Source organism: Hetaerina americana, unplaced genomic scaffold (assembly GCF_022747635.1).
Source record: "Hetaerina americana unplaced genomic scaffold, ioHetAmer1.1.p SCAF_1, whole genome shotgun sequence".
In the NCBI taxonomy this organism is placed as follows: Eukaryota; Metazoa; Arthropoda; class Insecta; order Odonata; family Calopterygidae; genus Hetaerina; species Hetaerina americana.
The window spans coordinates 29,384,549-29,672,906 of NW_027286069.1; positions in this window are offsets into that span (position 1 = coordinate 29,384,549).

The window sequence follows — 288,358 nt, forward strand, 5'->3', positions numbered from 1 at the left end:
TACGGTTTAGAAGCAAGGAATCACCGCGTGGAGAAAAAAATACAGTTCCGCAGGAAACAAAATTTCGTAATCATAACGATCCTTTGATTCAAAATCAGCAATTGGCGTAGGTAAACAAGGTAAACGTCTTTGGGTCCAGAAAGATATAAGTTACACTATATCATTATTATGCACAGATTTAGCGACAACGTGATTAATTCAAACAGTTTTCCGGGAGCGAACGCGGATTCAAGTAATATTTTAGTCCTAATGAATTGCAATGTTAGATTCAATAGGATAGATGGTTGAGAAAATGGAATATTAAAGCATTTACCGGAACGAAGACAGCGGGGTAGGGAGAAAATTATGAGTGAAGTATGGGTATGAAAGAGGAAAATGGGATCATATCAAAAAGGGGTATTGAAAGCTACAAACGAAACTATAGGAACAGTTAATAGGAAAATTAGATGGGCACCATGGATTACAGACAAATAATGGGTAAAATATTCTAAAATTCTTTGTCAAAAGTAATTGCAAAATTTTTATATGTAAACATCATGCAGTGAATAATTAAAGTATACATTATTTTAGCAACAGTTTAGTTTAATCATTCAATCAACATTTATTTTGAGTTGAAAAAATGGGAAGATCTAAAATGATATACGCTACTGCATTAGAATCGCATTTGATCAAAGGCGAAGTGCATTGATTACTCCGTCCCTTCTCAGTTGACCAGCATTGCCATCCTCGTAATGACCGGAATTCTAAACGGTCCATAAGAGTCGTCACCGCGTGGGGAACTTGGGCGTGGTAATAATTTAGGATCTCGAACGGGATGCTTGCCAGGACATGATCTTATCCCGAACGGCATACAACCACCCGCTTTGAGTTCTTCAGCCACGAAGGAAATGTTGCAGTCAGGAGCGGGGCGACTTAGTCGCATCGAGGGCGGATTCGGTCGGAGCGATGCGACTCTCGCGGCAATCAGTGCAGCGCACTGCCGTGCCGCACCGGGCGGGAGGGATTCCGTCTCCGATCTCTCACTACAAATATTTGCCGACACGCCACCACACTCGATTCTGCTTCACGGCACTTTGACGTCCCATGCGAACGGAAGTTCTCCCTCCATTGAGCTGAGTGTATTTGGGTTTCGAATACGAGCACCGTGGGCAACCAGTACATCGCCTTTTATTTCTGGTATTCCCGAAGGGTTTGGAAAAGTTTCGATGCTATTCCCGTCCCACTCTCCACATCTGTCCCGTATACATTACCTTTCGCATGGCCCTCGATACGGGAGAGAAAAATGCGTATCTTACGCGGGAATTTCACCGGTCCCCAAAGACAAACGTCTTGACATGTCGAAGGAAATAAATTATGATGTATGCAACACTCCAATGGTTCCGGCGGGGTAGGTCGTTCAAATGACGACAGAAAAAAAATAAAGGTCCGGGTCAATTCAGTTCTCCTATTGACGATAGGTATGATAATAAAATCTTGAATAATGATACGGTGACTCGAATATAGGCAAATTCTTCCATTTGACACTCCTAACGACGATCGTCACGATAAAATGAGTTCAATGAATCAGATGAAATCAGCATCCCGTTATCTTTAATTAATCCGCTATTAATATCAACTCAGTCCAAATCTATCGGGGCGAAGAGCAGGAGCTAGCGAGGAACAGGAAAATCCCCAAGATGGGAAATAATAGACGAATTTTGATTGCTATCAATATATGAATGAATCACGAAGGACAAGTAACCGTTTTCCATAACTATGGGTACCTTTGCTACCCAAAAGACACCTCTCCCTCGGAAGGATGGCCCGCAACAAATGTTCTTTTCTATCGTGCCCCACCGGTGTGGAGCGGAGAGGAGGATTGTATGCATAAGGTCTGCTTCGGCCTCTTACGTAACGCACAGGAGGAGAGGGTGACAAAAAGACGCAGTTGCCTCCAGAGTGGTCCGGGGATAAGGCGGGCCTCCACTAGATTACGCACTCGTTATCGGCGCGATTAAAGGAGGGACGACGAAAGGAATGGAATCAGCTGTCTGGCCGAGAGATGTGTTAAGATTCCACTATCGTGAAAGTGTTTTGATCAAAATCCTTTGATTACGGTAACAATGAAATTCCATGGATTGTCGAAATTATTTACAGGATACTGCCAAAAAAATACAAATGGATTAAGTTCTCACGCAACGACTTCTGTCATCCGTGTCCAAAAGGCCACAACGCACTACTCCGATTTCCATTTACATCATATCGGGAGTCACCGGCGGCACAAAGGGAGGCACTGCGCGAACTGCGATGAATTCAACGGGGCGTGCAAAACTCATCTTTTGTTCGATCGCGGATCCGTTTAAAGGGTGCGGGAGCTCCGAGCGCTGCCTCAGATAGTAGAGGACAATTAAAAACGGCCGGGTAATCAGGATGGTGGAGATCGTTTAAAAGGAGAGACGAGAGGTAAATAAAGCATCGATTCCTTTGAGTGCAGCGTCGGAAAAGAGTCGCGTGGAGAACCGAGGAAAAACATCTTAGCCCATTTGGGAGGGAAACTGTTCCGAGCATCCGATATAATATGGACAAGCATACAGTCTAACACAAACCCCTTCGCCTTAACAAAATGAAAAAGATGTCCTCTCCCTAGATTAAAATATAAAAAAAAAATAGCGAAGGAATTTCGAAATCTTCGAGAAGATTTCGAAATTCCTTCGCTATTTTTTTTCATCCCACTTTACTCCTGTCCCATCTCTTGAACCCTTTGGAATCACGTATTAAAAATAGCAACAAGGCTGTTACCAAAATAGATACACGCACAGCCAGTCAAAGTCGGCTTACTCTTTCGCATGCTTTGTATGCGTGCGTTCGCGCGCTCGTGTGTGTGTGTGCGTGTGAAGGCTAGAGATAGAACCGGGATGCATGCATGTGTGAAGAAAAGAGAGAGAGAGAGAGAAATAAGGTGAACGAGAGAGAGAGATAGAGAGAGATAGGGACAACCGATGTAGAATAAAGGACGTGCCTGCCTTGCCGGGGTCGTTGTCCTCGTCGACTTGGCAACGCCGCTGCGCTGCAATCAATACGTTGTGAGTGTGTGGGGGTGTGAAAGATGGAGGGGAAGGGAGGGGAGGGCGGCAGTGGAATGGGGAGAGTAGGGGAAGCCCAAGTACGGTCGTTCACCTCTCTAGCAGTGGCAGAGAGAGGGAGAGGGACAGATACAAATAGAGAGAGAAGGAAGACGGGAGCGAGAGAGAGAGAGGGACCTCTGAGGACATGTATACATATATACGTGCGTGTACGCTTTTGCGTTGTATGCCTGCCTGTATGCGTGGATTGAACCAGAAGGGGAAGATGGCGATTCGGAAGCGAGGGTGCATGAAGGGAGAAAGAAGATCAAGTGGTGGATAGGATGCTAGGGAGGCCAGGGGAAGGGGATTAAGATGGGGACAGATGTGAGCGAAAGAGAGGGAATAAAAAAAACTCACCAAAGAGATAGGACGAAGCTCGTGGGGGGCAGGAAATGGCGGCGGCCTGTAGACGGGGCTTACTTAATGACGTGAGAAAAATGAATAATAGAGCACGAAAAGTTGCTTCATTCGCGGCAGCGGCGGATCCAGGAGTTCCTAATGGGGAACAGGGAAGGTGGTGGTTGTGTGCACATGCGTGGGCGTGAGGATAATGCGTGCGCAACAGCATACATACATGCATGCATATCCGGGGAAAATATTCATTAAATGGGCGAACTTAAAGCAACAACAGCTATAATCCAGGTCCCGAGAGAATAATGCTTACGGAAATATCTTAACACATAAGTTATCCACGCATCATATGATGATGTATATAGACAGGTTTTTAGGGTAAGAGTGATTTTTTCACATTATTTTCCCAAATATGCCACGAATAACTTTGTGTGTGTATATATATATATATATATATATATATATATATATATGGTTTATATATATATATATATATATATATATATATATATATATATACCATAAACACAGTAATCAACCCAAAGGTCGGTTTACTAGGTGATGGTAGAGTTCACCTAGTACTAAGCCCGACAGCGTGTGAAATTCACAAATCAGGGTAGGGGGGCCAGTTCCTTTCCCTGTGCCGGTTATGGTTTCCCAGGAAGATCTGGTACCCGAAAAATCACATAGCTTGGGTGGAGCTGCTGGGGGCCAGAGTGCCTTGCCGGGGAATCGAACCCGGGACCTTCCGGTCAGCAGTCCAACGCTCTACCCACTGGACTACCACGACCCACATATATATGTATATATATGTATACATATATATGTGTATATATATATATATATATATATATATATATATATATATATATGTGGGTCGCGGTAGTCCAGGGAGTAGAGCATCATATCGGAGGGTTCCGGGTTCGATTCACGAGCAAGGTACTCTGGGTACCTGCAGCTCCACCCGAGCTGTGTGATTTTTCGGGTACCAGATCTGCCTGGGAAACCAAAACCGGCACACGGAAAGGAACTGGCCCCCCTTCCCTGATGTGTGAATTTCACACGCCGTCGGGATTAGTACTGGGTGAACTCTACCATCACCTACCAAACCGACCTTCGGGTTGATTACTGTGGTTATGGTTTATATACTACCTTGATCAAAAATTTCCCGGAATTTATTCAGAAAATTAAAAATACAAGTTTATTCATCTAAATCTATATTGTCCCCTTCAAAGTAATCCCCATCGACTGCAACACACTTATGCCAGCGCTTGATCCAATCCTCGAAACATTTTTTATATTCGGTTTTCGGTATGTCCATCAGTGCTTCCTGCGATTTTTCCATTACTTCCTCTCGGCTGCTAAAACGCGTTCCCCGTAATGGTTTTTTAACTCGATTGAACAGAAAGAAGTCACAGGGAGCCAAATCAGGTGAATTCGGTGGCTGTTGGATGGTATTTGTTGCATTTTTCGTCAAAAAATTACGAATAATGATAGCACTGTGCGACGGTGCGTTATCATGGTGCAAAATCCACGAGTTTTCTGCCCACATTTCTGGTCTCTTTCGGCGAATTGCTTCACGCAAACGTCTCATAACGCCCAAATAATACTCTTTGTTTACTGTCTGGCCTTCTGGCAAAAATTCATGATGCACTACACCGTTGTAATCCATGAAAACCGTCAGCATTGCCTTCTTTTTTGACTGAAAACGACGTGGTTTTTTTGGTCTCGGCTCATTTGGTGAACGCCATTCACTTGCCTGATGTCTGGATTGCGTGTCGTACTCATAAACCCACGTCTCGTCTCCAGTAATGATCCTTTTGATGAATGTGGGATCGGATTCAGCCTCGCAAATCATGTCTTTTGCGACGTCAACACGGTCTCTTTTTTGCATGAAATTGAGGTCTTTTGGCACCAACTTTGCTGCTACACGACGGAAACCCAAATCATTAACCACAATGTCTTAGGCGGATCCATAGGCAATGTTCAAGTCCTCCGCTATTTCTCTGATGGTTAATTTGCGGTTATTGACCAACATTTCTTTTACTTTATCAATTTTTTCACCGACTTTCGATGTCGATGGTCTGCCACTGCGTTCATCATCTTCGATTGACTCACGACCACTTCTGAACCGCTCGTGCCACTGGTAAACGACCGTTTTTTTTAGAGAATCGTTGCCGAAACACTTTTCCAACATTTCCAACGTCCGTGCGCCACTAAATCCGTTTTTTACGCAAAATTTAATACAAGTTCGTTGTTGCAAATTTAAATCCATTTCTGAAATTGTAAAAAATCGCCAACACACACAGAGATAGATGTACTCTTGGCTACGTAACTTTTGCAAATGTCAAGTTATGACACTAAGATTTAAAGGGAATCTCAACAACAGATGTACCAATTTAACAAAAAAAACAGAACTCAAATCGGAACGATGGGAGCGGCACACGGTGGTTATTCCGGGAACTTTTTGATCAAGGTAGTATATCGATGATATAGAAGCACTCACGAGAGCGATTTAACACTTGGACGGCAAAACAGAGCGCACCAACAAATACAATTATAAAAGATTTCTGTGTATGGAACATGTAAAAGGAAGCTAAAATTGTAGGTTTCGGCCTTCTTAAGGCCAGATTAAACTATCTAAATTAACAATGTGAGTGTCCTTTACGTGCTGCCCATATATTTGTGTGTTCTTTGGTGCTTTCCAAGTGTTATATACTATATATATATATATATATATATATATATATATATATATATATATATATATATATATATAATACACACACACACATACATACATACATAGCATACACTACACACACGCATACACATGAATGAAGAGATGCCAAGTGTAAGCTTACATGTCGGGTTGTTTTTTGTTAAGAAAGACACAGGAATTGTCACTCTACTGTTTGGTAACTTGTGTCCTTTCAAACCCTTACTTAACCAGTAGTTACCAATAATTACATATATGTGCATATATATATATATATATATATATATATATATATATATATATATATATATATATATATATATATATATATTGATATAATGATCGAATAAATGTTTAGATGAATTACATGAGTTTTAACTTGTTTAAGCACAATACATAATTTATTGCAAAACAGCACCGAGCAACGAAAGAAGGAAAACGAGAGGAAAAAATGCGAGAGGATGATGTGTTAGCTCCGTTGGTTGCTTGGCGGTCAGGGTGGTCAGCGGACTGGTTTCACTCATTCCCGTAATTCAGGAGTTACATTAATTCTCAAAATATCATTTCCTACTGTAATTTTAGCCATGGGGAAGGAAAGAAGGCAATTACTACGCTTGGTAGGCATTTCCCTTACCCATTACCATCCTTAATTTGCTGAATGAAATGAGGCGCGCGCTTCAGCAGAGCCTCCTTGAGAACTGTGTATGTAAATTGTGCCATGCTCTCATGTTTTTATAATTTCTCAGCAGATACGGCGGAAGACACTCCTAATATATGGAGAACCAACAAAAACCTTTTGGCTCGTTCCTCCATTCATATTCTCGAACGGAAATGTATTTAACGCAGTTTGAAAGCAAAGGACTAGAAGTAATTCCTGTCTAATCATTTACTGTAGATACACTTTATACAGTACATATTCACGGGACTCATCTTTTCATTTGGACCCGGATTTATCCTCCGAATAAAGAGAGAAACAGTCAGTTTTAGGAAATCAAAATTTTGGGACAATAAAATTAAGGTTTTCCACTGCCCGAAAACGGAGTGAAGTTAGCAGGAAAGTTAGAAACCAAGAAATTAATAAAATATTCTTATGTTCCCATTGAAAATGAGCTAACCATATTGTTTATATCCTACGCTAACAAGATGATAACTAATTTACTTTATGGCAGGAACTACTAAACATTATACTAGTATGAGTAGTATGAGTATTATATAGTATGAGCGAACACAGGCGTAACTTAGAAATACGCGAGCGCTGGTTAAAGGGACGAAGATTGAAAAAATAGGAAAATATGGCCTATAAGTGGGCGGAGATGCAGGAAAAATCAATTAACAACACCGGAGTATTCTACATTTTGCATGGAAAACAGATCAACAAATCTACAAATGCAGCGGCCTCTACTAATTTTATTTCATCTCCTGGAAAGTTGTACCGACAATATTTGATGATTTTTCTGATAAACACTCGCGTTTAACGCGTACTTTATTTTATACCCTACCGTTATCATAAATGTACGTTATAAGCTTTCTTTCACATTTTCAAATGGCCTACAGTGCTTTGAAATTAGGAAAGTAAAACGCGTGCATCATCCACTTACACTTCACTTCACCATGGACCGACCAAAGGGGGCGCGCTCCTTCTCCCTCGCTCCAACCCTCCGGGTCCCCTGATGATTTGCGCACACACGCGGGACTGCAAGGGGACGGGGTGCTGCCGCGGTAAAGAGACTCGCTTTGGTCCCCCCCCCCACCACCCCAACGGTCTCTCCTCCTTTCCATTCGTCCCCCTTCACCCTGTCCCGACGCTGTCTTCCGCGGCTCTTTTCAAGTTCTGCCGCCCTCCTTGCTGCGGCGGCCGTGTTTTCGGATCGGCTCGGCAGTTCCCAACTAGGATGTGCGCGGCCGTCAGAACCTTCAAAGCGAAATGTTCAAGTGACTACCTCACCTAATTTCGACTGGCAAAGCATTCAAAGAAATGGAAATGGAGACGACCTCTCCCGTGGTGAGTTCGAAATGTGCCTTGGCCATGGCTGATTTTCGAAAAAAAATAGAAATTTTTCCGGTCGATTATGATATGACCATGCCCATCTGTAAATCTTAAGATCGCAGTCGTTACAACTGCGACGAGTCTGATCGGTTTATTACTTAGCAGTCACGCTAGAGACGCAAAACATAAAATAGAGGAATTCTTGATGGAACATTATTAACTGCGATCACTGAAATCTTTATTCGAAGATATGGTTTACCGGCAGTGGGTAGTGGGCACAGGGTAACCGGGAAAAATTGGGCCTCCCTCGCCTCTACTCAGCCACACGAGACAATTTTAACTTATTTTATTTTAATTAGCTTGACACTTTCAACCTCTGCTGAGTGTAATTCCATTTTAAAATATAAAAAAGATAGCTTCGTAAATATTCTACGAAACATTTATTAACGCGATGGTTAACCTGATGAAACCAAATGCGATGGTGTTATTTAACTGAAGAACTCTCACAACAAATGATTACAATGCTTTATTAACATCGAAATACGTATCTGTCTAGCAAATAATTATTTTACAAACTTCAAACATTTGCTATCATTCTACGCTCGAATGATAACTCTGGAGGGATTTTACGGAGGTAGAATGTGAAATTTGTCGGTGGTATTATGATACTAATATTCATTTAGGACTACGATTATTCAACAAAGAAACCTTTCATCAGATCTATTCATAAATCCTCAACTTTAACTTAAATTTTCGAAGATGTTATAAGTGATTTGAATAAATTACCACCAATGAAATTTGTATGCCTATTCGGTTGAATGGGCAATTTTAAAATGATGACGGAATCTAAACCTTGAAGATAGTGAGGAGCGTGGAAGTGAGGACAGATCTCAGGCACTCGGTGAAATAAGAAACTTCTCACTAAAATTTAAAGTGAAATTAAAATCAAGTAATGAATTAATTTTGCTACGAAAATTTTTAAGCTTGTAATGTTTTCCGCTCCGCGATGTATTCAGGGCGTATAACCATGATCATTTATATGTCCTTTGATTCTGTGTCGGTATCCACGAATACAGAAATAGATTAAAAATTAAATGCATAAAAAGAACATAAATCTTAAGAGAGAACAGATTAATGCCAAGCCAAACTAAAGCCATAAAATGTGAAAGGAGAGTTAAAAGGTTTGAAATGAAAAAGTAAAAATATTATTCCAGATTTGTAGCATCCAATCTGATCCAGCCAGTCATATTCGTTTTCCGCTGCTTTCCGGTAGCACTAGAAAGGAATAATGAATGCAGACCCACTTCCCTGTCGGTTGATTTCCTGGAAACGCCTTGCATTGTGTCGCCACCCGTCCCCTGTCCACAGAGCGAATAATCCAATCGACTTGTGTTTCCGTTTCAGCAGCTACACGGTTGAAGTCATCATTGGTTCCAAAAGGTTTTATGCCGGCTCTTTCGTCGTATTTTTTCGGCCATACCTCCGCCAAAACAAGAGGAGCACAATGGTTTATGTGACAGGTTGTTGGACACGGATATAATGATTGTGAGAAGGTATAGTGAGAACGAGAAATGAACGAGACACTTGTGGTAAGTTAGGGATTGGCGATTTTGTTGAAGCACATATGCGCCAAAGAGAAACCAACCGCTGACGACGCCAAAACTTTCCGCGGTGAACAGGGAAAATGCATTTCATTGCGGTACTAATTATAATTCTCGCCATAGAAAAATGAAGAGAAAGTCAATGACGTCTTTATAGGCTACAGACCAAGTGTTCTCGTGATTAGTGTCGAATAAATAAGCTTGATGATAACGCCGTTGCTCAATGTAGATTATGAGAAGCCCGAAGTTCAAATTGATTTCAATTTACCTTGATTTCCGTTAAAAAAATAGGAAAATTTTTAGTGCTAAGTCATCTGTAGGGTAGAAGATTTTGGGAGAATTCAAACTGATGTACGTAGTTCGCCGAGCAGAATATGAATCCCCGTTCCATGGCAGTTTTCTTCTATCTTCCATTCTTTTCTCGTCCTTATCCATTCCTAATCCTCTGGCCTGGAAGATCGATGTTATACAAGTAGATCCAAACTGGATCCAAAACGCCATGCCAGCCGAAAAAATATGGTACCAATGTGGCAATGTAACAATTGAAGCAGGAATTCAACTGAATATATCTATTGCTGAGACTATTAACTTGACATTCTGTTCTTCAATTTTTTTCAAAAATGAATCCTTCTGGAATAAGCGGACTGAAACATTTCTGAACCACAAAAAAATTTATCGGAGTTTCAAAATTCATAAGTATCTACAACGATGGCATAAGGTACCACGTGTCTTGTCTTCAATTAACTCCCAGAAACATTTATTTAGTCTCTCTTACGAGAGAATTTTATGTGTCCGATTTGTGACCGAAAACATGGACATGAGAAAGTTGTGTGCGAAGTTGGTGCCGCGAGTGTTCTCGGACGAACAAAATGAAACTCGCACGCGGATTTTCCAAGAGCATCTCGACCATGTGAGTAAGGATCCAAATTTTGTACCCATGTCCCATCAGGCTTCTTCCTCTTCTCCTGCCTCAAATCCGTGCTGAAAGGACGTCACCACGGCTCGGTGGAAGCGTTACAGCAGGTCGTGACGAGAGAGCTTAGCAGCACTCCGGGTGCCTCATTCCAGAAAGCGCACGAAGCGTACGAGGCGTGGGAGAACCGCTTGCAGCGTTGTGCAGACGCAGAAGGTATTACTTCGAAGACTTTTGAGTGAATGTATCAATTCTGGGAATACATTTTTTTTAATCGACTCAGTCCTAATACCTTTGGGACAGACCTTGCTTATCATTAGGCATATTTGTATGTGAGGTATATTTCCGTGTGTAAGTCCTTTCATTGTACTATAATACAAAATTGTATGTTAGCAAAGGAATGCGAATATGAAACTATTATTGCAAAGGAAAACTACGCATGAATACGATAGAAACATTCGCGGGCATCAATTAATCATGGTCACATATTCTCCAGCCATCGATAATATTAAGAGAAACAACCGACAGCTCGACCTTTGGCTTGTAATCCATATCTCCACAAGCAAGGTGCCATACCAGGAGATATGAATGTGAAAGTAACATAAGCGCAAAAGGGAACTAGAAAGCATCATTTCGAGCCAACGATGGCACCCTCGGTCCCATCAAAACTGAACTCCCGAGCACATGCTAGGGCTTAGGGAGCCTCTCATAGCCCCAGGGGCGTCACAACCATCTAAGGTATCCATCCCGATACCAAGGGTGGAAGAGTTGCTGAAACTCTCCTCTTCATGCGTAGTTATTTTCCGGCACGAATGAGAAATAGTAAAAAATTTCATGCCGGCGACGGGAAAAAGAATGAACCACAACTCGGGAAGATGAGACCATTGGGAATGAATTATTCGATTCAGACGAATGTTCCCGGACGAGATCATTCATGTTTCTCGCCGCCGCGGCGAAATATTTATACGCGGCACCGCGCCTGTCCGTATAAATATTTCGTGCATCGCTGCGGCGCCTAACATTTCGGGGGTCATGTGGGCGGGCACAAAAAAATACATAGAGCGAAGGCGCGAAGGGTGAATGTGAAGAAGTGGGAGGATGACACGCGTCACGGGAGGAGATAGCTAGTTGCTCGTGCAGCCGGAGATAGACCGGAACCCCTTATCTTTGGCCTGCGAGTCCCAGGTCTATTTTAACGCGCTCCCCTACCCCTCCCCCCCCAACCCTCCCAAAATATGAAAACAAAACATGCACGATACTGTCCGTCACTCACTGCAGAGCCTCTCCCCGATATCAAACTGTTGTTAAGGGCATAGCAAGCTCAATGCAGAGGTCCGCATACGAATGTAACGTAAATATCATTCGAAGTTCAGCTGTCACTGGGCGCGGGAAGGGGCAAGGAGGAGTGTGTCCGTCGTGGGAGGGAGCTGCTCGTGTGGGGGGGGGGGGGCAACCAACGGGTTAAAGGTTGAAATTTGTGAGCACATGACACCAGCGACGTCAGGGATGTTGTTTTGCGGGAATCCGAAGGATGAAATTCCCAAATCGGGGCCCTTCCTGAAATACTATAAGGCTCCTCGTGGGATAGCAGCGTCTCGCGCCGAAGAACGGTTTTATGTGCGGGCGCAGTGCTTTTTCGTGTATTTTCAGTCTAGTTCTAGGGTGCCCCATGAGATATCTGTCAATTTCGAAGTTTCTCCACGGATTGAATCGGCCTTTTGAGAACACGCGCTAATGCACTGAGCAAGAAAATTCAGCGTTACGCTGGATACTGGCAACGGAGGTATTCCAGTAATTCATCCGTATGACTCTTGGGATGGATTCACTTAGCACGAAGATTACTCGTCAAATTAGGAATAGTTGAGTTTTATAAAATGGCGGACAGTGACAACAAAAAATAATTAGGTTTTGTAAAATAATCAATATGCTTTCTCTTAATCCATTTTTGGCTACGCTGCTGTCTATTTTGCTCGCACCAAGGTTCAAAAGTGAGCAAACATTCAAACAAAAAATGTATCACTCGCGTACACGACTTCGTAACGGCGGCTTTGCCAGATAAGGCACCTGACCATGTGATGTGAAAGCTAATCAGATAAGAGAAGATGAAAATTCACTATCCCAGACAATGGTATGCACTTTTTACGATAAAAAAAATCACCGAAACATGAATAAGCGGTATTAAATGAAAGCATTCGCCTCGCTTAGAGACGATTAATCAAACAGGCTGGTGCTTCATGTCCAAGTATCCATACTAAGTGTTCTCACTATATAAGTACATTTTCAAGTGCCTATTTAAAATAATGCATGCTTAAAAAATGCTTCACAGTGAATTCTCCACTCCATTTACAACAGAACCAATTCAGCCTAATATACCTGTTAGATAAAATACTTTTTATCATATTAACGAGTCTCCTGTACCGTGATACAAAAATTATAAATTACGCACTCCAACGACCCAATGCGCTAAAAATGAAAACGTTTCTACATAATGAATGCATTTACTCCATTCAATTACTTACCTAAAAGCACCAAACATGGCATGTATTCCTAAGGATATGCTCAAGATTTTCATGTGTAGTTACCATTTACGAGTATCCGATGAACTATGATAAACTCGAATATTTCTTGAGTTCAGAAACGATTTTTTCAATAAAAAAGAACTGAAAAAGATGAAATTTTATCTCATCGTACTTTCATTTATTTTCCCGAACTTGAACTAGATGCTTTTTGCAGGCCATAAAAATTTCAAGTTGAGTCTGACATAACGCTCACTCACAGACGTATTTGAAGGCTATGGTGTTTCCACGTAGACTACGATTTTAAATTTGGTACTTAGGCAAGCGCAACAAGAACAATCGTCCGAAAAATATAAAATATCCTGAATAAATGAGCTGATTTCAAACTTGGAAACTATTTTTAGTCTGAAAACTATGGGAATCGGTGGGAAATTCAATCACTACCCTTGTGCCCTTTACCCGAAAGTTTAATTTTGCAGTCGAAAGTAGACCTATCACCAGGCTAAAATCTAAGGATTATGACATTCACGCATTCATGGTAAGGGGGTCAAGTATTTCCTAGCGCCAACATTTGGCTTCCACGAAGCTCTGCCTCACTTGAAGTTAATACAAAGAAGTTCGAAGGTATCACCCGGGATTTGAAGCGGGGAGCATCCGTACGGCAGTCAACGTGTCGGTTTATAAGGACCAGGCGAGTCTCACTAAAAAATTAAAGTTATGGCATTTTTATAGAAGGCCAAATGGGCAGATGGCCGTGAGGCCCTTAAAATACTCTCAAACCAAAATTACTTTCTTAAAATCAACAATGTTTCATTTATTCGGTTGTTCTTCAGTATTTAATTGACTTCTGCAGTTAATTTTATATTCCCGCTTCGGTCTACGTGTTTCAGTAGGTAAATAAAAAAAAATTATAAACAAAGTAATCAACCCGAAGGTCGGTTGGCAGGTGATGGTAGAGTGCTCTCAGTACTAAGCCCGACGGCGCGTGAAATACATCAGGGTAGGAGGCCAGTTCCTTTCCCAGTGCCGGCTGTGTGTTGCCCAGGAAGACCTGGTACCCGAAAAATCACAAAACTTGGGGTGCCCTGAGGTTTGCCCGGAACACGAACGCGGGCCCTACGGTCAGTTGTCCAACGCTCTATCCCTGGACTACCAGTACCACCTTTGACAGCGGTGACGCATGCTTAAAAATATTTTACCACCCTAACATATTCTCTTCGATTTTCTTTTTGATTCTTAGATTATCTAGTCATTATTTGGAAATATATATGTAATGGAATATTTTCCTTATTTTTCATTGACACATTGCATCGTAAAGCGTTTACAGCACCACATACAATAGATCCTTATTAATAAAAATAGATCTAAATGATAAAAAAAAAACTTAGAAAAATGTTAAAGTGCACATTTTGGATGATTTTACCTTCTAGACTCGTTCAATACGGATCCATTATCCTTCCTATCGAATGAATCCACATGGGAAGTGCATAATGATGAAAATCAGCTTATGATAATAATTTTCATCATCCTCCGAATGTACGCAATGTGGATGGTGTAAATACTCCCGCCATATGAAATGCATGCCGAAGAAGAAAATGAGTGGACAATCCCGTCAAAAGATAAGCGCCGTAGTTAATTTTTCGATTGGTTCAAAATAAATCGCTAAATAATGTTAACTAAATAAATTATATAATTTCAAAATATTACTCCCTAAAATTTCACTCCCAGCTTGGTAATTGCAATCGCTGGTTTCTCAAAAGATAAGGAATTTAGAGAAAACCAAACTTTCAAGAAAAACACGATTGAAGCAACACCTGACAAATAAAAGAGCAATAGGGTGACATCTTAATCCTTAGTAGAAGCGGCGATATTTCTTGGAGGATACTGAGAGGTACCCGCGCAAATCACACTAAACGACAACATTCTCTTAAGGCATGATGCGGTCAATGTCCTTTTGCACGAACTTGTTTCAACGCGATAATTAGGCCATGCCTTTGGCGGTTCCATTTAAATCCGGGATTTTTGTTTACCCACAGTCTATCGCATCGGCAGGAAATACCTTCTAGGAATGACTGTCAAACCGTATAAGAAAATTTACCCTCTTGCTATGGCATAAAGCCCGAGGTAGACGCAATTCACCCTAACCTCTTTGTCTGGGAACTAGTGTCTAAGGAGTTGAAATCAAAAAGCTTAAGTAGAAAATCCCGTCGGGTGCGGGTTTTGTAAAATTCCCAGGTTCTATTCACAGAGAGAGAGAGAGAGAGCCGCGACGCGTTGGAAATAAAAAGATTAGAACTCCTTAATCAACACGGTGTGAATGAACTCCACATTTATTTAAAAGCTTCTTCGCGGGTGAAGCGACGTGTTTGCAATATTATCGTCTATGTTTAATGGGTTTTTATCCTAAAACCTATCAGAAATCGATCTCAATCAGATACTATAGGAACATTTATTTACGGGATGAAATACATACAAATTGATATATCGTTACCTGGACGTTTCAAGGACCTTTCAAGGACGTCCTCCAGGTTTCATTGGCCTTGTGATTCATAGTAGCAGGATCATTAAGCCTGAAAACGAAGCTCACTCCAAGCGCTTTGAGTTGACTCATCGCTCGCGGTTATTACCTTGAGAGAAACAAAACATCGTCGCGTGTTGAGCATTGTCCAGAAACACGGACAGCCAAATTCCTTGTAATAGCCCAACGGCATTTTGGCGGTGACGCATTCGTTCGCTCGTAATTTGAATTCAATGATTCTGCTAACGGGTGAGCACATAAGTTTACGGTCATTTGAAAGAGAGTAGGCGAAGAGCCATTCGGACGTCAAACGTCATGACTAGTCCTAACTAACTCTCAAACAAGAAAATATTTGATAAATGAAACAGTTTCTGGCGTCACTTGGTGGAAATTCTTCATATTGAAATTAAATTTAAAATACTTCGCCTTTCCACATAAACCACTTTTATTACTACCTAGGTCTCGTTATGGTATAACATCATCAGTGATGTTATACCATAACGAGACCTAGGTAGTAATAAAAGTGGTTTATGTGGAAAGGCGAAGTATTTTAAATTTAATTTCAATAAGAAAACATTTATTTAAACTGCATTTATCGCTCGACATCGAATGATGTAAAAGAAACAGAACTTATGAGGTCACAGAGAAAATTGCATTCCTGACATATTATTAGTGTTCATTGGAAGGGACGACTTGTCCGCACTGGATAAATACGTGGTTGTTTAAATTAATTCGATCATTTAAATTGTGTGTCATGTGAGACTCGTTATTTCGGCGAAGAGGCGTTCAATCTTTCTCTAAATGACCCATTAAGAGGCGAACTTAATGGAGAATGGGGGGCCGGTTTTACTTCGAGGCGTGGGGAGGCGGGGGCGTTTGCCGCACCCTGCTGAATTAATTAAGCGTGTTCCTCGGAATTGGGAAATATGTTTACAGACGCTCGGGACAAAAGGTGGAAATAAGAAAAATAAAGAACTTGGAGAAGAGCAATGCATTTGACGAAAATATCCTGCAGCAAGTTTCCGGACTGCCGAACCGCGCTTCTATTTCTGCCGGCCGGGTTTTATTGATCACTGTAGTATCTTCAGCAGGGACAAATGGCATTTATTTCATTCTACCTAAAATAAAATTTGTACGACATATCCTGATAAAATTATAATTTATTGTTGCATGAAGTCAGGTGTCCATGAGTCTTACAATCCTTATTTACCCGTCAATGCCTGTCATATATACATGCATAATACGTAACTCAGAAACATTTCTATTTGAGAGGGTGTTGTACAGGTAAATGATATTTAGCAGCAGCATAAACGGCTGGGAAAATAAATTTTGAAAACAGTCTTTAGAAAGAACCACACTTTATAAATGAGTTCTATCATCTTTTGAAGTGATTGTTCTTAATAAGAATAGCTGACACAGCATCCATTGCTTGCGTCAGGCGAAGTAATCATCGGACGGGCTAATATTATATACATACATGTGTGTGTGTGTGTGTGTGTGTGAGAGAGAGAGAGAGAGTGTACGTATATATATTTGAGTGCAATACCACCCGGAGTAAATAAATAAATAAAAAAAATTGGCGTGCATTTTGGTGGCTGTCATGACTATAAATTTGTAAGCATTCATGAATAAAATAATTGCACGAATACCTTATTGTTACAAACATACCATTTTCCTGCGTACTTTATCAAGGATTGGTAACTTGGAGGTTCTTCGAGAGCTGAGTTAATCACTGCTAGAGAGAGAGCGAGAGAGAGTGATGGGAGCTGCAACGTGTGGAGAGATTAAAAGGGAGAAAGGCAATTCGTAATAGACCTCAACGAGGGGCGCAAAAGTTTTTCATCTTCTATATCGGTGGATGTTGAACTCTGCTGAAGTGCTATCCATTAGGATCATAAGGAATGTGCTGCTCTGGTCTCAGCTATGAAAAAGTCTAATCAAATTAAAATGAGGGATTCAAAGCATTAATTGCGTCAATTTTTAGGTAACACACAATAAACTCTGCCGTTCGTGTCTACAGCCATTATCCTCCTCACCGAAATTATCTAACCGATACCAGCGAACTGGTCACAAGAGACGACTATTACATTCATTGGATTGGAACCAAATAGTTTGGTGGTGAGTCTATTCAAGTGTCTCGCCGAGGTATTTATTTGTCAGGTCAATGAACTCGTACGCTTTAATTTGACAATTGTAAGTAATGTAGCGCGTGTATAAAACTGTACTCCTCCCCACATTATTACATGTAAAGTGAAACTTGGGTATGCCGAGGCACGAGTGAATTTCCATGGAATGTGGAGAATTGGGGATATTTCAGGACTGCTGGTAGTACAAATAGGAGAGATAGGTTGAGGAAAGAGTGGGTGGTGAAATAACATGTATTGTATACATCGGTAATAGGGTAGTATGAATGGAATGTGATGCGTACGTTAATCCAGGCGAAGGCAATGTATGATAAACGAATTACGAAAACAAATAATGATAATGGGATGTGATGGAAGCGTGGAGTGGAGGGGGTAGATCAAGAAATAATAGGCGAACGTGGTTAAAAGAGACTCCAAACGAGGATTATGAGAATTATCGGGACCAATTAGCACATATGTAACAATATATGAAAGTGAGAGAGAGGCAAAAAATACACTAAAGCATAGGATAAAATACAAGACGTCAGCAAACAGGGTGTTGCTCTCTGGTTGTGACGACTCCGAAAGTGAATGCCGTGAAGGGCAGTACCTATATGTTTATGATCTCTTTATATGCTTACGGATTTTCGATTAATTTGCCACAAAATCAGCTAATAAGGTAGGGGGGGGGAAGGGTAACGGAAACGCAAGGGAGAATGAGCGGAAAATCCCTCATTTGCATCCCCCCATCCAGCCCCCTCTAACATTCTACCGACCGGAGCGCCACCGAATGGGTGTACGGAACGGGATGAAAAGTTTCGGAGTCGGAGAATAACGGCCAGTTTGAATAAACCAGCTGAAACAGAATGAGTGGAGGGCTCATGTGGTAAACTCATGAGTTTAATTGACAAAGTTATCAAAATGTAGGGAGTGTGCCGTTCTTCATCGCCTTACACTTGGTGGGGGGGGGGTCAACATTATTATTTCCGATTCGTTTCGAGAACCCTACACAAATTAATTTCACCCGGAGGACAAAGCCAAACGAAGTACCAGCGAATTTTCGTCGACTCTGCTTGTTTCTAAAAGAGGTTGCTATTCAGTTGATTTTCTCAGTCAATTTAGAGTTATTACCATTTATAAAGTCGGATCTAATTGTCAGGAAAATATGGATACACACATTTACACGTAAGGAAGTCACCAAGTTTCTGTAAATTCAGACATTTCACAAATATTTTGAAACAGCTGCAATGAGAAAATATGGGATGGGTTGCGGATGAGGCACAAGTGCGTAAAACTATTGGAATGTAATGAAGTAGATAGGGAAGAATGTTAAGGTAGCTATTTGATTTAAGAGTATAGTAATAATAGAAGGAAACTTTCAAAGAAGGGCAAAGAGGAGCTCGTTGCTATAGCTCAGAGAGGACTTCATCTGTTACACACAGAGGCACCAGGTCCCGTCAAATTCCTTGAAGAACTATGTTGCACCAAAAATGTGTTTCCCATTGGGCAGGTTTGATATTTGAGGAGAATGGAATAATAGTGGTCAAGCGAGACAAATGGGGTAAGGATCTCTGAAAAGGCCAAACCACATGTGACATTGGCTATGGACGGGTCCTGCTGGGATTAACATGTAAAGCTACAGAAATCCTGCAGTATCCCCAAAGAACGTGATGCAGGGGTGTTTAGAACGACATCCATTAATATGGAGTGGAGGACGTCATGAAAAGAATGATCCCTAATCTGTCATTGTATTCCTCTCTATGTATCAAGGACATAATGCGTGGGAGGTAAGCATAACTCCTTGAATCTCTCTATTCCCCGGCTTATCTCTCATATTTTGCCAGCATTCTCTCTAAATCTCACCTGCTAATTCAGAGTGGGATTGCTCCTCAATCTTCCATGCATAATAATACGATTGATACCTTTGTAATAGGTTTAATTGAGTTTTCGATCCTTCGGAGATTCCAGAAATTGTGGTGGAATTATAATGCTTATTGCCCTCCGACGGGAGTAGTTCCCAAACTGAGCACTTTTACTCCGTATTACAATTCTCAGTTTTTGAGTTACTGTTTTGCTAGATGGATCCAGAACTTTCGCTCATTGGGAGAGATCAAATACTAGAAGATAAAGATAATCAACTCCTTTCCACGCACTGATGCAAACAACAGCTGGCCCACCCACCACAGTACACGCAGCGCCGTTCGAAATTTCCGTGACACCCTGCACCGAATGGCGTTTTTTGAAACAGGGGCATCGAAGATTCTAGGAATCCCCAGACCAGTAGAGGTGATTGAGAAGGGGGAGAGATGGGAAACTGCACACGTCATCCCCTTTGGAAGGTAAATGTGGCGTGTGCAGAACGCTGCCACCTGCCCAGATAGGAGACGAGAAATAAACCCGGCCTGGGGTCCCTTTCGACTAAATCGCTCGTGAATAGATTTAAAATGTTTTATGAACGGGAAATCGAGTTCAAACTGCTTTTGGGTTGATTAAATGTCATTAACGTGACCAGTTGAGAGTAAGAATGAAACGTACGCGCGATAACAGCTGACCCAAGAGAAAAGGAGCAATGACTTAAAAAATCGTAAACAGAATTTACATTCTCGTGTTAAGTTCCTGTAATTCTCAGAAATAAAAGGCATTTCCTTCAATAACACATGGCCAGCGTCAACTTATAAAATGGTGAGAAACAATTTTGAAAAAAAATTCAGATAACATCTGAATACAATCACTTGAAAAAGTCCAGCCACCAGTTTTTATAATTCCGTTGAGCTATTTACCTCGGATAGGTAATCTCAACTTCACCCTTTTGAACGGCACTACCTTACGGACTGTATTTGAAATACCTACACGCTACTGCGAACTGGAATAACTATCTGATGCAAAGATTCAAAGCACCGTTTAATTTTAGCCTCAGAAAGTTCTTAGCAAATGTTAATTTTACTTGACCAGTATAGCGCGGTGGTGAGGTTGGCTTCCATACTCAACGGAGGTACACATATAAAGGGCGAACACATCTCCTGGGCAAAGAATCGGGGCACTTGCATGCATGAATTCCCTGCAGATTTCATTGTAAATTACGTTTCCTCGATAGCTCCGGTGGTTTGAGCATCGGCCCGGCAAGTCGAAAGATCCGGTGTTCAAGTCCCGGTCAAGGAAATATTTTTACGCTTGTGATCTGCTCGATTCAGCCTACCCCACCTCTATTGTGTTCATCCTTAATATGCGTTTGTTCTAATCCTCGTATGCTCCTATCCCTTTTCTTTATATCTAATTCCATGTGAATGAGTATGTGTTCGCCATATAGCGGGTTTTCGTATTTGAATATACGAGATACTATATATATTGGATAGATATACAACACATATAAATATATATATATATATATATATATATATATATATATATATATATATATATATACTATATATATAATACACTCGACGCATTTCATTGACGTAATAAGAAACATCACCATCCACGACAACGATCTCATGGTCAGCTTCGACGTTGAATCGCTTTTCACCAGCGTCCCTATTGAGGAATCGCTGAATATCATCAAGGAACTCACCTCCCGCGGAATCCCTAAGGACTTTCCAGGATTGGTGGAGCATTGCCTCCGCAATTCCTTCTTCCTATGGAATGGTGACCATTACGAGCAGACGGAAGGAGCTGCGATGGGCTCACCCCTCTCCCCGGTTGTGGCCAATCTCTACATGGAGAGCTTCGAAAAGAAAGCACTGGAATCCTGCGACAAGCGGCCCTCACTGTGGCTAAGATATTTCGACGACACTTTTGTCATTTGGTCACACGGAGAGGGAGAATTAAAAAAGTTCCTGAAACATCTGAACTCACAGCATCAAGCCATCCACTTCACTATGGAGGTGGAAAAGGATCATCAACTGCCCTTCTTGGACGTCATGGTGAAGAGAAATAAAGGGAATGGGAGGCTTGGACACAGAGTATACAGGAAGCCTACTCACACCGACCGCTACCTTAATACTGCATCGCACCACCATCCCAGTCAGAAGACCTCACTGGTAGACACACTTGTCAACCGAGCATATAAAATATGTGACTCCGATTCTATTGCCAACGAGAAGAAACACTTGACAAATGCCCTGCAAAGGAATGGATACAGCGCTCATATGATCCAAAAAAGGGCCGAGAAGGAAGAAAAGAAGAGACAAACCACCGCTGTTCCTGACAGGGAGGAAGACTCCAGACCACGACCGAAGGCTTACGTCACCATCCCCTTCATCGCAGGGACTTCGGAAAGAATCGCGAGGGCTTTAAGGAAGCATGATGTCGTGACCAGATTCAACTGCGTCACCAAGATAGCTGACACCCTACCCGGACCCAAGGATGGAATTTCACCGTTAATATCAGAAGGCGTGTACCAAGTGCCATGCTCCTGTGGCAAATGGTACATCGGTGAAACATACAGAGCGCTGAAAACACGCATGAGTGAACACCAGAGGGCAACCAAGGCCAAACAGTTTAGAGCATCGGCCATCGCTGAGCACGCCTGGAGTGAACCCGGACACTCTATTCTGTTCGACGACGCTAAAATAATAGCGAAAGAAGAAAAATACTTCCAGAGAATAATCAGAGAGGCCATTGAAATCGTTAAAAGGCCAGAAAATTTTAACAGAGAGGATGGATATCCACTCCACAGTGCGTGGAAAAGAATTATTCCGCGCAAATATGAGGACGTTCCCTGATTGGCCAAGAAATTTCCCGGTATTGGCGCCGGATTTTCCCTATATAAGACGGGACAACAAGCTTCTTTTCATCCTTGACCTGAGGACGCCAGCAGGATAGCTGGCGAAACTGTTGTACATTTAAACGACATACGCGGACGCAGCCCGAAAAATGTTGAAATCACCTATATATTATATATATTATAATATATATATAATATATATTATATAATATTATATATATATATATATGTATATAATGTATAAAATTTAGCACTATTGGACACAGACAAAAACACAGAAATACACTTACTCTTACTTAAAAAAGAAAAGGAACTTACTCACTTTCTTTTTTTTTGTGTTTGTCTATTTTTGTCCGTGTCCACTAGTGCTAAATTTTATACATTGATACTCATGCCCGTGAGACTTTCAAAAAAGTGTTATATATATATATATATATATATATATATATATATATATATATATATATATATTTGTGTGTGTGTGTAATATATGTATATATGCATATATATATATATATATATATATATATATATATATATATATATATATATATATATATATATATATACATACATACATATGCGTGGCAAAAACGTCTCAGGATTTATTATTTCATAGCGCTTAAAATTGTGTGCGTTTAGTCTGAGAGAGAACGTATCGAGAACGCTTGCTTACTCCCATGCGAACCTTTTACTGCTTCATCTTCCGAGTTCTACCATTGCTCAAACATATCTGTAGATTAGGGCACTGCAAAACTGGAAGAACGAAATTGGCTAAGTTAATACAGATCCGATGAACGGGGTGTAGCGATCCCAACGAAGGGACCAAAAACATTCAAATGACTCCGCCACCTAAAAAGAAGGAAGGCCCTCCCTAAGCGATGGACGACTCCTAGCCGTCAAGATTCCTTTGTGTCTGCGCATCGCTTCCGCTTCCGGGACCGATCTGGGAACAACACCCATCCCATGATACTAGTGAATACTGTCTCTCCTTCCCAGACCCAGTGACAGCAACTCATGTGATATTCAGCGACCCGATAAATCGAATCGAATAATTCTGATCTTCCACCTCCTCTCCACGAAGTGGAGTGAGCGAGGCGGGCCGGGCGGCATTAGCACTGCAGATGGCGGACGTGTCCGCGATGTTTATGCCAACGAGCATAATGATGACGACGAAGATGCCTTCGTCAGATGCCACGTCGATCTCAAACGGCACTGAAACGCCGCTCTGCCATCGGTGAGACGAGTGCGCGTGCACGGTGGATCGGTGCGGGGCGTGCGCCAGAGAAGGAACCACGAGGGAGCCGCGTGAGCTTTGCATTTGATCTCGGATTTTGAAAACAATAATCTGTTCATCGGAGCTCATACCGTGAATTACTAAGGCGTGATAAGAAAGAAACGGGAATTTTTAAAATTCGCACTCAATCGATTTCATTATTTTTCCTTCGCATCCCTTGTTCAACAGTCTGGATCTGTACAGGGTGATGAGGATTACCTTTGCAAAATATGATTCGAAACTGATTCGTATGAAAATCGATCAAGAATTTTGGAACAAGAAACCCTCACTGATCTTGTCCCAGGATAAATCTCCGTCTCAGACCCACACACTTTGCATCTAATACGCGAATGTGAATTTTTTTATTTCCAGAGATAAAAAAGAAATTGTACGTCGAACGTTTTGTGACCATGGGGGAGATAAGGGCAAAATGGTATAATGACCTGGAAGCTACGCCACGAAGTACCTTCCGCAAATGTCTCCTGTATGCCAGGACGCACCACCCGCAGTAAGTGTCAGCCGCAAACACCCAAATTCTGGTTACCCCAACTTCCCAACGTTACCTATTCCGCCGGATTCCTTCCCTAGACAATACCCTTACCATGAATTATCCTGTTCTTTGTCGTGCTAATATTAATGACGTATATAAGTAAAATAAGAAATTTGATTAAAAATAAAATTCCAATAATTTATTGATCGAACCTCATGTGCGTGTCGATCGACCATTTTATTTTTCTGGGTAAAATCAAAGGACCGAGAAGGTCCTCGTTCTGTGATGGTCAACTCCGACATGAAAGCTGAGCCTCCAGGGGAAGATTGGAGAGCGAATTTCGGAAGTGGAGCCCACGCAACGCCCTCGATACATGTTGGGGCTCGTGCAATCAGAGGAAGTAAACATGGTCGTCGCATTTCGGTGTCCTTCACGAGGCATCAAAATGAGATCACTTGAGCCACGAGGAGGGAGAATTATGTATGCAGTTTGCCTGAGTTTACCACTTCACATTCGTCTGCAAACCTCCATGTTTTTGAGCGGAGAATGGGAATAAATTGTCATCGTCGCGACTCCTTGAGCTAGCTTGGTTTCTGACTCATATAATGTATACATTGTCTAAACGCCGCTCATTTAAAAATGTTCTTTCCCTTGCAGTTGCAAAGTACGTATTGAGTGAATTTCATTCTCATTCTAGTAAACTTATCTACTTAGGTTTAAAAAAAACACTATTAACGAACGAAATTTAAGAAACCCACGTTAAATGTTTCTAATTCCGGAAAAAGGTATACTCTTGTACAATATGTGGAGCCAGGCTTACAAAATGTAATCGTTTTGCCGTATGTACCACCCGGGAAACGACTTCCATGCAATGAATTTAAAACTATGCATTACGGGCAAAGTCGACATAGGTTGATAATCACTTGCATGGTAATAAAAGCATAGTATCTTTGACTTGACGTTGACTAAAACGATTGAAAAACCTGACAGCTCCTTGACTTTTGCAAACAGTCTATTGAATTATTATGCATTTCTAATAATCTTACGATGAAAGAAACCTTGATTAAAATAGTTTATTTAAGCATGTTTCATAAAAGTTGATACAAAGAGCATTGTTTTTTTGGAGGTTAATCGGGAGGCGTCTACTTTTTTCCGTTGTATTATTGCTTTCATAAAAATAAATCAGAGAATTATTTGGGAATATACAATTGCGAAACACATCATATCACTACGCCAAATCAGTTACTAACTAAAACTGTACTCACATTGGCGCCAAAACTTCTTGAGGGAACATGTTTATACTCCAGAAGAAGTACTAGGGAAATCCAACTCCTTTACTTGAACAAGTTTGAAATTGCGGCTACAATAAGTGGAAGAGCCAGGATATGTGGACTCACCTGAAATAAAAAGAAAAAGTTTAAGCTTTAATAAGATATTTTTATTTCATTAAAAATGACTCATCCTTATATGCCTAACCAATGCCTTTAATCTTTTGCCCGAAATCATGTACATTAAATTTTCACTTTTGATGAATAACTAGAACTGAAAAAATCCTGAGTGAAGTAAAACATACCTCAAGATGTGACATTTTTCTGTGATGTGCTTGTACGATAATACATATTATTCGTGCATATAAATATAACATTGAGGAATGGGCGTTAGCAGAGTCAATAGTTCTATGCATATCATATATATGAAATCTCATTTTTAAAAGACTTTCTGTTTTATTACATAAACAAAGTAATACTATTCATGGTACGACGACCGTAGTGCAGTAAGAGGTGTACTTCCAGCGGCCAAAAAAATAAATTAATGGAAGCACATTCTTTCATTCCACGAAAATCTTAAATAGTAGTGATGGCCTATCTTACATTCGTCATGATAAAGCCACATATCTTGTGCACGAAAAATAAATAGGGAAATGTGCACAATCCATGCGTGTTTTTGATCTAATCAATCAATTCTAATTTTTAGTATTTTCATTTACTCGGATAAATAAATAGCAAGCTACAAATTTAACCCATAAATCACAAAATACAACTGGGTAATAATATTATTTAATTAAAAATTCAATTTGTGAAATAGAAAAGAATTCTATAATCATTATTTAGTTTTTTCTGCAGATGGAAACCACCTCCAGGTGTCAACAGAGTAAGATTTCGAGTCATAGATTATTTTAAAACAAGACGAAGAAATCATTTAAAAAATGGTCCCTTAACAGCTCACGTTGGTCCAGATATAATACTAGTTCCTGTATATTTTCTCTATTCAAGTTTATTGAAGTTCTCATAAATGCACATCGTTTATACGCATTACATGCTGAAATTGTGTATATATCTTTGTGCATTTGGGTTTTACGCCCAAAACGAGCATTTTTTTAAATTCTGGTTTGAGAAGTAACAACAGAAGCCATATGGGGCTAGGATGATATCCAACTGAACTCAATCAAAGTCGTTTGCCCCCATGGGCATAGGAGCTGCCGAACGTTTTTGTCGATAATCGAAAGGCTAAAAAAAATCTACGGAAATGTATATCCACCCTAGGCACCATTCCTATTTCAGTTGGTAATTATTGCAGCATATATTGGCTGCGGATAACATGCGTACATTAAACAGATTTATGTGCGGAATTCCCGCAATAGTATTGGCGTCACATATGAGTAACCAATCTCATTTTGGTCGCGTCGCCGTCAATGATGAACAACCTACGGGGAACTGGGTTAAATATATGGCTTCGCTTGAATTAGGATTTTCAAATCAAAGCAATGGACCATACGACCAAGCTGAAAACAGTCGCACCTTCTCCTAAGTAACATGCTATGGTCTACCAGTAACTACAAGATGAAGCAATTGCCGAACGGTGCGTTGTATTGAGAGTTGAAATTGCGTTGGGGGTAGCGTAAAAAATAAAAAAAGGAAATAAAGTGAATCAAAATGAAATTAACGTTTTATATTAAAACTTTAGTTCGGTTTCGCTCCCCTGAGAAGGTATTTCGAAATAAATATTTACCCTTCATCATTGGTTTCCTGGCACATTCTACTTGTTTTCACTTGAGGGAAAGAGAAATTTTTTTCATTTTTCTTGTAAGATACTACCCAACCCATTATAGGTAGAATTTGGACATCCTAACGACTACGTACTTCTACATATCCAAGATCTTCCGCTTAGTGAGATCGTTCACCCTGTAGGATTTCTTCCGTGATATCGTCGTTACTTTTTCCTACTTTCGTGGTATCTAAAAAGCTTATTCTCATTCTTTCCCTACCCACCATACCCCCCTCTATCACGGCCTTCAGCCTCTCCCTTCCTTTCAATACTTCCTCTACCTACTTCCTCTGCCTTTTCCGAATTTCCCCGAGTAACTCACTCTCTCCATCTATCCTTTTTAAAACTTAAGCATTTGTTTTTCTCTCGGTCCAACTTTTTTCTATTCTTCTCCATACCCGTATCTTGAAATCCTCCAATTTACACTCATTCCTTTGCCTCAAAGGCCGGGTTTTACACCCACAAAGCAATACGCTCCACATTAAAGTCACGGTGGGGAATGGAAATTTTTTGAAGTTTGGGGAGGCTTCATTATGAGGTAGGCACTGGAATGAATTAGGGAGGTATCACCAAAAGCCCCATCGGCGAAAAAGATTGGTGTTGGTTTCAAGCACGTCCCCATGCCTACTTCGCTCAAGAATTGGGCATGAAGTCCTTCAAAAACTCAGTGTGCCATCCAAATAAAGCAGAACTCCCTGAAAGCAGGAATTAATTTTCCTATTCGTAGAGAGACCTTTGACTTAAGACTCGGAAGAGATATCTGAAGAAATAAGTTTCTTACATAAATTAGAAGGACGTCTCTTTAGCATTGATGCTGAAAATGCATTATTACCCCCATCGTACTACGGTAGGATAGATCATGCCAATAAAATTAGAGAGAATAAGTGTAGAACAGATAGATTTGAGATATCATTTTTTCCACGAAGGATAAGGGATCAGAATAGCATTGTCCGACCGGGGTAGCGGTAAAGATATTCGGGTCAAAATTAGTCTGGTTTGTATTCACCCCCTGCCATACACCCTAGCGGTGGCTTTCAGGGTACTAAAATTAAAAATGAAAAAAAAATACAGAGAGTCATGTCACCGACTCAGTGAACTGGAGACTATTCTGCAGAATGCTGGGTACTCGGGTGAAAGAGTAGATAGACTCATAGAGACGGTAGAGGAGTGAGGGTGCAGCTCTGCGGCGTGTAGAACAGAAGTTAACGTGAAGATTTTCCGTAGCAATAAATCAGTCGTAAATATATTTACAAGTGAAGTTCTTTGACCAAACATTCAAGAGGACCATTATTCAGGGTATCTTGTGCACAAGTTAGTTCATTTACGACGCGCGCCTTTAGGTGTGCTAATTAACACACAACGATTGCCGAAAAAATCAATCCTGATGACTTATTTTTCACCTTCCGGGTGCACCTTAAAACTCATTAATTTGCATTTGAAGTATCCATCCGAAAGATCTGTATTTCAGCTGTGGCTCAAGGTGAATCAACTAAATTTGGAAGGTGTCATTTAGCCTCATGAAGTCGTCAGCTCCGGGAGAGTATTTAATCTATGGGGAGGGGGCCGAGAACAAAGGAATTTCCTCATTAACCGTTGCCTTCTCTTGAATCTCTTCTTCTCTGAAAGAAATGTCAATGACTTCCGATGCACATTCTAGGTAGGCTTAAATGTTTGGGTGAACAATTTGTACCTGGATTAACAATATGTACCGACATTATGTACATAAAAACCATGAAAGACTTGAAAATATAAGGGAAGATCTCCTTTCTGCCACTCAGGCTTTACTTTATTCTCTTAAGATTAAAGGGGGGCGCTTTCCGTCTGAAATGTTTTGTAAATTCATGAGTATTTGGAACGGGGATCGGACGCGATTTCACTATTTCACCCGCAAATCAAAAAATATTTCTTTATGAAAATCGTATCATGTCATAAAGAATTTAATGACCAAAGGTTGCCTCTAGTAAAGCACGTCATTTCATTTAATAGAACATATAGGAAAATTAACATATTTCGATTTCAATATCTACGTTGTTAAACTCAACTACTTCAGGGTTTTGAATATTCCAATCAAAACAAAGATTCACAAATGCAGAAAGGTTCTATGGTATCTACGTTTTAATATAAATTAAGAAATATGTTTCTTTGTCGTTTGATATTACCTTATGATACTCGATGAAGCATGAACCAGCAATTCTGTAAAATAAAAAACCAGGTAAATCTGCATACGTCTGGTATCTCACGGTGGTCGTTTATAGAATTGACTGAAGATCAGTATAAATTCGGAAATGGCATAATGTTGATTAATATTTAATAATTACGAAATAAATTTTTAACTTTTCTTAATTGATCCATGAATTGAGTAAAATTTAATCTTACAATTTTGTTTGTACTATGCGTATTAACGTATGATTTTAATATCCCGGGCAAACCACTTCCTCTTGTTGTGACGCTGACTTTTCATTGTTCCCGACTACTATTTTTTCCTAGCATCAGGTCGCCTTATCACCTTTTCCGTACAACATCTTACATCCTTCCACTCTCAATTAAATATGAGATCCACTCTAAATTGTATAATTGGGACCCAAAAATAACAGGAATGTTGTTATAGATTCTTTAGTTCTCAATATATTTACATTAAATTTTGTTCACCTTCAAAGTATTCCCCATTGATAACAATGCACTTCTCTAAACGATGCTTTCATTGTTCAAAACATTTCTGAAATTCATTTTATCAGGATTTCCTTTAGGCCTCCTAGCGATTTTTGTTTTCCCTCCTCCACAGTGTCAAAACGCTTTCCTTTCATGTCCATTTTGAGTCAGGGGAACAAAAAGAAGTCACAGAGAGCTAAATCCGCTGTGAATCGATGTCATGCCTTTTCTTGTCAAAAACTGCATCACGGAGAGGGCGGTATGAGCCGGCGAGTGAGATGGCGAGGGACAAATTTGGCTGCAACCCTTTTCATATGCAAATCTTGTGATAGAATCCTCTGAATTGAACTCCATGGCACTCCAGACATCTCACCGAGTTTATCAATGGTTCTGCGACGGTATTCACGAATGAGGGCATTGATTTTGTCAACATTTTCGTCAGTTCTTGATGTTGAAGGGCGGCCTGAACGGGGTTGGTCTTCAATTGACATTTCACCATTTTTAAGACATGTAAACCACTCTTAGACTATGGTTTTGTTTAGGATATCTTCCTCATAAGCAGTCTTGAGCATTACAATAGTTTCCGCGGCCGATTTCCCCAACAGGAAACAAAATTTCACTGCAGCGCGTTGCTCTTGATAATCCGCCATCACGTTTTTCGCCGAAATGAAAAAAGTTGTTTCACTGAAACGGCTCCGATCCAGTCACAGCGACGGCGCTGCGCATACTGACGCAGGAGGCGTGAGCCTGACGTACGACCGGCCGAACAAAGGTTCCCCCACTCTCGCTCCCCACCGCAGCCCAATGCCCAATTCCCGTTACTTTTGGGTCCCCCCTATATACATTTATACACACACACAAACGCGAGAGTTATCTGAAAAGTGTCCGACCTAACAAAGATACAAGACATTTTTTCTGAAAAATATACACACACACAAACACGTGAGAAAGAAACTGCTTTTACTGCAGCCCTCCCTTCTCTTCTATCTCCTTAATCCCCCACCCTCTGATAGAGTTGAAATTTTTGCGTTTTTCTTGGTAGTGTGGTGACATAAATAATGATGATTCTTATTTCTTATGATAACTATTTTTATGATTGACATATGGACTGAATATTCAGAAGTAACTTTGACATTCTCATGGGGAAAGACAATCATTTGCACCAATTATAACTTAAAATTGAAACGACCCGAATTAATCATTAATTGAATATTTTAATGGCTATATTATTATTGGGTCATCATTATATTATTCAACTGTCATAATATTTCCTAACCAGAGAGAGAGAGAGAAATGCTGGAATGATATGTAAGCGTACAGACAGAGGGGAAAAGGCTTGTATCCCTGAAAACATACCATTTTCCGATGAATATCCACATCGAGACGCCTATCACCCTCGGACACATTACAAGTTTTCATACTTAAAACCCCTACATGGTATTATTGAGTGATCCGTACGCAAATTGAGCTTGGGTTGCATAGGATAGGACAGCCTTTTTTACAATACATGCATAATCACTGTAATCATTGGCCATATTTAATTTTTAGTCCATATCACTGCATTAATAAGGGGCTCTAGAATAAACTCCATCAAAGAACGCAAGCATGTTAAACCCCCTCTCCTACTAATCTGATAATGAGCGTAGTTTTCGTGATAACCTCGTCAACGAAGTTTGTCTTGCAATTTAATGTTTGCACACTTTTCTGACACATCGCATTATTTTCGTTGGGCGGTCTCGATCCTGATTGGTCCCGCTGAGAGCATATCAGTAAGACTCACAGCTTCCACATCACCCTACCTACCCTATTAGGCGTGGAAATGAAGGCAGAGGCTTTTCTAAAGGAAAGGCAATTCTCATTCCGAGGGACCTAAGCGGGCTGCATTCGAATCGCTCCGCTCACTGCATCCAAGTGGGGACCAGTCGTACTGCAACAGCATTCCACCACCGGAAGCCGATCCCGGACCACCGGAGTGGAAAGCTAGGACTGTTCGTGAGACCAATTCGTTCCTCTCCCCCTCCGAGAGTCGATACCCTGCCCACAGCCAGAGAGAAGAGGGAGCATTATCCAATCCGCGCGATCAATTCTATCTTCACGGCTGAGGAACGGACGATGGACGAGCATGTGGAAATATATAGAGACGGGTAGAGATCGAAGGAGTGCAGTGTAGAAAAGTCAGGAGGGAGAGAGAGAGAGAGGGAGGGATGGAGAAGGGGGTACGTTTCGTGGGAGAGATGGAGAGAGGGAGGAGATGCGCAAAAGCGGTTGGCGGAGGGAAGGAGAGATGGGCACGGTGGGCCCAAAAGACGGCCGCTGTCTGCTCCCAATAACCACCCGATAATCCCCATAGAACTCGACCACAAGACCACAGGGCCGGACGTCACATCCTCCGTCCGACGGGGAATCTATCCATCATAGCTCCCTCTCCCTCCAACTCTATCTCTCTCTCCCTTTGTCTCCGCTCCACCCCCGCCGCCCTCGTGTCCATTCAACCCCCTTCCTCCGCTCGTAATTCGCCAACCCTTTATGCTCATCTCGCACACACACAATGCCCATTCCTTCCCTTCGGCGCTTCGAACGACCCCGCCCCCTCTACTCCCGCACTCAACGCTCATTCCTCTTCTCTCCCTCCCACCTCCCATTCCATTGGGAGGGACGAATCACCTGCCTTCCCATCGTACCTTCGTAGAGTCTCCCCCTCCTCACCTCAGGGCTACCAAAACTGCGGGTTTACCCCCGGAATTCGGATTGGAATAATTCTGGGGCCTCGTACGTGTTTGAGTAACCACGAAATTGATTTTAGAATGCATGTGGATATTTTACTCTCAAATTTCTCACGCCTATTTCTCACTTTTAACTTCTCGTCACAAATATTATTTTTCGATGATATAAGAAAGGGCATGTTAATTTAGCAGAACTCTTAAGTCTAACTCGTTTATTCGGATAGCTCAAATCACCGGGCTTTCTAAAATTAGAGTCACAACAAAAATAACAAAAAGGCAGATTGACGGGGCGAGTCCAATTATCGGAGGAGAATGTTAACCAAGCACGTTTAGGTCATCACAAATATGCCCCCAAGTCAGAAGCTTTATGATTATCTCAATGAGGAAATGATGAACTGCTGCAGATACTGTCTAAAAACATCGAAATTGGGGTGTTGTGAGGCTCAAGGCGTTGTTGATCCGGCAAAACCAGCATTATACACAAATAATCAGACCAGACTTCCGTAGCAGAAATTACTAAGAATTAACCTCTATGAATGCATTCTTCTATAGCCAATCTTTAGGTTTTTTACTGTATTAATAATTTATAATGGTCAACAAATCGCTGTGAACAAAGATAGACCCTGGTTTAAAAGACGATTTTTTAAAATATTCTAAAATGCCAAAAAAATATTCGAAAAGTATTAAAAGGGCATCCTCATCCCGGACTAGAAAATATTTTCAGAAGGTGAACGCGGGATAAATGTTAGTAACAAGAGATAGAAAATTATCCACCGATATGTAGTGTTGCTTTATGTTAAACAAGAGTTTAGTCTAAGGAGGTTATATATATCTGGGGGGTACCATACTCTGTACTATTACGAACAATAAACTATTAACTGCCTATAATTACCCGTCTTTACATTCAGCTACGGGAATCCTAAAAATCCGTATGACAAATAGATAGCCATTTCACTTTTCTGTGATGCCATGCTCCTATGAATTCAACCCGACTTCGAACCGAGTACCCTCTATTTGGCAACGGAAGCTCCCTCCAGACAGTTCCTCTATGACACATAACTGAACACTGACAAAGAGATTACAAGCATTTCGTCCATGGGTCTGATGCTTCGAATCTCTGCTGCGTAGTTATAATAGAGACTTGTGCCTACGAAGAAAATTGCCCGTGGGACGCTTCCCCGGGGCAGGTTTCGCGGGGAGAGATCCCCGGACGCTCTCCCTGACCGTGCTGCTCATCACGTAAGCAATCGCCCTCCCTCACCACCCCTACCCGCCCTTTCCCCTAACCTTCGCCCTCCCTCCTTTATGCCACAAGTCTTGCCCACCCCCGCTCTCTCCCGGGGATCCTGCCGTAATCCCTCCCGGACGTCCCCATCTCCGGGGCGGATAAAGGAGCCCCATTGCACCCCCAATCTCGGACTCGGAGTCCTGTCCCCGTCGTCGACATCTTCCCGTCCGACCCGCCCCCCTTGGAGCCAGCCCCGCGATACCATCCTCACTTCCCCCGACCGGTGTTTTTCAAGATTGAGTGCCCGCTCATTACGGGGAAAATTTGAACATTTTGGCGAATTGGAAACTGAAGTTGCCTTCCTTACCATTGTAATATAAATGTGATAATTGTCGCTGAAAGCTATAATCTTTGAAGAAAATCGAAGAGAAAGTAGTTTTACCCATGTTCTTGTTTGGTTCTATAGTTATTACTGGAAGCAGCTGATAGCTGAGGTTTTTTGCGCCATTGGGTTAGGTGGTAATTTTGTAGAGGTAGGAATTAGTCGAATGTGGGAAGAGAGTACCCCGACGTCGGCATTAACCTACTGTTAATAAAATATGCCCAGCGGTCACACAATTCAACGTCCCATTTAACGGAGAGCGACCCCGACTTCTATTGCTCTACACATGACACCCTGAGAAGGATTGCACTGAAAACTTCTGCCACCCCCGGGACTCGAAACCTAGACCTCTAGGTGGGAAGCCAGTACACTTTCTACCGCACCAACCCGATCCCTTATTCCGTTTTTTTATTTGATGTCCCCATTTGTATTATATTCCTTTTCACTTGAGATTTCTGTTTGAACTCTCCCAAATATGGTTGAGGATAACGCCAGAGGTTGCATCAACATCTTCGAGGGGCCGAGGTGGAGCATGATCCAGAAAAAGCTTGGGAAACGCTGCATCCGACCGAACAAAGGCGCCGGGGGCCCTCGAACGCCGGCGCCCTCGTTGCCGCGACCCGGAGGCATTCCTGCACCATGACGGCACTACACATACAAACCCAGCGGGCCCGAGTGCAACCCCCTCTTTTCTCTTCCCCCCCCCCCCGATGCATTTCTCCCCGGACTCGAGCTCCCCGCAAAAATGTTTCCAGCGCTCTCACGAGGGGTTGATGGCCTCTATTCATCCCCCACCCCTGTTTCTTTCTCCCGCGTCCCCCTCACCCTTTCTCCTTTTCTCCCGATCCTCTGAAACACCTTCTCCTCGCTCCCTGGAGACCTCCCCGCCTCCTACCCCCACCCACCCCCTGCGTACTCCGCCACCGAAGTTCATGCTGGCACTTGCATTCTTTGAGCGCGCGGGAGCCTGCACTTTTACGCAAGCTCGTTGGTTGTCCCGAGCACAATTTAATGGGCTGTTTGAATTGCGACGACGGGCTCTGATTAGGCTCGAGAACGGAGGCACAGGTTAAAAATCTCATCATCTTCATCACTGGCTAACAACTTGATATTGGTTTGCTGTAGCTCTCCGATCTTTATAATTACCCGCTACAAATATTCTCATATCCTTCCTCGACCTTTTATATTGAATTAGTCTTCCTTGATAGCTATATTAATACGTTAGGTTGAGAGTGTAATTATATATACGATAATGCATATGTGTGTGTGTGTGTGTATATATATATATATATATATATATATATATATATGTATGTATATATAGATGGTTTCGTCGAAGTAACACGAAAGTGTTCAATAAAAAACTTGGACAGCAACAAACAACATAAGAACACGTTGATGCCTCTCTCTCTCTCTCTCTCTCTCTCTCTCTCTCTATATATATATATATATATATATATATATATATATATATATAAAGAGAGAGAGAGAGGCAGAGAAAAAATTAAATGTATCTTGGTATCGTATAAACACAAACACAATCCTGCAGTTTTACCTTTATTTTCCATCTAAAGCTTAGTTCTTGGGAGGCTGCCGAGCGAAACCAAGAGACATTTACATTTTTTCTCTACCTCGTCGGAAGGAAAATGAAAAGTTCTTGCGTTCGCTTTTCCCTGCGGCAGTGCCATCAAGAAATACTGACAACGCAGCTCCAATCACGGTATGCACCGCTGGTGGCTATAAAAGACCGTGCTTACTGTAGAGCTCTAGTTAGTTGTAACGTAAATCAGTGGGCTTTTCCTAGGCAGGGCAGGGAGGATGTTTCTAAAGATATCCCCACAGCCCAGTGTTATCGTGAAATATTTCAATGGTGTTCTGTCTTCCATTTATTTTTATTTAAACGTACACGCATTCCAAACCCATGCGTCAAGGAGCTTGACATTTTCCCGCCGTTGTTACAGTCCATAGTTAAAGACGAGGGACCTTTACCAGGAATTTACCACAACTGGCTCTCTCCCTAATTATGTTTCATGTTTGCCGATGAAGGTGTTTCTTCAGCGGTCATTGCCACGTGCCACAGCAAAAGGATATGGTTGTAACCAACAATCACGCGCACGTTTTCATATTCCAGCGATAAGCAATAATGGATAAGGGCTGTCGTCTGACATCCAGGAGCTGATAGAAATTAGCAATAATTTTTCTTTCAAATCTATTTCTTATTTTGAAGCTGACTTTGATAATTTACGCAAGAGAAGCGCCACGCCCTGAGAGAAGGAATGTTTAAAAAGTGTGAATAAAAATTTAAGTGGAAATTAATACGTCTTGTGCGATTAGCTGGGCAATCATTTTAATTACCTTCGAAATCGAGTGGCCTAGCTCTTGGGCACCATGATATCGAAAAATACCTTCTCCGACAGAAAACATTAAACACCAGACGACTCTACATCAAGCAAATTTGTCTTATTCTTATCAAGTTTACGAATTTAGATGATTCGCGGGACTTGGAGACTCCTCCACTCTTGCAGTGGCGACACGAAATCCGTTGATATTAAGCTCCGGAAAGTGGGCATGTAGAAATTACTCTTACGCCACCACACGATTCGCAAAAGCACGACTAAGACACGCGTATAGCAACGATTATTAATAACGCAGCAATCTGACGTGTCGTCGACCTCGTTAATCGTTTCCGAGCAGCACGACTGGATCGGTGGTAGTACGTAGGTATTCCCCAGTGAGGCGAGGGCGTCAGTACGCGGCTTTGAGCGTAAGGAATTAATAGCGCGAGCGCGTGCCTGGAATATCGTACCGAACGGTGGACGAATGCGGGGGTGGCGGAGGACATGGGGCAGGGGGGCCGGGTTGGGACTAGATAGGCGATCGGTCTAGAGGTGGGGTGTGAGGCGGCATGCGCGCGAATATATGCATATATATAGAGAGTTGATTGAGTCGGCAGTGGAGAGGGGGCAATGCGATGAATAAGCGGTCCTCGGCGGAACGTTTCGGGGACGGTGGGGAATTGGATGATGGGCAAGGGGTCGGAGTGCAGTTGAATTTGCATCGACGGTGATTGATTGCCGAGGATTGTGCGCTGAGGCAGCGAGTTCACCACAAATTCTTCGGCAAGGTGTCATTCGGAGCCATCCAACCACGTGGGGGGGGGGGCGGAGGGAAGAGAGATAAAACGATGAGGAATAAATGTATCCGCTTACCTTTGGATCAGAAAATCCGTGTTTGACTCCAGTGCACTTCAGAATGATTTTTTGTCGACGCATAAATTAAATAAATTAAAAGTTTCCGCTGCGAGACGGAAAAGCATATACTTGAAGAAAACGAAGTTAGTACCATAAAACGACGTTAGTAAAATTGGACGTAGAGAACGGCATAAATTAAGTCGCGAAATATACATTTTGGGAACACTACCTTAAAAAATTGGAGTCTAAAAAAATATTCGATAGTAAAAGATAATTTTTCCCAAGGAAGTATTTATTCTTAACTGTCTCCAAATATTCACCACTTTTAGTTCGAGTGGTCGGATTGCGAAATTGGACTCCGTAAATGACTGAATGGATTTATTACTTTGGAGAGTTTCCGTAACGGCGAGAATGGAAGGGAAATTAGAATTCCACCCACGAATGAACTTTTCTAGTATAAGAAAACTGCGATGAACATCTTTCCCGTTGCACTCGTAAAATAGAGTGTTCCCCAGAGTAATACAATGAAATAGACTTAAGAGTGTTGACATAATTCTTTAGACCCAAAGTCTACAGTATGTCGTCCTTTCTTCTAAGTTTTCGTTCACATTAATGCCATCAGACTTGCTCATCCTATCGTGAAAAAATCATAATTAAAGAACTAACCTGCCTAGAATATTTGCAGGTTGGTTAAAACTATTTTTTGACGGTGCAAAACATTTTGCAATATTTTACACCAAAATCTTCCTGTATTTTTAAAAAAGATTCATTGCAAGAAAACGTATTCCAAAGTGTTCTGAGTTTTCGGAAAATAAAAAAAGCCTCTGAATATACCATCGAATATGAGAAGAATTATTCTTTTTCCAGAGAAAACGTGTTATAGAGTAATTTTGGCCAATATATTGTTGTTTTGGCAAAAAACGAAAGAGAGACAAAGAGGGAAACAATTTAATATAGGTTTCTCCGATGCGAGTTGGAAATCACATCGATTGAGTGAATCACTGCTGACAAAGTTCAACGGAAATACTACGAAGAACTTATTACCCTGAGTGTTCAATATCTTGAGTATGGGTAAACTCATTTTGCCCATTCTCTGGGGTGACGACTCGGTCCTGCATAAAAATTACTGAAAAAGGAAAAACAATGACGGAGGAAAACTAGAATGAATGAATTAAATTAGGCAATTGATGAAAAAAAGAGAAGAAGGTAATGGAAAATCAGATCCAACAAATTAATCCACGATTTGCTAGCGGAGATTATTGTTTCTTGGAGATTCATCTCAATTATATTTATTCCCACCTTATCTCCTTAATTAATCGTTGAAACATTTTTTTTAGGACTGATTTTTTCCCTTAAATATTTACTCAGATGCTCCGCTATTTTAAGAGCTCGTATGCTCGCCGGAAATGATACACAGGATTCCCGTTCACCCATTTTACTGCTTTGTCTCTTGCCAATGCGTTAAAATGAATAAACATTCATGAAGAACCTCATGTTAGTGAATGAAGACAGTGTTGAGTGAATCTATAAATTTCAATCCCGAAACCTGAGTTCGTTTTTAAAAACGGCTTTTCTGCCGCTAAATTCTTCATACAAAAATGAAAATTGGAAAAATATTTAGAGATTAAGGATTGAATTTAAATCGAAAAATCATAACGTTGAAATCAACAGTAATTAGTAAAAATCATGGTTGTAATGCGGAGTGGATTGTGTAAAATTGCTATTAATATTTAATTATGGAACTTTTTCATGAGGAAGAATTTTGATCAAAGTTATCATGAAAATATAATTAATTCATGACAGCAGGAATGAATTATCTTCTCTTTCTTTTTGAACCTTCGGACTATTTAACTTCCCGGAAGACTTTCACAAACGGTACTTTTCCTTACGGGCCCGCGGGGAAAAGTGAAAATTTGGATTCATTGAGTATTCACTCTTTTCGGTAAAACCCAACGAAAACTATGGAAACAAATGCTTTATAAAATAAAGGACAAATTTTAAGACCAAAGCAGGAGAATTTCCTCCGAGTATTAACAATGTAAAATTATGACGAAGCTGATTTCTTTGTACTTTACTTGGAAAAAGTAATTACGTATAACTAACTTCATAATAACTAAATTTCAAAGAGTATGTAAACAACCACAATTGACGCAGTAATTGAGCCACTTTTGTGGGAAGAGAAAGTGCATTATTGACAACACGAGAGCAAAATGTGAATTATTGAAAAGGCATTTTTTTCGTGGACAAAATAAATATTTTAGAATCACGACATTCCATTTCCTGTAGATCATAAAACGCTGGTTACAAGCCGGAGCAGAAAATCAGCATGAATTGACAAACCACCACAGTAAGCCTTCCTTGCACACCTGAGGGATGGTTTGATATATGAGGGCATAGAACATTCAGTACTAAACAATTCAGACATTCGTAATTTCACATTATGGAGGGTTCATTTTGAAGTATTTTACATTCAGTTTTGTAGAAGTTACTGGTAAAGTGAAAGTCCTAACCATTTTGTTTAATTGGTATTGCCCAAAGATGAATACCCGCCTATCATTATTCGAGTTTGTTACCCCCAGAAGCTATTACGCCGCTCTGCAAAGATACCAGCCTTGCTTCCGCCCCTCTCCGCCGAGGCAATACAGAACGTCTATATAGAACGCCTAGCACTTATGAATATCAAAAAAACCCGAAGTTTATTCATAATCTTTTCAAAGAATTCTATCTATGGGCAGTGACACTAATGGATGTTACCTTAATTGAATGTCACTCAGAAATTACTTTTGTGTCGACTCTAATATTAAAATTTCTAAATAACCATTGTGTATGCAATTTAATATCATGTATTTCAAATTTATTTGATTACAACAATTTTCAAAAACGTTGTGGTGTAAAATACACTGCTTTTGGTTTATTTCTCTTCTAAGTAGCACAAAAGAATCTGTTCAGAGCTTTTATATATTTTTATTCGAAATTTAGATTCCTTCATTTGGAAATGGTCGACCAGCAATATTAAGTACATGCGTCCCCATTACGCAAAAAATATAAATTGTACAATTATGCAAAGCTATAATAATTCCTTTTTGATGTCAATAACTATGAAAAATACGAGTAAAAATTGCCTGAAGTCCATCAGAGCCTGCCAAGGCTACATCAGGCGACGGAAGGACCTTCCAACCAGTATATTTTGAAGTCTTTCCGTAAAAAAAAGAGTCTGAGAAAAGACGATAAAGATGGTTTACGTTCTCTTTGGACTAAATCACACCTCGAGGACATCCCCTGAACGACCCTGATTCGAGACCAACTGGTAAACGAATCAAAATTATGGCAATTCCGGTTGCAGTGCGCGGAGAAATCACCGGAGCTGTTCACTCTGTCGAGAACTATAAGTTTTGACGTCCTCCCGTTCGGTGAGAAACGTTTCGGAACGTCGAGGCGAGCGCATTTCCCACTAAACGCACCTCCTCCCACCCTGGAAAGGCGACGCTGCATCACCCCTTCCCCCGCGGCCCATCCCCGCGACCCTCCCCCTCCCACCCTTCCACCCGCTGCTGGAAAACCCTAGCGACGCCAGGAGAAGGGGGCCTCAGGGAAAGAGGGTGAGGGGGGGAAGCCGCAGCAACAGGTGGGAACCCCTGCTATCCCTCCATGTCGAACTACCGCTCTCCAGTTGAACCATTCCACCCCTCCTTCCCCGTGTTACAGCCGCCCCTCTCCAGCACCCGTCCGCCCCACCACAACGCTCCTGCCCTCGCCTCTAATTGGCCAGGTCGAAGGCCGTTGCGGTGACGACGTGCTCGTGAGGGGCGTGGCCAAGGCGAGCGAGCGAGGAGTTCAATGCCCTAGAATGTAAACAACAAGGGTCTCCCTCCCTCTCTCTCTCTCTAGTCTCCGGCGTCTCTAACTCCACTAGGCTCCCTGGAAAAAAATTCTCCCCCCTCCCCCGCCCTCGTTCGTTCCCCGCCGCCCCGTCCCCTGGCTACACAGCCCCATTACCCTTCCTCCCCTTTCGTCGGTGCACGGATGGAATGCACCGCTGTGTGGGAAAGGGGTGAATCCGTACGGACGACTGCTAGGGATAGGTAGGATATATATGGAAACGTGTGAGGGCGCGCGTGTGTGTGTGTGTGTGCGCAGACGTAATACCGCGACTCCAACGATTGTTCCGAATGACATTACGCGCTTCTGCGTTCCCTTGTCTCTCGATTCTTGCGCTGCCTTTGGGGTGGGGAGAGACGTTTCCTTTGGGGGCATAATAGATCCACGTATCCCCTGCACCATTCCCCACTTAAGGGCCAACGCACTCAACTCGCTCGGCTATTTCAAAACGATCCCATTTGCGTTTCCCTGAAAAGATGCTCAGCGCCACATACCAGCGTCACATTTTCTCAGCTATTTGGAACTGTGGACTGGGATATGAAAGAGAGAATTGATTTCTGGTTATTTATGAACGTATCAAAATGCACGTAATTGAATGCGCAATTGCCGAATTCATGTCCAGCGTGCCAGGAAAATACGCTATGTGATCGCGTCGTGGAAATCTCACATAAATTTACCTCTCATGACATTATTTTATTGTTCTCTGGCCTAAGATATAATTTGATGAGAAAGAAAAGAAGGTGGCATAGTTTTTTGCACAAAAATATCATTTCAGGTTAAAGCAACATTTAAAACGTATATGTTGGACGTAGTGTATTTTCCGAGACCTTCCTCTGACCCCACAAAATAATATCGAAATGGAAATTAGATGATTCCTATAGGCTCGTAAAAATTTTTAAATGAAAAGAAAGCCATACTCTTCCACCGAATAAGGAAAAATTAGACCATTAACGGGAGAAATGGACAATTATTAATGCATTTTTAACTACCCGTATATTTTTTACCATTAGGTCGCGGTGAAACTCCACTCTTCTCACCCCTCTCCTCAGTTGAACCCGCTCTTTCATCTTTTTTCTTTTATATGCTCACTATAAATATTTTACATCTTATGTACGTGTATACACTACGCTTATCATGGTGGGAGGAGAACGCGAGAAGGAGAGAGGAAGAGGATTACATGCCACACTTGAGAAGCGACGTTTCAGCCATTATGACTTATTGACGCTCTTGCAAAGGTCGACGACGCCAAGACATTACGCCTCATAACTCTTTCAATGCTCGTTGGCTGATGAACAATACGCCGAGGTGGCTGAAAACACAGGTAGAGCATAGTGAAGGAATGAAAGGGATTTAAGGTGATAAGCAGGTTTTCACGGTGACGGGTAATTGCGGCAGCTATAAGGATGGTAACATGTACCGAAAATAACTTCTTTCAAAGTTGGAAGGCAACCCATTACCCAGAATAATATGAAAAAAGTTGGTAAGCATCATTCATAAGTGGTTTTAGACTGTCTTCTTTTTCATTTCAAACACTTCCTTCCCACACCTTGATGGTCAGTCATGCCAAACGAATGTAAATTTCTCCTCTCTGACATTACATTGCACCTTGTAATTCTGCAGGAAATCCTTGCATAGGCATAATTGTCGGCCGTATTGGCGAAGGCAGAGCCGAATGTGAATCACGAGTAGATTAATCGCAGAAAAGGAGTAAAACGATGCAGATAATTCTCAAAGAGCAAATTTTGCAGAGTAGTTTGGGAAATCAAGCATTAATGCCGCACGACCGAGTATTTAATCTTCTGGACGTAACATCTTCAGCGTGAGAGCTAAGCGAATAGAATACTCCGACGATTAGGTTTGGCCCAACCCAACGCGATGAAGAAGATAGCTAGAAAGTCCCCTTCTCCTAGTCGAACGAGGTCATTTGTGGAAGGCTCCTTATCCCGCCTTGATTTTTGATAAGATGCACATTTTGGAAGAAAAACGAGAATACATATTACTTTCGAGGGCTCATCTAAAATTGTACCAGCTTAATCACCTTCTCTGGAGTAAATAGGAATTTCTGGAGGTATTAATCACCCATTTGCCATTGCGGATAAATTAACCTCTTCGCATTAAACTTCCGGCAGCGACTAGGATTACGATGACTGAGGTCATGTTAACCCACAGGAACAAATCAGCCCAGAACTTTACACTAAAAATCCAAACTCAAGAAACGTTGTAGGCTCAAGGCTTCCAAGTGTAGCTAAAGGTAATATACCGGGAGAGCAAGCAATTAACCCTTTCCAGGAACCAGACCCCTAATTATTCACCAGATATATTATAACAGCGTATATCTTCAACGGGAAAGGGGATAACTTCCATTAACGGCGCGCGCACGTCTAAGGAAAGTTCGGTCATTATTTCAGGAAAAAATTAATATAAACGGCCTTTCGACAGCAAAATCATTATACGTGAAACATCGGTCACCGTGAGTAAGGAATAATACTGTGATGCAGGAAAGAGGAGTTGAGTCTTTCTGAGATAGCATACTTCCAAATGTGAGAATTGAACGATCCAAGCTTGTGATGAGGTCCAGAAAAAGGCCACGCAAATATCCAACGTGTAAGGACCTGAGTCAGGACATCGATCGTCCCTCCACTTAGCCAATAACCCCTATCCCCCAACGTCAAGACCAAAGACGAAAAACATCTATTTCGAATTTAGGAGAAAAAAATCCAAGGCAGTAATCTCCCCTTGTGAGGGGGTGTCGGAAGCATTTTGATTAAGAAAAAGGTGAATAAAATGCTGCCTATTTTGTTATCGTCACACTTCGGAGGAAAGTGTTGATTTCGATGAGGGCAATTTCTCCCTTCTCCAACCCCCTCCACCGGCGAGGCGAGTAGGCCGTGGGGAGTACTTCCGCATCCCGTGCCGCACGGGGTCAAAGGTCGACGAATTAACGATCCCGTGGAGGGAACCGGACTTCGCGGACGCCCGTAGTAATAGTACGAGGTAATACTACTTCCGCGCTGCATTCGACTCGGCCGCCTCCTCCACTCCCCGTCCCCCTTCCTCCCCCTGTCCTCCCACCCCCCTCCCGGAATCCTCTTCCGGGCGGTGACAAGGCTCCCTCCACTTCACTCCTCCTCCTCCCCCTCCCATCACCCTTCAGTCCTCTTCTACCTTTCACTCCTCCTCAAGACTCCATCCTCCTCACTCCACTTACCCCTCCCATTACCATTCCTTCTTCGTTGCTCTCGCATTCCTCGCCTCCCATCCACCAACCACCGACCGCGTGCGCAGAGCAGGGGTTTTTCTGTTATTTACGGCAATCGATCAATCTTTTTAGAAATATTTTAACATATATTAGGTGAGTGCATACATGTATGCACGTGTATTTATAAAATGTCCTGCGGCTAGAAGAATGGTGAACTGGAACGCATAGGGAAAAACGACATAAATTTACTGGGGATTTTTCGGACGAAGGTAGTGAGAGACTACCCAGAACGAATTTGGGGACATCGGAATGCGGTCTATGAAATTGGCACAGAACCACATGCAAACACCTTTTCCAAATGAAATTCATAATATTGTAACTCATTTTTCTCATTCAGGTATAAATTTCGAATTACGAATCTTTTTTGAATACGCAAACAAATGCCTGACATTGAAATGGACTCTCTAATTTACATCAATTTTGTTTTTTTATATTAATGGCACTCAATTTCACGATGCTAGTTATTTTTAGCGGGCATAGATGTATAAATACATTGATTTTTAGATTTCTATTATTAGACCTCTTTCCATTCATACTTTCTGTTCGATGATTTCCTGCGCGGTTACCAGTAAAATGACCTCTGTAATTACCCCTTGTAATTACTATATTAACTCAGTTTACTTCTCTTAGGACGCTAAACTTCCTTGTTGAATTGATCAAACCATTTCTTCGGTTCTGTTCCCAGAAGCATTGTTTGATTTCTGATCTTTCTGAACCCCTTATTTTAAACCCCTCCCGGTTTCGTTCAATGTATGCCGCTAAATTTTTGTCACGGGCCCATTCATTAATATACATATAATCCTGCTTCATACACTTGATGACTAACAAATGTTCAGTTTCACGATTCACTGCTCTGCGGGTCAATGAGCTTTGAAAATGCTTTGCGGCATCGATCCCTCATAACAAAAGCACATGACTGTTTGGAAGGGCACTCAAGTTTATTGAATGGCTTAGGAAATTCAGTATACTCCATCATGCGCAAGAAAATAGTACATTTATTCAGACGATGGAATTTTTCCACCGGAAATTGAACAATAACCTACCAAAATAGAAAACTATTGGCAGCAACAGCGATACCTATTTACGACTCCTTGGGACAGAATGTAAGTACTAAGCCTACGAAAGACGTTTACATCTTTATTGAGCCGCGGTAACTCTCGAAATTCTCATTCATTTTTCAGAGAAAACGCTCCAAAATTTGCTTTTGGACGAGCTATTACTATCCCTAGAGCTATAGAACCCCACTCGGATGAATAACATATCTCCACATTCGCTAGGCGGAGAAATAGTTCTCACCCTTTTTCATCCTCGGCCTTCCCCTCTCCATTCTCTAACTTTTTTCTATCCGATGGATTCGTCTCTCCAGTTTTGTTATGGATGCAAACAATCATTCATACTTTCATTCGCTTCATGATATTTAATTTCAATTCTTCAAATGAATCGTTTAGTTTTTTTCAAAAGTTTTTGCCAAAATAATTTCACAAATTTAGATCAATTTCACTTTTATAGTTTTACTTGCTTACTAAACCGTAATCTGCAATCGTACTGAATCATAATTATGATTTTAATGAAGGCATAAATCGGCACAAGGCTTAAATTACTTTTCAATAAGGCTTTGGGATGGCTTTTCTACTTGTACTTTTTACATTTCATACCAATTGAAAACGATTTAGAATTTGCAGGTCTTTTAGGAGCAAAGTGGGCAGTTCGAGGTTTGATGACCATATTATGATATTTAATAAAAATAGAACAAAAAAAAATTTGCTTATGGAAAAACACAGCGCCTGAACTTGGTAATTTTATATCTACTGCAAGAAATGTAAATCTACGGAAGATGTAAAAATGGGGGAATAAATGGAAAAACGTGGTTAAAGGATAAAAGGATTAAGAGTATCAAAGTAAGAGTTGAATTATATCATTTAAAGGACCAATGGTTGTTAGTGTAGTGCCATATTTTGGGTAAAGGACATGTATGATAACACTCTGTGCATGTGAACCTTGAAAATAAGGATAAAACTCATGAAATTGGTAAATATAAATATTAATTGTGGAGTTGGTGCGTTTCATTTGATCTGTGCGATGTAAAAATTCTACCAAGTAACGGCTTAAACAGTTTCATAAGCAGAACTAGTAAAATTCGTTAATGTTCACCGTTTATTTTTCGTACCGGTATAAATGGCATTGATGGTATACTCAAGCGGAAATGAATAATAGATGTCTACTTAAACTTTTTATTTTCATTTTTCTACACATTTTTTTCAAAGGCTCACTTGAACACTACATGCTATGTACCTGTAATTCATTTTAAACAGACAGTCATTTGTCTTACATACTTGTCAATAAATCTAAAAATATTTGACATAAATAAGTTCTCGGTGGTTTTCGGTCTTTCATTCGATTTTTGCCTTTTAAGTGCAACTTTGCGAATTAAAAAAGCATACTATAGATTGAATTGAAAAACTCACACGGGTTTCCAAATAGAAATTCCAAAACTCCTCATTTACATCACCACCCGTTGTTTAACCAACGAATCCGCTAGTCAGAAATAGCAATGGGTGCTTTCAGACTGAAACGGCCGAATTTATATTTTCAGTGATAGCTTTTCATTTCAAAAATACATTAATACAGGAAGTAATATTTAGCCACGCTGGAAACTTCAGCTACACTGATTTAACGTTTCGATAATAAAATAATTAAAGAAGTGAGCTTCACATTGACATAATTTACGATGGTAAACCTCAATCGACAATTACACCGATAAGTCTAATTAGAGAGTTCATTACCGCCATCGACCACTCTGAATAGGATATAACTACCTATTTATCACTCGTTAACAAAATGTTGCATTTCCATTTGAGGAAGAAAAATGAACAACGTCGTCGCAAGCGATGAGAGTAGCAAGGGTCAATGCAGATCCCACTGCCGGTCAATACCCCCTTCATCCACTTTTCCTGCCTCCATAGGATTTCTCCCAACAAACCCCTCTCTTCGCCCACCATACCAAGTACTTCCTCATTTTTTTTCTTCTCTGTCCATTTTACCTTCTCCATTCTTCTCCAAACCCACATTTCAAAAGCCTCCAGTCTACGTCTATCCTCCTGCTTCAATGACCACGTTTCCGCGCCGTACACAGCTACGCTCCAAATTAAAGTTTTTACGAGTCTTTTCTTAACATCCTTACTCAACGTCCCTGTCATCAACTCCCTCCTCCTTGTGAAAGCCTCTTTGCCTAGCGCAATTCTTCTCCTTACGTCCCTACTACTTTGACCGTGTTGGTCCAAAACACTGCCGAGATACGTAAACTGTTCTACCTGCTCTAGTTTTTGCCCTCCTATTTTAATGTTAAGCTCGGCCTTTTTCTTTCTAGAAAATCGCATAACCTTTGTTTTATTAATATTGATTCTCATCCCATACCTGTCACACTGAATTTCCAATTCACTAAGCAATGCTTGCAGCCCATTGGCTGACTGACAAACTAAAGCTTGGTCATCAGCAAACCTAACTGATTTTACGAATTCCCCGCCCACCTTCATTCCTACCTCCAGTTCTTCCCATGCCTCTTTAATCATTTCCTCTGCATACAGGTTGAATATATATATTAATATATATATATATATATATATATATATATATATATATATATATATATATATATATATATATAGCAATCACAAATTTGGGCCCGACTTTGTGGTTACCTTCGATAAGGTAAAATAAACTAATTGCTGTTATTATTTTAGGCGTAGTTTTAGCTTATTTATACTATGAATTTTGTAAATATTTATTCCCAATTATCTTTAAGTATGAGAGCGTTCTATTCTTGACCGGTTCAATTATAACTACGGCACACTTGTTTGTTTCAAAAGTGAAGCTTTATTTTCATAAATTTGATTTGCGTTGCTTGTCGTGGTGAACACACATGCAGTCAGTCAGTCGGGTGTGAGTAAGAACAAGTGGGTGGCAAAGAAGTGTGATCGGAAGGGAGATGGGGTAAGAGAAACCCGGCACAATCCCCCCCCCCTGAACTTCAGGCTAAATAATATCAAAGGCCAGATATTAATTCTTCCTATCATAAGTTCAACAGATTCAGGCTTGAGGTCGTGGAAGTTCATCATAATGAAATAAGGACAATTTGCACTTTTCCACAGTTTATTTAACGTACGACGCGTTTCAACTCACAGAGTCATCATCAGGTACAAGACTGTCTTGTACCTGATGATGACTCTGTGAGTTGAAACGCGTCGTACGTTAAATAAACTGTGGAAAAGTGCAAATTGTCCTTATTTCATTATTCTTCCTATCATGATTGGAATTTATATTTTTAAAAAACATGCTGGATTTCCCTTAATACATGCAACAATCCTCTTCGAATGGGCTCGTCTATCATAGTCATAAGCTTCTTCGTCAATACAAGACTAAATAAATAAATGTAGTCATACTCATTTCTTCATTGGAAAATGATATTGTATGTCAGCAGCTGTGAATATCTTATCTTTAATATTTTAATCTTATGACTCATAGTTCGAGTTCAAAACAAGTCGAAGTAACAAATTCAACTCAGTGAAAGTGAAACTCTATTTTGGTAAATATTCCGTAAATTGAAAAAATCGTTTAAAAAACAAATTTTGCCAAACTCAATGCCATGTTTCGCAAGGGAGAGAGGGGGGAGCGCAAAAACTGGTTCAAATGCATCCTGGAATGTTGAATACTGAAATGAACTTTCTTTATGCTAGAAAAAATATTCGTGTCATTGGATTACAACGTGAGTCATCCGATTTATTGATTCTTACTTTTAGAATTAGTAAAATCACGTAACTGTTGCGAAACATCCGGTACATAGATCACAGATTGAATTCAATCGACAATCTTCATTGAATCCTTTTAGTGCGAGTGCAGATTATGATCATTATCCTTCAAATTATTTTTCCCATCTTAATGATCCAATGTTACGTGAATTATATCCAGTCGTCTTTGATGAAGTGATGCACCAGTAATACACTAATATTTTTCATTTACGAAGAAAAAAGCTCATTCATATTTGCTAATGAGGCGGTCACCTTCCGAAATATAATATTCAAACATTGATTTACGACAAAATGCAATTTGAGAAAAATATATGGAGCAATTTGCAACTGTAATTATTTTTTAATTTATCGAATTTCATAAGATTCCTATGTACTCGTGTATATTCTTCTCGTTCAATGTCGGGTTTCCGCCTCCTTACATTGTTCCGATCTCTTCTCACTTCCCTCCAACAAACCTCATCGGCAGATCCCTCATGGACCACTGTAGCTCCCACGATCCATCGGTAATAGTCTTCTCTATTCAGCTGACGCGAGGGTTAATGCCTAACCCTAACCAAGCCTAACGGTCAATGGCTGGTGGCCTACGCACTCAATACTCCGCCATAAACTAAATTCGTCCAAAACACCCCGCGCCACAACATCTGTCGGCCGCAATTTACGAAGTTTCCGGCAATAATTGGATCCCGGAGAGGAGGTGTAGGATGAGGGAGACGGAGGAAGGGGAAGGACAGAGTTACGGCGTTTTGCATCCACTGCGAGGATAGGAGGGCGGGAGAGAGTTGTATTATGGAGGTCATAATTGATACGGGGAAAGAGGGAGGAGGATGATATAGATATACGCAAGGCCAGTCAACGACACGCACGCTAATTTACCCTCTCGTCTGGAACGGAGTATTCAATTTTCGGTGCAACACCTGCCTGCCTGCAACCTGCAACAAATGGACGGGTCTCGCGTGTGGAGATGGCGGTTAGTATCGCCCCCACCTACTGTAGCCGCAGATATTCCCTTCCCCCCCTACTTTCGTCTTCTTCTCCCGCTTCTCTTTGCCCCTTAAGTTTTGAGGAGTGATGTATGGGACACTAACCAGACGGTGAAATGGCAAGTTGAAAATAAGGGGCTCATTTCAATGGGATAAAGATTGCGAGAAGTGCAAGGAGAGACCAGTTCGCGCAATCGTTCAGGGAGAAGCAATCGAGAATATGCCGCTCGGCAGTCCAACCGTTTTGGCACCATCTGTGAATTTATATTGCATAGGTTCTATTCGAGAAACAAAAAAGAAAAATATGTATCATAATGCTCGCCGTATTTTTACATTAATCTGCACTACTTTTCGTCAGACTCAATGCTGGGAACTAGATATTTACAAGTGCTACTGGTTTCGTGGATTTGAAACTTTCACTCAAGTCTCACTTATAATAGATCTAAAACGCTGCTAGCGTCATATTTTTTAAATTGAATTTTCCGTTATACTCCTGGTTTATACGCTTCATATAATCTTCGAAGATTATCGGTAAATAAATAAATAAATAATCGGTAAATAAAGAAATATACAGAAGAAGAGGAAATCCAATTAGCGTATCCTGAGATGTAATAGTCGTTATAAGGCCCTAATTATAATCAAGAAGTATTTGAGGAATACATCAAGAACCAATTACTTCAAGAATGTGACGGGAGAAGTCACCTGCTTCGGGGTGATTCCAATGACTTCAGAAAAGTTACGAGTATATTCAATATCGAAAAATATACTGCTCCAACTATGAATTAGCAGAATTGCAAAAATTTACGGTGCTGAAGTTAGTTGTCATATATCATTAATGGCCATCTCATAATAACTAAATAGCAAATTTAAGAAGAGGAAACGCTGATAAGAGAGGCTGAACGCGTTTTAATATGACTCTTTAGTGGCCATACATGATTATCCAGATAGAATTGCACGTTTAAATAATGATATAGAGGATTATATTGATTTGGGTATTATAAATAAATAAAAAAAAACAATATATATATATATATTGATATACATAAATTACAACTACCTTCAGAATTGCAATAAATGATGCCAGGAGCAAAAGCTATTATTATTATTATTCATATTCCGCAGCCATTACTAAGTAAGTATTTCTCAAGGGACATGATGGTACGAAGGGGAGGAATTTTGCGCTATTTGGAAACATAGTGCAAACTGCGCACGTTGATTAACAACTCCCCGAGATTATTTTAATCAGGCGAAACACCTAGTTGCAGACGGGCTGATGTGATGCGCACTGGCTGGCTCCCCCGTCAAATTAAAGCATAATATGCAGGCGAACTTTTTGAGTCGCAAAAGGCGTCTCCGCTGCCCTGACCAATGGCCGGCGATGCTTTGGTAGCAATGGGGTGGGTGCAGACAGGGCGGAGAGACGGGGTGGGCGAGGGCAGAGAGAGGAGGGAAGCGGGGAAAGGGTAGCGGGCAGAGGGTGGGAGGGGGTGGGGACGGGGAGCAGTCTCGCCGGGGCAGAGCCATGCTGTCTGCTGCCTCCGCGCTCATGTCGGCGAAAATGAGAGGCGGTGTGGGGAGGTGGAGTGGGAGGAGGGGACGAGGTGCCGAACGGGGGAGTGGAGGGGGTTGTGGGGAGTAAAGGGGATAAAGGAGGAGAGAGTGAGGGGGAAGAATCGGAGAGGCGGACGGAAAGGAAGTGTTTGCTGGGGGGAAGAGAGGGGGGGGGGCAGAGTTGGAGAGGATCGAACCATGTGGGAAAGAGAAGTGGAAATGGGAGGAAGGACAACTCCCGAATTGATCCGCGCTCTCTCTCTCTCTCTCGCGAGCCGGCGGGATGCAAAACTCTACCGAGCCGCCAGAAAGATGGAAGGAGAAAGAAAAATACAGGAGCAGTCGAACGTTCACGTGTTAAGAGTGCACCCGTATATTTTCTTCGCGTGCGAATATCTGAAAGATTCATCCAGCAAGAATAAAAAGGGAAGAGCGACGCGTAAAAAAACGATGGAGAAGCATGTTCAAATCATACGAGGGATCAACCAGTGATATACCGCGTAAGAAAAACTATCATGCAGGTTCCAACAATTACTTCAGCTATTGCGTTTCATTTGCCAATCAATGCTGACAGGATTTCATGAGTTTATATTGCCATACCTATTGAGAAATGAATTTGAGATTGCGATGGATTAAGCCTTGCAAATACCTTAAGAATATCCAACACCGAGATGGTTGTATTTTTCTAACTTCCAAAGGAGTGATGACAGGAAATGCCTTTATTTGAGGTACTTCCGGTTTTCGTCCTGAAAGCGTTTAATAACAGAAGCCGTCAAGGATAGTTTTCAAGGGAATCATACTCCAAGAATGCGTGAGCATGAAATACGTACGCATATAAGTATGAATATAAGTACCCATTACTCCACTGTAACATCTAACGCAACTATACTGCGATCGGCCGATAAGGCCCACGTGCCACGAATTAATAATCGCGTCGAGGACGATTGAATATAAATAAAATATTTTGGCCGACAACGAGGGGGACTGAAAGGGTGGGAAGGGGAATTGATTGAAAATTGAACGAGGAAAAGGAAGAGTAGGGGGTGAAAGATCGAATGAGGCAAGGGGAGGGGATGTGCGTGCGGATGGAAATCTGCGAGACGAGAGAGACGACGAGAAGAATAGGGGAACAATGGAACATCAGAGAGCGGGGAAGAACGAGTGACAGAGCGTGAAGAGAGATGAGAAGGGAGACCGAGGATCCAAAAGTGATTGATGGATGAAGAAAAAAGAGACGGAGAATAAGCGGTGAAGGACGGAATGTGCAGATCAGAGAGTACGTGCTAAGAAACCGTGAGTTTTTAAATCAATCACCTCGGAGGCGGTAAAGCTATAGAGTTCTGCCCTTATATCAAGTGAAAGACTTTGTCTCAAAGAAAACTATCACGAGTATGGAATCCTACGGAACTGAACGATAAAGCTATTGTGCACATGAGAAATAAAGTCTCATATATTAATAAAAATTTCACAGTCTAACCTTCAAAATGTCTTTTAATAACGGAAGTAAGAACGCCGTCGCTTAGGATATATTCTTTGAAAAAAATGAGAAAAATCGTTCTCATTTCTGTAATGAGACGAAGAATTAGTATTTGAGATATTACCTATAGGAATACAGGTTGAGAACTTATCTTTTGAAGCCTGATTAAGGATAAAAGGGATGGAGAATAGAGGTCCTTCGGCTACTCACGTTTATCCGGTTGTGATACGATGGCAAAAAACTCGCAGAAAAAGAGAACAATTTAGCACCAATTTTTTTTCTGACTAATAGAATCCGTTGCGATACTCTTATTTTTGCTCTCTTCGCGCTATTCGAGAGAATACTCTGCCTTGAAATATCACGATAGAAAACAAGGTGAAATTTGTTTGTATGGCAGTGAAATTATGACTGGCTGGACTTAAATTTTGCACAACTTTGTATCTTTAATACTGAACTACATGGATTTCAAAGAGGTTTGAGTTTGGCATACTCCTCGAAATTAGTATACCGGTAGAGAGAGAGGAGGAGAGGGAGGAGTCATTAAGATGTTAGATAAGAGGAAAGAATGAGGAAATGGCAGAATGGGTGGTGCTCGAAGATGGCTGAGAAGTCCTGCCGGCATGGGGCCACGGACCCATATACCTGTATGTATTATGGTTCGCGAGAGGCACACTGTAGATGGATATTAGACCTGTTACGCGTACCGCGAACCTAGTGAAAGAGACGTAGTGCGGAGACGGTGCCTTCGAGTGAAACAAATATTTGGGAGGGATTCGGAAGACGTAGAGGCGGAGATCCAGTGGACGACGAGCAAACGGCTGATCCAATTCTACGTCCCTCCGTGCTAAGAGACTCCTGGGAGCGGTAAGGAGTAACAATGGAGAGCGCGAATGGTTGCGCAGGCAACGGCAACGGCAGGAGGCAAGTGGCACATGGCAACACGAAATCTTTTTCGGGAAAATATGAGGTAGACGATAGGAGTGCCGATATTTTCCCTCATACCATGTGCCGCCATCAAAACGATAATGGGCTGCGTTCCAAAGTAAAAATCTGACAAATCTTGAGAATGGATTAAAATAATTAAACCAATTGAATGAAACTATTTCTCATGATGTTAACTACTCGTTAAAGTTAAATGATAAAAGTGAAAGTGTTAGATAACTACTCGTTAAAGTTAAATGATAACAGTGAAAGTGTTAGATAAATACTAGATAATAAAATCGTAGAAAATTTAACATCAGGAAAGTTTTTTTCGAGTGTGATAAGTGATAATTTGAACATGCTCTCAAATAGAGCGGGGTCTTTTTGTCCTCTTAATTCTAGCGAGAACGCGTTTAATAGTTTGAATCTGCTCGCAATGCATTAGAGGAGTCACAAATCGCGTATTTTCATCATAACTAGTTGATCTTTACAATTTTCGTGCACCCCGAATCCTATCTCAGGTATCGTATGCAGACCGCTTCGATTCAATTTCGCCAGAGACAATGATATAGAGGAAATATGCATCAAAGAAACCGCGTGATTAAGCCTAAATTATTAAGTGTCTAAATGAAATAAAACATAATTTAGTGACCTAACAAGGGCTACTTTACTAACGATCAACATATCCCTTCATTCTTCCGATCCTTTTCTAAATGAAATCCGGTTGACAAAATAATATTAACGAACAATTGGAGGGATTCTCGTCATTATTCCTCCCATAAGGTAACTTTAAACAGCCGAGAAGGATATAGGAAGAAGAAAAGAGGACTGACCTTGATGGCGCTACGAAATGCTTGGTACAGTGAGGATTGAAGACCCAAAGACTACCGAATGAGAGAAGGAGTAGGAGGGAAAGTCTAATAAACACACAAAATATATCTAGAAGGGCGTATAACCAAAGGAGTGAGATTATTATTCATAAGAAAACCAATAGTAACCAATTAAAAACATGTTTTTGTTTATATGAACGATAGAAAGTTCACAAACATCTCTAAGGTCCATGAATCAAAGATTCTCCGAAACTCAAAAATAAACAACACATGATTATTAGAGAATAAGACCACGCCCGAAGGAGGGGGAACAAAAAAAATAAATATCATTATTTTGTATAGAGATCGATAATCTCTAGTAAATCCAGGTCTGTTGCGCAATACACTCAGAACTGTAAGGAGAGTGTTGAGATTCCCGAGTCGTTTTCGATTCCTGGCAGACATATCACAACTACTCGGTGACTGTTTGACAGACCGTACTCTCCTATTTCACTCCTTAACGTGTTGGCTTCTGTGGCAGAATGATCCTACCAAAGCCAAACCAAGATCCAACGTGTCCATGCCCACACTACGCGACAGCAGTGAATGTTCAACAGAATTTATGCACCACCGATGGCATTCCAGCGGTTGACAGTGAAACTCATGATTTAGATGAAAATTATACGTATTTATATCGTAAGAGACTGTGACCTAACTCACAGTCGAAACATAATATGTATGACGACACCCGCCTATAAGCGGCAACAGCGGCACTTAACAACACAGAAATAAGAAAATGAAACCATAAGGTACAAACAAGAGCAATCTGAGATCAGTTAATTGAACGATGCGAATGCTTTGGGGCTCTTTGGATGGGAAACAAAGACAACCGACTGTACTGAAAGTTCGTATCCACGGTGATTAGCTCGATAGAGACTGAAAGAGATTTGGAGGGCCTCTAAGAGAAACAAGGTGAGCAGTATCGACGGGCAACGCACGTGGGGTATCGAAGAAAAATAGACGCTAAGGAATGAAAGGACCCGTAGGAGGATGAGAAGAAGAGGTAAAGAGATTGAAATCCGAAGTAAAATCGAGATAAAAATGAGGCGAAGGAGGAGGATCGGGTGGTGACGGGGGAGGGAATAGCCGTGGTTGGAATGAGAGGGGGAGAAGACGGGGTCGTGGTGGGGCGGAGGAGGAGGGCATGAGACTTCAGATGGGTGGAGGGCTCGTGGGAGGGAGAGAGGAGGCGATGCAGCCGGAGACTTCGGGGGAGAAGAGAGGAGGGCGAGAATGGTAGGGCGGTCGGACTGAATTTGAAAAGGGATGGTCGTGAGAGGGGTTGAAGGGGGTTGGGTGAAGGGAGGGAAATTAAAGGAGCTGGTCTCGATACTGAGAGTGTTGGTTTTCAGGGGAAGCAAAGGATGAGGACGGGGCGAGGGAATGGGAATGGAGAGGAATGGACATGAGGACGAGGAGAACGCGAGATGGAAAGATTGTGGCGATAAAGCGAGGAGGGAGGGAATGGGAGGAAAAGGCTAAGAATGGAGGAAGAGAAAGATACGGAACAGAAGTGGGACTCTAAAACCGAGGAGAAGGAATTGCGGATGCGGAGTGATATTGGGAGCTAGATGCAGTTCAGAAAACAATTTCAGGAAGAAAGATCTTTTTCATTGCAAAACAAAGTAAGACATTCGATATCTTCCATCAGTCGCACGTTTTTCACTAATGTGTAAACCTAAATCAACGGAACGTCTTACGAACTGTTACATACACACACACACACAAGTATACGTAGTTTAAATATTAGCTTTAAATTATATACTAACGTAATAAGTGATAACTGATTTTTTTTGGAAATATTCCTAAAAGAGGCAGTTGACGAAAATACTTATCAAATATACGGGTGTTGATCAACCATGTTGTAGCCATACAACTTGGTGCATACTAAAAAATAAAACAAATAATTTTTTCAGATGTTTGCTGAAGTTGACTTTTTTTGCACGAATAATAGAGAAATAGGCCAATAATACGTGCAAAGAGCAATGATATTTCAGCTATGTATTCGATCCGATGTTTTGGACGTTCAATTCTGTCGTTTTCCAAGGAAAAATCTGGTTCTTCGATAAAAATTAAATGTTTTATTTAATATTTTATTTCCTTTTAAGTGAGCGAGAGGAGTATCACACCATCGTTTGTGCTTTTACGGAAATTCATATCAGCCTGAGTGCTTCACACCCTTTCAGTCCACAAAATATTGGACAAATTCTACCCTTCATCGGACGGTCAAAATATTATCGTATCAAGTATTTGGTGTTTTTAACAGGATATTTATACCTGCAAAGATTGGACTACGCAAAATGAGGATACTTTTTCCTTTACTGACACGAGTAATAGGTTCATTGAAACTAGAAAGAATGTTAATAATGGTGTCAAATTGGATCGAGCGAAAGATATATGTGTGTATATAAATATATATGTATACATATATAAACCATTAAAAATTACTTTTTTTACATACATACATTTATATATACACATATATGTGTATATTTATATTTATATATTTATATATATATATATATTTTTTTTAATTTGCATACTACATACACTTCCGGGAAGAAAGGAAAGGGGACGAGAGTCTAATACCCCTTGCAGGTGTATAACCGAAGCCGTACGATGCGGAATAACGAGTCGATAAATAATGAAGCGAATCATACTCTTGAAACGTTTCTCGGACACGTGTCTATATCGAAGATTGGTTCCAAAAAAGTCAAAGTATTTCCCTTAGGAAACACGATGGGACAAATTATCTTGGCGGGCTAGTGCGAACTTTGAACCGAGAAGACTTGCACAAAAACCAGGTAGTACTTTTGCCTTCCTTCGATTACATAGGATTGCACGAGCCTTCATATTATTCCTTTTTTTGCTAAGAGCATAATTTCTGAAATCTTAGTTAGACCTAATACTCCGTTCGTTGCTCACGTACGAGCAACGAACTTTTAATAAAGCCCATGCTCAGAAAAGATATTGAACCTACGACCTTCGGGTTACCTGACGGGAGAGCTATCAACCTGGTCAATTTTAAGCGCTGAATTCGCGTGGATGACAGACAATGAACGTGGCAGTGCACCCTAGGAACTGTAACGTTAGTAAAAGCTAAAACAAATAGCGAACAATAGATCGGAGCAGTTGAAACGTGATGACACGAATATTATTTTTGCCTCGCGAGGAGAGGAAATTAAAAACTTTTTTATTTCCCTTTCACAGCGACGAGTTGGAGATTTTGTTATTCAGTCCCCGCTTCCTCCTGAAAACCAGCGACAGGACTGGAGGGCCGAGATAGGAGAGGAGAGATATAATGAGTGGGAAGGGAAGAGGAGAGAAAAGGAGAATAGAGGAGACGTCACGAGGAAGGAAGAAGGGGATAAGGGAATGAGGAGGGAGACGGGGTAGAGACTCGTCTCGTGGGTGTATTTCACCATGCTCGGAAGAAGGGTGGGAGGCGAGCTTGGGGAGGAGGGAAGAAGAAGATTGAGAGAGAGAAGAGAGAGGAGAACAGGGTGAGAGGCAATGGCTGTGGAGGCTTTGCGGAATGGGATGGGGGCCAAAGAATCGGCCGGGGGCGGAACGGAGAGAGGAGGGGGGTCGCGGCGGAGATGGGCAGCGGAGTAACGCCGCCGCCACCACCCCTGGCCCCAACCGCGTTTCGCCCCGTCCCTCGCCCCTCACCTCGCCCCCCCGCGAAGCGCCAGAGGACGTCGAACCAGCCCCATGCTCCGCCGCTTCCCGTCCCACTCCATCCGGGCACGTGACGGCACGGCTCGACCTTTTTGTTTCCCTATCACTTCCCTTTACTCTCTCTCTCTCTCTCCTGCGCATCCTCTTGCACACACACACACACATACAATTCCCCTTTTCCTTTCTGACTTTAACGCTTCTTCTCCTGTTACGACTTCCCATTGCAATCTTTCCCCTCTGGTTCCACCCAAACCTCATCCCCGACGCCCCCCGAACTCTTTCTCCCTCTCTCTCTCCCATTCCCAACATTTCTTCGAGTTCTTTGCTCCGGATTTAGAATACGCAACTTCTATCTCCAACCTGTGACCGCGGAAACCATGGCAACAGGTATAAAAATACGGGGCGGGGGGCGGTGGCGGAGGGGCCGGAGGAGATGGAGAAAAGGGTGCGGGCAAATGGGAGGGTCTAAAAACTTTTCCCCTTTGCCTCGGCCACTTGTACGGAGAAAAGGAATCTTCTGCTGACCGCTCCCTCCATCAGTCTCCCCACGCTCCCCCGCGCTGCAATTTCACTCCCCTGGGTTCCTTCGGAAACTTGCGTTCCTCGCCATGCCCATTCGGCGACCCTATGAATCCTCTGCTGCGGGAGTGAAAGAGAGAGAGAGAGAAATTTAATGGACGAGAATGAATGCACCTTTCTTCTCAACGTAATTGAGTCGGCCAGTGCACGGAGGACCTAAGCGAATCAAGACCTGGTCTTTTCCACAGGATGATGTGCACTTCTATTCGCACTAAAATTAATTTAATGCCGTTTTTTGGCAGAACGAGTACATTTTTTCTAGCCAAATCGTCAGAAACATCTACTATGAGATGAATTCCTATGAATTTTTTGCCATACAATATTAGGAAGCCGCTAATAGAGATAATTCAGAGTTCATATGATGACAGCATTCACAACTAGAGTGCTATTGGCAGTTTTTATTTCTGGACGAATGATTAGAAACTTAATGACACTAAAACTTATCCCTGAGTGTCATTTCTTATTCAATTTATCTCTAAACTGTAAAATAGCTTGGGATAAATAAGTTGAAAGAAGCTTTTCGAGGAACTATAATTTATGAAAAAGTTTTTCAGCAATTGCTGACAAAAAATAATGTATACGATCATGAAAACAATTACTACCGACCTCCGTGCATCATTTTGATTAGCTGATCAGGAATCATCTAACCAAAGAAGTATTATTTTTTATGCTAAACATAATTTATATTATTTATTGCAAAACTAAAACGCTTTGGTAGTCATCCCTTCATGTTTAAAAATGTAGTGTCAACAGGCTGCAGCTTCCTTTTAACTATTCGATGATAAACTTGAAAGATAGAAGATTTTCACAATCACTATGATAGGACCCAAGTTAATAAAATGGAGTTGAGGCTGGGACCTAATGCTCAGGAAATAAAAATAAAATATAGCGTATAGAACATTGAGTACGCTTTCGGGTTACAGAATAGCGTCTGAAGGTTTCAACATGAGTGTGACGTTAAAAAAACACCCTAGAATAGACTGGACTTATTTTACACCTCCAATACCTCTCCTAAATCTCCTGTATGAAATGAATTAAAAATACCTAATTCACAAGCCAATCAATTCCATTTCCTGAGGCCAGGAATACCTTTGGGCAGATGCTCTGGATGTTGGGTATTTGAAAACCTCACTCTATTAAAAGAAACGAATTTCCAAACTTCACACAGAATTCGAATAAAAAATACAATGGAGACCGCCTGGCCACTAACTGAAAACTGACCTTCAGCTCGATGACGCACAATGAAAAAAATCCTTGAATAGCATTGAGATTTTCTAAGCGCAAATGCGGAGGAATGTTTTGGTGCCGTTTGCAGATTGTTTTATGGATTTAAGCTAAAGTGGATATCATGCTAACATAATTATTGCATGTCTTATAAACATCATAATTGGCCTAGAACATTTCAGCACAATCACAATGCAACGGAAATAGATAGTTTACAATAAGGCATATGCCTCTGGGTAATTTAGAAATGTACCCAAAATTCTTTTAGTAATCTCGGTTACTTCAAGTATTTTGCTATGGTGCATTTTCGCAATTCCTGTCTTTTAATTTAATCGAAAATTTTGCATAAATGAAGGAGTAATGGTAGAAAGAATTAATTTTTCCAAGACGCACTGCATACTTGGTCACATTTTACTGTGATCGTTTCCACTATGGAGCTTTAGGTTGATAAGTAGAAAACCTGAATTTGTCTCGATGGTCAAAAATAGAAATTATTACTTGCTACGCAGCTCACGCTACAAAAACTGAGCTAAAATTTAACAAATATTTGCGAGGCACACAGGTACTCGTGTAACTTCTTATTACAAGCATCTAGAACTACATTTGTCACAGACCTATTGCATTACTACATTTGTGTAGGCCGGATTGCAACAATATTTCACAAATAAATTATGACAATGGAGATAATGCTGGGAAAACTGGGAGAGAAATGGTCCCCGTTAGGCACGCAAACACTACGACATTTTTCAGAAGCATGGAGGCCTGAATTAGGAAATTGATATCCTTATGTTGAGTCTGGTATATCTTCCAGCGATAACATTTGAACACAGCTACTCATAGACAGTTTCAGCTCATCGAATCCCATTTTTCAGTATATCTCGAAAATCATTCCTGCGTTTCATTTGCCTAGTATTTTAGAACTCGTTGATTTGGGATTCTGTGTGAATTCTGATTTTGAGACAAAAATATAATTAAAATTGTATTTATTCCAGTTCTTTTACAATTACTTTTCAATGGCCTTAAATTGAAATGATACACAACAAATTTCCAATAAAAACAATTTACACAGGTGCAGGGATAATTATAATTGAACAATAACTTGATTATTTGGGACGCTATTAAGTACGTAACTTCAAAATCAATCTCGTAAAACTCCACCTTTCAATTTCGAACCAAAGAGCCTTCAGGCGAGGATTTGGCAGGATAAGATTTGGATTAGACTTGAAGTAAAAGATACTACTCACGGAAATGGAAGACAGAATCATTAGAAAAACTCCGATGTCGATTTGAAAGATGAAGAATTTCGGCACAACGTGTGATCAGATTCGTTATAAAACTTGGCAACCATAATGTAATTTTTTTATATTTTGCGCATCACAGAGATGACAGGTAGGCACAGGCATAAATTGACAGTAATGAAAAAATAGCAGAAGAAGAGCTTTAAGAATCTAGCTAGAATGAGGCCTCATTTGAAGGGTATTGTTATAATTTCATTCATTTTGCATCAAAAATTATGATATGTCTCCAAACTTCTTCTTTCGATAATTTCAAAAGTTTCCCACCGTCAGTTTCGAATTCTGGTTCATAAATTTAGAGTATAAGAGACGTTTAATTTAATTGATAACTCATTTTTTCTCAAGGAGCCGTTTAAAATCATTCAAAGACGACGAATTTCAATTGAGTTCAGACTCCACCATCGATTTTATTGCTTTCAGAGAGAGAAAAACAATTATTTTTTGTTCCCAGAATATGTTATATTATTCAAAACTTTAAAAATAGACAATCATAAGCCCTCCTAAGGAGCGGAACACTAAAAGTCAACCAGACCGGCTAGCACCAACTTTAACATTTGTGTTATCCAGCAACGTTTTCGAGGCCATGGATTTCACACTGGAGTTTTCCTGACTTGCCTATTAAAAGATACGACGATGACGATATGAAATTGTAATTTTAACTCCGTGAATCAAGTAATCTCCCATCGTGTTTGCATCCAAGTAAGTACTAGTGATCTATCTGGGATCTAAATAAAACCGGTATGTAGTCATCTACTGAGTCTCAGCAGAAAAACCACAAAAGGAGGGAGAAAAAGTACTCAAGAAGCCAAACATGGAAAGGAGAAAAAATAATGAAAAAAATAAAGAGATAAAAAAGGTGGATAAAGGGGGAGGTATTAGCGGAAGCCCTTTCACATTGAGAGCGAACACTTGTAAAAATGAACTTCAGGCCATATTGTGCGATCGAATTTGAATGGAAACTAAATGAGTATGAAAGAGATATTGGAAATAAAATGATTTTTTTCTTTTTTTTCATTAGAAGTAGTAAATCCCTTTAAATTAATGACTTAGGAAATAATTTCTAAATACCTATCCTTAGCTATACGAATATTGTCAAGTTCAAGGAGCTATCCATACTGAAAGAATATTTTAAGAAGTCCCCGTAGCTTACGCATTGATTATGTTCAACCATTTTCATACGAGATTCCTTATCTTTATTTAATAGCGCGCATTATATTTTAAGTCACTGAAGAATTTCGAGAAACTGAAATCATTAAAAACGCTTCGGAAAATTTGGAGGTGCATGCATGACATGTTGGGTACTTCATCAAGTTCATAAAACAAAATATTGGTATACATAAATACGTCAACTGTATCTCACTTAAACTAATGTTGATCAAAGAAAATATTCTCGGTTTCACTATAGATTACAATTTGTAATTAATTTAGTTAATTCAGGCCAATCAAGCAATTGGAGCACTTTTGAACATTTGCGAATAGTACTGCGGGATAAAAATCGTCGATATTACGTCCCATTTTTTTGCAAGACATTACTCCAAATCAGTAATGTCCGTCTATTAACGAAAGCAGAATTTTGTAGCTGCCAGCTATCTATTGAATAATACTCCCTAATTAATCGCCAACCACGTTAAAGCAGTCGTGGGAAGTCTTGCGAAATTAATGTTACACAGCCAGGATAAAAAAATGACGCAATGCAGAAAGCATCGATCTCTTATGATTTAGAAGTAACAATGAAGTGATGATGAAAACGAGATTATCTGTTTTCCTTCTAGTTCCCTTCGTGGGACAACTCTACAGGCCATTTTTTTACGAGCCCGGATCAACACGGATCTAAGCGTCCCAACTAATTCAGTCGAGGATTTGGCAGGAAAAGCCTTGAAATAGACTCGGAATAAAGGATACCACTCACGAAAATTGACGACGGGATCGTAAGAAAAACTCCGAGAGCACTTATCACTGTCCGAAGGGAGGTAAAAACAAAATCGCTCTACGAAGTGGCGAAGGTGTGAAGATAAGGGCGGGAAGAGGGTGAATAAGGGAAGGGGGATCGGGGAGAGGGAAGAACGAGAGGAAAGAGGAGGGGGAAGAGGAAGAGAAAAGGATGGGAGGGCAAGAGGAAACGATTGGGAAGGAAAGACGAGCGACATCCATTCATCATCCACGATTCCCCAGGACACAAAAATGACTCCCCCTCGATCTTTTTTTGCTCAGTGGCGATGAACGTGGAGGGAGACGGGCGTCAGAGGAAGAGATGGTAGCGACAAGGAGAATCCGGAAACAATAGGAAGGACGGGAGACAAAAGGAATAACCCCCTGATTGGATCAAAAGATGGGCAATTAATTCCGAAAGGGGGGGATTATTCTTTTCATTCCTCTGGGAAAAAAAACAAATAAGCCGAAATCGCAAAGGGGTGCTACCGACGACTTGAGCGAGACGAGTGAATAGGCGGAGGTGAAAGCGTGAGGGGAGGGAGAGAGGGAGGCGAGGTGGAGGGAGAGAGGGAAAGGAGGAGACGGGTGAGTCTAGGGGAGGGGCGAAACTAAATGGGGGAGGGAGGTATTCAGACTGCACCGGGCTGCACCGAGCTGCGTTTTCGACTGGGAGCCGGAGGGTGGGGTGGGCGGGTCGGGGGGGGAAGGGGAGAGGTGGGGAGGATGGCGGGACGGGGAAAGTGCAACGGTGGGCGGGCGGTTGGGGTAGCGTGCACTCGGGCGGTGCATCGGCGGGCTGAGGTGCATGCCGTATTGATCGCTATGCGACAGCTGGGGGTTGGGGGAGATGCAGTGGGCGAAGGAGTTGAAGGGTTGGGGGAACTGTGGGGGGGTAAGGCGGGTGAGGGTGGGGGAGGCGACGGCGAAGACTTCTGTCCACGACCCAGGCTAGACACTCGATGTTGTAATGGTCGTGCACTCGGCGGGGATTTCGGAGGGGCGTGGTGGAAGGGAAGGGGTTCGCGACGGGAGGGGAGCCTGCAGGGGGGAGGGAAAGAGGTAGGGAGGGAGGTGGGAGAGTATGACGAGGCAATTTGTTCGATTTGGGTGGTACATAATTGACGATTGGGCGGATGTCAAAAGGCGGGAGGAAGCCTGGCACGTGTGAAGTCCATGAATGATAAAAAAAGAGCAATTAAAAAACGGAGCGTGCTTAAAAAATATAAAAATAATAATATAAATATAAGTTTAATTGTGCAAATAATTTTATGAATATTATAAATTAAGGGGTAAATAGCTATTTTTAATGAATTAAGCGAGATTAGGACGCAAATGCTAACCCTCGCCTACTTAATACGACGATGTTCACCGATCCATACTCATTAACATTGGAAGTTATTTAGCGACTCTGGCTACAGGAAGTGTTCATATGTTAAATCAAAAAATTAGTTATTTGCAAAGAACAATATAATTATAACAAAAGAAAAGAACAAATAAGAAAGTGGGGTTGAAGAGGACCTATTGTTTAACTAAGATAGGCATAAGAAAATTAAGGTTAACATAAATATGTCGTCATAAGGGAGGAATATAGTCAATCGAAAAATTTTACCATCTACATTAATATCTAAAACTGGCAACTAAACAGAGGCAAAGTTGAAGGAAGAAAAAGCCTGAATCTAAAAAATAAATGGTATAGGCAAATAAAAACCGAAGCATTTTAATTGAAATATCTTTATCTACTGGTCATAAATATTGTTTAAAAATATATGTTCGCATGGGGGTGGGCTTTCGTAATTTACCGAATCATTGGGAAATAATACGATTTTAAGAGAGTACGTCTAGAATGCACTAAACAAGTCAAGGATAGAGTCATCCGAATGAAGGGGGAATGAAAAATCATTAACTAGTTCAATACTAAAAGCTGAACGGTATGTAACAATAATAATTTGTAAGAGATTCGAATAACAGTCCCTTATGCTATATAACCCCTGGTAGAACTGACATTGTGTGTTAAATTTTATTAAACAGGGCCATTTAACGACAATCAAATGCAGCAGTGCAATGATCGGAAAGTAAGGGCGCAATATTTCTTTCAAGGGTGTAATGTTTACAATAAATAGCGATGGATGAAGGTGGTGGAGACTTGAGGAAAAATTCGGCCCAAGCCTCTATATCGTAAATACATATCCGACCGAAATAAACAAATGCCACCATTAATTTAGAAAAAACAATGACGTTAAATATTGGTTGATAAATAATTCAAGCGCCCATAAATTTATTCGAAATTACTAAAAAATATACGTGAAAAATGCGAGCTGAGCTAATAAAAAGACTGAAAATCACGATTACGATTGCTTAACGTCCGTAGACCGAGCCCACGTTTCTACGCTACTATAAATGCAAGAAAGTGACTCGACAGAGTAGAACTTAATACTTAAGATCCTCCAAAACTTCTATAATTCTAGGAGTAACAATAAACCATACTATTTCCGAGGCTGGTAATGCATATGGCCAAATGAGTTTGGATTTTTTATTTGGATCATCGCCGCAATGAATCTGGCTGTCTATGCTGATGCTAATTATATACGTGTAGTATTAATCGCATAAAATACTCTTTACGGTCCTTGTTCATGAATTTGATTGATTCTAACGTCATCACTAGCATCGAAGACGATTAATATAAATATATAAATACATTATTTTCTATTATAATAATTTTAATCAAATAATTATATTTTAGCTTATTTTTAAAAGCTAATCAAATTTAATTAAAAACTCGAAAACTTCGTTTACATTACGCCATTTAAATGAATTTTTTTCCTGACCACCGCCTCTGTTAATATCGTGCTCTTTAAACCCTATCAACGGACAGCATTAATCGTGACCGCAACTAAGTTAGCCGTCGATTTGATACGTATATTCCAATACGGCTAACGCCAGTGTGACCCTTGCCTGTGTGTGTGCGTGTCACGTCTGCTCCGAGAGATCTCCATCTCCTTGGAAAACATCGGAGTCGATTGGAAGGGGGTCCACCTCGCGACGGACGCGGGAGGTGGTGCGGAGAGTGGCGGGCGAGGAGGAGGGGGGGCTAGACAGGAGGGGAAGGGGGTGTGGAAGCGGTCGTCCATAGGTGATTGCAGACGGAATGGGGATGGGGAGGCGACGGAAGGATGGAAGGACGGTGGTGCCGTGGCAGGGGAGAGGGCGTTAAGCAGTGTGTGGACTCTCCACACTTGAGTGGGCGGGCGGGGAGAAGGGCGTTTGGGAAGGAGTGACGCCCACTGTGTCTGCGCGTGACAATAATGTCGGATGGGAGGTGTGGTGTTAGATCCAGACCGCCAAACAGAAAATCATCTCCCCGATGGCCGCCGCGACTGTTGCTCTTTGGTTTCGGGACTTCCCAATTCGCTCAGCATTTCGTCAAAAAAGAGTTATGTGAGATAAAATAAAACCAACGCCCCCGCATAAAAAAGGCGCCCACCAATGCCAATAAAATCGGCGGCCGAGGATGGGAGGGTTTGGAATTAAGTCAAAGCATTCAAAGTTGTTCCCGTAAATATCAAGAATAGTTTCTGTCAGGCGATGACGTGCGTGAAGCAAAATATAATTATTTAATCTCGAAAATTTTAAAAATATTAATAATTTCAATCCATAATATTCCCTGCAAAGTTCCTCTTTCTCGAGGGCTGAAAGAAAATCCTTTTGCTCACCTTAAAATAAACCATGAAAAGATATTATCCAATTTTTTACCTGTTGGAAGACGACTCAAAATGCCCATACAAATCACAGGGATAATCACCGCTACGGGGAAATTCACTGATATAATATACATATGTTTTACAGACGGAGAAAGAAGTGTGATTGAAGATAGCAAAAGATTAAAGTTATCACAGGCTACTTTCATTCCACAGCTCTAGTAGGAAAGAAAGAATTAATAGAGTCTAACTAATTCTGGTAAGTGCAGCAAAAGAAGCCAAGAACGAATAGTGCGCCGCTCTGCTATCGAATCCCGCATATGGGGCACTCGGTACTTCCACACACAATTGCATCGGAAAGAAAAAGCCTCTCGCAAAACCTTTCAATAACAGACAAAACTTTTTCTTACTTCTTTTCTCACTGCTTTGTGCTCACAAAGTAACTTCCATCGATCAGATTTACCACAACAGAGCGGCAACAAAAATTAATGGACAACGGAAAAGATTAAAGAAATTAGACCTTTTGCGTCTAACGGCGAACGTAAGCGGAAGATTCGTAATCGCTGTGCCATGATTACGCGTCGAAGCAATCACGAGACGGTAGAAATTTTACGCATGTGCTAAGGGAGCATATCTTCTGGCTAATTGCTACGGCGACTGAATCCCAACCGTTCGGAATAATGCCCGCTTCCAGGCCGCCTCGGGATCGTAAGCGGCAGACGGGACAAGTAGGCGCACGTGGGTGGAGCTAACTGAGACGGGGGGGTTCGGGGGGAGTGAAGGGGAGCCAAGGGTTCCTCGGTCCGCCTCGGGGAGAGAAGGAGGGTCGCGACGATGGAGCCGGAAGACTCTTCAATTTCAGTCACCCACCTCCAATATCGCCGGTATATCTGAAGATCGTCGACGTTTCGACAACGTGATGCGCACTCATTATCAATTATAATATCAACGTCTGCGAAAGGCTTCATTACACTTGCACCGAAAACTCTTAGGGTCGATATCGCACGACGACTACGCCTCGAAAGGGACGGAGCCATGGTTGCATCTTGGATGGAGAAAGGGGTAAGGGAGATGACGTTGAGCCAAACTGGGGAGGGGAATCCACTCACTAAAAGCGTGGGATTATGCTTAATGGACTTGTCGCTAGCAGATGAAAAAAAACTTCAGTGGTAATACTCGTACACATATCGATATCGTTCAGTGACTCCATCGACCACAAGCAGCAGGCAGCACGTTATCGTCTAATTCGCCGTTCATCGAGATATCAAAGGAAAATATCGGTGCCACGAGCTCAAGCTGATTGTAAAATCGATTATGAGCGCCATCCCGGTTGCGATTGAGGCGCATCGATCAAACCGCATAATGGAAAACCGAAAGACTCATAATAGGAATCAATGTATGTACAAGTAGAAATTCAACCTTAGCTAATCAATCTGCAGGTTATACAGGTAACCCACAGATAGTTATATAGATATTGTGGGCACAAAGGAGGGGGAATATTATAAATGAGTTCGATAAGGCCTTTTAACAATGGATATTCCGAACAAGCATGCCCAATCACTGCGAACAAATGAATCATTTTATAAAGTTAGCCAGTCCGAATTTCCGATCGATCGACGTCGTTTCACCGTACGTTTCTCGAACTCCCGACGGGAAAAGGGGACTTGGGGTGGGCCAAGGAGGGGAGAGTGGATCGGGAGGGGATTGATGGGATAATTGGAAGATTGTGAGGGCGAACTTACCTGTGGGATGGGGGGGGGGGTGAGGAAAGAGGTCGGAGTGCACGTATATATGCACGGCAGAACGGGAATAAAGTTATTACTCCTGGACAAAGCCATCCGTGCAGTGCGGTTAATTTACGAGCCGCACGTCAAGTGCCCTTCGACGCAGACGGGGTCCTCAGACCACACTGCGCGCTTGCCACTTGTGGAGCGTTAGCCTTTCGGAGGAGATGCACCGTGGCGAAAATCCACCCGAGTCCCACCCATGCTCTGCATGATTACATCCGGGAGTAGTGAGTGGCGACATCGAAAGTTCAAAAACTAACATTGGAATTATTGGTTTATTCAGGCCAGCACTTCCAGAGAAAAAGAATACCACGTGATATATCAAATCATTACCTTCCTAACGCGCTACGTGATTACTGCGTAGAGCAGAGCAGTCAACATTTTGCGAGGGTCAGCATTTTTAAATGTCATGGTTAATGAAACAAAAAGTTGCCATAAGTTTCCATGAACAAGATGAGGTTCCTTCAAATACCTGCTTGATTACCAATTGCTGTGTACCGGGCTGCAATGTCTAAAATTCAAGTAATGGTAAATACGGAGCGATCTGACTCCCGTCTTTTCCCATGTATTTCCCAACGGCAGAGCATTTCAAATCATATTAGAAAATACAAACGATTTCTCTTACGGAGTGCCCCGTTGAATCGGTCATTGAAGATCAATTTTTTACAATGGGATGATATTTTCCCTTCATAATAAGTTAAAAAAATTAAATATATGTTGTTTCAACCTGAGAGTAAATATTACGAGACATAGTTGTTGGTTTATGATATTCATGACAGATTCGATTACTCTAATCTGTGGTTACTAACCCAAAATTATTAGCCTCAATACTCTTTTTAAATGTAAAAAATGGCATTTGTTTTATAACCAATTCAAAAGACCATTACTAATTTAGCCAAAAAATCTGGAGTTTGAATGGGAGTTTGTCAATAGATACTTAACTATGATTAAATGACAAACATCACGGAGGAAGCGTGAACAACAATGGAAATGAGTGACGATATTAGGAAATCTTGACATTGGTTGCAGGAAACGTAATTATACTAGGAAAATACAAGTCACAATAAGCATGAATTTTGCGATTTATGAGTGAAAATGCGAATGACTATTACCTTCTCTAAAAACCCATCAAAAAATTTCTATGTATAGTATGAGAAAATCATTGTTGGACAGGTGTATTCAAACGAAGCGAAGGGCACATATTGCCCCTGCCTTCTTCGACTCCAAATACTCTTTTCCCCATTGAAGCCTTAAATACCTATTCTCTCCTTCCCGATTTCCTAGCTCACCCAGCACTCTACCTTCTTTCACAATGGTCAACAACCAATAACTCTCAAAATCTACTCCATTAATTAATTTTACTGCCTTCGAATTTTACAAAACAGCATGACTCTTAACAAGACTATGTGTTACTGCTCAATTAGTGTTTTTCCTTGTCCAGCTCATCTCTATGCTTCCCTTGGCATACGAGTATACGAGTAGGCTCGGCTCCAGGCTCGTATATCTAAAGCCTCCATCTACTCACATTCTCTTTCTTCAAAGACTAAGTTTCGGACCCATGCTCTGCACCGCACCATATAAAGTCTGCACTAATATTTTCTTGCATTATACGAAATTTTCAGATTAAGTACCAACAATTCACTCTGTGAATGTTTTATTGGCTAACGTAACTCTTCTCCTAAACCCCATTTTTGTCTAAAATAAGACTCATATACGATAACACCTCCACGTATTCTAGTTCATACTTTCCCACTATCATGGATAATTCAGTATTCTCATTTCTTGAGAATTTTATCGCTAATTGCCTTTCCTTATGATTTACATTTGTTAATAGAACATAATTTTTATCTTCCATCATACGCGTTTTTCCACTTTGAGTAATTTACGACTTTCTATCCACGGTCTTATCAGCTGGTTGCTTTCTCGAGTCCCTAAAATTACCCAATGCGTGGCGGTAGACTGCAACTTAGCATTTAAGCATGCTCACATCTAATTATTTTCTATCATAGCCTCGTTCCCAGAAGAGAGGGCGGCCCATTGGTTCTCAATCAGATAAATTGAGAGAGCGGATTCATCGTTCGATCATGGGGACAAATCGGAACGACTCCTTGTAAAAGTTTTTTTGAGTGAGCGAGCGAGAGAAAGAGAGAGAGATGAGATCATTTTTTTGGGAAGAGAGGGAGGAGGCATGCGTGGGGATCGGGAGGGAGAGGGAAAAGTAAGGTCCTTCGCCTTGAAACGGGCACGCGGGGAGGTTAGGGAGGAGAAGTCAGAGACCCCGGAAGTGGTTTCGCGCGAGGAGTGGACGAGTGTGTGGGCGCCACCCCCGAAACCATCTTATCACCGCACATCATCGACGACACCGAAACGAGAGCGTGGGAGGGGGACCGGAAGATGGCGCCAATGAGTCAGGTCAGTTGATCGCCCGGTGAAAAATTTAGGGACCGTATTGGTTTGATTCCAAAAGAGGGAGGTGAGAAAGAGAGAGAGAGGGGATGAACAGAATGAGTCATGACATTCTGGAGGCGAGTCCAAATGCTTCGACATTGGGAAAAATTAAACGCCAAGGGAGAAGTCCTCCACTCGACGGCAAAAATCTAGATAAATTTTCATGTATCATTCCATACATATATTCCGAATTAATAATAATGAAGCAGTATTCGCCGGGTTGGGACTACTTTCTATTTTTGATGGACCTTGGAACTACACAGTAATGTACTTCCAAGTACTGAAATGACAGAGAATATTCTTAAGCATCACACTTCATAATCCAATCACTTAATTTTCAGCTTAGCGTAATTTCTTCCGCCTTCAATTTTTCCCAAAATGCTTATTCTTTTAATCTCCTTCCTAGCACTCTCCCCTCCATCACCATCTGCAGCATCCTATTGCCTCTCGGCACTTCCCACTAATAAGTTCCATTAAATTAAATATATTCCATTTACAACTAATTATTTTAACTGATGACTGAATATGTCGAAACATACATTTTCGAGATTTTCATAATCTTCAGTTGAATAAAACCTAAGTTTTTGTAATAGATTTTGGAATACGATGAATGAAGGAATTTATAATGTAAATTGATTGACGTAAAAAATTAAAAATCGTACTTTGGACGTCTTAAGTAACTATAATTCTCCTCCATACCCATTGAACTAGCGAATAAACGTTTAAAGCCGCTTAATTGGGTGAAGCCATTAACGACTATATTAGTTGGACGTAAGTAAAAAAATACTAGGTCGTCCACTTGTAGTGAATATCAGTAGTGAATGTGAGGTGTTCAGTGTCAAATCTGAAACGAAACAGTATCCTTACGGTTTTACATGAAATATTAAGCCCAGTGATGCGCCAGGTCGTTCAATTGAATGAGCTAAATCGAGATAACTGTTTACTTGAATGAGTCGATCGTGATAAAATGGCCATGATTGAACACTGTGGTAGCTCATGGCTTCGGTAATTCGACAGTGACTGACTTCAAACACAGCTCGTCTGTGTCGATTCGCGATTGATGTAAATGATTGTCCTGGCAATCGGTTCGTGAACGCAGTACCACTTCGTGAACTGAATGAGCTGACAGACCGCTCATAATCGATTTCAAGCAAAGCTCTTCCATTTTGGATCTCAATCGACATGGATGATACTTTTGTTGGTCGCTCGTGATTGATGGACTTACTTCGAAGGTTTTTTGAAATCGTCATTCGGGGATTAACGCTAGGAAAACTGTACTTCGCCACGCCCAAAAAACTGCGGAGGACACTTTCATGGGGTGTTTCGGAGGTGTTTCATGGGATGCAGCACATGCCTCCAGCATTTAGAAAACTTGCTTAATCCTATGTTTTTGGTGGATTCAGTGATATTCATGTAAATAAATGAGGAAGAGAAACGAAGGTTAAAAAATACTTTTTCACGTAAAATAGATGGTAAATAAGAACCCAATTAAGCGTGAAGCATGCTTAGGAAATATCTATTTCCATGGATAAGTACGCCTTTTTTTTATACCAATTGTCTGAGTTAGAAAAAAATTGGTATATACATATCATCAGCCCCTTATATGATAAATAGCCGCAAAAAACTTTCTTCACTAACTAACGACTAACATAAAAATCTATAAATAAATAATCAATATAACAAATGCTTGTGAAATTAAAATTATATAACCGGCGAGCATTATGAGATTAAGACATTACTGAAAGCACAGGGAAAAAGAAGAAGAATTAAAAAGCACAGCATCTTCTTAAGTCCATCATAAAAATGAATTTATTATAATAACGATGAAAGTAATGATCGCCATATTATTTTACTGTACGCCTAATTCAACATTTTTATCGAGTCGAAATGATGTCTTGAAACCTGCTTATAAGAGCTATTATCGATTCCATTGACTACTTACGGCGAGAACTAGGGATATGATTAATTTAAATCATGATCCCAGGCATTCCCAATATCTTTTGTGCAATTAGTAGATCAATCGATTACTGCGATCTCGTGATAAGATCGCTCAAGGTCGACATATTCCTTGAACTGACCACTGATCTTTGTCAATTGATAAGTGCCTTGATTCAGGACTTGTTGATTCAATATTATTCATGAGCTATTCATTGGCATACAATTTCCACGATTCTCCAAGATGATACTGACTCAGCCTAATTAAACTTAAGTTAGTGAATAAGATCTGTATTCACTTTTACGAGCAATATTTTACGATATTTGGTAACCATTCGAGTTTGCACAATATAGGTGACATGTAGGATAATAAAATAATACTAAATGATCACTGCTATGAGAACACATGCAGTGAGTAGCCGCCCAGGGAATGAAAACTCGTGCTGAACCAAAAATCACAGTAATAACAACTAAGATACTCAGTCAATAAGGTTCGATTTCCGGTGGCCACAGGCAATTGTGTGGCAATCTTACTTCAGCCTTGCATGGATTCTAACATCAAGTTCAGTGTACCGTAAACTGAATAGGATGCAAAGCATATCGACCTTTGTTAAAATATAGTTGGTGAGGGAGCAGTCCTATTCCATTTTTTCCCCAGCCGAAATTCTTTACTTCAATTCCAGACTCCTTAATGACCTTAGCACCCACTGAGTTCTCTCACAATACAATGACATACCCCGGAACGCTAGGCTCGACGCTGATGGTAGTCAAACTACTTTTTCCTCGGCATTGACTCCAGACCAAACTGAGGAATCGAATCGAATCATGCGATCCCATGAGTCGCAAAGAAAGCAATGGATCGGTATCGCAAACTAAACAACAAATTAATCAGCAACCCTAAAGAGCGTGTTCAGACGATTTATCAACTGTAGGAAATTATAATTTTTATCCGCTCCAGGCGCACGGGATAATTTTAATCATTGTTTTCTCATGAAACTTCCATTTTACCTCCTTGGATATTTATGCGGTAAAAGCTCGTGTTAGTTCACATATAATCAAGATTAGGGATGAGAAATTCTCTATATCACGTAAATTAAAGGTTTGAGATTAAATTAGAGGTACATGCATACGTGGTAGAATGTGCTGTTACTTAATATCTCGAAAATTCAGAAAAATAATAAGAATATTAATTCAGATGGAAAGGAAATATCTCCAAACAACAACGGAAACATCCCCATATACGGATGCTAAACTGATGACGCAAAACATGAGGTATCTCATACAAAACAATATCAAAATCACGGATATCAATAGAGCAGTTCAATCTACAATATATCACCTAAGGAACTAGCGCAGCGGAGCTATGGTATGGCGCAACAATATTCTAAGAGCATCCGTTCAGCAGGAGAGACATACGAATATGAATGCAGCTAATGATCTTCACATCTCAGTAAAATGAGAATAACCGAGAGGCAGAGGAAATTTTATAATATAAATAGAAAAATATCAATTATTCGGATGGTATCCGGATACATAACCGGCGACACAAAGCAGTAGTGCGAAGCTGTCCACACAAAACAGTATCGATGTCACTTGACGTCCTAAGCGCATCTTTGCAACGATTTAACCGTGTTGCTCCTCCGATTCGCCCCGGAGTTACTGTCCCCCCCCCCCCAATTCCTCCGCCTCAATCCGCATATGACAAAAGCTCGACGACGGGAACCAGGGCACCACGCGGGGAGGTTAATGACCACAGCGAAGCTGCGAGATCCCCTCCCCGCGCTCCACAAAATTCAAAGAAAGCCTGCAAAACCAACGCAAGCTCCGACGATGGAATTCCCAGAACCTCCATCCCTTTCAACCCGCCTCCCCGCCGTCCTCCTCCTTTCCCCTTCCCCACAAACCCTCCGAACCACCTCCCCCACCCGAATAAAACTAACGCTCCCTTATCGGAAGACCCCCACTCGAGAGGGTGAGAGATGTGTGTGCAACCCCTAACATTACCCCCCCCAACCCCCAACCATCCCACCGATTTCTAACTCACTCATTTCTAAGATTCCACGCTCCGACGCCAAGGCACGGCATAAATTTCAGCGCGGCGAGGAATAATTCGTTCACCTCTTCTGAAGTGGGTGGAGGGGGGAGGAGTCGGACCGCAAACTCGGGATCCCGGAACCTAGAGACCGGTCTTCGGCGCGAGATTTATATTCTAAAACTCTCCTTCCCCCAACCGCCTTCCCCTCCCCCACCCCATCCGTCGCCCCAACTCCGCGGGACCTCACTCCCGTCCGAAGAAAACCGCGGACGAAAGGGACCCAGGACGACTGATGTGACGCAGGGGAGGGGTGTGGATGGAATCGAATTATATTTTGCACCCGGGGCATTTCGCGGAAGTCCACTTGAAGCGGGGGCATTTTAGTCGACCGGGGTAATGTAGAAAAAATTTGGGGACGCCCTTTAGGCGGCCCTTCTAACCCCTCGCAAGTACCGCGGAGAAAAGGGGTGGGGGAGGATGGAGAGATGGGCCCAAATCCCGATGTCTCCCGACACGTCTTCATTCGCCTCCCCCACCCACCCTTCTTTCGCCGAAAAACCGCCCGTCCCGCCCCGTCTCCACCCGTCTCCACCCGTCTCCACCCGTCGCCCCTCTCCCACATAATCCCCGGTCGGCTCGCCATCATTCCCCTCTTCCTTTGGTCATTCTTAATGTCTTCCCCTTCCGGCTCGGACATATTCTATCATCTTTTTGTGAAATTTAATCTCTTACCTCTGAAACCAACTCAACACGTTGCGAATGAAAAACTCACGACAAAATTCAGGAAATAATAAATCTTGAAGTAAACACAGGTACACAACCTCTCTCATTCAGTGTGTACTTGGAAGGTACAAAAATGTACGGCAAGTAATGCTTACAAAAGTAATTACGACGAATAGGGAAATGATTGACATGTGACGAGTTGCTAATGGCGTCGCATCGGAGAATCGAGAACAACTGAAGTTATCACTGAACGCCCTGGACTAAGTTCTTTAGATATACAGCGTGCAAGTATAATAAATAAAACAAAATTAGGATTGATTCCGGGTAATCTATAGGAAAATTGCGATAGAGAAACGCGGAATGTGAGAAATTATATTGTGTGAAACCTTTCATTTATCTCGGAAGTAGAATGTCATGGGATGGAAGGAGTTAGACAGGGAACAATTGGAGATTAACACGACTTACGCAGAAAGGCGTTTACTGACAGAAGGTGCTGGCCATGCTCAAAGAAGTTAAGTTTGCAAACAAGGAAGGAGTATGTGCTAGGTTTCGGTATTGTGAAGCTGTATTGATCAGAGACATGAGCCATTGAAAAATCAGACCAGAGAGGAATAGAAGCCTTCAAAACCTTTTTCAAAAAGCGAATGCTCAAGATTAAATTGTTAGATGAAAAAAATATGCAGATGAGAAGATGAAATTGCAATGAGGTGCGCGATTAGAAAAAAAACTCAGATAGAGGGGACAAACCCTGAGATTTTAGGGATTTATTTGAAACATAAGAAAGGTTTATACATGTATGAGCAAACATTCGTGTGCACTATTATATTCAAATGAACGTACGAACTAATATTTGAGCATGAATGGTTGGTTCCCTAGCATAAATCGCGAAACACCCTTACGGAGTTTGCACGGGTATTGTGTACTTATAAAATGGTAAACATAAAAGGAAAGGCCTCCACGAGGAAGTCCTAGGGACGAAGACGTAGGATAAGAGGATAAGTAAAGAGGGATTTTGGACAGAAGGCCTCTACGAGCGCACGGTAGTTAGCATTGGGAAGGGAGGACTGGAAGACTACATAAGACGACGATATCACTAACCTCCGAGAATATTTTATGTAGTATTCATAACTCCATGGCTGCAGTTAACTAACGACTTATGCCTTGAGTAGTCGTAAAATAGAGAATTTAATAATTGGTTTTTTAGGGCTCAGGTCATTTCACACCGCTGACACTGTCGAATGGATTGATGTCGTAACGCAAGATAACGTAAGAGCCTAAAGCAGGCTTCGCACCTGTGATACTGGAGTAAGCCGGCGAGTGCACTGTCCAAAATATTGTGTGGGCCTGAGCTCATTCTATGCTGATGGTTATTAAAGCCATTGGCATGCACAGTCAACGATCTATGCTGCTACCTAAACGCAGCAATTCTATTCTATTCAATTCTATCATTTCATGAATACGTTCACATTTTTCCAACGACATCAGAGTAGAAGACACAATGAAAACTTTAACTTTTCCCGTGTCATATTCCGTGACTCCGTGTAACCTTAGTTTGAATTAAACATTTCCTAATTGATAATTAGTGAATAATTTCGTCGTCTTGTCTGTATTAAGTTTTAGATCTACCTTTCGTAATAACGTGTATGATTCTTTTTTTTATTTTGCTTTTTTTGTAAAATACATTTTTCCAGTCAGTTAAAATTAATAAAAGCGTGACAATTCGAGTGTTTTAAGAATTTAAGATGATATTATACTATGGCTAAGTAAGGCCATTAAATGATTGATAAAGGCCTTATATTTACAAATTTGTCGCTGCTAGTGAACTATCTCCTCTTGAATTGTTTAATTTTTATTGAATTGCGTCTCAAGACGCACAGAGAATACATTAAAATGATTAAATAATAAGCAAAACTAACCACGTGGTCAGACTACTGAGCCAATTTTTGCATAAATTATCAGTTTTCTGATTACGTAATGAAATAGATAAACGTTTCCCTAGGAAAATATGTGACAGAGTACCTTTCTGACCTTCATCCGTGAAAATGATAGAAGTAGACCTCGAGCAAGTTTTTGCTGCCGCCGCTTCACGATCTTATAGCTAACGTCAAAGCGCTGGAACTTTTAGCTACCACGTAATGACTGTTTATATGAAATCGATTGAAAGTTATTTTTTAAACTTTTCTCTTCTTTTATTTGATAAATTCAAATATAATGAAAATATTGGATTCCACCTGATAATGACTTCTTTGCCTATATTAACTTTGTAGATGAATGTCACTCCGAATCATCCTTATTTTTATTCTGCAATGATTTCAGTGTAGTAAAACCCGCTTTGAGCTAATATAATAAGAGATGACAAATAATATATTATTATGTACTGAATGTGAACAATACGAACAGTTGAATAATTATTATATGTCATCAAAGTCGGTTTTAAGACGACATCTAAATGTTTTTTAGGAACAAATATGAATAAATTTAAAATTCGACATATTAGGAAGATTTATCACTTCTATCCAAGCCGCCTTCATCCCCCTTCCTCCTTTGCCTAGCATGTTTCACTTGGCTGCACAGATATTTCACGTTTCACGCCACTCGAAATCAAACAGAGCTCCACAACATTAAATATTTGAGGAAAGGAGTGTAAAACACACAGGATACGGTATGTTATATCATGATTACCCCTCCATTCGAAGGGTCCCCCTCCACCACGCAATCCCATCCTTTGCCCGCGCTACTCCCACCCTCTCCCCCCTTCCCCTGCCCCTCACTCTCTCCGTTCCTGCATCCCCCCCCCTATTTCTCACTCACTCCCTGCCTCTCTCTCTCTCTCTCTATCTCGCTCTCTCACTCGGGGTGGATGACTCCTTCAGCAATACATATCGATCCCTCAGCCGGCCGGGGTGAAACGGACGGAGGGGGAGGGTAAGTGGCGTGAGGAAGGGGAAACACAGGAAGGAAGGGAGGGGGTGGGTGGAATGACGAGGTGGGGGTTGGAGGAGGAGGGAGAGCGTAAACACGCGGAAGACGTTTAAAATAAAACGGTGGGATTCTATTTTTAGTTCGCCCGTTCCGGAGCGGGTTACGAGCGGGGCAAACTAAACATTTGTCGCATTAACAATAATTCGTTGTTTCTCGGTGACCAAATGATAAGAGTGGGCTCGTTTGAGAATTAATAATACAAACTCCTTTCCCCACCTCCTTCAGCCCTTGAAGCCGCTCAGGTAATCTCCGAAAAGTCTCATCGTCGGGGACCGATTAAAAATATTGTACGCGCCGGAGCCGACGGTCCCCGCGAGGAGATTACCGGATCGCGGATCGGAATGAAGGCTCGATGATTATCTAGCGAGATAAATTTCGATGTGCGATGAGAACGCAGGCCATTCGGTTCCCGATGCGCCCAACATAATCACCCCGATGGGGGAAAAAAATGAAATAAACCAATCTGAAAATAAGCTCTCCTTTGCGGCATTACCGAAAGATACTGTTTAAGAATTACTGCTCCTCGGTGGCGTCGGTTTGGTGTACGTGCAATTGACGGCGTAACCCCACATCATCATCATTAAGTGCTTTCGGCGGGCTTTCTGCTCCTGATCTCTTCCTGCGGTTATCCCCGGTCATTCACTTCGCGTCTCTGTAATTCTTCGTCAACCCTACGTGACACAGACAAACTAGCGCGCTAAGATTAATGGATGCGTAGCATCTGGCCGAAATAATAGCAGTCGGGCTTCATACGGAGAATCTTAATGGGGAATTTTTATATTACACTTTTTCAGCATTTAAAATATTTTTGGAGTGTGCCGACATTTTAGCCGAGACAAATGAAATTGATTATGTCCTATGCAATGCCTTCAAATCCGAGGAGGGCAAGACTCGTTCAGACGAGGCACTTTTTGGAATGGCATGTTCAAGCGGACACGAACTAGATATCGTTCAAAGAGAGGAATTCATGTTTTCGGCGAAACCATCCGCGGGGTATAATTACGTAAAACGAAATGGGTGGCTATGTCACGATTGGTATTTATTGCCCCTCTGCTCAATGTGCGGTCGTGCGCGTCAAAATCATCCCGCCTGGGTCACTCACTCCCTTGCGGGATTAAATACCATAAACTAGCCGAAATATTCAGAATATCCCTTTCCTGCAGTTTTATGAACAAGGTACAGTAGCCGAAAAGCTAAGTGCCGGATTTCGTCCAGTAAAATCAGAATTCAAATCCAGATGATTATGCTGTGCATTCAAAGCTATTACATGATGTGTGATTTCTGAGGGCATACTACGATTAAGGGGGAAACCAGGAGGTGAGTAGAGAAAGGAAATGACTCCCCCTTCCATGCATGCGCTTGGTTTCACATTCTGTAGAATGGAATGGGAGATGCGTTTGACTCTCGTATCTCAAAGCAATTATACTAATGAATTCATGACGTATGAATGCGGGAAAACAAGCAGACAGTTAAATGAATGAAAAAAACGATAAAGTTGTCAAATGACTAACGCCAGAGAGGGGACCCAGTTCATTTTTCCAGCAAAAGATAATTTTTAGACAGTTCGTGATAGGATGTCACTTTCCCTATTTCCCCCGCGTGGTTACGTACGCCACTGTCAGAAATAAGTATGACATTCCCTCACCATGAGTTATGAATTGATATCCTATTTCGCCCATGAACTTGATCTCTTTGCGCAGTATTGAGAAAAGTCATTTGCTGAGTAAGGATGTGTCCCTCCACGCACTACGACACACATACAATCGGAGTTAATCCTATTTATAAAGGGAATTACGCCCTTGACTATTCAAGCGTCCCCAACTTCCAAAAAGTAAGTTGGCCTCCGCTGAAATGAATACTATCGATGGTTCAAACAATTCACGAACGGCACACATCGCGATAACATTTGAGGGGACGTAATGATGACGGATTACAATTTTTGTCTGTCACGAAGCAATATTTAATTTGCGTAATTGCTCCAGGCATATAGTTCTATTTCACACAATTGATACAGCGCTTTGGTTCAGTCTATGCATGAAAAATTTTCACGTTCGGACTCAAAAGTATATGCATAAACAATTCGCACTTTGAATGCCCTCGGAAAGGCGGGGGATCACTAGCGTGGAAGGCTTAGTTTGCCCGGCATTGAATCCTCCCCAAAAAAGCAGCGCCCGAAAAGTGCAGAGGTGAGTGCGTGAAAGGGAAGGGGGAGGCGAGAGGGAAAAAAATTAACAGGATTAAGCAGGAAAAAAGCGAATGAGTGGTGCATTTGCGAAGGTAAAGAGCGGCTGTGTGGGTGGATTGGTGGGGTGGGGGGTTAAGGGGGAGAAGAGAGGGAGGCAGATGGGGTGGGAGGAAAGAGGGAGGGAGAGAGAGAGACGCCTCGACAGGGGTCAAGGAACTCGCATCCCCCTCAAATCCTCCTCTTCTCCACCCTCCTCTTTCCCCCACCCCTTCAACGTTCCCACCCCCTGGATCCACAACCTGCCCTCCTCCCTCCCAGAACCTCCCGCCCCCGAAATCCCACTCCGTCCTTTCCCGTCGTCCTCTCGCCGCCCTCCGCCTCCCACCATTCTCTGTCCACCGGCAACGGAGTACACACACTGCAAGGGGGTGTGCACGGCCGGAGGGTGGGGCGGGGCGGAGGAAGAGAGACGGGAGTTAGAGCGGGGAAAGTCTGAGGGCTGCTGCGGGGGTGGGTCCACCAAGTGCAGGTCTCGCCGCCCCCGGCACTGTGGCGAAGGAGAATGTTAATAATCGCGAATGCGCAGCGGGAAGCCTCCGCGATGCACGAGCCACCTTCCCCCCACCCCCCGCCACCTCACCGGTTCCCATGTCGCTTGGGCAAGTGCATTTCGATAATGCGACAGTAATATTCGCCGCAGAGTTATGTGAGGATTGCACGTAGCGCTGCCATGGTGGGTGATGAGGATGGTCAATAACATGACCAATCGGAGTTCATATTGCCAAATTCAAAGTCTACACTGATTAACTCCGAAGAGCACACCTTATTTGTGTTCCTAACGATAGAAAAACCGATTCCCCTTATAAATCATATTTTTCACCCTTTACAAAGTACGTTTTACAGTTCGAAGACCAAATGCTGTTCGAATAAATCTATCATACGAAAACACTGCTAGTCACCCAGTAGCGTACCAAAGAGATGAGGAATGGGTCGAGGATTCAAGGAACTGAATACGAAGTGTGGAGACCTCCGGGTTATTGCAATTATGAATTGTTTGTAAGAATAAATTTAATCTCTAAAAAATATTACACTGGCATGTATTCTGCTAATTTAATTTTGTTCATCGAATCCGTAATGGATTACGATTAAATAATCGTATTTTATGCGTAAATTTCCAAATGACTATCAGCCCCTTTGATGTGGGATTTATTTTGAAATTTGTGAAAAGGAAAGACCTCATCTGGGTATTCAATTGACTCTGGTGAATAGAATTGAGAGTGTATATGCGACCACTAAATAAACGGCAACAATATCACGAGGTAGATGGTGCCAAGATAATAACGGCATTAAAGTCATGACTTCAAATAAATTATGCAACATTTCGTTCTATCTATTCAATCCGAATTAATTGCCAAATTAATTTCGCAATAACGAGGGAACGTTTGTTGACATCCCAAAGCGTTAAAGAGAAACTGCAAGATTAATACAATTATCTGAATATTAACGATTGGTATATCTGAGTACCCATTTACAGAAGGGAAAGTAAAATTCATCGGATTTATTGCAAAACCTAGGTACCACAAAAAATTACTTTATGCTCACAGAAAAAATTCAAATATGCATTTATCTGAATAAACTAGAGTTATGAATGTTTGCTTCCCTTATCACTGTCCTACGTACTTCATTTAAACTTTCATTTGTATTGTAAAAGTACTAGTAATTTTATCTTCAGCTATATATTCAACTATGCTTGTTATTTAAATTTGAGTTTTGAAATCAACTCTTCAGTTTACCTAACATCGTGTCAGTTATTTAAATAAATACCTACATTCGCATAATTGACGAGATGATTCCTTCCAGCTAGTAATTCATGTCAACGATAGAAATGTTTATCGAAAGTCCTGTTTACCGAATTAAGATAATGTACAAAGTCTGTCCCAAAAGTAGTAAAAACACAGTAATCAACCCAAAGGTCGGTTTGATAGGTTATGATAGAGTTCACCCAGTACTAAGCCCGACGGCGTGTGAAATTCACACGTCAGGGTAGGGTGGCCAGGTCCTTTCCCTGTTCCGGTTATGGTTTCTCAGGAAGATCTGGTGCCCGAAAAATCACATAGCTTGGGTGAAGCTGCAGGTGCCCAGAGTGCCTTGCCAGGGAATCGAACCCAGGACACCCCCCTGTCAGTAGTCCAACGCTCTACCCCCTGGATTACCACGACCCACCCAAAAGTAGTATGATTTATGTTTTCCCAGATAGATGGACGAACGGGAGGAGTTTTTACTAGCTGGTTTCGAGGGAGTCTCAGGAAAGTTTGGAGGCCGATGGTAGTTGGCTCCCAGCTTTTGAAAAGTGTGGATCGTTCGTTTGCGAAACCTCAAGAACGTGACCTCGTTACGCTCCGTCATTAACCGGATCATGGAACAGCGTTACGCCATCAAATTTTGCGTGAAACTATGTAAAAATGGGAATGTGACTCATGACATGCTTAAGGCAGCTAATGGTGATAACGCTATGGCTAGATCGGGTGTTTTTGAGTGGCACAATTTGTTTCGAGAGGATGGAGAAGATTATGAAGACGCCGAACGTTCAGGACGCCCATCGACCTCAAAAAGTGACGAAAATCTTTCAAGATTGAAGGTTTGTTGAATAGGGATCATAGATCAAGTGTTTCCATAGCTTTTAATGAACTTGGTATCCCAAATAGTGATATGTATCGACTTCGTGACCGAAAACATGGGCATGAGAAAAATGTGTGCGAAGTTGGTGCCGCGAGTGCTTTCGGACGAATAAAAGAAAACTCGTACGCGGATTTGCCAAGAGCATCTCGACCATGTGAGTGAGGATCCAAATTTTTGTAAACAATGCCCCACCTCAAATCCGTGCTGAAAGGACGTCACCATGACTCGGTGGAAGCGTTACCACAAGGTGTGACGAGGGAGTTTAGCAGCATTCCGGGCGCCACCTTCCAGAAGGCATACGAGGCGTGGAAAACCCGCTGGTAGCGGTGTGTTGACGCACAAGGGTGCTACTCCGAAGACTTTTGAGTTAACGTATCAATTTTGCCATTAATTTTTTTTATCGACACAATTGTACTACTACTTTTAGAAGAGACTTTTTATGCACATATATGTCAATTAAAACTGACATGTATCCTTTTCTATGTCTTCTTAGAGAAATAATAACTTAATAAATGAAAAAGAAACACTTTGTCCCAATCCACCACTTTATTACAGGTACGACTAGTTTCGACGCTACGGCGTCATCCTCAGGTACCAAGTTTAAAGTCACAATCATTGTATATATACCCTCTTCTGGAAAGGGTGGGGGAGTTGCGGGAAGCCCACCCTTTCCAGAAGAGGGTATATATACAATGATTGTGACTTTAAACTTGGTACCTGAGGATGACGCCGTAGCGTCGAAACTAGTCGTACCTGTAATAAAGTGGTGGATTGGGACAAAGTGTTTCTTTTTCATTTATTAAAATGAACTTCCACAAAGTTGAGGCTGAAACTATTGAACTGAAATAATAACTTTCTCACTTCCCCCTTACAGCCTTCTCTTTTAGTTTAAAATATGTGGTACATATCTCTGTGGTACATCTATATCTTCGTGGTACCCTGCAAACTGCTACTAGGGTGTGTGGCATGGGATGATTTACCACCAGGCATGCAAGGTAAAAGAGCGGTCTGAACAAGCTGAATTTTTTAAGATAAATTCGAAAGGATATGTCCAGGTATAGCCTTGTTTTCCACAGTATTAATATTCTCACTAATCTGTGAAAACATGGTTCCATACAATTGATTGTCGTTCTGAAAACATTCGCCAGATAGCTTCACTCCTTTTAAATTACCATATTGGATTCAAGAAGTTATCAGATTAATCTTTTATGCGGCATGGCCTTTGACGATTAGATTTAAAAATACATAATCAGCAATAAATTCTCTGGATACCTTAAAAATGAATCATATACCGTGGATATTTCGTCGAGAATATAAGCACCATAATCGAGTTTCACTCATCTTTGGCTCTCTTACATGTAGCTATTTGATCTGAAATTGACGCGAGTACCGACTGCCGAGACATGCAAACCACCTTTAGATGTCAATGTCACCATGACAGCGCCGTTATCAAATACGGAGCGTGCTTAATAGGCTCGACCTCAGAGTGTTTCAAATTCCTGCGGAGGTGGAGTCGGATGGTCTCCCTTGGTGGCGTTTACCCTGGCCATCCGGGGAGGAGAAAAGCGACGGAGAATGAAACTTATCATTTCATTACGATTCCGGAATCGTATTCCGCCGCGGAATTCCATGAGAACAGCTGCAGCCATGAGGGCACAACAAATAAAAGAATGGGAACCAAAGTCGATGGGAAGGGGAAAGATGTTTGAAATGGGATAAGCAGGGGCCTCCTCCCTCTGCGCCCAGCTCTCCCGTGACGGAAATGCGAAAAATCCATCAGTCGCTCATTGTGCTCATACCCCAAGGATGGATGATTCCAGGCGAAACATATCGACATATTTTATTTCGATCTTAAACAAAATAACGGCTTGTGAAAAAAGTTTTCCAGCGGGAATAATATCCGAGTGTATTTCAAAGAAAAAAAAAGAATTATATTCAAGACGCTTTTTCTTCGAAATTTTCGATGCTAAAAAATATTATGATGTCTAGACGTACTTGATGGATGCATTTATTTTCATTGAAATCAGGTACCATTCATGAATTCGGAACACTTGTTTCCGGAAATTCAAGGATGCGCCTTTTGCAACGTGGCTTTTCCCGTCAGGACAACTTGGTGAATGTTATCAAAATTATTGCTCAACAGGTAACAATCCAGTCAACAACCTATCTGGCATTTGTGGCATTTTTAGGAGAGATTTCATCATTTGTCTCAAAAAATGTAATTTACGATTTTATTAATATATATGCACTAATTTTGGTTGCGTTTATGCACATTTATTTTGAACAATGCCATTTTCCTTTATTAATAATAGATTTATGCGCAATCTAAGTTACCTTCGAAATCATCAAGTCATTTTAATTATTATTATTATTATTGTTTTTATAAGAATTATTAAAAATTATTAAATCATTAGAGTTGTTAATATTATATTATTTGAATTATTAATACCAAAGCACCTGATTCTTGTCCTTCTATAATAATGTATATAATTGCGCACTTAGCGAACAGTACAACATAGCTCTGAATTTTTGCACAATATATAGCGGATTAAAATTGTATAATCGCTCAGTCATGAAAATGCCTTGTATTAAACATACACGATGTCTCGATGACAGCTAATAATATGAAAATTGCTTTCACTCAAAACTGAGATGAGCATTGAAAGTGCCAGATTTATTTTGAGCCAAGGCACCATTTTCTCCATCACGAAGTGAAAGTGGAAAATATTGGAAATGTTAGCACTACATGTACATTTCCACAGGCAAAGTGGGGAGTCAAACAAATGAAAATACAATTATATTAATCTACTTAATAATAATTTTCGAAAGATTAGAGTTTTACTACAAAATTCAACTAATGTATTTACTTAGATTTCAGAATCGTCCATGAGATCCCTAGTTGATCATAAACTATTTGAACTCATTCTGATGCAGAATTACGGGTTGGTTTACGTGGTAAACGCAGTTCTGAAAACTGCCGATTGATCTCCTCTTTGAACAGGCTTTGGTAAAAATCTCAGGATATCTGGAGTTAACGGACCCGGAGGCCGAATCATCTTAATGTGGCATATTGTTGCTTGCTCATCTATTCAGTGCCCTTACTTAACCGACCTTGCATTATGTACGTTATTAAATAAATTTCACATAAGCATTGAAAATGAAATTTTGGAAAATAAAATAAGCATTTAAGAATAAGCCGAAGAGTAGAGTGGCATAGTTACCTTTATTTTCAATTAAAGCATGGAAAAAGGAAGGCAGTGGTGGAAGTTTTTCATTTTATTATTGCATGCGAAGTATTGGATAAAGTTGCCCACCAATCACTTTTTCCCACCACAAGTACCCTCAGTATAGGAGGACATTTATAAAACAGCGTCTCTTCATTATCAAGTCGATACGTTAAACGACACTTCAAGGAAATGAGTCTAAAATTATTGAATTACTCTACTTCAAGTGCTAAAATATTCGTAAGTAAATGTCTACTCATTCATAATTCTTTGCCAGCAGCCGCAAAAAAACTAATATAAAATATTTCCAGCAATGAAATTTTTGTGAAGGACTCCAGCCGCGTTAAATGTTTACGCCAAGTAAAACGTTTATGGATTTGCATAATGCATAATCAATTGAATTTGAATGTGCGTATATTATATGTAGAAGAGAAAACTTGGAATCCCGAGTTGTGTAATCACAAGTCTAATCTTATTATATGCGCAATTACCATTAATATATTCTGGAGACCCCCATTTTGGCTCAAAAAGAAGAAAATTACATGGAGAAATAATTTACGCCTAGCTGGAAATACTGGTCACAAGAAAATAAAAAGAGGCAACAAAAATAAGGAGAACAGGGAATTTAAAGAAGCGTAGAATTATGCGAGTTGTAATCGATTTTACGGTTTCCTTACAAAGCCTTCATTTACTTCATAAAAAACATTTGTTCTAATCAACACAGAATATTAAAAGTAATTTATTTTGCGAAAAACATAAGGTGTACGACTGTACCAATATAAAACAAATTCCAGGATTTCACTCTCGATTTCCAAAGTGTCGAGTTGAAGGTCATTAATTGACTGCATTCCTTGAATTTTCTTGTCCTCCACTTTTGGCACTATTATCCTAACAAATCTCCTAAAAGAAAGAAAAATATGAAATATTTGAGAAAACAAACACGAGAACATTTTTAACCTCTTCCTAAATTCGCCCAGCAAAACCTTATCGATCTTTCCCTTGAGAGAGAGAAAGAGGGAGAGACGATCTTACGCCGCTTTTCGCATTTGTAACCCTCCGCCGCTTGAGGCTTCTCAGCACAAGTCCTCCGCACAAGGAGACAGTTCCCCTCATTTACGCAGCGGAACTCTGCGGCACGCCCGAGGCCCAACATCGCCGGAGGATCCCACTCTTCCCACCCAAGGGGGAGAAGGATATGTTTGCTCGTCTGTCCATCCTTCGCTCTCCGCACTAAATTAGGCTGCCTCATCCCATCAACACCCATCGCTTTCCACTCCTTATTTCCTTCATGGATAAAGCAAAGCAGACGACACAAATTGGATCTACTAATAGCGGTCGATGAATGCCATGATCTGACAACCCTGGCCATTTCAATGCCTAATGGAAAAGGACTCCACCACTTTCCTGACTCCTAAATTCTATCATGAAGGGGGTCTGCGTCATCTTGACTACCCCTTATACAAAAATGGAAAGTAACGCAATCGATTCAAAGGACTTACGCAGAACAGGGCAACTTAGAATAAGACGCGACTGTCAAAATTGCACAAAAGGCTTTAAAAAGAAAAAGTGAGAACGCGAATTCATAAAATATTCCCAAAACTAACCTTAAAAGCCATTTGTAGAAGATTCAAATAAGTTTCTATCCACCACATGCCAGTTCTGCTTTTTGTTCAGCGAATATCTCATTATCACTGACAGAAAAATGAAAAAAAAAATCCACGATGTTTTCATAAATTCAAAATAAAAATCCCATCGATAAAAACAATAGGAATTAATGCAACTTAAGGTAAATCTCGGTCCACCTCATTTTCTCGATAATAAATATCTGAAAAGACTAAAGAAATACATTTCAACGCAGAAAATATGATCTATCGAATGAGGGCTAAAAGTACGGTTTAAATCATTTAGCTGAGTAAATAACACTTGCATTATCACATTTGGGAATTTCAGAGTATAATAAATACAAATCTCAGGTCTTGGTACGCTGGGCAGCGTAATTTGATTATGTCTTGTGTAATGCCTACAATATTTTTAAATCTAATGAATATTAACTTTGCACTATTTCATATATTCCAGGTGCCTTCTGGATTTCTTTTTCGAGTCTTAAAATAGTGATTTCAACCTAGCAGGTATTTTCCGACTAGATACTTTCATATGATTTCTGAAGGCAAAAATAGCCATGCTATCTCAAAAACTATTTACATTCCTAAAAAAATGTGGCGTGATGACCACGACGGGGGCATTGTATCGAGTTGGCGGAGAATTTTCCACAAAAATACATGCGGATATATCGAACAGGAAACGAACGCTTTCAGGCGGGAAAAAGGTTCTATGTGTGTGAAATAAATATTCTGCAGCAGTGTCTGAGGGAGAGAGAGAGAGGCAGAGAGGGACTTGGGGAAATGCTGGTTTTAGGAGGAACGTGCACTGCGAGCGGATGCGGATGGGAGGAAGTGACGGGGTCGGACAGTTCCACAGAAGACTGCGAAGTTATTGCCCAAATTCTCGTACCCACCAGAAAATGGAACTTCGTTGGATGATTGGAGAAAATGAACCTTGTGACGGCATGAATCCAGAACGTTTCAAATCCAAACTTCACTGCGAGTGAAGAAGGCCGAATATTTTACAAATTGTTAAAAACTAATTTGATGCTACTAAATAACAAAGAATTTTTTTACGGCGTAAGATATGGAATTTTACAAGAAGGCATTTCGTGGAGAACTTACCTCCTGTGGTTAGAGTTTTGGAATAATTATAATATACTCGTAAAAGTATTTATATATAAACTGTATTTTCCATTCCTAAGTCAAAACATTTTTAATTCACGCTTTAGGCCACTCATACTGTCCCCTTACCTCAATAACACAATGTGACTTTCTCTGGCCATTTGCAGGTGCCGAAGAAATATGCTATTGGATGAGATAGATGCTGAGGAGATCTATTCTCCAAATTAAATGTACTTGGACGATTTATGACCGCATTAAATGAGATCATACAAATAAGAATTTTGAAGAGTACTCTGAGAGGGATGAATTACGATTTCGAAAAAGAAAGTGAAAGCGGTAAGTCACAAAAGTTAACGCGGTTTTCCACGTCAGCTAAAGATAATTTTTCCTTTCGGTAGCAAATAAGACGTTTTAAATTTGTCTATGCTCTACGAGATCAATTCAGGACACACTCGCATCAATAAATCCCCATGGTAAGAGAGCCATAAGAAGTGACTCTGAACGAAATTAGGTGTAAGGTTTGAATGTTTAATAGGATGGAGCTCACCTGTTAACAATTTGAAAGACCTGTGAAATTCACGCGTTTAGCGTTGGGGAACATTTCCTTTCCCTTAGGGCCACCTGCGGTTTCCCAATAGTCTCCACCCCTAGTACTGCAACGACTTGGGTTCAGTATTGGATTGGGTGTCCAGAAGGAACATCTCGAGTTGAATCCCAGGCCCTTCGTTCCGCAGTCGAACACTCGATCCCTTGAACTTACACCTCCTCATTGCATATCTATCAGCAGTGACTCGTACCTCGATTTAAAAATAAAAAAAGAGACTAGATAAAATATACCGATAGAACCTAATCGAAGATGTGGGAAAAAAATATTGGCAAGGACCATACTACAGTGTGCGTCGTATTAGAAAGCATGGCGATGAGAAGATGACATAAATTATCATAGAAAGTAGTCCGATACAGGAGACCGAATCGCTGTGGTGGCTAAGTATTGACCTCCCACTCCAAGGGTCCGATTCGACTCCTGATGGTGTGGCAATCTTAAAAATTAGTAGTCACTTGACGTTCTAGTGTACCGTTTGGAGACTACATCAATACACTCGCCGTCCTGTGGAATGTTAAATCACTGCCCACTTGACGTCTTTCGTTATGATTGAACTAATACGTCGGGTTGCTGGGGGCTGTACTTGAATTACGAGAGGACTTTGGCAGGCATAGGGAGTGTACCATTTCATTACGTTTTCATTGTAGTAGATATGTGGGGGGGGGAAGTCAGGAAGATTCTTTCGTAAGGTTTAGTGTCGCATTAATTCAGCAATCTTTATGCCTGCAAAGTATTTTAATTATTCTTGATCACTAAAGAATACGCTACGTAAATAATCACTAATCAAACCGTCGCTTCAGAATTGTTTAAGCCTTTATCAACCGGTGAAGAGAATTATGAAATGTATATTTTCTCACACACATAAGCGTTCTAATGGCAATAAAATTAAAAAAATCAAGTTTTTTTCACAGTTGGGGACTTTTAACAGCAAAAATACGTGAGGATAATGACCAGATAATCGAAATGAAAAATGCTTTCGTCAAGCTGAAGACGCTTTTTTCTTTTAAAAATTACTTCTTTGATAAATTAAGAACAGCGCCGTAAATTCCATAAAATTTATGACTTGTAGATAGGAATATCATAGTCCTTGCGTATTTTTACAAATGGAGGGAGGGGTAAAAAAGCCGAAAATGGTTTTACGTCATTACATAAGGATTGCCCCTAACCTTCTTTCACTCACAAAATTACTACACAAAAACTAAACACCAAACTTAAGCGTAACTCCACCCTCATTATGCAACATCTATGCAATTATTAAATGTAGCATTTAAGTCATGAACGTTAACCTTCCAATTCGCCACGAGGGCGCTCATCATCATGGTCATAAACCATTATGGGAATTGGTGATTAATGACATTCGGTAAGTTCAATAAATTGTAGGATTCCCGCTTATATGGTCCCAAATTGTGCGAGGAAAAACTAGTTTTAACATCGATCCATTTGGCAGTCAATTTCCGGAAAGTTCTCCTTATGGTCTCGCCTATCAGTATAATGCGGCGCCACAGTTAATCTTTCTTTATCAGCTTTAAACTCGAATGATTTTTAAATATCCGAAAGTTTAATTCGTGTTTTTAATCTTCATGGTTTCACTGCCTCCAAACCTAGGCTATCTAATAATGAGAAGCTTTCTGTTAATTAAAAACCTGAGATAGGAGAGGATTAGGACGCAGTACCCCAACCGTAACCGTGGGATGACGAAGATAGGCATATTGGACATGGATGTGTGTACATATATTTGTGTAAATGAGAAAAATATATGATCGTATTTATGCATCAGCCCACATCAATTCATTAATAGTTTGTGCCCTAACGATCCCCGCCACACGCCCTCACATCGGCTTACGTGGTGTACTGTGTAGATGCAGATGTAATTTGTAATGATTTTTCACGAATTCTACAGTTACGAACTGATTATAGGGCAATCGATATTTATATGCACAAATGAAAAAATGGTGTTTATCTAAGTTCTAAATGCGTGGTAAATTACGGAATAAGTACTATTAATTTACAACGCACCGAGGTGCGATTAAAGCTGTAACTACGAAAGTTACAAATGAGCTTACATTCCTGGTGTAGCACATATATGCGGTAAGATGGATCGACAGTTTTGGCCACTCGCTCAAAACATGTCAAAATTCGTTAAGGTCGTCACACTCCGACGCTATTGATCTTTCACCTCCCAACTGCCGCAAAAATGAAAGTGACTCATAAATAACCGCAACAACGCTGCCGGAAGAGAAATTTCGTCCAGAGGACGTGGAAAACGTTTCGTGCAAAAATTGTACCGATCTCTGATTAGGGAGGAGAATAGAAGTGGCAACCTTAGTGGGACGAGAGCGATCCTCCTCGGACTCCTGACGAGTCACTTACTGAAGGAATGCAGCAAAGCCTGAGCAGTTTTTTTTCACTCGGGGTAAGGATACGAAACGGTGTGATCATCCTATTCTGGATACTTACCCCGTTTCTGAATGCCTGACGATTTTATTTTTTTTTAAAGTTGGAGTGATTCTGCTTTCGTGTTATTCATTTTTAAGGAGCATCGTAAAGGCAGACATTAAATTATGAAAAAGCGATGATAATTTAACTTGAATGGAAATCATCATATCTCCTTTTTTGTGACTCACATTAGACTTGAGTGTTCGTACGACAGTTATTTAAACGTACTGGCTTCCCACCCAGAGGGCCCGGGTTCAAATCCCGACGGTGATGAATATTTTTCAGAGGTATCTCAATCCCTATTTGAGGTGCTTTGTGGAGGGCACTTTGAGTGAGTACGCCGTCCGTCGGATGTGTAGTTAAACTGCGAACCCCTTGGCGCCTTTCGTAAAGAGCAGGCTAATGCCGACGCCGGGTTTCTCTCCACCCTTCATCCTTTCCTGTCCATCCCCTATGGCGCAAATGACCTCAGCTGTCGGTCGCCTCCCCTAAATACTACTACGACAGTTATTTAAAATTCGAAAAATGCTGACTTTTTATTCTACGTGAAAGAGTAAATTGAACCTTTCCTGCATCTCGTAAAATGCATCTAGTGTGATACAATTTATAACTTCGTCCGTCACCGTAATCCGTTATAGCAATGTGTCTCGGAGAATTACCTCGAGGCAATTTAAATCATAACAAATGCCATGGGGTGATGCCCATAAATCATTACATTGTGACGAAAGGAGTGATACATTTGTTTTTGATTGAGGAAGGAGGTAAGCTATTTAAATTAACAGTTGATGAATATTATTTTGTTTCGTTGCTAATCTGGTTATGTTTGTTTATATTAAAAGCAGCTAGAACACTGAATTTTTACAGATAACATAAAAAACGACAGAGGGCACTAAAATATGATTCCGAGCCAGATAATACAAAATTATTCTGATAAACTCTCCAGGCATCAGGTTGCCAATTCACATTTGTAGGGCAGATTCTCTTCGCGGTTTCATTTGCGTATTGGCGGAGTCTTTAGATAACAACATCCATCCTTAAGATTTTTCAACTACATTGACATCCACACACTACTCTGCAAGGCACCGCCAGGAAGTGTGGCAATGGGTGTTAGGTCACCGGCCATTCTAATTCTACTCTACTATTTTCAAGTACAAATGGTACTCCGTGATTCTCCGAGGGGATATGTGGAACGAACCGGAAACCTGACACCATTCGTGAAATATCCGTTGTACTATTTCCGAATCACGGTAACTACTCCATTGACTACACTATGAAGACAAACAAGGGAACCCATTAAAAAGGGCGGGCACACATGCAACACAGACACTAATTACCCTATTTTTGCGTTGATTTTTATTTTTGACGTAATATCATTCATGCAAAATAAGAAAGAATTAAGGGTATTTTACCCTGGGGGATGCCCGGTGTTACAATAATAGCTTGAGACATCTATTACAACTTTTTTCTTACGGCCATAAGGAAGCCAATATTTTGGATCCATTTTTTTCCTATTCGTTTATTCCATACCCTTCAAACATTGTCCCGAAACTACGCATAAAATCCTTCACAAACACAGTCATTTTATATACAGGTGGAGCCTAAATCCGAAGCTACCTACGCGATTTTAATGTGCTGAAAATACAAAGAAAATTCACGATTCGGACAGTAAAATAAATAATAATTGACTGTGGCACATGAAAAATCTGTGATGTAGGTAAACGGGCTCAATGTGGCAAAATTGAGGCCTTAGTGGACTTTCTCTTCCATTTAAACATAATTGAAGGTTAAAAGAAGGAGATTTACGCCACAAACCGCCCCTGGGTACGAAAATATACCAATCACAGAAATAACGTTGACAACAGCTGGTTTATTTCCACAGGAAAACCCATTCGTAAGTTCCTTCCATGACGACATTACAACCCCGAAATAGCACGAGACATGTATGGGAACCGCGACGATGAGTCAATTCCGTCAGCAGAGCGACCGCCGCGTGATATCTGGGAGAGAGTGAAACTTAGGGGTTGCATACAGCAAACCAACACTGGTTGATGTCCCTTCAACCCCAGTTGATGCTCCCCCCCACCCCACCCCACGTCCCACTTCGCAACTCCTGCTTCGAACAACTCACCGCCGACCGACCGCCTGGAAATCAATATCAGTTTTGTGTAATCCATTAACGGGGTGTCCCTCCGCATCAAGGATTTTTCCGCTCCCATCCCCTGGGAGATCCCTCACGACGTCAGTCTAAATTTGACTTCCCCTATCTCTACGCCCCCCCCCCACCGCCACCATGCCGGACGAACCAAGATTTCTCTCCCGTACCTCCCGTTGCCAAACTCCCCGTCCCCCCTCCATCCCTCCATCCCAACTTAATCCTCCGTTCCCATCTGCGAAATCCGCGGTAATCCACTCGCGGTTCCGCGGAGTTCCTCCGAAAAAAAAATCCTTCCAAGCCCCATTCCCTAGGTCCGCTATCCTCACTTCCCCCCCTCCACCATGCATTCGCAGAATATTCCAGCAACTCACTTCCTCCTCCTCCTCTATCTTTCCCAGCCCGCCCTTTCGCCGCTTTCAATGTCAAGGGCAAGGTCAAAAGGACCGTGACGTCACGAACGCTGCGTTCTCCGTTCTCCTCGATTCTCCACCTCACTCTCCTCTCTCTCTCTCTCTCTCGCCCATCTCCCCTCCCTTCCCTCTCACCCACCACACACCCTAACCCTCCCCTCCGCAGCAATCCCTTCCAACACACCCCCTACCTCCACCGCCCCCTCCCGCCATTCCACTTCCTTCCTTTCCGCTCGGCAGAAGTGACTTTCCCTCTCTCCTCTCGCCCTCCAGGGGTCGATGACATTTCGGGGGATATCTCGTGGAAGCGAGAAGAGCAGCTTTCGAGGGAGGCCTTGCCGGGGAACGAGGAAGAGGCGGCGGGCGTGGGGTAAGGGAGGGGGGAGTGGTCGTTCCGCGGATGGCTAGGAAAGAGAGGAGAGGTGGGGGGGATGGGTTGAGGGCGAGGACTGAAAGAGTGGGGAACCCTTCTTAAGGGACGAGCGGGAGAGGGGAGTGAGATAGACATCCACGCAAGAAGACGAAGTAACCCGTTGTTCTACCCCCCACCCATACCGTCGCCCGTCTTGTTCCCAACCGGCCCCGTTATCCCATTCCCACCCTTCCCCCCCGCTCTCCGCTCCCCCCTCGGACCACGCCCCCCTCTTTCCCTCCCCGCATCACTCCCCATTAATGAATGGACGCCCTCAGACGGGTTATGCGACATCGCACCGGGACCGTTACGCAGTGATGCGAATTCATTTGGAGAACATAAAGAGCCGATCACCCGTTGGAGCGGCTCACGGATTTTTTAAAATGAAACGTTGCTATTTTAATGCGGGCATCTTTTCGTTTTCTTCTCCGTCCTTAAAGGCACTCAGGCCCCGAATACAGATTTGAAATAGTGAGAGGAAAAGCTGGTCGGTCTGACAGTGAGTTTACCTCGTTCAGGAAATACTATGCATGAAAGTTGGCCTGGCATCACGATACAGTTGAGAGTATGATGAAAACCATTGAGTGGTATTTCCTCCTTGGGACAATTATGGCATCCAGATATGATGCTTCCGATCTTATTAATCAACAGGCATTTGATGATTAGCGTGTTCCTCAAAATCCTTTTAAGCATGACTCATTTCCACATATTCCGTAGTCAAAAGTTCCGAAGTAGTTGTTGCCAACGAAATATTTTCCGAAGGTTTCTAAATATCTTCTCAATGAAAAGGATGGCCATCTCCTGAGTCGAAGTCCAAAGAAATGTTAAACAATATTTAAAATTCCGAAAATACTCCCTACAATGCCGGGAGAACTGGCTGACAAATAAATAGAGGTACCCTCGGAGAAAATAAACTTTCGAGACCAAGGAGCGGGGGACAACCATAGATAAAACAGGATTAAAGTAGATAACTGCTCCTTTAACTACTATTAGCATTTTACTCAGACTACTGCATGGGGTAGTACGATATGGTATTGAAATACCGACTCGGTATGCTCACTTGCGGCTTTCTTTTCTAGGCAAACAGAGGTCCAAAACCCTTTCTTTTAAGAAAGGCGAATGATTTTGACACTTAGGAATAGTTGTATTTTAAGGACAATATATGATAGTATATTTGTTTGCTTGCGTGTAAGTTGAAAGGGTTTTTTCATGAATGAGTACGTTACTTTGGGTTTAGGTTTGCATTTGATTTAGCATGTAGTTCAGTTCTCTTTTATGGGTTTTGACCTAACACCCCTCGCCACACGCCCTTGCGGCGGTTTGTAGGGTATGATATAAATGTTGATGTAGATAATACCTTTTCTAAAGGTAAAGCACTAAAGTAACGCTTAGCTAAAAGAATATATTTAAACTCGTTGGTAAGCAAATAGGATCAATTTCGGTCCCATTATTCCAAATTGGTTTCCTCATTATCCCTACCCTCGGCTAAGATTTCCTCTATTTTAGTAACAGAAACCAGATGATATCGACCGCAACGGTCCTTCCCATACGCTCCTCTACTGTAGTTCACAGACGAGCGCAAGGATAGACTGTATCGAATTGATGTAATTTTCAAAGTCTCGCACTGCTACATTACTCCTGTATCATATTTCAAAGGGAAAAGTTTGAATATTTTCGGTGAGAGATGGCCGAAACGAAAGGAATCAATATATTTCGCCAACTAGCCGTTGCGTCGTCCCTCCACGCGAAGTGAAGAGCGCCGGAGACTGAAAATTGTATGGAGACCGTCAAAATATACGCATTCGAATCTTTTCCGTTCGTGAAGGCGTCAAGCGTCCATTCCGATAACCCCAAAGGTGGCACGAAATGCCGTTCCATGCGGTTGTAACTACACCTAACGGTAAAATATTTGTTTTCGGGGTTCGGGAAAATTGGAAATGAAGAGCAAAAGGAAAGTAATCGGAATATAGTATATTTTTGCTTTCGCTCTTTTGGATCCAGGGTTCTTTGTTCTTTCCCTTCTCCAATTCACGGTTTCCCACTTCCTCCACTTTTCCCTTCTCCTCGCCATCCTCCCATCTCACTTCGCCGATACGCCGCCACCCCCCCCCCCCACACACAAAACTTCCCCCTCAACGCAACCCATCGCATCTCTCTCCCGGAATAAATCGTTTTTTTCCCGTCTGTTGCTCTTTCCTTTCGCTTTCTCACCCCGCCTCACGCTTTGTGCGGAATCATATCCCCGGTTTTTTTCCCGGCGCACTTCTTGGAAGCTTCCATGAGGTTGTCCCACGCACGCCCGAAGCAAGAAATCCTACGACCTAATAATATATTTTCGATCAACTGCGGCTCAATTACAAATGACCTTCACCGTCACTTATTTCCTGCAAAATATGTCATTAATTGGTTCACAATTCCTGTTCGACAGCTCGATCTTTCCAAGAATCGACATGAATTTCAACAGAAATTCAGTTGCATTTAATTCGACTGATTGAGAATCGAGAACATAGCCGTGGAATCAAATCACTTGAACATGCTCTCCTTTAATTATTTATTATTCATTTTTTCGTTTGTTTCATTACTGTTAAAACATACAGGTGTAGTATTTGGATGCAACACTTTACTGAGCTAAGGCACTATTTTTTCGATTATAGGAATTAAATTGTGAATGATTTACTAAAAGAAGGTGCTAAAGTTCAAGTGAAATATTTAAAGCACCCACGCTTAAGTATTAACTACACCAATGAACTGCACTTGAAAGTAAATAAAGTCAATCATTAAAAATGTTAACTTTTGATGTTTTCATTTTCATATAACATTTTTCATTTAAACATCATGTAAGTACGTATTTTTCTTCATAGGGTTAAACTTATTTTATTGTTAGAAATAATGTCTATGGCTATTCTACTTTCAAGGTGTTGGTTTTAGTCGTTTTTTTAGCATTTCATAATCCCAGACGCCCTACACTGAAGTTCACATTCCGTTTACTTTGCACATTAAAAGATAAAAGGGACAAATATTAAAAATTAGATATTACCTATGCTTAAATAGCATTATTTTATTGAATTTTAAAATTTATTGAAGGCGTATTATAATTGTGGGTGAAGCCGCATAGATTAACAGCTAGTCAATAAATATTTTCGCATTTAAAAGGGAGATTTGGAGTCTTTGCAAAGATTAGTTTGTTAAGATTATTTGAATGTGTTCGCGTGAATAATACAGAATTATTGGGGCTTGATGAGATTTTGTTGTAACGGACGCTCGGAATATTGTTTAATTAAGTGCGCGACATTGTTGAGTTTATGTGCTAAAAACATGGAGGAAAACATCAAAAAATGGGGTTTTTCGAAATTTCAGGATGTTTCGCAGAGAAAATGGCAAATCTAATCCCGTCATTCAAAAGAACGAAAAAAATACACGAAAAATAATTATTTTGAAGTTTGCTAAAAATTACCTACATAAACTAAAATTTTTTTAAAAAATTCAAATATTTTTCCTGAGCTCAATTTTAATTGAAAAAATCTGAAAAAAAATTAGAATGTTTTTGGGCATTAAAATGTATATTCATGAATTTTTTCAGATTTTTTAAAGCTAAGGATCGCTCAGGAAAATTTTTTTTCGAAAAAACATATTTTGTGATAGGAGACCCCTGGGGCCACCTTGGGAGCTAACAATTTGGCTAAAGCGGTTTCTAAGTATTTACTTTCGAGTGCCCAATCAAAAATAAGAATCCAGCCGAGTGCAGATTTTACCATCTTATATCCTTTAAACTTTCTTTTTTTCTTCGTGGAAGATATCAACTACAAATTGATACAAAACCTTTGATTAATGCATTATATATTATTATCCCTTCAAAGTTTTCAATGGAGTCAAAATTAAGGATTAGGGCTGGATAAATGCGAGGCTGAAGAGTAATGGGATATTAGTGAATGAAACACACGAACGATATGAATCATTATCCCAAAATGAAGAAACTACGCGTAATAATTTCATTTTCCCTCTTCTACAGGATCATTATTCGCAACAAAATTGACACGCCCTTCATTTTTTGTCAGACATTCGCGTCAAAAGAGGCAATAGGTATCTCATTTGCTGGTGAAAGACATCCAAGAGGACGAAAGATATGAAAACTATATTTGCCCTTACTCCCAGAAATTATTACAAGATGCACAAAAATATATCATGTACACCTGAATTAATACAGAAGCAGTAATTACTTTTAGTTTTGATTTTCTGGCAGTATCTGTCAATGAAATGGTATACAAAAATAATACGCCAATTTCTTCAAAGTATTAATCTTTTGGTGATCTTTTTGACGGTTTGTTGTACCAATGATACCAACAAATGATAGGATCTCCTCGCTGCTAATTCCTTCGCTCTCTTCAACGCCTGACACTCCCTATTCTCCAGCACCATTCCCGTGTCTCCCACTCGCACTACATCTGCATGGTACTCTGCAAGCTATAACTAGGATTTGTGGTAAAGAATGATTCCATAGAAGGCATTTCATTTCAAAATTTAACTTTGCCTTAAACGTTATTTGTCAATAAAAATATAAAATATGAACAATGAATTTAACAACGAAGGTAATATTAAATGTACCTACATACACTGTACACATGTAAGAGCAAAATACTACTCTAAGTATGCGGAAAGATCTGCTAGCAGCAAGAAGAACAATTAAATAAGTTTTGGCAAAACAATGAAAGCATTCTAGGTTATTTACAGTTCAGGAAATGTTTTCCGTTTCTTCTCTGTATACATCGCCCCTCAGTGGTTGAATTTGAAATTGCGGCACATACAGTCATTCATTCCCTTCGATCAGTTCTCTTCTGTCCGCACGTCCTCCCTCACCCCACTCTCCTTCCGACTTGGGCGTTTCCCTGGAGCGAGTTTCACTTGGACGATCGAGCGCTACTCGCGCGCGCGGGAACGACCGAATCTTCCACGGTTACGAATACGCCCTTACCTCTTCCTTCTTCCTTCGGGAACTCTTTTATTGCATATTTTCCCCAGAAGGATCCCTTGAGTGGGTCGTATTCGTGCGGCGGGAGGGCGAATGCAACAAAGAATACGACGGTACCAATAAATCATAGCAGTAATTCTACATTTACTCTTAGGCAAACTCTCACACGAGGAGGGGGGGGATAGTAATGCCTCTTGATCTCTATTTATTTCTAGTCGCCCCAACACTATCCCATTTCCCCCATCTTCTTTCATTTCGCTTGCAGTGCCACTCTGAAATATGGGAGGAGAGGGCACTCAAGGGCTATAATAGAATTTGCGGCTTCAATTCTCGCTTCGGGGAGAAACCCTGGGACACCGTAGATATACTATTAAGAAACGAGAGGCGGTTCCGCTCGAGCTAAAACCACTTCTTCCGCAAAGCAATATATAAAGAGCATAGAAAAAGAAATTGAGTGAATGATTCTAACATGGTGATAGTATTATGGCTGACGGACGTGGATATACCACATGATTCGATGAATACACAAACACAAGGTTGGTGAATGAATTGAATATTCTATGAACCTTAGTTATTACGCAACTTTCACTCAGTTATCCTAATGCATATTCATGTTTTCGGTTGCAAAATGGGATTCTCGTATGCTTGGTTATTTAACATACTTGTAAATATTATTCCAGGCGGGAAATGAATGGGTCTTTTATTCATCTATTTACTATCTCGCGTGCACCTTGTAATTGCTGTATTTTCTCGGTTGTCGCTGGTATTTTTAGTAAAAAAAATACGGGATTTATGTCAGAGAACTTTATGGTCTATTATTTGGTAGAATAAATTTTCCAAAGAAGAGGTCCAATTCTCCCTTCAAAGTACCAATTAACTCCCTCATACTAGGAGGGAGTTAATCCAACGCTCACACTTAGGGAGGGAGTTAATCAGCGGCCTACATCTATATCTACACAATACCACGAAAGCCGCCGCAAGAGCGTGTGGCGGGGGGTTTTAGGACACCATCCGTAAAACAGAATGCAACCACATGCAAAACAAACAAAAGCGTCCCGATTCTCGCACCCACAGACGAATATATTCATACAAAAATCCATTTAAACTTACGCTCATGTACGGACAACTAACATACACAAGGACATGAATCTACAAACGCACACGATATCTGACCTTAATGCTACCTGGCACTTATCTTACCCGCCAGATACCGAAAGGGCAATACTAAAAGAGTGTCCGATCATTTCTAACTGTCGCGCAAATGAAGAGGATTGCCTTCCATGAACTTAATGCCACGATAACCTACTCTAAAAATCGTTATTTGTGAAAGAAAGGTAAATGATGCGTAGATCTTAAAATTTTTCCTCATCCAGTTCAAAGAATGCATGCGTATAAACAACTCTTTCACTTACGCCTGCTATGGAATCACCCCTGCCACGCATCCTGGGCGTGGCTTGAATGTAGAAGTAAAAATTGTTTGCTGAGGTGGTACCTAAAGCGAATCAAAACAGAGATGCTTCCTTCATTACCACGCCCTGTGTCTTGACGGCTTTCTCACTCTTCAAATAATCAGATACGCATAAGTATTCCTTAATAATCAGCAGACAAACTTTTGTCGTTTGACATGCATTCTAACTTGGAAAAACCACGTTTAATTCCAATATTTTCGAATTCTACCGTCGCCTCTCTAAACTTCGTTCAACTTCCTCAGCGGGGGACTTCGCTCAAGGTCATTCCGTCCTTAGGCGGAAGGCATGGGATGTTCTATAAAAATGATCGGGCAGTGCGGGAAAGCGAGAAGGGTGGGGGGGGGGATGGCGACGCTAGAAAACCTCTGCCGCACGCCCTGGAACCGTTTGCCTTCAAACTCTCCAAAATCTTTCCCCCCCCCCAGGCAGATGAGGAAACGTCGCCTTTGCGAAGGAGTTTCCATTTGTCTTTGACCCCCCGTCACTTTCTTCCCTCACCGGACAACTTGAACCATCCATCGCCTTCCGTTCGGGCCGGAAGGAACCCACTCATTACGCCCGGGGGCGCTGTGGCTGATCGACTGCGAGCGGTCGTCTCCCGCCGCGACGCCGATTACGTCGGCGGATCGCATCCAAGTGTCCCCGGGGCTGCTTAATCCTAAACGCCGACCCAAAAACACATGACATTATCACACGGACATGATGCAACAAGGTTTCAAGGATTGTTTCATACCACTTGGTTAGCTCCTTCACTTGCTCTGAAGATAATGGCTCCTGGAGTGCAAGTTAAGTGAATCTAAGACAAAAAAAACTCGACGATAAAGAAACGAACGGCACAGGAAGGCGTGTCGATAGAGATTAATGCATTTTTCGAAATTATCAAAATCCTACCCTTACTTATTTTGGATTTATAAACAACGTAGATGATTAATCTATAATATTTCCTCGCGTGTTCCAGCTACCAATAATCTGAAAATATGCCAGCAATTCGCACCATTTATGTCACACAAAGCTGCTGATATAGTGGTCGTACCATTCTATTTTTCTCTCCGCCTTTTTCCCCGAGCGTCCTCTCATTCCCTTAAACCACCCACGCCCATGCGCAAGAGTGACACATTGTGGTCCATGTTCCTAAATTTATGAGATTTTTGGGGGATACTTTTTTTAAAGGGCCCAACAGTAAAGATTTGTGCGCAATGTTTATCCCACGGTTTGGGCACCAGTATTTTATTTCTGGATTCCACCGATTTCCTATGGTTTCAAAGGAAAACCACATAAGATGTAAATGGTATCATTTGAAAGATAAATGGACAGAATGAAAGGAGTGTCAAGAGAAGAAATGCGTTAGTGGGATAAGACTTTGCAAGATTATGAGAATTGATGGAAGGTGAATTAATTAGTTCAAAAGTAAAGATGTGTATAAAAGAGCATCTAAGACTCGTAGGGAGCATAGTGCTTTATGGATATGCAACTGGGTGTTTGAGGAAAACGGATGGGCGTAAATTTAAAGCTTTTGTGATTTGGGTGTGGTTGAGAATGGAGAAAATAAGATTGATAGAGAGAAAAAGAAACGTTTTTTTGTAAAGCAAAGTTTAAAATGCGGTGTGCGAAGAGAGGAAGTTGCCAGAGGACATCTGAAAAAGCCGGAGAATGTGGGTGGAGGAAATACTGAAAGTAGTGGGATGTTGAAGGCCTTGTTCGAAGGGCGAATGTTCGGTAAACGGTGTAGATGAAGGGAGAAAATGGGCTTTTTAGATAGCATGAGAGCTGACAGAAGTCACGAATAAATAAAGAAAAAGCTGCGAGATTTCTGGCCAACAAAACGAAGTTCTCGTGATAAGTAGAATATAATTTGGAAGTAGGTCTCCTTAGCAGTGACGTTGAAAACACTTCCTTAATAATTGAAGTGCTCTAATGGCTTAGTTTACACCCTCCAACTCAGCCAACCTATTTCTTGAAAAGCTTGCTTATCTTAAGGCTGATCCCATACATATGGCTGATCCCACAAAGGTTCTGATTATGCTATGCTCAGCAAAATAATCCTCAAAAAGGTCTCTTAATGATGAAATTACGGATTGCAAAATAAAATTTCACTAGAGACTGTAAAAGTCACAAGTTTTTCAACAACAGAGAATTGTGTGTTTCACCAAGCACATAAAGATGTAGCAACTCTGTCGTAGACCGAAAATAACGAGTAGAATAAGAGTTAAGTTTTACAGCAATAAATGTTCGTATCTCAAGGGGTAATAAAATGTTCACTTGTCTTTCGCGAAATAAGACATGGATAAGGAGGGGGAAATGAGTCGTTTGCAACACTTGAAATCCAAATAGCTGTTATCCGGTCGGCTGCTCGCACCAGCGAAACTTGCTTAAATCAGATTTAACAGGCCTCTCCGAGAACACAGAAGGGTATTTCAAAAGCCGTCCTTCACATTCTTTTATGTTCCCTACGAATAATTTCCGCTGTGGAGACTTACTGGACTCAGTATCTAAGTCAATTACGGCCATAGCTTAATAATTATTCATACTTTATTTCGTGATTGAAAAGCGGATTCATCGAGGTGTTCAGCAGGGGTGAGTAATGTCGAGAATAAAGAGAAAATATGTAAAGACAAGAAAGGGTCTTTCATTATAAAAAGTGATTCAAGACAGATTTGTTTGATGCGAGGGTATGGCAAATTTTTAATTTCTTTCGTCCACGAAGGTTACTCAGAAAAAGTCAAAACTTTCAGAAATAATATTTTAAACTTGATTAATATCAGCAAAGAACTACCTAGCATGTTGAAACATCGCCGGCGTAGGAGAGTATGCTAATGGCACGAAATACCTGCCCTAGTTTTAGGTCTAAGTGAATGCAAAGCATTTTAATTAAAAATAACTCAACCATTCAAACATTACCCATAATTCGAATTCGAGTATCCGCTCAACTATTCTTTCCCGAATTCCAATCTTACAAAATATATTTAAGTTTTGTCGGAGGAAATGAGTGGCGCACAGACAATTTCTGCCTCAAAATCGGGGCTGTACTTATATTTCAGGACGGTATTTTAATTTACCTTTCCACATAAAGAATAGCATGCGAAATTTGATTGTTTTAATTAGGTGGAATATTTGAATGAAAGAGAAAATAGAAACGAGGGAGTACATATACAGAATTATACATTTACACAGTGCCCCGAAAGCCGTCGCAAAGGCGTGTGGCGGAGTGTGTTAGGACACTATCATTCAATTATTAAAGTCCACTTGTTTCTTAAAAAATATTTGAAGTAATAAAGAAATTTTGATGCAAAAAAGAACCATACACATTGGACAAACATTTGGGGACAACATTTCGAGAATAATAGAAGAGGTGTCTCTGTTCTAGTTCCCTGATCTCCCACGCAGAATACCAATCAATAAATAAGTAATAGACTAATGGAGTATTTAAAAAAACCTTGCTACTGGGACGTATGGAGATAGTTAGTCTTTGGCAAGGAATAAAAATAGAAGAAGTTTTTTTTTATTTCTGGAAAAATGACTAATAAAAAACAATACATAGAATTACTTTTATGGAAAGAGGTACGATTTGACGAATGATAGATGAAGAGAAAAATGATATTATATTAATAACTTAAGGAACACTCTTTAAAGCGTAGTTCGTCTAATAAACGTTTCAAGCATGGCCGTGCGACGAAAAGACCCATAAACACAACCTTAAATAGGTGTGAGAATTTTTTATTCATAGCAGACTAAAGAAATTTTTTCGGCGATAAAGATAAGACCAAAAAAAAGGAGATACAGATAAGAGCAAAAAAGGAGAGTGCCATAAAAACAAGTACGAGTTTAGATTTTGGATAAGGGTGGCAAAAAGAAACCGAATGCATGGGATGGCAAATGACAAGGTGTTAGGGTGGTTGTTGACGGAGGATTTATATGAATGAAGAACAATAGAATAGAGGGGACAATGAGTGGTAGGTGGGCGTTATAGGATATGATAGCAGAGATAATGGGGTGGATACGGAAAGAGGAGGGTTCGTGTTTTAGGCAGGCTGGAGGGGGTTAGGATTCCCGAGTCCAGATTACTTCAAAAGTACCAATGTCAATGGTGACCATACATTTTAAAGAATATTATATTAACCTATGATGACATATTTTATATTTGAAACTCACCCATAGTTTATTTTTTGGCAAGCCATTCCCGAAGGATGAATGAAGTTTTTTTCACTCCAAAGAAGTTTGAAAACTTACCTGAAAAGGATAAAAAGATTACATTTATCAACACAAACTCATGGCATATTCTGTCTTTGCTCGTTTAAATTGCACGACATCCGACACGATTAATGGTTTTTCCACAAAATATGGTTTGATGACTTCCGTCACATGCCCTTACAGCGCCTTGCAGGGCATTGTGTGGATTTAAATGGAACACTTCGTGTAAATTGACGATGCACTATGAATAAATAAAACTAACATTCCCACAGAAATAACGGTATTTTTACGGGCGAATTCGCTACGCAGTAGCACCTGATGATGCCACAGTACTTTTAAACTAAGGAAGATAATTATCTGCCTCCAATACGATAAGCATGAGTAGGGCTCCGCTATCATTTTTACATTTACCTTGTGAGGCAATGCACACCCATTCATCCGGAGCAATTTGAGCGTGGCCAAAGGTTGCCTACCGCGAATTGGGTCAACGCTTGTCAGCAGATCTCAGAGGGAGTTTTTCCTGCCGGCAATTGAAGATAATCTCTGATCACCGTAGCGACATCAATGCAGGGTGGGTGTAAAGTGTTCCATGGATGGATGGAACCAAACCGATATTCACGCTTCATCGATGAGAAAATCTTAATCCCTCCGAAAATAGAAAGGCGGGGCCAACGATGAATTAATTGGAAACGGAGTGTAATTATACTAGGCAGTCTGTTCTAAATGCCATTTGAAGATTCTTAGAGTAAAAAGGGCTTCGCATAATTCCAGGTAAAAACATAATATTCGTAAAAGAATTCAAAATCCATACATTTGGAGGAAACAAATACTCTCTCATCTTTTAAAATTCTGAAGAGCACAACAATAATATACAGAAAAATCGCTAAAATATTAGAAAAACATGACAAAGCAGTACACTTCACCAAAAGCTACTGGCATCCTATTTTCCAACACTCAGTTTATTGCCAGAGGAAAAACATCATTTAGGACAAAATTAGGAGGAAATCATGGAGAATGGCAAAGAGCTAAGTACTATCGAAGAAAAATGGGAAAGTATCAAGAAAGAATTGTCCAAAGCCGCAAAAGACACTATTGAAACCGTTAACGCTAAAAGGACTTGGTAACCATGGATCACGGATGAGATGATTACAAAGATGGATGAGCGGAGAAAATGGAAGAATGTCAATACAGAGTTAGGCAAAATGAAGTACAAGGAGTTAAACAATAAATTGAGGCGGGCAACAAATAAAGCAAAAGAAGCATGGTGGATGACGCAGTGCGAGGATATGGAAAGTCTGCAGAGGAAGGGTGAAATCGGTGCGCTGTGCAGGAGAGTTAAATCTTTATCGGGAAGTAAGAAAGGGCTAACAGTTAGAGATAAGTGCTAACAGTTAAAGAAGTACTAACAGTTAGAGATAAGGCGGGTAAGGTAATAGTTGACACAGGGAAGATCCAAGAGAGATGGAAGGGGTATATAGAAGAGCTGTATAGTAAAGAACTTAGACGAACAAAGTTAGACATAGAAAAGGAACATGACGTAGAGGAAGATAGCTTAGGTCCAGGCACACTCGACGATGAGATCGAAAGGGCATTAAGAGAGATGAAACTAAATAAGGCCGTGGGGGTGGATAACATTCCCGTGGAACTATTGAAATGCTTAGGTAAATGTGGGAGGAAGAGGCTATATGGGCTGATTCGTAGTATCTATGAGGAAGGAATCTGGCCGGAAAACTTGGTGAGATCAGTGTTAGTTCCTGTTCCGAGAGAGGTAAAGGCTACGTCATGTGAGCACTACAGGACAATAAGTTTGATATCCCGCGCAGCTAAAGTTGTTCTCAGGATCATAAACAAAAGGATAGAGAGTAGGGCAAATGATTACTTAGCGGATGTATGTGTATATATATACATAATATATAAATATATATATAGATAGATATCCTTTATGGCAAAAGGCATCAAGAATCGCCAGTTTGTGTCCTATATGCTTCAATGCTTTGCCAAGACAAAGTAATGCGTTTTTCCTTATTGATTTTATAATTTTAAACACGGTTTCTCTTTACAACCTGAAAATAAGGGAATATCCGTGGCTGCAATTTCTGCCGTTATCATGTAATTCACTTCCCTTCGCTAATAGTCTTGGACGATTTCTCCTGTTTGTGGAACGCCTCGATCATTTACAAGGTCTGACTCAAAGTTAGGGTGATTTATTTTTTCCCGAAGAGACGGACAGACAGTCGGAGGATTCTTTGAGAATCTTATGTAATGTTAATTGGGACATTATAACTTAAACTAAAATTTCAATCTTAGTTAAAATATATTTCATGCTTTAAATAGGAATTCTTAGGGAGATATACGGTAAATATCATGCTGAGAAAAGGAATACTTTAAATAGAGAGTCAAAGGAATTTTAAAAATAACTAAATTGATAATTTTATATTTTGTTTCAAAATTTAAGATTGTTACTTATGAATGAGAAATTTGATATAACTCAATAATGATAACTAAATTTGTTGATCAAAATGTTCTAGAATGGAGCATTTATAATTATGTTGGCAAAAATCGCAATTAAGAAGTCATAGCATATTAATTTTAACCAGTTTTATTCTTTTCACCCGAATGAAGACAATGAAATATGGAAGAAAATCGAAATCCTAATAATTAGCTGCACGTAATGAATAAAATCACCTTAGTTTCCAGCTGTATCTATCGATAAGTTCTTTGTAGCTTAGCGCCTCAAAATATTTTTGTTAAGATGAAAAATAAGCAAGCTCAGCTTTTAAACGTGAGAACATTGGAGTAAATCGAAAATCTCGATGTTTCTCGGAAGGACAAAGAACAGAATTAACCGATAAATTTTCTCTGAATATAAAATAAAATCGATAGTATGCCTGGAGATGAGTAATACAAATATTCCTGATTGATAAAACAAGAATCTAGGCAGCGCCGTTTCTTTGTTTCCATGTTTTAAAAGTCTACATCTGTGTTTTTATATATTTGTGCGTCGCTGAAGAGCGTTCCATTTCGAGCATATATATATATATATATATATATATATATATATATATATATATATATATATATATTATACATACACATATATATACATATATATATATATATATATATATATATATATATATATATATATATATATATATATATAATATAAAAATATATATTTATACATACACATATATATATACATATAAAAATATACATATATCCACATATTATGTATATATATATATTCACATATATATACACACAAACAAGTACCTGTGTATTCAATCACCTTTTGGCGTCCCTCTATTATTTAAATATGTGGTAGTAAATATGGGTAGTGTTTTCGCGGGAACTGTCGAGCATACCTTTCTCGGCGGAGTAGCCTAAGAATATCATCATCACCACCCGGATGAATTTGAACCTGAGTTCAACGACTACCGCCACGGTGAAAACGAGAAAGCCTCGACAGGGCGTGTCGACCAAGGTCGAGTTTCATCCGGGGCTCATGAGCGTCGGCGGCGACTCCGCTCTCGTCCGAAATGTGGAGACAGATGATGAAGAGTCTAAGGGGACGGGGAGAGGAGGGAGGGGGGACCCGGTGGAGGAAGCGGGACCGGGGGCCGGGGGGGGGTGTGAGCGAAGCAACCCGAGTATAAAACGGAAAAACATATAAATGCGCAATGCGGAGCAGCAGCGGTCGAATGGTGAAAACAGTACCTCATTCGTCCACGCTGGAGCAAAAATGCAGTCGACAGACCGTAAACACAAGAGCCTTTACGCCTGCTTGAATGAGAAAGAGGTTCCGTCGCCTGTCACCGCCTTAGGTTCATTGTGCGCACGACTCCTCCCTCCTTCGGCCACCACCGGATGGACACCGCACCGGACGGGTACGCGGAGGCTCGACGGCCAATTTTCATCCCCTCTCCTCAACCTTTCCTCCGCGCCCTCCTCCACATTCAGCCCGCGGACCCCCAGTTTGGTCCCCGTTTCGCTCGCGGGTTCCCCGCCGGGAGCCGAACCTCCACCTCCGAGTGCCGTCATCGATGCACCAGGAGGAACGGCTCGGGGAGGGAGTCCCAACTTCTTTTCGAGGGAATGGGGAAGGGCAGGGGGAAAAACTGCAGGAGAGAAAACTTTTTTCCTCTCCTTCATCGGCTTTCACCAGCTTTCCTTGTCCGAAGAAATGACACCGACGTGGGTGGTTCGAGGCGCCTCTTTCGTGTCTCCGCTGGTCCCGGGAGCGACGGGCGACGGCGCGTGACCAGTGAGACGGAATGGAAGAAGGCCCACAACCTGTTGCGCACGTGTGCACGTCCGTTGCACTACTGGCAGCGAGGCTATCTCGGCAATCCATGTCGACGTCTCACGTGAACACACGCCGTGTACACAGTCTAAGACACACCGGTCCGGTTTTACTATCCACCTTCATGGAAATCGTCGGCTCCCAACCCGAGAGCAAAGAAGTGCTCCCACCGACGGTGTAACGCCTTACTTATGAAGACAACAACAGCAATAGAGCATTGAAAATCGGTTAATATTACGGAAAGAATACTGAGTAATAGAATAAATTCATACTTAATGACAAGCTGCAGCTGGAAATATTCTAGTTAGTTTGTTCCGGTGGCTTAACGTACAACTGGTAAGCCGTTCCAACGATATAAATGGGTATGCTACACCTTCGTGTTTTTGAATGCCAGAGAGGTTCTGATTACATGGACCACAAATAATTAGTTCACCGATGCATGCTAATTGAATTCCTAACTAAATAACGATTTGAATTTAAATAATTCTATCAAACATTTTACCCTCAGATGCAAAAGAAGCTGATCCCTCTCCTTCGTTTACCTACCTAAATGATGCATGACGATGATCGCGTATCCGTGTGTTTACAAGTAGGTCTGGACTGAGAATACAAACTTAATGTTTACACTAAGACGAATTCTTAAGCATTAATTTCATAGTACTTCAATGGTGTAATTGATTGATGCCTCCATTCCAACCAACGATTTTTCCGTTTCTAATACCAACTCCCTTACACTCTCATTGTTCTTCCGTCTAACATCCTCCTTTTTATGTTATCGGTAGGTTTTGGTTTTCCTCATGGTTCTATTGGATTTGGTCAGCTCCCTTCCATTATTAGTATGATAAATTCATTGAGTCTAAAGATGTCCATCTAGTACATCATTTTATTATGGTGATTTTTCCTCCTTAACTCTTCTGTAAATTTCCAGTTTCTCGCTGTATCCGTTCTTTTATCTACAGCATCCAATTAAAGTGCCAGGTTTTGAAGGCACCTATTCCTCTCTGGTCCGATTTTCCTACGGTCCTCTGTGTCTCTGATCCAAAGAGTGCCACACTCCACAAGTCCCCTTTCACGGACTACGTCCTCGTTTGTCAGAATATCTTCTTTAAGCAAGGCAATCGAATCTTTGTGGTAAATTCTTTCTGGTCTTGAACTATGTCACTTTTTGTCGTCAAATCGTCTTCCACCTCGTAATGAATTACTTCTCATGTTAGTATAAATTATACGTAGAATATACATTGGAAACAGGTCTCTTTAACAGTGGTGCTGAAAATGTATTATCAGCTCCATCTCTCTATGGTCGCATAGATAATGACATTAAGATTAGAAAGAGCGAGCGTAGAATTGACAGATTTAAGCTGCAATTGATCCCGGGACCCGTGGGACAGAAAACATGACTAAAAGCGAATATAGTAATTTATTTCCAGTTAGGTGATTGAACGTGTATATTTCGTCACAAGTTTGAGATATGTGACCATGACTTAATGGATTGATTTGCTTGAATTATGTATGGGCTGTATTTGCTTTAGTTAACATACATATTTGTCAAGGAAAACACAATAAAGCGAGAAAATAATTGATTTTTACCGCATTCTAAAGCAGCACCTGTTTTTTCTATCATTGCCTTTTATTATCGAGTTATTGTTTGTACTGGAAATGGTATTACGAGTGAAAATTAAATTTATTGTATTTTTATGAAAAGTAAATATTTGGTGAGAATATTTCATTAATGTAAATTGAAACTCCTAAATTATTAGAAGAGCATACGCTCTCCAGTAGCGGCGAGCTGAAGGTGGATTCAAAATTCTCTCCTGAACTAGAGTTGCTCCGGGAAATCTATGTCCAAGATCCCGAAGATTAGTGCGCGCGCTCTGATTGGCTGGAAGCAATCGGAGGGGAAATTGGTGATTTACCTCGAGATAGACGTCAAAAAGACAGATTGATAGAATAGACTTATGTTTCGTCTACACACTTCCGCAATGTCTAGAATAATAAATAATACGACAGACCTCCAGTCTCGAGAAAGGCGGAGGACCTTAACTCCTTGTCCCGGGGGTGTTATCAAAACCTCAAATTATTCGCCTTAGTATTCCATGCTGACAAAGTTAGGGAAAGATACTTCTGAATGGAGAGGCGTGCTGCTGTACCTCGCCGATCTCATTGATAAAACCGGCGCCACCTCGAGTGCGCCGACGCGAGACTCCATTGATGCTGGAAATTTGGTAATCTAAAAGATTCTATTCGAAAGCAGTGCCGGGTGGATACCCGAAACATATGAAGTTATTTGGGTGTTGACAAATGTTAAGCGGGACCTCATATCCCTTGAACTTGAAACAACCAGACGAATATTCTCCCAGGAGAAAATACTGTTATTTCCGAATTGATTTCCTTAAGCCATTATTAATAAATAATACGCCATACATATTTCATTCAAAATTCTGCGTATTGATCAATAACTCACTCGGATCGCTCTAAGTGAGAAAATAAAAGCGCGTATCTACTTTTATATACAAACGGGAATATGCCCGATTGTGTTTCCATTATTGAAATTTCGAGTCCAATTTTACGAGTAAAAATGAAATAAGTACTTGTATGTGAAAATTAAATAAGTACTGCCTGAGAAATTTCTGAAGCCTCTTAGTGAAAGAAAACAACCAGAAAGCAATATTCATTTTCGTGAAAAATAAAATAACGATCAATATATGTATGTTTTCCTGTTCCTGCCGTTTTTTCTCACATTGTGACCTATGGCGTAATGGTTTTATTTTATCCCACCATCGCCAAAGGCTTGCAACGACTCGTAAATATTAACGCTTGAGCCTCCGAGGCATTCCTGAGTCTCTCCCGTTTCTCGTGCCTGGACCTTCTGTGGGCCATTAACTCTCTCCCTAGTACACACGACATCGCTAGAGTTAGACCTGCCTTCGGAACTGCAATATTTCTTCTACACATTGTACCTATATTTAAGAATGCAAAACTTTTATCTCAAAATTACACCGTTTTGCACGTGAGTCGCAGGTTTGTTAGTCATCAAATCCGAAAGGTAACAAATTAAATTAATAGAAATAGTACAAATTCAATTTAAGAGAAAACACTTTGGAAAGCCTACTTAAAATTTCCTGCTGCATGCCAAACATTCGGCCTCAATTTTATAGCTTGTATCTAGTTATATAAAGTGCATAGGAGAAAATAATCAAAATGATCTCAGTCGTTAAGGCACCTTCAATTATATTAAATACATAGCAAAGAAAATGATTCTATATTTTATCAAATAAAATTTGCGCTTTCATGAGACAGCTGGGGTGACAGGTTTTTATTCACAAATTCAGTATAGGTGACAGGAACCCATACTGGATTATTGAGTAAAACCTTAAGAATTGTTACCTAGCCACTTACAATTTTATTGAGTCCAAAATCTAACGCAATCGCTGGATTGAAACATTATAAAATTTGCAAAATGCTAATGAGAACATTAAGAGGGCTGACATGATTTGAAAGCTTTTCTGAGCACATATTAGTCACTAGAGAAACACAGCAGCTCTTAACATCGATCGCATTGCAAATGCAGAATCGGTACATTCTTCTCAGCTCTAGATATATACGTGGCGTTAAGTGATTTTATTCCGAACATTTTCATGTGAATTGGTACAGCGCCGACATTACATTACATCTACTCCCCCTGAAATACGAGTATCTTACCCCCTGCCAAGCAAGTTACCTTTCAGCAAGAATGAAGAAGTATCATGTAAATGTAGAAGTTTCATTTCAAATTCCTAGCTTTTACCCTTTAGATATTAACATTTTGATTTGCTTCATTCTCGTAATGACACCAACGATAAACCAAATACGGAAAAAACCTCGTTGTTTGAAAACAAAAGATTTCAAAATATGATAAACAGCAGAAAGTGCAATTCTACTCGCCACAGCTATTGAGGCTAAGCAACAGAGGCTTGACGAAATTTATTAACCGTGCCGAACAATATTTTCTCATAATTTCCATAGCATTTCGCGTTGGAATTACGACGGTGGACATCTGGAATGTCATCTTAATGGCGCTTTACTCACTTTCATGTTGGATGGAACTAGTTTTAATCCACTGATATGTTGCAGATGTTTATTCAAATAAAAAGTGGGAACACGCATGACATCAACGACTCAATTATTCCAGCTAGAAAAAAAAACACGCGGGTAAATAATCGTAACTGTCTCGTAACATGTTACTGAAACACATCACCATTCGATAGTGCCTGTGACCTTTTTCAAGTGTTAAGCACCGCAAACGTTTGACAAAGTTCGTTACGCAAGCCAAGCAACATTAAATGCATTCCCGTCCGATAGCAAAGCCGACAAGAAAAAGGCCCCCGACGCCATCCATGCCTGAGTCCCTTTGTGTCGTTTCTAGAAACGGTGTTGTTTAGAGGAGAAAGTCCACGATGTGGCGAGACGAAGGTTACGATTCCCGGCCTTTCCTCATAGTGCAGCGAAGCAGGAGTCAACGACTGAGGTTTCGAAAGTTCGGGCTGCTGCTGAGGAAGTATCGTAGTTGTTACATCAACCTCAAGCGGCGCCGTGATATCACCACCGCCTGAGCGTCCGAGCGCGTCTTGTGTAGTTGTTTCACAAGCATGGATACAGGGTACACGATTTTTTGTGACACATATTACCCTTGTCACTTATTCTCAGGGGTGTGCCGTTTCGCAAGATATCGCTACCGCAGACATAGTCGAGAAATTCAAGCATAGTGATGCAAGCGGATGAGTAAAATGAAGAAGAGAAAAATTAGCCGAAAAATCAGTTCATGAATTAGAAGTTACCTTAGTCACAAAAATAAATGAATTACTATGTTAACTAGTCATCCAAAAGAGAAAATTCATTTCCAGAATTACGGCACGATTTTTCTCGGATCACCAAATAATTGAACACTTGTTTTCACTTGCAGGCATAAATTTGACATCAGTAAGTCAGGGTTTGCGCTAAGATTTGTTCGAAACAATATTGTGTCAAATTTATTTTGCGCTAGAATATTTTATTTTCATGCAACATATAATGAACATTTGCATGTTCTATAAAATAATAAATAATGTTATCTTTAATAAGATTTTCTTCCAAAATATTTTCTTTAATTGATTTTAATTATTTTATTACGAAAATTTTACTTGGTCATATGAATTAATTTATCACAGCAATATATATATTGGATATTTTTAGATATTTTAGTACCCTACAAGCCACCGCTAGGGTGTGTGGTAGGGAGTGAAAACACACCAGACTAATTTGACCCGAGTATGACCCTACCGCGGTCGGACAATTTTATTCTAATCCCTTATTGTTTGTGGAAAAAATGACATCTTAAATCCATCTGTTCTACACTTAATCTCTCTAATTTTATTGAAATAATCTCTTCTACCACAGTAGAAATGCAATTTAATTAATAATCTGATTACATAATTTTTGAATTAATTTGAAATCAGTAATTCATTACATCTAAATGGTAATATTGACAATCCTGAAGATAATAAATACGCCAGACAATGATTCGAATGTTCATCTCATTTGTTACTGTTGCTCAAGAAAAGTATTTCCCCCGCGTAAGCATTTTGTTGGCAGAATGGTGGCCAACTAGACAGACCTTGCGGCTACTGAAAGAAGAATCCCGAGTTCCAATCCGCGTTATCCACAAGGACGCCTCCTAAACTCAAGAAGTGAGGATTTCAAGCGACATTCTTGTGCATAAACTTCAGGGGAAATACATGAGCTTAAAAAGAGATGATTCTTTTCCCTGAATACTTAAATTTCAGATACCGTTCGGCCCCGGGACGAGGCGAGTCCTACCCTCATCTATCAAACCTAAATAAAATCATTTCAGTTGCTAGGGTATCCCGCCTTCTTAAGCAATACATATCAACGAGAAAATTCATAATCAGTTGCTTTTTCTTTGTAAAATCTGAATAACATCGAGCTGTCTTATTTATGGACGGATGGACGCATGTATAAGATGGGGATAGTGATAGGGGATGTAAATTTACTCGTCCTTCTATACGTCGACGTTACAGTGCTACTCGCTGATAGATTACCATATTTACAGGAATCCCCGGACAGCTTTAGGGATGTGGCTAAGAGAATGAAACTGAGGCCAAGTGAGTTTAAAAACGAGAGTAGTCATGTGAGATAGGGATAATGGGAAAAGTGACTCTAAATGATGCTTTTATATGCACGTGGCTTGGGTTCATAACGGCGGAAACGGTTAGATTGATGAAAAGATTATAATTGGTCAAATTGTGACAGAAAGGTGTGTGGAGTTATGGCAAATGTTTGTCTAACAAAGCAAAAATAACAGTGAATTAAAGCGTACTCCCCTTACATTCTTTTAGGGAAGTCAACCTTTGGTAAAAAGCAAATATGCCCAATTAAAGCAGTGAGTATGTGGTGTTTGAGGAGTGATTGTTGAAATAATGGGAAGGATGGGTTAAGGCTTCACTACCCCATAAAAGAACGTCAACCGTCTAAACTGCCTCCTTCGGCTACGGAAGACCATGTTTTGCCTTTATTTAAATTTGATGCATCTACTATAATAAAGAACTTCTCACAACCTCTCTTTGAACAGAGGAATTGCTGGAAGAGGATTTGTGGCGAGGAAGACTAATGACTAGACGTGATTAGACTCGATAAAAAATATGCGAAGATCAAATAACGCACATCTTCACGTCAATGCAACAGCCAGGCAAAATCCCTCTTCGAATGGCTATGGAAACTGGGAACGGGAAACGTTCCCACTGATCCCATGTACCACACTTTTACAAAGGTTTGAATCACTCGAATTTAACGCTGACACGAAAGGAATAATATTATCGCCGCATTAAATTGGCACAGTGATATAGGAAATTGATTGCAGGGCAGATCTCAAGGATCTCCCCCCCAATCGCATGATTAGAGACAAAAAGAATAAAATAACACAATTTACGACACATCGATCAATAATTACTCTAATAACTGGTGAACTTACATCTCCTACCAAACAGCTTCGTGAAATTCAATGTAGTGAGATGTAGATGTCTACACCACCAACAACCCCTCGTCTTTCTGAGATGTAAATATAAAAAATAAAACATTCAATTTCGAAGCGAAAGGAAGATAGGGGAGGTCTCACGAAACTTTTACTGCAAAATGATACGTGAAAGAGGAAAAAAAGACAACCAACTACATTAAAAAAACCAAAAGGCATATTTAACGTGCTAGGTGGAAGCCCTACGACGACATTTGAGATTCATCCTAGGGAAGATTAAGGGGACAGTTCCTTTAATAAGAAGCTATGATGTCCAGAAAATCACACGCAACTTGGGTTTATACATCTACGTCCACGAGATATCCTGTAAGACACCGGAAACGAGTGTCGCAGAGGGAATATCCACACTATCTATGCAAAATTCGCAAGGGTTTGCGGTCACGAACCTACATGAAATGGCAGTTCAAAATAAAAACCTTTATTTAATTTAGCCATTAGAAATTACAATTGTCCAATACGTTACGTGGGAGGAGTCCAGATCCATCGCCTGGATTTGAACTCGAGAAACCGATATTCGTAGAACAACGAACGCTCCACACACACTGGGCTACCAAAACAGATGATCATCTAATAAAATTCCTGTGAACTGAATATTTGGATCGAATAGGTTTATTTTTAAATCTCAGGTCGCGTTGACTATTCCTGGTGCACGGTTCCATTTATCGATCACTCCCGTGCTCCCTTTCATAGCGCCGTCTATTTATATACACGCTTAAATAGCTTCTCTCCTCTCTCGTAAAAAAATCATATTCCCTGCATACTCCAGGAGAGTTAATGAAACAGGATGAAATTTTTGTTGAATTTATCACCATATTACCTAAGGGTACTGACCTTTAACCTCTCAAGATCAACTCGAGAAGCTGAATGAATCCATGCCTTGAAAAGAGAAGAATGGAGTTAATCAGAATTGCAAATGAACCAGAACTCTCAACGAAGCCAGTGCTTCGTAATAAACGCCAGCAAACTAAACAATAGCAGCATATTTTGTAATGCAATACCCGCTGCCTATAGTGCAAACTTTCATGCTGTGTTTATTCTATCTACGAAAGCAACGGAAATTAAAATTACCGTAAACCTGCTCCACTAGAAGTGTTGTAATTAATATGAGAAACGTTGAAGTACATCGGTCATTTATATGGTAAACGGGAAAATACGGCAAGAAATGAATTATGGAATAAACTAAGAAGGGTGGAGAGAAACAAAGTTGCCATGCTAAAGACGTCGAGGGTCCTTGTTATAACCTCATATAATTGTACATACGGTGGTAACCTGCACTCGAAGCGCTCCCCAAGCCAGCTACATATGCCATCCTCTCATAGCAGCCGAACTCCCACTTGAAAATCCTTCAACTGCTCAAGTCAAATCCGGGTTTGATTGTAAGTTTGACGGTAATCTTGGTGCAATTCCCTCTGCCACGGTAAAAAGACATTGGTTCCTAGCTTAAAACTTCCTGGCACACACCTTACGTGGTTTGTTAAAGTTTCTTCCAATTCAATAGCAAAATTGGATTGGGATAGTTCATTGTCGATATAAACACGGGTTAGTAAATTTACATGCCATTAATAGTCACTGTTGAAAGATCAATTAAAATATTACTTAATTCTTAAACGTAATTGTTTAATACTACGTTATTATTTTTTATCAAATAAAGCTGTTGCTAATTAAGTCACAAAAATATCAAAATGAATCGTTACTCACACATTTCCATTGAATAAGGAGACAGGAAGTATGGCGTGCAAAGGATACGTTGGTTGACAAAGTAGAAATCTGAGAATTGTAAACTCTATTTAAACCACTATAAATTATTTCTCTCTCACCTGACAATCTCACTCCCCGGCTATCGACCAATAGTTGACATTGCAAACTCGAAAAGACGTAGAGTTTTCATCAGTAACATGGAGCAAATGATAATATGCACTCTCAGGTCCGATGATAGCAAGGCCACTCGCAGTTTGCGCAGAGAAGAATTAAATTCCATTCAGCTTGACTTGTGGTTCGAAATGAAGTGCGCATTCACTTAAAAACACTCTCTCTCACGGAGATGTATGATGAAGATACATACGTCCCATACCGACCTAAGTTCATTGGCATCTGTCATTCTCGAGTCAGCTAACGTTGAATGTGAAGGAGAAAGGCAATTCCATCATCATGGAATGCTAAAAGGGTTCAACGTTTCTCATATTGCCGTGTATTTAATTGGCCGAGGACCCACGAACCTTTGAACTACGGAGCTCATTAGCCAGTAACCCTTTTATAGTATTTCTCACTGTAAGCATGGTGATAAAAAATTTTTTTAACAAGTTTATTGCGTCAAGTGCCGTTCTGACTGGGCATCATCTGCTGATGTGAATCACACAATACTTCGAAACACCGTATGACAACTTTCCCCGAAAAGGGTGCGGTTCATGAGCCCATTTCTATCACGCCACCTCTCCTCCTCCCCCCCCCCTAAAGGTCGAAACAGTACTTTTCGGGGCACACCTTTCGAAAAAAGGGGTGCGCTATCGCCACTACCCCTCCTTACCCTGTACCTACGAACCAAACGAACTTTTTCCCCACCCACCACCAGCAAGCACTACCACCCAGCTCCTTCCCCACCCGCCTCAGTCGGCACCCTCATGCCAACTCCTACATCTGCTCTCCCCCTTCTGTGCCCACGCCCTTCCCTCCCCCCCATTAAACTGGCGTGCATATCGTGCAGCCAATGAAGCGGTTACTTTCCACCTTCTAGTTGCAGCGGGGGCGGGCTCCAGTTGCAGGGATGAGAATGGTGGTGAGGGGTGGGGGGGAGAGAGGTCATGGGTGGAATAGTCGAAGGGGGATGGGGGTGGGGTACGGGGTGAGAGAGGGTGTGGGTGAAATCAGGCTTCGGGGGAGGGGCGAGTGAGTGATGGGGAACGGGGGGGCGGAGGGAGAAGGAGGGTGTGTATGCTCTCTTGCCTCCCTGCCACTGGGGAAGAAGAGGTCGATGCACTCCGCGGAGATGTAGGTCAACCAAAATAATGGGCGAAAAGAGTGATCTGGGGAGGGAAGGCGGGAGGGGGGGAGGTAGGAAGAGAGTGCAAAAGAGGAGGGGGATGTGGGGCGGTCGAAGGCGGGTGGGTGCACTTATAATTATTCGGGGGAAGTGGTGACGACAGTCGGGTGGATAATTAATTGTCCTCGCCGAAAGTAGAGGGTGAGTCAGAGAGCCTAAAATCTTATTTCTCTTAACAATATAAACAAACCGAAGTCATGAAATAATCAATGCACTGCAACGAATGAAATCAGTTATATACCTCGACGACCTTCCTTGAGTGCCGTATTTATGAATGTCATTAGGCTGACTTCGCTTTTCCAAGTCATAGTTCCGAGTGATCATTTCAGAGATATCAGCCAGAAAAGTTAGATCCCAATCCGCCGTATTGGTGCTCTGCTATCATAAGGATCACGACAGCAGATCTACGTTGTGGGAGTCTCAGGAAATATGTGTGGTATCGTGCTAAACTACATAACACTTCACAAAAATTTAAGAAGAGAACCGGCTCTATAAAATACTGCTTCATGATTACATCGATATTCAATAACATACCATTTTAGAATCATCAGGTAAACGGCATACACAAAGAAAATTACTGCCCCGAATTTCAGATGGTATTTCCCAAAATTTCGATGTTTTTCTACTTCCCATGAGCAATATTTAAAACATCCTTGCCATCTTTAAAGATTAAAATGTGTTATTTCATCTTTAAAATAAAACATTTGTCGGTAATTTTGTACCTTTTACTTTTTCCATGTAGGGAAAATGGAGTTACACGTCTGAATGGCCCATATCACCAAAATACAAAAGATAAAAATGAGAGTAGGCAGATGATTTACTTAAAAGATTAATTATACAGGAAAAATATATGAATTCAAAATTAAAAAGATTTAATTTATCAGAGCCTGGGGAGCTAATTTGCAGTTTCCTATTTTATACACGAAATAATGCACCAACTACAATTTTTCCACTCAATTTAGCTTGCTGGGATTTGAGTGTTCCTCCCACACCCTGCGCGAGCCAATCTAACTCCAAAGGCTTATTTTTCTGTTCATTATTTGCTCCTCTTTAGAGTCATATGTCAAAACAGTAGAATCTCGTAATTGTTTGGACAATGCTTTTCTCTAGTGCAAAAACCCCGTATGTATTTATCCGACAGTGGGGATATAGTTTGGTTGAAGGGACAATTTACGATACACGAGCGACGACCGTCCAGCAAAATTTTTTCCGATGCGCGAGATCTAGCCAAAGGGGAAACTGGGAGGGGCTTGTAGATAGAATTGAGTGAGAGGCGATGGATAGGGGGAGGATTGGGAGATTCGCGAGGAGGTCCGAAATGATACTCTATCATCGGAAAACTACGGAACTCTTATCGGGGCGAGGGGGGGGGGGAAGGGTAGTCGAGGAGGAAAGCCGAGAAACGAGTACGTTCCTACATGCCCCACTCATCGCCGCAAGCATCGCAGTACGTAGGAGAAAAATTAATTTCTCACCGGAAGACGGCAAATCACTTGCTAGCATTACTTCATTTTTAACATTTTATTTACGGCACCGCCATTGCTAGCATTTTTAACACATTTTCCCTTAACCTCCCGTACTTTCTCACCGTTTGTCCTCTCCGGTCTCTTTTCCTCGCAGCACACACGGCGGATCCACTAGGAAGGTGGGGGGGGGGGGTTGAGAGTAAATGTGCGGAGACGGAGGGTGTGGTCTGTTGCTTTGGGCTGTGCCTACGCGCGGTCTCGGCTGCACGCTTTGACCCCATCTCAGCATTCTCGGCGGCTCCGGAGGGCACAATGCACCGCCATCAAGTCCTTCGCCTTCGTTTTTAATACCCTAATTTCCTATTTAAGCAAGCATAAAGATGCGCTCGTCGTTTCGCCGCGAGAATTTACGCAACGCCAAGTAAGTTCTTGTGCAATACGGTTCGCGGCATTTTCAGAGACCGCAACCTTCGCGGGGGCTTGGGGTTAACTGTATTTAAATGCCTGTGCTCAATGATTCTCATCTCAAATCTCGGTATGAATGATGTGTCGCCACTGCCCCACTGAACTCAATGCCTCATGTCAGTGGTGCAGATGCCGAGTATATGTCTCCCGGCAATGACCGTAATAATACATTTATAAAACACTCGTCACCTATCGTGCAAAAAAAAAACTTCCACACATAATGAACGTCCAAAAGTACATGAATCTAAATTGTATCACGGTATAAAAGTAAATTCTTTAAAATGCTATATTTATATGTAATCAGGAAACTTATGTCAATCAGGAATTAGGAAAGGACAAGGAAACCATGGACCATGCATGAGATGATTAGAAAAATACATGAGAGAATTAAATGGAAGCATGTATACGCAGAATTAGGCAAAAGTAGGTACATATGGATTTTTAATAATAAATCGAGACGGGGAACAAAGAAAGCAAAAGAAGCGTGGTGGCAGACGCAGTGCAAGGATATGGAAAGTTCGAAGGGCGAAATTGGTGCGCTTTACACGAAAATTAAAACACTATCGTGAAGTAATAAGGGAAAATCTGTGGTAACAGTTAAGAAGAAGTCGGGTAAATAAGAGTTAAAACAGAAAAGATCCAAGAGACTCCTTTAATTTAATTTTATTAAAAAAATTCGTTTCATCGAAAGAAACAAACTCGGAATATTTTTCCCTTCTTCGCGAGGAAGGAATATATAGAAGAACTGTATGAGGACTACAGAACAATAAGTTTGATTTCCCACGCAGCTAAAGCGGCTCTCAGGGTCATCAAAAAAGGATGGAGAGCAGGGAAAATGATTTCTACGGGGATGATTAGTTTGGGTTCAGGAGGGGGAGAGGTACGAGTGATACCATTGCAGTAATGAGATCACTAATTGAGAGGAATATAGAATACAATCAGGATGTGCTTGCCTTTTTTGTAGATTTCGATAAAACGTTCAAAAGAGTGAATTGGGAAAAACTAATTAGTGTAGTCCAGAAAATAGGAATAGACTGGAGGGGCAGGAGGTTAATCCGCAACCTGTACATGTCTCAGACTGCTCAGGTGCGAGTAGGGAACGGGGAGTCCGGATGGGCAGTATTAGGAAGAGGTGTAAGGCAGGGTTGCCCATTATCACCGTTGCTGTTCAACCTGTATGCAGAGGAAATGATTAAAGAGGCATTGGAAGAACTGTAGGTAGGAATGAAAGTGAGTGGGGAATACGTAAAATCAGTTAGGTTTGCTGATGACCAAGCTTTAGTTTGTCAGTCAGCCAAGGGGTTGCAAGAATTGCTGAGTGAATTGAAAATTCAGTGCGACAGGTATGGGATGAGAATCAACATATAAATATAACAAATATATATAAATAAAACAAAAGTAAGGCGGTTTTCCTGGAAGAGAAGGCTAAGTTAAACGTTAAAATAGGAGGGCAAAAACTAGAGCAGATGGAACAGTTTACGTATCTCGGAAGGGTTTTGGACCAAAATGGTCAAAGTATAAGGGATGTAAGAAGAAGAATTGCGTTATACAAAGACGCTTTCACATGGAGGGAATGGATGACGATAACTTTGAGTTAGGTTTTTAAGAAAAATTTCGGTAAACCTTTGATATGGAGGTGCGGAAACGTGTTCATTGAAGCTGGATGATAAGCGGAGATTGGAAGCGTTTGAAATGTGAGTGTGGAGAAGAATGGAGAAGGTGAAGTTGACAGAAAGGTAAACAAATAAGGAATTTCTGGGGATGAAGGGTGAGAAGAGGGGGTTGTGAGCGAAATAAAAATGAGAAAGGAAAAATGGATGTAAAGCATAATGATTGGTAATAGGATGTTGAAGGCTGTGATAGAGAAGAGAATGTTAGGCAAACGATAAATGCGCAGAAATAGGATGGGGATGTTGGACGGAATGAAGGGAGAAATGAAGTATTCACTTGTTGTGGGGTAGGTTGCTGAGTTGCAGTTATTTAGGAGACACAATATATTTTTTGGTAGTTGTGTTCATCCAAACGTAGCTTAACCGGTAGATTATCTATAATAAACAATACTAGATGTATTTTTACATACAAATTTTAATACTTTATTGTAAATTTGTGACAAATGTTTTATTTTTAATTTATTATGAGAGCTGGCCTGTATTTCAAAGGCTAAATGTTGCATTCTAATTGGTAGTATTCGTTAATCAATACGCTATCCTTAGTAACAAAGAACGAAAATCGATCCAGCACCTACAGCATATCGGGTTAATGCTCATTGAAATTCATTATTGATTTTGTAAGATGTCAAAACGTAGCATTAAATACAAACATATGAAAGAGTAATGCAGCAACTGAACTTAATTGAAATGACTACGATATATGACCAACAAGACAAACGATGTTTCATTACCCAGTGGCCATTAGAAGTACATAAGATACTGAGGACCCAATACAAAAGGAAGCAGGTAAAACCATTAATCGATATTTCGATTGACCATGGATCACCCATTATTGAGGAGAAAAATATTCGCACAGGGCTTCTAACGGGAAAACTCCGCAGAAATTCCAACGGCAAATGATCGTTTAAGTTGTGAGAGCAGGAGGGTGGTGGTGAATGGAAAGAAGGAGAGATGTACGAAAAACTAATTATTTGTAGCAATTGTTTCAATTCTTTTTTTAATTCTAATTCTAAAAAACAACAGCAATTGATGATGCTGTCATGGACGAAATCCTTCCCGCTGCAAGAATAACGGTGTTGAGGAATTTTTTTGGGCTCAATTTCTTTACCATTACTTCAAAGCTAAGGCCAATAGGATACGGTAAATTATATTAGGTTGGCTGTTTATTGATGAGATCAGCGGACCTTATTAATGAACAGACATTACTCATTCAAATTTTTTAATAAGTATTTTCATTTCATTTATACTATTTTTTTACTTTATAAAACGATGAATACAAAAAGGTATACATAAAAAAGGCGATATGGGTGCCACTTAGTGGAGTCAGGTGCATGAATGATGCCCTTTCGTTCTGCTCCGACAGTGATTATACCTGACGCAGAAAATAACAGCCAAAGGAAAAAATCCTATCGGCTAATTCACTCATATAGGTGAATCCAATCGCAGTGTTTTTCTGCTGCCGTTGAGAAAGATCTGTAGGGTACGTTTCCCATTGAACACATGAAGATGACTTTCACGAGAAATTCCGATCCATGAGAAAGGCAAAGGCTCGAAAAGTGCTCCTGCACAGGGGTTTCTCAACGGTCTTTAATAGCAAATTATTCTTTACCGCCATATTTAAGACATACAGCCTGTATCCCTAAGACTGACTGACCACGTGCGAATAAATATACGCGAATCCTTAAATTTGGTCCTATATTGCAATAAGGTGATGAATTCACTCTTTCACTAAGAATCAAGTAACTGACGAAGAATCTCTACTCCTTTCATCACTCTGCTCCTCCAGGCGTTGGACAGCGGTGGAAGTTGGTTATGTTCTTGAGCTCCTACACCAGTATGAGGTTACGTTCATGAAACTCATACTCGGGTGGTTCAAATTAGCAATTCAGATTATACTTTTTACATTGAATTAATATCTTATTTAGAGTCAGACACAATGTGACTAAAATAAAAAACTTTTTAGTCCCAACAAAAAAACCAAACAGACTCGACAAAATATGCACTTCGGCATTAAAATCTCGGCACATTTTCAAGGTTACATTAAATACTTTCAGTCATCACAATGCGAAATTTTGATGGTTTCTTACGAGATAAAAAACGAGATATTTTTTATCTATTGATTCAGGTTCAGATGATATCTTACAGTCAGTCGTATTCGAGAAAATGTAAACTGCCGAAACCTGGAGCGGAGAATAAAAATATGTTTCTCGGAGTTCGTAAAGGATTCCTTTCCTTATATAAAGATAAAAAATTACAGATGATTAAATTTTGAAAAATATTTGATAATTTTATTTTGAAAGTTTATTTCCTCTCAGGTTCTCATTCTTTTCTTTCCACCTTGCCCATATCCAGAATCAGATAATTGGATTCTTTTGAAACATTATATTAAATAGCATTGGTTTTCAATCTGGCTGCACTTATCTATTTCAGGGGATTAATTCTTTCGTTCTGCAACTGCCATTGAAATGTGACATTATTTAGTTTCTTTTTCTCGTTCTCATAACTAAAAAGGAATGGGGGGGGATTTTTATTTTCAGTTTTAAGTATCCTGGAATGTTGTTAGTTTTTATCATTACCTTCTATTTTTTCTTGTTACTAGGAGTTCATTTTGCATGCTTAGAGAAGTATTTAACACCTAGATATCGTAGTTTATGTAGCTGAAGTTTACGAAACATCTATTATTTAAAATATTTTGCATTATATCGGTGACTAGCGTTTTAGAAAAACTTGATTTGATGTTGTATGCCTGGTATGGGACCAACCCCACCAAGCACCCTAGTTTTGACCAATAGTGTGTTTAAATTACTTCCACGGCAAAAAAAGTTTAAATCTCATTTTCACAATTAAATTCACGGGAGTTTCCGTGGGTACCACAGATTTTTCTTCTCGGTACGAGCGATTCACCCGATCACTCTCTTGGTTATGTACCCCTGATCAAACAGATATTTTATAAATTTCTGATGCATCTGAATAAAAATACACATTTCTAAATAGAGAAGTTAACATACCTGTACGTACATGCACATATAGCGGTCAATATATCACACGGTACACCAAATAAATTAAGGAGCGAAAAATTACAGATGTGTATTCTGTGTTGTCATATTATAGGAAAGCAGAACATTATTTAATCAATTCAATACGTTTTCTTTACTTTTAATTATCACCGCGGAAATATTTACAGAAGGGTTTTACTAACATGGCAGCCAGCGAATTAATGTACTCACTTTCCGGCATGCGTTTTATTTGTAAACGTCTCCATGTCTCTCCAAGTTATATTATTAATTTTTATTACACTCGCTACTAATGCCTAGAATTGTGAATGCCTTCGCGGAATTGAGGTGAAACATTCGCCAACGAAAGAAAAAAAAACCTATGCGATGTAATTTCCCGGGAGATGAATGAAGAACTCCTCTGCCTCTAGGATGCGCAGAAGAAGCTATCGGAATAATCGGAATCTAAATTAAAGAGATAAAATTTTTACTGAAGAGAATTTCTAAGAAATCAGTATGACTGAGATGTCGGGCCAGGATTAAATTAAACTGCTTTGGCATCATTTAGATATAAAAATGTTTAAAGGTGCCTGCCTTCACTAATTATGCATATTAATTTAATGCTACCAAATATTTCAAATTAATATAAATGGATGACAAAACTAGAAGTAGAAGTTTCGTATTTTCCATCACAGCTATATAGAATTCGTTTTTTGCCCAACATACTCACATAGTTTGCTGCATTGTTTCATCATTACAAGCAAGCTTCGAATATTGAATCAGTCGAGATTTTCTTAGAAAGAATCGAAACGAAAAAATCGATTTTGACGCACATATTTCAAAACGGAATTAATGGTTCAAGTACGTATTTATGGGTTGTCCCTTGGTCAGAGATAGTCACCCAACCCTCTCCTCACGGCGCCACATTAAGACACTCTTGTTCATATGCATGACATTCAACGGTTGTGAGGTGATCGCATTTCAGATGGGAAACACCAATTAGGCTGGCTAATACCCACCCTTAATATGCACTCAAATGACCTGCGTAATGGTATTGTGTCACACAGGATAAATGACGGGAGTTGGCAGTGTTTGGAATGACTCTTGGAACGAGCGAAGGGAAGGATACTTCCTAAGAGTGGCGCTCACCGATATACTTCGACGAGGAAAGGGATATCATTTTCTATTTCACTGCAGCTCCGAAAGGGCACAATGACCACAAAGGGCCGCTGTGGGAGAATGCATCGGAATGCTCATGACGTGGTGGGCGCATGGGCAAGACGGCTCAAGAGAGGGAAAAGAGGAAAAGAATTTTCGCGAATATGTATACGTGTGTTTGTGTACGTGAGCAAATATGTATTCATATGCATGCATGAAATCACGTTTGTGCATGCATGGCTGCTTCCCCTCCCCCCTGCCACGCTCCCTTGCGGTGGCTTGGGGGCATTGTGTAGATACAGATGAAGATGAAGTTTTTTTGTCCTCTGTTCCCTTTTCAGCAACGAATTCGCAACAAAGCCACATTCAAACACCAAAGCTCACTCGAGATTGCATAGAAACCGATGGATATATATTAATTTAGTCAGTTTTTAATGAATGAACTCCCCGCACGAACACACCAGCAAATTAAAAAAAACCGCACGCCAATTATATTCTCGTCTCGCGCGGAACGGTCAATTTTCTCCGTAAGATACTCCAGGGAGATTTTAAATAGTGAAATTGATCCCCTAGAGAAAAGTCATTTTTATCCCAGTATTTGACGCGTCACGTTATCACTTTAGATATTCGAACAGAATACTTCTCGTTCCGCACAATTTCCGTCTTTCGTGAAAAAAGGTGGCACGCAGAGTAGGAAGTCGGCGAGCGACCATTTAAAAAAAAACCTTGCAGCAAAAAAAATACAAACGACCTGACAAAATCATCGAGTTGAATATTTAAGCGGAGGACACCGCGACCCTACGCTGCGTGTCGCCTCGTCCGACCAATTCCGAGGAGCAACCCTGACGGACTCCACTCGACAATAGGGAAGGCAAGCGAAAAAAGAAAGAAATACACAAACAAACGAATCGACGACATCATGCAATGAATGTGCACGGGAGGCAGGGGGAGGGGAGTGTGAAGGAGCGTTGGCTCGAAGCCGCGCATTTTTTCTCCCGATCCGAAATATCCCTCAGGGGAGAGATGGACCATCGCCTGCCCCCTCCCCACTTTCTCCCCTCTCCCTCCCCCTCCGGGGAGCCCTCACCCCAGGGAAGAGCGCCCTCTTCCCTCTCGCGAAAATCCTGGCGTTTCCCATCTTTTCCTCCATCCCCCCCCCCTGCCTTCTCATATTCTCCCTCTCCCTTCCACACACCGAGTTCAACGACACTCTCGCCGTTTTCACTTTTCCAGGAGTGAAAGTCGGCCGTTGCACTTCCATTGCGGCAGGGCTGTTGTATCCTAGCAACGTCTCCGGCGACGCCGCCACCAGCCGGCCCGCCGTGCACGTTGTGGAGGTCAGGGAACTAACGATTGGCGCCGCGTTGCCAAGTCTTTTGGCCGTGCCGTTGGGAGGGAGGGGGAGAGAGTCAATGCCCAGGGAGGTCGGGTAGCTCGGCGGGCGGGCGCCGAGCCGACCCGCGGGGGATGATCGTGCCGCTCGCGTCGGGAGGAGGCGGAACGGGGTGGGGGATGAGAGTCCGGCAGACATTTAAAAAAATAATGATAAAGATTTCGTGACGCTGAAGGTTCGGGGGAGGAGGTGGGAGAGGCAGGGATCTCGTGCATGGGAGGTGAGTGTGGAGGAAAAGGAGGAAGAGAATTCGCTCTGCGATGCCGAGAGAAAGGGGAAGTGGAGATAGAGAGAGATCGGAGGAAAAAAAAGATTCGCAACGCGACAAGAGGTTCGCTGGGGGTCGCCTGCATTTCCGGATGTGCGCGGCAACAGCGCAAGACGTAACCAAACGCCCGCCGCTCGATCGGTCGACTAATAATAAATACCTAGGGGTGGGGAGGCCACTGCTTTTTTTATTCCAACTAAGCGGAAATAGCACCCGGCGCTTATCGCCTCAGAAAGAGCAGTTACACAAAAAAAAACATGCCACAGGATTAGAGGAGAGTTACTTTTTTATTTTGTGTTTCCTTGAATGTCCATTATTTATCATTTCCTATGCCCAGGATATTGGATGGGGAAGAGAGAAAGTGGTGATGGTTGTAAAACAATCTGATCGTTTTCATTAACCGTGGAAATGGAAAAGTGGTTCCGTATACCACCTCTAATCAATGGAGTCCGTTCTTCCGGAAAGTGGGTGGGGTTTGATATTCGGTGAGGAACTCAGCCTCCCGGAATATTGTTTAATGGAGGAGGCGAAACAGCCAATTGTACTATATATTTTTAAGGGGATGCAAAAATTTCACCCAAATTTAAGATCATGCATTATTAAAAAGTGCTCATGGAAAACATATAATATGAGTAATTGTCTTTGAAGACCTTAGAATCTATTAACTATGGAAAAGCTCGCCTTTCGGTAATAATAGTTTTGGTAACAATAGAGAAAGTAATTTAAGTTCACAGATACTCTCAAAACGGTTACAACTATTGAATAGCATTGACCCGAAATTAATCAAGTCGCATGAAACCAAAGAAATTTTGAAAAAATTAAATATAACTGCATGCACTTGAGGCAATAACAACTATTATCCTTTCAATAAAGTAATTAGAATTATAGTTCAGTAATAACAAATACATATCTTTGACTTCATCACGTTAATTTGGGTCGGGGATAGGTAGGCTTCTTCCACCTGTTCAGTGCCTTAACTTTTCCGAAATTCGCATTACGTGACGTGGACGGCCTCGACCGCCGAAAAGAAGAAAATCTCGATTAGATCTGTATACTGCATTTGGTAATTCGCTGAGGCGGACTTTTTCGATCATTCGACAAATCTGGCTCACCTAAAAGGTTTCGTGAAGAGTGTTTTATTTGCGAGGGAGGTGAAGATTGAAGCTGGTGGATGAAGCGTTGCATAGTACGTGCATAGTGCCGTCGTGGAAGCCACTTCTGGGAGTTGGGAGGATATTGAGGGGGCGGGTGTCTTAAGGGATGAAGGGCGGAAGAGCCTTATTGAGAAAAGTCTCGCCCTCCTGGGCTTATGGAAGAGATGGGTGGGTATATGGCAATGCATTAACACCGCGCAAGCAATTTCTCAAATACCATCGTAAAACTCGAACGTAATGGCTCCATTAGATGAAATTTTAATGCAACATTTCCAGCATTTTGGTTGAACGATGGATATAAAATGTATGGCGGATAATTAGTTCGGATAACGTGTGCTAGACTACCACATCTGCCAGTAGATGAGTGCATGTTATGCGTCTAGCACTGTGCTGTATAAAATTAAAGTCTTAAGAGTGTACCCACATAAAAATTTGCGGGCCAACTGGACAGCATCGCAAATCATTTTTACCATCTAAGAAATCTGAGGGCATTTTAATGGTATGACGATTTAAAGCCCTTTTCCGTACGAACCATAATAAATAATTCCTCAATATATTTTTCATTATTGTTGAACTTTGTTGATGGATTAGGTCCTTATTTCGTCAACTCGAAATCGCTTATATCATGGGTCGGTGTGTTGGAAATGGAATAACCCATTATGAATTTATATTTACTTTGAATTAATTAAATGGACGACACCGTAAATGTGATAACTTACATTAGAAACTCACACAATCTTACAAGCAAGGTAATACGACCGCAATAGTCTTATTATTGGCTCAAAAATATTCATGATATGATGCATTCAAATAAAATGTTTTGCGAATTTCTTCAAAGGATAGGGGGCCTTTCTAAAAGTGTCTTTCGCTCAGTCAAGCCGTGGGAAAAACACCTGAGACTAAATGGCTTAAAAACCAACCACCTTGTAAACAGATGAGAAAAAATGTTGTGTTGTTTTTTTAGCAACAACTTAGAAGAATATCTGCCTCTGCATCTACTTAATGCCCCACAAGCCGCCACTAAGGGCGTGTGACGGGTGGTCCTAGGACACCAGCCATGCATGAGAAATATTGGCTCATACATTCATTATACTATGAATTAGCTAATATATAAAACATTCGAGAGCAGACACACATGCATACCTATATATATATATATATATATATATATATATATATATATATATATATATATATATATATATATATATATATATATATATATATATATAATATTCAATTATATTTATTTGACTATATCATTACATTTTAGTGTTCAGATTAATTTTACGGGGCCCTGGGTTCGATTTTGGGTGCGATTTCGTATCGCGCGAAGGAAGGAACGAGTTCTTAATCTGCCTTTTAAGACACCTATCTCTTATATATAAATTTTAATATTTTATTATATTCTAATTATTTCCTGTGTTAACGCAAAGTCTTTGATTCTTTCTTCGTGATTTACAAATGGATTTCCACAAAGTATCGGCCTCAACAATTTCTCAAATAATATTTGTTTAATTTAATAAAATTTAGTATTTTATTTTTGAATTAAATGCTACGAACTAAAACTATGTATTTTTTACAAAAAGTGTCGATTATTTGCGAGCATCATAGTGTGGAAAAATTTATTTTCATAGCAAAAATACAGTAACACAAGTCACTCTCGGAAATTAGAGCATTTCTTCAATTTTGCGAAGGTGCCATTCCCGCATTTGAACAAAACCAAAAGAGTAAATTCAATCCAAAACATTGTTCCCGCATGTTGACCAAATTATCTCTACAAACAGTGGAAGTAGGTAGCATTAAAATGTAAATTATTTGACTTTTTGATTTCTTAATATAAAGGTGAAATCCAACAGATTGAGGCTGAAATCCAACCAATCTAATTTTGAGTAAAACGAACCTAGTTAGTTATCGATTGAACTGACTCTCGTGGATCCACCGAAAGAGTCTCTGGGAACCAAATGAAAATGTGACCCGTCAAAGTTTCTCTGCATTCGGCGTTCATGTAACAGGATTACTAATATTCTCGCAGATGTATTGATATACGAGAGTGGAAAAATGCTACTCTCTGGAAAGAGACCAAAGATTCACTTAAAAAAGATTCAAATCTAGAAGTTTGGAAATTTCCGTTTGTGGATTACCGTTTCAACGACGATCCGTGAACACTCATGGCGTCACGGTTTTCACCAAAAATGCAACAAGTTATTTATACCATTGTAGTTGAATTTGTTTCCTTTAAAAGCCGAAAATTTTAAGGAAAAACATATTTATAAGAAATTGATTTTCCATTGTTTAAAATTCATATTGCTAAAAATATAGAATGTATAACATCGTATAATAAATTATGATTGTTCGCAGTCCGCCAAAAGTACAAAATCTCACGACATAAGCTATTGTTATTCAACAATATCGTTACTACCTCTTCTGTTCTCTTAGCTTCTGCTAGCCTTCACGGTGCTCAAAAATCCTAGTCCTTCCTCCACCCCACGTAACTAACATTATCTCTCCTGTCACGGCATTGAATACCCAATGATTCCCAATTTCTCTTCCATCCGCCTTTTCTGCCCTCAAAGATTCCATCGCCATAATAAAAACAATACAGTGCTTCTAAAGCGACATAACAAGTGTGCCTTTTCCTTTTGTGTGATATCAATCGCTATCCTCTCCTTTAATCACATATAATTATGCTGCATAGTATAATTAATGAAAATAATAGCCACCTAGAGCAATAAGCAATATTGCTAGCTACTTAGATCACGCGTTACAATCAAAAAAACAATAATAAATTACACACAGTAGGGAATATTTCGGTGTTATAACCACCTACTTCAGCGACAAGAAAAAACTTCAGATCACCAAAATAAATTTATACATGCAATTACTTATTCCTATGCGCTTTTTTATTCATCTTTTATTTAAAAATTTATAAAGCTAAGAGGAAACTCGACTAGACTCTCGAGACCCCTGCGGAGAACGAAATGATCCCCGCGGACCGTGAAGAAGGTGGTTGTCCGCAAAGCAACCAAAATGTGCAATGCATTTGGCTCCATGGGGAGCACTAAGAAAAGTGGGGCCGCCTTCAGGCGCCCTGCAGGAGACCTTCCCTCCTTCACTTCCGACCCCACCACAACTGAGTGGCCAACCATCGTCCCAAACGAACCCCTTTTTTCCACCCACCCCTCACAAGATTCCCCCATTTCTTCCCTTCCCCACCTCCACTCCATTCCTCTCGCCACGTGACTGACCCACTTACCCCGCCATACACCGTAGGATGCTCCCCCCCCTCTCTCTCTTCCCCCTCCACATTCTTTTCTCTATTCCGCACCTCCCCTTCTCATCCGCCCTCCCTCCCACACATCCCCCGTGGCTTACAAACGGTGCCGTTACTTCCCACGCCGCCTCTCCCTCCCCCCCTCTCGGCCCTTCTCAGCGCCTCTCCCCTCCCCGATCAACGCGGCGGAGTCCGCCGGAGGGGCGACGGATGCACAGTTGCAGCTGCGGCGCGAAGCGTGCAATCCTCTGGAGGGGGAAGGGGGGAGTTGGGGGATTCCCCCCTCTCTCTCACCCTCTTCCCCCCCACTCCACGTGTGTACGCGTGCACGCACGGGGGAGGCAAGGCACGCGCTGACGTCGGCGCCGACGTGAGTACGGCGTGCGACGCCGGGGCGTCGGCGTCTAATGCTCATGGGGTCGCCGCGCCTTCCCTTCCCACTCCTCCGTCCCCCCATTCAGTGCGTACGTGCCGCGCGCAAGTGGGGGAACACCGTGAGAGTGACACTCGCCTCACTACGCGGCGCACGATGGGACGTCCCGCTGCATTCCTGTTTCGCTGGTAACTCGAAAGCTTGCTGCTGTTTGTCCCTACAGGTTCATGATCTCGCGTCATCATGGTTCAGATCACCACGCGAAAGTCTTGGCGGGCCGAAATGACAGTAGCGGAAGAAATGAGGACACGCGAGCATCGCTCATATCTTGAACGACCAATAACAGCAAACCTCAACTTTATCGTTAAGTATTGTTCAATGGGTTTCGGCCACTTAAGTCGGACCGTCGATCTTCCGTATCTGCCGATAACAATGAGCAAATTAGGCGCGGCCAACTATGCGAAATAATGTGTTATTGTTTCATAAAAACATAAAGGCACCAAGTTGTGAGGTACCAATAAGTTGAACACTCCATACATCAAATGAGATAAAACCAACGAGAAAATCTTGCGAACATCATAATGAACTTTCTCATGGTTTCAAAGAGTTTATATATTGTCTGACAAAAGGCAGTGTTCCATACTAAATTTAAGTGTCTCTTTCTATTTAGATCTATACATTAAAAGTATCAAATAAATTGGTCAAAGGTTGCCTCGTGTAAAGTAAAAAGCATTTGATTCAATCAACCGAAGATAATTTCAAAGGTATGGAGCTCATAATGCTTTAGAGTTTGAATTTAGTCGTTTTATCTCTGATTTAAAATACAAGAAACTAGATTAAATAATGCATGTAACTCAGTTATTCTTAGAACTCAAGCTTCTTCTTAAATATATAGAGCAATCAATAAATAACATCAATCGCAAATTCAGTTTAGGTGCAAGTTGAATATCTTAAAACGTTTCCCCAAGTAACAAGAAGTAACGCAAATACCTATGACCATCATCGTATGATTACGAAATACTAAAACGGATGGAATAAATGGAAGAAAATTTATATTCATTTCAGTATTCTCATTAATTATTTTCGACAATTTCATAGGACAATTCCCTTACATTTTTACGAGAAGATTTCACCCTAACATTAGCGTTCCCTTTATGATTAAGATTGATCGTTTATGGATGAACCAATCACACGCAGCATATATCAGTTTCTTTAATATTAGAGTAAAAATAATAATAATTCCCAGTGATGATGATTTCATTCATGAATATATCAACACCTCATTCGTCGTCGCGGGCGTGAAATTATGAGGTGTAGAATAATTTTCGAAATATACTTGTAATTCGTATAATTAATCTCCGTTGACTTATATTTACGGGTTTGGGGGGCCCACTCATTCTCTCGAGGGGAGGGGAGGCACTTCACGGCGGAATGCCGGCGGTGAATCCATTACTGTCCGCGGCAATGTAAACGTTTCCGGCTACGAGGCGGGCGGATATATCCCGACGTCTCCGAAGAACATGAACACAATCAAGCTCCGACCTCGGGCATTCCCGACGCGGTAAAATTAGGCCGAAGGATTCTTCTTCTCCCTCGTGGAAGGGAGAGGGACCGTTGAGGGGGAGCGCACTTAACGAATGGCGCTATACTGTCAGCCCCTGCCTCGCTCGCCGCGCTTGGGGGTGGGTGGGGAGCACGCGTGTGGGTGGGCGGATTATTGGCGGTCTGGCCTCGTCCGCCGTGACGATTTCCGCGGAAACCATTAGTGTGATGGGAGGGGGAGGGTGGGATTAGGAATGGTTGGGAAGGAGGGAGGAAGAGAGGGATTTGGGGGTGGTTACGGACCGGAGGCGGCGGCGCCCCGCAAATGTAAGGGAGCTGAGGGGTGGGAATTGGACGGTGGTGGAGGGAGCGCGGCCGAAGGGAGGAATGCCTCATCCAAGTGAGTGGGTATAAAATGGAAGGAGGAATGGAGGAGGATTCCCGAGCGGGGAGTGGATGAGGGTGTCCCGACGGGGTGGGGGAAATCGGGGATGATGCCGCAGAGAATCGAAAGCAGGGAAGTATTCATAATTTCTGTATGCACACATGTCTGTGCTTTAAGCATTAATTTTGCCCGTAATCCTTTTGCGTCACGTACACAACCTAGGTCCCTCGGAGGAATTTCATAGAAATGTCGAATTTTACTGAAGTTGACTGACATTCGTCCCTGATGGCTGTAATCCATATTTTATCACGAGCTAAGATTGGATTTTTCCTTAGCACGACAGGATGATTCCGCAATTATTATAAATATACTGGATACCCTTTTCTGCATTAATTATACCTTTATGCAATACTAATGAGAATTAAGTGGCTTGGGCTTTAAAAAGAAGATATAATTATTATCGTCGTAAAATACTTTATAAATAATATTTAAATACTATATAAATCTGGATTTCCTCACTGACCAACTGCTGGAATACTTCCATGGGGACTACAAAGTTGAAATTGTCTAGGTGGTTTAGATCATGCTTCAACTAACCAGACAATTATAAAACTACAATAAATGGGTTTGGATTCTTATTTAGTCGCGGTTATATTCCCCCACAAGAATGCAACGGAAACGACATGAATTTCCGTGCATGCCGTATTTTGTTTACACAGTCAATTATCAAAACATTTTGTTGCTGACGTAAGATATTCAATAAAATGAACCTATGGGATGAAAAAATTTCATCCTTACTGTTATATATCAACTCCCGGTTAAAAATGAACAAAAAATATTTTTGAACCCGATTTTTTTAGCGAATACCTCATTATTCCGAGCCAACATGGCCCTCAGTATTGTTTTTACCTCTATATCAACCCGTATTGCACCGACCATATCCGATTGCAGAATGCTAAGCACCTAACAACTAGTCAATTTCTGAAATACTTCTCGATAAAATAAAATACGAGATAATAAAGAAATATTTCATGGGCAAAAACATGAAATATTTATATAAGTCTTTATATAAAAATAGCTCTGATCCCATAGACGAGAAATTAACCCTCTCCTTTCCGACCACCCCCTAACCATTCACCCACACATATCCTCCTACCCCTCCCCACTCCCCCGCCGCCTCACGTACACGCCATTCTATTATTAGAGAAAGCCTTCAATGCGCGCGGAACGAGTGTTGGCGGCGGACCCAGCGTCGCATTTCACCCTTCTTTTTTTTCGCTCGGATGGAGGTCCAACAAGTGCATACGTCTAACAGGGAGAGGAGAGGACCTCTCTGAATGTGACATGTCTCGCTCTGAGGATCCCCACGTCCTTCAGTCCCCGAAAACTAGAGGTTATACCGCTGGGGGTGAACTCGTGCAGGATGCTGAGGCAAGCATCCGGACATCCCGATGTATAAAGATGCCGACAGCCGTTATTTTTCTATGTCGAAGAAGACTCGAGGAAAACGATTGTCGTGCAACATCCAATTATACGCTACGTAATACTTATGATGCAGTTGCCTCTCGGTAATAACGGTAACTGCTCCTGAGTGCTGCGAATGGCAAACTGTTTGTAAACATAAAATACAGGAAGATATTTCGATCTGGAAAACATCTATCAAGGCCATTAAGGTTGATGTCTGATAGGCTGGGCGGTGTTGTAACTAATAGTTCGGATTACGCTAATTGATACCGATCCTGTAAGTCACCACGATGGTGTGTGGCACGGGATGATGCCACACAAAGAAGAAAAAATAAGTGTTGCTTAAATGTTAGACATTCTAGGGATCTTTTCGTAATTCAAACTATGAAAATGATTTTTTAAAAATCTTCAGAGTTGTTTGTACTCGTGATGGAATGTTGAATACTGCGAGATAAAGAACGCTAGGTAGGAGAAAGAGGGGAGAGAAAGCAGTTGGACGGAATGAAGGGGGGTAGGAAATATTTGGAATTAAAGAATGGTATACGTGTATTGTAGTAAGGGTTGATTTGTGATGTCTTGTTAGGCTTATAAACGTAATGGTTTCCTATGACCAATCCAAGTCTATCTCCAACGAGAAATACCATAGTAAACACGCTCTTACTTTGCCCTGCGAGTAATCCCAACCTAGTTTCCACAATAATACTATGTTTATCATGGCAGTATTTTAAAAATCGAGCTCCTCATCGCTGCACACGATGTAATTCACCACAAGAACTGCCTTCGTGAGTAGGTGTTTTATTTAATAGCGGCATATTCTAAATGAGACCTAATTGATGAAACAGCTTCGTTTTTTAACCCTTTCGTCATATTTTTCTAATACCTTCTAATTTTTAAAAATCTCATCTTTTGCTTTTCTATAATGACAACTTTCAATGAGAAGACTACTATATCGGAATGTCTTATTCGAAAGAAGGTGCACTGAACTTAAAATGTTCCCCGTAATATCTACCACGCAGATGACCGAATACATGGAAAGGAAGACTCTGACTCCAAATTCCAACTCGATTCACTGGTACGACAATATCTTCCAAGTGATAAAAAATATTAGTCACAACCAATATCATATTCAAAAACTCCTCACGTTGGCAAATGTTAAGGAAAATAGAGTAAGAGCAGAGTAGACCCAAAGCCACTCAATTCATAATAGTCAATAATTCATCCCCTCTCACTATGCTCAAAATAACTTGGGGAAAAAAAGACAGAGTTAATTCAATTTCATTATGCTCCAAAGTTTAAACTCTATGAGTCCAACGATTATCACAAATAAATGTATCGCTTAGATGTTAAGGTTGAGGCAGGGAAATGATTGCCTGTCAGCCTGAGGCAATTTAAATAAGAAAAAAAATAACAGTAATTAAAAAAATAGCCCTTGGCGCAGGAAAGATAGAAGGAAAATCCAAACTTTCATAACTCTGAAAACACCAAGGAGCAGAATCAGGAGAATACGAGAAATTGATATAATTGATAACGACAAAAGAAAAAATTACAGTGAAAATGTTGGGCTTCGTAAATTTTAAAAAATGACGCAGGAATGATTTAATGAGGAGTAATATAAAATTTTTGAATACATTTTTCACTTAAATCAATCTTCCCTATAGAGTGAAATGATTTAGATGGAAAACGGGACCAAATTCTTATCAAGATTTTTTTTGATGCCACAGCTCTTCGTTTACGCCCACAGAAGGTCCTTTGCTGCGCTACCAGACGGAATATAAATTAAAGATTCCCAGACGGCAGAGTGAAGTAAATGTGAGAGCGTGCCAGCGCAAAAGAGATGCAATCGTTAATGAGCGTGGCGAACGGAGGATGAGAGAAGGGAAGGTGTGGCCGCAAGGAAAGGATGCGTATTCAGGGGGAGGCGGGGAAGAGAGCTTGGAGGGGAAGCATTGGAAGCAAAGAGAATGACGACTGGAGAGGGCTGACTCGTCGCTAATTAATTAGCCTCCTTGAGGGCATTAAACTTGGATAGGTATATCAATCCTCGCGAGATTGGGGTCCTCAAGCGTTCGCTTCATTTCGTGAAACTTGTACCGCGAAAATATCACGAGCGAATTTAGTTTAAGTTCATTTGAAAAAAATAATTTTTCCCGCGATGACGAAGTCTACCGAGTTCATTTGGATACCAATCGAGGACGAGATTTCTAGACGCCGAAAAATATTTCAATCTTCATTTATTTCCAATTTTCCTCTCCTTGACATCCAGGCGTTAACTCATCCATACCCCTCATTCGCAATACTTGCCCGTAATTAGTATTTTGAATAATCAGCGGATGAAGCTCGAGCGGAACTTACGGAGTTTTCCTAAAAAAATAAACTAGGCACGTGTAAAATATAAAAGCCAAGGAATTCGAACTTGGATTGCGATGCGAAACCAGCTCAACCTTCTCCTCGTCCTTAGACGACGCTAACCGTGAAAGAGACGACGCAGCTGCCAAGTTGCTTGTTAATGTACCACCAAATATCAGGATGTCCAAATTGGAGGCGTGTCGAAAGAATTGCGGTTTGCGGAGAAGTGAGCGCGAGCCTGATGGGTGTCAACACATTCCGACGATCATCCTCGGAGGTCTCTCCCTCTCTAACCCCCCCCCGCCCTCCGTACGTTACGTGCTTTCCTCCTCGTCACGTTGCTGGAAGCGGGTTGGTAAAGGGGAGGGGGCGGTGAGTGGAGTGTCGAAATTGCGACCCCCTCCCAACCCGCCGCTACACCTCCCTCTCCCCTCCCTCGTAACCCGTGACGACCCATCCCTCCTTGCCGTAGGTCGTGAAGTCGACACCAGTTGGCGCGGTGCAGAGGCTAGACGAAATCCCTGCCAAATACTCGGATGTTGAACTCATGCCCGCAGAGTTTTATTTTCCCCTCCCCCCTCCACCCGAGTAACGCATAACTATTTTCCTGCATTAACGTTGCGCGGATACTCCCGACACGGCCATCTTCATGCGCAGGATATAGTTTTCACCCTCGTTTCCCCATTCGGCTTTTTTTTACGCTCTTCGATTCCGCCCCCCCCCCCCCCCCCCCCGATAAACGCTCACTTTCGTCTCCTCTCGTGCGCTTGAACTTTCAACACGTGTCCTCCGGGGGGCAAGGTTGGGCACTAAAAGCCTCGGGGAGGTTGATGGACGCATTACGGTGAACGCACTCCTATGCCGTAATTTGGCTGCTCGAGTATGAAGAATTGAATGTGAAGTCATCATTCGGCGAGTCTTGAAAAGAATACGCGTAGGGTAATTGAAGACGGAAAAACCTCGAAGACTGCCAATATATTCCCTTTTAAATAAAAATGGAGAAAATACTGAAAAGTATTATGGGACGTGACTAGCTTTATCCTATAATAACCTTCGCGAGTTTTTATTTGTTTTCATGGGTATGTTCAGTGAAATTTGTCCAAATTATTGTAAACAAAAATTGAGTCAAATTTTGTTCCAGCAGGAAAAATGCCAATGTATCAATTTGCACCCTTCCCAGCATTGATAGGATTATCTGTACTATGTGAATGTAAATTATTGATCGAGGCAAAACTTTAGTATACCATGATGACATAACTGACGACTGTATGCGGTAAGTTATGGAATAATTTAAAAGTGATCGTGATAAAGCAATAGGGTGACGGATGAGTTAATTATACAAGAAAAAGAAGACTTGTTTAAGAATGTGAATTGGATGAATATCTGCTATACGTGTATGAAAGCAATTTGCCTCGTTGATGTGGTGATATTAAGAGAATGGGTGCCAGTGAAATCACCCAACTTTGGTTGAATGAATAAATGAGAAGGATCAATGGTTTTGGGGATAACGGTTAACCGAGAATCGTACCTCTTAGGACGAGGCATTTTGGAGTCTTAGCAGTCTTAGAATCAGATGGGCATGCATGAATATGGAACAGGCGAAAGAAGTCTGGAAGGATATGAAAGTATTGAATGAAAGAGTAAAAGAGATTAAGTTCCCATTCGTAAGTTAAAAGCAGGATTTTCTTGACAGCGTCTGAATTAAAAGCAAATTGCATGAAGAACGTGTACAAGTGTATTTGATCACTGCTTTTATAAACACGTGGCAAAATCCAACGTTATCGCTCCAAATATCGACTAAGTGATGGAAAAAGTGTCAATAAAAGAAGTGGAAGAGAAAAAGACGTCCGTTTAACGGATAAATCTGATAAAAATTACTCCCTAAAGATGACCAAAAACAAGATTGAGACACCAGCCAGAATGTGACTCATATTAAATGACGTAACATTTGGCGATAGTGGAAAACTGTGAGAGCATTGAGAGGGAGATGAGAGAGAAATGAGAATAAGGGTTACCAGCAACGAAAAAGTAAGAAGCAGCATTAGAAGAATGCCATCTAGAAAATCAGACTCCCTTAAATAGCAAATCAATTTGGGCCATAGGTCTTTCAACCAAGAAAATGGTTGACTGCGACTCTCCAATTTTCTCTATATAGTATAAACTCCAGCACGCCCTTACATTCTCCAATGCAAGAATTTATCTTCGGCAAGAAAATACAATGAGGCATGATAAAAAGACAGTTATGGAGAACAGAACAAACCATGCCACCGAGTAAAATAATAACGCCTCGGTTAAAATTGCTTAAAAAAATCGGGATAAAGCTAACTTACAGCTTCAGATAATTAGTACAGTTACTAATTGACGGCCATGCTTGCAGTAAAAGATTATGGCTATTCGAAATAAAATCTTTCTCAATAGCTCTCGAAACGTTAAAGATTATTTTGTAAAATGTTCGGGTTCATGCGAATTGCACTGAACAAGTTATATACTTGCTGCAAAATTAAAATAGACAAGTTTTCATTTTCGTGAAAACGTTTGCTCTGAAAAACATTCAAAATAGATAAAGTCTTTAAGCTACTGTCTAAAATATTAGAGTAAGAATGGATGAAGTACAGTCCAATTGTTACTAATCAAGCTCGTACAAATTGTACATCCCATAAAAAAGTTACCGGACCCATATAGCATAAAAAATAAATTGAATAATAAGTATAACACTTGTTTTGATTAGTAATAATCTTAAATAAAAAATTATTTTGATGCATAATAATAATGAAGGCAAAAAACTCCTCAGACAAAATATTCTTAAAATACTGCATCCTTGCTTTCACATAAATGATTAACATAACGTGTAAGGAGAATATAGATAGTAGTAATAATAACGGGTTCCCACCGAGGCAAGATAAATATATTTTACTCGTACAACGTCACATTTCATGTCAACACAACATTGTTAGCATTTCAAAACTGACAAAACCGGGAAAGAGACTAATGGCATGGTTAAGGCAGCTAATGGTGATAACGCCATGGATAGTTCGGTTGTTTTTGAGTGGCACAAGTTGTTTCGGGAGGGTAGAAAAGATGTTGAAGACGCTGAACGTTCAGGACGCCCTTCGACCTCAAAAGGTGAGGAAAATATTTCATGAGTGAAGGTTTTGTTGGACATTTGTCGTAGATTAAGTGTTCGCATGGCTTATGATGAATTTGGAATCCCTAAAAGTGATGCGCATCGACTTGTTACCGAAAAAATGGACATGAGAAAGTTGTGTGCGAAGTTGGTGCCGCGAGTGTTCTCGGACGAACAAAATGAAACTCACACGCGGATTTCCCAAAAGCATCTCGACCATGTGAGTAAGGAGCCAATTTTTTTAGACAATGCCCCATCAGACTTCTTCCTCTGTCCACCTCAAATTCGTGCTGAAAAGAGTTCACCACGGCTCGGTGTAAGCGTTACAACAGGCCGTGACGAGGGAGCTTAGCAAAATGTTAGGCACCGCCTTCCAGAAGGTGCACGAGTCGTGGAAAACCCGCTGGCAAGGGTATGTGGACGCACAGTGGTGCTACTTCGAAGACTTTTGAGTTAATGCATCAACTCTGGCAATACATTTTTTAATCGACTCAGTCCTATTTGTTATGGGACTGACCTTGCATATATACATGGAAAGCTAAAACGTATCTAGCTAATCGTCTACTTTTATCCTTAAAGCGTATCGAAGCTGTTTTTCCCAATCATTTCATGCGTGCGCGGGAAGTTGCCATAGTGGCATCATGGAGCAATACAAATTTTCCCCTCCAGGTATAACCAACCCATCGAGCATTTCACACGCGCGCGAGAGATCAAAGCAACCAAAAAAAACAAAAATAAACAGAACACCCCATCCCCGGACATCAATTCACTTTCCACGGCAGCCAGCCGTCGCGGAGACGGATAAACAAACAACGACGCGGCGCGCGTGCAGCCGGTGAATGGAAGCGGGGAGTTTGAGAGTGCATCCACTCCACTCCATCCATGCACGGAAGCGCAGCACGAAGCATCCGTTGCGGTAGGTCGGAGACGAACGGGCGGCAACCCTCCCTCACCCCCTACACTCCACTCCCACCCTCCTCCCCCTCCGACTACTCCTCCATCTCGTCTTTCCATCCCCTCCCACCCCCTCGCCCCTCCTCTCTCAAAACGAGGGTTGGGGGAGGGAGAGGGTTGGAGATGCGCTCCGCCCACCTCTACTCCCCCAAAGGTTCGCCGACTTCTCACCGACTCCCGTGCTGCCGCTTCGATCCCCGAATAAACAAGGGGCGGAACTGACTTCTCTCTATCTCGCAAGGGGGGGTGGAGGGGCATCCTCAATCCCCCCTTGCGTCTCTGTTCTTATCAATCCCGTCCCCACCGCCGCCGGGTGGAAAAGGAGAGCTTCGAGGACGAGGTAGAGAGTCGTCGCCGTCAGCCCTTCGCTCTCACGAGCCAATGTGCAACTGAGAGTCATTCTTCTGGTTGACCTCTCACCCCTAGAGCCCCCAGCCCTCCCCTCCTCTTCTTCCACTTACGCTACCATTCCACCACGGCCAAAAGGGAAGTTTTAACTTCGTGGAGAACGCCCGTCCGCACCTCAAACTGTTTGAACGAGATACGGAAGGAAAGACGAATGCTTGCAAAAATAGTGCGGCGTGGGTTCCGGGGAGGATAGTAGGCCGTACAAACTAAGGTCCCTCGGATCCGGAATGCGGATGCTGGAGACTGCGGGGTGATGAATCTTTCGGGGTTGTGCCCATTATTTTTTAATCTTTCGATAAAAACATTTATGTGTGTTTAATGTCTGAATGAGATCCTTTAAGTACCTGAAATTCAATCTCTCAAAATTGTCTCTCTGGCGAAAGAAGCATTTTTTTTAAATTCATGTGATTCCCACAAGCATATTCATAGTGTCAATACATCACAATCAAAGAAACGGAGGCAGATACCCCAAGTGAGGAAGCTAACAAAATGCAAGAAATAATTAGTGAAGTATCTATTTTAAACACGCTTAGCAAATATGATGCCTTTCCTTATCAATAATATCACTGTTTACGTTAATGAAACTCCAAATAAATACATACCTTGTAGATAAAATCTAACTTGCCTTGAATTTGGACCTACGAATAACCCTAATAGTAGATTGCGCATTTGTTAGATGGAAGTATTGCAGCGATAACCCATTCAGAAATAATGAATAAATTAGTAAAAGAACAAAATTTGCACAATCTTAGAATCTTAGAAATATGTATACCTAGCTTGGACACACACATTTCGACTTTTATCAATTACCTAAACATTTATAACCAATGCTGAAAAATCCATTAGGCTATTTCATGGAAAAATATACTCTTAATCAAAACGAACTGCTAAGACACGAGCCTGTATCCAAATTTCATTATCCACAATGCCGTTTGTCAAAAAAATACAGAAAATACCATTTCATTCTTTTATGATATTTCCCCATGAAACAGCATACGAATATCTTGCATAATAATGACAGTAGAGCACTCCATTAAATATATAATATTTAATTTGTACCCTTCAAACTTCTTCATTTCAAAGATAATGTTGTATTTGATCAATTATTTAACAAGGCTGATTTAATATGGAAGTAAAAGCTAAAGTAGGAAAAAATCATTGCAACGAATAAGCAAAAGGAAAATATACCTTACCTTCATCAGAAATCATAGCTTCCTCAAACTAAACTGCAAAGAGTTAATGACGATCAATGGCGACTTACCTGCAAGAAAGAAAGCAAGGAATTAGATTCATGAAAATAAAAAAATTGCAACCTTAAATTTACATTTATGATGAGGCTGCTGAAATAGTCATCAGAGCAAAAATTAATAGATGTGAACAATAAAATTATCAACCAAAGTCATACGTTTTCTATTTTACAGAAAAATTATAGGGATCTTAAATAGTTCACCTTTGACAAAATATTTATTTAATTAATTAATTGACAATCGATATTGTCGTCAATAATATAGAGTTTGCAGGATTAACTTTTTTCAACCCGGATACAGTGTTTGAAAAATTCAAACAAAGGCACCATAGCCTGTATTGATTAAGAGAGAGGGAGAAATAACGAAGTGCAAAAGTGGAAAAGAAAGTTTTCGAAAGAGAATATTTACGATCAAAATCCGCCCAACCGAACACTCTCTACACGAACCGATTAAGATATTTTGGCGACAATCCACAAAATTTCGCGGATCAGAACGGAAGTTTGGCAATGAAATTACATGAAAAATATTTTACGTTAAAGCGTTTTAGACGACCATGAAACGGGTAGTGCCATCCAATTTATTTTCATTAACCCTTTCGTACGTTTTATCAAGCCGAAGTTCGGTAAACAAATGTCTTTATATTTTACAAACGTGATGACTAAATTTTCGCCACCTTAGTATCATTATTTCCTCCACCGTTTTCCTTCGTCTGGCAACATCGTAAACACAGCTTATCCCTCCTGTTCCTCTTCGGGAGCGGAATCCTCACTCCTTCCCTCCCATTCAGCACTCCCCTCCGCCCCCGAAATGTCCCTCCTCCAACCTAGACCCAGCTCTTATCATCGCTCCCCCTACCCAAGAGTCCACTCCACACCCGCCCAAAAGCTGTAACTCCATGCAAGGCCCCACCCACCGCAAACACACACAGTTTTCCCCATTTCGCCATTTCCCAACCCCAAGCTTGCAAACCCTGCACGCACGTACACAACCCCTCTCCTCCGCACGGGCTATTTCAGTTTCCCGCTTTCCTTTTCGGGGAAATCGGGTCAAACGTATATTTGCTCCCTTATCTCCTCCTCCCCCTCCCGCCCCATCCAGCAACTTCCTCCTCAGACTATCCCTCAGGGAGAGTACCCCGTGGAGTGGAGGGATGGGCAACAATAAGGATCCGGTCGCCGCGCCTACGTCGGGAGTGGATTCTCCCCCGCCTGAAGTAGCCTGGGGGCGCAGGTTTTGGCGCACTTCCCGAGGCCAGGGAAGTCTTTGAAGGAGCGGGACGCAGCGCGCACGCACCCATTGAGGCCAGCGAGTGAAAGATGGAGAAAGAGGAGGAGGGAGTGGGATGGCCTCCTTTGTAACCCCGTTCACCCGCCAGATATTCCCTCCCTTCGTGTACCCCCCGGGGTGCAGGTCGCCGCCACGCCCCTAAACCCTCGTCGCCGTCGTGCGCGAGTAAATCATCGAGTTTATAATGCGCGTAAAACGTCCCCTCCGCATCCGACGTGCCGTCCGCTACATTATTTAGGCTGAGGGAACGTGGGGTTGGGCGTCCTATTCTCCGCGACTAAATTTACCCGAGTAGTGCAATCGCCGAAACATCGGTGTGGCTTCGGGACCCCTCTTTTGGAGTCGAGCCTGTTTTATTTATTTGCAATTGAGCATTGGGGAGCACTCGAGCGTCCGTACATTTCACCAGCCACGGTTGCTCGGTTGCTGAACAAATGCGTTTAATATATGACAGAAGTATTTTTAACAAAGTACATGGATAAATTTAAACCATGATTAAGTGCTTCACTTCGTTAAGAGTTTGGAAATATTCCTAACAAAATATCACTTTACTATTTATATGCACAAACACACACATTTTCAGAGTAAGCGAACTAATACGATCGGTCAGATTATTTTGACGTATAATCTGTCCACGTGCAAAGCCAAAAGTTGCGGATTCGCGACTCATCTCTGGCATAGAACTTGTGAAAGTTATTGCTCCCTGGGAAACCCAATTTCAAGGTAAATGGGTTTTATGTTTATCCCAAACGGAAATGGACCCCTATTTCTGCGATTTACATACACAAATAATTAATTAACAGTGAGCGTTTTCATATGTACTTAATCATACATAAAATATTACGAAAATAAGTACGTTTTTAAGATGAATAACTTTCATTATAAGACAGATTGAAAGATTTTTGTCTGGATTTTCAGGCACTATTTTTAAGAGATCGCGTGGATTGAGTGGCAGCTTTTAGGAACGGACATTAGTGGTAGACATACTTAGAGGAAATGAATGACCATTAGACTAAATTGGAAATAATTGATACACATTTTTGCCAAAAAAAATAATACGGCGCGTATCCATATACTGTTCCAGTCGCGTCTTATCTTAGTCGCGTGTCCGTATACTGTTCAAAAAGGTTCAAAATTTTCGACAATTTATATCGATTCCTTCTTGAAAGCAAATATATTTAAACTTTGTAAAAGGTACTTAACCATTTGCACCATATCTTTAAATCGAAACCGGTACCCACGGATCTGATGAGAGAAAACTACCCTTTCCATACACTAATCCGTAATCTCTGCTCTGACTCCAAAAAAAATTAGTTGAATTTGAAATTGTTAACTTTTTCACAATTTTTAAGTTGCATATTACACGGGGAAATAAGGCGTTCCTTGCCCTCTCGGCTAGAGGAATCGTTGAAGAGAACGGAAAAATGGCCATCACGTCTAGAAACGTGTCGAGCCTAACATACAGGCCAATGCAACCGGTAACGCATTTGTGTATAGGGTAGTGGAATAAGCTCCAGGGAGCGACCCACTATATAGCCTTCTTATTGAGACTTGCCATTGCACTTGAGTAATCAGCATGCTCACTAAAGACAGCTTATCAAAAGCCATAAATCCGCACCAGCGGTTCAAGGATTGAATGGCATTGCAGAATTTACTAAATTGGATTTGAGAAAACAGGAAACTCCCAACTAGATTTCACGAAACTATAGCATGTACGACTTCCCATGCAACTTAAGCAACGCTACCGATGGCAGAAATAAGTAAAATGAACTTATGGCCAGAAAACGTCCTCACTGGCCTGGTCTGGTTTGAGCAATTATCATTTTTCATTGATTAACATATTAAAGTGACGTGAGTTCAATCATTTGGTATGTGTAAGGATTTCCTAACACATGTTTCTGTATCAAACGTTAATTAATATAAAAATGTTAAATTATTTCATTATAATTTTTTTAACTGATTCAACAAAAATGTTGCATCGCTGGCAGAAAAAAGCGTGAACGAAGCCGTATCTCAAAGGATGGCGGAGATAGTCTATCAACTGCAATGGAATTACTTTTTCAAGGTTTAAGGGAAGGGAATAGTTAAAATATAGAAAATGAGGAATCCTGGAAAAGTACCATAATTTTATCAAAATTTCTCCATTCAATGGAATATTGTCGTAAGATCATTCGTTAACGCTTCCTATTCGGCGCATAAATTCCCACCACAGCTATGAAAAGGTTCGATCATATCCAATCATAAGAGGAAAAGTTAAAAAAATAAAAAAACAAATCTCGAACTTTGCTCAGCATTGAAAAATACGATGGCTCGAAAGAACAATAGTTCCAAACTCTGACATTAAAATAAGGCACCTTTTAGGGAAATAGCATACCTCGAGTAGTTCTTCCTTGAAAGAATCCTGGAGAAGGGAATTCTACTACTAATTTCGGTGAACGACACGAAAAAAGGAAACTTTTTCCCCTCGGCTAGTCCGTCCCTGAATAAGAGACGCAGTTAATCCGTGGAAAAAAGAACGTAATGGGCACGACGATCGGACGCCGCTGCGAGATGGGATTTCTCAGCCATAACAAGGGAAAGAAGAGACGGGGAAGGAGGAAAGGTGACCCGCACCGGCGACAGAAGAGCGCACGGGGGATAGTGTATTAGAGGAGACCGGAGAGACGTTGACGTTGACTTGTTTTTCCTGAAATGTCACGAGAATAGACTTTTTTCACTGGCGCAACTGCTCCCGCGCAACGGTAAGAATTGGGGAGATCAATGGCATGCATAAAATTCAGAAAGGAGAGCCCCGTCGCAAGAGCAGATGTTTCCTGAGTGCGAGCAGATGTTTAGGAAAGAACCCGGCACTTATTTACGATAAAGACGGGACGTTTCAAAAACACGTAGGCATCTCAGAGGAAGCTGTAGAAGTAGAATAGCAGGTAAGGAACTCGATGCAGTTAAATTCAATGTTGTTCATTAGTAAAACAGGTATAATCTTCGATTTTATTAGTTAATTAGGTTTCTAATTCTGAATCAGCACAATAGGTTTGCATACTTTTCACTGGAAACCAAATGAAATGAAATTACCCAAACTTATCCCTTGGTGTCGAGCGCAGAGCACCTCGTCTGCAGCACATTTATACCCGACAATGCTAATATTTAACCTTTTTCTCCATAATTAAGCGACTATCCCTGATGGCACAAATTTTCTCATCAATAAAATCTAATTAATAAAAAATTTGAATGCTCTGATAAGGTAAATATGAAAGCTGCACATTTGAACTAAAAGCATTATTATGATAAAACATTTTATTTTAACGTGTAGGAGACGATATAAAAACACGCCAAATTTTTTGAAGTTGTATTGGCACATCTTTAAGAGTGCATTCTCATGAATGAGTGTAATGATTATTTTGCGAAAGATATATTTAGTATAGTTTCAATTTATTTCGTGGTTATTGTTCTGAGTTTCCATCCAGGGGGTCCGGGTTCAATTACCGCCTTTCAGAAATATTTCCAGATATCATCCAATCACCTTCTGAGTTTCAGGTAAAGATCATTTCCGGTGGATTGCGCCGTCCGTCAGATAGGACGTTAAACTGTGGTCTCCTCGGAGTCTTAGATTTAGAGTGCCGACTCTGGCTTCTCTTCGACTTTACTACTCCCATTCCGTGATAATCCGACCTCCCAAGTTACCCACTTATCTCGAAAGCCATCGCAAAAGGCGTCAACTACCAACCGCATCCTTTAATAACTATAACTACAATATATTTCACCGTAGCAACAAAATACGACGCCGAACAAAAATAAAAAAATAGGGAGCCCGTAAAATGAAAACGGATACTTATTTCTTCAACGCCGGCTATCATTGATTTATTGCTTCTTTTATTAAACAGAAAACAAGTTGCTTGGCAGCTCTGGAAGAACTCCCTCACCAACACACTCGTGAAAACGCACGTGAGTGGCTGCTCGGGATCGGCGTGTTACTGCATCAGTTACTTCTAAATTCTTGGCCTTCCTTCCCTTCCATTCGGAGGGGGAGAGAAAAAGGATCAACCTGAATAAATACCCTAACCCGTGAACAAGAACGTCTCAAGTCTTTCAAGCTGAACCCCGTGCTGCCCTCTCAACCCCATCCCCTCCTTCCACCACACTGCAAAGCCCCCGCCCCCCCGAACCCACCTCGACGCCTTTTCCTCACATTTTTTTCACGTGCCGGCACACATCGAGTTCCCGCTGTTGTCTGAGGCTGTTTCGCTGAGCCCATTAAAAACGCCCAGGTTGGCTCTCACGGGGACACACCATCGGATCGTCAATAATGTCAGCGGCGAGCGGGCGAGCTGCATTCGACATGCAGGAGGGAAGGAGGAAGAAGGGAGGGAGATGGGGACGAATAGTAAAAAAGGAAGATGCAACGGCAGGCGGAGGAGAGACAAAAGGAAGGAAGGATGCGGAATCTTGAAGAGTGGGGTGGGAGCGAGAACACCCTGAAAGCTCCACGGCGACCCCCGCCGTCCCAAATCCTCACGGAGTGGGAGGCAAGAGAGAGGGGTGGCCGGGGGCGAGGATGGTGGAGGAAATCCGGGGGAGGCTGCACAGAAGGACGGGAGGGGCGGCGGGGGGGGGTGCGGTCGAGGGAGAAGGCGGTGGGACGGTGGCGTCGGCGAGGGGCTGGGTCGGTTATCCCGAAGGAATCCATCGAGGCTGGAGTGCGGGCGATAGCGGGAGGTCCCGCGGAGGTCGGCCGCGGGGCGTGGCGGTGGGGATGGGGTAGATCTGGGGTGGGGGTGACGGCGAGGGTCGCCGAGGAGGGGCGGCGGATGATGAGGTGAGGTGGGACTGGATGGAATTAAAGGGAGGAAAGATGGGAGGGGAGTCGAACGGGTGGGGGAGGGTGTGCACGGTGGAGGCGAGAGGTGGTGCGAGCGGTTGGGAGAAGGAAGCGGACGGGGGTGTGGGGATGGAAGGGGGAAGCGACGGGGGTGGAGGTGGAAGAGGGAGGGGCGGGAAGGAGCCGAAGGATGAGTCAGGGAGGGGAGAAGGAGAGGGTGGGGGAGGAGGAGTGAGTCTCTTTTTGAAACTATGGATTCGCTCGGGCAATGACCTCGGTGCTTTGGGAAGAGAGAGAGAGAGAGATACAGGGAGATGAAGGGGTGAAAACGCACTCTGGGGTGGGGTACTTTGCAGAAACTCGCCGAATCTCAAATTATTTACCCGCTCACTTTTGTTCTCATTTCCAGTTTCGAGAGTTTGAGGTGGAAAAAAAGGAGGGGGGAGGGGCTGCGAAGGGAATCGGACGTTTCAAGAGAGTAAAATTACGTTTGATGATAAGAAAAAACCGAGGAGATTGTGTCGTGAGAGGCAACAACTCGGATTTTCGGATATTGATTTAAGAGATCGTGCTGTTAGTCGTCAATAATTATTTTAACCACATGCGATTGATGAAAACCTTAATCGTGGTTTGTAATAGGCGCATGAGGGATGAAACAAATATTTGCATAGGGTTTTACATCTTTAATGAGTTACTTATGTAATCAAAATGACTCGAAAAAGTTCTGTAATCAACACGGGGATGTTCAGATATCCAGTTAAATCAGCTGACATTAATTATAGCAGTCTCTTCCGCGAATTAGTGCATTTATTCAAATTTCTCCCATGCACGGTCTACGCAGAAAATGTCAAGTTTGAAAAAAAATGATCAAACTTCAAAATATTTAAAAATAATTAACAAAAGCCAACAAGATATTACATATATAAATAAATAAATATTTATTTTTTGGAAGTTTTTTGTTCTGACGATAATCTATGCTTGGAATCTTACGTCACCACAAGTACTCTTTTCAGTGTGAAATTAATGTTATCATTTGATGACCGTTAATCTTTCATAAATAATTTGAAGAAAAGACATACATATATAGCCCTTCAAAATATAATCATATATAATTATGACAAAAATGTATTAAAAATATAGAATTTTTTGGGGTACTCCGAAGTAACATAGCTTTGTTATAATATAGAGCATATTGATGTGAAGTAAAACTTGGAAAAAAAACAAAATTTTGCATCAATAAGGCCCGAGCTGCAGGTGGACTGATTTCACGCATGCACGCTAAAAATGTGATGGAATCGCTATCCATGTGAATTTTTATTTGATGGAGTAGCGAAATAAATGCCTTTCACCCCAAGAATTATATCATAGACCTGAAACTGGATCCAATATCACCATTACTTCCGGCCACGTCTCATACCACTATTTATTACACGCGGTTTCGCCACTAACGTAAAAAAATATGATACGCGAGTTTTCAGAAAAGATTTTTGCCGGTTGATCAATTGATTTAGTTTTTTTTATATAAATTCCACTTCCTGAGGTTCACCACGATATTTTTTCAGCAACACGGGAAGCAAAGTTACCTTCCTGATATGAACAGAGATTCATCAAATAAGCTATTCGCTGAGCGGAAGGTCCGCTTGTTGCCCCTAAAAACAACTGTCAAAAGCGACAAAAAGAATATGAAACAGGCATTGCAACCACTCCAAGGCCAAGGTTTTTTTTCAAATACCTTCGTATAAATGTTTCCCAAAAACGAAAAAGTTTACAAGGGTTCAACAGAAGGCCTGTCCTTGGAAATGAGTATCCCATTCTTAAGAGGGTGCGATGAGGATTGAAAAATACATCTTGTAATTTTATCGACATACCGTAAAGAATTGTGGAGTACTTGAAGGATATATATATATACCATGTTTTTCAAATGCAGATTAAGAAGGTTCATAATTTGAGACCCCCCATACACGATTAAATGAATCTTAATCAGTTTCGTGCTAGGAAAGGCTTAAGCTGCGTTAGGTAGCCCAGGAGGAGAGCAGTGACCCGAGGAAATACTCTACAGGTTAAAAGGTGTCTTAACCTGTGGAATGTAAAGAAGTTATACCGAAGACGTTAAAAAGCTCCCAGCTGCAAATCATTTCCCTGAATCGCACGCATTTTATTATTGGCAATTGATTCACCTCTAATGTTTTCTCGGGATTTTCCATTCTAATTAGTCCTTGATTTATCGACAGATTCCCTTTTCTGGAGAGCCTGAACATTGAAATATGGTGAGTTTGAAGGTCCAAGTGTTAAGAATCTCAACTGCAAAATAACGACCGTTTAAACTCATCGGACGAGTGGTCGTGCACAGGAATTGGAGACACTGAATTCTTCCCGAGAATAATCATTCGTAAACGTGAAGGCGGTCGGTCGGAAGCGGCAATCATCGAGTCCGTCGTGCATTTCAGCTCAGAATTCCTGAAGAGCTCAGCGAACGGGATGACGTGCGATTATTTTCGGTAGCCGAGTTGACTAGGGAAAAAATATCAAGGGGTTCAAGAAAAAAAGTGATGCCGACCGCTCTATGTCCCTTTCTACTCATATATAAATTTTAAAAACTGAACCTGATGAATGAATCCGGAAGTGCAAACGCTTAAATGACCATTTAATAGGACAACGCATGGTTGATGACGGGTGGGGGGGGGAGATTGACTTCGGCACAGAGCTGAAAGTAGATAGAGAGAGAAAACGAGAAGAAAAAAATGTAATATTCGGCGGGGGTTGCACAAACTGTTGGACTCAATTGGTGTCGGTGAACCTCGGCGAGGAGGATATATCGAAGGAGAGGACGGGAGGGCGCAGGGTGGGAGGGGAAAAGGTGGAGTGGTAATGGCGGTGGGGAGAAGGCGAGAGGGTGAGGAAAAGAGAGACCGACGGATAGAAAGAGAAAAAGGGAATGAAAGAGGTTGGAGACGGGAAGGGGGTGGGGAATGGGCGGCTGAGAGCATCGCAGCAGCAGCGGATGGAATAAAAGGATAAGGGGAGGAGGGAAATAAGGGCACGCGAAGACCTCAAAGGGGTTAGGAGGGAGTGGAAGAGTGCGGGAAAAGGGAAGGGGATTGAGGGGGTAGGTGGGTGGATGGCTGGATGGATGATGTGGTATGCAGGGAGGGGATGGATGGGGGCGGCGTAAGGGGAAGTTGGGAAAGAGAGTAAAGATGCAGTGGAGCATATTGAATGGGGGCGGGGGCAAGGAACGGGGGTGAGGGAGAGATGAGGATTCGGAAATTATGGGAGGGGAGGACAGAAGGCTTGCGAATAAGCGCATCGATGTACCTGACCGCGTATCGGGATATTTCATACGTTCTTTCAATCATCAAATCAGGATTTTACACATAAATCCGATAATTAACAAATTTAGCGCCAGCGCCATGTTAGAAGAGAAAAATATTTTCTAAAGTCCTGTTTGTCTCCAACTCAAAATCATCTATAAATAATGAGTCATTTCTAGATATTGCAGATTAGTTTTGAAAAAATATTTTTTACGAAGGGGTACGCAACAGCCATTGGCTTAATTAAAGGTGTTTTTGTACTCTCATATATGCTATGAATTGCGAAATTGCATTAATTTTCAAGCTTTTTTTCCCATGTAAAATCAGTCGGCTACATTTTTTTTAGGAAGATAGCTACAGAAATACTGCGACCGTATTTAATAAAATTGCAGTCATAATTAAAATTTCATTTTAAACATATGCATATAGTATATTTACGATATTCTCGTACATGGGACTTTAGGGCACCATATATTCATGCGTAATTATAGCTTTTACACACACAAACCCACCCTCACACACACACATATATACATATATGTATGTCTGTTAATATATAAATATATATAGTATATACATATATTTATTCATTTATTTATTTATTTGAGTTCCTGCCTTCTCTGACTGGAAAAAGGTGGCTTGACCACCGAAAATTCGAAAAAAATTGTTTGTGTTTTTGTTCGCTGGTGCTAACTTGATATTACATTATATTTTATATATATACATATATATATATATTATACAATATATATATATATATATATACATATGTGTGTGTGAGTCGTAATAGCCCATGGGTAGAGCGTTGCACTACTGGTTATAAATCCCCGGTTCGATTCCCGGGAAAGCCTCTCTGGGGTATCCTCAGCGCCACCCAAGCTTTTTGATTTTTCGGGTACCAGATCTTCCTGGGAAACCACCCCCCCCCACCCTGATGTGTGAATTTCACACGCCATCAGACTCAGTACTAGGTGAACTCTACCTTCTCCCACCAAACCGACCATCGGGTGGATTACTGTGTTTATGGTTTATAAATATATAAATAAATTTATATTATCACAAATCTTTGACCAGAACTTTGGTTTGAAAGGTGAGGGTAAGGGGATCAGTTCCTTTCCTTGTGCCGCCCATGATTTCCCAGAAAGATCTGGTACCCGGGTTGAGGATCTGGGGGCGTCAGCTAGCATATAACTCGTGTCCTCCGATCAGTAGCTTAGCCCTCTACCCAACCAGCCTGAAGTTTGCCTCCTTTGTTTAAAATTCTATCTAAACACGGTTTGTTTCTATTTTTATATTAGTTTCCAACCAACCTTTATCCATATATACACACACGCATATATATATATATGTATATATATACATTTATATATATATACATTTATATATATATATATTTATATATATTAATGTATATATAATATACTACCTTGATCAAAAAGTTCCCGGAATAACCACCGTGTGGCGCTCCCATCGTTCCGATTTGAGTTCTGTTTTTTTTTGTTAAATTGGTACATCTGTTGTTGATATTCCCTTTAAATCTTAGTGTCATAACTTGACATTTGCAAAAGTTACGTAGCCAAGAGTACATCTATCTCTGTGTGTGTTGGCGATTTTTTACAATTGCAGAAATGGATTTAAATTTGCAACAACGAACTTGTATTAAATTTTGCGTAAAAAACGGATTTAGTGGCGCACGGACGTTGGAAATGTTGGAAAAGTGTTTCGGCAACGATTCTCTAAAAAAAACGGTCGTTTACCAGTGGCACGAGCGGTTCAGAAGTGGTCGTGAGTCAATCGAAGATGATGAACGCAGTGGCAGACCATCGACATCGAAAGTCGGTGAAAAATTGATAAAGTAAAAGAAATGTTGGTCAATAACCGCAAATTAACCATCAGAGAAATAGCGGAGGACTTGAACATTGCCTATGGATCCGCCCAAGACATTGTGGTTAATGATTTGGGTTTCCGTCGTGTAGCAGCAAAGTTGGTGCCAAAAGACCTCAATTTCATGCAAAAAAGAGACCGTGTTGACGTCGCAAAAGACATGATTTGCGAGGCTGAATCCGATCCCACATTCATCAAAAGGATCATTACTGGAGACGAGACGTGGGTTTATGAGTACGACACGCAATCCAGACATCAGGCAAGTGAATGGCGTTCACCAAATGAGCCGAGACCAAAAAAACCACGTCGTTTTCAGTCAAAAAAGAAGGCAATGCTGACGGTTTTCATGGATTACAACGGTGTAGTGCATCATGAATTTTTGCCAGAAGGCCAGACAGTAAACAAAGAGTATTATTTGGGCGTTATGAGACGTTTGCGTGAAGCAATTCGCCGAAAGAGACCAGAAATGTGGGCAGAAAACTCGTGGATTGATAACGCACCGTCGCACAGTGCTATCATTATTCGTAATTTTTTGACGAAAAATGCAACAAATACCATCCAACAGCCACCGAATTCACCTGATTTGGCTCCCTGTGACTTCTTTCTGTTCAATCGAGTTAAAAAACCATTACGGGGAACGCGTTTTAGCAGCCGAGAGGAAGTAATGGAAAAATCGCAGGAAGCACTGATGGACATACCGAAAACCGAATATAAAAAATGTTTCGAGGATTGGATCAAGCGCTGGCATAAGTGTGTTGCAGTCGATGGGGATTACTTTGAAGGGGACAATATAGATTTAGATGAATAAACTTGTATTTTTAATTTTCTGAATAAATTCCGGGAAATTTTTGATCGTATTTATTTAATAATATAGTAATTACACGCAGTTATTCACGAAAAACTCCCGCAGAAACTTTTGTACACTCCGAATCGACAACGTTCCGCATACCTCACCAATCCTGTGTCGTAATGTGCGGCCTAATGTTGACCAGTAACCTCTCTCCTCACTTTCCATAGATACATATAACTTGTGAGTATAAATTCCAACTGGATATCATTTCAGAAATGAATGAATTTATGCATAACTCTGTGCGCGTGAGTACGTATGCATGTATCCACACATACTATATCTGCACCTTCTATCTCAAATATGTATTTTAATTAATTTTGTAGGCAATTCATTGTATTGCAAATACCATGAAGTCATATGCGATATAGCATAAAAAATTAAGTAAAGAAATATCGAGAGGCGCACTCAAAGATTTCTGAATGGAATAAGTTAATGTGGCATTACTGAATATGAACTGAAAAGAATCCTATAGAGGGAAACATATATTATTACAGAAAATTTGTTTCGCCCACAAAAAATTTAAAGAATATTCTACCGATCAATTCCAAATCCATAGGAATAAAACACCTAGGAACTAAAATGGCTCATTTGTAGGAATGCCACCAGAATTTCCGTAACATAATTAGAAACATAAGCACAATAATTAACATTCCGTAATTCCGAACGGAAGACCATATTAATTGGACCCCAATTAGGAGCAAATGTTAAAATAACGCCATATAATAAATATAAGAGTATGTATATTTTTAGTGCGATTGATGGACGGCAATGCGTGAAAATTAACTCTGCCGGAAAGCGCAGTTATTGTCTTGCGGAAAAAATTCGATACGGGTTCATTGCGTCAAAGAGTGGGGGAGAAATTGGAGGTTGAATAGTAGAGGGCGATGCAAATGGGTGTTCGAGGGAAAGGAGGAGAGGGATGCGGAATGGGTAGGCGGGGTGGAGACGGGGGTGGAGTCGGAATGGAAAATAAAAATGTGATGAAGACGGTTGGGAAATGCGGAGGAGCGGGATGCGGTGGCGGACGGGCGGAGGAGCAGTGGCACCGGGAGGACAGGGAGTGGATGCTGGGTAGTTTGGAGGGTGACTGGCCGGGGGGGGGTGACAAGGTGGGAATGGACGAAACGAGGTGACTGGGATGGTGCGCGGGATGGGGGCGAATTGCAGAGGGGGATGAAGAGTTGGGAGCGAGTGGGGAGGGCCTGGTAAAGAGGGTTGGGGGAAAGGAGGGAGCGGAGACGGAATGAAGTAGGAGCGATTGATTTTTATCGTACCGGGGGATAAGGGAGTAGTGGTGCCTCGGAACATGACACAATAAGAAGAATCCCAGACTCCGTTTGGTAAAAAGCAAAGATACGCCACTTTTCCTTTGACTCGCCGTGATGGGAGTGGAATACAAATTTGAAGGCGCGCGAGAAAATATGCAACCGTTTCAAGACGAGGATTCAGACCTTTTTTTCACGTTTCACATCTATAAAGGAACAGGTTGAGACGCGGAAAAGAGAAACCCAAAGCGAAGCCAAAATTCAACAACCGATGCCGACAGGAAAAAAACTATATTTTATATTTGAATGGAATAATATCAAAGCAAATCTGAAGGAAAGATAGATACGGCTTACCTTATAATCAATGTTCAATGCTCTCTCCCTGCATTACTATTTTCGCGGTATTCTGCACTGAAAATTCGCAATGCGTTCAACTCAAACCCTTAGAAAATTCATTGCACCCTATTTTGTTTCTTTCCTGCGTGGTATTTTTAATTATTCACTTCTATTTTTTTGATATTTTTCATTGTTTACGCCGATTGCTCGTTAATTTTGGTACTCATGCTACATGTTTGCTTCCGTCAGCTCCTCGCGGATTCATTATGATTTCCTGTGTCCAATGCACCTGTAACTTCATTGTAGCAAGGCAGTTAACAGCCCTTTTTCTTCCTCTACCCCCCCTTTTTTACCTCCTCATTAGCAAAAATTTATCGAAGCGTAGAGAAACAATGCGATACCGAGTAATCGAGGGAGCGGGCACTCTCGGCACTCGAAAAAAAATAAGTATATACTTCCGAGTCTCGCAACCCGAGCGCACACTTTTTTAATTGCTTCATTTGCGTTACCATTTTCCGAGATCGTGGCATCGACAAACTTCGATATTGTACCAACTGGCTTTTGCGGTGGCAGCTCCTGCAATAAGTCTGCGATCCGAATGTTTCTAGACACTTTGCTCGTGGCCGTTTATAGATTTATCTTGCTCCTATAGAGAGTTGAAAAGTATAGAAGTTAAAGAGGGAGCAGGGTCGAAATCAGGAAATGCGAAGCAAGGAGATGATAATGAAAGAGGATAAGCAGACGAAGGTACTGGGGAAGAGGTGTCCACTTTCTTCCTCGCAGGGGATTGGAGAAGAAGAGGTTTGAGTGGGTATAATGCACCGGGATGTGAGGGAGAGACAGGAGGGGTAGTTGGGGTGGAATGAGGGAGGGATTGTGGAGTTGGCACCGCGGAGGTGGAGGCAGGGAAGACGGGCCATGATGGCGAGAGTACTGCAGGAAATAATAAGAGGGCGGCTCGGCGGGCGGCGGAATATTACATGCAATTGGATTAAGAAGAGGGCCGGGGGAATATTTTAATTAATTCACTTTCCAGAGAAGGGCAATCAGAGGAGAAGTTGGCAGAAGAAAAGTTCCAGCGAACAATGAAAGAAGAGAGAAGGTAAAATAAAGTCAGAGGAACACGAAAGAATAAACTACTTGTAAAAGTATTATATAAAATCAAAAAATAAAATAAAAATATCAAAGATTCTATTATGAAAATACCCATACCTACGAGGATTGTTACATTGAAAATGAGAGAGAAACGGAGATTTAAAAAAACACATAAAAAGGTTAATAGGTGTCATGAAGTTAAGTTCACGTGAAACATTGGAAAATATTTTGGAGACCTCCGAAGATTATTAACTGCTGAATATGATACAAACATCCGCGCGGAATATGAAGTTTAAAAATAGAGACCACCATTAAATTAACTCCACCGCTCCAGCCTCGCTACTTCAAGATAAAACGTGACGAAGATTATAGCCAAACAAATTAGGAGAGATTATCGGAAGCAAATGGGAAACGGTCGGCGGAGAGAGAAAGAAAGGGGCGGGGGCAATCAAAAGAAATCGTTATCAGAAAAGGAAGGACGAGTGGGGGTTTTTGTGGTTTGGGAAAACGCCGAAGGGTGGATGGGTGAGGGAAACAGGGTTAAGGGGGAATGAAAGACATGGGGAAACGGAGAGAGAAAGACCGTTAAGCGAAGGTGGCGCACACATTATGCGTTGGGGTGCCACGATTCCATAAGAATGTGCTTGTGTACGTGTGTGTGTGTGAGAGAGAGAGAGAGAGAAAGAGAGAGAAATTTCGTTTGTGTGCGAGTGAGAAAGCGTGGAAAGCGATGGGACACAAGCACACACAAACACACAAACTCGGGGTTGACTCCGCGCGAAGGTCATTGCCCTTCCGTCCTTATCGATCACGCCTCACCCTCCATGCCTCTGCTCCTCTCCTCCACCTCCTCCTCCGCCCTCCCCCGCCTCCTCACCACTCCTACGCCACACCACACCCCCATAAACCCCTCCCTCTCGTCCGTCTCCCCCACCCCCGCCCTCCCCACACCTCCGGCTCCTCCTCCCGCACCCACCTGCAGCGGCAGCCGAGGGCGCACCTCCTCCTTTATTTTAAACGCCCTCTATTTACACTCCTCGATATCCCACTTCCGCCTTCCCGGGGAGCGAGGCGAGGGTGGTGGTGGATCCGCCAGTATGGGAGGACGAGTAGGGGGTGCCTGAGTGTGTGAGGTAGGAAAAATGGAGAGGAGGGATGGAGGAAAAATGGTGCATAATCACCTTCTCTCGAGTCTCTTGGGGGGAGTGTGAGAAAAAGAATAGGAAAATGTTAATGTGCAAGTGCATACCATGCCTCCCCAAAAGGTATTTCAAGATTGGTGGAGGTGGATTGGACGCGCAGGAAATGGAAACGCGAGGTGAATTGGGAATTTGGAACGATGCTGATTCCGTAATGAAAAACGCTCGCGAATCGAACCGAGGACCTTCTGTTTAACCGGACAGATTCCCGGTCCGATGCGTATTACCTACCTCTTACCCTTGTTACTAAAATACTCAGGTAACATGCTGACGCTATTGGACGTATGATCACGAATGACCCAGACACGCACGAAAGGAAATAAAATTAAAGTTTTTCGAAAACTACTTTTCTAATAATGCGCCGTCACAGTTTAATATACATTAGACCCTTTTCACATAATTCCGAGAGTCTAATTTCAGAGCAAGTGATGACAAATCCATCTTTCAAGGAGTTCACCTTAGTTGTCAATCGTAATCCCTGTATGTAAGAACGGTTTCAGCAATTTCCCCTCGGGCGATTCTTCCACTTTGTCGATATTTAATTTGGATCCCAGGGAAAATTCCCGTATGAATTACCTCGGTCTTTTCTCAGACCCAACAACTCGGCTCAAAACAACGACTCGGTGTTCTCTCACTTTTTTTTTTACTTCTCGGAAAATCTCGGACTAATCTCGCCGTGTTCGGATGAACTCTAATGAATGCGCAATTCCGCAAGAAGGCGGTGAAAGGATAAAAATTACCAACCAGATTAAGGCACTTCTGCGGACCCGGAGTGCCGCGCCAATTCTCACGGCCCCCGGAGAAGAGTTAGCGAAAAGACTCCGAGGGAGCAGCGCCTCGCGTTTGAGGTGCGAGACGACGGGGATGAGAGGCAAAACTAATTCTTCTTTGTCGGAAACGCCCCGAATTGCTTAAGGACGCATTATTATGGTCCTTGATGAGCTGCGGCGGCGCGATTGCTTGATTGCTTCCGGCAGCGCGGGGTTTGCCCGGCCCGTCGCACCGCGCCTCGTCCCTAATACTATATTCCATCCATCGCCCCACTCATCCGTGAATTTAGCTGCAAGCGGATCCAAAAGCATAAGAGGACGAGGAGGGCGTCAAAAATGATCACTCTTCCATCAACGATATGATCTTAGATGTTGAATAATTTACGCTGGTGGGCTGATATATCATCAAAATGAAATTGAGAAATGAACGAGATGATTTCTGCCGAAAAAAGGTATCTAGAATGTCTAAATTCCTGTAATGTGGTCATAGTTTTATCTAATCCTTATTATATTGTTATCTTTACTAGAAGGTCGTCTCGCAGGCTCAGAGAAGTATTTTGCACTTAAATATCATAGTGAATATAGCTGAAGTTACAATCAACTCCATCATTTGAAATATCTTGAATTTATATCGGTAACTAACGTTTTAGCAAAACTTCATTTTCATGTTGATGGTGTGGAAACACCCCCTGCCACTCATCCTAGCCGTGGCTTTTAGGGTAAAATGTGGAAGTAACATAAAATTCTAGTAGTTAGGGACAATCCAAGCTCCTTGCCTAACGGCAGATATTACCCGTGGGTATTTTACGTGTTCTAGAGAATATAAATGTAGAAACATACTTAAAATCTATTGATTAGAACGATAGGACACCTCATGAATTTTACCATAAATTAGCATGCTTCCTATAAACGTATATCCATGTATGCGGGTTTCTTAGAATAATATACCTAATGATTGACAAAATTCTGTTGAATTTCGGAAACCTAAAGAGTTTTGTGGGAACCTTACCACTTAGAAATCGCTCTCTCACTCTCTCGACAGCAAATTTAACTAGCCTACGTTGCATGATTGACTAATGAGGATTCAGATTGTGATAAACGCACTTAATTTTCAATTCATTAATATTAAAGGAGTTGCATAAAAAAAATATTCTTATTAAAAATACTTTATTAAAATTCCAAAACTTAAAATTATATTTAGAGGCTAAATTGACTATGCTGAAACTTTAGCCTTTCTCTCAACACCTTCCTTCCCTGCCAGGGTTCGGTTTTGTTTCGTTGTACGATGTAGAGTTGAAACTTTCCTCCACAGTTTTTGCAAATCGTCTTTCCCATTCTCTTACTTTCTCGCTAATTAATTCCAAATGCAAGGAGAAAATATGTCCAAGTGTGGGTCGAGTTTTGGTGGGAAAAATTCTTTATATCTGAAAGAACGCGGAAGTTTTTATCAAAGACAAAAGTTCTCTAATAAGTTAGAAAAAAGACGAACATTCAAAGCGACGAGTAGTTCAGTATGATTAAATTACAACTCTAGGAGTTGGTATCTATGTATAGCCATTAATATAGCCTATAGAACTACGTACATTATTGCCACTGTTGGCGAAAATGTATCGCAAACCAAGTCCTGTATACAGAGAAGTTACCGAACGTCAACTCTCGAGATTCTATTGCTTTGAATTTTAATTCAAATGAGATCAAGGGCTTTTTATCGTTGCTTTCACTTTTGCACGTTAAAAAGGTAAGTAAGACATCGATTCTTAAGAAATAACGAATAAATCGCAGAAATAAAATTAACAAGTTCTTTCCACCCGAGATTTCACAACCGAAATGACGGAAATATTATCGCTTTCCATCGCAAAAAGACCAAATAAATTGCGTTTTACCCAATAATAATTTTCATTTTAGGATAATAATAGTCATACATGACAAATTTTATATTAGCCTTTGACAAATATGAAAAATGTACATTAACAATATTTTATAATGCAAAAATGACCGCGAAAACGCTAGACACTTTACATTTACCTTTGTGTGGTAGGTCAGTGTCCACATTAATTGGTTCATTGTTTGCATATGGGGTCGGTACGTGCGCCAAATTTCCTCAGGTAAAACGCGGGAGAGCAGATGAACTAAATGCAAATCAGCAACAACGCCTCCTTTCGCATTCTAACCCCCCACACCACCCTGGTTTCCTACCGGAGATTTCTTTTTAAGACCTAACTCCCATCTTTCATAACATTCTCCGTACGAAAGGCCGTAAATCGAGCCATTTAGGTCATTTCCTTTTTTTACGGGCATAAGTTGATGGGCCAATCACAAAACCAATGTTTTCCACGACAGATCAAGAATGTCCAACGACGCAAACTGTCACCATTCCTCCCTAGGAGGAAGAAAAAAAGATTTCCTGATCCGATGAATTCCCCGATGAAACCCCTCCTCCTTCCTTCTCCAATGCTTAAACCCTTCCAAGTTACTCAATGTAAGAAGAAGAATATTCCAGCTGACATTTTTAAGTCCTTCCATTTTTCTTTCCATCAGCGGTCTATCGCGGCGGTCGGCAAAAAAGTTTACTTTCTGGAGCAATGCGTTATGCCAAATCCATGAGCCTAATGCACCCACAAATACGGAGTTTTGGATGGATTTGAAATCCGAAAAATTTGACCGATTAAAAAGTTTCTGAAACGAGAAAATTATATTAATGATAACACCAAGACATACGAATCCTCAGGAGAGAATACATAGATAGTGCTCGTTCCTTTTTAGTACTCGAGATTTCCTTCACTCAGAAGAGAAATACCGGAACCTTGACCACATTACATTTGGAATTCGATGGATGTCATGTCATTATTTTTTCCCATACTTCAAATTAAAAAAAAACAAATTTCAAATGAAGAGTAAATGTTTTGCATAAATGATATTTCTCTTGATGTACTAGCATGCTTCGAGGCCAATTACATCGATAAAGTATGCGTTCAATTGATTGGGGATAATGTACAGACTTTCCGGTTATAGAATTCACATTGGAAATACTCGTAGGTATGTGTTCACGGAGGAATAATTGACGGCTCTCCACGAATGTTGCCCAACAGAGACGTGTTAATTACGCCAAATCCAATGCATTTACTGTGATTTGGCGGCAGGAAGCACGCGATGAAAATTTCCAACAAGTACCACGACAGGTACCCAAATGGTAAAGCAACAGCTCTTTCTCAGAAGAGTGAAGTAGGGTACCGTAAGGGTCATTAGGGCAAGGCTTATATACGAGGGTCATCCGGAAAGTAGTACCCGTTCGTGAAATAAAGACACAAAAGTAAATATTAACAAACATAAAAAATTTTATTTGAAAGAGGATACTTTAAACTACTTCTCAACATAATCTCCAAGCAAATTAAGGCATTTGTCATAACGTGTGACAAGTTTCTGTATTCCTGCTGCATAGTCCTTCGCCGCCAGCTCATTGAGATACGCGAGGGACCCATCTTGCACAAATTTTTGCATAATGCAGATGGTGTTTAACAATTTCATGAACAATTGTTCGAGAAACATTGGGAAAATGCTCACAGATGTCATCAATTGTGACGCGCCGATCGTTCCTCACGAATTCGTCAACTGAGCTCACCAGTTGGTCTGTAATGACAGACGGTCTCCCCGAACGCTCATCGTCGTGTGTGTTCCCCCTCCCCATGTTGAAGTTGCGACACCACCGCCGAACAGATGACTCGTCCATTACATTGTCTCCATACACCTCCTTTAATTGGCGATGAATATCACATGGGCGAACGTTTCTTGCATTGAGGAATTTAATCACTGCCCTCACTTCACAACTGGCGGCGTTCTCAATTTTTTTAAACATTGTAAACAATCACAGAAACAACACAGGCAATGCTAGCGTCACGCAACTTGGCTCAGAGAAGGCAGACAAGCCACTGAAGCTATCTGACCTCGTCCAGCGGCTACTCGCGTCGTCAGCACTTCATGCGGCACGAACGGGTACTACTTTCCGGATGACCCTCGTAGTTAGAAGTGTAGTAACATTTACTTCTCCGGCTATACAAAGGCTTAGGGGTGGCGACGGTCAATCATCACATAATTTTCATCTACATCTACGCATTTACCCATAAGCCTTCGCGAGGGTGTGTGGTGGGGTCAGTTGTGGCACCAGTCATACATGCAAAAATATTCATATAAATATAAAATTGCTCATATGTACATACGTATGGACACATAAGCGAATGAATACCTATTTACATCTGGCAATAATTGTATTGTTTGACTAAACAAATACGTTTTAGTCTTAAGGTTGATTTTTTTTGCCTATTCACGTTCGATGTTGTTATGATTGGGTATCGTGCGATGTAAGAGCGAGTAATAGAATTTGTCGGTAATGGTGTCTAATTTTCTAATTTTATTTTAATGGTCCAATACGCTAGTGTAATCTGGGGACATAATAATTCTCTCGGCGTTTACAGCAAATTCGGGTATTCTTCACAATTCTAAAATCCTAAATCTTGCCTGCTGTCCTCTTGAATCAAGGAGGACCCTAGCGCCAAATTTTCCAAATGAGCTCAATAAAAAACAGCGAAGCTCAGCAATGCTCTTCTCAATGAATTATCATTAACTAAACACACGATAAAACAAGTAAACATTCGGTTTCTCCTTTACTACCTCCGGTGGAGAAATACTCGAAAGAGTGATCTGATACCTGAACTGATCACCATACATCAGGGTGTATAATGATCAGTTCAGTGCTATTTTATTAATCATCTTTCAAAAATTCATATTCGAAATTTTAATACAGATGATAAAATGGAGATTCTCTGTCCATACCTGGAATGAATGATCATGAAGGATGCGGATTCATGAAGAATTGCAAAACCTAAAAGTGAAGATATGAATAATCGGAAATTGATAGTTTCCATGTCATTGAAACTGCCTAAATTAAATTTGCAATAATGAAACTCTTTCCGCTGTAGCTACGGAAACACAGTCAATAGAATGGAAAGGGAATGTAGGAGGATGAATACTGCCAATCTTCAAAAGATTTCTTTCTGCGGTTCAAAGAACGGGTCGCTATAAATCGGATAGCAACCAAACCTAAGGATCCGCAATGATAAATGCATCCACGTCTACGAGGAACCATGGAGATAAGAAGGTTGAAGAGGATTATGAAAGCATTACGAAAGAAATAAAAATGTTAGAGAAGAAAGCTGCATAATCCTTGTAGATTGGAAAACCACCGTCTAGAAAGGTCGAAAGAGAAAAAATATTGAGAAGAAACAGATTGTGAAAGAGAAACCCCTATAGCCCATCTAAGATTGGCACTTAACTTCCAAAAATTTGAAAGAAAGCTATGGTTAATTCCCAAAGAAAATTAAAACCGGATGAAAATGCGAACAGATAATAAAAAATCATGTTTTTCTAATTTAAGAAAACTTTCAACAAGAGTACCATTATCTTACATTGGTACGACCACGGCAACCAAAACGATTGATGAAAATATGCTGGAGGGACTTGATTAAAAAATATCGAAAAATATTCGACACATTGAGCGTACCAAGAAATGGAACACCACCAAGAACGTATGGCATTTTGCATTGAACGAAAACGCAATGCTCGTTTGCTATTATACGTACTTTGTTCGACGAAAAATGTCTCCGCCAAGGTCCTCTCCTTATCAGATTCGACAACATTCAGAATCAAGTCGATAGGAACTCCAATTCTTAGCTCCTTCATTTGGACGATTTTGAAGTTCAATCCCCTCTCCCCCCCCCCTCTCCAACCTCCGAATGGTCTTACCCCGGAGCTGGCGACCGCCGGAATTCCATGGGACGCCGTGCGGAGACGAGGGCATTGACAAGAAGGCCGAGGGGAAAGAGGGAGGGTGACGATGTTTTCGAAGGAAATAAGAGGATGGGGAAAAAGGGATGAGGGAGGGAGAGGGTTAATTAGAACACACCACCAGTCTTCCCCTCAGCCGATCCGATGTTATTTCTCCCGCAGGAATTTTGAGCTCCTTCCCCACCCCACTTCCATCCCCAATTCCTTATCCTTTTCCTCCCCCCCCCCTTACGACCCCTCCCTCCACTAATCCCCCACCCTCATTCCGCTCCCTCATCCCCTGGTCACATACCTCTTCGCCAACCCTTTCCCGCGTCACTTGGGAGGCTTCCGGGTAAAAGTGAATGGGACAGAGCGAAAACCATGAGCGCCAGAGGAAAAGGCGAAGGTAGGAGGGAGAGGGACCGGGAGAAATGAGAGTGGAGGGGGGCAGATATTCGGACAGACCCTCTCCGGCGGCCGGCGGAAAACGCGAGCGGGGAGTATGATGGGGGGGGGAGGAGAGGCCGGATCGGACGGAGTTCATGCTTTCGGTCACGTGACACCGGACTTCCTTCCCCGAAATTTCCGATCGGGACTCTCCGACGACCCACAGGATCCCACGCTAATCCTGTTCCCTACAACTCCCCTAGGGGCCCAACATTGGGACCGTCCGAAAAATGAAAATGGTCACCTGCCTGATGGTAATCTTCCTTAAAAATTTTCAATGATATAGTAAGAGATGTAATACAAAACGCAATGCACATCTGAAAACAGTGACTCCGAAAATTAGGATAAATATATTGCGTACTCTATAATAGGTTAAAGAGAAAATACTATCTCACATTTGTGTATAATTACATGTTTCGTATTGTGAACGAGTAAATGGATATTAAAGCAGTCGTATGTAAAAATGGCATTGAAATTAAGAGGAATACGCTCTACAGCTTGTTAAATACATTACCTTTAAAAATAAAAGCAAAAAGTAATTACTATAGTCTTCTATCATTACATATCCTTAATTATAATCCCATATTTTAAATATTCCGCAGAACAAATAAGTGGCTTCATATATCAACCATGGAAAAAATTATTTTCAGTATTTCATTTTAGTTTATTCTAGAGCATTGCAAATCTCTCATACCGTGATACACCATAATCTAAAGGGATCGCAAGGGCCTGCAATTTTGACAGTCGCAATCTATCGCAACAATAGTGTTGTCCCTGATACTTTTCCTCTCTTTGGACGGAACGGTAAAACGCGGGTGATTTCACTTGTTATGCAAGATTAAAATAAACGAACTTTCACTCCACTACCTTGAGAAGGCTGATCCTCGCATTACGTTTACTGCTCACACGAAAATTTTCGTGAGCATTTTAAAATAACTTTACGCCCGCTCGTTGCGGGAGGAAAGGGGAAAAACCCTCTGAGTGACGAAAGTGGGTGCGGGCGATTACGAGGGTAATTCGATCCCCGATATTCTAAAATAATGTATCGATTAATTCTTAAAATATCGATGTTTTGAGAAATCAGTGCTTTAAGCATCACTTTTACGGGCGATATATCCAACAGGTGAAATATTTACAAGCAATGTGATCGAAAATTAATCCATGTTAACATTGGCCGTCATAGCGTCTCATTTTCCGTGAAAAAGAAATCGTATTTCAAAATGCCAAATATGCCGAGTAAATTTGAGAGGAAACTTCCGTTTTGACGAGATTTCGTAAAAATGTGATAGTTACGGCAATTTAGTAAGGATACAACTCTTCTGGAGGCGAATATGTTTATAGAACTTCTCATCTTGCAAATCTTTAGAGCGTATTATTTATTATATTTTAGCAAATTCATTCTTATACATATTTATGTTGTGAGGAGAATAATAAGAAATATCGCTTTGCTTATTGAATGTAGACTATTCTCGCACCCTAAAACTATACTTCAACCGCAGACGTCGGAGACGGAATCGATAACCTCCTGTAGGTATACAACTACGGAACAATTTTACAAAACGAATCCATAAAATTTTGTACTTGGTCTGCGAAAACTAGATTTCACATAAAAGTCTGGGTTTGCGAAATATTCCACCACTCCATAATAAGATCTCGGGTGTAAATATTTGACAGCATTTGAAGTAAATAATTATTTTCAAAAGTATAAAATAACAATTTTCACACTTACATAAAATTAGGTGTGAAATTTGGTCTTTGTTCCTTTTATCGTAATGGTGATTCCGCTATGGCATCAATTGATTTCAGGCAATGTTTCAAGTAGGTGTATGAGTTTTATTTGATGAAATAACTGGACTAATAAACCACCAACCCATTTTCTTCGTCATTATAATTAGAACTTACATCGACTGTGTGGAATTTGAAGGCAAGAAACTCTCGTCTAAACGAAAGTTTTGGCACGGAAAAAATCAAAGCACAGCCACACAAAATGTTTCGCGATGCTAGGAAATATCGATACGTATTCCTCACCCCTGGATGTAAGGAACGAAAGAGAAATTCGTGGAAGTGGGCAACGAAGTGGCGCATGCACACGGCTAGCCGGCTGTAGGTACGGCTTCTCCTTCCCGTGCCCCTACCCCTCGGCCACCCACGCCCGGCCAACGCCCCTCCTCCCCCCTTCCTTCGGAACGACGAAAAACAACGATGCCTCACGGTTCCGAAAAGGGTTGAGGGACATACCGAGCCAGGGCGACCGAACTCTGGCGGAGGAAGACTTAACCATGGATCACGACCCCTTCCCCTCCCACGACGACGCCGATCCTCGCCATTTTATTTTCCGGATCATCCCGCCTCTGGGGAGCAGGATATGGGCGGAGGGAAGGGATGGCAGGAGAGAGGACGGAGGGCCACCCATGTTTTGCAAACCTCGGCCAATTCCGCGACGTCTTTCTCCTTCTTATTCTAGTTCGTAAGAGCCAAGGACGAAACGGAGACCGAAAACCGGACCACAGACACGTTGAGCAGAGTACGCGCGGATGAATAGAAGGTACTCTCGACGGGAAATGAGTGATCCACCGTAAAATTAATCAAACCCCTTGATGAACGGAGGAATCGGCATCCGTCGCGCTCTGAGTTAGACATCATCGATGCCATATCGAGGAGGGAGTAGGAAGATATACCTTGGCAGGAAACACACACCCTACTCCGGATCTCATCAATAATTCCCTTTCGTTTCCTCTCAATTCAAGTGGAAATAATTCCAAAAATGGGCTTAATTTCATTAAACACGGTTGGTAATTAACAACTGTCAACCATCGCCGCGACAAATTCATTAAGCTTCGAACATAAAAATCAGTCACTCTATGCTACGACAAAATCTATAGTCTCTGAGGAAACTGCATTAAGTATCTACTGAAAATATACGGCACAAGAAAAATTAATTAGGATTTTAGGCTTATCAAAAAATACAACATACTTCACCTCATTCCTATGTTTGAGCTATTTCAGTACTGGAAGCTGGAAGAGATTCCTACCTATTTCTGAAGGGCATATGAGGCTCTAACAAGAGAGACGGATGGCATATATCATGTGAAAAGAAATCGAAATACTGATTAATAATAGTCTCAGCATTGAAGACTCATTAAATACGACAGAAGCAAGGCATGGTGTGCCTTTATACAGTATTTATACGTTTAAGTGGGTAACGCGAGTAATCGAAACACACGTTATGCTGCGGGGAAACGTAAACAAGTAGGATTATCAGCATGTCGCAACTAGCGGACAAAAGAGTTATGATGGAAGAGAAATGAGGGATTACGAGGATGACACATGCATGCATGAAAAACGTGATTTCAAGGCACGTTAAATAGTGTTTTGCAACAGAAGCACCAAAAGGAAACACAAATTTTAATATGAGCAATCAAAAACAATAAAAACCTGGGGAGCAGGAGCATTGATGATGGTAAAAAGCAGGAACTAGGATGAAAAATAAAAAAAGCGAAAAAGAAAATCCATCAAGAGTAATAAACAAAATGTTGAAAAATATAGTATACTATATGATAGACATTTCATCCAGACCTACGCAAAGAGATGGCCTGTGGATGTGAGACAAGGACGTAGCGGCAGAGGGGAAAGAAGATTGAAAGCACCCTGGCAGTGTTATTCGAGAATGATGGATATCAAATGAATGGATCTAGTGATTGAAGTAGAATTTCTTCCAAGCGTTAGAGAAGAAGCTATACTAATCCCCCAAAAAAGAAAGGGATAAACACAACAAGAGACACTTGCTGACATATGTATCGTTAAAGATAGAATAAATGGGAAGAGCCGCATGAAGGTGTGATGCTCAGGTAATGATTGAACGGCGATGCAAAGAAAATTAAGAGAAGAGATAGCTCATGGGGTCCTGCGGGTGTATCGGATACTCACGATTAATTAAAAATAGCAATTTTCTACAAAAATAAAGTTTAATGCGACCGGTTTCAATGTTACTACATCATCATCACCTGATGATGATGTAGTAACATTGAAACCGGTCGCATTAAACTTTATTTTTGTGGAAAATTGCTATTTTTAATTAATCATGATATTCCACCATATCACGCCTGAAACGTCTCTTTTTATTGGATACTCACGAGATAGGCTTAGTATTGGCACTAGATGGAGTGCAATGAAGAGCAGCTACGTTTGCGAAAAGTTATGAACAACGTTGCAGTGTCTCGATACTACTGGAAGAATTAGGATGGGAGCTACTAGTAGATCATAGGTTAAATTACAAGTTAAATGTACTACTTAAATTTAAGGTAGGTCACATACCCGAGGATGTTTGAGACATACGTATTACAAGTCTCGAAATACTATGGCAGATAAGATCACGTAGGTAAAAGCAAAGAGATAGAGATTAGAAAGAATAGATTTAAAATGTCGTTTTTTCCTCGTACCATTAATAATAACAATAAAGATGACTGCAGGCGTGAAAGAGATATAAGGATTGGTAGTGAATAAATGATGGTATCCTGTATGAATTTTAAAGAGATCCATCCCTACAAAATTGTTCCCGCATGATTTGATATATCCTGTTATTGAATACCTTCTTTCGTCAGATTAATGTTGTTCAAGTGCATTATCAAAGTAATATTTTTGCAGAGGTGTAATCTCTGTGATTGTGCATGCTTGGCTGGTGACCTAACACCTCACCACACGCCCATGTGACGGTTTGCGGAGTACTACGTAGATGAATATGGGGTTGCTGGAAGAAGGGTGACGTCAACGTCAAGAATTTTGTGCTGCATTTGCCAGGGACTTGTTCCAAGTTGCAAATGATGATCCAGGCTTTCTAAAAAAGGTCATTGCTGAAGATGAGTTATGGGTCTACGGCTATGACCCTGAAACAAAAGCCTAGTCTTCCCAACAGTCGGTTGAAGAGATAAAGAAAAATGTGATGAGGCAGCAAAACAGGACTTGCTGATTGTTCTGAAAATTGGAAGAGACACTGGGATAGGTGCGTGGGGTTCCAAGGGGGAGCATTTCGAAGGGGACTAAGGTCTCATTGTTCTAGGTAGACTATTTTCCTCAAAATACTGCATGGCTGTATAGTTTCCGGACAGACCTCGTAAGTACCTTCTTTCGCGTGATGAACTTTCATCCAATGAATGAACAAACTGATATTTGTGGAGAGTTGTCATGATTGGGATTGTGCATGCATGGCTGGTGACCTAAGATGCCCATGCGGCGGTTTGCGGAGTATTTTGTAAATGTAGAACCGCAATAAAAACACTTCCCCCGATTTTATTTACTCTGTCATTTCTATAAACAAAAAATGATTTCGGGGTAATTCCGCTTCTCTAATACAATTATTGTATCCTCAGCAGTAAACTTGCTTAAATATTTAACAGAGAACTTATTCGTATTACTAACGAATCCCTTAAATATTTTCCCAAACATTGCAACATAAATCACCTTTTTTGACCTTTGTATACATCACTGGAACTGGTACTCAATTAAAGCTAAATTATTTGACAATGAAGGCATTAGAGGCCCATTAGTCGACATATATGCTGGTCTACACTCAAATCTAAAAAGCCGATGAGTTGCTCGAATATCCTACCCGTTATACAACTGACGGCCTCAGACGTGTAATGAACACCAGAGGGTTCCTAGACGATTGAATAGCCAGTTGAAAGTCAGCGAATGGTGCTCCGATATCCTTGCAGAAAAGACCCAGGCTCTGATTAGATGCCTTCCACTATTTTCGAGACACACATAAAAAATTGGAAATTTCGTAAACATTTATAAGTCATAATCTGAGTCCCAGAAACGTATATAATAGGAAACAGCAATTTATGCATATATGCATATAAAGAATATGCAGGTCAGCATTAAATAATATGGGTTTCATTAGATGGATTATCGGAAAATGAAACGAAAAGATGATAGAGGGGTATTACTAAGCTTTAACTAGGTCATAATTAAAGCACGCGACAAGTTCTTGGGATCCTTGGGAGAAAATGGTAATTGAAATTGGAAATGTTTCTGAGAAATCCACCAGATTTGTTAAAAATAGCTAAGAGAAGAGAGTAAGCGTGACCGGTTTTGTTGTTGGAGGTGTGTGTGGGAGGAATTAGATTTGGAGCCCCTTGGTTCACGAAGAGAGCAGGCAAGACTTAAAGACATTCAGAAAAGCACAGGACACCTAGGTTTTCTTGCGCCAGAGAAGGAATTATTAGGGCACTAAATTATAATGGTAGATTGAACCACGGGATAAAATAGGAGACGTAGACGACGTCATCGACAGATTCAGATACTCGTTATTCCCTCTTAAGACACGTCACCATAACCAAATGGAATCCAAACGCCCGAATCTATCAACTTTAAAGACCAAATTTAATGATTTAGTCAAATTTACCAATTATTGCTCGATATATGTATTTAGGCACTTATGAGTGATGTGAAATTTATGCGCATATGTATAAATTTCTTGAACTCATGTTTGTGAATGTGGGGCTTCCGCAACACCCCCCACCATACGCCCTAGCAGAAACTTATGGGTTTATTGTGTAGAGGTAGATGTAATTTTAGCTTGTGATATTATTTACCAAATAAACGCTTCTAATGCCTAAATATTAATTGCCATAAAAATATAAATTTATATATTTATTTTGCCTTGAAATTTCCGTTATGATCAAAACTAAAATTCAGACATTTTCATACACACACTCCAACATTTTATAATGAAAGGATTGTGAATTAACTTCATCGTCACGCGGAATGTCTAATAGTTGAGATAGATAAACCAAGATATAAGTCAACAATCTTCGAGGTGTAATAAAATTCGAATAGCTCGGCACACGGAACCTTTACATCAGAAAGAAAAAAAAGTCATCGAACGTCTTTGAGAAATCGATATGCGGAAAAGCTGCTATAGAGTCAAGGAAAACACGCAAAAAGCAGGGGCTGGAGAGGTCATACCACCGTCGTGCAATCGTATGATAAGACGCCGGAGTTAATTGGATGGAGCGAAAAAACACGCCGACAGTGAAAGCGAAAAATTTGACCGGAAAAAATTGGAAAGAGGAAAAAGTGGCCAAGCAAGCATGCAACTAAAGGTCAGGCCATTTATCGTTCCGCGGTAGGAACATGAATGGGATCACTGAACGAAGGCAGTGCGATAGTAAGTCACTTAGCACCCCGACGCCCCCACATGTATGTTTGATACACAACAGCACATGGATCAAAACAACATAGAACAATATTTTTTCAATATTATATTTTTTCTCGAGAAACTCATCTACAACATACTCATATTTATGTACCCATTGCTTAGGGTTCCTTGGATTCAAGAACTGCATTATACCTGTAAATATAGTTCTAAAAAACTAGAATACTCGGATCCTCCCTTCTACGATTTTGATATCCTCACACTTCACTAATGTGATTACTCTTTATTTTCCTGACATAAACACCTGTACAGCATTTCTACACGTAAAATTTAGGTTCATATCATCAGGCATCACTTACTATATTTCATTTTCCTCCTTACTAATTTAATTTAATTTTGGACTCGCCAGTTAAAAACTTGTGGATACAAATTATTTTTGCTAATGTTAAATGCATTAATTTTGCAATATAAAACACGGGGAGTTACTTTTCATGGAGCATAAGATAATCCGACCCTGTTTTTGACATACTATGTCACTCGTAAGCTGCTGGTAAAAGTTTCACATGTATTATAAATACCCCAAGGGTTCCCAAGTAATAATGATGTAGACGGTTTGTCCCAGAAATTGTAGGACTAAGTCGATTAAAAAATGGATTTCCAGAATTAATGCATTAACTAAAAAGTCTTCGAAGTAGCACCCTTGTGCATCCACACACCCCTGCCAGCGGGTATTCCACGCCTCTTTCACCTTCTGGAAGGCGGCGCCCAGAATTTTGCTAAGCTCCCTCGTCACGGCCTGTTGTAACGCTTCCAGCGAATCGTGGTGACGTCCTTTTCAGCACGGATTTGAGGTGGGGAAAGAGGAAGAAGTTTGGCGGGGCATTGTCTAAAACATGTGGATCTTTACTCACATATTCGAGATGCTCTTGGCAAATTCGGGTACGAGTTGCCTTTTGTTCGTCCGAGAGCAATCGTGGAACTAAATTCGCACGCAACTTCTCATGCCGGTGTATTCGATCAGAAGTCGATGCAAATCACTTTTAGGGATGCCAAGTTCATCAGAAACCATGCGAACACTTAATCAACGATCCCTGTTCAAATAATCCTTCACTCTTGCAAGATTGTTGTCAACTTTTGAGGTCGAAGGGCGTCCTGAGCGTTCGGCGTCTTCAAAATCCCGGGAAAACTTTTTCCACGCAAAAACACCCGATCTACCCATGGCGTTATCATCATAAGCTGCCTTGAGCATGTGACGAGTGCATTTCTCGGGTTTTTCAAGTGTCACACAAAATGTTTTGGCGTAGCGCTGCTCCAGTAACTGGTTTATGACGGAGCGTAACGAGGTCACGTTATAGAGGTTTCGCAAATGAACGATCCGCACTCCGCCAAGGCTGGTAGCCAACTACCACCGGCCTCCCGCCTATCCAGTGGCTCCCCGCCCTCGAAACCAGCCAGAGAAACCGCCACCCGTCCGTCCGTCTATCCGGGTAAATACAAGTCATACTACTTTTAGGACAGATTTTGTATAACCGAGGCAATGATAATTTGTCAAAGTTATGGAAACTTAAACTGGAATCCTTAATCATCAAACGCCGTGGGGCGATTCATTACTATGTGGTGCAATATGCCAAGGACGTGAGTCCCGTTTTGGGAGTTATCAGAATAGTTTGAAGCTGAAAGCGAGGGCAATAGGGATCAACTCACGGAAAACTAGAAAATATGCGTATCTGTATGTAGCCTAGTAGATCAAGTTATCTTGGCTCAACGCCATGCAATCATTATAACCTAGTCTTCACTATTCATGCATAAGATGGCAAAATACGGTGTGTACATCTATGAAATACCTAATATTAATTAGGTTTAAGGGGAAACTAAATTCACAAAATGCTTTGATGGTAAAATCCTATAACTAATGCCCATAGCCATCAGAGATTTTGAGATAAGGTGATAAATCCATTTACTATTCAAAAGTATTCACGCAGCGTACTTAAAGCATACGCCTTTATTTGCGTCAGCGTTCCATTACCGTGATCCGGATGCATGAATTCAAAAGTGGGGAGTAAATTTCAAATAAACGTGGCAATTACGGCGTATCGGTTTTTTTGTCATGGTATTGTTTATACTTGAATTTTCTGTGGTGACTTTAATAGCTTAAGTAATACTGATTATGATATAGACATTACTGAATAACGAAAATCAAACGAATGAATTGTATTTCATGTCAATTTATAATGCGCTGAACTAAGGACATGGAATGTTGGGTAAACATCAGACAAGATGACTCATTAAAGTTTCAAGAAGAAACCGCGTCAGCATAATTTTCTCTGACGTGGCTGGTCGAAGAACGGAATCAATTTTATTTCCCACAGCCGTCAGCTGATCCAAACGAGCAGTGACGTTTGATCGTGTCTATTTCCTGAGCATACAGGGTTCGTCCGGAAAATAAGTGTACTGACTACTGATTTTTTCCCGCCGCTCCAGGCGCGCCCAGCACCGCTCTGACGGGCTGCGATTGGAGGGGGGTATGTTGGCAACCGACGCTGAAAAAGGCAGTCGGCTCTGAGCTGTGGTGTAGTGAGGAGCTCTGTTAACGCGAACCTCCACGCTCGACCCACGTCACGGAACGCGATGCCGAAGTTTTTGGAGCAGCGTTATTCCATCAAATTTGCGGTAAAGCTTGGGAAATCGTCTACCGAAACTGTCGGTATGATTAACCAGGCTTACGGGGAGTCAGCCATGTCCAGAAACATGATCTTTCGGTGGCACAAGATGTTCGTGGAGGGCAGAGAAGAGGTCGACGACGAGTCTTCGAGAGGTTCCCGATGATGCCTTCGCGGGAGCGTTCCAGGAATGGGAACGCCGCTGGAACAAGTGTATCGACTCAAAAGGGTCCTATTTTGAGGAATATTAGCTTAAGATATGTAAAAGTGTAATACATTTTTTTTCCTGAGCTCAGTACTCTTATTTTCCGGAAAAACCCTGTATCATTATGATTTCAAGCAGACAATAACTGACTCGTTTCGAACTCAATGATGGATGGAGTGAACAGAATGGATGGAGTGAACAGTTTATTTATCATTTCAATCGGAAAATATATGTGTAATTTATGTGGTTATTTTCAAAGGTAATACAGGCTTTCTAGCTAATGTAAACTAGTAATCACATTCGTTGTTACCATTCTACCTTTAATTTATGTCAAGCATGAAAAATCATCTCATGAAATTAAAAAGTATACGGCAATGATCCGGTAGCCGAATTGTGGACCTAATATTTTGTATGGTTTTTCAATATATATATATATATATATATATATATATATATATATATATATAATGGGCGCTACTCATTTCACACTTTAAAATTATGCAATGGTAGAAGACAAGGAAAGCCATTAATGTATAATGGATGATGAGAAAAATTAAGGTTGCCAGCATTCGGACCTAAGCATGACGGGCTGCTTAAATGGCCGAGAGTATCTAATTCGAAAACACCTCGCTTAGGACTAGAATCCCTCCTTTCCTTCGTTTAATTAATCCTGTCAAGTGAAAATTTATTGAAATATATCCCAGCGATCAACATTGCTGTGGCTGCATTTGAGTTGTCACTAAGGCGTTATATCTTAATTTTTTCACGTAATTCAATTCAAGGAAAAAGAAGAGCGATAATCCACATGATTTGTATGTCTATTAACATACCACTTAATCATTAGCTAACATAATGTACAATTTATTATATAAAATAATTTGCTATGATTTCTCTCGGCATATCTGTTAATTTTCGATTAATGATGTTATTGAACGGAGCTTACGCTACAGAAATAAAGATTCACTGATGTTTTATAAAAGAGCGACGTATTGTTTTTTTTCCATTCATGAAGTTCTAATGTTGAATGAGAATATGAACAATGTACACAATAGGAAAAAATATAACTTTAAAAATCCTTACGATAGCAATAATCCACACCGAAGTACAAGAGCTGAAAGGAGAAGTTACATATGAAAAAATATATTAATCAAGAAAACATTATGTCGTAAAAACACGACAATAAACCTAAATTAATTTATCCATGTGAAATTGAAAAAATATGCTTACGCATGTGCTATGATTTTATTTGCCTCAACACACTGATTATCATTGTCCTAAGCATAAAAGTAATTATTTTTTCGCCAATAGACCGATCACACCACAGTTATCAACTCGAAGGTCGGGCTAATAGATGAGAGTGGAGCTCATCTGGGTGGTAGTAAGCCCAAGGAAGTGAGAAATTCACACATCAACAGAATAATGAGGGGGGTCAGTTCCTTTCCCCGTACCGTCAATGGTTTCCCAAGAAGATCTGGTACCCGAAAGATGACACACCATGGGTGAAGTGGAGGATGCCCAGAGGTGTCACCCGGAAGCGAATCCGACCCCTTCGGTCAATAGCCCAGCACTCTACCCACCGAACTACCACGCCCTATAATCGATCGATAACTTTTTTTTAAATGAATATGAGAACACAAAGATGATATCAATATCGATTCTGTTATAAACCTTATCACTCACATAAAAATTGGCGTGTTGTATTTCCATCGGTTATTGCATCAACCGTCAGAATTTGAAAATTCCTTTGAATGATCTTGCTCTTCTCTCAATGTATACATGTAAATATGAAAATAATATGACCGCATATTGTTGATTACTTTGTATAAAAAGCAATGACAAGCAACAATCACAAAGCAGGAAAATAAGGCATATTTCATTCACGAGAATGAATACAAAGTGAGCAAATACGACAGAGAGATATAATACAGGTCGGAAAACAATCCAGGGCGTAAATACCAGATTTGACTCTCAGGGAGAAATTCATATATTCCAAAACCTAGTTACTTAGGACTATCCTCACGTAAAAGAGATACGGATAAAATGGAAATGCACATTATTCGATTTCATATGGAAAGTTGAACCAGTAATTCGTAATTATTACTGGTTTGGCCAAATGGATGGGGCATTTGGAAGCATATGAAAATCCTGACTCACTCCCACTCGCCTCTTAATATGTACTTAGATATGTGCTAAACCTATGGTGATTAAAAATGTTATCTCTACGGGCACCCATGGCTTATCATATTTACGGAGGCACCTTAAAATTTCCAAAGAAGATATGCCGAGTATCAGGAATAATTAAAAAAAAAGAAACTTGTTTTGGTACTACTAGAATTAAAATTTCCGATCTACAGTGTATCTTGAGGCACCAGCTACAAGGTGATCGTTTTTCAGACCCTAAACCCCCCGCAGCAAAGCGTTTAGGTGGGCTAACTCTCAGGACAAACGCGTTATACGAGATAATTTTCGTACATTGACATTTTTAAAAAAATCAAATTGGCAGATAACATACTGTAAGCTTCACGCGCGATCCACGTGAAATATCCCAAATATCTCGCAAATATCTTTGTTAAACATGTAACTTGTTAATTATTTCTTCTAACATCTTCGCGCGGGTCATGCTCACAGCACCGGGTTACCTCCTATGGTGTCGCGGGGGGTTAAAAATGCAGTTCTACGGCACTGTAGGCAAAACCACCGAAACAAGCCGAGCCACCCCCCCCCCCCCGTCATCCCGAAACCCATCATCGCGAAATTACCCCTCCCCGTCTCACCTCGATATCTCCTCTCAAACGGAACTCACTAACCTACGAACTCTTTGTTTGGCTCGAGCGTTGCGTTGCTTCCAATTATTCAACCATGGGGAGGTGGGATGGGGGGGGGGAGCAACGGCATCCGTTGTAATCCGCCAGAGTTTTTCCGTCGTTCGTTCTTTTTTGGCGGCCGGCCTCTCACGCCGCCGCCGCCGCTCGCTTGCCTTTTCGCCAGGCATGATGAGACGAGGAAAGGGGTAAATATGCGTGTAAAGGGCGGGCGATATGGTTACGGGGCGGGGTGGGGGCGGAGGCGCATGAAGCGGGATGGGGGGGGAGAGTGGATAGAGAGGGGGGAGGGCGTGATTAGATTAAAGGGCGGAGCGGAATAAACTCTCCGCGAGAGAGGGAGATATCTACGAGCGATGCCGGAGAGTGCCGAGCGACGCCGAGCTCCTGGGGTCAACGACCGCTGGGTGTTCTTTTTAGACGAGCTCTTCTGGAGTGCAGACTACGACCGAGTTACTTCCGTATGTTCGAATGGGAGGAGTACTGGGGTGGGGGGAAGAGGATGAGGACGAGGAGCGGGGCGGGAAAGCGGGGGAGGGACCGTAGGAGGTATCCCAAGCACTGACGTCAGCGTAGTAAAAGGAGGGGAAACGGGAGAACGGGAAGGGGTGGGATAGAGAGTTATGCGGTGTTGCCAAGTCGCCGGCTCCTCTTCTCTGGCAGTTTATTCAACTCTCGTGTGTGGAACGTCCTCCTTCCTTTTGTCTCCCTCCCTCTCTCTCTCTCTCTCTTTCTCCCGGTGCGGGTATGTTATTTATTCTCACGAATGGTCCATAATACGCTGTCATAGATTCATTCAACTGATTATTTTATGAGCATTTATTTCCACCGTCATCGAAAAAATGATATAATGGATACATCGCCAGACATGGATCTTCCAGTTTTGAGTAAAATCGGTATCATAAAATCAATATTCCCGTTGACATTTCGATCGCAGAAAGAAATAAGAAGAAAAGAAATGATTTTCGGAAGCAACACCTTGATGGAAATTATTTATTCGGTTAATTTAACTTTTAAAATTTTCAGAGCCTTGATAAAACGCCTTAACTAAATATTTGAAGTTGTTTTCTCGTCCTTATACAGAAGGGGAATCTGACGATAGTCCCCATTTTAATCATAGTTATCTTCCACGCAAGCGGCATAATTTCGAGGAATACGCACCACAAACACGGGAAACAGGACTCGTTTTAAAGCCCACCGAACAATAGCAAATGCAAAACTCTTCCACAAGCATGGAATGTATCACGGGCTCTTTTTATTTTTAAAAGTGCAATGCCCTGCTGCTCTGGAATTTTTCACGCGTCCACTTTTGCTCCAACATTTTCATGAGATTTTTTCACCGCTTTAGACAACTTAGCCTGAAAATTCGACTCATTCTCTTGCCTATATACCAAAAGCGTTCCGCACTCTTAAAGAGTTTGCCGAGTACATTGAGCCGGCAAATAAAAAAAATCGCGAGAAGAAATTAATTTCATAAATTGGTAAAGCTCTAAGTGTCACACTCGCGTGGGCTAAGGTATGCATTTGCAATTGAGGAATCATTTTAAGATGCCGCATATTTCGAAGTTCTTAAATTTCCCTGAGTATTTGTAAGCACAAAGAAAATCGATCTTTTGTAAATATAAACTATTTCTACCGAAGTGATTAAAGTTCATCGACATGCGGATGCAAGTACGGGATAAAGCACTCCATAATGAACGATAAAGGAAAATATTCTCAGGGAGACACCTTAAAAATATTTGGATTTTCACATAAGGGAACGTGGGAATAATATCGGCATGGTAAGAATGTAAACTTGGCTAACATCAGTATATGTTAATTTCGACATGCATAGTTGTCATACATTTTGGGTAATAACCCATGATATGCTTGTTACACACTTAATTACTACTCAGGCTAGATGTAGATAAATAAGCGACGTCTACGGTGTCATGTAGTTAGGAATCATGGGATAAGACTTTCCTTTATTCAATAACAGTTTATGTCAACATTGATTTTGATTGATTGAGAGAATGTTCTAAACGAGCAGCAACAATAAAAATATAAATGCAAAACAACTATTATTTAAAAAATAAATAATATCTGAAGTAATACTTCAGGACGGAGCATGTTTTCCTCATCAGGAAGTCAGTTGCGTCGTTTTCTTGGCGTTGTATCATCTCCGTGCAACGAAACTGATATTACGAGGGTCATCCGGAAAGTAGTACCCGTTCGTGAAATAAAGACACAAAAGTAAATATTAACAAACATAAAAAATTTTATTTGAAAGAGGATACTTTAAACTACTTCTCAACATAATCTCCAAGCAAATTAAGGCATTTGTCATAACGTGTGACAAGTTTCTGTATTCCTGCTGCATAGTCCTTCGCCGCCAGCTCATTGAGATACGCGAGGGACCCATCTTGCACAAATTTTTGCATTATGCAGATGGTGTTTAACAATTTCATGAACAATTGTTCGAGAAACATTGGGAAAATGCTCACAGATGTCATCAATTGTGACGCGCCGATCGTTCCTCACGAATTCGTCAACTGAGCTCACCAGTTGGTCTGTAATGACAGACGGTCTCCCCGAACGCTCATCGTCGTGTGTGTTCCCCCTCCCCATGTTGAAGTTGCGACACCACCGCCGAACAGACGACTCGTCCATTACATTGTCTCCATACACCTCCTTTAATTGGCGATGAATATCACATGGGCGAACGTTTCTTGCATTGAGGAATTTAATCACTGCCCTCACTTCACAACTGGCGGCGTTCTCAATTTTTTAAACATTGTAAACAATCACAGAAACAACACAGGCAATGCTAGCGTCACGCAACTTGGCTCAGAGAAGGCAGACAAGCCACTGAAGCTATCTGACCTCGTCCAGCGGCTACTCGCGTCGTCAGCACTTCATGCGGCACGAACGGGTACTACTTTCCGGATGACCCTCGTAAGATTATTAACTGATATAATGCGATGTACAATACAGTCAACTAAGAGAGGAAATACGAAACAATTATCACCATTTTCATCGTAATGGCTAAACTGATATTTCCATCTGAGAGAGTACGTAATAAAAGCTTTTGTGGAGCAGAGTTAAACATGATAATTCTCGTTTCTCATGCATGCAGAAGAAAGGAAGACATCACTCGAACCTCTAAGGTCGCAAACTCAACGTCAAAACATCCAAAATATACTTTTCATCCCTAAGGTTTCATCCGAAGAGGAACCAAATATGAGATACTGGATTTAACCGGAGTCCCCCCCGAGTTCCAGGGAGATCCTTTCTTGGATGTTAATTTAGGAGGATCCGATCCAATTTAGTTGGAAATGAATCGCCGGGGACCAGTCAGACCAGGTCATTGCTCAATGTCAAATTGTTGGCAAGTTACGGCGTCAATTCGGAGAAAAGTTCAGGATAACTCGCTTCCGAAGAGCCCCCCTTCGGCGAGACCAGGAACTATGGCCTAAGGCTTTAAAATTCCTGCACATTTTCCTCTTCCACTGAATTCCTCGCTGCCGCCAGTCATATATGAGAGTGCAAAAAATAACCAGCTGACCACCATCCGCTTAACTTCCTGTACGTTTTTCCTGCACCCGTTGCGTGTTCAATGACAATGACCCATGCATGATATTGCAATTTGAATCGCACATTGAAATATTTATTACAATCATTCGTGATTCAATGCCTGTGAATGTGAATTTTGTAAAATATTAAAATTTATATGAAAAACCTTACTTCCAACGATGAGAATAATGGCCTAATGTAAAATCGAAGTTGAAGATAAATTTTAACGAGGTTTCTCCAGCGTTGCAACATGTATTTTTGGATATACATGTTAAATCAAATTTTGGTAATTTGAAAATTTACATTCTAGCTCCCCCTGCTGGTATTTTTTCCTTCAAATTTACGGAGACATCGAGCAGGCTCCATCGGTGGTGACTCGTAAATCAAAGAAACCGAATTTTGAATTCGGACGCAGATTTTCGTGCACACTCCCGCAAAGTTATTCTGTATCCCATGATCTTCTTCTGAAAGAAATTTCACGATACATAAACTACGTATTCACAGGAAGATAGCAAAATAGTCACAAGGTTCAATATTGGGTCCAATGCATGGTATTAGCTAATGAACGTGAATGACCTTCCATCCTTTGTTAGCTCGGGCGATTTAATAATGTGTGCAGATGATACTAATAATCTAATTTAATGTGAAAATAATAACGAAAATATTTCTGTTGTTCTCCAGCGAGAAACTTACTGAATGGATTATCTGTGTTTCACCAACAATGTAATGATCATCGACAAAAAATATAAATTTACTCATTTCCACCCATTTCAAATGTCCTGTCTAGTCCTCAACTGAAAATCCACTATTAGCAATAAGCAGGATCTACAGTTGCAAAATTTTTAGATTTGAACTGGGGATCCCATATAGCATTAGTGTTCCAAAGTTATTATCTTCTGAGAAAACCTCTGTCAATCACATATCAGAAAGCTACCACAAATTTTTATAATGCGTACAGTTTCCCTTGATTTAAATACAGCGTCGTAGGCTGGAGTCATTCACCCCATTTTTGCGTCCATTTAAAATGCAGTAATGGGCAATGAGCATTATTGCCGTAGTAAATAAAGAAAGTAGCCGCAAAGTGTACTTTAAAAGTTAAAAATTTTACCAATAGGTTGTCGTATTCATATTTTTACTCGATTTTCCATGAGAAATAAAATAATGTTTGCATGCTCTCGATATGGATATACAAGGATGACGCATGGAAAACACTGAAGATAGAACAGTTCCTCGCAACTTGAAAGCGTGCTCTAAATTTACAAGTAATGCGGGCACTAAATGCTTTAACCATTTACCTATCAAATAAAAAAAGATTTCACCGTTTTATAATTTGAAATAAAGCCTTGAAATGACCTTAATTTAATTCTTTTACTCTCTTACAGAATTGTTTGAGACATGATATCACGTCACTAGCGTAACATGTTGTGCTGTTCCGACTTATCGTACGTATAATTAATGTACCAAGTCATGGGGTTGATAAAATATTATAATTAAGAAAATGATTGAGGAATTGACCCATTTCTTCGTGGAGAGGCTAGAAGTTTGATCTAACCAATGAGACACCGTGAAATAGATTGGCCTCCAGAAATTACTAAAAAATGAATTTGCGAAGCGTGTCATGGTGTTCGCTAATTATTTGCGTGGAAAGATTCCGGTGACATGATAGAATATATTTCCACATTTACATGATCTACTGCAAGTCATCGGCATGGTACGTGACAGAGGGTGCGTCCTCGTCTAGGTGTAAATTACGTGGCAAGATACCGTTACCTACCGATTATGAAGAACAATTAGTGACGAAAAAACGTGTCATATTACGCATGAGTGCATGAATCAAAATAGGTACCGAATATGCCAATATCGAAAAGTAAAATACCCACCCCAGATTTTCATTACACCCACACGATACCCCACAAGCACCCACATGGGCTTGTGGAGGGGGGGTTTTAGGACCTCTGCCATACAGGCAAAACTATTAGTTGACGCACGAATTTTAATAGATATTGGCTCACTTACAAAACAAATTTCACTGTTTAAATCTCCAAGTTCTAAGAAAAATGGTTGCTAAATCAGATTGGTTGAGCAAGTTCCGACACCGGATTTGTTTGCGAATAGCCAGCAAAAATTACGAATGCCTTGTAATAATAAGAAGGCGGATTATGCATTTCCGCCTCTATTCTCCATCTCTATCCTTGAGTGTATACGCCAAAATAGAGAGGCCCTTACATTACTCGTTAGGAAGAACCTACGCGTCTGGCAAACGCAGTGACATGAACGCAATTTCGGCGTCTGTGAGCAAGGTTTTTTTTATTTCCATAATGTCCATGCCACGAACTTACTTATTCGTGTAAAATAAATTGGCCGCCATGGAAAACCACAATGGGCGATAATATAACAATCATTAAATATTTGGCCGATAATGTTAAAAAACAATTTCATTTTTACTGGTGAGCTACCACAAATATGGGGTGGCATGGCAATTACAACACACGTCCATTTCTTTTTAACATGCCAAATCACATAAGATACTCTTGGGGTACATTCCTGAAAAAACCCGGTGTCAGTGGCTCCGGAATTGGAAAGCAATGGGAGAAAATTTTCAGATACTATTTTTTGTTTATATATATATATACATAAACAAAAAATAATATATATTATATAATATAAATTATATATATAACTTGTATATATACATATATTTGAAGGAAAGTTTCATGGCTGTGTTTCAAGAATAGTGAAAACGGAGAAGCGATATAGCCCTAACGACCAAAAATATACGTAAACACACAGAAATGACACTCACAAGTATGCCGAATTTTTGGTGGCCAAATCACCTTCCTCAAGGGGGAGAAGGAACTGAGCTGTCAGTTGCTCCTCTCCCTTGATTGGCCACCAAAAATTCAGAGTAAACGTACGTGTTCATTTTTGTTCGTTAGCACGATCTCGCTTCTCCATTTACATTATATATATACATATATAAATATATATAAAATAATATATACATTATATATAATACATTAACATTATATATATTCATATTTATATATGTATATACATGATTTGCATTATTTGTATACACCTTTATTTATATATGCATATGCATTAAAATACAAAAACCCGCCAACTGGCGAATACATTTCCATTCCATGGATATAACGAGAAGGGATAAAGGGAAAGGAATACGTTTAAAGACGAACAAGGAAATTATCGGGAAGGTGGAATCGCGCAAATCACAAGTAAAAAACGTTTCCTTGACGGGGACTTAAACCATGAATCTTCCACCTGCCGGGCAGATGCTTTTCACCACTTGAGCTATCATGAATATACATATATAAATATAAATAGATGTAATGTAAATATATGTTTATATATACATCATATACATATATACATTATCACATAAGATAGAGAGAGAGAGACAGAGACAGAGAGGCGTCATATACACGTATATAGGTGTATATGACGCCTAAGCAGGATGATACGTGTAGAATGAAGGCTTTTGAAATGTGAGTCTGGAGAAGGATGGAGAAGGAGAAGTGGAAAGAAAGGAAAACAAATGAGGAAGTGCTGGGTAGGGTGGAGAAGGAGAGGACATTGTCGGGAGGAATAATAATGAGACCGGAAAAATGGATGCGAAGTATATAATTAATTAATAAATACTTCTGTTTATACAAATTCATATCATTACTGTCATGACGCTGCTCCACGACACTTTTCATGATTCTAGAAAAGGTCGAGAAGGGCATCCAATCCGTTATACCTGGAGGCCGAAGAAGGTGTTGCCTCATCCCTCAGTGTCTCTTAACCATCACTTTGTGCGATCCTAGCGTTTCTGCTTGCACCTGACATTAGTTTAGCTTCCACCGCCTCCTTCACGCCTAAAATAATGCCGATAATTACAAACTCGCAAATAATTTCGAAGGGATAACGGGACGTCCTCGGCTTTGAGTGATCAAAGTACTCACAACTGCGTTACCTTGTGCGTAGAACGTGCGTAAATTGCCCCGATTGGGTTCTCGCGAACCCCGTAAAGTGACGGCTTCGCCCCGCCGGGGGAAATTGTCCCCATGGCGGTCTTGTTTGTCGCGTCGCATCCACATCTGGAAGCTCCCTGACCGTTGGGAATGGGGAGTTAGGGAGGTAGGGAAGGGATAGAAAGATAGCACCACCGGTTATTCGGGAGGACCCCCCAAAGAGAAATCGATCTTTTGCTGCACATGCAGGAATGAACGCATCACGTGAGTGGATGGTGCAACAGCTGCAGCGGTCGAATCCTCTCTCGTGTTCTCTCCCCATATGCACCGGGACGAGTGTTGTCTTCGGGACGATGGTTTCATCAGGGGCTCGCAAATGCTTGTTACTTGGAGAAGCGTGTTATTTGAAAACTTTGAACGGCACGGGGCAAGTCAAGGTAATCGCAACGTGGCGTTGTTGCATCCAAAATTTATGCTAGCGGTTTACCAAGGATACTTAAGACCAAACGATTAGAAAAAAATAGTGCAGCTCGAAATGAAATTACCCGAAGAAACTGTCCGTTCAATAACTTGGAACGACATAAATAATAAATCCCAAGCTTTCGTGAACTATTACTCAACAGTTCACAATCGAAACAGATGAACTTTATAGCATGGTTGTCTAATTAAAATACAGGAATGCAAACGTAGCAAAAGACGCCATCCCTGGCGATCACGGACGGTACTAACATTACTTTAGTTCGCATTTGTCTGCGTAGAAGTTATTTTTATGACGATCACCTGCCGTGGAAAGGACAAAGAGAGAGAGATTGATATTTATACTATGCATCATGCATCTCATTTCTCCATTACCGTTCCACTAAAATGGCCAGCTCTACGTGAGAAATCCTCAAAAATGCTTCCGTCGACGGAAATCGCACGTGGTGTATTAGCATCGGCTGAACTTTTTAACAATTGCAAATTTAGAAAGTAAAATAACTCATATGGCCGTAAATATAAACCGGTTCCGGATGGATGCAACGATGGCCGCCAATACCCTGCCCCTCGTTCCCATCCCATGCCATAAGTGATGCTGGATGAGTGGACCGTGAAAGTCCGTCAGCCTGACCGTACTCGTATATTAATCACCGTAACAACGTGGTTTCAAATTCAGAAGTCTTTGACTACGGAAAACTCTGGTAATTGGGATAAACTTTTATAAAGATTCATAAGTTTGCGCTAAATTAATTTCTTGGCTTTCATTATAATTATCATGTAATCCAGCTGTACCGTCATTAATTGAACAATACAGTATTTTATTTTTACAAGGCATCAAACATAACATAATTAATTAGCGCCGCCTTAAACAGCCTTTTCCGAACTTATTTTCAGAGTTCTAATGACTGAGATATGGAGGGAGGGGGATAGGGAGTATGTATGTAAAAAGTAAGATTCGAGCGTGCATTAACCTAATTTATAATTTTTATACAAATCATGATCTCTACTATGACTTAGGTATGTGTTACATAGCGTGCCATTATACATGTTGTATTATATTAATATCAAACGTTCTATTAACAAAAAAATCAATTATGAATTATTTTAACCATATTGAAAACAGCATACTAATTTAATCATTCAAATGGATTTGATGAGCTTTAAAGTGGCTAGTCTATTCGCTAATATGTTTTACAATTTAGACTTGGAATCAAAATCAGAAATCGAAAAGCGGACGCCGAAGCATCGACGGAAATAGTTCGAATGGCGTAAGTGACTTCTGACGATCAACATTGGTGGCGGCCAGCAAATTTATGGAGGGCTATGACATTGATTTGGAAGATATATATATATATATATATATATATATATATATATATATATCTTTTAAATCAATGTCAAACTCCACATTATATATATATATATATATATATATATATATATATATATATATATATATATATATACATAAAATGTGGAGTCTAAAACCTCCGCTCTAGGGATCTCTTTTGATCTTCAACACTTTAGACCAAACTTTTCTCATAAAAACACTCGATACCGACCGAGAAGCCAATAAAAGTAAGAAAGACAATACTATAATTTTATACTCCATGGTCAGCGTGCACTATTCAAACTCAATATCCTTCCGAGTTTAAAGTGGAAGGAAGAGAAAAAATATAATCGGAAATACATGAGTGATTTATAAAAAACAAAAATTAATGAGCGTTAAATATGAACCGAATATCTTCCGAAACGATGAATAAAATATCATTATAATATACAGCATAAAAAATATGATATTGATAAAATAGAGCCACCCAACGATGTCCATGATGTCAGATGGTATCAAATACATCGAAAAATATATCAATTATATGGCTTTCTATTAAAATAAAGTATTGTTATAGCCCCACGAAGTAATAAAAAATCTAGTTCGAAAAGGAATAAAAACTCAAGACCTGATTCAAATATGAATAAAATCCCAAAAGTTGGCATAGCGGAGATATATTGTCCAGCATTTTCATAATCAAAGACTGGTGCTTTAAGGCTTCCCTCCTCGCGTTCACGTGGGAAGCTCGTAGGGTGTATAAGAGATGGCAACCAGCAGACTCTAGGAGATGACTAGGCCGCGATACTAGGGCAATATCCTGTGCCAGGAGGGTCCCAAGGTCCGGGTAGGATACTTTGTTTGACTCCATCTCAATCGATGTAAATACTTTTTTTCTGAGCCTCGTCCCATGGTTGTTCATTGGTTGGCTTTGCGCACGACATTAATACACTCACTCTGAATGAAGTGAAGGAGAGCTTCCTAGACCAATATGTCGATAACTGAAATCTATTATCGGGGATAAAAAAAATCACATTCCCATATCAATGGAGGGACGCAGGTTTTCCTATCGTTTACCAGGGCTTAACTCGATTTTCATATCGCAGAGTATTTTCCGTATTTCAGAGCTAAGCTAAATAAATAAAACAGGAATCAGGTACTCCATTTAATATAGTCGGCGTTGAAAATTCTATGGCTAAGACAGCTCAGTACATAACTGAAGGCTTCCTCCTATAAGTCTAAGAGCAGTCTAACTCGAACCAATACAAGTGCCTTGGGTAGGTTCGTAGTTTTTCCCTGGCCTGACGACCCTATGCGCGATCTGAATTTCTCATTTTTCTCAAATTTAAACTCTAACTTTCATTTCTACTTACTTAACGCTTTTTTCAACTTTTTACTGTTTCGTAACCATTTTTGTTTTTTTATAAAAACCCTTTAGTTTTGAATTCAACGGGGTGGCACCGGTCAGTTTTCATGTTCCACGTTCGACCCTGGAATTCCAGGTACTAAGACGCTCGTAATATTCAAAATGTCCGTCTTCTCTGTCTAGGTTTACGAGTTTTAAGTTTTTATCTTCGTCCTTCTCGTCGAGTTATTAGGTAGGCGGAGCAAGATAACATGCCTTGCCGGAGGGGCTAATGGACAATGAAAATAAATAAACTTGCAAAGTTTCTTCAAAATAAAAAAAAACTGCAGAATGAACTTTCCATTTTCGAGAAGGAAAATTAAATTCCGCACAACTGTTAAAAGATTAAAAGCGTACAAATGTTAAAAGATTTGAAGTCAGCTCTTTCCCACTGTTTTTTCCATCGGATTTTCTGGTAAGGACAAAAGAGTCATTCAAAAACCACGTTACTCGTGAAGCCATTGCTAAAGAAATGGTGCTGTGTCATGTACTTATCCCAGAACTCTGAACGGCATCTCACGTTATGAATTGGGAAACAAATCCTGGACTCTGTTTCATGTCGTTCATTTATATTCGTTTAAAACCCAAATTTTAATGATTCAGTTAAACATACCAATTATAGCATGATGTACGAGGGTAAGTCAATAAATAACCCGCAAAACTGGATAGAGGAAATATTAAACAAGGTCATTTCCTGAACTTTATTCCACTTTTCTGCATGTTCAGGCTGTACATTTAGACAACCATCCCAAGTTCTTGATAGCCGTTAGCAAAGAATTCTTGTTTGCTGTCGCAGCCAACGAGCCCAGCAAATGACTTTTAGGGGCCCGAACAAATGAAAATCACTGGGCGCTAAGTCGGGACTGTACGGTGGACACTCCTAACGTTCCCATTGAAATGTTCATAACAGTTCATGCGTTTGTCTCGCTGGTGTTTGCGACTTCTTTATTGGAATACCCTCGTATATAGGTATTTATATGTACGAATTTTTATTTATAGGTGCAAAATTAAATATTCAAATGCATGCTCGAACTAATATTTTAAGGATGTAAGGATTTTAAAGAAAAAGGGCCTCATGCCCTTTCGGCGGTGTTCGTGGCATTGTGTAGACGTAGGAATACTAAATGGAGTAGTGGCATGCATGCACGTACTTTTGACTCATGCCGTACCCCCATTTATTTTTTTTTCATTCCACCATCTCAATCCCGAATCATTGTGAAAAGACATTTGTTTAAGTTTCAAACTGTAAAAAGAAATCAATTAAGCGAAATGTATTAGAAACCGCGGGAAATACATCACGGGTGGTGGTTGGCAAACCTGCAATTTCCACATCGGATTAGGCTAAAGGAAAGACGTCATTTAAATGCCGCGGCTGACTCGCCTGAACGGCGCGCCGGATCCGACCGAGCACCACCAAAGTGGCAAGGAGGGGGACGCGTCACGAGAGCACTCTCTCCCCCTTTGCTCACACGCACTCCCTCCGCAGGAACCAGTATTCACGGGGCATGCCAACCGCCGATAAATCGAAAATTACACGCTCTCCCCCACTCCCCCCTTTTCATCCTACCCTTTCCCTGCTCGTCACATCTGTTTCGATGGGTGGTCAATGCTTTCTCTTCCGAATCTTCCGTCCCATACCCCCTCGACCCTGTTTCACGCGCGGGCTCCATGAAGCTCCGCGCCAAAAAAGGGACAAACTACAAGTCGAAGGGCGCGCAATATGGAGATCCAACCGTTGCACGCTGCAGGGAATGCCGGTGAGGATTCCGAATCCATTGAACAATCCAATTGGCTTCGATGACCAGCGGCCTTAGACGTCATTTGCCGGTGATGAGATGGGGTGCTCGATTGGTTGCTGAGATCCACGCGAGTCCAGATTCGAGAAGAGGAGGTTGAAACCCTTAAGTCTGTCATTCATTGCGATCCCTGGGAGATTTTATGATTCCATAGACGCCATTCCAGTATTCCCGTGCTTCATAACAAAGAAATCATACGAGGGACAATTGTAATGGGAAACAATTTTGGAAATGACAGCTGGATTATAAATGGGAATAAGAGCCGTACCCCATAAGAGTTGACCCATCCCTCTTTAAGAGGAGAGATCTAACGTATAAAATTTAATTTTCTATCGCTTTAAAATTATTAAAAAAACTTGCTGAAAACGTTCTTACAAGAGGAAAAAATATCGTGTTCCCGAAAATGTCCACAAAAGCAAAAAAATCGATCATTGTATCATTTTTTATTTTTTGGACTAGACAAAGCTACTGAATAACTCTTCGAGAACCCAGAATGTTTTAATAAAACGTGACTCAACATCATGGCGGGAGTAATTGTCTCAGTAGAAGAATCAGTTGATAAACAATAAGCGATAATTTTATTGAAATTCTCAACGGAACATACGTAAACATTTGATGATATGTACAACCACTAGATATTATTAATCTCAAAATAAAAAATAATTGCCGGACTAAATAATTATGCTCCATTTGATCCACTTTCTTGAAGATATTTAAAAATCACATTATTTTCCGAGAAAAGTTTACGCCAAACAAAGTCGATGCGCGCTGGCAATTTTCCTGAAGAAACGGTCACTATAGAACGCAAATTCACGGACGATTATTTCCCGTGCCGTCAACAGTCAGGAAAACTGGGACCTGTGTCCACGCATTTTGTTTATTGAGGTTGGTTGAGATTTTCCGTCCTTCCATTCACAAATTCACGGAGTAATTAATTGACTACCGTTTTAGACTCAGTCCGGACCTCGGCCTTGTTGACGGCAGGATTTACAAGCGGCATGGACGCAACAATGGACCAAATCCAAGATGTCGGAAGGGAGGGCGGACTCTCCACCGAGGACGACAGATCGATCCACGGCTTGCCTTGGCTTGTTGCTTCCTTCGAGAGAGCCACAGGACTTCGCCCCAAGGCCTCCTCTCCGTCCGCAATTAACTCACCCGACGAGAACTTGCTGCGAGCATAATACAACGCAGAAACCGCTCATTAATTGTGTCACACCCTGTCTTGTTCAGCGGTTGCGATGAGTATAAGAGGGTGGAAGAGATGGCAGTGAGCGGACTCCGAAATTGTACTTTTTGTCGTGAAAGATTCGTCCAGACCTATTAAAAAATATGTCAGCCGACATATAGTATTCCCGGCGGCGGCTAATACAAACTGTTTAGAGGTCACGATGGACACTCGAAAAGATTCTAAATGAGGTCGCCGTGCAAAAAGGGGACCCGTCATCCTTTCAGCATAAAGTGTTTTTCCAGATTATAAATCCCTAATAAGACTCGCAACAAAAACTAAATCACCTTAATTGCATTGCAATGCAAATATTTCAGAGTGTACGTAAAAATCATTCGCCTTTACCGGAGTGGTTTTTACACTCCGAAATTGTTGCATTGTAATGCATATTAGCGGATGAATCTGATGTTACTACTGCTGTAACTCTCGCAGTTCTTGGAATTCACCTAAATTGTTTTGAATTTGTGTGAAACTTTAATGAGAGCTCGGCAACCTATTTCATGAGTGCCGGTATCATGTTTTGCGTTCAATTTACCAGAATATACGCCGCATAAAGCATAACTCAGTTTATTTGAAAGGGAAATGGCCTGTGTTTTTCAACTGCGTATCAAAAGAGGCGCTCCAGGGACGAACGTGCAATGCATTACCTATTATGGCGGGAGGGGAGGGGAACTATCTACTTGCTTGAATTGGTGATGTAAGTTTCATGCATGTTTGCATTAGCATGTAAACAAATAGTCTAAAATAATCTAAAAATCACCTCATAATGTTTGTTTCATTTAACATGATGGATGGCTAAACGTATTAATGTGTGTGAATACATGTGTGTATACATGTATGTATATATAAATATGTGCATATATTAAATATATATATATACATAAAACTCGGGTAGCAACAAACAATATACGCACAAATAAAAATAACACTCACACGTTATTTCTTAATATATAAATACATATACTTATATATTTATATAAATATATATAATTTTATATATATTGGGACGGCACAATAGAAAACAAATAAAATAGTAACATTTAAAAGGACACTCACACGGTAAATTGTTTAAGCTTCAAGAGTTAGCTGTTCAGACCCAAGCTCAAGCTGTTAAGACTCGAGAGTCTTACTTGAGGAAGGCCTCGGAGAAGGCCGAAAGCTTAAACAATTTACCGTGTGAGCGTCCTTTTAAATGTTACTATTTTATTTGTGCTCTATTGTGCCGTCCCAATATTATACTGCTCGTGTGAGTGTTTCCGTATAATCGATAAAATATATAAATCAATATGATTAAAATATAGCCTAAGTTACAGTAAGTGATATTAACGACGAGCATGAAGCACCTAAATATTATGAAAATTTTATTCCTACCATAATAATAGTCAAGCAGAATACCAACATCTATTATCGAGCATTAAGACATGTGCTTAATAGGATCACTATTGGTAATACAGGAGACTAATTTTCTTAAGACAAGATAAAGGATTACATAATATAACAGGGCAGTGGTATATGGCCCCTTAAACACTTTCGCTTCATGATTTTGTAAACTGCTTCTCATTATTTACTTGCTGATTATTTCCCAAGCATGAATATCAATTCCTCTTCCAAAACGCACCATGCAAATAAATTATGCAAAGCACTACGAATCATTTTTAATGGAAACTAAAAATGACCTCGTGATAGCTATTTAAATTGACGTGATGGACGGCTAAACGCATTAATATTTTCCAACAAACAGGTCCTACATCTACATTCAATGGTACCTTACCTAACACCGTTAGGGTGTGAGGCAGGGGGTGATTCAAAACCCGTCACGCAACATCAAAAATTATTTTTTTCTTAATTAATTAACCAATAAATATGTAATGATATTCATATTATGGGCATAATTTAAACCAGAGGCACATGTACTGCGGTACCTGAGTGTAAAATACTCATGTGTACAACATGCGAGACAAGCTATTAACAAGAAGTCCAATAAAATAAAGTTTAATTGAAATAATGACAACATTCTAGGCTACTTAGAATTAAAAAGATACATACTACCTTGATCAAAAAGTTCCCGGAATAACCACAGTGTGGCGCTCCCATCGTTCCGATTTGAGTTCTGTTTTTTTTTGTTAAATTGGTACATCTGTTGTTGATATTCCCTTTAAATCTTAGTGTCATAACTTGACATTTGCAAAAGTTACGTAGCCAAGAGTACATCTATCTCTGTGTGTGTTGGCGATTTTTTACAATTGCAGAAATGGATTTAAATTTGCAACAACGAACTTGTATTAAATTTTACGTAAAAAACGGATTTAGTGGCGCACGGACGTTGGAAATGTTGGAAAAGTGTTTCGGCAACGATTCTCCAAAAAAAACGGTCGTTTACCAGTGGCACGAGCGGTTCAGAAGTGGTCGTGAGTCAATCGAAGATGATGAACGCAGTGGCAGACCATCGACATCGAAAGTCGGTGAAAAAATTGATAAAGTAAAAGAAATGTTGGTCAATAACCGCAAATTAACCATCAGAGAAATAGCGGAGGACTTGAACATTGCCTATGGATCCGCCCAAGACATTGTGGTTAATGATTTGGGTTTCCGTCGTGTATTTCATGCAAAAGCATGCGTGTAGACCTCAATTTCATGCAAAAAAGAGACCGTGTTGACGTCGCAAAAGACATGATTTGCGAGGCTGAATCCGATCCCACATTCATCAAAAGGATCATTACTGGAGACGAGACGTGGGTTTATGAGTACGACACGCAATCCAGACATCAGGCAAGTGAATGGCGTTCACCAAATGAGCCGAGACCAAAAAAACCACGTCGTTTTCAGTCAAAAAAGAAGGCAATGCTGACGGTTTTCATGGATTACAACGGTGTAGTGCATCATGAATTTTTGCCAGGCCAGACAGTAAACAAAGAGTATTATTTGGGCGTTATGAGACGTTTGCGTGAAGCAATTCGCCGAAAGAGACCAGAAATGTGGGCAGAAAACTCGTGGATTTTGCACCATGATAACGCACCGTCGCACAGTGCTATCATTATTCGTAATTTTTTGACGAAAAATGCAACAAATACCATCCAACAGCCACCGAATTCACCTGATTTGGCTCCCTGTAACTTCTTTCTGTTCAATCGAGTTAAAAAACCATTACGGGGAACGCGTTTTAGCAGCCGAGAGGAAGTAATGGAAAAATCGCAGGAAGCACTGATGGACATACCGAAAACCGACCGTAACTTTTGCAAATGTCAAGTTATGACACTAAGATTTAAAGGGAATATCAACAACAGATGTACCAATTTATCAAAAAAAAACAGAACTCAAATCGGAACGATGGGAGCGCCACACGGTGGTTATTCCGGGAACTTTTTGATCAAGGTAGTATTTTCCCCATACGGCAGTCATTTACAGTTATTCCGCCCCCTTATTGTTCGTTGAAAAATGAAACTTAAATCTGTTAAATACTCTCTACCTTTACAGCCATGATCTTTGTGACATAATCTCACCGTCAAGGTAGGTGAAATAATGTCACAATTAATCATAGCTCACCTACCATATAGCCCATCTGCCGAATATTAGGATTTTTAATTGTGCCTATCAATATATTTTCATGAATATCGTCTCTTCCTATTGGGAAAGTCTTCTCATTAACATAAAATTTAACAAATTTCACAAGGCAAATGGTTTTCTTTAGAAATCGCTACCATTAAAGCGTTTGAGCATGAGCAAAATGAAACGAATCAGGCCGTCACCCGTGCGAAAGCACAATCGGTCACGGAAAAATCCAATAGAAACAAAGTGAATTGCGTCTCCAAGCCAGAAGTCAAAGGGACTCGAGGAGAAAAGGTGCAAAGGAGATGCAACGCCCTCAATGTCGAGCTCTTTTTAAGCTCGGCACGGGAGGAGGGAGGTGACAGAACATAAATGCGCATCGAATCGCAACAAACAACCGGATGGCCCTGGCTGCTCACATACGTAAAGACTTCAAAGATGAAACGAAGCGAATGTATTGCCCCGTGTAATTCAGACGGTAAACAATGTCTTCAGCATTGAACCTTCAATGAATGTAAACAAACGTTGAGGTTGTTTTTCATACAATTTTTTACATGTTCAAACGCTTTGGTGTCATCTTTAAGTGTCCTGAAGAAGATCACATATACTTTGGAAAGAAATATAATTGGGGATCAGTGTGCACTATTGTGTGTTCCACAAAAATTCGATCATTTCATCTTATCTCGCGTGCTACGGTATTTACCTTATCCACAGTCCAAAAGCAAGGACATACTGTGGTACGTCCAAAATTTCAATTGAAATATTCTCATAAATTCCTGTTTGCCCATGTTCAGTTCATTCAATCATTACATTCCCGCGACCGCCTAAACTAACGGTCCAGAGTAACCTGGCTCCTTAAGCAATGTCAAAGAAAGCCGGTAAAAAAGACACGAATCAGGTCAGCACGAGGCAAATGACTGCTTGCAAACAAATGAGCTTAGCAGATGGAAAATCTTTCATCATAACTTGCATTGAATAATTAACCTTTCTTCCTAAGTTTGAACGAAATTCAAGTATAGCCCTTCAGATTCAGTGGGAATATGATGGCACAGGAGAATAAGTGCGGCGAAATAGATGGAGTAATTAGTGATCTTAGACAGGAATCTACGGGAAACAACCAGATGAAAATAAGGCTGTGCACATTCTTAGATAGTGCAGATTTTTTCAAATCAATGTTAAAGGATGAACGAGGATATACGATCTACAGGAACAAGTATTAGGAATATTGAATACGAGGGAAGTGACAATAAGTAAATGCGATAAAGCGTCTTTCAGCGCAGCAAGGAGTATTATAACGCAGAATTGCTTGGAATCCTTAGGCATCGGAAATGAAAATAACACATCATTAATCATTGATGGAAATCCGAAGATAGCATTTTTGCGCACGAGTGTAATTGCAAAAATATATGGAGATTCACCATTATTTAATAAAATTGCTGGTACACTAAAAAGTGAACGAAAGGCATGTCTCATACGAAAAAATTAATAAGATTAAAGTATTACCAACATAGAATTAGTAAATAATAATGAATGTATAATGAGAAAACGAGAAGAAAGTAATAAGTAACCATACTAGTAACCATAGACGACATTATTAGCCATAAAAAAATCACTGTACTCAGGGGATTTAAATCTACCTTTCCTAATTGCCTGTCAGAGTAACTCATCAGAATAATTATTTTATTTTCAGGATCAATCCTGTTTTCTATGGTGCGCGTCACTTTGACGAAGCCGCTATCATTATCCATTAAATTAGAGCAATATTTCCAGTCAATTCAATTAATTTTGATTAAGTTCATTTTCACAAATTTCATTTTTTAATTTAATATTTACTCCTGAGAGGGGCCAGGCATAATTCTTTGCACTCCCAGAACTCTCCTTTATTTAATGAACAAGATAAAGCCGGTTGGGTGAAGAGCCGACTTTTTAGAAGCCCATGAAGATATTATTATCCCCATTGTCTCAGGTGCGACGCGAATTTGTGCATCCGTTTACGGCGGACTGTAATGCATACTTTATATGATTTCTATGTAGACTGAAATGTCTGTCATGTTCTGAAGCATCAGTCACAAAAAACTGTTCACTCATAGAATCGTTTGTGCCGTCAGCAATGATGCAAAACCTGTTTCCCTTATTTATGCTCAAATATCCTCTAAAAAACTGCGTTAGAGGCAGCTTCGAATGCGGAACAATTTTTCCCTGCCCACATAAACATTCGAAATCATGACTACTGCCAATGACACGGACGCTGGTAGTGTACATTACCAATGATTCAGTAGCTTTGCGAAACGTACTCTCCACTTTAATAAATTAACACACAATAAACGCTTTCAGTCGGAAGGTCCCATGAATAAACTTGGTAAAGAAGATAATTCCTGTTTATGAAATTGGTTAATAATATAATATCCGTTTCCTTAGATTTACACGTACGGGTCATCTCAATCTCGCATTAAAAATCTATGCTTCTTGTTACATTTTGCATATTAAGATACGCATCGAAATGTATCGCTGAAAAATAAAAATAATTATAACATCCAATATTAAAACGAACAACAGGGGTTTACTATTTCCTGGTTCTTTATTATTCCGGAATTCTGAGTTTTAAGAAGGATTGACGAATAATAAACATTTAGGAGAGGTGCAAGCACTCATGTGTATCAAAATATAGTTATAAGCATGATGTTGGCAGAAATACGACCACGACTCAATTAACCTGACCTTAAGGAAATCTTTTTGGGTAAACCAAATTTACGGGAGTTTTCCAGGTTTTCGTGCGATCTATAAGAAAGAGTTACCCTTCGCTTTTTTTAAGTTCGACACAAATTGTTTTTCCTCAAGAAACCATCATCCAAAGCTATAATAATTTACGTAAATCCCAAAGCAATGGGTACGAACGTTCACGATTTCGTATCGGCTATATAACTCCTGAGTATCGAAGACTGGAAAAATAATAGCGTTTGAAAAGTAAAGCAAAACAAAACCAGGTTTTAGGGGTTCAGATTGCTTGGACTCGTACCACATCATCTAGCTAAAGCAACCAAACAGCCGAGGAAGAAAAACATTAAACAAACACCGAGGGTGGGGGAGAAAAGCTATAAACGGACAAGAAACTTAAAGTGACGTGTGGAGTAAGCTTCCGAGTCCGCGAATTAGTTTTAGGCATTGATATTGCTCAAGTGCACTGAATATTGTTATCTAACACTATATAGGCACGCTGCGTGTATTGTTAAGTAAAGAGTGGACGATTCCCTCTTGAACTCGACCTTGGTCCAAGTTGACGGTCGTCGACGGGAGAACCAAGCGGGTGAGACGCTCTCGGGAGCCTTGGGAGGAGTAAAAGGTTTTGGAGGAGACGCAAATTGGGGGAAGGATGAAAGACAGAGATAGGATGGGGGGAAACGAAGAGAGAAGGGCAGCTGGACGGGGAGAGAGTAAAAGAGAAAGAGGGGATTGAGTGGGCTGCCAAGATCGTTCCTCTGCGCAAATTAAAACAAGTAGTCCGGCCCGCGAACGTGAAGATACTTCCCAGAAAACATCACGAGAAGGGGCGGGGAGGGTGTTAAGAGGGGAGGGATTCCGTATGAGAGAAGGGAAGAGAGAGGCAAGAAGGGAGAGGGAGGGGTTTAGAGGTTTGGTTTGGGGGCGAACATTGGACTCTGGTCAGGACTCTACGGCTGGGGAGTTTACGCTGCATTTTTAAGAAGCATTAGTCTCTGTCGGAGTCAACTCGCGGGGACGAAGTCGAGTGGTAACCGATAGAGTGAAAGTGAATAAACACAAAGCTTACCGAGTTATTTCGTGGCGGACTTGGAGATAAATATTGCGAACCTTGCAAAAAATTATGAATAGATGACGAGGCTCGGCTTACGTACAATACACGATATATTGCATCGAGAGCTAATGGTGGTGCAGGATGGCATTAATAAAAAACACGGTAATGAACCCGAAGGTCGGTTTGGTAGGTGATGGTAGAGTTCACCCAATACTAAGCCCGATGTCGTGTGAAATCCAGACATCAGGATAGGGGGGCCAGTTCCCTTCCCTGTGTCAGTTATGGTTTCCCAGGAAGATCTGGTACCCGAACAGTCACATAGCTTGGGTGAAGCTGCAGGTGCCTAGAGAGGTACTCGGGAATAAAACCCAAGCCCTCCGGTCAGTAGTTCAATGCTCTACCCCTGGACTACCGCGACCCCTGGATGAAATTAATCATCACCGACAAGTTTTCTTATAACGTACGTGTAAAGTGTTTCCCTTCCGAGATAAATAGAAAAGCACGTAGCTTTCACGAGAGATTTTTCGCGTGTTAATACATGAATCCCAATGCGAGCATCTTCATCCTAATAAACGCGCTGCCAAAAAATTATTTTTGCACCAGCCATTTCCCTCCGAAAATAATAACTCCTATTGTTTTCTAGGCCTTAAATAAGCCCAGGGGTACTTTTGGAGAATAAAACAAAATATAAATAACCAGATTCACGGACATTTAAATTTCAGAACACGAATTTTTGGGCGGTTCCGAATATCACTAGGGATGACCCGCCAGCTCGTAGCGGCAAAAGAGAAAGGAACTACAGGAGAAATAAAAATTGAGATCTGGCGAGGAAGGGGGGAGCTTAAGGGGTGGTTTGGGCTCTGAAAGAAAGGGAAGGGCGAGGGAAAGGGCGAACGGGATCAAGATAAGAGACGGAGAAGAGGATGATGGGCAGTGTCGCCAACTGAGGGTGAAGGGACTCCCAAACACTCCCCGCTTCTCCGGAGTGTTTTGACGAAGAAATTCGACGCTCAGGAGTTCTTCGCAAAAATAGGATGAGACAAAGATAACTCTGTCTTAATTTTTTTAATTTACCAATACCTGTTAATTGGATTAATAAGACACAAAGCATGGTTACAAATGGTTTGAAAATATAAAAATGAATGGAGTTGATCGAAATAATATCATTTTCCGCACAATATTTGAAGAATGAGTGACCTCGAACTCTTTGACAATTTCACCTGGATTCGTGCTCGTGAGAGCTACAAATTTTGCTATATTCTTCACTTAAGGTCAGCTCACACCGGACCTAAAAATCGGAGTTTAATGAATAATTTTAAAATGCGGCGTTGAAAAAGCAATGATATAAAATATGCATTATTGATTGTATAAAAAAATGATTTATCCATGTTTTCAGTTGTTAATTCACTAGTTATGAGATTGGTGTTGCATTTCTATCGAGGGGTACCACTTTCAGGTGAGACTGGCATTAGCTGCCATCATAACAATCTTTCAGAATGCTTAATCGATTGGGGAATATGAGGGAATCTTGATCCCTCGACCATTCAATTCCTCAAACCACAAGACCGAGTCAGCACTAAAAATAAATCATATTATGCCTTCAAATACTTAGCCACCATTCTCGGAGGAACTCAAAGATTCTCAGAAAACACAAAGGTGGAAGTTATTGCGACTCTTTAAAGAATCTTCCTGCCACAAATACTAGAATATAAGATTCTCTACAAAGCGAGTGAGATCAGAAAAATCGGGATTCATGCGAAGGTTGACGCTGCTAGGAATGGGAGAAGAGACGTTGAGGATGGATAAGATGCCAGGACTAAACTTACTTGAGGAGGGTAAGAGTGGCAGGGAGATGATTCAGTGGAAAGAGTGAGACCGAGGGACTTTGAGATGAAAGAGAAAGAAAGAGAAACAATTTAAGTTAATTAAAAATCCCTATGTAACTCCATTAAAACAACGCGTGAAATATATCCAAATAATGGGAGGAGTATTTCGTCGAAATGTAAATTTTTGGAGTAAATTCAGACGGTTTGTAGTGAAAAAGAATCAGTTTTTTCCAAGTGTTTTCTTAATGATGTAGGAACTTCCTTCAAAACTCTTGAAATTGGCTACCTACATATTTTACTAGGTGTCTAAATAAGCCAAATGTAAAACTTTCACGTTGACATTGAGTTGATAGTATTTTGGTGCCATTCACCAACTACATACAATATTATAGATATCTTTCAGAAAGCAATTTTCTCTGTTAACCCCTTGATACTAGTCGATTTATTGTCTTGAAAACACTTATCAAGCAAAATATTAACCTCATGGACACAAATCAACGGTCATTAAATGAAATCCACATTTTTTGCAAAATCAGAAAGTAGAACGAGCAATATAAGGGATTGTTTTGATGGGAGGTGCCTCGCACGAATAAAAGGTTTCTCCTTCGTGCATTTTAATAATGAGAATACAAAAAGTATGTTCCTTACTGGATCAAAAATTAATAATTGCATCAAAATACAGAGTGATTGCTAAATCAAGTGCTAAAAAGAAATAAGGAGTTAGTTGAAAAGAAATAGGCTCGTTAGAGGAAGAATAGCAATAGAAAATTTTTCACGATTTCCATTTTTATTGTTAAAGAAACAAATTTTAGGAATCTCTCGGAAGAATAGATTTAAATGATTTTTAGGAACTATTACCTAAACGCTTCTAATCTCAATCTGCGAATCGGTTCTGCACCAAGATTATTCGAGCGGGATAAACAAAATAGTCCCCTCTCCAAGTCGTTCGCGCATTACGATCTACCGGGGTCGGTGACGATGGAAGGGCAAGAATGAGCTGAAAAATATCTCAGGGTGAAGGGAGAGACAGAGAGAGAGAAAATATATTTGGCAGTTGTTCAGGGAACCGGGGTGAGGGCGGCGGCAAGAGGTTACTTGAAAGAAGGGGGGGGCAGAAGGAACGGTTTGGAATACGCAGCAGAGAGGGAGGGCGGGATGGGGTGAAAAAGTCTTCTCCCGGTGACCGTATGCTTATTTGGAATGAGACGCCACCATGGAGTGCGCTAATCCTCCTCCCGACTACGGGTGCAGGAGCGCAGGGCGCACGATAATGCAAACACCGTCACTCGGGAAACTGCTCAGCGAGGGAGATCGGAGCATTGTGGCCTGTAGGCATGTCTCTCTTTCACGAATTTAAAACTGGCTGAGGGCACGGAGGTGGTGGTGATATCGTTACGTAAACATCTCCAATCCCTGAAGCGGCGATCACACATGGGAGTTGAGTCACGTAGGAAGTCAACTTGGAAGGGCTACTTGTACGTGTGGTATACATACCCTCTCCTAAGCAAGTTCACCATCGATCTTGGTCGATTTTGATACTTGGATGGAACTGCTAATCTAGACCCGAATGTGTTTCATTATTTAGCTCAAATCGTTCGGGTCGCACTGGTAAACAGCGAAAATTGACAAATTTCCATTTTTATTTTGCTTATTTCATTAAATAAATCATCCGTTCAGTATTTTTGCGGGTAATTTCAGTGTTGCCACCACCGTGACTATGTTCTTGAAAGTATATATAATGTGGATATCATTGGTTTGCTAATTTTAACAGATTTGATATTCGATTCGAAAAAATCCATCTGTTACGAGCGTGCCCCTCTGTGTATCGGTGAGGATTTTGAAGTCGATAGAAAGTTCAATATCTCATACAAGGTGATATTGCTATTGCCAATATAAATACGATAAACGAAATCCTTCTAAATATAAATTATACGCCGCTAGCCGCCGCAAGGGCATGTGGCAGGGGTTGTTAGGGTGCCATATATGCATGCGTAATCATGAGGTTTTACATAAAATAGAGGTATAATTATATGTAAAAGCTCATAATTACGTATTAATACTGTATAAGTATATATATATATATATATATATATATATATATATATATATATATATATATAAAATATCTTCGAAATGGAACGCTCATCGGCGACACACAAATATATAAAAACACAGATGTAGATTTTTAGAATATAGAGACACAAAGAAAGGACACTCACAATTTGTTATTTTACGTTTCGACAGCACGGCTGTCGTCTTCAGAAGACGACAGCCGTGCTGTCGAAACGTAAAATAACAAATTGTGAGTGTCCTTTCTTTGTGTCTCTATATTCTAAAAATCTACATCTGTGTTTTTATATATATATATATATATATATATATATATATATATATATATATATATATATAATTATATAGTATATATATAATTATGTAGTAAATATATACTGTAGTTTAGAATGGCCTATGATTGAATTAAACGTTCACGAGGTGAGGTCTGGAGTGCTTTAGTTAGTGCGGAAGTAGGACATTCACAATGACTTAAATACCCATACACGTCAAACAGGACGCAGGAATTCCCAAGCCGCACTCAGTTAGGCTTCTCTTTTAAGACAACCTTAGGTGCTCAGTCTCACGATGACATTTTAATTTGTTTCGCCCCAAAATATTTGCAAAGCTGCACTGCATGCACTGTGGGGAAGTTAAAAAGCTCTAAACTAAATTTGAATCTAAAATATGAATTAAAACTCCAAACCATGAACCTACTTCTGGAACTGGAATTGCTTTTACTATTAACTATTGTAATGAATTGTTACATATTATGCTAAAATATTTCCCTCGCACAAATTTTTAATTATAAAGTAGAAACATGTAATATTTGTCTATGATTTAATTATGAAAAAGTTGCGATGATTACGTTTTTGTCATGAGAATCAAATTATTTCCCAGAGCGAATAATATTCTGTATCGTATTTCTTAAACGGGCCACCCATTCCCTCATCTAATAAGTTCAGACAATAATTTTCCTAAGGAGAGCGAAGATAGTAGGAAGGGGACTTTTAAAATGAAAACGCAAAACTATGCGCTCTAAAAACTCAATTCACTCACTCCATGTGGCGAAGTTCTCTTTCGCCGCATGGAGTGAGTGAATTGAGCTTCGTACCCGTGCTCTAACCGAAAAGCCACCTGCATCTGTCCCGAAATATACCCGATACGCATCTCTAGGGCAATCAACTGACCAAAAACAACAAAATCATCCTCCCATATCATGTCGGGGAGAGCGATAAACAGCAAAAACTCGGCGTGCGTGCGTGCGGTCTCCCCAAAAGCTGCGCAATTAATCATAATATGGATCCAAATGAACTATGAGACTTCATTGACGTAGTTTAGAATTCTTGGACGGGAAATCTAAGAAACTGGCCAGAGGCAAGAATTGATTCCAACTCGCGAAGATAGGCGTCGTAACTAAAGTTGAACACATGGCGCGACGAAAGCGAAAAAGATGTTTCTTCTTTATTTTTTTTGAAGAAAGACAGGATGGGAGATGCAAGGAAAAAAAACGCTGGGGAAACCATCGCTTGGGTTGCGATACGCCGCTTCAAAACGACGACTCGCTCGACGTTCTTGACGCGAATTCCTGCGAAAAACGGCAGAAATAGAATTTGAAAGGGACGGAATACATTTAGAAAAAAATAATCCTCCGGATTCGCGGAGAATTGCGGCGGGTAGAGAGAGAAAGAGAAGCTTTCGGAGTTATTTTATTTGCTTTTTTTTATACATCTTTCCAACCCATGAGCTCGGGTGCCCGCCTAATCAAAACAGTCAAGGCCCGGATGGGTGGGGAAAGGAGGGAGGAGGAGGGGAGGATCATTGACATTGTCTCCGCAGTCACGGAACAATCGTGGGAGCAGTCCCCGAAATTATACGGACCAGTGGAACTCGAATGAGCGGGCTAAATGGTCTCCACGCCTATTCCTCCTCCCTCTTCCCCATCCTCGCCTCAACCCTCCTCATAAGAATTCCTCCATTCCTCTTTCTTCCTCTCCATCCTCTTCCTTTCACTTCTTTCCTCTCGCGTTTTCCGCCAATTCCCCGTCCCTCTCTTTTGGGCCGCGATCAGCAGCCGTCAATTTCCGCCTCTCTCTCTCTCTAACTCTCTTAACCCTTTGGTCATTCGTCTGGGCACATTCATTTCCGTACTCTTTTACTACTCACGTTTCTCCAAATCGATATATGCTTCCGATTTCCATCCTTATTCATCCAATTTTCTCGTTTCTTACCTGGGTGAAAATTTCTGAATTGCTTGCGGCCTCGGAGGCCTCCGCCTCGAAACACAAGAGTATCACGCGGGAAATTTCGAAAGACCATCTGGGACCGTATTCTAGGAGAGCGGGGGGGGGGTTAAGAAAGGATGGGCTTAATCGGACGAAAATGAGCATTTAATTAAAATGCTTGGCATGAATAAAATGTACACGAGCAATAAAAGTGTTGTGGTGAGTTGAAATTTTTTTAGCCGTGAAACATGATGCCTTTAATCTAGAGGTCGACGACCGCCCTCAACGTAAAAGATAAACGAGTTTCTGTCACACATTGATAGCTATTAACCGTTAAACAGCCGCATGCTATTTCAATGACTGAAGCACTAACAGCCCGCATACAGATTTACAGAAATCAACAATGACAGTTGACCGCGGTTCATATAGTAGTTCTATGCTGGTGGTCTCAATATTTCTAACTGTTACTGTACCGTCATCCTATTACCACAAAAGAATGTCCTAATGGAACAGTTACCATTAGTTCCCACAAAAGAAATTATATATATAAATAAATATATATATATATATATATATATATATATATATATATATATATATATATATATATATATATATATATATATATACGTTAGGTTTCACATCTTCCTCAACTTAATAACCTGCAATCCACCAGGAAAGAGTGTGGCAGGGGGTTTATCCATACTAGTTATGCACAGACCGCGAATAAAGTTACGCACTATATTCATGAGACAAAACTACATAAAAAATTTCGACATTCAATGAACTCGTAACCACTTCTCGAACTCAAAAGAAGTGCACATTGTACCACCGCCATTTCTAATAAAATCATGCAACAAGAGTGATATGTTTGTTGTTAATTATAACCTCGACTACTTTCAATATATGTACGCATAAACATTAAGTTGAGGATTTTAAATTAAATTACTAAGTTCATTAAAACTTGACCATTTTTATATTCTTTTAACCAATTGGATATTTCTGGCGCATTAATTCTCAATAAGTTTGCAAGAACTTAAATAAATATGTAATCTAATATTTTTTATATTCCTACCACCTTTTATTCCTAGTTATTTCAATTAATTTTTTTCTTTCCCCCAGCCAAAAAAATACGCAGCTTATCCTTTTAACCGGATAGGAAGCTTGCTCCTGATAACTAAAAGCCAACTTAGAAAACCTTGAAAGAGTGTAATAAAGTGAACATAATAAAGCATTCCACAACATCCAGTGATAATTTTTGGAAAAGATAAATATTTGAATAGACTTTTGTCGTTAGAATAGTGGATATAAAAATGCATAAGAACAAACTGCAATAGCTACTAAACTGACCTGTACTCTCGAGCACCTGCCCCGAGTGGAGAAGAGCGAATATTTGACATTTGCAGTGAATAAAACAAAACATTTTCGGCATGAAGAGGCGATTGATGCTTTCACATTAACTTCAATACCATTTTTGAGATGAATGGATTGAAAATCACTAACGATACTGAGATCAGCACATGTGCTATTACCAAATTCCCGTTGCAGGCCTTATACCTCATACCTAAAGATACCTGCAACTAAAACTAAACAGATTGTGTCCACAATAAAAGGGATTCCATTTTATGGCCTGAGTTTTTCACCTCCATTAACTAACAGTAAGTGAGTCCCGAGGATTTACATTCGAGTTGGAATACACTTCTACGTTTATGCAAAGAAATACACCACTTATACTATTGAAGACCTCGTGTGTACTTCTCAAGAATGAACTTGTCCGACAGAGCATGTTTCTTCCCGATTTAATACGCCAAAACTTGAAAGAACTCGAATTTTAAAGTATCTATTATCAAGCATTAGGGGTAATATAGTAAATATTTTAAAACATTATATTTTTGTGCCAGAAGGAAGGACCTATGACATTTTACCTGGCATAGATGAAAGTTTCGCGCTTTATGAAACGGTCTGAGTTTTTCGATGAGCACCTCGAAAACGAAATGTAATAAGACAGCCTTATCAATATGTTGGCACTCAAAAGCAAAGGTAAGCCACTAAAAAAAACAGATTGTCGGATCGAGATAAAGAATCGCCAAAAATGTTAGCGGTTCAAATAGTGAAGGTGGCAGCCAATTTGGTGCGCGCCTTAGCAACAAGGACATAGCTGATTATATCAAAATACAATTTGTAAAGTAGCAGTCGCTGAACATAGAGATGGAAGAAGAATGAGTACAACAGGTAAACTAATGGCATTTAGCTAAACAGGCACAATGGATCGACAGCACTATCACAAGTGTCAGTGTCTAAAGTGCAAATCAACAATAAGTGAGGTTTTTGTAATTTTCTTTCGCAATGCATACCACATTTGATAATCTAGATCGCAATGCCTAGCCTAAAGCGACAGTCAAATCCAAAAAATTGAAGTGTCTTTCAAGCGAGCCACTAAAAAAATAGTTACTTTCTATAATAGGTCAGTGAGCGACTTATTCATAAATCGATAATGCCCGATTACGTATTAGTAAATTAGTAATATTACTACTACACTGGCAGTAACAATTATTTAAAATAAGAAATATATTTTTTTTATTAACTCCTATAAATTTTAGGGGAATAAGATATTATCATCTAATATTCATAATTAGTGAAACATGGGTGGAAAACAGGGCAAAGTATTACTTTTGGATTAGTGGAACATACTTATGTGTTTTTTCGAGTTCAAATATACTCTGAATGTCTGGAATGAATGTCATTATTAACTGAGTTATATTTTATGCTAAGAGCCCAGAAACACAGAGGTGTTATAAGAGAGCAAAGAATAATGTAGCATTCTTTGTTTATCAATCTATTTAATCACACAAATCAATCCTTATCTATTTCTCTAGCTTTGATTACGCCATCGGTATCTAAATTATGGTAATTCAGGAAAACCCATTAATTTCAACTTTGCGTATTCTCCGCATACTTGTCGTCCGACGTTGCAGGGAAATTCAGCCTACAACTCCCGCAATAAGCATTTCCTTACACGTCCATCCCCCACCATTCCAGCTCCTCCTCGTACCTCCTCCGCCGTCCTCCTATTTCTCACCCAGGGATGGCCAGCCACACAAAACTGCCATGACTTCTAGTTCAGTCCGCGGACGTAGATGTGAATTTGGTAAATAACACACTGGCATACTGATAGGAAAGCGAGAGAGAAAGAGAGGGGGAGAGAGAGAGGAGAGGGAGAAACCAACGGGAGCTGGGAAGACATGGAAACAGGGAAAGGGGTGGCGGATTGATGAAGAGAGAGGGAGAGGGACGGAGGGAATATGAGGAAAGGGAAAGGACGCAAGTTGGAAGCGAGGAAAGAGAAAGGAAAAGGTCGGACAAGGATGGGAGAATGAATGGCGATGGGAGGTGGAGATGAGAGAGAGAGAGAGGAATGGCGTAGATTTTGGAAGGGCTCGAGGAGGCTTTCCTTTCTCCGGCCCAACCCTCTCTTTTCCCGCGGGGAGAAAGAGGGAGGGAGGTGGGTGGAAAAGGGCGATTAATGCGGTGGGGGTGGGTGGGAAGAATGGGGGGAACGGGAGCGAGAGGGAGGAGATGGCGTGAGGGAAATGGGGAGCACGGTGGCGTGGCTTTTCTCGCACGGGCGTGCACCCGAGTTGAGGTGGGTGCTGGTATTGGCGAACGCACCACTCGCAGGGGAAACGTGAGAAGAAGGGGGTGGTGCTGACCGATCCCCTAATATAAACGGGCGTACAGCACCCGGGAGCCAAGTTTCTCGCGCCCCTTTTTCCAAATGCCTCAATGCCTTTTCAAATTCGAAGAAAACCAGCGCGCTGCTCCACGCTGCCGTGTCTCGAATTCAAAGGGGTTAAAGCTGGACCACCCCGGGCGGGCGACGCTACCGTGACGTCGACGGTGCACCCAGCATCTAAATCTACGTCTCAGCACAGCAAAACTCAGAGGCATGGGATGATGGTATATGTCGCGGGCATCTACATGAGCATGGTAATCGTAATGTCAGCGCTAGGGGGGGGTGTGGCAGGGGGTGATTCCACATCGAACAAACGAAATCAAAATTAAGTGTTGATTTAACTAATAGACATTTTACAGCAGACTCCCTCTTACCTATTCGACCTCGGAGGTCCCAGACGAACGAGCGACCGATTAATAACTAAACAAATTTAAATTCGCTAGGATTGTTAAAAACTGCTGCGAGAAGAGAGTAAGCGTGGAGGTTATGTTTAAGGAATTAGTTTGGGAGCCCCTTGATTCTCAAAAAGGGAAGGCAAGACTCTTAGACAGTTACAGGAAACCTGAGTTTTCTTAAGGCTTCGAGGATTTATTATAATTGGCCCCAAATCATATAGGCAGATTCGACTTCAGGGAAAAAAGAGAGATGGACACCGTTACAGATAGACTGAAGTACTCGCTCAACCCTCGCACGATACGTAATCATAACAAAATTGAGCCCAAAAACTCGAATATATTTACCTTAATACAAGTATTCAATGGATTATAATTCACTTATTCCATTTATGCATATGTGCGAGTGTATTTGTACATCGGCTACTTCATATTTAAATTCGAACTAATAATGGTACCTGTATGGCTAGATCCCTACTTGCCCTTCCCTTCACCACCTGCTCTTGCCGAGTGCATTACGGGTGGTGTCAGGACATGTGTTTATTATGACTTCGATTTTTCACTATTATGATTACTGAATTGGGTGTGTATTGTGTGCATGCAGAATAAAAAATGTGATTTGATTAAGGTATTCTCATCCTTCTTACGAAATTATTCAAATTACACAAAAGAGTATTCACCTACGAGAAACAGTTGGTTGCGACGAACGATTTTTATCTAAAAAATTACGGACTTGTTAATCATCTCCAGAAAAAGAACTCCTTTCTTCAACCCACGGACGGACTTTCCTTTTGTGGAAAAATTTCATCCCCGACTCCGCTCAAAGTACGCAAGGGGCTCGGGAATCATCTCCGGGGATGAATCACTCCCCATCGCCCATCATCATCATCATCACAGACGCGTCTCGGGCTTTCTCCATGGCCTCGAGATGACTAGCGGACGGTTAGATTCCTTGCGTCACGAGGAGGAGCGATGCGCTATAATTTTTTTTCACGGCCTCCTCCTCCTCCACCCGGAGCGAGCGACATGACGCCCCCGCCGCGAGGGGGAGCTCCGAGGAAGGAAAGAATGAGAGGGAGCCAAAGAGTGAGAGAGAGAGAGAGGGAAGGGGAGGAGAGCACGGGATGTGGAAGGGACGGAATGGTGGATGGCGGGGGAAAAGAGAGAGGAAGGAGGGAAGGAATTCGAGAGGACTTAAGGGGAGAGAGATGGAAAAAAGGAACGGATGGGATAAGGGAGGGGAGATATCCTTCAAGGTCACCCCGGAAAGCTGTACGCATCTCTCGACACGCACGAGACGCCGGGAAGAGGGCACAAGGCAGGGAGGAAGGCGGGAAAGGTGGAGAGGGGAAGGCCGCAGCTTCGGGGCGGGGGCGAGTTGGATGGAGTGAGTGGGGAGGGAAGAGACTAGGAGGAGAGGGAGAGGTGGGCTTATGAGAGGAGGGGGGAGGGAGCGGAGGCACGCGGCGGAGGGTGCGAAATTGGCGCGGATGGAAAACAAAAGAAGTGGAGAGAGTGAAAGTGAGAGGGGTTTTAGGGCGTTGAAAATTTAAAAAAGGAGAAAAAAAGAGTGGCGAGGGGGGAGGGAGGAGAGTAGTGGGGGGGACCGAGGGGGGTTTTGGGGGAGGAGTTGGGATGGAGGAGATGTTGTAGGATAAGGGGTGCGAAGGGGAGAGACGGGAGAAGAGAGAGAGGGAGAAAGAGTGGAAGAGGGTGACGAAGATGGCCGCCGATGAGGAGGAGGGAAGTCGGGGAGCCCGGATGAGTGGGAGTCAACCGATTCCCGGCGAGACGCCAGTGCGAAACCGCAAGCCTGCGGATAATCCATCGGGAACTTATCCATTCCTCTGAATTTGGTCTTAAAAAGGTGGGCTAATTCCAACCGAGCCCATCTTGTTTCCCAGAAGTTATTTCCAAAATGGACTGAACGTGAACTTCCATGTTCACGGGCAAAATGCACATTATGATTATCTGTTGGCCCGAAAGTTCATCTCTCTAGTATTGTTTTCACGATCTTTCAAACACCTTTAATATAAAAAATAGAGACCCCATCAGATTTTCTTGTAGGACGTTCTATATTTACCTCATTTGATCCCATTTCATCAAGTTACTGCTTACAGTTTGACAGCTTTTTCTCGATCAATAAAACCTTCACTGACTTGGTTACAACTTCTCCCAGTTTTATCCATGGCAACAAGAGCAAATGATATCTCATTCCGGATAAACAAGATGGATTGTTCCGGGAACAGAATTTCCATACACACGTTTTATATTTTTTGGCGTTCGGATGCATCGCTTTGACTCGAGCACGTGCACCATCACGTATTATGCTCTGGCACGCTTCGTGTCATTGTCATTTTGATGAGATATTTTCTTTGGCAGGCCAAATTCCCAATTTTTCCCTCCCTTACCATCCACTTTAGACAGTGTTATTTTGATATTCCAAGCTTAATGATAAGCACATATTAGAGTCTAGTGGAGAGCCTTCTATGTTCTAAAGTTATAGGCTATATCATGCTCCTCTGGAGCATACTAATATTTCATTCGGGGAATAGGGTAAATGACACTTTAAGGATACAACACAAGCTTTAACAATGTACCTTTTGAAAAATCTCGATGCATAAAAGTCTTGATCATTTTCACCCTTCTTGCTTTATTATTGCTACGCCTCCTCGCATTTTATACGTGCTGCATACCAAAAATATTGCAGTAAAAAATACACACCAAAGAGCAACTTAAATTGAGTATATGCTTTTGCAACACTGCTGACAAAAAACGAAAATTTCAATGCGACACTTTTTTAAGGTTGCAATCTAGAGAAGCCCAAACGCGACATACGAGACTCGTAGAATTATTGACCGGGAGAAACGAGAGAAGATATTGAAAGAGAGGTGAAGAAGAATGTGGGCGATAAGGGATAAGAGGGAGGTTATGCTATGAAAGGAACCAAGACGAATTCCAGCATTCCATGAGATTTTTCTCAGAATCAACTCCTGCTCCATTTGTGCACGCACATGGAGAGCATTTTCCACGGAGATAAAATCATATAAATACAACTGAAGTATTACACATTTTAGTGAAATGGCATTAATTAAATATTCCAACGGTACAAAACATATCGAATAGGACCGTTTTGTAAGAAGAAATATTCAAATCAACAATTGAAAATCTATGCATTTACAATTTGAAAATTTTGCTGCATGAAAAGATAAGACAACCATTTTTTCCACTTTAAAATTTGGTTAATGGTGATTTAACTCGCAAGTCAAAGGGAGATATTCATTTAAAAAGTTTATATTGTCATAATTCTGATGGAAGTTGATTTAAGGGCTTCAGTTATCCAGTAATCAGCCACCATATCAGTTCATGCTCTAGCAGCATGGGCCATATGGCATGTAATATTCCTATTCAATTACTTAAACTAAATTTATTTCATTTGAAAGTACGTGAATGTGGTTAAAGAATGACAAAAAAGGTATACAATAGTACTAAAAGGTATACAGTTCTAAAATTAATTAAAGGGTTAATTCATCTTCGTTGAGAGAAGCTAATTGAAATGATTAAATATTTCCTTGGTGGTTTTAACATTTTAGAAAGTTCCAATCCCTCCTACAGATTTAATTAACCTATTTCTTACTTTTCGCGATGTTTGACGCAGCGCCCCCGCAGGAAATTAGAGTTCTGATGTAATTGAGACTTCAAGGTGAAGGACCAGCTGCAATGTCTTCGCTCAGTTCTTGAAGACATTTATTGATAGTGTTTGGCAACTCCTCATTTGAGTACGGATTCAGCCACCTTTAATTTTCTTGGGCGAAAAGGAGGACATTTCGCAACCATTTATTTCTGCGGAGCATCTCACATTTCACTCGGAGCGAGAGAGAGGATGTGTGACCAATGAGATCAGCGTTTGAATTAAGTTTATTACCTCAAATATGTCTTGTTAACCTTCAGAAGTTAAACATCACAGAGAAAAAAAATTGTAAACAAGGAAATAAAATCTCTCTAAGAATAATGTCGCGGTAGCTTTACTCTCCCATCGCTAAGAGATGAAAGAAACCATGGCAACGAAAATATGAGTAAAACTGAGATATCTCAAAGTATTAAAGGATGAAGTTGCAACAACTAATATCCTCACACGCTTTGAGTTATTGAAAATCCTAAGGATTTAACGTTCAACAAACTACACAAATCCACAAGGGAAATTCAATTCAAAATGAGCAAAAAAAGAAAATGAATTACCTTTTTAACTTGCGAAAGCCCCAAAAATTGTAAATCTGCAATCAAATATCACCCCAAATGTCCAATTGAATGGAGATACCGAGTGCATTCTCAAGCCTGAATAAAAAAACACGCCAACGGTCGAAAGCAATAATGCACACGATTATCGGTAGACGATTTTCTAAATTCCACACAAAATCATTTAAAATAATGGTACATATAAGTATCAGGTTTCTGCTCAGGCACAATGGTAACGAATAGCCATGCGTAAGATTTATCATAAAATTTAAACTATAAAATCCATTGGTCATAGCAATTTAGGCATAGTTATTCTCAATCTGCGGGGACGTCCTATGCCTCCCAGACTGATTACATATATATTTATCCATAAATTGCAGAAAGAGAGTTCTATCTTTGGCATTCAGCCACTCGCTCCAAACTCTCGACTTGACGATGCCCACTGCCTTTACGCCGAGTCCATCGCTTATTCTAGTCGATTCAATAGCGACACCCTTCAGACACTCTTTGAAGTAAGCTAAATTCACTCGAACCTGACTTTTCACTTACATCTGCCGAGAGCTAACAAAATTTCCTGTCCCCACCGACTCGAACGCTTGCCTCCTGCACGTCAACCAGGGCCCTCGGCAGGAGGATCACCGGAGTTCTCAGGAGGTCGGTTTTGCGAACGAAAGGTTGTGGGTGTGACACGGAGAGAGAGATAGAGTGGGCGAGTGTGGGAGGGAGAAGAGGGTATGGGTACATATTTTAACGCACCGCGACGGATTAAATGAAATACCAACCCCTCGTCGAGCCCGAAAAAAAAATAAAAAAGGTGAGGTGAGAAATTTTGGCGCCTCCTCCAACCCTCCTACGCACATCTCCCACGGGTGAGAGGGGGAGTGTGAGAGGCGGGGGAGGGAGTGCCTTGGGTTACTTCACACCGCACCTCCGCGAAGAGGCGGGAGGAAGAGGGGGTCGGCAGTGAAGAGGGTTAGGGCGCGGAGTGGACGGGGAGAGGGGGCCGAAAGCGGGTGGCGGGGAGGATCGGGAGGGATGTAACAGTGAGCAATGGAGAGGGAGAGAGAGGGTGGGAAGCCGTAGGTAGGGGGCGAACGGATGGTGTGAAGAGGGAGGAGGAAGGATGTGGCGGTGAAGAGAGAAGGGTTGGAATTGTAAAGAAATCCCTTTTGTCTCCTTAAAAGCACTCAAAACGCCTCCTTCCTTTCTTTCCCTTCCTCTCGCGAGCGCACACACGCACGTACACACAGCTCTCTCCCCCACTACCCCCCCCATCTCTTTCTCGCCCCCTCCTTCTCAACAGGGCTCCTCTCCCTCTCGAAAATCCTCCCTCCTCCCCATGAAAAACCCTGCCCCTCGACCCCCTCCGCCTCCCCCCCCACTTCGCCCCCAGCCCCGATGCCCCCGCTCTCGCACCCCAGCTGAGTGAATGCCCGTGTTTACGTATTTTCATTACTCACATTGGACCCCGTTGCCTGACTTTTCCCTCCCCTAGCGAGGACGCAGGACAGGACGGGCTTGGCACTGGGCTCATACAGATGCCTCTAAAGCGCCGTAGCCGGGTTTCTCTCGAAACCTAGAAATCCTCCATCGCCCTAATTACCCACCCGACTTCTGTTGCGCTGATGCCCCAGATGTCGGTAGCCTTTCAAAATAACTGCGTTTATTTATGAGATTTATGACAACATGCGTTACGCATGTCATTATCTCCACAGTCACATGTATAACGACAGACTATACCTCTGTTTTATATCCTATAAATATCTCCTCTCTATGTTTCAGTAATTTTTTTGGAAGGAAAAGAGAAATCAGTGGGCGTCATTGACAAGAAGGTGAAAACACTATTCACATATTTTAAGTTACAATTATTCAACGAAGATAGCGAGGGAATAAATTGAGGAAAGGAAAGAGCACAGAGAATGAATAAAGTGATCCGAGTCAAGAGGTGAGTGCCATCGATGCGAAAGGCAGAGAGGAAAGTATCTACTGGCAGAAAAAAAGTACAATTTTGGTAACTACTTCAAACAAATAAGTATTAAGAGATCTAAATTAAGGATAATGATGTTTGTCATCCTAACTATAGTAATAGCTGAATAAAAATAAGGGTGATATTTATATAGCCACATTTTCCTTAAACAATTACTAAATCTACTTTGAAATATTTCAAATCGATGCCGATAGTCTTTTCATGACCAGCTGTTTAGTTTCAAACCAAAAGGATCGAAGGAATTCTTACAACTATTCCTAAAATTTCAGTCCCAGTTTTGCCCTTCCCTACTAAAACAAACCGAATGTTTCGAAAGATATTGCATTTTTTCTTTATCTTAAAGAAGAAACATGATACTGCGAATAAGGACATGGTTATGATGGGTCATGTACATAACTAACCTACGCTTCATGATTTTACAGGGTTCTCTCTTATATGGACGAAAACGGGTTCCTTTCAGGGCTTCCTGAATCTGAGGGAACAAAAGAAAGTCTGCTGGGACGATGTCAGGACTATAGGGAGTGGGGTAGCGTTGGCATCTGATGTTTGGCTAGGAACTCGCGGACTCGTAGTGCGCTGTGGCAATGTGGGTTGTCGTGATGGAGTTGCCAGGTAGCGGAGATGTCTTTTCTCGTCCTGATAACCCTTTTTCGGAGTCTTTCCAGCACATCCACGTAGTAGGCAGCGTTAACTGCCTGTCCTTGAGGAACAAACTCCTTATGGACCACTCCCCGTAAGCTTCACGAATCAATTTGTTGGTCTTCTCAAGATATTTTTTCAATTAAGCAAAAAACTTATTAATCGAGCTACGTTGCTGGATCTTCGATTCCTTTTTTTTCGTGACACGGTCAGCGCGCAGAGGTTTATAATAACTAACGTCCTGCCGCTTTCATAGCTTGGAGAACACTGAGACTCATTTCGCGGCAAAGCTTAGAGTCCCCCCCAACTACTCCAAATAGTTTAATTCCACTCCAATCAATAGGAACGGCGCGAGAAATTCAATTGCATTACTTTCGGAACGCACCATGTATGTCGAAATAATTAATAACTTAAAGAATAAAGTAATAAAATATTCGTTGATAACATTCGTTCTATTACAAATTTTGAAACAAAAGTTCACGCACACACGCTGTTCTTCTAGCTTCTTCATTGCTGCCGTAACTAATATTACTAACAGTTCTTCACCAGAATAGGTGACTAGTGCACGTAGCCCAAGTTTAAGTACTTGTTATTTGGTCACAGTCATAGCAAATTCGACCCGAAAAAAATATAACATTTTCGTTTAAAAAGCAAAAGCAAATGTATATTCATACGTATTCTCATATTTGAGCACAAATGACTGGTGTCCTTACACCTTCAACCACACGCCCTCACGTTTGATTGCAGGGTACGACTAAAACGAGACGTGCTGCGTTTTTTACGTAAAGTCGTTACGCAGCAGTAGCGGTACGTGTCTTTACCTGTTCGTCGCCGCGTGCAACGGCAGCAATGAAGTAGCTAGAGGAAGTGTGTGTGCGTGAAATTTTGTTTCAAAGTTGGAAAAAGTGCTACGGAGACATTTGGAATGATTCAGCCTTTGTTAATGAAGTTATGAGTCGAAGCCAGTGTTTCGAGTGGTACAGTCGTTTTAAATCGGGCAGAACCTCGACAGATGAAGATTCGCGAACGTGGCAGCCTTCCACTGCGAAAGACCCCAACCATGTCAATTTGCTGAACGATTTGGTGCGAGCAAATCGCCGTTTAACTGTTAGGGAGATTGCCGAGGAAGTGAATATTAGTTTTGGATCCTGTCAGACAATTTTGACAGACATTTTGGGCATGACGCCCGTCGTATCAAAATTCGTTCCGCGGGTGCTGACTGATGAACAGAGAGAAAAACGCGTGGACATTTGTCAGGAAATCTGGATCGAGCCAATGCCGACCCAGATTTTCCTAAAACCTTCTTTTTGTTGCCAAAGTTAATATCGACCTCGAAAGGGCGCTCATTCGACTCTATTGCGGACATTAAAACTAATTGTGGGACGGATCAGAAGAGGCAGGCTTCGAGAGCTGGACGAAACGTTGGCAAAGGTGTGTACTTGTGAGGGCGACAAGTTCGATTAAGCTGTATCCATCGATATAAACAAGTTATAACATCAGTCCTGTCTTTTTTTGATCACACCTTGTAAGCCAGATTTTAATCAATCCAATCTGTTGTGCACAAAAAGAAACATCGGGCAAAGAAAGAGTGGTAGCAAAGTAAACTCGTCACGGGGGCGGGTCAACGGCCAGTAATAAAAATACTCAAGGTCTATCAAACCCTTGTAAGCCTATAACCCATCTGGCGCTCTAATGCGTTCACTTTCATGGAGTGAAAAGCAAAAGCAATCACTCTCCCGGAGCTAAAGTGTTTCCATCGAAATCTAGCAGAAATAAAGCGTAATACGATGAACGGTTTTCTCCGGATATTTCTGTCATTGCAAAACACTCTTAAAGGAGTTGTAATAATCGTTTGATCGTACAATACCGTGATTCTTTAGCGAGATGAATTTTACTACGAAAAGACATAAGTAAAATAACAAATTAAATATTTTTAAGTTTAATACAGAGGTGTAATTAATAATAGTATTAAATATATCTTCCTTGACATTATGAAGAATATATTTTATTCATAAACCACCAACTTCTATGATGTTTGTTTTGACAGTGAATTTTATCTTGCAGATTCTGTCGCTTTTTTAATAGCAACGGAAATCACAATTTATAATTACACCCTCAAAATACCCCGCAAAACGCCGCAAGGGCGTGTGGCAGGGGATGTTATGGTACTAGGCATAAATGCATAAATATATTATTAGCATACCTTTGTATGTATGAACTCATACGTTAATTATATACAATACGTTATTTTAATATATTATTTCTGATATACACGTATGCTAACACTCGTACACACATCTCACATAATAATTGGCGTGGTGACTAAATTTTTAAAGTTGGTATGAGGGTAAAAATAAATCGGGTGCTTCGGTTTGATTTTCTTATTTGCATTGTGCAAGAGAAGGAAGAGCATTTAAATTTGTTGGAGACGTTGTCTTTTTCTCTTATTTAATCTCTGTGGTCGAATTTACTAATAGTATTTGGAGCCATTTGGGTCGCAAGCAAACTTAACCGTCTTCTCCCTTTCTAAAAGTGTAATTGTAATTCTTGACCGCTCTATTCTTGAATCAAGGGGTACCCAACCTAATCCGTTCAACATTTCCGACACACTTGTTCTCTCTATTTCAGCAGTTTTTAACAAATCTAGCAATTTTTTAAAAACATTTTCCAATTTCTCAACGATTTTTTCTCTCATTGATTACAAATTAATGCCATATGCATAATCCAAATATGAACTTCGAAATAAGAATAACATCTCTCTCCGATCTTTTCATTTTGGATGCTATATGCCTTGTATTGAATCACTCCCTGCCACAGACCCAGAAGTCGCTTGCAGGGTACCATATATGTAGAAGTAAAAAACCTCAGAGTATTGTTTCAACCTTTTAAATTTCTCGATTTAAAGCTCCATCCGCCGCCACAGCGAAGAGTATTGGGAACGTCCATTAGTTGCGTGGGTAGCATCAAGAGTGACATGGATTAGATATGGAGTACGATGACCTTGCTTGGTCCCCACGAAATTTGACCTAGAAAGGTGTAGTTGTGTTGCGTCATCTGTGATGATTCGGCGATAGGCCTCTCGGCTCTCGAGAGCAGAGAGATGCGTATCTCAGCCTTCCAATTCCCCCATTCCAACTTTAGCGGGAATTACGAAACTTCACCGCATAACTACACGAAGGAAATACTTCTTCAACTTTAAACCAAAAATGATTCATTTATTAGTTTTCGCATACGAATATTTAATGCTGTGATTGATACCTTTATACTTTGATGATCGCGCAAAATAGAATATGCTTTCTGATCAGTCAGACCGTATTTAGTTGATTGATGTATCAAAGGATAGTCATCCATTCTTCATGATTTCCAAAATGATCCAAAAATATAACGTAACATAAGCATGCTCATAGTGTCCTACATCTGATTTCATTTGGAAGGCAAAATATACACATTTGTTATGATGTGTAATAACTCAGCAGTCCACAAAACTTAAACTGTATTGAGCTTGCGTGAGTAGTCACCTCAAAGTATACCTACTTGAAGTATGCTAAGGTGTCCATTCTACTGGAGTAGAAGTTAACCTTGGATTGAAATAAAGTATACCCTAGCTAGCTAGCTATGTATAATTTTCTTCCAAAATGTTCCAAAAAGCTTTGTATTGGCTGAACCAATTTGGAATCCTCATTCTATCTGACTTGCCGCTTTCTTCCCGCTGCTCTTTTTGTCTCCTATTGATTACTGTGGAGTGATATTCACCAATATGGATGAAGCCGAAACTGCCAACGCTCATCTCTACATGCATGCACACTGCCTAAGTTCATCTCCACTCTTGTATACGCCGTACCCTCCACACCGCCCTTGGGGTGTGTGACATGAGGTCACCAGCCCTCAGTAACTGAATAGTATGAAGTGCGGTTACAGCATCCAAAAACTTCCTTGTGTCTTCAACATTCTCTACAGCGAGCAAGTACTTTAACTAAAACTCATTTAAGTAGATGATGAAAGGCATATTTGAAACTCTAAAAGGTTTTCGGTATTCAACCCCTTCAATCATTACCGCACATGTAGTCGGTTTCCAATTACATGCATATCCTCGGCATTACCATTTAACCACTTTCATGTGCCAAATACTCAAATAGTTCTGTCAGTGACTCCTTTTCATCAGCTCGGGGTCTTTTAATAGGCATCATAAACCTTATTCAAGGCTTGTATTTTTCTAAGTACCAGATCGCTCCCCTTCATCTACCGAGAGACATTTTCTTCTCAGCATCTTACGCTTCATCATTTTCTCTCACATCGACTCACTGAGTCCACTACCCGCCCCCCTCTCATTACCCGTCGCCACAGCATCCTAATATATCACCCACTTGCCCCAGTTTTCCCTCACTCTCCTACAAAGACTCTGCCCATTGCTAAATGTGAAGGAGGAGGGTCGCCGCCTAGACGCGGGTTTTAAAACGCGTAATACGGCAAAGGAATTTCAAATGCTTCCTGCAGGCGTGAATGAAATATAGCGAAGCCATGTTATCCGCAACACCAAAGCTCCTGTAACTAGGTGCACACGGAAACTAGCAGGTCTCAAGTTGCACTCATTCAAAGGTTGGATAACACCTGCATGGCTATAAAACGTCTCAGTGGATTAGTGGGTTGGTTACTGGCATGCTAATCCAAATAGTTCCGGTTTCTAGTCTGGGCCTTGTCTGTAAACACTATTTTCAAGCCAAAGAAGGAGAATTTTATGGGCGACACGTATGATTGGGGAACCACATACTGCCACCTACTACACGAGTGCGTACTTTCACGAGGCAGACGAGTTGAAACTAGGCGAACTCTATCAAAATAGCTGACCTAAGGTTGAAGACATTTGCTTTTTCAGATGTACTCATTAGATCTGAAATGTGTGTGTAAAGTATCTGCTCGATTACACCTTCCCCACCAATCCCGTGTTCGCATTTTATATGTTCCTACCCCTTTTCTTAACATCTGTATTCATGTGAATGAATACAGAAGGGAGAGAAGGGATTGACTTCCTTCTCTCCCTTGAGAAAGGTAGTATTGCCACCGAAAATTCGGAATACGTGTGAGTTTCATTTGTGCGTGTTTCTGTGTTTTTGTTCGCTAGTGATTCTTGGTATACTTTATTATTCACATCCGTGCGGCTTTCATTCAAGTTTGATATATATATATATATATATATACACACACACACACACGAGGGTCATCCGGAAAGTAGTACCCGTTCGTGCCGCATGAAGTGCTGACGACGCGAGTAGCCGCTGGACGAGGTCAGATAGCTTCAGTGGCTTGTCTGCCTTCTCTGAGCCAAGTTGCGTGACGCTAGCATTGCCTGTGTTGTTTCTGTGATTGTTTACAATGTTTAAAAAAATTGAGAACGCCGCCAGTTGTGAAGTGAGGGCAGTGATTAAATTCCTCAATGCAAGAAACGTTCGCCCATGTGATATTCATCGCCAATTAAAGGAGGTGTATGGAGACAATGTAATGGACGAGTCGTCTGTTCGGCGGTGGTGTCGCAACTTCAACATGGGGAGGGGGAACACACACGACGATGAGCGTTCGGGGAGACCGTCTGTCATTACAGACCAACTGGTGAGCTCAGTTGACGAATTCGTGAGGAACGATCGGCGCGTCACAATTGATGACATCTGTGAGCATTTTCCCAATGTTTCTCGAACAATTGTTCATGAAATTGTTAAACACCATCTGCATTATGCAAAAATTTGTGCAAGATGGGTCCCTCGCGTATCTCAATGAGCTGGCGGCGAAGGACTATGCAGCAGGAATACAGAAACTTGTCACACGTTATGACAAATGCCTTAATTTGCTTGGAGATTATGTTGAGAAGTAGTTTAAAGTATCCTCTTTCAAATAAAATTTTTTATGTTTGTTAATATTTACTTTTGTGTCTTTATTTCACGAACGGGTACTACTTTCCGGATGACCCTCGTGTGTGTGTGTGTGTGTGTACTACCTTGATCAAAAATTTCCCGGAATTTATTCAGAAAATTAAAAATACAAGTTTATTCATCTAAATCTATATTGTCCCCTTCAAAGTAATCCCCATCGACTGCAACACACTTATGCCAGCGCTTGATCCAATCCTCGAAACATTTTTTATATTCGGTTTTCGGTATGTCCATCAGTGCTTCCTGCGATTTTTCCATTACTTCCTCTCGGCTGCTAAAACGCGTTCCCCGTAATGGTTTTTTAACTCGATTGAACAGAAAGAAGTCACAGGGAGCCAAATCAGGTGAATTCGGTGGCTGTTGGATGGTATTTGTTGCATTTTTCGTCAAAAAATTACGAATAATGATAGCACTGTGCGACGGTGCGTTATCATGGTGCAAAATCCACGAGTTTTCTGCCCACATTTCTGGTCTCTTTCGGCGAATTGCTTCACGCAAACGTCTCATAACGCCCAAATAATACTCTTTGTTTACTGTCTGGCCTTCTGGCAAAAATTCATGATGCACTACACCGTTGTAATCCATGAAAACCGTCAGCATTGCCTTCTTTTTTGACTGAAAACGACGTGGTTTTTTTGGTCTCGGCTCATTTGGTGAACGCCATTCACTTGCCTGATGTCTGGATTGCGTGTCGTACTCATAAACCCACGTCTCGTCTCCAGTAATGATCCTTTTGATGAATGTGGGATCGGATTCAGCCTCGCAAATCATGTCTTTTGCGACGTCAACACGGTCTCTTTTTTGCATGAAATTGAGGTCTACACGCATGCTTTTGCATGAAATACACGACGGAAACCCAAATCATTAACCACAATGTCTTGGGCGGATCCATAGGCAATGTTCAAGTCCTCCGCTATTTCTCTGATGGTTAATTTGCGGTTATTGACCAACATTTCTTTTACTTTATCAATTTTTTCACCGACTTTCGATGTCGATGGTCTGCCACTGCGTTCATCATCTTCGATTGACTCACGACCACTTCTGAACCGCTCGTGCCACTGGTAAACGACCGTTTTTTTTAGAGAATCGTTGCCGAAACACTTTTCCAACATTTCCAACGTCCGTGCGCCACTAAATCCGTTTTTTACGCAAAATTTAATACAAGTTCGTTGTTGCAAATTTAAATCCATTTCTGAAATTGTAAAAAATCGCCAACACACACAGAGATAGATGTACTCTTGGCTACGTAACTTTTGCAAATGTCAAGTTATGACACTAAGATTTAAAGGGAATATCAACAACAGATGTACCAATTTAACAAAAAAAACAGAACTCAAATCGGAACGATGGGAGCGCCACACGGTGGTTATTCCGGGAACTTTTTGATCAAGGTAGTATATATATATATACCTCCAGATAAAGGGCTGTGCCATGGGCAGCAGATTCAGCCCTTCATATGCAAACCTCCACCTTGGCGTCCTAGAAGAGAATTTCCTTTCAAACTATCCTCTGCAACCCCTCCTGTGGCTCCGATACATTGACGACATCTTTCTACTATGGCCACACAGCATAGATTCCCTCAATTCCTTCATCTCCCAACTCAACGATTCCTCATCTCTGTCTTTCACCTCGACCATTTCATCCTCTCAGATTACCTTCCTCGATGTTAATATTACCCTCAGCAATAACAAATTCCTTACCTCTGTTCACACCAAACCCACTAATAAGCAGCAATACCTTCATTACAGCAGTTGTCACCCCTCCCATACCAAGCGCTCCCTCCCTTACTCCCTCTCTATCCGCGGTCACCGCATTTGCAACCATCCCGAATCCCTTAAGAAATACCTCAACAACCTTCACCACTCCCTCCTCCAACGAGGATACCCTGATTCCCTCCTCCATAAAAAAATACTTAAACATTCCTACACCCCCAAGCCTGCCTCAACCACAGACTCCCAGCCTCTCTCAATCTGTACTACCTACTTCCCAGGCATTCAGTCTCTCAAATTCATCCTCAAAGACCTATTCCCCATCCTCAAAAATCACAACACTTCCTCCAACCTTCTTCCCAAATGCCCCTCTGTCACCTTCAAACGTCCCGCCAACCTAGCAGATATCCTCAAATCCACCAGGCCGCTCTCAAAATCCCCTCACACCCCCAGAGCCATACCCACTCCATGTCATCGAGCAAGATGCAAAACCTGCCCTATTTTCACCACTCCACCCCACTCCATCCCACCATTTAACTCTCTCCCGCCCTTCCCCTATTCCTCTTGCACTTCCAAGAATGTAGTTTATCTTCTTACCTGTAAACTCTGCCCGTCATTTTACATAGGCCAATGTTCCACACCACTTAACATTAGGATTAATAACCACCGCGCCTCGTGCAATCCCTCCTCCCCGTCCGCGGGTCTCCCCATCCCTAAACATGCTTCCCATCATAATACCCCTTTCAACCTGTGCTACAATGTTTCCGTCCTGGCCTCCCTTCCCACATCCGATAACCCTATACAATTAAAAACACTTGAAATGGCATTCATTTACATCTGTATGGCCTATCAGCATCCGGGCCTCAATGTCGTTCACTGATGGGAGTGGCCTAAAATTGTTACTTTGTGGAAGCCCACCCTCACCCCTCCTTCGCCTCCCGTTCTCCCCTTCTCCTGGCCCCCTTCCCTTTCTCTCGCACCCCTCACCTCAACAACTCCAGCAGTCATTAATTCTATATCTTCAGAGGAAGACGGATTGTTTCCGTCGAAATATCAAGAAATAACGTGTGAGTGTTCTTCTTTTTTTGTGTTTCTATATTGTGTGTTACTGTGTATTGTACTATATATATATATATATATATATATATATATATATATATATATACACGAGTACGAGTATGTATATATATATACACACACGTAGATTTTTCTCCGTAGATGGTCTTAGTCAATTCTGAATCTCTACGAGCGAAAAATGACAGCCAAAACATACTACAATCCACCGGTTATTAAAAGAAAAGGGTTGAAAAAATAAAATAATATTTCAGTTGGGAACGAAAAACGAGTACAGTTGTTACTTCGATACACGGGCGTTCCCGCTGCCTTGATAGCAGTGGTGTAAAAAGCAATCGGCCCGGAGGCAAGAGGCAGCAGCAATCGGCCTGGCTGTCCTCATCCTGGACTGACGCTGCAAACATTTAATCCGTCAAGCAAGCGAATAAACAGTGAGGTCCTCGTTCCTTATCTCGGAAAGAGGATGGGGCCTCTGTATTCTCTCAATGAAACCAGATAACCTCATTAGGCGTAATTGGGTTATTCGAATGAAGAGGAGGGGTGGATGTGAGAAATGGTTCATTGACGCAACTAAGAAATGCACGCAACATAAAATTGCGATACAACTGGGATAAGAATTGAGTCTCCCTCTCTTTGAGCATTATCAACCAGTTAAACTACTAACCATATCTTATTAGTTTAACGAAAGATTGATTGGGTACAACATTAAAAAAAAGCGAAGTGTGAACACGCGCACTTTTAGGAAAATTATATATATATATATATATATATATATATATATATATATATATATATATATATAATGTATATATATATATGAGGGACGCGATAGTCCAGGGGGTAGAGCGTTGGACTACTGGCCGGAGAGCTTCGAGTTCGATTACCGGGCAAGTCACTGGGTACCTGCACCTCCATCCAAGCTATGTGATTTTTCGGGTACCACAGGGTAAAAAACTATATATATATATATATATATATATATATATATATATATATATATATACTATATATATATATATATATATACATATATATATATATATGTATATATATATACTAACTATATATATATATATATATATATATATATATAATGTGTATATATATATATATAAAATGTATATATATATATATATGAGGGCCGCGATAGTCCAGGGGGTAGAGCGTTGGACTACTGGCCGGAGAGCTTCGAGTTCGATTACCGGGCAAGTCACTGGGTACCTGCACCTCCATCCGAGCTATGTGATTTTTCGGGTACCACAGGGTAAAAAACTACCCCAACCCTGATATGTGAATTTCACACGCCGTCGGTCTTAGTACAGGGTGAATTCTTCCATCACCTACCAAACTTATGAGATTATGGTTTATATATATATACATGATAGTCAAGGAAATATCTTTGCACCTGTGATCCGCTTGGTTCCGCCTTCCCCCCCCTCTCCTGGGTTTATCTTTTATGTGCTCCTACCTCTTTCCTTGTGTCTATATCCATGTGAATGAATATACGCTGTGTATATACTTATACATATGTATATATATATATATATATATATATATATATATATATATATATATATATATATATATATATATATATGCACAGGTATATCACACACAACAGAAAGAACCAATGGGAAAATGCGTGCTTCTTAAAACCCGTTTTTTCACACAAAAGAATTTCCAAAATGCATAATTCAGCTTTAATTTTTTCCGTAATATAAGGACAACGTACGTGAGATTGTGGATTGAACTCCTAATGTAATACCTGAAAAGCGAAGACATCCTTCAGCTAAAAGAGAATAATCTTAATTTCATTGTATTTTGCTTCTAAATAACATTTTCCCGCAGTTCACTGCATTTACGCACCATAAATTACAATAGTTCGCAGTTGCCACGCCGAAATCTCGTCATACCTCTCAACGATAACTCTTTTCGAGGAGAATGGATCACGCCACCTCGCTAAGATAAGATTTACAAAATTCAGTAATATTTCATCGTTTTGAATTATCCTCAATCTAACACTAACCAGCAAATTAAGTAATCTATTTAATTGAGGGCGTCAAAAAAAGATTTGATTACTAGCACCTAATAAAATTGTAGAATCTAAGTTATTATTTGAAATTTAAAATCAAAATATTTTACCAATTTTAAATTTTACAAGATCCCTCATAGGCATATTTACAAAACCGAAATTTAACACACTACCCTAATAACGGCAATAATTCTATTCCCTTTTATATTTTCAGCCGTTCCAACAGTGCTTGGGAAAAAATGCTGAAAAAATGCTCATCTTCATGTACAAATTACCTCATTAAACACTGTAAGGGCGTGCGGCGGATCTTGATTAGGCACCAACCATACATGCGCTAATATGAGTTAAAGCTTGCTTATTAATATTTATTTGCCCATGTACACACGAACTCTTACATATAAACACATATATGTGACTGACTATATACAACATTCAATAATTGCTGTGCGACTAAATCATTAAATGCTGGTCTTTAAGTAAATATATTGGGTGTTTGGGTTTCATTTTGTCTAAAGTGCGCATCATTCAAGGGAAGAACGGTTGCATAATTCTGTCGGAGACCGTGTCCATCCCCCTTATTTTATCCCGATGGTCGAGTCTATCAATATTATTTGGGGCTAGAGTATTTTCCTCGGTGATGCAAGAGCGCCTTTCCCTATAACAACTCCCTTTGGCCCTCCTGAAGTCGCATCTGCCTCTAATACCCAATTCATTTTGGTTTAAGGTTACATAATATGACCCTAATCACGTTGATCACTTTCTCAAAACACCTAAATATCTCAGTTCCTGAATCAATTTCTTCTGTTGGACCTTATAGAAGACTGAAATTTTAAACGAAGAATCCACTTCCGCATTTCCTTCCTCTTATTTCATGATACAGTGGATGAATGTTTCACTCTGAGCTCAACACACCACTGAACTCAATCCAACGAGATGATATCGAGGGATACGAAAGATATGATTTCTACCGTCTCATGCTCCATCCTTAGCAAATTTCAAAAAGACCTCTTCGTTCTGTGGACTCGCCCACGTCGACGGACAACGTCGCCCTCTCCCTCTTCGGTCGCGGAATCGAACCCCCCGGATTCTCATCCAAATCGACCCATCATTTGGTGAACCCCGGCTGCTATTTTTTTCCGTGGGTTTTCCCCCCACGATCCCGGAGAAGGAAAGTGGTGAGGAGAGAAAGGTAGGGTACCTAATGCCCGGAGGATGGGGATGAAGCAATATAAAAGGAGAAAGAGGTGGATAAGATTGGAGACGAGAGATAGAGATAGGGGAAATAACGTTTTGGGTGGGGCGGGGGAGGAATGAAAGCGGAGGGAATGTATCGGGAGCACGCCATGCGTCCAGACTCTCCCACACCCCTCTCCTCCTTTACCCCCATCCTCCTTGTTTCTTCTCTCCCGTCCCGCCCTTTCTCCCCCATCTGCCCTCCGCCACACCGGAGTAGAATAGGGGTTAGAAAAGGGGAGGGGGGCCAGCACCCTCTCCCCGCGCCTCCTCAAACCCGTTCCCTCCCCCACCCCCCGTTCCCCCATCCACGCCCCTCCACTCCTTCGCCCCACCCCCAAACTTCCCCTCTGGCCACCTCGCCCTTCCGCCTTCCCAATGTTATCTGACTGACGGGGGACATTGACCCTGCCGAAAAGGAGAGTATTTGTCTCACAGGCGGCCGCGAAATCGAGTCGGCGAGAGTTATAAATAAAAAAAGGAGGAAAAAAACTTGTGCGGCTAGGTTCCTCCGTCGGGAGGGGAGAGAGAGAGGAGAGGGAGGGATGGAAGGGGGAAGGAAGATTTCTCTCCATGCTCACGCCATTAAAGAAGGTCAGGGGTAATTCGTCGGAGGTGGTGGTAAAGGTGCGTAAGGCATGCGGAGGGGAAAACAAGGGATACGCAAGCGGAGATTTGGCACCGCAGCGTGTGAGAATCCCCCCTCCCGCATCCAGTAGAGGGTGACCCTTGCGAATCCCTTCGCGACGAAATTGGAAAGGAAGAGGGAGACGGAGTTAACATAAGATGAGGATCACGCGCTCCTCTCAAATGATGTCGGTTTCTTATTGGCGACATGCAAGTCGAACGCCTTCAATCCCAATTCAGAAACCCAAGCAAGCGTGAGACAGATAACTGAAAGGATCACGAGGCAATTGTTGCCGAGTGAAGGGACCAACGTATTTAGCGCGTCGGCTCGTTCCCGGATAACTCTCAATATGATAGCGGACACGGAATGGGGCGATACCCATTGCCACGATCTTGCAGCGGATCCGATATCTTATGTTTTCAAGTTGACGTGCTCGTGGCATAAACTAATAACATGAACTGTGAACATTCTGCGCTTGTTGTCAAGGGAAGCCAGTCCCAAAAAGTCACACCTACTGATTGATTTCGCTGCCACCATTTGGCGACATCATAGCTTTGGCTTTTTTTCTGAGTATAATCAAGGATTAAAAAAGAATACGTCTGAATTCGGTGAAAAGCACTCAGTTTTAGAAATACCGAATCTAGGGGTAAGTTTAAAGGCTTATGACTCAGATTATGAACATTATTGGATATTTTTAGAATAAAATTAGAACCTCTAACCCCACGAATATTACCGGCTTCCTTACCGACTTATGAAATAGGAAGAACCGATGACAATCGCTATGCTACACTGGTGCCGACAGCTGAGATTTATATTGAATAATACTGGGAATGGGTATAACTTGTAAACTGCCGGGATAAGTAAGAGTTTGAGAAGGGTACTTTATAATTATTAATAATGTAAGTTTTTGGGATTAAATTTGTAGATTCAACGTAATATCCATGTATTTTCGTAAATTACGAGATTATTTCCGTACAAATGTAGCAATTACCATGCATCAACTCCTCTTTAAGAACATAGATGGGATATGCTGCAATTACTCAATCATGGCACATTCACCTTTGTGAACGGTAAGCGGCCTGGAGAATATTTTTTTATTACACCAGCCGACTCCTTTATTCTACGAAAGCTTCTTCTTCAAATAAGAATTGAATGATTTGCTAGTGTCATTACGATCAGAAGGCTGGCTGAGCTGCTGTAGTCTAATGAAATTTCAATCATTGATGCATTAACATATAATTAATAATGATTCCGAAGATATATTTCTTCACATTAACCATTATAAAATTTAATACGTTCCATCTACGTTGCACTAAGTTTCTACGATTCTTCGAGCCTGAAACATATGAAGGAGATTTTTGCGTCAGCAAAACAATATTTGATAACTTGTGACGTCACAGGGAGACTAGAATCTCGCCTCTCTGATGCAATATCCGTTAGATTGCTCAGATGGGGTTCTTTTTCCAATTCTTTCTCCGTTTATTAACTATTTTTTCCAACTTCCTAAAACATGAATATAGATCCTTAGTATATTAACCAATGACACAGATGTGATAGGAAAACGACACTTAGAACGACAGATACATTGGGAGCGGATGAAATAAGTTGGAACCTAGGTCATGGTAGCTAAGAAAAGAATTTAATGAAGTCTTCTTGGCTTAACTTAATGCTCAAAAGTACAAGTTTACGTGCTTGGTTTGCAATCGAGGGAACACGTCATACCAGCTATTAAAATGACAGTACTAGTACCTAGCAATCGCGGTTTTGGTCGCTACTTGTATTAAAATCTTTTGCTTGCGGGAAATACAGCAATGTGAGTTGAGCTTCAATCGGTTTGAAGACATTAGAGGTCGGTGGAGGATGTTGGGATACTTACCAGCATAAGAGAGTAGCATTGTTTTGGTTTCGCTCTCTCGGCGCAATGCAGTGAGAGCAAACAAAAGCATTCGTTTGATGATGAATCTATATCAACAAACTAAACCGCCTCCGCAAGGGCGTGTGGGTAGGTGCTAATGCATGAATGAATATCTGAGCAAGCAAGCCTTAATAGGCAACAATATTCTCCTTTAATGACGAAATTAGGTACGCCGATGAAATGTAACTCTATATACGTAAAACGTAGCACACTCATAGCAACTATAAACATTCATAATTGTTCCCGTCGATCAGTGGTTTAACCCTTTGTAGCGATTTAACCCTTAAGGCGAATTGGGTTTCCGACGAGGATTGGTGGTCAAATGTATTTCGAGTGAGTAGAGACTAAATTTCGTGAGACTAAAATCATTGAATATTTGCTCTTAAGTAGACATATTCGCTTATGCTTAGATCCGATTTTGTTATGACTGCGTATAGTGCAAGGGAAGAACGGACACAACTCTGTGACTGTGTTTATCTCTGCCTTATTTTAACTCGGTGGTCGAATCTACAATATATAATATGGTAGCATAATAATTTCATCTGTCTCCAAAGAAAATTCAGGGGTCGTGCACCCCTCTTAAAGTTTAGGTTTTGTTCGATTTTGGACGTACATAATGGGTTTGAAAGAAAACAAAGTCCACGTCGTCGCTCTAATTTAGGCGGTAGAATGATAAAGACAGCAAACGGAATTCTGCAAGGCAGGAGTCAAAGGGCAAATGAACTACTTTTGCAACAGCAGTTGCTCAACAAGGAATTACAATTCAGGCCAAGGGAAAAATATGTGAGCATTCAAGTTTTTAGTCGGGGGTAACCTGCACGAAGAGCGGCGAGAGATTTTTATCACCGCAGCCGACGTGAAGAGCGGGAATGGCCGTCTGACGACGGTGGAGCCACGGGCGCAACAGGCGGGATGCTAGCAAAGCCACTGGATTCATCACTTTAGTAAATTTTTCCTGGAACTAGAGAAGTAGATATCCTTGTACGTAAGCGCTAAGAAATGACTCGGGAGGGGAAATCACGGGAATGTGCACGTAAAAATATATCAGCAGGAAGACGAGTCGTGCTGTGAAGAGGGAGTGGGAAGGAAGGAAGATGGAAGGGAATGGGGCGAGGACCTGGATAAGTAGGACGCGGGTTTGCCAACAGGAAGCCAGTTCCCCCTACTCCCCCCCCCTCTCATTCCCTCTGTCCCCTCCTTCAGCCTCATGGCGCTCGTCCACACACACTCGTGATGGCTGCTATAAGCTGGCTGATGATCCACGGTCGCCGGGCGAGCGGAAAGATAAGGAGAGGGAGGCGCTGGCGTCGCCGTTTCCCGCCAAGGTTTCCCTTTGAAGCCCGACTGCTCGGTGCGCCGGAAATACTATATGCACGATGGCATTGGCTGTTAACCTTGCGCTTACAGGTTGAGAATTATGAGATGTCGCGTTCAATGAAACAAATGGCGCTTGCCAGATGCTACGAAATTCCTAAGTAGTAGTTTTTTAAGTAGACGGGTGAATGCCTGGACCACACACTATTCACAAGATGTTCCTAATGAGGATTAAGAGTGACCAGAACAAGGACAGGGAACTGGCCCTGGCCCACTCTAAGAGAGATAACAAGGAGAGTGTAATTTTACATCTCAGTCAAAGGACGATGCGCTAAGTTGTGCTCTTGGTCTCTACGCGACACTCAGGGGAGCTGATATGAAGAATCTATCCTCAGAGGCAATGGCGAAAGGAATGAGCAGTCCAGATATGTCCATACTGATTCATCTCAATCTCACAGGAATTGAGAGAAGCTACTGAAAGTAAAAGCAATAGTCATTACAGTAACTTCGGGAGGGGACGTCAATCCTGGCCTAAAAACAGCGGGTTCTTAGTCACCCAGATTCCTTCAACATCTAGTAGTATAGTTTAAAATTTAGTTTTCAAAACTATATACAGAAAAGGAACTCATCGTGGAAAATGAATTAATGCTTTTTATAATGAAAATTTATTCGATATTTGACAGCAATTTGTGTTTTTTATCTTGCAGTAATCTTTTCACCATTAACTGAGGACCATAGCATGGCATGGAGTAAATGACAGATGGTGGCAGAGCGGGCACGCTGTTCCGAGCGCCAGTCACGTGCGTGAACTCATTTCTAAGAATGAACAGAATTTGCAATAATTTCTTTCCTCTCCGAAACTCATCCAGCCCTAGTCGGCTCTGAAGTTATCGTACTGTCAATACGCCGCTTGGTGCAAGCACGCCAACCAAAAGCTCCCGCGCCCGGATGACTAGGCTGTCAGGTACCAAATTCTTATAAATTAATAGAGAAGATCCCAAGAGTACGACCTACGACTCAGCATGCAAGGGTAATAATTTTCAACAAAGGAAATAAAGATAATATAATTTCTCTACACGCAAAATGGTCTGCAATCGTGCCACTTATCATTGATATCTAATCAGTGCCAATAATTCGGGAGAATTATAAAGATTGGGAATTTTTTAAATTAATATATTTATCTATTGCCAACAATGTATTACCCTGAGAAAAACTCATGAATCAGATGCATACTATTAATCAATTCACACTTGATATTCTTCATTTTGAACTAATCTCCAACCACTTCTTTCTCAAATTCTTATTTCTAATATAATATGAGTGCGAAATAAAGGAAAGAGATTATTTATTATATCATTTCCAATTAATGAAATTACCGGTTTTACCGGGTATTTATGAAGATATAATGTCTGGTGACATGTTCTGCGATGACTCTGATATTGTCTATGACGTTCCATGGTCGACTTCCTGTGGTCTCCCTTATATAAGTTTCCAATATTTTTCAATTTTCCACGAAAAGGATACTTTTATTTTCACATATATGTTTGTTCTTCCAGGAAATCAAAAATGTTTTCATATTCTGCGAACCAAACCTAAACTAAGATACCTCATACTTCAACAGAGTTCAATTCAGAGAACTTTCATGTCAGAGAATAATTCATATTTCAAGGTACTTCAATAAATCTGCCAGTCAAATGAAGAGGTAAAATCATAATTATCAGTATAGTTTATTATTATAAAGAGGTAACATTAACCAATAAATGGAATAGATCTATGTAAAACCTTATTCATGATTTTTCATAAGATAAATCTATTTACCAGCATTGCGGAATTCAATTTCTACCTATCGTTTTAATATATTTCAAATTCTTTTTCAGATAAAATTCGTGAATCGCGCATAATACATTTAAATTAAGCAACCAATATTATATTTCTTCGCACAATGGGGTACTTAGTATATTCCATCCATATCTATTTTAATAAATGATTTCGTTCAAGTCGTTTGTATACGATTTACGTACCCTTAATTCATCCTTTCCCATTAACACTTTTTCTACTTAGTCAATAGTTAGCTCTCATCCTTGGAGAGATGAGAAACAAATATCAGCGCTACAATTTTGCCTAGCGCCGACAACGTTGAGCTTGAATAATTTGCACTTTACTAAACGTTTACTCGTAAATCGCGCTTGTGATTTTCCTCTTCCCAATTGCTCCCGAGCAAGGCCATCCAATTACTATGCGACGCTTTATACTCATGGACAACGTTTCTTCACGACGGGTGAATATTTTCTTTATATTCTGGTTAATTTGTAAATAAGTGCTTCTGCGAAGGGTCCGAAAACACTCGATGCGTAAGTAAAGAGCGATTCCCTCTTTGAACCTAGGGAGCCAGCATTTCCACAGCCATTCCTGATTTCCCATCGCTCGCTCGGACAATTACTCCACACTGCCCTTCCCTCACTGCGAATCACGCAGTAAAGGAAGCGCCAATATGCATAGTGACTTCATTGTTTTGACAATGAGTGGCACCACTAAGCTTGCACAGAGACTACTACAAATGACCGTACGTGCGTTTCGGTGTGGCGGCTCTCTAAAAAAAATTAAAATAAAAATAAACGGAAAGACTACCTAAGCGACGTGCCGCTCGTCTCAATGGCGGAGAACCCTCCCCCCTCGGAGAGGATGAGGCAGGAGGGGACGGCATCCCATTTCGTGGGACGCCGTCTGAGTGGGGGAGGTAGAAGGATAAACAAAAGACATTAAAAAAAAAGAGAAACTGAACCCGGGTCCTCGTGGAGAACGGGGGAGAGTGAAGGCATTTTTTCTTTCGGCGCCGCCGGACGCGGTGCTCATCGTGTGTTGTTGCGCGTGTTCTCGCGGTGGGGGGTGAAGAACGCTGATGATGATAATGATGGCAACGGGGTGAGGGAAGATGGAAGAGTGTTGAGTGAGGAGCGAAAGGGGGAGAGAGAGAGTCGTGAGAGTGAGAAGGAACCTGGGGGCGAAGGGGAGGGAGGAGACAGAAGTGCACTCTTCATGGGAGGGGGGAGTACGGGGGAGGGGTGAGGGAGGGAAACTGCAACTGGGTCGAGTGGTGCTGGGAGGGAAAGCAGTGAGGAAGGATGCATTCTTCCTCCTCCCCCCATACCCGACCGGGCTCCCCGGGGCGCCTCTCACCGACCCGTCACTCTCCCTCTCCACTCCGCCGCACCTCCCCGCAAACCCCGTCGCACTCTCGCGCCTTCGGGGCCCTTTTCGAGAAGACCGGGGGGCTGAAGGGGGGGGGGTGAGGCAGGAGAGGCACTGTGCTCCGGGGAACCCGAGGTTGAGCGCGGGTGCACACCCGACGCGACCCCTTTCAGGCGGTGAAAAACCGCCGCTCGTGCACTTGCCTGCCTTGTCCCCCCCCCCTGAAGAAGGAATGCACGCACGCAACCAATTAGGATGAAATTCAACAGGCTGCCGCGCGGAGGATGGGGGAGTGGAGATCCGGGTGGGGTGCAGTTTGGATGCGTGTGAAGACGCCCACTTTGAAGTCGCATCCTCCTGTCTCGAGGGTACTCGACGCTCGCTCAATTACACCACCAACTACTTATATTTCCGTATCGTGGAGAAATTATCAGGGGCTCGAGATGATTGCAGTGCATGCAGTTTTTAGGCGATGGGGGTGGGGAGGGGAAACTCTTTTCCGCACGCCATGTGACTCTAATTATACGTATGTGCCCATTCCCTGTTTGCTTCCTAATTTGCGTCATTAAGTTGCGTTATGATTTTTCTTTTCAGGTTTTCATTTAAGCAGTCTGACACTAAAATCTGTAGTCGAAATTCAAATATTGATCGCATTGAAACCTTAAAAATAGAAGACATTGGTTTGTTTCTGACTGTTGGGTCATTATGTGCATCTTTTTAGCTGACCATATCCATCGCTTTATCCAACTATCTTCCGCTGAACTATTCATCGACTCGGGGTTTGCATTTTACCAATTGGGAATGCAATACTATCAGTGTAATTTGCCCCCATTTACCTTGTCCAATCACCTTCATTAAAAGTTATATAATCTATTCCTTTGGTAAATGGAATGATAATACACCGGTCTAGCAACTCAGTAGTCGCGGTTCTAATTTCCGAATCGGGCAACCATGCATTATCCTAGGGTTTGCCACTTCGATTATGCTGTATGATGTCCATTAACCCTATCCGCTGGAACATCGGCTACTCAAAGCGAACGTACCACTGCTTCCGATTCCCTCTAAACTATCAATGATAATTTTTATTTTATGCATTTCTGTCCAACTCAAGGCAAGCAATTTTCTGTGGAAACTGTAGTTAGATTAACTCATTCAAGTCGTGAGTTCTCTTTATAGTGTCTCTTCGAAAAATTTATCATCCAGAAGTATACGAAACTTTGATGTCATCATATACTCATAAATGTATAGCAACGCCTTTGCGTGTCACACTTTTATAGCGCTTCGTATTTCGATCCACTTAAGTCCGAAGAGTTCCGTGCGAATGCGACGATTCCTGATATGCCAGTTGAACAATTTCTTTCCCAGTCCTCGTAACTACTCTTCTTCTGCACCTCTCCCTCCGTCAACAGCTGCAATATGTTGAGTCGAGGTTTGGTATTTCCCGTGAGAGCGACGAGGCTTTCTGAAATGTATGGTATTCAAAGTAGGCTGCAAGAGGCACAAATTTCCAAGCTCACCTTTTGGCAAGGCTTGATTTGAAAACTTCCTCGATCTCAAAAATTAAATACCAGACCTCGTTGCCGCCCAGTCATGCTCCACTTGCGGTGCTTGAGGGGAGAAACTTGTGTTTTATTGAATTTGTTAAGAGAAAGTCCAGGGAAAATGACGCAAACTAAAAGACAATAGATGATCGCGTCGGTACATGTCAACTTGGGGTGGTGCGGTGGCAAACGTGCAGGATTTCCACCGTGAGGGCCCGGGTTCGTATCTCAGAGGCGGCAGATTTTTTTCTGTAATATCCCGATCCCTACTTGAGGTGGTTTGTGGAGATCGCTTTGAGTGAGTTCGACGTCCGTCGAATGGGACGTTAAACTATGGACCCCTTGGCGCCTTTCGACTAGAGTAGGCTAATACCGACGCTGGGTTTCTCTCCACCGTTCCCTTCCAATTCATCCCTAATGGCGCAAATAACCTAAGCTGTCGGTCGCCTACCCTAAAACTACTACTCCTACTCCACCTGGAAGAAGGAACTTCCTCCATTTTTCCCGAGGCTTAATGGCAGAATACTTCCCCTGTTTTTAAAAACCCTTCACCAAACTTTAAAATAATATAAAACTATCGCTGCTTCACCGAGTCTGTACAGCCAAGACGCAAGAGTTCTGATGAGGTGATAATAAAAGTTAGAACTCTGTATGATTCCGTTATCTTTTGTATTTTTACGTGACATTCCACCAATCGATGCCCCTGTTATGACCACGAGTTTACTAATTATTTCCGGCGGGAGATCAAAATGGCATCCAACCTTCCCTAAGGTTTTAATAATTGAAATGTTGCCTCTAGTAGGTAATTTGAATCCAATGATTCATGTAAAGTACGGTCGTTTAGGAAAATCAAACCGGGACATAGTTCGAGGCTGTCGCAATCAAAATATTCCCTTCCGCCATTTTTCAGGAGTATTTCATTTGCATAATTTAGCTCTATACACTACCCTGCAAGCCGTCGCAAGGACGTTTGGCAAAGGTTGTTAGGTCACCAGCCATTCTACTTCTAGTCCATCACTTACAAAAACACTTGGCGCCACGTGATCTACCGAAAGGGCGGAACCGGAAGCCATCCTTTCAACATCCGTTATAAACAATTCGAGTATTATACTTTTATTTATTTATTTATTTTACCAATTCATTGGGGCGGGATATAGACTTTATATGCCCTTCTTTCACCCAATTCCTAAACATTACGCGTACATTGAAGACAATGCCAAACGCCCGATACCTGCGTGGAAAATCCTCATTGGAAGCGAACCCGCGACCGCTGGGATGGCAGGCGAGAGCGTTACTCAACCGCTAGCGGGGCCGACTGTTAGTAAATACTCAACTGATTACGATTAGAAGACAAAGGAAACCCATTATAGAGGGCGAGATAAAAATAACATAAAATGCCATCACTAAATACCAGGTAGTATGCTACTCGTACAGAACGGGCAATTCACAAATTAATTTAATCTACAACTTTCGTTAGACGACACAACACTACACGGCCCGAGGGCGCGTGGCAGGGGGGGACGCCAGCCATGAAGTGAGTTAAGAGGGAATATACTCGTAACTAGTATGTTCCTGACTATTTTGGCCAGTGCTTAGCAATTTCTGTCTTATTGTTTCCCCCCTCTGTTAATGTCGAGAATAGAGCAGGGGAAAAGCTAATACTTGAATATATTCGTTCAGCAGCCTATCTCTCTTATTTGGTGACAAATTTCTGTTCTGATTACGTAATTGGGGGGCTCAATTATACTTTCTACGTCGGATTTGAAACCACACGATTGGTATCTTTTTTGGTATCTTGTACGAAAGTCTCACGGATTCGAATGTTGGTGTAAACGATGGAACGAGATGGCGTTAGCCAACCGAAAAAAATGAAAATCATATTAAAAACGAACACTGACACGTATTACAAAATTTTTGGTGACAAGGCCACCTTCATCGGCAGACAGAAGGAACATTTTTTTTGTTTTTCTATCACTATATACTATTTATAAACTATATTTGCAATGATTTTAATATGACTCTAAGAATTTCTCTATCTAAAGTTCCTCATCCCAAGATCTTGTAATAAATGTGTGACGCTTTGTATCCTTTTGTTCGAATGTTTCACGAATCTAGCGACCATTCCCTGTACCTTGTTCAATTCTGTAATCAGTGTTTTTTAAGATGGATCCTATATTCTAGCCGCATACTCCATGTGATGTCTTGCTAAAAAGAAAAATAGCCCGTCCCCTCTACTTTTTCATCGTTACATTTTCTAACTATGCGTTTGAAAAAATGCTAGATTCTTTAGGGTCTCTCCACAGAGAGAGCGTGTGTACTTTTCTCATGTAAGATCGGCTTCCCTATTCGTATGTAAGACATCGACCAATGAGTGGATCCAACGTAAACCAACTTCTTACTAAATCATCAAGGTTCTGATTCAGCCGCCTTCTACAAAGTAATTTTGAGCGTTTCGTTTTGAAAAGGCAGCTTTTAGAATTATAATTTTCCTAATGGTTCTGTTGTCAAATTTCGTACCCCATGGCCTTAAGCTCAAGAAGCTGGCTAATCGATTTATTTAATAAATTACGGTAGCAAAAGACTGCGCATAGATCTATGACCATCGATCGAAAAGATACGAAACAAAGGCTCAGAGCGGCCATAAGATATTAGGCTTGTGCCCTGATAGCCGTCGTGGAACACCCTTGCGGCGGCTTACGGGGAACTGTTTAGATGCATAGCCGCACGCGGATTATGCTCGCATTAGTCAGTGTCTGCAAAAGCATTTACGCTATGTTCACTTCAAGACGCTGGGGAGACTTACTCCGTGACAGAAGAGGGCACGGGGAAAAGACTAAATAAAAAAATCCACGAGAAACGAAAGGATTGGAGGGAATGAGACGATTGGAAAAAACAAGTCGGGAAAAACAAGTGACAAAACCTGGCGAATAAGGACGGGCATGAAGGCTTTCGTTCTAAACCTTGATGCGCGCGCTTAGGATAGGACGACGCCATTTCCTTTGCAATACGAAGCCTAAGTAGGGTAAAGGAGGGGAGTGTGTGTGTGTGTGTGTGGATTTTAGCGCGTGGGCGGGAGATAAGTGGGAGCGGGGGTAGAGGGGTTGGGGGGGATCTGAGGGATGACGGGAGCGGAAAGGGGAGGAGGAAGGGGGGGGAAAGGGAGGAGAGCCCGCGCGAAGGGGGTAAAATATGGACTAGGCACGGATAGAAGGGGGTGGTGGGAGTGGGTGCGGGACGAAGAGCGGGGCCGGGGGGAAAGGGATGAGTGGCCGGAAGTGTCGGACGGAGGGGCGTGTGGAGGGGGACACGGAGGAGGAAGGGGAGAATGGGTGAGGGAGCGTGGGTTGGTGAATGGCTGGGAGGAAGCGTCTGCTTTCAAAACGCCTCCTCCCTGCTCTCTTTTGCATCCCCCGGGGTCCGGGTACACCCGCGGTGACCCATAGAGTTTTCGCCGTAACACCAGAGCTGATGCAGCGATCCAAAATTAAGGGGGCGGAGGGAAAAAAATAATTCGGCTTTCCGGTGAAGCGAGAGATTGCGAATCCGAGGATCGAACAAAGATAAAACGAAAATTGCTGGAATAATCGGTCTTATGTCAATGCTAGAAATTTACGATATTGAGAGAGCGGAAGAAAATAATGACAAATAGCAATAACAACAAAATTGTGAGTTTATCCATGCGTTGAATTCCTTCTCCGCACCGAAAAGGCCACATTCTACACGATGCTTATTTCAAGAATGTAATCAGGTTGCTTTAAAGCATGCACCTGTTTTGAGGGAATCCATTTTTTTTATTCCACCGGAAAAATGTCCTCTTGGACAAGAAATGCCTCACGAAGATCAATAGAGGAATATAAGAGCCGAGAGTATACATATGTATAACCAATCCTATTCTTTAACCAGATTTCTCTTTTTTGTTTTTGCGATTGAAAACGTTTGGTTAGTAACATTTCTCCTAATACGAGAGTCGCTTTCTCGTCAGAACAATGGATTAAATCTGATATTACGAAATTCTTATTTAAATCCAGGCGTAATCACTGCCGTCAAGGAAAGCAAAACAAAGAATAGAATGTCAAAAAGGGAACCTATTGGTGTTAAAGGGTTCACCAGAGACTTATCACCGAAGTTGAATCCAAATTTAAACATCTTCATTAGATTGAGTGAAATAATTATCGCGTAAAATGACCTTAAGGCTGTTGAAATTCGATCATCATTAAAGCATTTCAACGTCGCATATCACCCATTACATTTACTACGAGGGTCATCCGGAAAGTAGTACCCGTTCGTGCCGCATGAAGTGCTGACGACGCGAGTAGCCGCTGGACGAGGTCAGATAGCTTCAGTGGCTTGTCTGCCTTCTCTGAGCCAAGTTGCGTGACGCTCGCATTGCCTGTGTTGTTTCTGTGATTGTTTACAATGTTTAAAAAAATTGAGAACTCGTATATATCGCATGACATCGTGTCATCGGAATGTGATATCATAGTGTCACCAAAACAAAACGGAAATAGCGACACTTATTTTGGTAGCCAAGCTTTATGAAAGAATAAATCCTTGACATCTGGTGCTATCAACCACTCACTTACCAAACGTGAATAACGCAATCATGCGCTAAGTTGAAGCAGTAAGTCAGGGATGCTATATTGGACGCTTTCCTTTGCTCCCGGTACACTTTCGTGTTATTTTTGGCGCTTTGGTAGGCACTATAAGGTGATTTTAAAAAAACCATTCGAAAACTATTTTATAATCGAAATTTGATTTAATCTGTTCCCAGCCCAATCTACAATCCAACGAAAAATTCGCTCGAAACACCCTCTTACGCAACACAATTAATACTATTTGGCTAATCGGGCAGAGTTCCTGGGGATGAATGGGAGTTGACATTAAAATACATTCTGAATTTTAGTTATTTTATGACATCTCCACTATAAGTAAGAGCATGTTCTAATAAGTGATCAAAATAATCAAATGACAATAACTGACTCAAAATCAAAGAAAAAATGCCTTAGAAAGTCAATTTTTTCTTTAATATCCAACGCAAAGGGAAAAGTGCAACAGGAATTTTCGTTTATAAATACAAAAAAATGCTTCAGAGCTCTACTAAGTCCGAAGAGCTATAGTGTGACTTACCTTCCTTTTAAAATTCTTCACTGACGACGAAAAGATCGAACAGTCTCCCGCATAACCGGTTCAGGAACGACCTTCCGGTCTCTATTGTGCGTTTGACATACTCCACCATGCTTCGCGCACCCGCGTGGTGATTCGAAGAACGGAGAGAGACCATAACCGCCCGCAATAATGAGCAAATTAACGACAACAGCTGCGATGGCATGCGTGGGAGGGACGGCGGACGAGCTAACAGGAAATCACTCGCGATAGGAAGGGACACACAGTCATCTGGTCCATGCCGCCGCCCCTCGCTGCTTTGAGAGCTGCCTCCCGAGGTCCCCGCGGCAGTGTGGTACTACTTCCGCATCATTGATGGCGCGAAGGCAACTCTCGAGGGTCGCAGCGGGGAACGGGGACATGCCTGGGGGAAGGATGACGATCGTAGGCAGTTCGGAAGCTCCCACTCACAACAGAGGTTTTTGGGGAAGCGTTCGGAGAAGCATTTTGCCGCTTTCTGCCCGAAATATGTAAGATTGAACGAGAGTGCAAGGGAACGGAGAGACCATTTCGATTCCGCATCCATTTGCGATACAACAAAGTGAAGAAAATTCAAAAATGTTTCACCGTGCGTAGAACCCTATGGAAGTGGATAAAGATACACAAATCTTAGTAGAAATTACGTTAGTGGCGTGTAGCTTTTATTAAAATTGTCTAGTTTAGGTAAATTTTAAAAATATGGTGCTTTTGTTAATATTCTTTACATTATTTAATTTTTAATATATAAAAAACTAACAATTTATCAACTTTGACGTTGCTTGTCAGGCGTAAAATCACCTCTTGTCTAACACTCTATTGGTGAATATTCCGGTACAATGCATATTTAATAAACATGATATCATCTATTTTAACCTCTCACCTAGACAACATTTTAATTACATTTACCCATAGAAGCACTGCGAAAATTAGTCTCGAAGTATTAACATAATCTGTCGTTCTTTTGATACGATGCCCATATAGGTCGCAACAAGAAATCTAGCGAGCTATGGTAAAAATGGCCATGTTATAATCCAAATGCGAATTTCCTACAACTGACAACTAAAAACGATAAGTATAGCAGGACTAGGCCTCCAGAGAGTGATGTTTTGGTACCACCACGTTCTAATAAATACTTATGAATTTCGATATTCCTGCCATTCTGAGAAATACATTTACGGAGAACTCAAGAGAATTTATTGTGTAAAAAATGACAAAAAATAAGCAGGGTATTAAATACGCCTAAACTTTCTGTAATTCCGTTTTCAGATCCTCATTCAAGAGCTGCTCTATTTTTCTATGCGCGAATTGTGAATTAAAATTGACTGAATGGCTTGGTAATCTGGCTTACATTATAAAATTTTATGCGTGAATTGTGAATTGGAATTGACTGAACGGCTTGGTAATCTGGCTTACTTTATGTAATTTTCCTAGCCATTGGTTTCTAATATAGTCATTGGTATGGCATTTGCAAAAAATATGTCTAATTACAATGCAACAATTGCAAATTGTAAAAACCATTCACCTACACTGGGCTGCGAATCCGGATCTCTCGACGGCCGGCCGAGGGCTCTAGCCAGTTGAACTCCCAAGGCGTCCTCTTAAAATACGATATTTCATTTATGCCTTTAACAAAGCCCACTCAATTATAAACCGGTTAGAAAAATATAACGCAAGTCAAAATACCATGAGTATCATTTCATCTACGATAGTATGGCAACACTGCACAAAACCCTCACCCGAAGTAATTACCCCAGTAATTACCGACTCATCTCTCTCACATTCATCTCACGCAAAATTTTAGAGCACACCTTTGTCAGTTCAATTATGGAATATCTTGATTCTCAGATTTTACTTACAAAAAATGAACACGGTTTCCGAATGGGTAGATCTTACGAAACCGAACTGGCACTTTTCGTTTATGATGTTTTGGTCTCGGGAGAAAATAAAATTTAGCTAAAAATGCTATATTTCTAGATTTTAAAAAAGGCATTTGAAAGGCCCCTCATAGTAAGTTGCTCCAAAAGTTGGGAAACTACGGGATTAATAAATGTGCCATAGCCTGGATTAATCACTTTTTTACAGGCTGCTAACTAAGGGTCTTAATAGATGGAGTACCATCGGACACAGTAAGCGTCGCATCGGGAAAGGTTATCAGTCCACTATTGTTTCTTTTATACATTAATGACATCGGGTCTCAGGTTTCCAGGAAACTTCGCCTATTTGCTGACGATGCAGTGATACACAGGGAATTTCCCTGTATATGGGGAAATTTTTTCCCTCGTGCCATTAGAGATCAAAATAGATATGACAGCAATTGCGTAGGAGATTATTAAAATTGGTAGTGTATATATTTGTCGATATCCTGCATGTTATTCTTTTTATTTAACAGACCCATCTTTTTAAAAGTTCTACATCATGATTTACGTTACTATGATACTCTTATTAAAAATTGTTTTATGTAATTAATTCTTTCGTGTGATTAAAATTTTTCGAGTGCATAATCAAACTAATATTTGTAAAGAGGTAACATGATTGCGATTGTGCATGCATGGTTGGTAACCTAACACCCCCCGCCACTTGTTCTTACGGCGGCTTGTGGGGGTATTGGGTAGATGCAGATTAATGACATATACTTGAATACATGATATTGTAGCCAAAAAAAAGAGGAAAAAATACTGAATCTTCGGAAATTAGTCAATTATTAGATCATGTATATAGACGTTTAATTGTGTATACCTACCAGTGTTTTTCTTCATCAGCTAATATATAGTACTTTCAAATGCATGAAAGAGCCAATAGATTTACAGATATGGCTAGTGCCCTACCATCCTTCGCTAAAAACCCTTGCGGTGGCTCACGGATTATTGTGTGAATGTAGATGAGCGCTAAATAAACGGATCAGAGAATTCATAATTTTCGGATTTACATCAGAATAACCATTCCTTCTTCAGAATGGGTAGAAAACACAAAAATAATCAATGTACGTGTACAACCCTATTGATGATTAATGTCTAAGCAATTTTGCAACCCTGTAATACGTGGCCGGAAAGGAAAATATAAGATTCAGGAGAAACCGTTTTAAACTGAGCATAGGAAAATATTCCCAACTACCCAATTCAGTGACAGAACTGACAGAAGGCATTAGGATCAATCAGATTATTTGCCCAAAGAAGCCCGAACTAAAGCCAAAACAAAACTAAAACCTCTTCGCTAAGACTCGACGAACACACGCAAGCCTTTCCCGAGCCTTTCACTCTCCCCTTTCACTTCGTTTTCATTTTCATCTGGGAAAATATACAGTTGCCACTTTTTAAATTTGCATTTGATATTATTTTTGGTGCTTCGAAGGGTTCCCTAGAGTCCAAAATAATAAATATGAATCGCGAACATTTGTGGTGGTCTACATTTTTTCAGCGTGTGTTTGCAGCACCTAACGCTTACATTCAGGAACTAGAAAGCACATTTTTCTGATAAAGACGATCTTTTCCGCTCAAACGAATCGTAGACAACTTATTGTCTTATTTTTTTGCTTACATTTTGAACTTCCCTTCAATGAAAACTGTTAAAGTGTCAGTGCGTTGAACATCAATTTTTCTAGAGGAACAAGAGATAAACTTCGAAGTCACTGCAATAAGCTTTCACAGATAGAGAATTTTGCACTAAAATGCTTAGAACGTCTTCTTGAACGCCATCTAATACTACTCACATTATAATATATCAGCATATATAATATATAGACATCAGTATATTATTCGGTTAGGTAGCCTTCATTCATAAGATGACTGCGTAATTCTCATGAATAAGTTATCATATCATACAGTCTGCTCACTTACAGGATGGTTTAATAAATCGAGAATAACGGAGCAATATTGTTCTTCTGAGTACGGCTCACATTTTAAGCTTGCAGTAATTAGTATTAGTATATTTTATTTGTCGGTTCATTAATACTCTGCCTAATCATTAAATTTTACATCAAATGTAAATATAATAAGCTTTCGCACTAGCAGCATTGACATAAAATTGGCATCTGATATATAAATAACTCTTATGACCGGAAGAGGGGATTATACTAAATAACATTATGTCCATATTATTACTCTCCGAGAAGATAAATTTAACACAAAGCCATTTTCTATCGAAAGGAAGTTGAATTCTATTTTTTTACCGTGACCTTGCCACATTAATTCACAGAAACACTGAAAGGGTGGCACTTCTGTTATTCACGGAACATTTGAAAAATGTTGAAACTTAACTGATAAGAAAATACTCGAAATATGGGAAGATGGCATTGTTTTATGAAGAAGTCAGAAGTTTCGTCGAAATCAAAAACTCTTGCATTTAGTCTTGGATATGTCTAATATTGTATATGTTAGATGATATTAAATATACTGTATAGGAGTCCCGATGAGGTATTAATAAAAGTCCTGTAAACATTTGTCGTTCTTAAATACCATATTTTGAAAGCTTAAGAGCGGAAAGCTTATGTTTTATCTGCATTCTTTTGGATCATTGTATCAAAATTTACCTGGATAAGTGGTTTTATACATCCCCGTCAGAGTGCTTGCATCGCTCACACACTAAGCAATGCTTTGCTCACAAAATACAAAAGTTCCTTATAATTAATATTGTGATTCACGGAGTAAATAGACCACTGCAGATTTAAGCAATGTAAAATTTAATTAAATGCCGGAGGCAGATGGATAACTGCACAATGACATTCTGACATTTCACATTTTCAATGAGCCCACAAAAGCATCTTTACAAGAAGTATACCCCTATTGCATTGAACCTATTGTCATATGGAGATTAATATTTCGGAAACCGGATTGCATGATCTAGAAAGTTCTTGCAATGGTCCTCTTAAGAAATGAAGTAGCGAACTTGGACGGAGATCATACCTACGTGCTGAGAGGATAGGCTTTGGGAGTCGCAACCTCATGAGATCGATCGATCCCGATGAAAAACTGGGAACCCTGAACTAGAGGATCGAATTATGACCTGCAATGTGCCAACAACGGAGAGAAGAAATGACATTTATCGAGTTCGTTCATAATTATTATCTCCAATAAGAAAAAAAAATTCCGAGGAGAAACGTCAAATCTATTGTCTTGCATTTTATTGAAATAATATGAGGAATCGTGAAAATGGACAAAAATTAAATAGCGATGGGAGAAGCTATTCGCAAAACCACTTCGATATGGGGAGAGATAAATGCCGGAAGCCAATAGTGAACGTTAAGGTTACACACATTCCGATATTTTATGTGAAAGCTTAAGATTCCACGGTTGATTTCTCCTCTTCCCGCAAGGCTGAACAGAGCAAAAAATATAAAAGCATGGTATGCAATACGTTTTCCTGTTTACTCACGAAATGGATGATGCAACATCAATCAATATCTAAAGATATGTCCCGTATATACTCTTCAATGGCATCAAAACCAGGAAATCAGGAACGGCTAATGACAATATCGAAGAAACTGCAGAAGATGCCGCAACAGTAACTTTTAACGGAGTCGTCCGCTAATATGCATTTCAACGCAACGATCTCAGAGTGTAAAAATCATTCGCCTTTACCGGGATTCGTACCCGGATCCCTCAATTCGGACTCGGGCCGGGATTCAAGGATCCCGGTCAAGGCGAATTATTTTTACACTCTGAAATTGTTGCATTGTAATGGCAATATCTTTGGCATTGAACTGGAAAATTGTTTGTGTTGGTAAAGGGCTTGTGCACTAGTAAATGCGGGAACAGAGGACAAAAACGTTCATAGAAAATACGGACCGACATCACTGGCGAGAAGAGGTGTCAGAGAGCCTCCGGGGAAGATAAAATAACGGGAAAATATAGATAAGGAGAGCGTCGTCAAATTTAAGAATGAGGAAATGAACTTTGCTCCTCGAATGGAGTGGCACTGGCAACTCGAAAAAACTCATTTGATGCAAGGAAACATAAATTAAAAGGCAATGAAGCCACATCTCATGCCATGAAAATGCATATTTTTTATGTCACAAGCAGAATGTAGAGAGTGGTTGAGAAGTTCTTCGGCTGACTCCCAACTCGAAATAATTCGAAGCGACCGGCTTTTTCTCTCCCTTACACCATTCCTCCTGACTTTTGACTCTACTTCCCACGTTTTGTTTTGCCTGTGAAAATGGATGCAAATGCCAGCTTAGAAATATCTGCGAGACAGGATCACTTCACCTGGAGAGAAACTTTCATTTGATATTTATTTTAAATAACGCTTGCCAATTCCGAACGCCCGGATCTTCTGGAATGGTGTAAGACCACGGGGAGAAAATTCACGCTGTAGGCCAATTCTAAATCTGAAAATTCAATAATAATTGTGTGACTAATGTATTTTCTATAAGAAGTACATTCCTAGACGCCTAAAATCCTAGAAATTTGAAAGCGACTGAAACGGAATTTTTTATCACTCGAACACTAATCTGCCACACACCTTTTTGGTGGCTCGCAGGGTATTGATGTAGATGTGGATACAAAGATGGCGCACCAAGGCCAGGGGCTGAGACGCTAATGCAGACGCTCTCTTAGTCGAGGGGAGTAGATGGCGAAACAACAGAAATGCTCGAATCCTTGAATCTCATTAGAAGAAATGCAATCCAGTATATGTAAATATCATGTGGTTTCAATTCTAAGTATATGCAGCATTTATGACGGTTATACTATCCTCTTTGATTTTAAGAATCAAATCTACGTAAAATAACAACGATGAACACTTCAACAACTATATTTATTGTTACCTCTGTACAACTACTTGGAAAAATAAACACCTTTTTGAATTTGAATTGACTTCAACAGTACGAGATTCTCAAAGTTTCATCCGAAATATGCTGAAATCGAACCGTGCGACCGGTCGCATCTCGCCGAAGGCGAGACGGGTCCTTGCGCGTGGCGTCCTTAGTTCTTAATTATTTATATTTCGTTGCACTTGTAAAAGACTCCCTCCTCACACTTAGCCTACGCTCGAAACTAGACACAGGCACAACCATGCGCTCACACAAACTCGTCGTCGTGCGTTACAAAGGGGGGGAGGGTTTATCGCGAGGGGGGAAAATGCGATTGCGAAGCGTAAACACTGATAAACGGCGCTGGGTATATATGTTAGAGATCGTCATGGAGAAGGAGGTGGGTTGGCTGATGGAATAGAGCAAGAGAAATGGAAAAAAAATCGAGGGGGAGGAGTCGGAAGATAAAGTGGATTGAGGGAGAGGGAAGGAGCAAGCACGTTCGTGAAAGGAGGGGAGACAAAAGGTGCGGAGATGGAGAGACGTAGGGAGAAGTAGAGAAAGATGGAGGAAGCTCTCCAATTGCCTTCCTCTCTCCATCTCTCTCTCTCTCTCTCTCTCTCGCCAGTGGGGCTGGATGCATACCCGCGGTCATCACCCTCAGCCCAGGATGTAGGTCAGTGATAAGGAGAAAGCTGCCCCCCCCTCTTTCCCGCCGCTCTCCTCCTCCCCCATCCCTACACCCCGTACCACTCTCTCCCCGGTGTACACCTCCTCCCCCGTGCCTCCACTACGACTAGTACTCCTCTCCCTGCACAGAAAATCTACTCCCCCCACGAATCCCCTTCTGCCCCTTTCATCGAATCTATCTTTGGCCATATCCCGGAGTAACACTCTTCTACCCCCTCTCCTCACCTTCGGTTCCCACACCCCTCCCCCTCACGTGCCCTACCCCCGTGACCCGAAGCTTACACAGTTTGCCACCTCCTCCTGCACGAGAGACACCCCCCCCGCCCCACACACCCATCTCCCTTCTACGCTCCCATCCTACTCCTCCTTCCACCCTTCCCACAACCCGCGTTCCCTCCGCGTCCCCCTCCGACGGCCCACACCAGCGCTATTTCAAGAGAGAGAGGTACCTCTCGCGGAAGTGGGCGGGAGCGTGTGCTCAGAGTACCCCTGCCCCCCCTCCGCCCCTCTGCCCCTTCCTCTCTCTTCCCGTCGCGCCACTCCACCCCACCCATTCCCTTATCCATCCCGCTCCCACCGCCCAACCAATTCTCTCAACTTCTTCTACCACGTACCCCTTCGTAATTTATTTTTTTGTGCTCTCGTATATTTTTTCTCCCACCGGATACGAGATGCAAACTCTGTGTTTACTTTCGGCCCGCTCTGTCTCCGTCTCGTCTTTTCTCGTCAAGCCATCCAAATTCCGATGAATTTTACCAACCTGCATATTTTTTCGATGGAGTCATTCTAGTGTGTGTCTATATATATATATATATATATATATATATATATATATATATATATATATATCGCCTTTGATATCAAACGGGAGAGACAACAACAGTTTCGGGTTCGATGGAGAGTCTGCTTCCTTTTATGCCCCTTACCATACTTGTTTAGCATTGCGAGAATTTCTTCCATTCATTATAAAAATAAAATGTATGCGCTTTCTGTGACAAAGTGAAAAATATAATGTACGACTATTCTATGTTACTATAACCATTTAGTCTGAGAGTTGGTGAGAGCGTTTTCAGCAGATATTTCCCCGTGATCAACTTACTCCCGCTAGAAATTTCCTATATTTTGATTACAGTTTTACACATGATTTCCTGCGTCATATTACACAATAATCCACCTTTTTTGGTGCAGGCAATGATGGCCAGAAATGATACAATTCTTTTGCATTTATCTTTGAGCAGTACCTCATGAAAATCTCCAACAGTTTCACCATCAAAATCTTTTTTCGGTGACATTGAATTAGCATTTTAAAATTTCGTTCCGTATGAAACATAGTTAGCTGCTGATATTTAACAAAATCATTTTCAAAAAATAGTGACGAAGGTTTTTGACCCCCTTCATTTTCTCTATATTAGAATGGGGTATGCACGCCAAACCTCACCGATTATCTCGCTCTCTACCATGTACTCCTGGCAGTAACTCAGTCTTTGCGGTGATGAACGATGGTGGAAGACCTATTTCACCCCGAACTGCAAACACAAGATAATCTGTTACATAGCAACATCAAGTGATAAATGATTAGAACGGCAATCTTTGGTTTAACCGTCGTGCATGTCAGATACACGACTAACCAGATCTGCCTCTTCTTCCGTTGCCAATGGTAATCCCCACTTACGCTCACCTACCTTACTCTGGATTACTGTTTACGCTATATTCAATTGACGTATAACCCGACGATATTCTCTAGGATAAGTGATCAGGAATTCATTCATCAACACGTGCTTGTGTCGCTAAACTGATATTTGCAAAATATTGAGCCACTGTTACTGCAGGTTGTACGTAGATTGCGGCTGGAGTTTACGTTTAAAAGTACACCTTTCAATCACGTCTTTTGTGTAGTTTACGATCTGGGATTTCTCAAATGAGAGTTGGACCAAAATTGCTATTTCCAGGAAGAAATGGATATCATTGTTACTTACAGATGGAGCAAGAACATAATATTGAGGGTCGTGGACAACGAATGCAATTGAATCGGCCTTTTCAGAGTAAGCTGAATGCAATTAATCATACATGAAAATTTTCTAAAATCACGTTTGTAATTATCCAAGAAATGAAACATTTTCTCTCTTCATTCGAATAAATAAAGCCCCTTTAAAAACTGTTTACGTTTTAAGGACAAATTGTTGTAAAGGAAGATTATTTCGTCGCATTTTACTCGACACGTTTTTCTGACAGTTGGAACATGTGATATTTGATGTTTCATTACTCGTTATACTTTGTGTTTTACGAATGGCAGCGAATGAATTAAGAAGATGGCAGAAACAGAAGTATGCAGCATTTATATCAAATTTGAGTGGAAAGCATTGTAGTAAACTTCTTTCAATTGAAACTGTAAATATTTTCATTGCAATTAATGTTTAAGGATAATAAGTAGTTACTTTGGTTTATCACTTGGAAGATTGAGCTCACTCCCAGTTTCCACGTAAAATGGCGGAACCTATCCGGTGCTGAACTATCCTAGATTTCGCGAGTTGCGGGTGCGCATTCTTGTGGGATCTCAGGGAACTACATTCTCAAACACAATCAGTGAACACAGTAACTATCGGACAATTTCTAGACGAACGTTTGCAATTCGGATCAATGGTAGGGAGAACTTGTCGATACTTATTGATAATAGAGTACTGCATACGTTCGACGTAATTTGGTTCAGGTGAAAGTATAATTCAAGGTGTCTTAAAGATTAGAATATGCAATTTGTGAAGTCCGAAGGCTCGTTTCCCGAAAGTTTGTCTTTCAGCATAAAATATCGGCTAAATAAAAATCAATATCCAATATAAGACCAGGACAGGGGAATGGGAAATGATAAATTTTGGAATAGACAATAATATTTATACGATTACTAAATTTACATGAAAAAATAAAAAAATTAATAAAAATTATCAGTACGTAGCGGAACTATTAAATTTATTGGGATTTTATATCACAAGTTCCACTTCCTAAATCTGAGTTTACCGAGTTAAGATCTATTTCTAATGATTTCATGAGAATGAAGGTTCCTGAATCTTAATTTTGCTGACTCATAACTAACTAACCTCCGGGGTTTCAAACGAGACGTGCTGTTTTAATGGCAATGGCGAAGGATAACTGGAAATGTGATCATGACTTATTTCCAGTTTTCTACATCTACAACTACATGGCACCCTACAAGTCACCACGAGGTGTGTGGTAGGGGGTTGTTCCACACCAGGTGTGCAACACCAGTATTAAAATTTTTTTAAACGTTTATCACCAATAAAGATTCAAATTATTTCAAAGGATGGATGAATCGCTAATTACAGGTGCATGTATCACGGTATCTAAGTGCGAAATACTTCTATGCGTAAGCGATACTAGCGACAAGAATCAATTTGAGCAATAAAATAAGGATAAGATGAAATATTTACAGCATTCTAAGTCACTGGGAATTTAAAAAAATATAACTCCCCCCGTAGCGCGACCGTTTGCATTTATTTTCATCTCCATTCGCCCGAGGGAAAAATTACATCTTAATTTGTCAGATCTACAGCTGATCTCTCTGATCGTATTTTCATAATCTCTACTACAAAGGTACAATGGGGCTAACAACGTAATGCATATTCAATATCACCGAAAAAACGATCAGTATCCAATTTATGAAATTGACTTATTCTGTAAATAAACCTTTGCATCGTTTAGGTGGGACGTGTACCGCCGATATTTATCGATATAAGGCATGGACTAAATAAAGCACAAAATAAGTATTTTAATTTAGTATTTTCATGATTAAACAAGTTCATTATCTTCTATGACTTTATCAATTGAGTACAGCATTAATAGTGGTATGCCTTACGCTTACAAACTGCAACTGTAATTCAGTAAAATGTAAACCTCAGCGGTTAGTGTTATCAGTAGCCAACGCGTAAAGTGAAATAATTCGATGTTGTCTTGTCGTACGCTGAATTACTGACCCAGGCAAATTTACCACATGCTTTGGGTATAATAATTCGTAAGTTATGCCTCATCGCCCTAAAAAAAGGAGAATATATTCAAATCGATCTCCAATGATGAGCAATATTTATTATGCGGGCATTCAATCTGCCAGAGACACTTTGCGTGAAATTCCAATGCTATGCAATGCGGACCTATAAAAGGTCAATATTCTTGGAATACCCGTTTCGTGCATAACCAGGAAATTCACGCTTCGGTCAATAGGAGGTCCAGGGAGCTCCACAGGTGCACGAAGGATGGGAGAAAAATGAAGAGGAAGGAGGGGATGAGATCGAGGATAAGGGTCGCGTTGAGGCAAACGAATTAAGGTGTCCAAAACTACACTTTGGTTGTAGGCTCGACACCGGCGGTATTTCCCTCTACTGGTTAAACTAAATAAATAAAAAAAATGGCAAGTAAAAATATAGTATTTTAATTTTCATATTAGAAAACCTGATTTTGAGGCCGCCGAAAGCACGAAAATGGCATGAAGGACTTAACCTACTAAATCTAATAACAAATCGCATTAGTTCAAGGCTCATCTCTAGAGAATTATCAATTTTATTCCGCATAAAATTGTCCGGTGAAACCATGAGGAAAATTTTAGGAAATGTGAAAGACGGGCGAATCGTTATACCGAATCTTGTTTCCTTCGCATATTTTAGATCACACACGAGTATAATACCCGTACAACCCTTCAAACTGAGTAGTACATGCTACCTACCGCTTCCGCACGATAAAATCACTAATCACCCTAAGAACTGCTTCCAGGTTAATTTGTAAGTGTAAATCCAAAAATCAAACTTTAAATTAACTGTGCAAGACACAAAGCCGATTGAAAAAATTGAAATCGCGAAGGTCGGTTGGGAATTCGTTCACCGAACTTGAAGCGTCAAGCGCACAGCTTCGCCATTGGGCACTGAATATTTATCGAGTAGATCTCGTTTGCCTCCCGTTGCACGTCACGCACACGGCAGGTAAAAAATAAATCATCACGCGCGCCATTCACTTCCCCCGTGATGCGGACAAACGGCATAGGCCAGTACGACCCCTTTCATTCATGAGGTTGAGGTTCTTTCATAATTTTTCATTTCCACATTCAAAGTAAAAACAGAATGCACCTTCCTACGCTTGTCCTGGCAACGGACGGCACGCGATCTCATACTTACGCCTCAATGTGTCTGCTAATCCACTGTAACTAACCCGAAGGTTGAACGATTCCCTCCTCTACAAATCTATTTTATTCCCTCTCTCTATTCAAAGGTATCTATAAATAATGGTAGCAGGTAATGCCAAAAAAGTTGGTTATGAATTAAATAGGTGCTTTGACGTCCGGAAAACGCTTTACGTTTTGTCCAAGAATTTGTCCAAACAAAGGGCCGAGTAGTTTACACACCCAAAATATTTGAGTGATTTACAGAAATATCTTTACACATAAGCTGACCGTTGCATTGCACCTTCATCCCTTTTTATATAGTTAAATACGGCATAATACCAACATTCTCATGAATAACCGAATTTCACGCGGACCGGCTGCAATTTGGAACCAATAACAGATTATTTTCCAAATATAGTCCTAATGGTGTCAAGAAAGTTCTGACGTTGAAAATCTTATCACTGCATCGCCTCGCAGAAAAGCGTCTTACTTGCTTGGAAGTATACTATAGGATAGAAGTTTCCAAAACACATTTAACATACATCCAAATATTTATGGGGGAAACGATGCGATTTTTTTCGTACGTATTTCACTGAATAAAAAGCTTCTCCATAGAATAAAGAAGAGGCATCATTTCTCTTAAAGATTCGGCGCCCAATAAATACGTCACTACAATCCTAGGCAGCGCAGCTCCTTCTGGGCATTTTAAGCGGCCATATTTTCACTTTATTTTAGTGATCGCAATGTGCCCTCAATGCTATTTTCTTTTCCCTTCAAAAAAATATTTCAGCTAAGTTAACTATTTTTTTGTCCTCTGGACGAATGTGGTGAACCATTTGTTCATGTGATCCCAATGGATCTATACTGGTATCGCATGGGCCAGATGAACCGTAGGCACAAATGACCACGGCATTTGTGCCTGCGGTTTGTGTTCGGGGATGGGTCCCACTAGCCCAGCTGAAACTCATTATTCATGATATTACAGCAAGAAAAATCTTCCTCTCCCTGCATATAATTTGGGAGTTCACCTGTCAGTATTTTGTGAATGAGAATGAAACCGTTGAGTTTGACAAACCGCTAGTGTGACTTACACCGAACATGCAACACTCTCGTAATATTAGATGACCACCTGCTTAGTTCAGCTACGCAAGTACCAAAAATGTTCTCCGTAAGAAATAGTTGAAAAAGGATCTTTTAACTCTAACTATCCTAAAATGTTGTCCTTTTTTATCAAGCTTTTATTTTATTGTTCTCCTCGTCACTAAAAGCTCGTTTTGTGTGCGCAGAGAAATATTTTTCAAAGATATAATGTAATGCATGCACCTAAACTTAGAATTACCTCCATTATTTGGAATATATTGCAATTTTATTGGTAATTACCGTTTACTCTAATCAACATTAATTTTGCCTACCGGTTTTGGAATACTTCCGCCATTAACCCAATGTGTGGCTTGTAGGGTGCAATTTTGATGTAGAATAACCCGAACGTAGGGCAACATGAAAGAAGTTTGCACATTTTTCGTAGATTAGTGCAAAGTTGTCATAGATGAGAATTCACAGTGACGTTTTTTTCATAGAGCCTGCTGTACTGTTGGATTTTTTCAAAGGATAAAATGCGGGTAGCATGATGGGGAGGGATTTTTCATAGCAGGGAAATCACATTAGATCGTCGATAGGGTGCACTGCCCCATTCCGCAAACGCACGCGATCGCCCCATCGATTTCTTCCACTCCCCCTTCTCCAGCCTGCCACTTTCACTTTCTCTTATCTCTCCCTCCCTCCTCCTCTCTCTCTGTCTTTCAAGAACCTCCTCTTTCTTCCTCGCCTTTTCCCAAGTCCCCCCTTCCGCTCCCCTTTGACCCCTCGGACTTCCTCGCAGCCCTTCGATCGCCTCGACCTCCGCTCGCTCCCCCACACCGCGCGTCGGAGCGTCACCCAACGAAGGCCGCGTTCGGCGAGATTAGTTCCCGCCAAGGCGGATCGCCTCGACCCGACCTCTGCGTGAAGTCTCTCTTCATTCCATTCCCTCCGCACGATCCTCACCCCCCCGCCCCCTGCCACGACCGTCCCGCGGATTTCCTAATGAGGCGTCATGGTGACCGATCGGCGCGAATTATGAAAATCAAATTTCCCGAAGCGTGTTATACATCTACTATAACAGTAGTGTTTTCTCGTGTTTCAGTTTTTGGGACCATAGAATGATTTTTAGATACTTTAAATAGAAGACTTAGTCCTTTAATGAAGTAAATTCACATTTAGACTTGAGCTTGTCGAAGATTTTTGGTATTAGATCTCATATGAAGCACTCCCCAGTGATTAAAGACCGATTAATTAAATAACGATATCCTACAGAATCTTATAATATATCATTTTTGGCAAAATAATGAATGGTCTTTCTCGGAATTAAATAAACATGATCAATCTGCCATAACTAGCGAGGGGTTAGGAAATATCGGTCAGGTCAAACACAAGTGGATCTTATTCGCGTTACGCTAAAATCTGGGGAATGGAATAATAAGTGGATGATGTACTTCTGGAAGTCTTCGACAATGTCATACACGAGAATTTGATACGCACACAAAGATAATATGGTATCAATGAGAATGGCATAACTGGATTAGGGACTTCTCATGTAACCATTAACAAAAAGAAGCATTGGACTGAGTGATCTCAATAGAAGCGATCTTCAGGCCTAGACGTATCTTCAGGACTAGGGCCCTTCCTATTCTTGAAATACGTTTTCGGGTTAGGTTACCACGCTAGCAGGAAAATTGGCTTATTTGCAGACGGCACAGTAATTTATAGAGAAATAAGGAAACCAGGAGATTATGGGCTATGCTCTAGCGACTTTAATCAGTTATCGGTGTGTTGTAAAGAATGGGGGCCAGAATTAAAAATCAGAAAATGTACAGCACTGGAGATGAGGAATAAAAAAAAAGAAAAATATGATGCAAATTGTGAAATAGATGGAACCGAAATAACCATCTCAGGGTAAGTCAAATACTTGGGTGTTACAATGACATCACATATCACATTGGGTAAACGCATCACAAGAATATTAGAGTCGGACCTAAGGCAGCTAGGTGCCATTAGGCGGATTGTAGGGAAATGTAATGGAAAGATAAAAGAGCGGTGTTACTTTGCTTTAGTTAGGTCACATTTGGAATAAACGGTAAGCATTTGGGATCCGTTAGGGGAAGCTTTAATTCAGAAATTGGAAAAGGTCCAAACTAAGTTTAAAATGTTTGCTCAAAATTTACACGATTAGAGAATAAACAGGGGATCGAGATGGTGCGGGGCTATCGTACTGGCTTCCCTCCCAAAGGGCTCCCGTCGTTCAAATCCCGACGGTGTTGAATATTTTTGTCAGAGGTATCTCAATCCCTACTTGAGGTGCTTTGTAGAGGGCACTTTGAGTGAGTACGCCGTCCGTCGGATGGGACGTTAAGCTGCGGACCCCTTGGCGCCTTTCGTTAAGAGTAGGCTAATGCTAACGCCGGGTTTCTCTCCACCCTTCATTTTTTCCTGTCCATCCCCTATGGCGCAAATGACCTCAGCGTCGGTCGCCTCCCCTAAATACTACTACTACTAGAGAATAAACCTGTCGGGTATGCCGAAGGGTCTCCTTAATTCAAGATGAGAAAAAGCAAGACTTGGGACTCGTAGAAAGGTAGAGGATACCTGAGATATTTTGTGAAACAGAATTAATTATTTCTAACTAACACCATTATGGCAACATATTATATTGATAATCTGATCTTTTAAGAGATAAAATAAGAGAGATAGACATCGGCACATACAGATTCGGGGGCACGTTCTTTCCCCATCGCAAAATACGCAATCATAACAAATTTTAACTCAAACAGATGAATATATTGACTTAAAACCAAACATTTATTTATTCAATTCTTAGCATACATAAATATTATATATATACACGCCATTCAAGAATTGATTAAATGTAGTTATAAACCAATAAACGAACAGGGTGTGAACTATAAACTGTGAATTGGTAAAATGCCAATTTTGATTTTTGCGGAAAATATGGGCTATGGGATTGACACCTACAAAATATAAATATAAACTAATGGTTTCTCATGTATGACTGCACCCTCCGCCACACGCCCTTACAGCGGCTTGTGAGGTATTGTCTAGATTTAGGCGAAGATATTTCAACAAATGTATTCCAACATTTTTAATCATCTCCTTGTTGGCTCTATTCCAATTATATTTTTGGGGAGATCCATTCTAACATGTTCACATTCCATACTCACGGTGAATCAAAAAGAGGTTAACTGAAAACAAGAGGTTTTTTTAATATAGTCGAACCTAAGGAAACCATCTCGCAATCTCAAGTTAGATTTTTTTTAAAACTTGAGTTACTGTTGGCAATTGACCGTCTCCTACCGTATCTCGTGGATAATAACTTACAGGAATATAATACTGAGGGAAAAACTTGGAATCCAGATTTCATCTGAAATTTGATACTTAGAGCAAATAACAATTTACGACCAGCTGAAGGTGCAGATATGGAACAATATGCGAAATTTGTAATGTAGATGAGAAGCACCGCACAAGTTCTAGGAATGAAAGGCGTCTTAGATTGGCACATTCGGATTGCAAACCCTCAGGTAATCGACACTCCATTCATGACGGGACGCACAAACGGCAGAAATCGCCCTGGTCCAGTTTCTCCATCTCATTTCGGCTTTTTGTCTTGACCTCCCTTACGGTAGTGACCGCAAGCAGTGAATCGATTTTGAAAGGAAAAAAATTCGCAATTTTCCGCAAATTCTCCCCTCTACCTTTCTTACGAGAGATTTTTGCAAACGAATATGGACACAAACCACCACCGCAGTTCGTAAAATCAACATCGAAGATACCCTCCAAATAAAATAGGGAGTCATTTCACAAACGTACACAAAAATGTTAATTAATTTCAGAGAAAAAACACTAATAAAATGCTTTATCAGGCAACATTCTCGTATTAGTAATGAGATGTTTTCCAGGACTATTACCTCTTCCTTGAGAAATTTATTACGATTGTAAAATTTTAAAGTACATGGAAAATAACGGGTAATTAAGTATTGGAATTTCCAGGCATGAAAAATTCATCATAAGTTATGACAGACTGATACCATATTGCAATAGGAACCGTAACATAAATTTACAGATCTAACTATGCGTCAATCGGCCGACCGACCTTTTTTCCCCATTTCATTTACACACACATGCATATATTATAGAGAGGTAGAGCATATACTCAACAAGCTCCCCTTCATCAGTTTAACCTCATGAAATTATTAACGAACTGACTTATAGAAAAATCCTAAAATATTTATTTCTCTCAGTTGCATGAAATATCAATAGACCTATACGGGTTTTGACGCATGCAGCTGAGACACACAAATTGTAACGTGAATGAAAAAAACGTGCCGATGAATATCATTAATTGAAGTCATGATGATAAGAAGGCAGGAAAGAAGATACAAAAACGGACAAGAAAAATAATGCATGTATGAAATAAAATATTGAGAAAATAAATGCTAACAACGTAGATATTTGTCCCAAAACAGAAATCACTTCGTCCGGCATGGTCACGCAACTTCACCGCAAAACTCTTAAACGATAACTAACCCTTCAATTAAGTCGGTGGATTGCAAAGCGAACTAAACCAAACCGCGCCAGTAAAATCTAATGGTACAGCGCATTTTGTGCATGATACTGATCGGTGGCATAACCCTCTCGGTGGCGTATTAACAAAAGTTGGAAACGGGATCAAAGATGAGATAACGACCCGCGTGGAATAAGTTAAGTAAGGAGGAGAAGTGGGAGCGAGGAAATTCCCGAGGAAGAAGACGTAACGCCAGGAAGAGGAGGTATTGGAAAGGGGGAGAGAGGGGTCGGAGGAGAGTGGAGAGGGAGGGAGGGAAGGTGGGCGGAGAGGGAGGTGAGATGAGAGGGCACACGCTCCGAGAGAAGCCGCCGCGTGTTTCCGCGAGTGGCTGCAGCACCTCCTCGCACGCTTGTCGTGCAGCGAAGCAAGAGAGCAAGGGGTCGATGTCCCCTGGCAATGCAATCCTCTCTCGCGCTCTCTCTCTCTCTCTCTCTCTCCCACCCCCTCCCCGGTCCCTCCGCGGACCCCTTCGCCCCTCCCGCCTACCCTGCATCCTCCTCCCATCGCCACACTATCTGCGCCTTCCTCCCTGCTGCCACCCCCTCCAGAACAGCTGCTCTCCATCCCCCCCACACCCCACTCTTGGCGCAGCGACCTATCCCAACGCGTCCCAGCCGTGATTGCGGCGGGATGCACTTACCCCTGCACTCTCCCCGCGTGCACTCTCCGCGGCTCCACTCCCTCCCCCGCGACCCCTCCCCTCCCCGCTCTCGGATTTCAAACTTCCGAATCGGGTGGAAGGGCGGCGGGGAGGAGGAGTCGCGGGGAAAGAAGGAGGGGGAGTAATATTTTGATGGTGGTAGCTAAAACACCATGTATGAGTTCCGCATACTGTTTAGGGTTGATGCCATAGTACCTCTCATGATAAAAACACAAATCTCTGTATGCCTTTGCGAGGTTATGTGAGTGTGGCAGCGGGTGCTGGGCACCTGCCATGAAAAATGTGGGGAAGATATCAGCGATAAGGACATTCGTTTTAATATGTTAGTATTTCTCTCTTTTCAAGACTAGAATGAAGATTCTTACGACAGTGATAGAACCCCTGAAGCCATCTGTGCATCTGCGAATATATATCGGAATTTCCCTGCATTTCAACGCGGGGCTGAAGTATTTCCTCTGCACCGAAAGTAAGTTCGTGTAATGATACTTTGGAAATACAATGCAGAAGCGGTTTTGACACCGAGGGAATTATTATGGCCTCACATTATGAGGGCACATTCGAGCGCAGGGATAAAATAAGAGAGGATGACACCGTCACCAAAGTGTTCTAGTGCTCGTTCTTCCCTCGCACGATGTGAAATCATAACAGAAACGAACCCAAACACCAGAATACTATATTTGCTAAAAGATAAAATTTAATAATTTAGTCAAACACACCAATTACTTCATTCTATAGTTAAGAATGCATGTGCATATATGTGCGAGTGCTTGTCATTGCGAGCAAATAATTAATGCGAATGTATTAACTCATATTTGTCCATTTATGGCTAGTTCCCTAAACTCCCCCCTCTGCCCCGTCGCCTTTGTAGCGGCTTGCGGGATATTGTGTACCGAGAGATGAAATTTAAAATTGAGTCTAGACCACCTAGACAGGTTAGGCTTTTGCTCAGTGAAATTGTCACCATCGATTTAACTTAAGCGGGTAATTCCGTCAAAGTTACTGTTGCGGTCATTCCAGCAGTTTCTCGAACAGAACAGTCTTAAAGGTCTCAGTGAGCTTTCTTCCAAGAGTTCACATTAATTGCGTAAATATTTGAGCTTTTTTATAGCAGACAGGAGGATTACGGCAGTTTTAATTTTTTCTGCGTAAATTTACTTATCCTTTCTGTTTGCCCGTCCTTCAAATATATTTATGCATTGAGCAATCATTTTATCAACACTTTGATTTTTCTAATATCTATTCTTAATATGTTTCATGATTTAATAAATGTATACTTGTTTTTTTTGTCCCTGTGCTTTTTCCTTCTATGTGTCGCCGCTGTGATCGTAACACCAAAACAAGTATTTTATTTGATTAGCAACGATCATTTGAGCTCCTCGGAGTGCGTTAAAGTTATTCATCTGTTTCCTTTTTCAATGTTTATTACCCTACACTTTTGCTACTTTTTCATTGTTATCTAATTTCAAAGCATCACCTGTAAGCCACTGCGCAACTCATTTCAAGTATTTCCTATCTGCATGGGCTCTTATTTTTAAGAAAAAATCACCATACCTGGCGAATGATCTAATAGTGCTTCTTGTTTTTCCATTTAATGTTTTATTGATGGTGCAGTAGAAGGGAGAACATCAGATAATAGAACTAGAGAGAGAAGGACATTTTAATTTTGAGAGTGAAGAGGGGTAAAAAATATGACGCATTGTGCGAGAAAATAACAGCCTCAGCGGTAGATTTGGGTCAACAAAGAAGTAAATCGAGAAGATTTCATTCACACCATACGCCGGGAAAGCCCCAGAAATGTCTTCGTCAATAAGATTCCACCGTATTTTCACTTTCAATGCCGAAAATCATATAAAGTTATTTTAGATAAATATACAGTTGCCTTAAAATTGTACGTTTTTGATTTTCGTAAAACAACTCGTAATTACAATGAAACACATTTAATGAGGACTTGAATGCCACGTAGTCATACTGTGTTCAGCTTTAATACGTATTCTGCTAGTTACGTACATTTTGGATTTCCAGATTTTGACAGCGCTAAAGAAAAGCCACTACACAATTCAAGCATAAGGTAACTACTCTTTCATCGGCGAAAAATTGGAGAATATGAAGTACTTTTAGACAATGTAGAAAATGTTTGAAATTTTCTGTAGTTCCCTGGTGATTAGGGAGCGTCGGAACGTCACGGTATCTGAGATTTCGTAGGAAAAAACAATTGTAATGGATGTTTCGTTTACTTATTTCCACAACCAGCAACGCAGACTTATAGGATCCAAAATACTCGCGAGTATCCACGGGTTTCTTTAAAGCCCCAACGTTAGCAATTTAAGTATCTACCCCCTACGTTGTTCCTTAGGATAATGAAGAGGATGGAGATAAGGAAATTTACAAAATCATAAACCCTGGTATTTCATCACTGTAATTGCTCACTTCACCATAATACTCTTTAATTATGTTAAATCAATTATATCAATTGAAAATCGCACTATGGCGCAGACGAGTTTGTGCAAAAATGTATCCAATCGGAGCCCAGTATTCAACCTTCTATGACTGCAAATAGCAGGATCTCATCGATTTCTCCCATATTGATATAGCCATCTACTTTGATGACGCTCCCCATCTGGTTTTAATTTTATTGTTTTTGCATGAAACTCCGAATCGAAAAGCGCGATAAGCAGTTAGTCGAATGGTGGCTCCGTCTTTCGATCTATATTACGTTCGTTTAAGCACCTTTGGCATAAATATGCAAACGAAATATATCAATACACTTTCCACAATAGCTAAGAAATGATGTGACCATAGTTCTGGATCACTGGAAATAAATTTGCTTTCCTAACGTTTCGTTGTAACCCAAAAGCTACTTTTGCTCCTAAAATGAAGTATTTATTTGAAATAACACAATGAAAATGAGAATTTTTTAAACAAACAATTTTCATTTTTGACCAAATATATAGGCTTTAAGGCATTGAGTGTACGGAATGGTTTTATTTACATATTACTTCCCAACTGCGGTATTACCTACGATGGTATTTATACTGAACATTGCAGTAAGCGCTCATATTTCGCTCGACTACACAGAACTCTCACCTACTTCAAGCCGCTGTTGAAGAGAGTCATTACACATCGTGACATAAACATATGTGTATAATATCCAACGGTTAAAATGTATGGCTAGCGCTTCGTGTGACATTTTGAATCACAAAAGAAGACGTTTTCTCAAGCACAAAGCAGTGCCTTTTTTCCAGGCGGAATGAAATGTCGAGGCGAACATTAAAACACGAGACTTAAATGCTCACTTGAGGCAACGCTGAAAATAGTAATCAAAGGCGAAACCTACTTTTCCCCTCGTTTCCCAACTATTCCCCACTAAATGGATGGGAAGAACAAAGCGGCAGTAAACCATTGCATTTGCGAGGACCTCAGCCATTAAGGAGAGAATGACCATACTACACTTCCCTTTTTGCATTCTGGGGGTAACACTACTGGATTGTGGAGTGGGTGGTACACGAAGCTCACCAAAATAAGCAAATAAACCGTTGCCGCGGATACCACGGAGGGCTGTAACGAGACGCAAGGGCAGCTGAATTTGGAAACTCAATGTGATGGACTCAACGCTCGTGCCACGAAGTACGTGCCCGAAGAACCAACAAATAGTAGTGATACGAATACGCATGAAATAGCGAAATATTAGCAAAATATCTACTTAGTAGAAGTAAACATGTTTCTCGGCACTTAATGAGAAATCACTCCAACATAAAATACTATAAAACCACGTTTTTATGAAATTTTGTATTCATTGATATAAGATTATGGATTGTAAGTCAAGAAACGGAAAGTTCCTAACATAATTCTATGTCGATCTCCGTCATAATATTTATGTTTTTTTGTTAATTTAACGGATGCACGATATGAAGACCATATGCATGCGTCTTTAAGTACGCACTCATCGCATTTACATCAAGTTTTTAGTCCAGTCTTTCGAATGCTTGGTTTGCCACATTAAATAATCATCCGTCGTGAAAGATTAATATACTATATTCGCAAAATTTTAGTACCTTTTAAATGTAACCTATAAATATTGTTCAATTTCGACATGTGGCTAAGTTATATGCATCTGAAAGTTCGAAATTATATCAGTATCTCACGTTGAAACCAAAAACTAAGAGTAAAGATGCATATCTATCTAGGATTGACAGGATTTGTAATTATAACAACATGACTGACCGTTAGAAAAACGAGTCTTTTGAATCAATTTAAGATTCAACTAAGAAAGGATATTGGCGTTTCGCCCCCGCTACATTTAAATAGTCCAAGGTTTATATAACAAAAGTCTTTTGCTCTATATATTTATTGAAACCATTATGATATTCTGCTACCTACGAGTAATCTTCATTTCTAACAACATAAAATGGTTCCTTGAAACGCAAAACAGAGAAATCCGTTACAATCACAAGAAATGTAATTACATATAAACACGCTAATGGCATCCTCAACTGAACAAAATCTAAATTTGAACGTTGAATCTTGTTTGCATATGTGAAAGCGTCAAACGAAAATGTTTTAAAATATAAAGTCTCTGGGTATATATAATGACCTGAATAAAAATGTGATACTTTATAAAGAATCCCGTTAAAAATGAACATTCGTGAATGAAACTCGGAAACCCGCTTGAGTCGTACTAAACATACCCCTTTGAGCCATTTGAAGAAAAGCCCAACTTGGCAAAACTACCCTCGCCTTGAAGTGTTCAGCAAAAGAGCTTCGGGGATGGGGAAAACTTCTCCCGGCTCCGAGGAAATAATGGCATACAAAATCCGGAGACCTCGGCAGGTAGACTGCATCAATGTTAAGTCTAAGTTATAATATGGATCACAGAATTGGGTCGGACTGCCAGATTGCTACCGTCCTTGCGTCATCCCTCACACACCCTGGGCGCGTCAACATGCACACACGGCGAGGACGGGCGCTCCCAGAGTACAACACCAGCCGGCCGCGCCATTCGCTCTGAGGGGAGAGCGGGGCCGTTGTCCCGCGGTGCCTGAATGGGGCAATCCGTCCCAAAGCTGCATGGATCTGAGGGCCCGGTGGAACTGGAGGGGAAGGGGATGGAAGGAAGGTTGGGGCGCAGAAACCGTAAAAGGGCCGAATACGGCAAAACATTCCGCCGATGGGCCTCCTCTCTCTCTCTCCCTCGCGAGGTGTCGGAAAGGAGTGAAGAGCCCTTGCTCCACGCGGCGGGCTTCCCCGTCGTCGATCCTCTCCCAACCCAGGAACACATGGCTCAGTGTTCCACGGCGCCGATTAAGTAGTGTTTTTGTGTGGGGCGGACGACGGGGCGTGAATGGGAGCCTTACCTTACCTAAACCAGTTCCCTGTTTATTGGATGATTCGAGGCCCTCATTTCGGGAGCGTCCGTAGAGTCAACATCACTCTCATCGATCCCACGAGGACGGACGAATTCTCGAACGAACGATCGCTGAAGAGCGTGATGATGAGACTCCGCGTGGTACGCGCAGGAAATATCATATGATCCGCGGAGCAGAATCGGTTTGGTACTCGTATTACGTGGGATAGTTTCTATACGGTACTCAGCTATAGTCTAGACGGTTTGAGGTTCAAATAGGGGCGATGTTTCTGAACACCTACAGAAAAGATTGCTTTGTATCACCGTAGATATAATTATTATTTAGGAAACTACTCTTATCACAAGAATAAGAGGGAATAAACGCTAAACCATACATTCACTTGACATTTAATTTGACATTGGGAGTTGTATAATATACGGTGAGCTCCGATCTCTAATAAATCAACGAAATTATCAGAGACAAATGTTGGTTTAGGTAAGTGAGCGAATATCTCACCTTGAATTACGTCCTATGTCGCGTGAAATAAATGTCTTTAGGGTAGGGGAAGAGGAAAGTTCCTTTCTTTGTACACCTTGGGGTTTCCCATGATATTCTGGTGGGATGAATATTATACAGATTTTTTAATCTTCAGGATTGTTCAAATCATCTTTCCGAGATAATAACTCGGAACATAGTGCTCTCTTCATTGAGTCACCACGTCGCTCCTACCAATTCAATCCTCTGATCGACCAACAGACCATTTTATTAATATAGACTGACCAAATAAATGGGAAAGTTTAGAGCCTGGAACTAATCTCTCACCTTATGAGTTGAAAGAGTTTATTTTTCCCAATACTCAATAAGAATTTTAATTTTCTATCCCCCCGCCTAAATACATTTCCGAGGATATGCCAAAGAAGGCGATAGCCAAAACAATGTTAGTCAACATACCCAAAGCCACCGGTATAAGTAATGAAATAATGAAAAAAAATAAGAAACTCCTACAAATCAACCAATTTACGCACGAGGGAAAGTAATATTTGACCTTTTCGTTCTATATTCTTCTCTAAAACTTACCTACGGATAATAGAGTAGGAACTTCCGGGAAAAATAGTACCATGGCAACATAAGTAATGAACGCGCGGAAAATACTCCCTTCACACCATAAGTAATTTTGCTGCGGAGGTTCAACTCGATGGAAACCCTAAATTTGCGTCTGTCGTGCGTGCAGTACTCACCTATTAATAGGGTATCTAATACCCTCTTTTGACCCAGGTTAAGAACGGACACTAACTTCGGCGCATCACACAAACTTCAACTCTGTATGACCCTTCCAACATTTATAACTTAATGCCGAAAATCGCGCTTATTGTTTTATTTAGTGCTACTGCATATGAATAACGAATCAATTTAACTGGATACAACCGTAATTAAATAAAAATTTAAAATGAAATACGACACAAATCTGACATGTCGTATTCCCGCAGTGACTTATCAACAAAGAAATTAGTAATACAAAATTCACGAAAGGGTAAAACAATCTCAAAGGTTGTATCAGTATTGTTTTCATTTCCTTTTTACCTAATTTTCGTGTTTTCCAGTTTCGTCACTTGTGAAGATTAGGTGCGAAACATCGACGAAATCATGCCAAGGAATTTATAAATTATTTTCCAAGACCACCTCCCACTTTCCACCCACTCAAAATACCAAGATCAACAAGTTGTCCTGCATCATGGAAATTGGCCGTCATTTATAAAGGACACATTTAGCTCATGCATATATGTATTCGAACGATAAGATCATGTGTGCTTTCGAAATGATACCCTTCAACGTCCGAGAAGGAAAAGTGATAATAATTATATTCCAACCGAAATGGCAACTCGAAATGTGTTGAGAGAGCTCATAACGAGAATTTACTTACTTTCAAAAAGAGTTGTTTGCCTGGATTTATTTAGATGATGATCAGGATGAATGAGAACATACTTCCCAACAATATCCTTCGACAAAATGAACGTTGCCAGAATCCCTCGTGAATGAAAAAAAGTTAAAAATTATGTTAATGCTATATGGTTGGTCAATAAGACCAAGGATAGGTATTACAACGCTTCCCCCGAAGTTTAAGTGGTGCTGATTAATGCACAACATATCATGAACTATTCGAAAGTGAAACATATCTATCATGAAAATCTATGATCAGTTACAGGAAACAGAAAATGTCATTATTATAACAGTCTGCGCCCGCTTTTGCCTTTCTTATAAATTACAGTTTCCATCAGCTGTAACGAGTTAGATTACTGGCAACTCATTCAAACACGCTATGAACTGCTTAATAGTTAGGACGATAAAGTTCACGTCGGATTTAGACGAAAGGAATAAGAATAAGATATTTTAGAAAATAGAAAAAAATATAAAAGATAATATTTTAGAAAATTTTCCGGGATGCCGTCGGATAAGTCTCCAATTTCACCGGCAAAACTTACGAGGGAGGGAGGACACACGACCACGTGGAGTGAATTGCCACCCGTTCAATGGCATGCCCGGAATAAACCCAGAGATACGCACGGCCCCGATCTGCAGCAACGTCCTCGTACTTCATCCCTTGCAGTCAACCCTCCCGCCAAAACAGAAGCTACAAATTCGCGCCTTGCCGCTAGTACTTGACGTTAACTACCTCGTTCCCAGAGAGCTATTCCGCAATGATTTAGCGTCTTAGAGGGTGGAACGGGGTCAACTTAAAAGATAAAATGAGGAGGGAGCAAGAATGATGCTATTCCTTCATTAATTTATAGAAAACTGCAGAGAGAGTAGCCTTCGTCCGCGGGACAAACGGCATCGTTAAATTTCCAACGGTACAGGGCCTCAGGTAGGTTTTCGCAAAAATATGAAAGACGGGACGGAAACATCAAACAGTGCATTGCTTAGTTTTCACATCATCGAATAATTTATCTCTGCCTTGCGCATCTGAACTGCAACAAAGAAATCATCATGAAATTGAAAGCAAAATAGTGTGATGTTAATTGAAGATTGAGATGGTTTATAGTAAATTTAATTCAAATATAGTAAAGCATGCTACCAATTTGAAAATCCATTAAATGCTATATATATATATATATATATATATATATATATATATATATATATATATATATATATATATATATATATATATATATACACACACACACACATATATATATATATAAGTATTCAAATTTTAGACGTCATCGTACCGTGGAACAGAAAATACACGTATCAAGTACACAAACTAGAATTGCGAATGCAAGCAAAACGAGTATATTTTCTACACCTACGCTGAATCTCTTCTGCAGCCACAAAAGGTTTTCAATTGATTCTTTTTTAACAAGCATTAATGTCCCATTTATTTACTTAAAATTTAAATAACTGTAATTATTTCTGAATGTCTCGTCGGAGTTCATAATGTAGCTAACTTAGGTATTTTTATTCCTCTTAGCAGAGTTCTTTTGAACGAAATGAACAGCGGGTTCGCTTAAACCGATGACTCTTATTTTAAGTTCAAACCTTCACATTATTAGGGGGGGGTAGTTTATGAAAGGGCAAAATTCGTCGCGTTCTCCTTGGATTTTACGTAACCCCATGCTTATAAGCAGAATAGGATATACCTTCAAACGCAAGTCTTCGCACGAAGCGGAACAGGCCCACACCCTGCACATCCACTCTCAATGAACCTAATAACTTATTAATTCCAAAAGTTACTGGTAGAATATTGTACACTCTCATCAAGTTACATGAAATTACATGATTATTCCAGATTATCTGGATCAAACTCAATTTGTTCAAGCCATATTCTGTTTTACGCATATTATCGCGCACCCTAGTGGAGTACGTGATCACCAACTTTTTTAAACCATGCGAGGAATGCGGAACAAAATATGTTTGCTGCAATTGGAGCAAATGTTTAATAAGATGTTCACCACATCATTCAGTACACTAATATACAGTTATAGAATCTAAGGAGCAATTAATAAAAAAATAAAAGAAAAAGGTTAAATTCTTAGTCACTTCCAGCCAACCACTAGTTTCTAAAATCAATTATTACAGAATGAAATTTGCCAGCAATTATGAAGGACACAGTAAAATGCGTAAATCGATTCGATTTAATTCTCAGCCTATTTTATCGATGATATTGAAATTTTATTGCTATCTCTAACTTAATATGGTTGTAGGAACATGGAAATAAGTTTAGAGAGATCAATTGCACATCCGAAAGATTTAAGATGTCATTTTACCCAAGACCAATAAGAGATAGTTGTAAGCAACCACGCTCGGGGGAAGAAAATCATTTTTCAACATTTAATTTTAACTTTATTTAATTGATTCTCGTACCACTTTCACTGCCCGCCTCTCAAGCGCTGAGAGGTATTTCATGACATGTTTCCTATGGCAAAAATGGAAAAAAGTACATTTTGCGTTAAAATTGTGCCAAGAAAATCAGTTCTGTGCAGTCTGTCGTATCGTCGGAAGAAATCGAAATTGTCACCCTTTGGCTTCATACGACTCTGTCAGGCAGTATTCCACCGCCATCGGTACTGGGCAGGCAATACGAAGTTGGTTGCAGCATAGGGAGGAAAGGAGTCGCGCGCTCGAGCCTGCAGGCATGCGATGCGTCGGGAATAGCCATCATAACATGCATGCATGCAGTCATGTTCTAATCTCTCTTCTCTCTCCCGTTTCAGTCGAAGCCATGATCGCAATGCGCAAGCTAAGCATCTTTGCAGTGCGCACTCTCGTGCTCTCGAGCATCAAAACAGAAGGATTTTACGAGTTAGAGGAGTACGTAGAAGAAGGCGACTGAATGCAAAAACTACGAAACGGCGGCGTCCTGGGGGAGCCAAGAGAAGGAAAAATAGCTATTTTGAATCCTTCAATCATCAATCAGGCGAGCCATTCCGAAGAATTTCCCCGGCATTTCCCCAAATTTTCCATTCTCTGCAGGTGTGTGGAGCAAAAGACATAATCTCGTGGGAATCGCAAAGAAGTCACTGTATACCACGAAACGGGCATTGAAACAGACGCGCTGCTTCAATAAATTTATTTTTCCATTTTTTAAATCCAAATTTAGTAAATGATAGTCACACGCAGAATAATTACTTAAACTTTGCTGAAAAATCGCTTCTTTCAAGTTTCTGCGTTTTGATTAAGTTTTGCGTGCGTGTGAGCGTCGTGGTAACCGGTAGATCATTCCGCTATCAACTTGAAGTTCCCGGGCTCAAATCCCGAATGATGACTTGGGGCATTACCGATTGGTTCGATTTTCCAGATGGCATAATTTTTGAAAAAAATAACTCAATGCAACGCGCATGAAGACTTAGTCCGGCTGAACTCTTATCTTCACCAATCAAAACCAACTTCAGGTCAAATACTATGGTTTGCCGCAGTTGTCTCTTTTATTTATCATCTATTCGTCTGTCGGCGTACTTCCTTTGTATCAACCGTTTATTTATGATGACATCTTCATCGGCTTGAACAAACGTTTTTATCACCACTAACCACACCGAAACCACGACACAGCGCCGCATCCCTCGAGTCGCGAACTCACCGAAACGGTACTTACTCACCGCGATGGGCAAGTTGGTACTCTCTGGCCGTTTCCAGTCGATGGCCACACAGACACGGAGTTGCATCGATTAAAGGAGCTGAAGACGGATTGGCGGCGTCCCCGTGGAATATTTGCAGACAAAAGGGTGGGTTTGAATGAGGACATACTGGGGCAGTGCTCCTGCGCCAGTGCTGCTTCGGAGGAAAAACCACGCAGGGATCTCCTACTCCGACTAGTGGCTTGCCCGATGACCGGTGAATCGCCTCCCCTTACGAACATTGCGGCATCTGAAATATTGCCAGGACCAAGTTGATGGCAATTGCTATTTGTATTGTGTGTACTAGAAAAGATTAAACAGAAATATCGATGGGCACAGAAGTTCCATACTAGTATGTCTTCAATTTATCCTTATACACGTAGGTCATATACGTATCATATGTAGTCTTATTTATGTCTACATAAACTGTTATGTCTTAATTATATACTATTGCCGAATGTTAACTTTCCTACCTTTGAGATCACGAGGAGGGACATTACTACAATATCGAAGAGTAATTTTTGAAGCGCACTGAAGCGCAATCATTGATGTTATTCATCCATTGCGAAGATGTATATGTCAATTTCTGACATAAGGACCGCAAAAAATAATTTTACGTAATACCGTGGTCGTGAGGCGATAACTATTTTTTTACTTTCTAAGCTCTCATACTTTAACCTGAAGTCTCTTCTACCACTTTCAATGCTAATCACATATACTAGAATAGAAAATCTGAAAGAGATTTAAATCTGCGAAGGGAACTGAGAGAATCATATTGCGAATTTTTTTACCTTTTCGTTCTCGAAGAAAATGTATTTTTCGTCCCAGAATACGTACGTCTCGTATATACACTAACCCGCAAAAAGATGCAAGGAGGGATTTTTGAGGGAGACAACTGATTAAAGATGAATGAGAGCAATGCATCCAGAAAGGATGAACTCAAAACAACATTTTCAAGTCCACGGACAGAAAATAATTTGCTTTAGTGAATCTCACGTTGGCAAAAGTTACTTCAAACGGCCTGTCAGTCACCGGAAGAAAATTGAAAATAAAGAAATTTAATAATGTGACTTTAATTACTATGATTTCCCCAATTAATTCCCCCATTTTTTCCAGAGTTTTTTCATTTATTTTTAGCAGTGGAGACAAAGCAACCGGGAACTAAAAGAAGAGATGGAAGTATTTTTAGAAAGTCTTTTCCAAGGACACATCTAAACAAATAATTAACACTGAAACTCCAGGTTTTTTTTCTTTTTTAATTAAATAAAATATGAACTAAGGGGAACTAATAAAAATAAGATCCTGAACTAATGGCAAGCAAGTACGAATTAATAACAGACCAAATAATGTTTCAGTACGCCTACTTAATTATTCAACGCCTTAGGTCACGTCGAGGGCCAATTTTTTTTTTTAACTCAGCGTCGTTTACATTTGTAGCATATTCCCTGATATTTTTATATTGATTTGATAAATCTGGTTTCTACCAACTCATTTCCTTGATAACATCGTTCCAAACAAATGACCGGCATACTATTCAGAACATATTTCTGAGCAACCCCTTTCATTGTAAATTGTACATCTTACTTGACACCCAAGGGTGGCTGAATTTAATTGAGTAGTTTCAGGCGTGATGCGTTGGAAATCGAATATAAGAAAGAACATATAGCAACAATTTTCCACTAGATAAGACGTGAGTGTTGATATTTCTCACCACTTCTGGTATTGGCCCTAAGGCATGAATGGCGATCGCGGAGACGTCGGAGCATATTGTTGAGGGATCAACGAGAAGAAAAGAACTTCCTCCTCCTACCATTCCTCCTCTACCAAGAATAACTTTGGGACGACCGAGCTAACGTCTGTGAAAACTTCCTTTTGAGCCTTAGTATTAATCCACGCATTAAACTAGATGCAAGGAAACTGAAGGGAGAGGAGCAGAGATGGAGAGAAAAAGAGAGAGAGAGAGAGTGAAAGGGGAGGGAAGGGTTTGAGAGGGGTGGAATTGGAAGGGAGGAAGTGCAGCGGGAGGGAGAGAGAGAGAGAGAGAGAGGAGAGAGAGAGAGGGATGAATATAAAGCGGCTGAAGGTACGGGAGGGACGATGACCTGGAATTGGGCCACCGGGAGGAAGGGCGGAAGGGGAGTGAGGGAGTGGTGAGTGGGTGGGAGGGGGTTGCAGGGTTCGTCAACGGGGGCGGGTGGGAGGCATTGGAGGGGGAGGAAGGGGGATCGAAGAAGAAGCGGAGGAGGAGGAGTCGGTGGGGGATATGTCGCCGAGAGTTGCAGGGTGGTTCTAGCCGTGCATGTGTACGGCACACACACGACACGTCGCCTCACCGAGAAGAGAAACTAACATGAGACTAGTTGACACTGATTCGTCCACGGATTGTGCTTGAGGAACTGAAAATTGTACGCAGGTAGTTGAGTGCGTGCTGCCAGTCCAAGGAACTTGTTCGTTCATCCCTGCGCTCCGTGTGCGGGCTCTTAAACCAATGTGTTGTGTGCTGATGACGATTCTTTCGAGACTAACTCTTGTTTAACTTGTTATAGAGCAAACTCCGCCCTGCTAATATCACATTATAAGTTTGACCACACGGATCAAATACGAGAAATCTTCTGCCGGGCAAGCTCTTCAAAACAAATTTCCCTCCGCTTCAAGAGTCACAACCACGACAAAAATAGGGAGAACCACTGAAATATTGTGGGTCGCTAATGTCATTTTTCGAGCATGTTAGACATACTCAGCTCCTCACATCCAAACTCCTCCGAGACACTACCACTCCACTGTTTTCTTTTCTTCTTATAGTTCGTAATTCGTGCACCATTAACCAAACTTCTGATTCCTTACAGGGCAAGTACATATAAGGTGAATACACATGTAACATTTTCTCCGCATTAAGTTTATTTTGAATTAAATATAAATTATTGTTGCTTAAGGAAAAACAGAAAACGGATTGAATGATGTGATATTAAAATCGTATATCGTCCTCTTGATAGCGAATCACAAATAATAAATAAAAGCGAATGTAGGAGAGTACGATATAAACTTATGCCTCACAATAACGTAGATACATGCACGCTTTGGTGTTAATACTGAATCCGTAAGTCACTAAATCAGGCAATAGTATTTTTCCAAACGTGTGCGGTATTGTATTGGTCTTGAAAAAAAAGATAGGTGAACAAAAATTAGTTAAGTTTCAGCTGACTATTGCCTGACACTTTATTCTCCAAAATAAGTAATCAATTATGTGAATACCGAAAATTATAGCGAATCGAATGTTTTATGTATCAAATCAAAGGCTTCCTCGTAAACAAACTTAACGATTTACATATTCTTCTAGTTCTTTATTATAATATTTTAAACAAATAAAAATGGATTTTCATCCAGTACAGTGCTCCCCAAAGTTTCCAATTATTTAGATGGACAACTGCACGAAAAGGGGTAAAAACAGTGACTAACGAAAAAGCAAAAATATAATGTCTAATTGGTATCCGTTTAAAGTCTACGAAAGGAATAATTTTTGAGAAAAACTGGACCCCCTATCGTTTAATACTTTTTTAGACTGATTGAAATAATAAAAAATCGGTTAGTTCAATTTAATATACCGTACCTAAAGTATGTACTAGTAATACACAATTCACAGCATATACAAGTAATACACTTGTAAATTCGATGAAGTTTAGACTGGCTAATGGACCGCCACTAAATCATTACGCTTAGGGTGTCGTGACCTCTTCCGTTAAATATAGATGAAATATATAAGGTAACTCGTTTATTCCCGCTTTGAGATGAATCCTCATACAAAAAATCTCGTCAATCAGACTGGACTACGTAAAAATCTATAATTAATCGTCACTATATAAAGATTTTCCTGTTTTTTTCCTGCTTTGGAGATACGTAAGACGTATTCTACGATCCTCCGCAATAATATTCTAAAAGTCTAAAACCCAATAGTCTGAAATTCCTATTACCGGGCATAAAATCGGGCTTTTCCAAGTTATCTCGGTCGATTATCACCCTGCCATCTCTGGGGGAAGGAGAGACATGCACGAATGGGCGAGGGCGGGGGAGGCGTGTGGGAGGCGGCAGCATGTGAAAGAGGACATGATGGTGGATGTCACGTCAGGGAGGAATCGCGTGCTTCGCGGGAGACATTTTTTTTAACCTCAATCAAGTTACGACTGGGTGATAAGGAGCGGAATCTGTTGAACGTTGGAAGGAATGCAAGTTGCGTGAGACGGCGTGCCAGACGCCGGAACATAATATTACGCATTCGCCATTAAGAAACTGACACGAGATAGCGGCCACCCCACATGTGGAGACAAATCGATGAAGCAGGATATGGTCTTTCGCTCGTATCGGCGGATGCGACACTTGGCAGAACGATTCACATGGGTTACACGACCTTTTTCAAACAAATTTACTGTTACTTTAAATACTGATATTCCCTGCCATAGACAAATTGATTTCAAAGGTTAACTTCTATCTCTAGATCCTTCCCTACAATGCCGCCACTAGGGTGTATGGCAGACGTTGTAACAAGTACTTTAGGGTCATGCACAATCCTTAACAATCCATTCCGTTTTTATCCATCGACTGGCAAGATTCTTATCGATTCATGTCGATTTCATGTCACTTCTTGCCACTTAGTAGAAAAATTTCATCAACCGAGCTGGTTATTTTCAGACTAACCCCGTTAATGTGAGGTTTTCATATGAATCTTCGTCTTTGATACGATGCCTAAGTATTTTTTTAAATCCTCCATATAAACATATTCTCAGTTTATTAATTGAGCAAAAAAAATTACAGATATTCGATATTTGTGTGATGGAGAGCTGATTAAATTATATTAGTCTTTTAATCCTCTGTTTACAACTTTTTCCCAACTTTGAAAAAAGTATAATTCCCATTTATAAACAAGATTTGAATTTATGAAGAAAATCTTAAACACTTATCTACGTAAAACCTCTAAAATGTTCCTCGCAATGTGTGGGTCTGAGTCAGATAAAACCAAAATATAGCAAAAAATATATATATTTTACATTTCAACTCGTGGAATATGCAATAATAAATTCTTGATGAGTCTCAACGATGATTGGCTGATCCGCACACCTCTTTTTGGTAAAATCTGCCAGATTATATATAGTGGAAAGCAAGATAATTCGGCATTGCATTGTTCGAGGTTGAAATTTGGGAAATGTCATTTTAATTTATTCTAAGTCACAGTGTCATTTCACAAGATTTCATCAGCGGCACCAGCTACCACCACCAGATAGATACTCGTATTTGATGTTTGCGCCGACGCATGAGAACCAGCAGTATGACAGAGGACGTGCTACTTTCACATTAATTCATTAAAAAAACAATATTTGTTGATCGTTTGGTGGCAGTATCTCACCGCTCAAGAGTGTCCCCCTTCTTCCGAATTTAATTTTCGGTCAAAAATCAAACCCCCTACCCTCACAGTAAAGGATGAGATTTTCATCTCTCGTATCGGTTGAACTTCGCTTCCTGTAACAAACCCATTCATGCTTCCATCACCTGTCACTAACTACCCCACCAGACAAGACTTAGGACGAGCCACTATAATCGAAAGAGAGCGCGCCTATAGGTGACTATCACGCCACATTTTGGTCCTCATTAGGAGAGGCATTATGATTCAAATGCACGTTAAGTCATACTTATCGCGGCGGATGCGAATTGCTAACTAATGCTCGGCAGTGCTCCAGCTCACGGGAAACGTAAACATGAGATCCCCCTCCCCGCCACAAGGAATTCCTTCCGCGATGGAAAATAATTCAATTCCAGCCACTCCGATATGCATGCATACGCCACTGGTCGGGCGCCATCAACCCCGGGAGGAACGAGAGTGACACGGCTCCCTCCGCACCCCGGCTCCCGAGGAAACCGGGTCAAGCCATCGCATCGACCACGTGCCTCGGAAAGGCTTCGTTAATACGGCGAGAACTTCCTAAACGAGCAATGACCCTTGGGCGCGCGAGAGAGTCGGCTTAAGCTTCCGGGCGCGGACTTAAGGGAACAGGGAATATAATGTCTGGAGGAGAAACAAGCGTTCACTCACAGTTCAGCGGTTTCCGCAGAGATGAACGACCCACGCTGACACATATTACATCGCCGCCTGGATTCGCCGCAAACACAATTAGACGGAGCGAAATGACAAAAAAAATGCTTAACTGACGAGTTGTAACCCGGTTGCTCTCAATTAGCGCAAATGATAGGCTACGGCAAAGTACTTATAGTGGAAGGGCTTCCGAATCGATCGCCCCTGAGGTTCGTCCATTCATTGGTCATGGTTTGGTTCGGGAATGCATATTCCTCTCGATCGTGTATCTTCTTGCAAGAGTGGTTTTCCTGCCAATGAGGTGGCCACTTGGAATTAATTCTTTTTTGTACGCTTTTAAATGCTGCAAACAACGCTTCCACTCTATTGGATTGTTGCCATTTTCACTCTTTTCCTGGAACGGCTGGATCTAAAATGGCACATTCCCGGGCAGACATCAGTTTTTCCCCGTTCTGTCATGAGCTTTGATATGATTCGTTTAGGGCTTCTAATTCCATATCCGTATACGTAATACTGTTGATTAAATGCTGTACTAACTGTGCATGTAAAATTCTTTATCATTTAACTAATGTTCTTGAAAAAAGGGGAACTAAGATTCAAAGGAATCCCCAACTTACTGTGAAGTAAAATAAAAAGTGGACCCAGGAAACCATTGGTCAAATAGGTCTAAAATTTAATATAAAATTTAATTTAATTCCGTATCTCTATACGTTATACTGTTGATGAAATGTGGTCAAAATTATGCTGCAGCAGTTTAAGATGGATTGCAACGTTAGTAATAATACTAGATGTTTCTCATTTTCCTGGGAGTTACTAGCATTATATTTCTAGAGGTCACAGCTAACTGAAGAGGCTGAAAAGTCACAATTAGGTGAAAACGCTCGAAAGTGTAGATATTCCATCATCTCAGAAGTAGAAGTAGCGGCTTTAGTGATTATAACTTTCAAATTATGCCATTTTGATACGGCCGATCATGGCATTACCTTCACGACATATTATCACTATCTTGGCATATCCTCACAGGGTGACAAATATTTCAGAGAAAAAGAAAATCATTACAAAGTGCGGCACACACAAAATAATAATCAATGATGATGAAAATTGGGTGAAAAAAATAACAGTGGCATTTTAGCATGGAGACAATAGAAGATAAAGACCTGTAGTCCTATTATTTCGCCTTCAACGATAGCATGAGGGTCCTACGGCACTCCCTCTCATCCGGATTCGTCTTTCCTTAGGTTAATTGAATGTAACAAGTTACTATATTAGGCCTGTATTATAATATGTACAGATACTACAGATGGGAGCTCATTTTTCAGATTTTCTTGGTTTTGGCATTGGCTAGTCAGGGTTCTGTGGCATAAAGCACGCCTGATGGTTGGCCCTGCATGGATGGTGTTCGATAGTAACCTAGTGTTTTCATCTGAATCCCCATCTTTATACAAAAAATGGCATTTTTATCTCATCTCATCCTTCTTCGTGATATCTGCCGAGAAATATTTTTTGACCTAACGATCTAAACCTCAGCTACGTCGCTAAAGGTACTTTTACGGTAATTCCAATATCGTAAAACAAAATCACTGGGGCAAATGTTACGACTCGCTTGGTATCCCGCAATAATCCAAAGGGAAATATCACAAGAGAACACGGAACGCAGCCATGTGCATTGGTGTATGATAATATCCTGATGCGTGGAGATAGGGCATTAAAAATTCGCTTGATTCGCCCCAGATACAATAACAGGAAAACCCAATTGCCAGTTGGATGTGTTGCCGGAAGATTTAATGCTAGAGTCGTCATGGTCGTGTCGAATTATTTTTTTGTGAAGGATTTTTCAATTCATAGACAATCATACATACATACTACATCTTGTTTAGATTGAGAGTTTGAAAGAACTGTGTGCAGCGCATTATGGAAGCCCACTCTCGACGACACTTTGAAGTCATTTGTTTAGTGAAATGTTATTTCTAGGCTTGCTTCGATTACTCAAAGTGACCTGGCTAAGAGGTTGGTCCAAGAAATCTTAACCGCTAGCCACGGAAACGGACTGTTCATTTTTAGGCAGGTCTCCTAGACGGCGTCGTAGATTTTTGGTTAAATTTCTTGAATTGCTTTTTAATTCTAATAATTCACGCAATTGGTGGTATGTCTTGATCAATTCATATTTTACCAATCGATCCAGACTACGTTTTATTGGGATGATCTTATCGTAGGAGCTGTCATCACACATCTCAAATAACCCAAAGGAAATACTAAACGTTGATTTATTTCGAGCCGTTCAATTAAAAGGATCAGATTTTAGCTGCTGACGTATTCTCTTTCGAGTAACCAACTTTAAAGCTAAGAACGAAGACTGGGAATGAAATAAGAAAAATTACCCATAACTAAGCATAAAATAGTGATCTCTTACTACACCGTGAGAATTATACTTATTTATTTATTTTATTAATTTATTTTGCATCCGGAAACAGCACTTTGACCTTTGCATCGGACTTTGTGCAAATATATAACAATTGACACAATTACATACACCTAAACTCTATGTGGAGGAAAACCCACCTAGATGGGCATCGAACCCTCGACCTCTGGGTTGACCGGCAAGGTCGTTACTCCGCCGCCACCGTGGCTGGCAATACGCGTAATATTTAAGTCAGGTAGCATAGGATGAAGGCAAACATCACTGAGTACTACGGAATATGATTGCTAATCTTAACTCGAAAGTCGGAGCATAAAATTAATGTATCACTTTTAAGGTTTATTATTTCAGTTTCAAAAAGAAAATAACGTTTTCCTAGCAAAAAGCCTATTATCCAATGTACCGGGTGGGATTCAATTGTTTATGATTGTTCACTGTTTGGGTGGGATTCAAATTTGTGATTTTTACACAGTTTATTAATTATCATATAGGTACGCTTATTTCTATTATTTACAGAAAGATTTTGCAACTAAATATTAAGAAAAACTAAAGTTATGATGTTACATGCTAGTTATATCATCACCCCCTACCACATACCCCAACAGTTGCTATCAGTAAAAAAATCATATGCAATGATCTACAGTGACATTCAAGAAAAAACACGAATTAACATTATCGCAAGCCATACAACGTAAGACTTACGAACGCGAGTTATTCGTTTTCCACCACCTCGGTCAGTATAGAATTCCTGAATTTCGGGAACTGTTGTTTCTCGCTCATTCCAAACTCGCTAAAGGATTTCCGTGGAAATCTGTTGCGCTGGACGGCTAAATGATGCGCTAAGGGACAGCCTACCATCCGAGTCTGGCGCTCGAAAGAGTGAGCTACATTACCGAGCACACGTCCGAAAAAATTAAGGTCGAGTCAATTAACTTTAATGAATCGTGCAATAACAAGAGAGGGAAAAATATATGTACGACTAAAAAAATGGGAAGGAAAAAAAATGAAAACCCAGCGCGGACTGTTTTCAGATGTCCTCGCACACTCAGACGAAAGGAGAGGGGGGTGGGGGGGCGCCGCTCCCAAGCAATTCGGCCGCTATTTCCTTGGGCGTTGCGATGGAGCCACAGGTGGCACCGCTCCTTCTGACATCACCTCCTCGCTCCTATCCTCCCCCGCCCACCCCCTTCACCCTTACCAACCCTCCCCTCCCCGCTTCCCACTCCCGCCAAACTCCTGTCGCACGCCTTCTAGCACACTCCTCCACCCCGCCTCCTATTCCCCACTCTTCCCTTCGTTCCTTCCTGGTTCTTTTGTCAAAAAAACACGTCCCGCCCACGAACGCGATCCATTCCCCCAAAACGTCCACAACCCCCCTCCTTCCCGCCCCCCACGTCCCTTCCCCTCCTCCCCACCCTTCGAAAGCATCACATTTTCCCTCCCTAAAAGATTTAACCGTATGATATGCGCTAGCCGAATTTTCACTAGCCTAAACAATTTTATAGCAACGCGTTCTGAAGAGCAGAAGGTATCGAGTGTGCGTTAGTTCTCTTGAATCTAGTTTGTATTCGAATTTGGTGGGGCAGCCGCGTTCGGGTAACCGTATCGTGGAATGACGGATGAGGGACCTCGGTGGGGAGGCGAGTAGTGAGCCAGTGTTTGGAAAACCCCGTGACTCCGGGTATTTGACACCCCGTCCACCTGGGTTTCGACAGTACTGGTAAACATTTTGACTACTAGATAATATACAGCATCAATAACGCGTCCCGAGCATTTCGATTTAACCACTGCACAATAGTTTACCACCAGAGGGTATCGTTCGGATTAATTCCCAACAGGACACCAGCAATAGATTTGTTGTTCCATTCTACAAGGCAGAATCACAGGTAGAGGATGGCGTCTCAATGATAAGTGGGTACCTTATTGAATTCAGAACGCATCGCCAGTAAAATGCTAACGAAAGGATCAAACTCGTCCATAGTTGGCGTACGTGTCTACCGCAAACATTTTCTCAAGAAGGAACGCGTTCATTGACGCTTTTCCGCGAATCCACCCATCTCCATCAACGCCTCGTCAAACTTCATAATCTTAGTTTCTAATCCGCCGCTCAATAATTGAGTTTATTACCCATATGACACGCACGACGGACGATTATTTTTAAATTTAGGATATTTTTTCTCACACTCGATTGAGCGCAAATGGACCAAAACCTCACTCGATCACCCGCGATGCGGAGGGCTTTTGAGGATTTATACATCCCTTGTACTTCGCTCTCTTCATTCTGGGCATCTCAAGTGTTTCCTTTACCCGTTAAACATTTTGCTTTCACCATTGGATACATAGCACCTCTCTGACCATTTTGCTTCCCTTCATTTTTAATCAAAGTTTATTCGCCGGGCGATGAAAAGCACTTACGCGAGGCAATTGATTTGTGTACACCAGAATGTTTAGGAGGGAAAGCATAGTTGACATTCACAACAAACAAGAGCTTTTCACTTTTTACCATTGGAAATACGAATGTAATGACGTCGCACTGACGATGTTACCGTAGTGGACCAGATTTTATATTTAAGTAAATATCTCTCAAAGGAATACAAAGTTTATGTTTGTACTAGATACTTTGCACAAGACAACGTAAATCCTGACTCCGTAAAAATTTAACAATAGTTGCTTGACAACAAATGGACCATATTTTAAAATGGTTCCTCAACACGCCTGTGCCATTCACTTACATTCATTTTCAGCTTGCATAAGTGTGGATATTATGCAAAGAATTAATCTACGGCCTACTATAATATTCCAATGACGTAAACAATAGACCATAGATTCGTATTGTACGTATGTAGTAGGTATTTACAATGCGTCAGGTACAAAAATAGAATCGTGGCAGAGGAATAAGCTCCATGCATGTTGAATGACTAATCAAAATAAAGTAGTTACAATATATTTAGTGGATTAATAGTTCTATGACCATCATTAAAGTACAGTCAGGCATTGGTTATTAATGGTTTGGCATTAACGCCACGAAATTTTCGTATTTTCCAATA